Consider the following 288358-nt stretch of genomic DNA (forward strand, 5'->3'; position numbering starts at 1 on the left):
TAGATTCATTTGTGGCTATGTATCTCAGCCTAAGGGAGAGCACTGAAGAGAATGAAGCCGGCATACAGAGACATTCAAAGACGGGAGCTGCAGAGAGCTGATAACGTCCTCTGAGCCCCGTACTCCGCTGTCTGAATGTTTGCGAGTGAGGAGATTCTCTTTTCTACTTGAGCTTATTTTGAGCTAGGTTTCTGCTGTTGACTACTACAGTGGAATTAATCTGCATCCTCTGGTCCTAAGCTGGCATAAGTACAGTCATCAGTTTACTCTAAACCATGATACATGCACCTGTTAAGGTAAGACAGGTTAGAAGACAGGAAGAGGGAGCTTTATTTTCTACACCAGATTAAAACTGTATGAGACCGGCATAATCCGAGTGGAAAAATAGGCTGTACACCCAACAGACCAGATCATAAATCTGGAGGCATCCAAAGTCCGATCAGATCCAGTTTTACTCGAGCTATAGGACCTGGAAGAGGAGCTCAGGGAGCACCAACAGAGGAAGATACACCCAGAATATTGTTGTTACAGCCCTTATCTTTCAGTTAATTCTCCCCAAATCACCTATAAATTCAATGCAGTTCTAATGGGAAATTCCAGCAGTGATTTTTATGGAAATTGACAAGCTGATGTTCCATTTTATATGGGAATGCCAAGGGTCAAGAATAGCTGAGACAATTGCAGAGAAGAAAGAAGATACCAGATATCAAGACATATTGTGTCAACAGAACAGAGTGTCTATTCTTTTTTTCAATTTTAACCTTTGAACTAATTTTATACTTAAGGAAAATTTGCAAAAATAGTAGAAAGCATTACCTTATATCACCATTTTATGACTGATTTTTAAAACACACTTTAAATTTCCCTCTAATATTAGCATCTTATGATTGACTTTTAAAATAAATTTTAAATTTGACATGTGAAATTGCTTCTGTTTTCTTTAAATTTGTGGGGTTTTTTTTTTCCTATTATCTGTGACCTTGAAAACTTTTTGTGTTTGTTAACCCATAATCAGTTGCATTTTCTCCTTTGCAAATTTCCTTCCCAATCTTTGGAGCCTTACTCTTTTCTTGTTAATTTGTCTGAACTGTTATATTTAAAATGTGTTGTCACACTTGTACAAGTAAATTCAACATATTTATCTTTGAATTTCTTGATCCAATAGTTTTAGATTTAAGTATTAGATTTCTAACTATTTGAAAATCTTTTGAGATTTTGAGAACCATTTTGCTCTTAATGGTGCCATATCATTCTACTCTTCGAGACTTTATTTTGAATTCTGAAAAGAGCCAGAAACCATTCCTAGTTAATTCAGGTAACCAGAGTAAAGATACAGTAATATCATTTGGTAAGCAAATGAACAAACCAAAAACCAAAACCATCAGCCAGCTGTGAAGATGATATGATAGCATTATGATTTTCCTTTGTGATCCAGAAACTGCTTAAAAGGCAGTTTCAATAACATTGTAAAAATGGCAGCATCAGTTGGATTACATGAGCTCCTACACAAGTTAATTTGAAGAATAATGGAAAAAAAATTATTTCTCCATTCTGACTTTTGTGACATAATGAAGGGACATGGAATGGAAGAGAGATGACAGAGAGACCCTGAAGAGCTCTGTTAGCACCATCACTGTTAAGATGTATAGTCATTGGCAACCTGTGTAATTCCTCTGTTCATTTAGCAAATATTTGTTGAGTGCTTACTGTGTGCCAGGCTCTGTTGTAAGTGCTGGAAATACGTTAATAAACCAAACAGCCAAAAATCTCTGCCTTGTAGAATTTGTGTTCTAATGGAGAGAGGCAAAGAATAAACAAAATAAGCCATGGAATAGTAGGTTGGGAGATAAATTTACTCCATAGTACTGGTGAAGTAGAAAGGGGCATACGGAGTGTGAGGGTGAGGAGAAGGAACGTTTGCAATTTTAAATAGGTGTCAGGGATGACCTCACTGAGAAGGTGACAGCTGAGCAAAAGCTTGAGGTGAGAGAAAAAAAGCAAGGTTGCTATCTGGGGAAAAGCGTCTCAGGCAGAGAGAATAGCAAGAAGGAAGTCCCTGCAGAGGGCTGGCTGGTGCCTTCGGTGTCTTAAAGAAAGTGGCTCTTGTGGCCGAGTGAATGAGGGGAGAGTAGCAGCAGGTAAGGTGGAGGGAGGGGCAAGGGCAGATGGTGTACAGATCCGAAGGCCAGTCGGGGAAACTGTGGCTTTTATCTCCAGAGAGAATGGAAGCCACAAGGAGTTTCGAATGACATCATCTGCCTTTTACTTTAGTTGGATCACTCTGGCTGCTCTGCTGAGACTAGACTGTGGAGGGACAAGGGTGGAAGCAGGGAGACTAGTTAGGAGGTTGCCGTAGTAACCCAGGCGCTAACGAAGGGCAGCCTAGGGCAGGCTGGTCCTGTGGGTGGTGGTAGCTTGGTGGAGAAAGTGGTCAGGTGCTGGATATATTTTGACTTAATATTCTTATATGTATTACTCTAAATAATATATTAAATGGCCATTATAATATCTAAATTATCTTAGTAAATTTCTATTAGTTTTATATTATGTATAATATAAACTAATATTTATATTAGTTCGTAAAGTGCTCATAAAGTATTAAATATTATGGAAATGTAAAGTGTATGATCAGAAGGAATGTATGTATGTGGTGGAGCAGGGACTGAGTGTATAGTCTAATCATAAGACCTCTGTACAGACATAAGGGTCCTATCATTTTAGGAGCACAGGGAAAATCTTTACTCTGTATAACTGGCAGAGGACTTGTTCCCTGTCGGTATTTTAAAGCTTTTGCCCACTCGGAGATAATAGTTTATAGATGATTATTTTCTCAGACTTCATTAAAAGGGCCAATTAAGCATGGCTTGAGAACCAAGAGATTTAAATGTCTGGGACAAGTATCTGGCCTCCCTCTAGGCCAGAATGGAAGCCATTCCCTAAGAAGTAACCTTAGTTCCATGTGTCTAAGGCCTGGAACATTCTACGAGTTAGAGGAAAAGCGTGTACTAAATGTGCACCCTGCCAGGCACTGTGCTAGGTCCTGACGTATGTTCTCTCATGCTGGCATCAAAACAGCTCTCACTAAAGTATTTTTAGTCTCATTTCATGGGTGTAGAAACAAACCTACTGAGGGAAAATGACGCATCGAGGGTAATACAATTAGTGAGCGATTGAGGCAGGATTTAAACTAGTCTGCATGCGTGCAGGACCGTGATCGCTTTGCTGTACCTTGCAGATGAAGTGTGCAGGACTCCACGACCCCAAGGAACTTGGAAGGTCAGTGCTGGGGACGGGTACAGCTCGGTGGTAGAGTGAGTGCTTAGCGTGCACAAGGTCCTGGGCTCACTCCCCAGGACCTCCATTTAAAAAAACAAAATTTAAAAAAGTAAAATTAAAAGTTCAATGCTGGGAGACAGTGTGGGTAGATGACTCTGGGGCTGAGTCTCTCATAGAGCAAATGTGAGCAGCTGTGGCTTCCACACCTGGTCATGCATCAGGGATATCAGAGACATAAAAACATTCATTTTGAAAAAAAACTTTTAGGTGACTTCTATGTAGGCAGCCTGTCTCTAGTCTTCCCTTCCATTCATGATAGGGGGCAACGCAGAATGAGGGATAGGGACAAAAAATAACAAACGGAAACAGCCCATAGGTAGCAACCTGCAACTCCACTGGCCATGAATCTAAAAAAATCTGGGCTTCATGCAATTTGTGTCAAACAAGTTTTCTTAAATTTTGTTTCCAAGTAACTAATCTCCTTGAGGTCCTGAGGTGTCATCCTCTGCATTATGAAGGTTTCACAGAATCATAGACAACTGAAGGTGGAAGGGACCGCAGAGATTTGCTCCTTGCCCACACCCTCTTGAGAGCTGAGAGACCAAGACCCAGAGGGGTAAATGGCTCGTCCAAGGTCACCAGAATCCAGGTCTGGGTCTTAGTCCAGTGCTCCTTCCACCAAGCAATTCTGCCTCCCTCCGTATTTTTCTCAGTGTTATCAGTCATCCTGCTGATAATACTTGGTACTCCCAGGGTTTAATCTGAATGTCCAATGTTGCCTACCTGCAGCTGTCCCCAGAAACAAACTCTAAGTGTTGGAAAAGCTATTCCCAGTCCACACTGTTCTAATGATGCAAGTTTTTTCAGTAAGCATAAAACTCCAGCTTGGTTTTAAATGTCAAGACTTTTCTGGATTTCATTTTCATTGTAAAGGTTATTCTAATATAAATGGGGGGGGGGGGAGCAGAGGAAGCAGGCTCTTTCTAGCACTTACTTTGTTTCTTTAATACAGTAACCCTTCTTTTAGGCCTCTTCATTTGCCTCTCAGTCATATGTTTAAACAAACTGTGTTCTCTCCTTAATTCCCCATTACATTTTTGCCAATACATTTTGGGAAGGAAAATGAAGGAAACATTTGCCCACCTAAACCGTCCTCCCGCCCGCACAGCCTACTGTCCTGCTTTAAAGCGCAGCTCTACATCAGCAGACTCTTCTCTACCAGAAAGGACCAAGACTTACTTGAAGGAATAGGTGGTCACCAGCCACTGACCTGAGGAGAAAGAAGAGAAACCACACTAGAGCTCATTCTCATCCTCAACTAGCTGCTGCTCCTCCCTTTCCTTTATGCTTCCTTTCTTTCTCGATATTTTGGGCCAGAGGATAAGGCCATCTTCTTTCCGGTGCATCTTCAACTATATAGAGGGATGGGAGTCAAATGACTTTAGCCTCCGTTTTTAAAGGGGAGGGGTTATTTTTATAAGGTAAACATTATTAGACCCTTTAATATTTTCCCTTTCATCTTTCCTTAAAAAATAGTATTCTTTTTTTCAAAGCATCAAAGAATTGTTAAAGAAAAAAGAGGAAGATACATCAGAAGATCTAGGATCTCATTAGACAGTTATGATTCTGGCTGGCTTACTGCCCTTTGGTAAGTGGGAATGACAGTCTCAGAAATTAATTAAAGTTGAACTTCTTCACCCACCCATTTGTCATGGAATCCCTTGCCTGAAATTTTACTGTTAAACCATTAGGGGGAAACACACGAATTCCAATTAATTCAGAAAACTGTAAAATTAAAAAAAAAATCACTGTGCAGAAGGCTCTACTTAGAGCTTATCATCTAAAGGAGGAATTTAAATTTACTTTAAAATATTTAGTTCATTGAAGTATCATGACTTCATATTTCAGTTAGGACTGTTTCCTCGGACTCAGGATCACGATGCTAAGCTGCAGAAGACAACATGGAGAAGAACATGACTTTGGGGAGATGTGACCTTAGAGATGGAAACTTGAAGAACAAGGCTCTGTTTTTCCAGCCTCTTTTTCTCCCTTACCTATCCATGATTTAATCTAAATTCTTCTGTACTTGAATTTCAGCTTATCTCCTTCTTAGGACCACCGTCAGCAAAACTATGAGGTAGACATCATTATGTGATTTGCTTTCTTATGACAAACAACTAACATCTTCACGTACTTCAACCACCAGCCATGTTCCTAAGAAGCTGCTGTGTGTGTTATGTGGGCCGGCCTGCCCTTCTTACAGATAAGCTTCCTTTGGAAAAGGAAGGGAGTACTGCTCTTATCTCTCTCCCATGTCAACTTGAGAAGAGGTTGACCTGGAGTGAGCATTGGGTACAGAGATGGAACAGAGCTTAGAAATCTAAGAGGCAGCATCCAGGGAAAAAAAAACAAAAAACAAAAAACAAAAAAACTGAAACCAAACCTGGCAAACTAAACAAACCAGTTATGGCACCAAAGGGGGTGATGAGTGGAGGAGGAAGGTCCAGGTAAGAGGCCACAGGTAACTGGAGCCTGGGGAGGCCAGATGAGAACGACAGGGTTCAAAGCATCCAGTGGGAGATGGCGCCTGGGATCAAGCAGAGCTTGGATGCTCTTATTACGGTGTCTGTGGGTGGGGAAGTGTCCTCAAGTTGTCTACTTGGCTCAGCCCATTTATTCTACCTGTGCTGCTAATTAATCTATAAACCCTCAACTCCAAACCCATCCTTCCATATTCCACTCTGTGATGCTGGGCTGGTACCCTGCTGACCACATTGCTCTGTTACCACAGTTGTTTCCCTGTTAGGTTCAGCCCATAGCAGGTGATACTATCAGGCAATAATCTGGGGAAATGACATCAGTTCTTTGAGTCTCAGCTACCAGACATAAAGTGGAGATAACAGCCACATCACTGGGCTGTTAGTATTCAACAGCCCACTCGGCACGATTCCAGGGTAAGTGCTCAGTACATACAGGGAGAGGGGGGAGTGGGTTTCCTGCCTTAAAGAGAATTGACCCTTAAGTCAGTCAGGGTCCAGTACTAGTCAGGATCCAGTCAGGGGAACAGAACACTAGTTACTTTAACAGAGAAAATTTAGTACCAGGAATTGGTTAAAAAGACACTGGAGGACAGAAAAAGCAAAGGGAAGACACCAAAGTAACCCAGAAATGTCAAGGAGCAGCTACCATTCTAGGCTGGAGAAACAAAGGGAAGAGGTTGAGATTAGCAGAACACAGAATTTTGGAAGGGGGATCTGGAACCCAGTTTTATGTGGAAAGGACATGGTGTACCTCAGAGGAATGTGGGGAGAGAGTGAAATCAACTACCACTGCCAGGATTAGGCTGTTGCTGGGGCGAGACTGTAATGATGTTTCCCTTTTCAATTCTACTGCTAGGAAGCTCGGAGTCCAATGGGTAGCCCATCTTTGGCAAATGAGAAGAACTTTGTGGTATTACGCCTGCAATGATTTTTCTCACCTTACTTTGTGATAATTTTATTTCAACGTATATTATGTACTTTGTAGATCTCAAAACCTTTTGGAAAATCCTAGAATATTTCCACCTCCATTTATACTACCTCCATCTGTCTCTTCATCAATCCATTCATCTACAACTTTTCCACCTCCATTTGTATTTCATTTCTACTGCCATGTGTACCTCTATCTATACTTTATCCATATCTGTAACTGTGTGGGAGACAGGGACAGTCCAGGTCTTTCTTCACATTTTCAGTTGTGTGTTTTTAACACAAACCTGACTATGAAAACATAATTAGGAAGCTCTTAACATAAAGATAGTTCATATCTGCTCTTCGACTTCCACTGTGTTTCCATGAGAAAGCCTTGTGTTGACAGAAGGAACTAATGGGCCTGTGATACAGAACCCAAAACTTAAAAAGTTCTAGCCCATCAAGAGATCCCATTCATCATTTCATTTTGGGGAAAGGATATAAAAAATGAAATGTCAGAGCTATAATGTCAGGACCGTTTAAAATGTCAAGTGCTTGTTGTTGCATAGCCTGGCTGTCTGCTGTTCTGATCAAACTTCCAACTGGCATAATAATTACAGATGATGCATTGCATTTTCATGCACAACTGGACCCCGATTTATAACAAATCTGATGGAAACATTCTGGTTGCCCAGCCAGAAATTTTCTCCTTTTACTACATACTTTAAGACTTTTCCTTTGGAGCAGAACATTATTACTGATTCAAGACAGGATTCAGGGTAAGGAATGAGAAAGAAGGGCAGAAAAAAAAAAGTTTCTTAACAGACCAGAACTCAGTCATTTATAACATACAGATGCAACAAGAGCCAAGAGGCAGCGAACGCATTTGCCAAATGCATGTTTAATCTGAGAAGAATGCTAAACTGGGGAGACACTGCCCGGAGAATCCAGCTCTGTTTCAAGATGCAGACTCATTAACGTGGGCAAGGAAACACACATGCGAGTTCTATTGTGAACTGATAGATATGGAGGCAAAACTTCAGTTTAATCATCACGTTCTAATCTGCAGAGAGCGAGCAGAATACATAAACAGAAGCAACAATGCTTCTGTCTAGCATCTTCATGGAAGTCTCTATGCGACTTCAGGTAAGTGAGGTATTCATAACCAGATACAAATTATCATAAAAACCTGAGATCAACAGCAGGTATGTACAGAAAGTCACACTTCTCCACTGAAAGTTTTGTGTCCTCTGAAAGTTGGGTAATGCTTTCCCGCAGCCACTTCATTCCCCCTTCCCTAAAGCAGCCTCGTCAGGGAGTTTGGAAGCCTCGCTCCTGTGTCTGGTAGCTTCCTGGCACTGATTACTCTCAGCACATTCTTTCCAAGCGCTTCAGCGTTTCCAGTCTTCAGAAGACCTTGATCTTTTTCTGTGCCATTGCTAATTCTTCTACATTTTAAAGTCAGTTCTCCCAGAAAAAAAAAAAATGAAAGAACAATTATCAAGAGGCTTTGTCTATACCACTCACGAGCATACACAGTATATTCACTGGTACTTTTACTGATAGTCCTTTGATAACTTTTCATCTCTACCAGACTCTCAATTCCTTATATAGAAAAGCATTCAATGGTAAGATTGCTCATGAAAATAAAGGTGATGAATACATCTATTTTCATCTTGAGCCGAGAACATCAGGCAATGCATCTGTTCACATGTACGTTTGTACCTCGACACAATGTTGATTATTTGACCTTAAATTTTGAAGGTATGACCAAGTCATAGGAGTATGAAGATTGCAGATTTCTAAGATCAGAAGGAAATGACTGTTTTGCAAGGCTGTTTTTAATATTCTGCTCTCTGAGGAAATAATTCCAAGGACACTCCAAAGCTGTGCAAAAGGTTAAACATTCATTCATTCCATGTGTAATGACTGGTCACTAGTTCTCCTCTCCTCTTCTGATTTTTGATTCCTAATTTTGTCCCCTTAACTTAAGCATTAGGCCTACGCTGACCAGTCCAGTGCTATAAAACTATCAGCTTTTACCCTCGTGTTCTGGCCATGATGTTTTCCACTAACCTCATCCCACAAGACAACATTTTCGGGTGATGGGGGTGGGGTTGACTAAACCATTTGGATTGTAATTATGGGTGTATTCAAGTCGAAAGGTACAGATGCATTTCCTGATCTCAAGGAGGTTGTACTTCATAGGGTTTGTGGCTTGGTGGGAGGTTAGCCAAGGACAAGTGAAGTACGTTGAGTAGCTAGAAAACGTGCACCTGCGGCAGAAAGTCAGCAGGAACTGAAATCAAGTGTTATACTGCACCTGTGCGTTAATAGATAAAGATCTAAAACAAATAGACATATCTACAACACCACAGCAGTGACTCAAATATCAGTAAGCATAAAGTCACATTCTCATAAGATACTTTTCAGTTTCCATGGAAAAATACAAAAATGTGTGTTTTTTGAGAGAAATCTAATCTTTGTTTCTTGTTTTCCTTATGCCAAAGAAGTCTGTGCAAAACCCCAGCTAACAGCAGGTAGGATTAGAATCCCAGGGAAAAGGCAACCATGGAATAAACCAAAGTGAGGTAGGAAAATCTGAAAATACAAAGGAGGGTTGCGTGTGTGGGCGGGGAGGGTCGCATGGAGGCAATGGTGGTAGGGCGGCAGCGGGGGGAGGGTGTCATAAATAACAAAAGAATAACCATCCTTTACAAAGGGAAAACACAGGTGCTAAATTCCCAAAAGATTTTTCAAATTTCTAGTGGCTCAGCACGACCAAAAAGAGAAGAGTGGAGACAGGGGAGCTGAAGTCGGTTTTGACCAGTTACGACAACACTTCCTCATTACCGCTCCTGGCGAGGAGAGAAGCTGCATCCGAAGGGGCTGGAGTGCCGTTGCTGAGGTGGAAAAGAGAAAATAAAACATTTTCTAAATTGAGATATAATTGACATACTGTATTAATTTAAGATGTACAACATGATCATTTGATACATAGACATTGTAAGATAATTAGTATGTAAGTTAACACCCATTCCCTCACATAGTTATAAATTTTTCCTCTTGTGATAGGAACTTCAGAGTTACTCTTACCAACTTAAAGATGGAATTCGCTGCTGTTTTACCACATTTTTCAAAATGTCTGTGAATTCTGCATATTCATTTTTTCCCATTAAATAACTATTCACATACACACACACACACACACCCCCACACCCACCCACACACACACCTCTTTTCCAAAGTAAGCCAACCTCTACCTGTAGCAACTTGTCATGCTTACTATTTCTGTCTGACATACTTATTTGGAAGTTTTCCTCACTCCATTTGTTCATTTATTCATCAAACATTTATTAAGCCGTCATTACAAGTGCCACATCCTGCACGGCACGGCTGCCACCAGTCCAGCCAGCTACAGAGCAGTGAAGGTGGGAGGGGCTCAGAAAACCCATGCTGATGAATTGCTTTCCTGTATCCATTGTTTTTAAATGCTGCTTCCTAATTCTCTTTAAGTTGTCTATCGAGTTATGTCCCAACAAATTAAAAGGGTGGTTTCTGGGTCTCCCTAGAAAAGATGGCCTGTGCAAGTCCAGAAATTTCCCATCAAAAGATCTACTAGCAGAGAGCCAAAGACAAGAGGTGGTTGGGCTGGAGATCGTGGGACTCAAAGACCAAAAATGATTTGTTTGTTTTGTTTTATCCTTAAAAACATTTCAATCTTTTTGGGGTATCATTCAGAAATTTAAGAATTTTTATACATTATATGAAATATGCACACAACTTGTATCTGCATTATTTAGGGCTGCTTGTTCTGTTGGTGAATATTCTCGCCTCCTGGGGACTCTGAAGTTCGGTGTCATGGGTGCTTTTCCATTGATCACCACCAGGTTCAGTTTTACTGGTGATAGAACCACTACCCACGAATATTAGCTTTCATCTTGTTTTTGTGATCTGGTTCTTTTGTTGAATATCTCTCAATCGTGGATTCCTTCTCATTAACATCTTAAATGTCTTTATAACGTCACCAAAAAATTACTCCCTCCTTTCAAAAAGCCAGAATTTACTGTGCATGCCCACATGAGCATTTTTTGCTCCAAAGAAGTCAGCCTGGTTAGCAAAGAGCCTGTCTAAAAGGAATTGTTTGTCAATTCTTTGTAAGTCTTTTAAATTAAAACTTTATGAAAATTTATGCTGGGGCTAGGAAGTGACGAAAGATGAAAATGGGGAGTCCTGGGAAATGAGAACGACCAGATTTTCAAGGGAGGGTGCAGGATTTTAAACAACAAGCTTTGTATTCAAGGGCAAGGTAGCGCTAGCCGCATTTAGCAGCATTGTGTGGCGGAGCGTGGGCAGCCGCAGTCCCCTCCCTTCTGTAAGGAAACTGGATTCCCTCAGATCTCCTGGTCGTTCCCAGGTCCCCAGTTTGATCCACAGTGTTGCAGTCTTTCTGGTTAGGTGCTCCATAAAATACCTTTATGTTCTGGCCCTGTTTTCTTTTACCCCGAATATCTGCTCAATAACCACCCTCTGTCCTTTCCTCTCTGGCCTTGTTCTGTCTCTTTTCACTTTCACGTTTTATTATTATGAGCCATTTAGCTTGCCTTTGTCCCTGGGCTACTTGGCACTTTGTTAAACCTGCCTGGACACTTTCTGCACTTGAGGTGGTGAAGAGCACCTATAAATCTTCCGAAATCATGCCAAGAACAACCCCAAAGCGGTGCAGGGGAGCAGGCCGAGCGCTTCCCGGAGAAAAGGCTGCAGAATTCTGTGCTTAGTCATTTACCTGGACTTGTCTTGTGGTCTTCTGTTGTCACTCTTCAATAATATTGAACATTGCGCTTTAATTTTCTGTCCTTGTGATTCTCTTCAAGATCTCCTTCCTGGATGCTTTTGTTCGTAATGTGAAAATAAAACTAACTTGCTAAATTATAACAGTGATTAAAAAAAAAATCAAACACTACACAAAAGATGTAATGAAAAGAAAGAATCCCCTATTACCTCTCCGGGCCCCCAGATCTACTTTCCACTGGTAATTAACTTGTGCTAATCGATCCGTGTTCCTATTTTATGAAGTCTGCGATGCACGTGCGAGCCTATGTGAACCTCCTAGCTGCCTTTCTTCCTGCATACGGCATTGCACACTTTGCTTGTTTCTTCTTTACTTCTTCCTTTGCTTTTCATACGACATCTTCTTGTCAGACACTCATTCACTTTACAACTATTTACAGAGCACCTACTATGTGCCAGGAAGTGTGAGAGCACAGGAAATACCAAAGTACAGAGCACAGAAGTAGTACTTCCTTCGTGAAGCTTATAGCTCTTGATATTTTTTTTAACTTTCCTAGCTTTTATCCTACACCCCTCTTTCGATTAATCTTCTTTGATTTGCTAACTACCACGATGATTACATATAGAAGAATTCATAGCTGTTGTGCATTTTTCTGTTTCAGCAGATCTGATGTTGGTCATTCTTACACAAATTATTTGCAGCCCATTTGGGATTTTCATGTATGTTCCTGAAGTGTTTCTGGTTGCATCTTGGTGTGCTGGGGTCTTCTTTATCTTTGGTCTCAGTATTCATTTGGATCATTGGATACCAACGGTATGCTTGCTTTTTATTTTGAGAGATGGAAAAAAATGTTGGCACATAGCAACACTATTCTGATGCACCTACTTGAACATCTCTATTTCTACCAACACTGATTTTTTTATAACAATGATAATAAAAGAATTATTTGAGGTCTGTATACTTAGGCTTGTACAAATGTGAATAGACAGCCTCCTCTGTGATGCGAACTTCCCCTTTATGTGTGAGTGAAGCACCTCATTCTCTGTCAAATACAGGCAGAAATCCTTTTACCCTTCTGCAAATATCAACCCTCTACGTCTTCATTTCTTTCCCTTCCTTGGCCTCTGGGGCACTGGGCTGTCTTTGTCCAATAGTACAATTTTAGCATCTTTTTCTTGATACATGGAATGACTCTGAAGTCCCTTGATAAGATAATAGCTTCCAGTGGTTTCCATATAAAAACAAATTTTATTAGTTTTAATTCTGTATCTGCACTTGCCAAGAAACAGTGGTTCATTGTTATGTCAAAATGCAACTAGTTTATTTGATGTCTACTTGTTAAAAGCCAGTGATACATATTTTCTTAAATTACAAGTTTTTGTATCAGGGAAGCGATTTGTGTGATTAGTTCTGTAAGCTATTCCAGAAACCACCAGGCATGCCTTCTCTCCTGACATATTCCTGCAGGTCGAAGAGCTCATCTCCCTAGTGTAGGTAACCTCAGTCACTGCCTCAGCCCAACACCGTCTCTCTTGCAGATTCGCATCCTTTTTCAACCAGGCTCTATTTTCTGGCTCCTTCCAACCACATTCCCCATTTTATTGGTCTCTTACACTTTGTTCTTGGGGAAACTGCATAGACAGGAAAAGTCTTGCACCATTTTCTTGTTTTCTGGAACATGTCATCTGTCTCCTCAAACTGAGCCTCTTAAGGAAACTGCCATCTCACCCTTCTCTACAAGAAGTCACTTTTCCTCTTCCCCCACCACCAGCACTAGAAGCAGGATCCAGAGAGACTTTTCAAACAGTCTTGACCCTTCCTTTTGGAATTCACTTATGATGCTACGTCTTAAACATCCCTGGTGTTCTGTCTACTTCCAGAATTCTCACCCTTTGATCAATGGTTCGCGCCTGGGTTGAGTGGGTTTATCCTCTCTACTCCAATTCCTGCCACCCGCAGCAACGCTAAGATTAAAAATGAAAACAAAACCGAGTAAAACCTCCAGCATTTCTCCTGTTTGATGATCACTATTTTCAGGTGCATATTCCAAATGAGGTTTCTACTGCCTTCAACAGGCCCTACTCTCTCTGTTTTTCTGGTTCTTTTCTAGTTTCGCTTAGCTTCCTGACCAACTGTGGGTAGTCTGAATCCGTTCCTTGCAAGCTTTCACCTGAACAGACTTACTTTATTCTCTATCCATGTAGACCTAAACATGGATGATAACACACCAAATGGCTTTGGTCTTGGTAAACAAGTAAGTGAACATACTGACTTGAGACTGAAATGAGGCAGATCTTCCTTAAGAAGAAGATCGATGCTCTTGATACATTTCCAAATTGTTTTTCAGAGAATTATACTCTTGTCCAAGGTTTGGTTCATTCATAGTGATGATTTTATTTGAACTTCCCGGCCTCCTCATCACATCCTGCCAGGCCAAGCGGCCACATTAGACTAATGCAGGCTGCCACACTCAGCATGGGTCTCTACTGCCTTCTAGTGTCCACGACAAGAAGTGACCCATGACATGCAGATTCATTCTGCAGATTGGTGACAACCATGGCTCCCATCCCCTCCCCTCCCCTACTCCCTTTTTAATCTCTTACTAACAGCATGTATTCCACAATTCCAAACTTTTTGTTTTTCAAGGACCATTCCTGCATATGCTCCCTCAATCTCAAATCAATACGCCCACCTGCCAGTTTACAGATTACAACCGCTTGGTGTAAGCACTCTCCCTCCTCTTGGAATGTCTGTCTTCCCTCCTCACTGCTGCCTCTGAAGAAGTGTAGCTTCTGAGATAAACAGGAACCCAGGTTTTAGGGCAGAAGATGGAGAAATGAGCAGAAATGTAGAAAAGGAGAGAAAGCAGAAATGGAAGCGAGTATGGACAACACTTCCCAGAAATGTATAGTCAAAGGGAAGGAAAAATCTGATAGAAGATGGCATATTTGAAGGAAGGATTTTTCTATCGTAGGGAAAACTTAAGTTTATTCGTAGGCTGATGAGAAAGATCCAGTAGAAAGGAATTCATTACTAGGACATATCCCAGAGCGAACAGAAGATCCCTCTTCTCATATTTGCCCATTTTTTCCTTTTATCTCCCTTTACTCTTCTTTATATATCCCAAGGTGTCAACCACTGTGCATTAAATATAAATATGATCAATAAATATTTACTCAATTGAATTGTATGCACGGATCAAATTACAAAGTTGCAATAAGATCACAAGCAAGGTTTGCTTGAAGTGTTCATGCTTTTGTCTGAATGGCAACCCCCCCTCCCCACTACTCCTGCTCTGTAAGAAAAGCGAGTGCAGGGTAAGTAGCTAATTCACTGTTCTCATTTACGTGGATCTAATGAAACACCAATTTGGTAAATTCTTCAGGACTCAGGTTTGCTGGCCATTGAGGGCTTATATAACCCGCAAAGAAAAATTAAATCAGAGTTCAACTTTTCCAGAAGCAAATTCATTTTGTGACATTTCTACCCCAGTGTGACAGAGTTGGGGGAAATGTTTAGCAAAACTGACATATGAAACCTGTTCCAGTTGTTAAAAACAAGATTCTATGTCATTTCTGGGTAATGAGGCTTGGAAGTTAAGTGAACTGAATACAGTCTGAAGTTTTATTTTGTACAGCACTAAGGGATCTAGTCTACATTCTAAGTAACAAAAGATCCTAAGAGCCCACTGAAGAAAAAAAAAATCATAGCGGTCACTGTCATAAGAATTCTGGACCCAGGCAATGGACAGTGTCCTCAACTTTAGAGTGACTGTCTCTGATCTTATGATGAACATGAAAGGATGTTCTGTAAGCACCTAATGCTTTCTCTCTGGCTTCTGCTGCTGTCACCTTTGATTTTTTGTACCCTCTTGCAGAGTGATCAACTGGGAAGACAGACACGCATGCCTTGGAAGGACACTGAATTTCTCACACTCTGCCCACATCTTTTCATCATAAAAGCCGTCGGGGGATGCAGGGAAAATGACATTCCCAGCATTCCTAGAGGGAAGATTTAACCATCCTTCCACCTCACCTACCCCTGCCCCAGGTGATCCAATTAAATAACCCAAATCTGATGTAGAAATTCATAATAAAAGAGAGGGAGAGAGAATGGACTAGTCATCTGAGAATTTGAACATAACTTTCTTGATTGAATGTGAATGAATCATTAGGAGAACGGTTGACAAATTATTTCCATTAGAGGCACAGTCAAATACAACTCTCTCTCACTGCTTCCCAAGCATTACTAATCCTGAATCCAGGGATTAATCATAATTAACAGCAACAAAGCACCACTCTTGGCCTTAGAAAGCTGAGATCTCGCACTTAATACTCAGTAACAGTTACAGACATGTAAGCATCCTATTAGATGGAAATTTTTAAGGTTTCTCAATGTCTTGGCAGAGGCCCCCAAAGCCTAGGAAATTCAGCTGGACATCCAGTGTTCCCACATCCTGAAGAGATACTAGACTACATGCATATGTCATAAGAGATTATGAAATTTCTAGAATTTGTCCATCACCCAACTCCAGGCAGTAAGTGAGAGTGAAAGACTGAGTGGAAAGGAGGGAGGGAGTTGTCAGTGTGCCCTGTATTTTCCCTCTTCTTGTATAAGCAGCATGTGGAGGGATGGGCAAGGGGCTGTGGCTTGTTTCCTTCCTTCCTTCCTCCCTCCCTCACTGAGTACATCTACTCTTTTCCCTCATTTTGCTGAGCCCTTCTCTGACCCCTGAATGTGAGCAGGAGCAGGTAGGAGAGAAAAGGGGAGGAGGAGAGCCCTGACTTGGCAGGTGTGGTCGTGATTACCTAGTTTCAGAGCTCTGTGGATGGCTGATGTTTAAAGACCACTCTTTGATGAACATAGACGCCAAAATCCTCACCAATATTTTAGCAAATAGAATCCAACAACACATAAAAACGATTATACATCATGACCAAGTGGGGTTCATCCCAGGGACACAAGGCTGGTTCAACATACGCAAATCAATCAGTGTAATACATCACATCAACAAGAGAAAGGACAAAAACCACATGATCATCTCAATCGATGCAGAAAAAGCATTTGATAAAATTCAACACCCATTTATGGTAAAAACTCTCGCCAAAGTGGGTATAGAGGGAACATATCTCAACATAATAAAAGCTATATATGACAAACCTACAGCCAGCATAGTACTCAATGGTGAAAAACTCAAAAGCTTCCCACTAAAATCTGGGACAAGACAAGGATGCCCACTATCACCACTCCTATTCAACATAGTCCTGGAAGTCCTAGCCACAACAGTCAGGCAAGAGAAAGAAATAAAAGGGATCCAAATTGGAAAAGAAGAGGTAAAAGTGTCATTATATGCTGATGACATGTTACTATATATAGAAAACCCTAAAAGGTCCACACAAAAGCTACTAGAGCTGATTGAAGAATTCAGCAAGGTAGCAGGTTACAAAATTAACGTTCAAAAATCAGTTGCATTTCTTTACACTAACGATAAATCAACAGAAGAAGAAAGTAAAGAAACAATCCCCTTTAAAATAGCACCCAAAGTAATAAAATATCTGGGAATAAATCTAACCAAGGAGGTGAAAGAATTATACACAGAAAACTATAAACCATTGATGAAGGAAATTAAAGAAGACTTTAAAAAATGGAAAGATATTCCATGCTCTTGGATTGGAAGAATCAATATTGTTAAAATGGTCACACTGCCCAAGGCAATCTACAGATTTAATGCAATCCCTATCCAATTACCCAGGACATATTTCACAGAACTAGAACAAATCATAATAAAATTCATATGGAACCATCAAAGACCTAGAATTGCCAAAGCATTACTGAAGAGAAAGAAAGAGGCTGGAGGAATAACTCTCCCAGACTTCAGACAATACTATAGAGCTACAGTCATCAAGACAGCATGGTATTGGTACCAAAACAGACATATAGACCAATGGAACAGAATAGAGAGCCCAGAAATGAACCCACAAACTTTTGGTCAACTCATCTTTGACAAAGGAGGCAAGAATATACATTGGAATAAAGACAGTCTCTTCAGCAAATGGTGTTGGGAAAACTGGACAGCAGCATGTAAAACAATGAAGCTAGAACACTCCCTTACACCATATACAAAAATCAACTCAAAATGGGTTAAAGACTTAAACATAAGACAAGATACAATAACCTCCTAGAGGAAAACATAGGCAAAACATTATCTGACATACATTTCAAAAATTTTCTCCTAGAAGAAATAAAAGCAAGAATAAACAAATGGGACCTAATGAAACTTACAAGCTTCTGCACAGCAAAGGAAACCAGAAATAAAACAAGAAGAAAACCTACGGAATGGGAGAAAATTTTTGCAAGTGAAACTGACAAAGGCTTGATCTCCAGAATATATAAGCAGCTCATACGACTCAATAAGAAAAAAATAAACAACCCAATCCAAAAATGGGCAGAAGACCTAAACAAGCAATTCTCCAAGGAAGACATACAAATGATCAAAAAGCACATGAAAAAATGCTCAATATCACTAATTATCAGAGAAATGCAAATCAAAACTACAATGAGGTATCACCTCACACCAGTCAGAATGGCCGTCATTCAAAAATCCACAAATGACAAATGCTGGAGAGGCTGTGGAGAAAGGGGAACCCTCCTACACTGCTGGTGAGAATGCAGTTTGGTGCAGCCACTATGGAAAACAGTGTGGAGATTCCTCAAAAGACTAGGAATAGACTTACCATATGACCCAGGAATCCCACTCCTGGGCTTATATCCAGAAGGAAATCTACTTCAGGATGACACCTGCACCCCAATGTTCATAGCAGCACTATTTACAATAGCCAAAACATGGAAACAGCCTAAATGTCCATCAACAGGTGACTGGATAAAGAAGAGGTGGTATATTTATACAATGGAATACTACTCAGCCATAAAATCCGACAACATAATGCCATTTGCAGCAACATGGATGCTCCTGGAGAATGTCATTCTAAGTGAAGTAAGCCAGAAAGAGAAAGAAAAATACCATATGAGATCGCTCATATGTGGAATCTAAAAAACAAAAACAAAAACAAAAACAAACAAAAACAAAGTGTTAATAAAGGACAGAAATAGACTCACAGACAGAGAATACAGACTTGTGGTTACCAGGGGGGTGGAGGGTGGGAAGGGATAGACTGGGATTTCAAAATTGTAGAATAGACTACACTGTATAGCACAGGGAAATATACACAAAATGTTATGATAACTCACAGAGAAAAAAATGTGACAATAAGTGTGTATATGTCCATGAATAACTGAAAAATTGTGCTGAACACTGGAATTTGACACAACATTGTAAAATGATTATAAATCAATAAAAAATGTTAAAAAAAATAAATAAAGACCACTCTTTCTCTGAGCCTCCTACCCACCCACTTTTTTTTTTTTTAATGACTGATATGCTCCTGAACTCCCTAGTCATGAATCATGACTTTTGATTCCAGCTGAGCCCTTGAGGCTCCAAGTCTGGTTTTGAAACACTTGCACAACTGATATTTTGGGCCAGGCAATTCTTTCTTGTTCTCCAATGTTCTGTACATTGTAGAATGTTTAGTAACACCCCTGGTCTCCAAACAATAGATAGTGGTAGCTCCACACCCTCCTCCCTCTCCGCTTGACAACCAAATGTCTCAGGAATTGGCCAAATGTCCCCTGGGAGAGATCGAGTGCAAAATAGGTGAGAACCTCTCCAGGTCTGCCTTCATCTTTCTTCTGAGGTCTCCTTCCTTCACCAAACATGATCCAAGACAACTCTATGCCAGCTGCCTCAACCATGGCCCATAGCTGATTCGTGGAAAAACCCAAGCTTCCCAACAGACGCCAGGAATGCAGATACATCCTAAACTTCATCCCTCTGCTCCACTGCATGGTCTGCTTTAGATTTCTCAGGTGGGATTCAAACACTGGAACACGGTACAGTGTTCCCTAAACTGCACTGTACACCCACATCTCAGTGGTCTCCTTAAAGCCCCATGCTATTGACATGAGGGCTCTCACAAGAAATTATCTCCAATAATCCTTCTCCAAAACCTTCATCTTGACCATTTCATGCCCTTCAAGTACAATTAAAATGTAACTACTTCCTTTGTAAAACCTGCCTACAATTCAGTCCTTCCTTCAGATCTCTTAATACCTGGGCTGAATTCCATTTTAATGCAGCGTTATCAAGTGTTAAGAGAACTTATAAAGTCTGTATTATTCCTTACCCTGCTGGGGTTTTGTTTTGGTTTTCTTACTTGCCATTACATAGAAAGTATATTTGTAGATCACAGCTTTGTCCATTTGTTACAATATTTCATTCTAATTGTAGTTCTACCCATTGATCTTCCCTTGCAGTTTTGCTAACATTTATTCCAGGCATTATGTTTGTGACTCAGCTCCTTTCATCTATAAATGAGAATTTGGATCAGATCATTTCTAAGGACATCTGATTCTGAGTTGCAAATTCAGTGTACTGCACTCATAATGTTAATCTTACTTCATTATTTAGGTACAGTGTCCCACTTAACTTCTTGTGCTCTGGGATCCATTTTATCTCATACCATGGTTAAAACTATCCTCACTCCATTGGTAGATGGGTAGAGGGTAATATTTATAAAGGAACTCCTTGAACTTTAGAGATGAAAAGGATCTGATATCCCTGAGCAATTTATGAGAAATACTTCAGTCAAGCTCCCAGAAAGATTAGCTCCTCAGGTACCTTTATTCTGAGTCCATGTCTCTTGCTATATAAACAACCTTGTATTTTAGCTGCTCCCCACAAGACTTTCTGCACCAAGGCAGAGGAAAAAGATAAGTTGTTTTAGAACATCACATTTATTTCATTTTTCATCTAAATACTGTTAAATTTGTACACCTGAGAGTGGATGGCACATGGAAGCTATGCAGCCATACGCTCAGTAACCAACAGGATAGTGAACCATACATTTCCTCAGCCATTCCAGACGTGCATCCCGAGAACAGCCGGCCACGTGGAGGACCGTCACAAGCTCCACAGGGAGGAAGACTGAATTAACTACATGATGTCCTGCAAAGGGTATTTTACTACTTCACTGACCATGAGGATTGTTCAGTAGTTCTCTTTTGTCAGTAGAACCATTTCCATCAACAACATACAGCTTAAAATAACATTTTAATTTTTACTTCATTTTTTTCCCTTGTGCTACTAGATTTACAGCAGCAATAAACTCTGAAAAGTCAGCAAATCCATTTGATGGAAAGCAAGGTGGAAAGGGAAATAAATATTTAAGAAGACCAATTATTTTTTATTTGAGAAGTCATCATTCATAAGCAGGACCTTGAGTACAATTTAAACACAACCCACAGTATTTTGGCATAAAACTTTGCCCTGGCACTTTATTTTAAAAAAAAATACATGGGTAAAGTGTATAGATACAAGTAATTTTAAACAAATATGTGAGTACCTTTTTAGAGAAAATATCTACTTCTTACGACCAAAAAAAAAAAAAAAAAAAAAAAAAGATTCCCACATGCCATGACGGAAGGCTAAGTCCTCACCACTAAGCACCCAAAAGGGGCTTTTTTCTCCTGGACCCCTTCAGGCTGTGTCCTCTACTCGTGGAGAAGTCCAAATACCAATTTTTTAACTGAAGGGAAATAGATCAGATAGCTGAATTCTGTACTCTATTTTAGAAAAACTGGTTGAAGTTTTTGGATGGCTATTCTCCAGGATTCCTTTTAACAGCATCATGTTCAGTATGAATCAAAACTGATGAGCTTTTTTACAAAGATTTTGTCACATTCAATCTTAGGAAAGGTTGTTGAAGGGTTACAAGTGTAGGTAGGTCCCATCATCCCGTATGAAATCGATAAAATATTCTCAGTTGAAACAGAAACAGCCTGGGTCATTCATTCTTAAGAATCATACAGGTCAAACCTTGCTCAGCCGAAAGCTCAACTGTATTAAAAAGGCGGCCAGCTCTGGGGAGCGGGTGACCTGCCCCCTGCCATTCTCCCACGTGGCTTGGCTGCCAGTAGCAGCATATTCAGCCCTTTGGAAAACACACCATTTCCTGCACTCTCTTTAAAATATTTGGGATGTCAAGTCCTATTCACAAAACAGGATGTGACATAAGTACACCTTTCCCTTGAAGATAAAGGGCTTTAGGCTTATAGGTCTAAAGTGATAAGTGTTTGATTTGAGTCAAACTTAAGCTTTGGAGTCTAGTTCAACCGAGTTTATAACAAAAACAACTGAGGAACTATCTGCAGTTCTGGATGTAGAGCAAAGCCTGTTTGGCTGGTTAATGGCTTGGTTTTGGTTTTGGTTTTGGTTTTTTTTGAAGACAACTGCAGTCTCTCAGATACTGGAAGCCAGTGTGTAAATCTTATAGCATTGCCCTCATAATGTATCATACATTAAAATTTTCTACAATGTGGATAGTCAGAAATAAAGTGCGAAAATATTTAAAAATCATTTCACTACCTTTGGGTATTAGATTTTTGTTTCTTACAACAGGAATCTTTACTCTATCAATAATTTATGTGTTATAAGAGATAAGACTTCTGCTAACAGATGAGAGTCTGGTTGAAGGCTCCTGAAGGAAGTTTTCTCCATCTTTTTTTCCTACTGCTCACAACCACTCCACCTTCTTAATTCCTAGTACAGCTATGGCTGAGGTGAGGAAATACATTATTATAGAGTTGAAGTTTAAGATGATGTCAGGATATCATATCTCCAGATTTGGTGGGACACAACCACTATTTCTCAGAAACGGGACTGGCAGGTGTGGAGGATGTAAGCTGGGTGGAACGGTATCTAACCACGGGTGCATCTGCTCCGAGGTCTTACTCCTGCGTCTCCAGGGCTGACCAAACAAGACAATCACTTCATGTGTGGTTATTGTGCATACTTACCAAAAAGTCACAAAAACATCCTCTCTGCGAAGACTGAGCTGGCTTGTTGGAAACTTGATACTCCAGTGCATCCGTTAAACTGTATATTTCATGATGACTCGTTTCACATTATGAGTCCCACTTCAGTGGTCACAGTTTTCAGTGCCACTTGCATGATGAATGGCAATAGGCTAGATTAAGCAATGTTTTCCTTAGAATATTTGGTATTTTATAATGAGGCACAGTGGGTGGGTGGTCCTAACACCTTCCAATCCAGGCTCTGAAAGCTCTGGGCAAACCCCACCAGGAGATGAGCATAAATATTTTCATTGTGTGGTTTAAAAATGGACAACCTGGCTACAGCCAAAGTTCGATTATGGATGAGGAAATCTTTCTACTTGGACAAATGCAACCTCTTTCAAAAACTCCTGCAAGCAAAACATTTCCTGTTTTCACTGCAGCATCCTGGTATGCAGTCAGCAAATTAATCCTTACAGTCCTCAGCCAACTCTTCTTTCCAATTATCGTTCTATCAAGATTCTGTAGAAATTTGCATTGGCAAAAACAACTCTGGCAAAGGTAATTTAATAGCTTGTGTTGGAGAGGGTTTTAAAGTAAACGCTTATTCTGTAAAACAGAAGAAAACAATTCTTGTCTTCAGTTAATCTGTAAGTTTCAAGGATGGGAGGGGGAGATTGAAGAGCCACAGAGAAGGTGAGCCATCTGCAAATGTGACACGAAGCATGCAATAGAGAATGTCCAAGACTTTTCTCTGGGGTGACCCAAGGGAACACCGTTTATACTTGTGTGGTTGAATTACAGGAGCCCCCGTGGCACGTAGAACTGTCCGGAGAAGTCTGACACTTCTTGGCCTTGAGCCAGAGTGGAGTTCATAAACTCTGCATCAGAATCACGAGGGGACAATGAAATATGTGGCTTCCTAGACCTCCTCCCACCCCAACAAAGCATCAAAACTACCTGGGATGGGGTTCAAGAGTTGGCATTTTAATAAATGAGTCTCATGTATCCTAAGATTTGGGAACCACAGACCTAAGCTGTCTCTCTAATCCAGGTCTCTGTAGGTGATATTAACATCCAACCATCTCTCCAAGTGGCTTTTGTGATTGTGGCTTACTCTCATTTGAATTTATATAACCTTATTAAGACTAATTAGGAAAATTATGACCCACATGGTTCAGTCTCAGAATAATGACACAGTCCTACGACTACAACCCAGCCATCAAAAATTAATTTCCAAGTAACAGCAAGGCTTTACTTTCATTTCTGGAACAAACATGAGTTGCAAGAAATTTATGGGTTTCTTCACAACACCCCCTTCCTCTCCCGTCTGCTCCTCTGCACACACCCTGCTGCTCAGACTTCAGCAATCTCCACCGCCAAGCTCCATGAGAACGTTCCATTCTTTTATCCTGCCAATCCTCCTCATAATTCTGCCCCACAAAGTCCTTAAAAATGAGTTTGGCAATGGCAGGATCCTCCTTTGAGGTTGGAGGGAGGAAAACAGGGCACAGAAAAAGCCAGTCCAATGAGCCTCAGGAGGAGGGTGTGGGAGCCTGTGTACAAAAATAATTTTAATCCCAACGCATTTATAGGTTTATGTATCATGTTCTTCGGATGGAGTAGATTATAGGGGAGAGATAAGTGGGGACCAAGACATGGAGGAATGACAGTTTCTCAGGCTCCTAAGGGAGTTTGGCCCCATTCATATGTTAAGTCATTTCATAGTTGGTGGTTCAAATGAGAAAGAAAAAATTTACAGAGACTTCAATTTTACGCTTTCTCATGGTCTCTAAAATGTACAGTAACTAAGACATACTTTTTACAATTACAAAGCATAAGAAGATTTTTAAAAGCTAGTTCTTCCCTACTAAAGAGATGAAACTTGAGAAGTCTAATAAAAAAATAAGGGAAACGGTCATGTGCTTCTGCACAACAGAAAAGCCACAGGTGGAAATTATGGTCTCCAAGTGATGCCATAAATCAGTTGATTTTAAAGATCTGATCAACTTGAAATGAAGTTAGAAAGTTAAACTCTAAAGCTGATATTCATATGAAAATTATTGTTTTATTATTACCAAGTATGACTATTAATATATGTATTTTTAAAATGGGGAAAAGCCCATGTCCCATTGTTCTGGTCACTTTCCATGCATTCTCTCTCGTTCTAACTACAGCCTTACAGGCTGCCTTATTACTCCTATTTTTACAGAAGAGAAAGCCGTTTTTCAGAGAGGTTAAATCAGCTAATTCAAGCAGCAAAACGGGGGTGTGGGTGGGTTCAGGACTGAAACCCAGTCAGCCTGTTTTAAGACTTTTTCTTCCTTCCACCCAACAGTGCCCTGAGTTCCTTACAACTGAATTCTCTTTCTGGAAGAGGTGTCTGCAGGCTGACTAGATGGGACACATTCAAGGCAGCATGTTGCTGTGGATTTCTGCGAGTGAACTACCGGGTAACACATCGTGTAAGGCGGGGTAGGTAACTCGCTGTGTCTGAAGATGCCGCACGTGAAGCTCGTGTTTCCTTCATACCCAGGGCCGCCCAAGGTGAAGCTGGCCAGGTGCTCCCAGCGGCTCTGCATCCGGGAGGCTTACGAGCCCCCCAAGCCCATGCCCCGCTGCACCGCCCACCATACCATCCTGCTCAGCAGGACCTCTTGCCCTCCCCTGCTGTCATGTCTGATGAATATTCCTTCTTCTATCTGTTTTGGAATCCTGGGCCCCTGCCTCATGGTTTGGCCTCCAGCACCCCGTACACAGCAGTGTCTCCCTGCTTACAGTTTCCCGTGGGAAACTTCCCCCGTGGCCCCTCCAGGATCGTTGATCAGCTGAACCAGCTATTGTGCCGGTGCTCCTTCAGCTGACCCTGTCCTCAGTCTCACCCATGCCTGTGGCTAGAAACCGAGAGCCTTCCTCCACTGTGCAGCCGGTCCTTCCTCGGCTCAGCGGTTCCCCTCTCCAGAGCCTCACCCCTGCGTTACAGCCCTGATTCCGCTCTTCTCCACACCCTATAAAGTCTTTGGCTAAAATCTCGCTGTAGAGATCACCTGACCTGCTCAATATGGCCCTGCCATCACTCTCCGTTTGCCTGAGTGACCTTGAGAAACAGATACTGGAATGTTCTCTCAGTATATGTCAGAGACATCTGCTTTGGTGTTTTGTCCCAATGATAGAACCACGAATTGATGAACCGGATAATCTCACTAGGGAAACTTGGCTTCATTTCATTGATATAAATCATAGAATTTCAGCTCTTGAGACAGTGCTTCATTCTGCAGATGAGAAAGGGACTGGATGAGTAATAAGTCATGATTGCAGTCATGACGCAGTGACGACTGTTGGTGTTGATGTGACACTTGCTATTCATACAGGGCCAGGCATCCTGCTTTACAGGTGAGCTCATTTAACCCCAACAAGGCCCTGCTTGGTGTTCACAAGAAGCACAGCACCTGGGTTCTGTAACACTAAGATCATGGAAATAAAAATCACTATGACAACTAGTTAGCCCCATTTATTCCAGTGGACCCTCTTATTCAGGAAAACAATCCCAATCCAACAAGAATCCAAACTTTAGCTCAGATTAAAACTGCTTCCTCCCACAGCGTTAACTTACAGCGACTTTTCACGGAATCACTCTCTGAAAAATTCATGAATCATCACGGCCCCTAACCTGAAGACATTTAGATATTTTCACTCGTTTACATGCGACACTTTTCAGTGACATTTTTCCAGCTGTGGCAGGTCAGTAGCAACATAGGAATTGAAAGTTCTTGCCTGAAAATGGTTACTCAGATGGTCGGAAGCAAGGAAACCCAGAGAGTGAGGATAAACACGTTATGTGGTTGATCAACAGTTGTCAGGGACATGTAATTTGCATTTTAGGAACTGAAAGAAAGTAGGCAACGTAAGGGCTGTATTATATCAAATACATGTGAATACTTTTTAAATACTTCTGTGAATTTTTTAAATCTGTAAGGGAAATGTGATGTTCAGCATTTAAGACCTAACCCATTTTCACCTACTGACACTTATATTAACAGCAAACATGGTTTCCTCAGCCGTGGAATTGCTGGAACGCCCTGAGGAGAGGCTGGCTGGCCTCTGTCAGATGAGAAATCTGCTGCTGGCTTGGTAAATTGGTTCTATAATGTGATCTTTATGCATATCAGACACGGTTGTTTTTGACTTGGCCATGACTGTACAAAACTCAAGGGTTCCGGGACAGAGGGCATCTCATAATGTTTACCAAGCAAGCTCCTGGTTATTAGTAGGTTTCCTGGATACCAGGGAGCCCTGACCACCTGCCCCCAGAATGCAGCCAGCTTAGCGTGCCCGGCCCGCTGTGAGTTAGAAGCCAGTCTCATGTGCATCTGGGGAAGGCAGGATAGTTGTCCAAGTCTGCACACTTCGGAACGAGCTAGTTACAGAATACCCAGCAGGAACTAGAGCAATGGCAGCCTCTTGCAGGGAAATTCCTCAGGTAGCCAATGTGGGTTTCTTCTCATAAAGCACCTGTCTCCTTAAACCGATATTGCAGCAGATAAAATACAATCCAGTCTCACACCCTAATTCAGCCAGCCTGCCTCCTATGCTTACATTATTTCCCACAGAAGAGCCTGGATCCTCATTCTCTAATGACTGGGAGAGGTGCCCAGGGGATGGGGACAATGGCAGGTGAGACAGTGGGATGTATGTACCTATATTCCTGGCTTCTGCACGGGGCTGGGGGTATTGTCGTTCTTTGACTATGACTAAAAGAACAGTCAGAGGAACTGCTTCTGAATGAATAGTTTGGGACAGAGAATCCCCTTTTCATACGCATCCATGGTTCACAGCTCCTTGGTGGTGGCAGAAATGAGCCTAGCACAGTTTTCTGCTATTTGGACCGTGGTCTTTCTAGGATAGCAGGCACTGGCTGCACATTTGAACCACCAGACAGCTTAAAACTAACATTGTTTTGATTCAGTTGGACTGAGGGGGAGGCCCAGGCACTGTATTTCTAATTCCCCAGGTGCTTTTGTTACAGAGCCAAACCTGGGTCTGCTCAGCTGCGTGCAGCAAGGCCAGTCTACGGATACTGGCTTGTGGTGAGGGAATGAAGTGCAGCCTTTCCTGCAGGGCCAAGCAGGCAGTGTGGGCAGCTAACGCAAGACCTAAACTCTCAGCTGGCTTTCAGGGAAAGGTTTTTAAAGACAGGGTGAGGGAGACGGTTTCAGGGTGTATGACCAGGCTCGTGGACATTCTTTCTATTGGTTGGTGGTGAGGTAACTGGGAATCAACATTATCAACCTTCTGGTTCCAACCGATCTGGGATCTATGTGCTCGTGGTCAGCATGAAGTTAGCTTCCTCCACCTGGTGGGGGTTTCAGTATCTGCAAAACAGCTCAAAGCTATGGCTCGGAATATGATCAATAGCCCTTGAAAAGGTCCTGGACTTTGTTTAATGGCTAAATTATTTTTTTGTCTTGCTTGACTGTTTTCCTTTGTTTCTGCATTTTCTTACTTCTGATTAAATCTGCTCTTTGGAACTTGAGGAAGAAGCCTAGGAGGCTAAAGTTTTCTGGAAACAGGAGGCAGGCAGAGTACACGGGGTGGTCTGTCCCAGGAAGGCCCCATAGGGTCCTGCTCAGTTACACTTCTAACATGTAGCCAGAATTGAGAACCACGATTCCAACAGATTTTGTTCACATATGAGTTATAAAAATTAAGTTTTAAACGAATGTCAGCAGGTACAGTTGACATCTTTAACAGGTAACATTCTGAGGGGGCTTGACCAAAATTGATTGATGGTGTACATGAAAATGCTTTGTAAACTATACAGTGCTAACTAAGAATGTTTTTATTTTCAGCAACAAATGCTTCCTAAGAACACGTATGCTGGCAGTTCTGAAGTTAGTAGCCGTGGTCTTTACCCTTAAGAGCTTGCAGCCTAATGGTTTACAATCTAATAGATGGCCATTTATCTCTAGTAATTGCAGTCACTTTGTAGGCCAGACAAGCCAGGCAGCCAGGGGGTTAATGATCAGCAGCAATTGTGACACAAGTTAAAAGCCAGGGTGCCTGCCAGTTTTTAAGGGCTCTCACACAAAGAGAAGCTGAGAAACCAGATAAGCAAAGGTCACTTCTGAATTTCAAGTAGATCTGGGGCTCCCTTTCAGGTGTCCTGGGTGAGATTAAGAAGACAGTCAAAACTCTAAAGATGATTCCCATGTAATTAATTTCATTCTGTGGCAACCATTGCCTGGGGCCAGCACTGCCCCCAAACAGCACGAGTGAATGTCTGATGCTCTCAGATCAATAAGAGACAAGAAACTGTGGGAAAGCAACCCCTGCACTTGTAGGCATATCTTTTCATTGGAAAATATAAATTTGAGCTTGATAACCAGTAGAGTTAATCTCTGTGGGGGCTGAGGTCAGAATTATCTGCGTTTTACAGATAAGCACCCCCTCCCTTTGTTGGGCTGTACTACACTTCCCCCCCTCCCCAAAGTTTTCTCTAGCATTTCACACGAGTTGTGATAATGTAGGCAGGATCACTTTTGCCTCAGTTTTGGAATTGCAGCTCAGGTATGCCCATCCCTTTTGTGCAGGTTGTCCATAACGCAAACAGAGAAACCTATGGGAGGGGCTCAAACTGCAATGTTAATTACAGTATAATGAGCATTGGGTGCAGTTAAGCCAGGTTCTTCTCTATCGCACAGCTGCAGCGCTTAATCCTAGCCGGCTTCTTTGCGGGCCCTCACTTAGAGAAAGTTTTTGGAGCCCCTTATCCTGAGCACAGGCGTATTGTTATTTTCTGGGTCGCTCCTTCCCCCCCTGCCTCTCCCCCTGCCTAGTACTCATTCCTATTTAACTATCTAACAATCCCACTCTTCCCGAGATGCTGCCTCCCCTGTTCCCGTGGTAGCCAGTGAGTCACATTACAAGAGAGTCACAGAAGGGCTCATTAAATAGCAAGGGCTTCTGATACTGTAGGGCTAAGACTTGATTTGTGAACGCTTATTTGGTAAGCCATCACACGTATGGTAGAAATCATTAAGCCCCACAACTTGCCCCTTTACCTTCACTTTTCTCTCTGTAAACAGGTTAGTCACCTATGCTTAAGAATTCCCCACCATTCCCTCATTCTTGATTTGCAGGATTTGTCTGAGACTGCTGATTTAAATCTGAGAACTTGCATTGGCGGTTTTGTTTTATCCCCGTGTTCAGCTTTATCCTAGTGCTGACAACTGTTTTTCTGGCTTAAACCTTCACTTCTTTCATGGTTGTATTAACAGAGGAAGAACAGAACCAACCCTGTTGAAACAGCCTCCATCATTCTTTAGCCCATGCATTCTATTACTTTAGCCCTGCACGTCGAGAGTTAGAGAAATGTTGCTGTGTTCAAATAAGTTAAGTTTCCTTTAGAAAGTTCCCATCCCGTGGTCCTGGGTTAGTTATGGCCGTTACTTGTAGGTAAATTCACTTTTAGCCTAGAACTCCTTAGAATAAGCAGAGAGAAGAGAGATTGAGTAAAAACTGCTAACAACTTGAATTTTTGCAGCTTTGTGATTCTGCCTACGTGAGCAAGAACAAAGAATGTGATGTTTCCTTGAAGGCCAGGTGGCTCCAAGAAGTCTGCAAGCCTGCCTTCACCCTTTCACTTCCCCCTTTTTCTTCAGCATAAGAGAAGCCTTAACTCCACCCCGAATTAAGACAGGACACCAGCCTGCCATCTTCTTGGTCTGCTAGCTTTCCAAATTAAGTTACTACTTCTCACCCTAATGTCTTGTCTCTTGACTTATAGGCCTGTCTCATAGGTGAGCTTGGACTCTAAGTTTTGAGTTCAAAACCCATGAATTCAGAGAAATTATTTTACCCTCCTTATAACACCTCAGTATCTTACAGGAGGCAAAGCTTCTGACAAGCCTCCTTCCATTTTCCCCCCACCATTCCCTTCCGTACCAGTAGTCAGGCATCTATTACCCCATTCCTGCCCTCCTGCACGTAGGTATCTGACAAAAGACTACTCTTAGAGAACTTCAGATTCAGTTTGAGCTGATGATGGTGCTCTGTTTGGAGAGCACCTGCAACAGAACCAGATCTGTTTTGCCCTAAACACAGCAAGCCAGGATGCTGAGACGCCAGGATTTTGAGGCAGAGTAAGTTACTCGCAGCAAGAGAGACAAAGAGACAGAAGGACAGAACAACTAAACTTCCCCCCACCGAAGGCCAGGGGCCCGGGTATTTATGGGATGAGGAATGAAGCAGCTGGGCTTTTGCGGCATGGGGGAGCGTGGGGAAAGGAGATTGGAAAAAGGTGCCCTAATCTTTGTTCTGCGCAGGCGTAATTGGGCTACAGACCCCCTACAGTTCAAAAGGTCACCCAGCACGCATGCCCAGTTGGAGGGTGGGTGCTCCTATCTGGCCTTTTTTTATTGGAGAGTCAGTTTACAATGTTGTGTCAATTTCTGTGAGAATGCTTCAGTCATACATGAACAGACATATATTTATTTTCATATTCTTTTTCACCATAAGTTACTGCAAGATATTGAATTTAGTTCCCTGTGCTATGGTCCTATCTAGTCTTAATCAGCTCAGCTTCAACTAGAGGCAGCTGACTCCAGCTCCTGGACAACAACTCTGGCAAACAGTTTATTGTTTAGGCCACGTGCTGCTTGGAGAACATGCAAGTCTTAAAACGACCTTGATTAGTGAAGGCGGGTGAAATGGATTTAACCCACAGTTTCACACCCAAATGCCTAGGTGTGGCCCCGAGGGCTGAACGCTTACCTTCACACCTGTTACAGCAGCAAGGCTGTGGACCAGGAGCCAGAGGTGCTGAGGGCTGGCCTTCTGCTCTGAGATTCTCCTGCATCTGGTGCTGTGAGCACCTCATTTCTCAGCCATGGTGTAAGAGTAAATGTAGTCCTGACAACAGACTGGTTATCTGTATGGAGCAAAAGATACAGTTGAGGTGCGTGGAGTGTGTGCTCCCTGGTTACACTCTATACTTCAGCAGTGACCCTCTGCCTTAGTTAGGTCCCCATTGACCCTTCTCTCTCCCACCTTGTACTTTAATTTGAGCTGTTCTCTTAATTGAAATACTGAACTATTTTGTTAAAGGTGGCGTACCATAGCAGTTTAGACTGCAGCCCTTGGAGTCAGACTGCCGGCATTCCAATTCTGCTCTGTAGTTTTAAGCAAGTCACTTAATCTCTGTGCCTCAGTGGCCTCATCTATAAAATGGGAATGATAAAAATCATATCTACTCTTATATTATTGTTGACGATTCTATAAGATAATAAGCAGAAAGTGCTTAACACAGTGACAGGCACAGAAATGTTCATTAAACATTAGCTTTTATTCATAATAGTTCAAGTTCTTCACTTTTTCAACACCTCAACATGCCTCAACTTCTCCAGAAAACCTTTTCTAACCAAATCTACAACTTAGTTTTCGTTGCATCTTTTGGCCCCAGTAAATGTACCCTTGAATAGCACTATACTCCTGCTATAGTTTTTGATGTTATACTTTATATATTTTATATATTTTCTTAAGGAATTTGATCTCAACATAACTTTCATCAGCTAGACTGTAAACTCTTTGGGCGAACAGAAAATCATGTCTTCTACCTACCTACTCACCCCCATCCCCACACCTTTCCAAAATCTGAGTGTGGTTTTTCTGCTATTACCTGCCCTGCTGGGATGGGATTGAAGAATTCCCTAGTCCATCCATCCAGCTGGCCTGTCTAGGAACAGGCTGGACCATTAGTCACAATACTGGGCAGAATTTTAAAAGCAGCCCTGTAATACCCAAGACCCATCTGGAACCTTGAAACTAGAGAGTTAGTACAATGCTTTGCCCTCTCTCAATCTCTGATTCTTTATTTACTAACTTTAATTTTTTGAGGCTGCATTTGTCACCCCACTAGATTGTGAACTCCTTTGAGGACAGGTAGATAAAAATTCCATAGACTGGGGAAGTGTGGACTAGGGAAGGAAAAGAGGGTTGCAGGACACTGGGGGAGGGGGAGGGAATGGGCCCTGCTCTGTGAGAGTCGAGAATAGTCAGAGGGTTGGGCAAGAGAAGCCACTGGCGATGGCAGAGGTAAGAGCAGAAGCACCTGTGATTGACTGGAGGAAGCTCACCAGGTTCCCCTGAATCTGGCGTAGCTTGGGAGGAAAGGCTGTAAGGAGTCTCCGGTCAGACAATCCTGAGCCAGCCTAAGAGACTTTCATACCTAAGAGTATAAACAGAGTGACCAGGAGGCCCCACCCTGCGGAGACAGCAGCATTCTGAGTGAAGCAGGAGATGAGGAGAGTGTCTCAGCACCTACTAGTGTGGACAGACGCTCCCCTGATCTCTTAACAATACCTTGAGTTCTAGGTATCAACACCCACGTGGTTTATATGCAGCCCTGGAAAGTGGAGGGAGAAATCTCCTTGGTAAAATGGGGACTCAAAAAACAAATTAATTTTATTATGGAAAACTAAAGTACATTTCTTAAATGCCTGAGTATGCAAGCTGAAATTCTTACCAGATACACACACACACACACACACACAAAAACACTTTAAAACTCCCCCTGAGAGAATCATTCCGTTTGGGCACTAAGCTATAACTTGGAAGACACAGTGGCCCTCCTTAGTATAAATATGGGAGAATGGGGTGGGTGTAGCTCAGTGGTAGAGCTCGTACTTAGCATGCAGGAGGTCCTGGGTTCAATCCCCAGTACCTCCATTAAATAAATAAATAAATAAATAAATAAGCCTAATTACCACCCCCAAAAAGCCCACAACAAATAAAAATTATAAATAAATAAATGGGGAAAAGGTGAAGGAGAGAGAGAGGAACGGAAAGGAAAGAAGTGCATATACAGAAGAGAGGGCCCTAGAGTTGTCACTGCCCTTGTTATTTTATTTAATGGTTCAGTAGACATTTGTTCAGCATCTACTTCATGCCGCCATGCTGGGTGTCTGGTCTGGGGAAGCGTGCGGGATTTGGCGGGGACGCTTCATCAGTTTTACTCCTCAAATTTCTGCACATTGTTCCCTGAGGAAGAATTCATGCACCACTTGCATTTCAAAAGAGAAAGGACATGTGAAGAAGAGCAAACTAAAGGTGGAGTGTGCAGAAAGGGGTGCGGCTGGAGCATGAAGGGTACGGGACGAACAGCAGTGCTAGGTGCTCCTTCGTCGCCAGGCTCTGCCCGGACTTCAGCAGAGCAGGAGTGAGCTCCACGTCATGCACTCTGTATGCACAGAACCCAGTGCGCGGGTTCACGCCTAGCATAGGAAGAAGTTTCCAGGGAACTGGGCGTTTTGCATCTGTCTCCAGGTGAAGCGTGTGTAGGCTCAGGTGAGAATAGTGCAGCCTACGGCCATTTTCACTGCCTTTTAGGAACCAGTTGCCAGCAACAAGAGCTACACACTCACAGTGCTTCTTGCTTTTGGAGTATCTGTGCTGGCCCAGACCCAGCTCCAGCGCTCACCACTTTTCCTCAGCTTCTGCTCTGCAGTGAGTCATTAGGCAATGGCTCCCTTTCGCCAGCAAATCAGTGGCAGAAACGTGGGGGGAGGAGGTGGCCCTGGTCAGTCCCTGGAGCTCACCTAACGGCAAATCCCACCGTCCACCCTGGGTGGGTGTCGTACTGACCACGAGAACCGCAAGCTTTGATCGTGTTGTACTTTGCACGGAGACTTCATGTTTTGAGGAGGTTACTCGCTACCAGGTTTAGACCCTCAGCTTCCAAGTCGGGAGGGTTTCCGTAGTGGAATGGACAATTCCTAGCTGCAGAAACGAAGAAATCTGTTCCCTGAACAGAGACGGACCTTACTTTTGAGGAGAGCAGTTTTCATCACTGACCTTACCTATGAAGTTTAGCTAATATCTTTTATCTTTATTTCTTTTTTGTGTTATAAAATTTTCAAAAATCAGTTTTTTACTTTTCATCATGTACATCATTCATGCACATATCTAAAACGCAAAGTCTTATACTTTAAAACTGAACTTTTTGGGTTTTTTTTCTAACTTGTTACTTACATGCATGTAATTGAGCTGCTTATTCTGCTTTTGGCTTTATTTATCAGTTTTAGACTTTATCTGTTTACTTCCCGTAATAGCAAATGACAAGTATTTAACTCTGTGACCCTCGTACACATCCCAGTGGTGGGCTGGAGCTTATTCTGACTGCTGGTATGAGCTGATTGTTAAATTTTCAGAAATTTTGCAAGCCAAATATTAAATGATTGGTAGCTTGGTGGGTAGGGTATAGCTCAGTGGTAGAGTGCAGGTTTAGCATGCACAAGGTCCTGGGTTCAATCCCCAGTATCGCCATTAAAAAATAATAATAATAAGTAAAAATTAAAAAAAAAGAATGGGTAAATACACTGAATCAGAAAAAAATTAAAAATAACTGGTAGCTTGAAATTGGCCACAGTGGGAGTATTTACACCATGGGAATCAGCAAATGTTACCAGGGCTATTTTCCCCTCAGAAAACTAGTTGTTAAACATTTCCCAGCATGCCACTGTTCTTCCTCCATACCCTCACAAATGCAGATTAATCTAAAAGTCAAAAGTTTCATTTTAATGACTCCGGTAAATTTTGTTCTCTTCATAGCCCATTGGTAGTCCTGAATTATTGACTTCCTTATTTTACATGGCGTTAATAATTGCCTCATTGTACTGGCACCTCCTGAAATTAATTGGACAATCCACAAAAAGGGAGACAGCCAGTAATTACATGCTTACGAAGTATTCTTGCCAAACAAATGAATCTGATCTATTTAAGCTTCTTCAGCTGAATACCAGTTTACTGATAATATGAAGAATAGAAAGCAAGTTAGATGACACAAGAAAGCAACCAACTAAATCTAGAACGCAGGATATCCTACGGGACCAATGACTCACTTTTCTTAGTAAATCAATAACATAAATGGAGTGGGGAAGTGGGTAAGAAACTATTACAGAAAAAACAGACTTAACGTCATAACCCCAATTTCCATGTATGGATCCTGCTTGGATCCGAGTTCAGATTAAGGAACAATAAAAAAAAGTATGCTTGAGAGCAGGGACATTTGCCCATAGACCAGGTATTAGACGACATTAGGGGTTACTGTCACCTTGTCCTGTCTGATAATGGCATAGAACTTACCTTTTAAAAAGTGTCCTTACTGGTATTAGATGAATAATAAAGTATTTGCAGAGGAAATAGTACATTTGATTGTTTTTTTTCTTTTTAAAAAATCCTGGGAAAATGTAGGAGGACAGATAAAACAAAGTGACAAAACTTCAGTAACTGTTGAAGATGGATGATGGTCTATAAGAGTTCATTAGATATGCCACTCTGAATATGTGTGAAATTTTCATAGTAAAAAATTTTAATCGCTTCATTTTAAACCTCCTTTGTGTTTTCTTTGTGCTTAGCCTTGTCAGTCTTTTCAAATGTACCAGCAGATTAAGTATCAATTAATGAATTAATACTGTTTTTGAAATCCTTAAACATCCAACCCATCAGTGTCATTTTTCAGGGTTTCCTCCGCAAGTCCCCTTCTTCCTTTTCAGTGGGGACTAGCTGCACATTGGGCTTTCTGCACAGCTGCTGGTGTGCACTTCCCTTCTCCGTGACCCTGGACTGCCCAGGCCTCTTTTCCTGTGTCAGATTCACTCTCTCCCTCTTTGTTGATAGATTCCCTCATTTTGCTGGAGCACCTGCTCCAGTAGCTTCCTAAGAAAAATTAAGCATGACGTACATTTTTCAGTCCTTGAATGTCTCCTCCCACATTGATTTGGCTTGACACTTTTCCCCTCAGAATTTTGGAGGCTTTTCACCATCGATTTCTAGCCTCCGGTGAAGGTGTTATGAAGCTCAATGCTGTTTTGATTTCCATTCTTTCCCCTTTTCTGAAGATTACAGAACTCAGCGTATGCTGTCGGTTGATCTCTTTCTACTTGTTACTGTACTAGACGTGCCTGGCACAATAACAAATACTTGTTATTGTGAAATGTGTGTCTGATAGGTTGGGGAAATTTTTCTGGTTTGTTTTGTTATCTTACATTTTCTCTGGGCTCTGTTCCTATGACTCTTACTCTTAGGATATTAGAACTATTAATCCCAATGTAGGATTTTATTTGGAAAAATGCTGTGTAAAACAAAACAAGTCAGGGAAGGTTGAAGGAGCTGCCAGACCAGGATGCTAAGCTGACCCAGGTGAGCAGAGCGAGAGAAGGGAGTCCTTGAGCCAAAGCCAGCTGACAGAGGAGTCCCCTGTGTCAATAAGGGTTGACCTTATTTCTGCTGCACTCGATCACCAGCTGTAATCTAAACGTAGGCACAGACTCAGCTGAAGTGCAGTGATGGCTTTCAAAGCGATGCACCTGGGGCCCTGGTCAATGACCTTCCCTAGAGCCTGAGGCGCCAACATCATGGCCACTACTGTCAAGCAGGTGCTATTATCATTGTAGGTTGACTGGGTCAGTCTATGTGCTATGCCTGGAACACTCAGAAAGCATTAGGGATTATTACTGAGTGCCAAGGAGAAACCTGCAAGGGTGTGTGATTGGCCAAAGAAACTTATAAATTTTATGCTCTGAATTTCAGGATCTATTTGCTTTTACTTTAAGCACTATTCTAATAAGCTTGGTTAACTTGAGTACAAGCCAAAGCCAGTTAAGAATGGCAGAGTAAAAAGAGACTGGAAACTTATTAGTGTTGTAACAATCAGAAAGCTGGGAAAGGCGTGTTTGACAGCAGGGACAGAGACAGAAAAACAACAAAAACCAAAATATAACAAAAGCTCATATTTGCAGAATGTTTAACATTTGGAAACATAGCCCCAGCAACTTCAATCGACATAGGCGCTTCTTGGGTTTTCAGAAATGTAACAACCAGTGTTCACAATAACGACTCTGAGAGCAAGAAAATGTCTCACCAGCACTCTGAGGAAGCAGGAAAGTAAGAAATGTGGTTTAGACAGATTTCCACACAGAATAAACTGCAGAGGAGCTCCACAGAAAGACTGAACCCTCCAGGATTCTGGACAGCTGGTAGTTTTATTGATGTAATTAAATATATGGCTTTTCTGTTTTCCTGTGCATAATTGCATAGCACTTCTTCCTGTCACTTGATAATGAGCAACCCTTACCCTTCTCATTTTATGACCCGATTTTATGTTGAGATCCCCACACCTTTCATGGCATCATCTCCGCCTGGGTTCACTTGCTTCCTAAGCAAACATAAAATCTCTCTGATAAATCATGAATAGCAGTAGAATTTCCAAGTCATTTAAAGTAAGCTCCTGCGGGGCTCGGCCATCCCATGACTGTCACCGAGGGGATTCTCTCTCCAGTGGCGCACACACCCTAGGCTGCCTGTCTGGATGCCGTCTGCCCTGCTTCCTCAACAGCCGCTTCACTTACACAGCACTTCCTGTTTCCACCCGGCCCTCCTCCCTGTGTTCCTGCTCTTGTATGTGAGCCCCTGACGTGCACGGTGCTCTCACAAATCCTGGTCAACAACAGAACTGCAGGCCTAGGATGTGACATCAACACCTTTGGAGAATAAAGAGCTTGACAACAGCTGATTTTCCAACCTTCAGGGGTACCGTCGGAGCCTGAGAAGCCACCGTCTGGAGCCTCAGGCGTCCACTATGAAATCAGGTTGCTCACAGCAGGCACAGTGGGATGGAAGCAGCCACACAAGTGAAACACAGAGAAAGACACACGGAGAGAAAGAGAGCTGAGAGATACGTATAGGGGCAGATACAGACAACATGCCAACGTGCACACAGGATCCTGCCTTAGCCCAGGCTGCTGTAACACAAATACCATAGACTGGGAGGTTTAAACAGAAATGTGTTTCTCACAGTCCTTCAGGCTGGGAAGTCCAAGGTCAAGGCACAAGCAGATTCAGTGTCTGGTGAGAGCCCACTTCCTGGTTCACAGATGATGGTCTTCTGTGTTCTCACACAAGGGGCAAGAGAGGTCTCTGGGGCCTCTTTATAAGGGCCCTGATCTCGTTCAGGAAGGCTCTGCCGTCCTGACCCAATCACCTTCCAAAGACCCCCACCTCCAAATGTGTCACACTGGGGTTTGGATTTCAACATACGAATTTGAAGGGGGACATTCAGTCCACAGCAGATCGCGAACATACTTAAGAACAAAAGCAGGATCCGCCTCATTTCCCCACTGATTTGTAAGCTCCTTGGGGGCAGAGCTCTGTTTGCCTGCATCTACACTTAATAAAATCTGGGAGGAGGAATGAGGAGGAACATACTGTCACGCTAAGCAGGCAGTGTTTAACTCATGTTGATAACAATGAACAAAGTACAATATTGTCCTAAAAGAAATCCCTCCCTGACATTCCTACAAGGATTAATATAGCTGTTAATTTGCACAGGTTTAATTCTCTCCAGTTCCTGGCTGTTACCTTCTTTTAAGTCATTTGTTTTGGTTTTGGTTTTGGTTTCGGCTTTAGAAAAGGGATCAAAAGGTTATGTTAGATTCCATACATCTTAATGGACAGCCAGTGGTTTTAAGGGCATTGAATTAATGATCCCTTCTTTCTCTTGTATTATCACGCACAGCCTTCTAAAGTCATCTGCTCTTCCGTGGGGAGTATTCCCCTTCCCATTTGTCCTGGATGGCAGCAGCACATTGTGCAATATACAGATCTACAGGTAAAACAACTGGGATCCCCAAGTAAAGCAGGCAGAGAGAACCTGAGTCCAGTATTTTGGATTGTTACTTTTTGGTCTTAGTTTTTCTATTCCATATTTTTTCTCATTTTTGTATTTTTTCAAGACAAAATTAAATGTGCTGCAACGCCTCAGGAATGAGTAAATTCAAACAACAGTTGAGTAACAAGCCTCAGAAATGAAAATTTATCTGAATTTAAAATTAAATTGTTTTGTTTTTCCACAAACTAAATTGGTCAGATATGAAAAAAAAAAAAAAAGATTATGAAGCATTCTAACTTTTGATTTGAGTACGAACAATGTGTTGGCTAATTTGTATTGATTTTATCTGCCAATCTAGATGCAATCACACTTTTAAAAGCAGATTCCTGTAATTTGCTTTTCTATAAAATGTCACCAATGCATTAAATACTTTGAAAACAGTCTCTGTAAATCAGTCTGCACTTATTAGATTTGTTTAAACGATAGCATTAGAATTCCATGCCGAGAGTTAATTTGGTTTTAAAATAACTCCCTACATGCAGAACATTTCCAAGGGCGGAGAGGCTAGTTCCCAATTATTTTCATGCCAGCAGTGCTAAATGTGTTTAATGACTCACTTACCTACCAGCTGTGGGTTCTCTGAACACCTCCCCATTCAGTGGAACACACACATTTTACCTCAGGCTATTTTATATTGAAAAATGGGGGAAATGCAGAACCATAGCCAAATGATAAGTTAAAGTTCTTACCTTGTTTCTGTCAAAGGTATTATAGACTTGATCAACTTGTTGACTGGCCTTTTGATTCAGATCTTGCAGACCCAAGAGTGTCTTAAATTCATGCAGTGTTTGCAGACCAGGTGGCTATTCCATCATAAATCCTCCATACCACACATAGGTCTCTTATGCAGGAATTGCTGTCTGACCACTGCTAGAGATTCGCTATTCCCCATCATGATTCATGGTCTACAGCTTTTTCTCAGTCTGTTTTCACGTTAGGTCTCTCTGGACTTAATCCCTCACTCTTCTCTAAAACTTGAAGTCAAGAGATACCCTTAGAAAGCTACTCTAAACTTCATACAGCTCTAGGCTAAATGAGTGTAGAAAGCCAATGAGACTGACTCATCTGTATAATTTTGAGACCAAGGTCACTTACCAACTGATGAGATTGTGCTTACTGCCATTCAGAGATAGCTTTCTGTGAAGGGCAGAGAATATTTTAGAGAGAGTAATCCTTGTCATATTGTTAATCATCAATTAAGCCTACATTATTGAGTGGTACGGTGGGGTCTAATGGAAGGAACTTGGATTTGCAATCAGGAAGCCTGGGTTCTAGGCTTTGCTCACCGCTTATTAACTATATGGTAGTTCTTATGTCTCAGTTTCCCCATCTGTCAAATAGTATCAAGAGAATTTGCCTTCTCACACCTGAATATTGTGAAGATAAACTTAGATGAAGAGCATGTTTTTAAGCCATGGAAAAATTAGACATTCTGAGTACTGTTAAATTAAAAGGAAGTCTATGTATAAAAGAGGGAAATGAGTACCAGGTAGTTAGTAGTAAGAAGTTTTAGATGTAGTAGGCAGTAGAGTGTGGTCTGCAGATAAAGGGACATACCAGGCTGTGTCTTCCGGCATTGAGCTTGTCACTGCACCTCCCTTTTCTGTTGTCTTTTGTCTCTCAAGTCTGCATCTCCCTATGCCCTCTGCCTGCCACTTTTATCCCACTCCAGTTCCTGAGCTTATCTTGTCCCAGCCAAGCCCCAACTGCCAATGCACTTGAGAGCTGAGCCAATGGGCCTAAGAACTGTATCCATGCCCAATAATGGAAATGAACTGCCCCATGTGGTTCCCAAGCCATTTTGCTACCAACCATACTTAAGTATAAGAGAATTACATCATTTCCATCTGCAGCATCTCATCCAAAGTATGGCTCTCCTAACCTTACTCCATCTTTTCTTCCCCCCCAGTTCCTGTGTTGACTCAGTTCAATAGTCTAGTCACTGCTTTGGTCCCCATTCCTTAGTCCTGATTACTTGTTTAAAACCCCAGGTCCCCCAAGAACTGGAGCCACTGGGGCCTAAATGAACTGCCTTGACAGGAAGTGGGGAGGTTATAGTTAAAATTTTCTTTCAAACACACCTATGTAGACTTTCAATAGAAAATTTCGATTTCAAAATTAGAGTTAAATAACAGGTATTCAATAAGGTCAGAGAAATGTGGAACTTACTCATTTGGAAGTGTTACCTGAAACATTAGGATGGATGAGATTTCTTATGCAGAGTAGAAAGAAAGAAGATGAGATAATGAGGACTCAGCCCTGGGGATTATTCAGTTAGGAATATGAGGACTATTCTGTTAAAATCTTCAAAAGCCATTCTCTGGGGAAGTCCCCCCTCGGACTCTTCCTAAATGTCTGCCAGAAAAATGCTCAGAGGCATTGACTTCTTATCGCCATTGACTAATCACCAAGTTTTAGATTAAAGGAAGGATGGATACTGAAGGCAGAGTTAGGTAATGAAAGTTTTCAGGGGTCAAAAAAATCCCTTGTGGGGAGAAAATTTTGGATAGATCAAGAATGCAAGGACCTGAGATCCAGAAACTGTGTTTGGTTGTATAAATAATGCTCTAAAAATCTGCACAATGATTACTTGAACTAAAAGAGAATTCTTACATTGGGTACAATATTTATATCCAAAAATCACAAGTCTTGCTAATAAAACATTAGCCAGTCATAAGATAATGGGAAAAAAGACTCACTTATAATAAGGCAACAAATAAATCTAAAATTATAATAAATGTAACTACAATGTGCTAGATGTATTTGAAGAAACATTTTGAATACTAATATAGGTCACTAATAAAGACCTGAACATATAGAAAGGCATATTTTGGTCTTGGATAGAAAGATTTGAGATATATTTTTTAAAAAGGCACTTTTCCCTACATTAACCTATAACATTACCAGAAACCCAACAAAATACAAATACAATTTGAGGGGTGGGTGGTAACTTAAAACCTAATTCTAAGTTTGAGTGAGAATTACACATGCAAGGATACAGAGGAAAGTGCTGAAAAATAAAATTAACTAGCACTACCAGAAGAACATGGGTCTGACATGAGAAAAGATGAAACAATTAATGGAAAAAATAGAGTTTTTTTTTTTTTAAGAACTCAGCCCAAATATAAATGAGAATTTAACATGCAATAAGGTGGCACAGCAGATCAGTGGGGAAAAGACTGATTATTCTATTAATAATTCTGGGACAATATTAGGGTTATCTGGAAACACACACACAACTAGATTTCTAACTTATTCCCTATATCAAACTAAATTCTAGATGAGTCAAAGATTTAACAACATAATTATTAAAATTATTCTAAGAAAACAAAGTAAAATTTCTTTATAATGTTAGCACTGAAAAGTACTCTTTAATTATGACTAAGAACCCAGAAACCATAAGAACCCAGAAACCATAAACAAAAGGAAATTAAACCAAAAGTTTTTAAAAATCCCATATGGCTCACCATGAAAACAAAAGAAAATGAAAATTTATGAGAAAATATTTGTGAGACACATCATATAAAAAAGATAATTTCTATAATATGAAAATAGTTCCTATAAGTCAGTAGGAACATTACCACCAAACTGAAAAATTTTTAAATTCAAATGAATTTTAAACATGAAAAGATGCTCAGCCTTACTCATAAGAAATGTACATTAAAGCTACACGTATGTAACACCTTCCACCTATTTGATCAGCAACATAAGAAAGTTGGATAATTCATGGGGTAGGAGAAGACATAAAGAAACAGGCATTTACACATTGCTGGGGAAGTGTATATTAATACAATTTTTATGAAGTCTATTAGGCAATATCTATGAATAATAAAATGTACATACCCTTTGACCCAGCCATTCAGCTTCTGAGATTTATTTAACAAGGATAATTGCACATTGTGAAATGAACATATTTACAAGAATGTTAACTGTTGTGCACACGTGGATCCAAAACGATGAGAGAAATGTGACTGTACATCACAAGAGAACAGTTAAATACGTTTTGGTATCTCCATAGACTGAAATAATAAAGAGCAGTTTAAAGATAACGGGGCAGCCCTATATGCACTGATCCTGATGTGAAATGATCTTGAAGGCATATTAAGTGGAAAAACAACAGCATCTTTTGGCTACTTTTATATCCATATGTATATCCATGTAATGATTTATATGAGTTTAGATACATTGACTGATTTTGGATAAATTCACCAGGAACTGGTCAAAGTATGCCTCTTGAGAAGAGTAATTAAGTAGCTAAAACCAAGAATGGGGTGAAGACTTAGCACCATATTCCATTTCACATGTTCTGAATTTTGTACTATGTGCGTGTACATAAAATTAAAATTACATAATTCTACAAAATTAAATGTTTTATTGCTTTTGTCCAAAGCTGCAGACATTTCCAAATAAAAGTTATCAAGGAAAATGAAAAACACAGTTCTCACATTATGCTGAGAAGATTTACTCTTTTACTATAACTCAATAATAAAATTATAAACCATATTTGAAAGTTTTGGGGGGATTTATATTATGTGGTTTACTGAGTATTGGCTGCAATAGAGAAAGAGTATAATGTCTTTCTTTTACAACTCAAGTTCCAAGAGGAGGTGATTCTTTGTATATAGTTTGTATATAGTTTTTAAAAATCACTGTTTTCCAGATTTATACAATCCTTTTAATGAAAACAAAATTTAGGCCTAAACGACATTTCCATCTTTCTTAGTAGCTCACGTGGGAATTAGAGAACTCTGGAAATGGTTTCTCAAAGAAAAGGAAGAGTCAGGGAACGGACTGGGAAATATAAAAACCAAATCAGTCTTTATTTCTAAATACAACTTTCTTAGTGTTAAACAAGATGAACTTTACAATAACAAGTACAGAGAAGTTTTTTTTTTAAAGAATCTTCCTTTTTTTTTCTTATTAGCATTTAAAAAAATGAGATGTCCTCTCTGACTTTTAAGTGTAAGAAGTACTTTCCTTTTTTTCTGAAGGAAGACTATGTCCTGAATCTGTAGTCCCTTTATTTAAAAGCATTATGAAAAAGGAGATTATCTTCTTTAAGCAAAGCTTCTAAATAACTGTCAATCTGCTCCAGGTCTCCTGCTGGACCACCCTGGAAAAGAGAAGCAACAACCATAGCAGGCGAAGAAGCCACAGGGTTTATTCCTGTAATCTGGGTGGCCTTGGGCCAGTCTTCCCTATGATTCATGCAGCAACAAAACCCAGTTTGCATTTGAATAATACTTTTAACCTTTTGAAATGTTTTTGCATTTAATCTTGTTTTATGCTCACAAGTGGCTAGAAACCTGGATTTTTTTTTCTTTCTTCTTTAGTGGAGGCTAGTTCGACTGTTTTTTACCCCCTTCTATTTAATTACTTGTTATATTCCTAAAGCCCTCATCCTTCTCTGTTGTAGGCTCTCATCTTCCAGCTTAAAAATTCATGAATCTTTAGCCTTAGAGGCAAAGCAGATGAATAGGCAAATTCCGACTTCTCTGTTTCTCTTTATTCCACAGCATCTTTCCTACAACTCGGGTGCGCTGCCCTGATCTGGGTGATCACATGCTCTCCTTTCCTGGGCTTCTTGATCCATGAACACCGGAGAACCTCTTTATTGACCTAAATCTCAGGCCCACCATGGCATCAACTCACTCTCCAACTGAGCTGATGGCTAAGAGAAGTTTTAGGAAGGACCTTTCAGAAATAATCCCAATTTTATTACTGTTCCAAATAAGTGTCTGGCATGATCACAGTTTCTCCATCCCTTATCTGGTTCCATTAAATGTGTTTCTGCTTTGCTCCCTCTGCCCTAGATTTGCTCAGCTCTCTAACAAGGCTGAATTGTACTGAGCCTTAGCTTTGTGCCTAGGGCCCTGTTTCTGCAGATGGCTTCCATGGTATTGATATTCGCCAGGATTTCCAAATATTCACTGACTCTGAGGAATGCCCTGTGTGACCCATTTTGACACTGACTGCTTTCAATCTGTTCAGTCTGGTCTAATCCTTTGGCTTCTGCTCTCTGCCTGGCAGACTAGACTTCTTTCTTTCTAGGACTCCAGGTGGGTTCTCTCCCCCAGATTCTTCATATGCCTGCCCCATCCATCTGCTCCAGGTCCACCTCATCTCACATCTCTGCTCCACTCCACCAAAGTTGCTCTGGCAATCAGAGACAGTGAAAATGGAAATTTCAAGTGGGGGACGAGAGTAAACATACTTAGGCAAGAGCCCTCTGAAGACCTCTCCAGTGATACTAGATAAAGCATTTCATATTCTGTGGGCTAAAGCCCTTGGCCTCTTTACTAAACTTTGTGAACAAAGCAAATTAAATTAGTATAATTATTCTGGTTACTGCAAGGGAACCCAGGGGTTTGACATAGAAGGAAGAGTAAACTATTATTCTTTCTGCTTTTTTCCTACCTGAACAGATTTGCTATTATGAGAACCAATAATTTTTATGAACCTTTCTGATAGAGAGAGGTATTCGATCACTATGATATAGAATTTCTTTGATCGCTCTAGTTCTTCTTATTAGTGAACAACAGTCATCAACATCACTGAAACTCTACCACGTGTGAAGTACCGTACCAGACCTTCCACGTGTAAGAACGTTTGCCACCTTTTACAGCCATAAAAACCCAAAAGAGGTCCACTCCTACAAACTGGCTTAGGTAGGACTGTTGATAGAAGCACAAATATAATTACCATTTTGTGAAAACAATTAGCTTTAATCACTCTTTTTTTATTTTAATATTGAAACATTTTGACTGTTGCCTGGACCACCCAAGAAGAGAGGGTATCTTCTCTTTTGGCTATATATTTAATCAAAAATACTCTCCGTGTTTTATTTTATATTTAATAAAAGTGAAATTTCAGAGAAACCAAAAGACGTATAGTTTTTGAAAGAGTGGACTCACACTGACTAAAACCCAGGCGGTCTGCTTCCAAGTCTGTGCAACAATGACTACACCCACACACAGCAGGCTTCCTTGTTCTTCTCACCCCTCTCATGGGCAAGGCGGGCCTCCCGGCCTCCAGGCCTCCAGGGAGACTGCTCTGTGGGAGACAGCTCCTGCCCGCTCACCCTGCATGGCCCAGGAAGGCCCTGTCTCCTGTCCCAGACCCAGGGCCTGTGTCCCAACAAAATGCCACCTGCTTCCTGGGTTCACTGTTGATTTCGTACTTTATTTCTAGCGTCTACAGAACGACTGACTCTTCAACACTGGCTACAGATGCTTTAGTTTGCGACAGGTTTTACTCAGCTCTCCTACATGCTGTCGCAGGAGATGGGCCTCTCCTCGTTGGCTCAGTCTACCGTGGAAGCCCAAGCCTTTGTGCACCCAGACACACCGACAAACGAGCTGGACACTGATTTATACTTAGGTGACACTTCCCGGTCTCTCCAAACTCTCTTCTAAGATTAGAAAAGTCTATTTTTTATTTATATATTAGGGTACAAGTTAAAATATTTTGTTGTCTGAAAAAATTAGAAAAAATTTCCTACTGGAAATATGCTATTGAGGAGACAGTGTGATCAAACTCTACCAACAGTACAAGCAAGGATTCTGACTTTTTAAACAGAAAAAATACTAGACCTTTTAAAAATATTCTAGTATATACTTTCAAAGTTCATTTACTTGTGATTCCAATATCCCTTTAGGGAGAGTAAGGGCTAGTTTAAGCGACTCGCCCGAGGTTAGTAGGTGGGTGACGACGTCAGAAGAGAAAGAGTGGGAAAGGCCCAGTGCTCTTCCCACAACTGTAGTCCTGCTACTCAAATGAAAGCTTTTCTTACCAGCTGAAGTTTCTGCAGTAACACTGCCAGTTTCGCACGGAGATCATTCAGGTTGTCTTCAGCAGCTTTTCTTTTCTTTTCACATTGTCCCAGAGATACCTCATTAAGCACTCCTCTTCTGTTTGCATCGAAGATAATGGACTGCATTTTTCTCCTGAGATTTTTTTCATATTGGACCATGTAAACATTCTGGATCTGGGAATGTTTTTAAAGCAGTTTTAGTATATTTTAAAAATATTACTTTCCCCACTAATATCATAAAGCCATTTCATAGCCCAGTTCTGGACACAGGTACCAAAGGTCAACTCTATATGTATGTACTAGGGGTGGTCTAAATTTACTACCGGTGGTCTGAATTTAAGACATGTTGATCCCTTAAAGAACCAACGATCTGATGGGAGAGGAAGAGATGGGGAAGGATGTACAATACAGTCCAGTAACTGTGATGTAAGGAGGCACACCAAGGTCAGCTCGGAGACCCTTGCTTTGAGATGAAGAAGAAACCTGGTAATGGTTGGATTTGTTCTCCCCAGTGCTACCAGGTTATTCAAGGCACAAAGGGGACAGGTGCCTGTGACCACTCTCCACAGCACCAGGGATTCATGGGCAGTGACAGGACAGCCAGCCACTTGGGGCTTTCTTGGCAGATGATGTTATTTATAACTCAAGTCTGCAGCGTCTGAAAAGCACAGAAACTCCAGTAAGAGGAATTCCTATTCTGCCACTCTCTTTGGGTTCCTTATTCTGATGTAAAGAGTACACTTAGATACTAGCTCATATGACCTTTGCTAATTCAAGAGCCTTGATTATTTTCCAAGAGCTCATGTGGTGCCTGAGGCACTCACGGAGTAGAGAGAAGTCATGGAGAGGCCAAATGCTTCAATTTCAAAATGACATTAATTGCTTGTATCAACATTTTGAGAAAGCCAGGGGGTATTCTGAAAAAAGAGACACAGGGCAAATCCTGTTTTGGTAAACATCTGAACATTTCTGCAATAAGGAGAGTTCTGTGATCTAATACAGTGGGTTTCCAGGAAACTTGTAAGGTAGCCTCGTTTGTCTTCCGGGTCTGCCTTCCCTCTCCCCTCCTCCACTACAGTCACTAAAACGTTTGGGCCTCCCCAGCACTGTCCACATCACATCCTTTAAGCGCTTGTTGACCTCACAAATTTCTCCTTTTTCTATAAAATCCTTTAAACAAACAAAACCCCTTAAATATAACTGAATTCTGTTAATAGACATACACCACTTCCTAAATTCAAGGCACTGAATTTTATTATAGGTGATGCAAAAATGTGTAAGTTTCAGTCTCTGTCCTCAAGAAGTCTTCTAGTCTACAGAATGAGACAATACAAGTATGCAAATATTACATCTTATAGAAGAAAATGTGTTGTGCCCAAGTAAGGCACAGATATTTTCAGAGTGGAAAGGAGGGTGTAGATTCTCCACTAAATTAAAGAGCATTAAAGTCATGACTTAAGATTCTTAACTTGGATTGACGTCAGTAACTCACCTCCAACTACTTACACTTTTCATGTGCTATTAACTGAGAGGAGTCTTTGGGAACAGAGACCCCCTACTCCACAGTGGCAAATACTGGCCATATATGTGTGCATTCACACACACACACAAACACACATCATGTGTCCTATTAAAGGTGTGATTTAATCGTGAAATCTGTAGATTGTCATGTAAAGAAATGTTAGGTTTTTTAGAGACTTAAACTGGCTGGGTGTTTGTGTGAGGGATGAGGAATTAGACTGTGAAATTCCTGACCTGGCTCTGCCTCGTCTTGCCTTCTGTCCTGAGTTCTAGGCCTCACTCTCCCAGGTAAACACCAGGCTCATTCCTCCATAGGCCCTTTGCCCTTGCTGCTTTCTCTGTTCAGTAAATTCAGCCCCAGGTCTACGCAAGGCTCACCCTTGGCCTCAATCTGTGTTAAAACATGGCTCAGATAGTCCTTGCTCTCTGTATCTGAAAGAGGCCCCCCCCCCCGTGCCCCAAGACACAATCACTGTCTATCTCCTGGCCCTGCACAATTACTTTATGCACAATTACGTTATGTGTTTTTTAATCTGCGTTTAGTATCATTATGTGACACTACCTTATGGTTTATTTAAGTATCTGTTATCTGTCTTTCCCTCTGGAAGGTAAATTCTACGTTTAAAAGTCTCTTTTGTTCACTTCTGTATTTCTAATGCCTTCCACAAAGCACTGAACGGTGGAGAATCAGGACAGGAGATGTGCGGCAGTCACAGCAAGGGGATTTTAAACGCGTGGCTGATCCTGCCTTGAATTCCAGGCTCTGTTCCGAGACCTTGGAGGAGAGTCCGTTTCTGAACATCCTCAATTCAACCAAGAAGAAGCTGATGGCCTATAACTAAGGCAACAACCACCTCCTCCAGGAAGCTTCCTAGATGCTTCCCGTGGAGGCTTCGGTCAAACCCAAGAAGTGAGATCTCCCACGGCCTGAAGGTGGAGGAGGGAACCAAATTCAACAGCTGGGAGAATGAGGACAGAGTCACAGACAGTTCAAATGTCACCAATCTTAAAGTTCTTAGTTTTCAGAACTTGAGAATTTTGCAACTTTCGCCATCCTGAACAATAGCCAGGGAACATTTTTTTAATAAAAAGCAACAAAATAAATAAAATTAAAAAGAAACATAAAATATGAAAAGCATTATTTAGAAGAACAACAGTATTGCTCATCAGTAACAAAAAGAAACACACTATTGAAGGGCATTACGTGGGGCAAATAAAGCCAATAGGAAAGCGACGCCTACTGTACAGTCCCATCACATTCCTCAGATGACAGAATTATGGAGATGGAGGACACATGGGTGGCCGCCCGGGGTGAGGGCTGTTTGTGCGTCGTGGGGTGTGACTATACAGGGATAGCACAGGGGTATCTTTGTGGTAATGGGAGTTTGCATCCTGATTGTGGTGGTGGTGGTTATACAAGCTACACATATGATAAAATGAGACACACATCTGACCAATTTCCTGGTTTTTACACCTTACTGTAATTATATAATTATGTAAAATGTAAGCACTGGGGAACATTAGGTGAAGGGTACCTGGGACCTCTCTATGATTTTGTAATTTGCTGTGTATCTATAATCATGTTTTTTGAAGTTCAAAAGGCAGCACTGTTACCACAGCACGACAGTAAGAATGTTTATATAGCACACTACATTCAAAGTCGTCTCAGCCTCTCTTGTAACCAGTAAACTATGTTCCCTTCAAACACTACCAGCCAGTTTAGCCAGCTTCCTAATTTAAGCTTCTGTCTTTTGTAGGCTAAAAACTCCAGGAGGTTTCTATAAAAGGTATCAATTTTGACAACTTTTAAAGCTTAATGTAAAAGGACTTCTAGTTGTTTTTAACATTTTAATTATGGTGCGTAGAGAGCTGTAATGTGATGAGAGGCTAGTTCTGCTGGTTAAACCTACTCTTGTGGAGGTATTTGTGACAGATCAAAAATGGAATTCTTCCAAACCCCATTATTTCAGAATGGAATTAGGAGTTGAAAGAAAGAATATTCGACTGAGATTTTAATTTTCTGCCTTGAATTTAAAACGTCACAGCTCTAGCAGCTCTGAAGCTCCAGAATCCCACCAAGTTTGCACAAAACAAGGCAGGCCCACAAGATCTGTCTAGAGGTTTTATACCCTACTCAGGAGAATATGCATGTGTGGATGTGAGCGGGCTCTACAGCAGAAACAATCAACTCTGACTCAGTGCACGATGGTTCAGGGGCAGGTGTGTTGAAGGGCACTTACTGACGCTTCTGTCGAGCTAGATAAGGGAAAACTGTGAATTTCAAGGATTCTATAATCTAGTTGAAGAGAAAATAAAATACAAGAGACTACTCCAGTACAAAGCCGAAAATTTAATTAATGCTAAAATAGAGTCTGAAGGTTCTCTCAGAACACCAAAATTAACATGGAGAGACTGAAGTAGGCGTGATGGAGAAGACAGCACTGAGCAGGCTCTACGAAGGGTGGGCAGGATTTCAAGAGGCCATCTGTGGACTGGAAAAGTGGAGAAGAGTATTCTAGGGGACAGCATAGGAAAAGGCCCAGAGGCAGGCCAGGCTAGTAGGCTGGAGCAACTCCATTTTGGATGGAGCAGATGGCTGGTAAGAGGAAAGTTTAAAAGACGGTGGTTCAGGTTGGGTTGCACAGGACCACCAATGCCGTCAGGAATCACCTGCTACCCTTAGTAGTTGTTAAAACCACTAGTGTGGTCAAAGTGAGGTGACCAAAGAAGTCTGTAATTTCCCAAAGGTCCTCCTACACTTTGATGTGGCTCTGTTTATTAAAAGTACACATTTTGGTTGGGGGTCAAATCAGTGGTAGAGTGCATGCTTAGCATTCACAAGGTCCTGGGTTCACTGGTACCTCCATTTTAAAAAAAAAGTACACACTTTAAAGCAAGGTGCATAGAGTTGTCCTCTACATGGATTGCAACGAATGATTTAATAGTTCTCATAACCATCCACTTAAAGCTACCAATCATTAATAAAGTCCTTAAGACCAGGCAATTTCATGTGAGGGAAATCATGACTCCAGTTGTTCTGCATTTTGCTTGCAACATCTCAGTTTCAACAGGAACTCATGGCCTCCTGTCTGTTTATCTTGCTTTGATTCTCTGAACTTGCCCTGAACATTAAAAGGATTCTACTCATCATCTATGCTAACACCCTGAATAAACACTGAATTATTCAGCCTGGCCTCCAAGACCCCACAACTTGGCTCCATTACTGAGTGTTGATGCTGAAAAAACAACATTTAGAAACAGACGTGAAGGGCATAGACAAGCAAGGACACACTGAGATGTATGACAAACTAATTCTTAGCAAATTTCTAAGCTTTGTAGTGAAGATATTTAACTCAGAGTTCCCTGACCAGTAGTCAAAGATCTGTGGGAAGATTCAGGAGCCTTACTGGTAATTTGTCAAATCGGCTGCTACAGACTTAAGAGTTGGGACAATTCCTGGTGGGACATTAAACAACCTGCCTACCACATGACCTCCCCACATCATATTTTATTGTTGTCATCTCCCCATATACATTGTATCATGTAATGTCAAGGTCTCTGGAAAGCAAACAGTAATTCTTTTATACCAATAGGCTGAGAAGCTGTAGTATACCCATTGCAAGTAATACATGCAAACACTACCCCATGGATGAAGTGTTACCATCTGGATAAGAATGAGATGGAGGAAAGCGGCACAGTGAAAAGAGCTGTGCACTGGGACAAACCTGGGTTCCAGTCCTGAATGTGCTACTTACTTGCATCATGGCATTGGAAGATTATCTCTCTGACTCTCCATTACCTCATTACTGACATGGAAGTAGTGGCATCCACTCCCAAAGTTGTTATGAGAGTTAAATAAGGTAACATATAGAAAAGGCCTTGTTCGGTGCCTATCTCTAGTGGCTCTCAATCAATCATAGTTTTACATTCGTTGATGAAAATAGTATTAGTGCTAGAATAAAGTCAAAAATATGTTGGGAAAAGCTCTTTTATTCTAACTAGGAAATGTTGACAAGTTAGTCTACAAGCTGAATATGTTCAATTACTACTTTCTCCAGAAAACATTATTCAGAAAATAAATTCACTTTCAGTTGAAAAATGATTAGAAACTAAGAACAGGAACTACCATATTCCTTCCTTCCCAGTTGCTTATCGCAGGCCAGTAGGCACTCATGCAGAAACATCTGAGGCAAACCTATCAGCAGGGGATTACATTTAGGCACACCCTAAAATACTTTGTGATATAGCCTTTCTAAGAAGAGATCTAGTTTAGGTTCTAATTTTCAAATTTGCCTTGTTATATGCTTTTAAGAACTTACTTCACAATTCTATTTCATTTATAAAACATAAGTATTCAAATATACCCCATTCCCTGCAAAAGAGATGAGGCAGTGCCTTTGGTTATAGTTGTACTTTGCACAACTCCAGGGGGCATCATTCACCTCCCAGACTTTACAGATCTGCATGTTATTATGATAGCCTTCCAGAAGATGGCTGTAAGCAGAAGCACTTGGGAAAAGACGCTAGTATATATGCTAGTGATGGAGCTGGGGCACCTGTTTGAGCAAACCCAGGTAAAGTCTCAGTGTGAGCCTAACATCTCCATATTGATCCTGGTGCCATGAACATTTCTAGACTGTTGTGGCTTCAGTGATGTACCTGGGGACCTCAGTGGCTGTACCGGCTCTAACATCAACCCCCTATGTTAGCTTGGCCAAGTTCACATCTTGGAGTCTCAATTCCCTTGAGTGTGAATTAAGGAAGCTGGAGGCATATGATTTTTTGAGATATTTCTCTAGTAGAACTGCAGTACTCTATGGACTCTTTCCTCCCCCACAGGAAATCTTTAGGAACTACTAGACACACAGTATTGTAAGAAAACTATATACATACATATACAAAAAAAAATCTATCCAGAGAGAGAAAGGTGGTAATGAAATACACCAAAAAAAAAAAAAAAAGCCCAACAAACCTGTGATCTTGGAATGCTATGGGACCACGGATGAATTTCTTAAAATTTCTTTCACTTTCTTTCATTAGCACTAATTACTTTCAGGGCTACTTTTGTAATAGAAAAATCATAAACTTAAAAAACTGTTGATAGAATACAAAAAAACCCAGAGAGATATCAAACTGTCCAAAATAAAGACTTTAATCTACAAGTGATTTCTGGTGTAGTACGCTGTCTTGAGGATTCAGTGAATCTATTTCTTAAAGTCTCAGAATGTCATGTTTCTTGTTCAAAACACAGTCCTACTCCAAGTGTTTCATAAGCTTTATGCTGTGGAAACATTTGCATCTTTAAAATTCAAAAAAGATGTTGCTTTGTGACATCTGATATGCTACACATTAATCTAAGTCTTGATAAGTGAATGCAAATTTGATTTCCTTCCAAACGTAACATTTGGAAATGCATATTATTTCTCCTTTGGAATGTAGGATCGTTTAGAATATAAATGACTACGTTGAAAGGAAGCTTACCTGGTCGAAACACATTTTCAGCTTTTTGTTTGTCTGCTCTGGGCACTGCTCCAGCTGTTTTTATAAATGATAACAGAACAGGATATTAACTTCTAGGGAACGAGCTGTCTACAGCAGAGTTATAACATGCAACTATCTAGTATACAAAAGCTTTGCCTACAACTAGCCAACATTGGTACTGTGGGTCTTTTAAGCCTGGATCTAATTAAATTAATTACCTACAGTACACCTCACCTCATTCCAAAACAAAAGATTAAAGCAGCTTACCTAATACAACATGGTTTATAAAAATTACAGAAGAAAGAGAAAATCAAGGTGAAGGAAAAGTAAATGATAAATAATAAACATTCAAAAAGACACCAAGAAAGCAGTTGGGAGTCTGGATTTCTTGGATGGGAGCATCACAGAAATAAACTGGGGAGTCACTGTCATGTGGGACAGTATTTAAAGTCAGAGACTAGTTGAGATCGCCTAGAAACAACATCTAACAGAGAGAAGAAAGTGGTTCAGGAATGAGCCCACAGACATGCCAACATTCAGAAATCAAATAGAGGAATTGCCAGCAAAAGGAATGGGAGGGAGGGAGGGAAGCAAGAAAATGATAAGCATGTTGTCATGGAAACTACACAAAGACAGTGCTTCGCAGGGGGTGGGGTGTGGCTCAGGGGTAGAGCGCATGCTTAGCATGCATGAGGTTCTGGGTTTAATCCCCAGCACCTCCATTAAAAAAAAAAAGTGCCTCAAGAAAGAAAAAGTGGTCAATTGGGCTGAAGGCCTCTTGAGGTTGGATAAGATAAGTGACTGCTGCATTTGTCAGTATCGTGGTCACTGGTGGTCTGACAAGACAGGCTCAGTGAGGCAGTGGAGTCAGAGCCCAGTGGGAGAGAATGAGGTGAGAGTAGTTGGTGAAGAGGCAGAAACAATGATTGTAGGTTATTAAGGACTTCATCCAGGCATATGATTAAGTAAGATTAAGGCATATGGTCCCTCTGTCCAATTAATCCCTTGGTGCTCTTTTCATGTGTATCCATCCTTCCCATAAGCTACACTGAGCATGAGATGGAGAAGGAGCCCCAGCCTCCTGTGCCCTGCGGGCTGTTCTCCAGCCCCGTGAGCAGCTCTGGCAGCCCCAAGCCTGCACACCTCACTCAGCGTCACCCCAGCCCGCCATGACTTAGTAGCCCGGGGACTGCCCACTGAGAGCCAGTGCCACGCTCACCCTGCACGCCCCAGGCAGCTGCTATCAGAGTCTTCCTTCCAACCGTATGTGGTACTGCCCTCGAGAGGAGATCTGGTAAATACAATTTTCTTCATCTCTCCCTGTGATGTCTTCATGATTCTAACAAGACTCTGGGTACCTAACGTGGCTGACCCAGTCTTCACCTCAGCTCCTCATGAAAGGTGGCTGAGGAAGGGTATGTAAGGGATAGAGACTATTTTTGCTGCAAGGAGAAAAGTCAGGGACTATTTCCTGTTTCTTTTCATCTCTGCAACCAACTCCTCAGTCTGTACAATCTTCCCAGGGTTTATTTAAACCTTGGCCATGCTGGTTTTCTGTGCAGCTTTAATTCCGAGTCATCCACTTAGTATAAACGTCCCCATGGTCATTCGCTGAAGCCATGCTAGGTCCTCTCACTGGTAACACTTTACGTTTTTCTTCACTGAAGATTAAATTCAGGCTATTTGGTCAGTCCCTTAAAGTTCAAAAAAAGCCAGCTTACCTCAGAGCTCGCTGTAAGTTCCTCTAGAGATCTGTGTCCAAATTCTGATGGTAGCTGATACTCAGGAAAGAAATACAGAAGAATCTCCCTAGGAATATAAGCACAGCAGAGATGGGGATACAGCAGGAAAAGAGACGCAGCCCTCGCCGGTCAGAACTGACCCTGCCTCCTGGGTTCTGTTAAACATCTTGGCAAAGATGAACATTCATGCCTGCCGAATAGTTTGTTTTTATCTCTGGCATCAGAGTGTTCTTCAAAAGGCACTGACTGGGGAGAGGGAGGCAACTCTGGCTACAAAAGGGCAACAGGAGGAATCCCTGTGGTGATGGAGATGTTCTGTATCTTGACTGTGTCATATTGTCCTATAGTTTTGCAAGATGGTACCATTGGGAGAACTCGGGTAAAGGGTACAGGGGATCTCTCCGTATTATTTCTTACAACAGCATGTGAATCTACACTTACCTTAAAATAAAAATTTTGTTAAAGCAAGCAAGCAAGCATGTGCTCACAATGCCCACCCATAACCAAGCGGTCCAGGAAAGTCTGCGCCTACCTCAGTGTTCTCATTGGCAGAGGACGGACTAGCATTGCAAAATTTCTGGAAGAAAAGAGGCTGACTACAGGCTTACTTTCTTTTCCCTAAGAAAACCAGAGAACTTAACTCTCAGAGTAATTCTTTCATCAGGACCTCTGGAACTAGTCCTAGAAATCATACATTGTCACTGCTCTTTCCAAACAGCGATGGTCATTGTTCTGACAGGTGCTTGGTTGTGTCAAAAGGCAGTAGCACCCTACCCTGCCAGTGTGGTGGCTTTTCTAGGATTAATCACCTAAATGACACTTATTTCATTCCTGGGAGAATATGACAGCTAGCAATTTACAGCTACCACATCATAAAAGTGTACAGAGCATTTTCATGGTGAAGTGCTCCAAGAACTTCACGTTCCAAGGGAAGCACAGTTTTTCAGTTGTAAAATAACATGGCACAAAAACAATAAAACAGCTATTTCTTATATAATTTACATTCCTAGCATTTTAAGTATATTATTTGTGGCAATATTCATTTGTAATTTTAAGGAGATTCAATCCGAAAAGTTAAACATCTTCAGCACTTCTGCAACATTAAACGTAACACACACACACAAACATACTCCTCAGAATTATTTGCCTGGCTAGTAAGATGAGTGGGGAGGGGGCAGGGTGAAAAGGGGCTTCCAGGTATTTGAGATGAGCAGAAATCAGATGGCACAGAAAGTAACCCTTCAACTGGGAAAGGGGGCCTGTGGTCAAGTTTAAGGCAGGTTTGGTGGGGCAGGAGTGGTGAGAGGTTATTTATACAAACCATCCCTCTCCCTCCCTAAATCCAGCCTCCCTTCCTTCAATACAGGACTGAAACCTCATCTGAGTACTGGTCCCTTTCATGCTGGGTCTACATTCTTTTGGGTTTAGATTTAGAGCTAATCAGCAACCTTCCAAGAAGATATTTCTAGAAAAAAAAAATATTCAGAGGGGATATTTGGTGGGGTGTGGGAGAGCATGGAGGAGCAGGATGGGGAGAGACAAAGTCCTGAATCTGTTCTGGATTATTCTCAGTCTGTGAAATCTCTTCATCAAAATCTGCACCACCACCACAGTAGTCTGCATAATATCTTACATGTAGGTACTATTATTTCTAAAGATAAATTGACGAAGAGATGAGTAGAGACAGAGATGGAAAGAGAGGAAGGCAGAAAGAGAGAGATTATTTTAAAGTAAAGCACTATGTAAAGGTTTTAATGGAACCACAGTAGCTTTTGTCATGTTGCATTTTCTCAATACACCCAAGCTCATGAATTCCACAGACATTCCCTGAACCACTACAAAAACTCAGCCTTTATCTGGCACCTTGCAGAGCCTGGCATCGTGCCCCCATGCCAGGAACCCAGTGCATTCTTATTACGCTGAATACAGCCTAGCAGGGAATGCAGACAAGGAAGCAAACTACTCCAATACAGCGTGAGAGAAGCCAGAATGAGAATGCCGTGCCATGGGCACCGAGAGGAGAAGAGGGGCCCTAATCCATACTTGGGGGGCCCCAAAGGAAGAGTAGGAGTTAGCGAGCTGTGTGGGACAGGGGCCACAGCATGTGATGAAAGCATTCCAGGCCAACTGCTCTATACTTTGGGGAACTGAGTATTTTCTGGTGGGATTAAGCCACCTGGTCAGGTGCTAGAAATGTGCTAAGTGCTGCTGCAGACTTTATATACAAAACTTCATGTAATCATTAAGGAAGCTCTTTGGTTGAGGAGTTATTCCTATTTGGAACCTCTCTGGTTTCCTAGTTATTAAGAACCCTCACCCAACCCCCATGGGTACTCTCTTTCTGTGTCCCTCTCCCTCCAGGACCCTTGTATCTAGCTTTTTAGTCTCTCCTCCACATGACTCTTGCTAAACAGCTCTTCCCTTGGGGATTCTGTCCCACAGGACTGACTAGAGAAAAAGACAAATTATCTAGCTCCTGCGGTTTCCAAGCACAACACACAGACCTTTATCTTTTTCTGAAAAATTAATTCAGGAAAACTATCAAATAATATTAAAAAAAAACCCATAAGATACCCCAAATCATAAATGTAGGGTCTGAATGCAGATGTTTAAAAACCCTTTAAAAATTCCTTCTTTTATAGTCTTGAGTCCCCTCAATGATATTCTTCAATGCTACTTTTTGTTCCCGAGGGTGTATCTTACCACTTCTCTCCACTCTCAAACTTCAGGTTTCCTTTAAGACAGAAAACAGTGATCCTCTAATCCACAAAAGGTCCTTCAAGGAGTTGTGCCAGGAGGTGCCCATTGCAAAACTACAGGAATAAACTGGTGTCTGCTCTCCTGTATCCAAGTGCACGCTGTGCATTCTGGGGGACTCGTGCACCAAATGCTACCATTTCAAAGGGAGTCTTCTTCCACCAGGAACACCTCTTCTTCCCTTAGAGGATTTACTCACAGTCCTACCCCCCAATCTGAAAATAAAATCAGGAATTTGTCTTTTTAAATATTATCTCTCTTCTTGGGAATTCAGAAATAAGTATCCTAAAGATCTTCCAGAGATCCTGTTTGCATCCAGGACTGTAATAGGGTTTGGCTACGATGCCCCAGTTCAGTTGAATTCCTATAGAAACCATACCCATATCTGCAAGTTTGAGTTGGAAATTTTTACAGAGTTCAACTAGCTGAGCCACAACACTAAATCAGCTCTGTCTCTATACCTGACGGCCAAGCTCTGCAAAGCTCTGCCAAGCTCCAGCTAAGGGCCATTTCCTTTTCAGTCCATGGTCATATCCCCTTCTCAACTAAGTAATTTTTCCTTAAGTAAAATCTCTTACTTGCATTAACACAACTCTGCTCTTTCTAGACATGAGCAGAGACACACAGAGGTACCTGGTCATCCTGCTGTTCTTTTTAAAGAGTAACCTAGTTAGTAAGTTTAGTCTTGGTTAAGGAGAAGAGCAAGCCTCCTACTCAAGGTAGATCTAAACTCTCTTCTTCAACCCAGTTATAGGCTAAAATGAAATGTAAATGGCATGGCTCCACTTTCTAAAACCAGGAATCAGGTCCTGGTTTTTGATAGACTTCAACAGCTAGTTTTTTGTTGTTGTTTTTTTTTAATTTAAATTTTGTGGTCTTTTCTTTTGCTTCAGTAACTGGCAGCGACCTGTAAAAAGTGACTTTCTTTTTAAAACTTATTTTTGGTATTTTTAAAACTTAAGATAATATAAAACATGTTTGTGCTCTTGTAGAGATGAAATAAACGAATCTGCTTTATTATCAAGTATATATATACAATGATAAATTAAAACAATGCATTATAGGTTAGCATTTATGAATAAGGACTATTAGACCAGACTGCCAAGATTCAAATCCCAGCTCTACCACTTAAGAGTTATGTAATGTGGGCAAATTACTTAACCTCTGCATACCTCAATTTTCTCATCTGTAAAATGGGGATAAGAAAAGTATCTATTTATAGAGCTGTTGTAAGGTTTGAGTAAGTTAACACACACAGAGCCCTTAGAACAGCATCTGGCACACAGTAATTACATCATCATCATCATCATCATAATTGTTGAAAGTGATTTGAGATTTGATACTACTTCAATATTTAAAGACCATTTGATAAAATTTAACAGTCTGGATTTCAGTTTAGCTTATTTACCTCTGATTTACTAACACAACTCAGTTGTACCCTATTATTTGAAAATACTTTAATATCCAGCAATACTATTCACTGTCTTTTACACTAATCCCTTTCAATTTAATTAAAAGTATTCTTTCAAAATCTACTAATACACATTAGACACAATGTGGAAAATTCTGTTTCAAAGAAGTTACTATATTTGGGGATTAAATAAATTAATAATATAAAACAAAAAATAATGCAAGATAGGAAAATGCTAAACTGAGCATAATCAGGTGATAAAAATAGGCAGTGAGAACTACTGTTTTTTTATTGATTAATTTTGCTAACATGGACCCAATAGAAGACGCCTATTTGGCAGTGTTAGAAGGGGTAAGGGCAATGTCATGTCCACAGTGAACCAAGTAGAGGGAACACTCCACACATGCAGAAGGGCCCAACTGCTCTCTTATCTTGTGATAAGCAAGGCAAAGCTGGTGAATAATCGTGAGTGCAAAGAAAACAGGGCCCTCCATACTGTACACAGCCAGACGCAATCTTCATGCCTTGAGGAATTTAAGTCTAGTTAACACAAGGAATAATACGTGGACCAGACAACAGAATAGTGCAGTTCAGGGAAAGGAATATAACAAAGAAGACAAGAAATCTGTTTTCACTGGTGAAATGCGAGAAAACACAGTACATGCTGCTAAAAGCAAAGAGAAAACTGGTAGAGGAGGAGCTCATTTTGTTCCAGTTGACGCCTTGGGCTGTGCACAGTTTTTTTTCCCATTTAATTTTTTTATCAAACAATCACCACAAAAAAATTCAAGCTGGCTCAGACAGGAGCTTATTTATTAATTCATTTGGCTTTCGGAGTGTTAGCTGATAATACCATGATGATTTCAATTACTAAAGATTCTACACGTTCATTAGGGAGATGGTTTCCGGGAAATTTTCATTTTCTATTGGTGCCTAATTATAGAAGTAGATGCACTTCAAAGTCTCAGCAAACTCAATCAGATTATCTCCTTTTTGATCACGTGCAACTCGTTAAAATTAATACTCATGATACACTTAGACGCAGAACAAAAATTAACCAAGTAAAAACTAAAGAAAATGATGATGTGCGGTAGGACATCCAAACTCTGCTGCAACACAACCAGGCAAGTCTCTCCAGGTCTCACAGTGCAGAGAGCAGCAAAGTGTGTGTGTGTGTGTGTGTGTGTGTGTGTGTGTGTCTGTGCATTACAAAATGTGTGTGTGTATACATGTGTACATATGTGTGTGTGTACACACACACATATATACATACACACACACACACACACACACACACACACACATACATACACACTGTGGTAAAGAGCATGAGATTCCAAATCAGGGAGCTTGGGCCTAAACCCAACCTTGTCCTTCGTAGCTGTGTAAGTGTCTTTGTGACTTTGAGTGTTATCTAGTTTCTCTAAGCTTTTTTTTTTTTTTTTTTTTTTTTAAGAATAATAACAGCCTTGTAAGCTTGTGGGAGTAAGAAGCTAATGTATACAAAGCACTTGGGTGAATGTCTAAAATACAGTAATGACTCATAAATGATAGCTATTATTATCAAGAAGGCCTGGTTCACTTGAGGCAACATCCTAATCATTGGACATGTGGTCATATCCATACCACATAATTTTTTAAAATTCATTAGTTTGTAATAATACAACAAAACTTTCAGCTGTAATATCTTTAACAGTGGTTTAAGTGCTGCAAGAGAAACTGTATACTGAATATAATTTTATTAAATTGTATACATAGTTCTTAGAAATGACATCTTGCTCTTCAAATATTTCAAAAATTAAAAAACATTAAATATGATATTTTTAAAATGCACACATTTATTCAGACACACACAGGTATGTACATATGTAATTTATTGCATATTACCATGTCTTAGGGGCCAAATGACTTGCCTGAATCAGAACTAGTAAGTAAAAAACCAGGGTTCAAGTTTATGGCTACCCAACTTCAAAGATGAGGATCTTACATATTACTTCTGGACAAATACAGACAGAAGGTAGGAAATGGTTGGAGACCCCATTCTTCAGGGAGTATAGTGTAGGCCATGGCAGTATGAGACTGATGTCCATCCAGGTCACTGGATGAATGGCCTTTTCAACCTCAAATACCTGTACAACCCTGAGGTCTGCCTTGCTTCTGTTACATTCCCAGGCTAGTGCAAGCTTGGCAACCCAGACCCAGTGCAGAGTTGGTGGTCAGAACTCAGTGTTCAGGAACACAGCACCCTGGCTTCATTTCTTGGTAAACAATTCACCTCTGGATCCCTGGTGTCATTAGTGAAAATAAGTCCTGATGCAAAGTCCAAGGTGCATCCACCCACTACAGCAAGAGCTTCCTCCCTTCTCCTGGGGCAGCACGAGGGTTAGGATGTGTTCCTGAAGGACAGTCGGTGGGGCCTTCATGCCCATATAAGCGCAGCCCTACAGCTGGATGCTGCCATAGATGCTTCCATAAAGCTCGGGGCAACTGCAGAACGGAGTTCCTGTCTTCCAGTGGTTTGCAGTCTACTTTCACTCACAGGACCCTAGACCCTAGCCTGGGCCTGGGTAGGGGCTATTGCTCCCTATATATATGCCCAACCTCTACCTTTCTCTTTCCGCCTTCCTGGTCCTGTTCTCTGCCAACTCTCTTCTTTGGGAAGATTTTGTAGTCACTGATGAAAAAGTCAAAGTAATTGTTCTAAGGGAAAATACAGCTAGAGCATGTTGTATTTTCCCTCTGCTGAAAGCCTCTTACTCAGAGTCTGTGAGGCCCAACCAAATCAACTGGCTGTGCTAATTAGTGGCGGTACTGCCCCTGCCCCTCAGCCTCTCATATGACACCTATTTTAGAGCACTCTTTTGTATGCTAACTTCTTTGGCTTGACTGTAAAGCCCCCTCCTATCATTGGTCCCTATTTAGAAAGACTCTGAATCTTGGACTTCACCCCCTCCTTACCTCTATCCTTTGAGAACTGAGATCCAGACATTTAAATCCCTCATTAACTGTGCCCTCAAATGTTAAGATTCTACACTGAACCTAAAAGTAAAACTCAGTTTCTCTCAGTAGGATCAGTATCTAAAGCTACAAAAAAAGACTTTTTAGAAGGCCATAATGTCATGAGGGTCTTTGTGAGGCAGGAAAGAAAGAAAGAAAGGAAGGAAGAAAGGAAGAAAGAAAAGAAAGAAGGAAAGAAAGAAAGAGAGAGGAAGGAATCCAGGGAGGGAGGGAAAAGGAGGGAGGGACACAGGCAGGGAGAAAGGCAGGAAGAAATTCAGGAAGAATTTTTTTTGCCCCCTTCATTACAAATGACACTCATTCATTTTTGTTTTAATAGTCCTTTCTGTCCTGTCTTTTACCCTGACAAATTCTGGTTCTTTATTACACTGGATTGAGTCCTAAACATCCACCATTCTACTGGACCATGTAACAATAGGGTAGTTAGCAACAACAGTTCCATTTCAAAGACATGTAACCCACAGTGTATCTACATTAGTGCAGTTAGGAGACAAGTTATAAAGACATTCTATCAAATTTTCTCAATACTATTACCACTCAGTATGGGAAAAGTATCAGGAGTTGTCACTGTTTAGAAAACTCAACAAAGCATGTGGAAATATGTTAGCAAATATCTTTACCTTAAATTAGATGTCAGTTTTCTTACTGTTTCCTTGACAGATGTGCTTTGAGAAGATTCTGTCAGTGAAGAAGCAACTTTACAAACACCACTCACAGAAACTCTGGCTTTATATCCAGATCTTGGATTTAAATCTTCCACTGGCATACTGGGCGAAAACAAACTGAGGTTTACAATTTCTAAGTAGAAATCATATTAGATACTAATAAATTCAGAAACATTAATATGTAACAAATGAAATGTTAACACCCAACAAATGAAAGCAAGGACATAAATGTAATGCTGAAATTGTCATTTATGTAACTATATAAAATCTATTCTCATTTAGAAAAATTACTATTTATTCCTGACAAATTTTGTTGCAAGGTTTTGGGTACCCATGATTAAATAGAATTGGCAGTAACTTATTCCTTTTTTTTAATTGACGTATAGTCGGTTTATAATGTTGTGGTAATTTTTGGTGTACAGCAAAATTATAGTGTTTCAGTTATACATATACATATATATATTCCTTTTTATATTCTTTTTCATTATAGGCCATTACAAGGTATTAAATATAGTTCCCTCTGCACTACAGTAGGATCTTGTTGTTTATCTAATTTATTCTTAACAATAGTAGTCATATGCCATTTGTCTCTTACTTGCTGAAAAAGGCTTTAAAACTAAAGTTCAATTTTAGCCTGGGGGAATGTAGGTAGAGAAATAAAGTCAGCTGAAAGAAATATTTAGTCACGATACAGTGGAAGAAGGGTGTTCCAAGTGAAGTGGAATGATCCAGGGTAGATACGAGGTAGGACTGTCTGGGGAGGCAGGAGAAGGCCAGAGCTGCCGGGTGAGGGCAGAGGAAGAAGATAGAGAGAGATGAGGTGAGAGGCACTAGCCACGGGGCAGGGACTGGCGCTGATTCTAAGCAGAGCACATGCCACCACTGGAGGATTATTTACATGGGAGTGAGGTGGTCTGTGTTTTAAAAGGATAGCTGGCTGCAGCATGGACAATAGCTCACAATGAGGATGCATAAGGTAGTACGCAGTGTGTTAATGAGACCCAAAGCTTTCAGTATTGTGGGAATAAAAAAAAAGCTCAAGAAGGCTGAGGGACACGCGGTATGGGAGACAAAGCTGGGTAGGCCGTCAGGGGTCAGATCACGCAGGATCTTGTTTGCCAAGTAAAAAGATTTTTGTAGTCCTTTCGTGGTAATGTCCACGAATTAAGACTACGGCTCTAGAGTCTCCTATGTTTGCACTGTAATGGGCCCTTTAAAAACTGGGTAATAGTTTATACCAAATGGAATGTGCTTCTACTGTCAACAGTTCTTTGGCATAAATTATACTAACTTCAGTTGATGTTTTATTTAAGATTAAGAACATTATAACTAATGCTTAATTGTCTGTTAAAGAACACTCATGCAATGTCTAAAGCCTATTAATTATAACCTCCTTTATACTCAAATTTTATTAAAGAAGTCCTTTAAATTTTTTTAACCATTTTGGGGATGCTAGAAATTCATGCTGGTGTTGGGAGTGGGGGGTAAAATGCACTACACCAGAGCACAGCAGTTCCATTCTGAACCTTTGCTTCTTCTGCCAAATAATAATAGTGCCTACCTCACAGAGCTGTGCTGAGGATTAAACAAGATATACAGAGAATTTAGCTCAATGTCTATTAGTTCTATTAGTAAGTGTTCTGTAGATAGCACCTAATTATTATTGCTATTGTAATCATCTTTATCATTACTACCACTACTGATAAATTTGATCAGATTCTTCCATTAAGATTGTTCTAACTGGATAAAAGTCCTAACATTCATATTGTAGTTATGATTCAAAGATTATTTAAAAAACACAGTTTATAAAAACTAAAAGTAATACATGAAATAATATCCAAATTTTAATAAATAACTCTAGGTTAAAGTATTGTTCATAAAATGACCTAGCAACAGCATTGGGAAAAAATTACATTGTTTATTCAATCAACAAATACTAAAGAAGGCCACCTCTGAGGCAGGTGCTCGTCTGGGTGCTAAGGACACAGAGGTGAGAAAGACAACCACCACTCTTGTGGAGCGAGTTAAATTCTAGTGAAAATATAGAAAATAAGAAAACTAGAATGTAAAGCATTAAAATAAACAAATGTTTCAATAAGATACTTTAGAACAGTCATAAGGGATCTGGAAAAAAAATACAATGGGAGGATACAATTTGCTAGTGTGCCCCGTCAGAAGCGGGGCAGGCTATTTTAGCTGGAGTGTTCAGGGAAGACTTGTCAGAGGCTGCGAGTCAGGGAGAAGAGAAGATACATTCCCTGTCCTTCATGAAGCTGACATGCAGTGGGAAGACAGACACTCAGACGGCAATTCCACCTGACTATGAGGAGCAGCTCACGGTGTGTGTCAGAACATGGCTGGTACTTAACAAATAATCACTGAAGCTGGAGGAAATGTGATGGGATTTGATCCCTGCAACAGCGGCTCTGTGAACACCTGAGTCTGCCCAGGAGAACTGAGGGCCCCAAAGGAGAGAACACTTGAACTGGAACATGAATGAAGGGTAGCAGACTGGTGCACAAGTTTCAGAGGGCATCTGAGCCCGGGAAGTAGTGTGATAAAACAGAACTCTAAATAATTTAGAAACTCTGGGAAGCAAAATCAGGGCTGACCAGGGAGGCGGGCCGAAGGAGACTTGTGCAATGGAAAGGAGTTTGCGCCTTTTCTTAAAAGTGATGCGGCTGTGAAAGGCTTCTGAGTAGAAGAGGGAAGTGATGGGATTCGAGGGTAAGAGTGACCACTCAGTCTGCAAGTGCAGGAAAATAAAAGCTCCTCTCTCTCTCTTTTTTTTTTTCTTTTTTCTTTTTCTTTTTTCTTGTACTTAATTCAACATGCTCCTCTACAAAAAGAGCACAGAATTTGGATTCCGTGAAACCAGGTCTGAGTGCCGGGAAAAAGGCTTAGACAGATTTAGAGCAGGAGTGAGGGTAAGAATTTGCTTCCTGGAAAACATTTTTTTTCTTCTATTGGATATCCTAAATATTCAGCTGATTTTATATAAAAGTGACAAAAGTCTCCAGTCAAGAAAATTCTAGCATGCAAGGATTATTACAATTACATACATGCACGACAATAAGATCACAAGCCACACACACACAAAAACGCATTCATGATTTCAGTCATACCTTAGATATATGTGACATTTTCAGTTCTTTGACTATATTACAGCAATTTGAATTAGTTGCTTGCCTGTTCCATTTCATTATTCCCAAATCGTCACAAAAGAAAATGAAAAGGTTTGGGAAAAGGATAAGAAACCTAGTGTGCTCTATTCTTTCCTTTGTAAAATTTGGTTCCACTCTTAATTGCCTGGCTTGTTGCTATTATTTTCTTTCTTCCTGCATTTAAACACTGATAATTGCTTTTCAACAGTGTAACTGCACTCACTTGGACTGTGCGTAATTGCAGTACACTTACCTTTCCCGGTTAGGTGATGAAGAGCTTCTCTTTATTTCTGAAGTTTCACTGCACAGCTCTTGTTTTTCTTCAAAAGAACATAGACAAAATGAAGACAATCACATTGTAGTGATCACACAATAAAGTGATCTGAAAGACGTGTAAGCAGTTCATTAAATACCTGCATATAATTTGGTTTTGTATTCAAACACCTTTTTGTAAAACTGCACCAATATGTTCTTAAGGTAATTTATAATAACTTCTTAATAAAGTGTATACAGTACATAGAAGAATCCAAGAGCCTCTGTAGCTTTTTTTTTTTTTTTTTTTTGTAATTTCTTTTTATCTGCTTTTGGTATGCATGGCATGGCTAACTGGAACTGTTCAGTTTCCCTTCTTTCACTAGCCTCTGTGCAGACAACCACTGGTCTCCTCCAAGTACCTCACTGCATTCCATTCTGGGATCAGGTTCAAAGACATCCTGACAGATTCCAGTCAGGAATGCGCCTCTAGTAGAGAGCAGAACTTTAAAGCAGGAGGAGACCTACAGTCATCTAGTTAGGCTGTCGGTCTCTACTCAGGGAACCTCAGAATCAGAATTTCAGAGAGGCTAGTCATTGCCACAGAATGGCAGAAATGCTTTGATCCCCTTGGCTTGGTTTTAAGAGTGTCTTGAGGATAGTCTAAGTAAGTTAACGCATCCTTCTTCCATCTCTAGAATTCTCTGTGATAACTGTGATCTTATTCTACCAAGTAAACCCTTGACAATAAGTTTTGGGCTATTGAAGACCAAGTAGAACAGGAGAGCAACAAGGTAAGTTTTAGATGGTGAGTAAATGGCTGAGGACCTGTCTGAATCCTTTAAGGAAACATAAAAGAGAACAGACATAGAGGTTTTCCAAGCACACTTCAGTCACCCTTGGTTTTACTCATGATTTGCAGGCAAAGTGAAATTTCTTAATCTAATAGCCAACTAATCCATAATTACAGTCATTTGAAAATATTTCACAATTGGTTCCTTCCAAATCCAGGATGAGTACTTGAAATGAAATATTCATTTTAGGATCAAAATTGTATTAACAATTTTTCCATTATAATTTGGAAATCCAACAGGCACATACTTGAAGGCATGTTAGCAGTTTTCAACTTCTGTAAAAGATTGGCTTTAAAATTAAGAGACCCTTACAAAAGAAATCTTGATTGTGGAATGGCAAATTATCCTAATTATGATGAAAAAGAAAAAGTGTGATTTCTTAGGGGCCTCACTAATGGGTTCAAATATAAAGATGTGAATGAATGACTGATGAGGTCACCTAAGCAACAAAGTGTGAAGGAAGGGAGAGCTTAGTGAACACGAAATGATGGCATGGATCAACACAACAAGGACGAGCATGATGGAGACAAAATGAGCTGAGACCTGCTAAGGAAACTAAGAAAGGCTTTAAAACTTATTTCAGAATAAGAAGATGACGATAAAAATAACAGACTTGCTGCTTAGGCCCAAAGGTATAATATTACAATAAAAGAGACAATGGTAATAATAATAATACAACACATAATAAAATAATTCTAGTAATAATAATGAGTGGACACTCAGAAAATAAAATTTTCTGAGTCTAGTTTGTTTCCAGCTTCTCCATCCAGGGGAACTGTCTTTGGACTGAATATAATCAGACGGCAACTTTCTGTTTAAAAAAAAGCTCAGGTCACTCACCTGAGACCACTTATGTCCCATGGTCATAAAGGAACTAATAAATATGTTTGTTGAACTACTCTTAGTGATCTCAGAGGAATCATGCAAATAGGAAAAGGACTAAATAATTGAAAATAGAGGAATGTCATTATAATTTTCAAAATAGGCTCCAAAATTATAGACCTGATATCAATCCTCAGCAAATTTCTAAATAGAAGTCAATGAAGAGGGGGACCTAAGTCCAATGTTGGGAATTTCAGGCAGTGAGGCAGTGCTGGGGGTAATATTCTCAGGCAGGAAGTGCCCCTCTGTCCTTCAAGACATGTGACATTGAAAGCTCACTCTCTACCCATCTCCCCTCCCACTTCTGGGACAACAAATTTAATTTTTAAAATCCAAACTGCTAGCAAATGTCTGATTTATACCCTGCATAAGATATGTCTCACAAGTCATACTGAAAACAACTCAAACATCACAACTAATATATGTAAACTAAATTCTTTGTTTTACCTTTTTTCATAAAAGAAACTTCCTTTTTTTCTTCTTTCAATAAAACATCAGTGTCATTTTCATCTAAAATCTGAAAGACAAGCTCTTTATTTAAAACTGTAAATAACAAAGGACATATTATAAGGTGCAAAACTGACCTTGAACATCAATGCCCCTGTAAGAGAGAGACCATAAAGTTGCCAGAAGTACAGTTTGCACATGTTTTGAAGGGAGACAAGTTTACGTGTTGTTGAAAATTATACTGGCATGCATCTCAAGGAAAGTTGCATTATAATTGTCACATTTACTTCTATCATTTCTTTAATGGGATTTTTACACTTCTACCAATAGTTGTGTGTTTGTATTTTAAAATATCTGTGTCTGACATGGCTATAACAACGACTCCAACGCATGAGCCAAGTATTGGATCACCAGGAGCAACCAAGGAGCATCTGCTGTTTTGAGAAGGGCTATCACACCCCTAGTTGCTGCAGAGCAGATAAGAGTACAAGGTCAACACTAGTGCAGTGAGGACTTTGGGGAGGTTGGGGCCTGAGGTCCCCCATCATAATAGGAAAGAACATGGGGATGGGGCCGGGGCTAGGAGTGAACCTGGAATGTTAAAGGGTGGGACACCTTGTCTTTTGACAGAATCTCAGGAAGTCTGCCTTAAAAGGGGTTGCAAAGCCTTAATGTATTTATTGAATGCAGGAGCCAGGAGGGTTGGTGGCACCTGAGAGTGAGGGGATGTGTGTGATGTGGGGGGACGGGGGCTTAGTGGGGCTGGGAGAGGTAGGGCTGGAGCACGGCAATCAGAAGCTAGGTCTACCATCACTGACTGTGGGAATTCTGTAAGCCCATTTTACAAAGCTCACACAAAACAAACTCACATTTAGGGAATGTACTTCTTTGGACCAGAGAGTTAGTTCGTTTATGCCCTTCAGGAAAGTAGACCCAGAAGCCCTCCATATGTATTTTTAAGTCTGTGAGAAGGTGTGGGAAAGGCAGTAAAAAAAGACTGGAGAAGAATGGAGAAGGCAGGGGTAAGGCCAAAGCTCTGTCTGCATCTCAATCTGAAGACTCCTGAACACGCGCTGGGACACACCAGGCTCCTCAGCTATCACCTGGTGTAAGGTGTGGAGCTGTCAGTTTCCTGGAACTTACCAATTGTGCATGTAGCCTTCGCCTTTCATGCCCCCTCTAAACTGCTAAACAAAGCAGTGGGATGGAGAGGCTATCAACCCTCCTTTTCTCCCCACCCCGGAAACAAAAGCATATGCTATATATACATGGCATTCTGGAAGCTGCTCCGTCAGGAAGCAGGGTAAATGGGCACACACGTAACCTAGCAACGAAAGAACTGTGAGGCTGTCCACCATCACTGTTTACAAGGGAAAAAGCCTTATAGCTAAGGGGAAACAAAACTGATTCTAAGCTACTCTGGTCCATTTCAAAATATTTTTATTCTTATACTGTAAATAAATTCATGCTCCAAGAAGTAGATTAACTGCACATTTTTTAAAAGTTCATTCCACAAAATGACCTTTAAATGGATATCTTATTTATTTCTGATGTAACATAAAATTTAAAGTTCTCTTCTGATGTGCTGACATACAAGGAAAATCTATATGTTTTATCTCCCTTTTGAGCTGAATATTTTTTGACCAGTTTATAAGCAGAATAGACTATTCCCCAAAAATGTTAACAGCAACCACAAGATAAGCTTATGAAAGGAACTATTTAACACCTTTCATAATAACCACTTTGTTATAACCTATGATGATCCTGTTCAGGAAGTATTCATTTCCTCTGGTAACTCTTCTTTAGGATACAAATCAGACAAGACAGAAGAATCCAAGGTTAGCAAAAATGACAGCACTCCCAGCAGGGAACTGTTGTCCACGGTACTATTAACACAGCCTCCTGAAATTATTTTTGCATTTTATGGTTTAGTTCTCTGCTTTGAGTTCTGCCTTGTGGGGGCTGTTTCCATGAGATGTAGGTATGTCCCCTCCCCCCCAAAATGTTACTTATACAAAGCTGTATCATTTCTATTGCAGGAGAGATTTCCTTCTTTTCTTTTCCTTTCCTGTATTTTCTTTATTGTTTGGCATAGGGATGTTAAAAATATTCTGGACAAACAATTCACAGCCTACAGTATTTCCTTTTAAATAACACTGTGGCAATATCCAAGTTCCATAGGATGCTGCCTTTGTTTTTTGTTTCTTTACAATGTACTTGTAGCTCTAAAGGTCTGATTTTTTTTTCAATCTGAGACAAGAAAACATGCAGTTGTCTTTTCAGTGACACTATTTGTATATTTTGATACTTGCAAAGCTCCCCTCCACACACATCATTTCACTATAGAAATGTTCTCCAATCACTTAGGCTTAACTGTGTCTCATGCTCTGCAGTTTGGGGACATGTGTTTCCTAAGATTTTACCTCTGTCATGAAAGAGATAACACCTCCCACACAGCAAATGAGATTACAGTTAAGTCTTAACACAGGGTTTTAGATACCTTAATTAAAATTACGTTAACAATGAGTAGAGTGGAATTTGCCAGTTCTCCAAGGGATGCAATGGATCAGCCTAATACCACACGCTCAATTTTGTGAAGTATCTATTTAAGAGGATAAATAAATCATAAATGGATGAGAGGGAGGGAAGAGCAGACCACGGGCAGCTGTACAGCACTTCTAATTCGACTGTCGTTAAAGAAGCTTAAGAGCTGGTTGCTATCACTCCATCTGGTTTCTTCCCTTCTATTTTTTTGCCCCTCCACACCCACCCCAAACATTTTATCAAGGACCCATAAAGGCTACCAGACCAGTAACTGCCTTCCTGCCAAGTTCATAGACCCTTCCTGTTTTCACTCTTCTGTAATTAACATTATGTTCTAGACGCCTCCTTTTTGTTCATCAATTTATTCAATAAAATTGAGTTCCCAGCACGGGGCAGACACTGTGATGGTGAAGACTACAAAGTCCTGCCTTTATGGAGCTTATTTTCTAGTGGGGGAGAAAGGAATGAAATAAATTAAAAGATGGATACGTAATCGTGTAAGTTCTGTGAAGAAAACTAGCCCAGGGAAGAGGAGGATGACCTGGGCTCCTGTGTAATCTGAGCCCAGCTGCCTCTCTGGGCTCATTGTTCTCTTCCACACCCTCCTTTCTCCAGGCCTTTGACTTGCTGATTTGTTTGTTGCCTCAACTTTTTCCTAGTCTTTCCTCAGACAATGCCCCCACCCCAAACCTAGCTTGCCCCCTCTACACACCACTGCACTCGCTCTCACCACAGCCAACACTGACACTCCCTGTCCCCTTCCCCGCTGTTTCTCTCCTTAGCGCTCACCAGTCTACCATGCAACATACTGTGCTTACTCATCTTGTCTATTGTCTGGTTCCCCCACTAGAATGGAAGCACCGTGAAGACAGGGAGTAGTGCCTATTATTTCCCTGCTGTATCCCCAGTGTTGAGAATATTAACTGATATTCCTTACATGCACAGAATAAAAGGCAGTGAAAAAGCAAGTCAAGAAAATACATGTGTGTTGCTGGGGGTGGGGAGCAGTGGAGTCCGGGAATTATAAACAGCAAAAGGAAAGGCTATCAGGCAAAAATAAGCTCAGGGTTTTGGAGGCCAAGGAACATCAGGGTGACTGCAGTGGAAGGAGAGAAGGAATGTATAGTAGGCAGTGAGGACAGAAAGGAGGCCAGGACAGGTCATGGAGGGCCTTGGAGGGCACTAAATTTTGTTCTAAGGGTAAGCAGAAGCCACCGGAGGGTTCTGAGAAGAATGGTTAATCTGACTTACATATTTTGGATGGGATAAGCAGATTTTTAACTGTGGAGGCCAAAAGCAGCAATGCAATCATTTATAGGGCTATTGCTGTAGTCCTGATGAGAGATGGTGGTAAACTGGCCAGACGGGCAGCTGTGGAGGTGGTAGAACAGAGCATAATACATCTGAAGGTTGATTCAGCAAGACTGGCTGATGCATTGAGGGCAGGGTGTGAAAAAAGGAGAGAAATTCAGGTTTCAGCCTGAGTAACTGAGCAATGGTACCATTTATTGAGATGGGGAAGCATAAAGTCCCTTGGAATTCCTTCCTTTCTTGGTTTTGATAACCCTCTGTGTCCCAACTCTTTCTGGGTAGTTATTATTTTTCTGTCTACTCTCAATCCCTCAAAGAAAATTTCAGGGGATTAAATGATCACCTTTACAGAAACAATGGCTTTATTGGCATCATCAACCTTAACTTCTCATCTTTGCTCCAGCTATTTCCAACTGACTTCAGGACACTTACACTTGAATAGCCCGCTGGAACTTCAGATTCTCAGCCTCATCTTGGTCCACTTAGATTCCTCTGGTTAATTCCTCCTATGTAAAATAACTTTTTCGTTCCAGGTTGCCATTTCAAAACCATTGTCATTCTTTAATCTTCCATGCCCCTTCCCAAGTTGTGTTGTTTTCCCTTCAAAATGTTTCACTTTTCCTTGTCTTCTTATACCACAATCTCCAGGCAGCAGCATCCTGCTTGCTTTTTTGGTCTTTAGTTTCTTGCCTTTCCAGTACTGCTCCATTATCACATTTTCGTAACACAAGGAATGACTCTCCATGATGAAATGTTCCTTCTCAAAACTAGCCTACAGGTCCTGACTACTTACTCTCTCATGTACAAACCCTTCCTAAGCTCTTCTCAAGGTGATTCTAAGATATCAGGAAATATTTTCAGTATCTTAACAACATCCTCTGTAATAGCCAAAAGGTTCTCTTCAGATTCCCCTGTAAGCACAAGATAGACTTCTGCCTCCACACCTCTGCCCACACAGTTCTCTCTACCTGGAATACATCCTCTCCTTTTCTTATGTCTTTCCCACTTTTTAAGGCAAGTATAAGTCCTACTCTTCCCAAAATGTCTTTATTTACTCTAACACATACTGATTTCTCCCTTTCTCTGAAAAAGTATTAACAGTAAATTACAAACAATTTTTATTATTTTTAACTTTCAAGCATCATATCTATGGGACACAGATAAGACTGGGATCCTGTAGTGGCCTTGATCCCAGCTTAAAATTACCCTTAAACCATTACACAGCTCTATTTCACTTCTTCAGTTGCTAGCTGCCTCACCTCTCTGCATACTTTCCCCTCCAGACTCTCCAATTCTGCAGCAATGAGCTTTTTTCTGCCTGTGGGACCACCCCCTTTCCCCTCCCTCCCACTCCCTCCCACACCCATGGGGTCACTCTCTAGCGCTCCCCTTTCTTCTCAATTTTCATTCTTTACTCCCATCTCCTGGCCCACCCAAAGGCTGAATCTGCCCTCTTTAGAACTACAGAAGGTCCTTTTTAAAAAATGTTTTGCATAACACACTTATTTTCATTCTATCACAAATCATCCCACTAATTTTCATAATAACCTTGAGAGCAGATAATAGTATTATTCCCCTTTTATAGATAAGAAAACCGAAAACCGTAAGTTGATACAACTGACAAGCGGCATGGAGGTCTGAACATGAACCGGGTCAATCTGCTGAAGTCCAAGAGCCTGTCTCCTTTCTGTAAAATAATGCTAGCTCATGGTTTTGTAAAACTGTCTTCCAATTTTTCTGCTCCTTTAGGGCAAAGATCATGTTTTGGGTCCTTTTTTTGTTTTGAGGAGTTTTGGGGTGTCCTCCAAAATCTCTTAACATAGAATTGTTCAATAAATGTCAGGAATTAGTGCACAGTTGCTGAGAATTCACACAGCGGCACTTGAATATTTAGATTCATTATAAGGGGCTCATAAGATTTGCCTTTAGGTCAGAGGCTTTATCACATACTGTCTTTGTGTCTGTAAGTCCACTAGTGAGCTGACAGATGATGCTGTGGAGGGTGAGTACAGACAATCTTTCCTCCAAGGCCCTTGGGGCAGCTCTGGTTTATACTTCATAAAGGGGCTGGCTCTGCCTGTGAAATTTCTGATACTGTGGGCAACAATCACAGGATTACACAGGTTCACACAGAGGCAACGGCACCATCACCAAGCAGGAAAACTGACGAAGAAGTGGCCTGCTTTTGAAATTAAGGCAACTTCAATCATCCGAAATCATGTCATTGTAATATCAACACCGTTTGCTATTTTAAAACATTTCTGCTAGGAGTCGGAAAACTTTTGTGTATTTAGGTTAAATGCAGCTGATTGAGGGACTGGCTATGCAGGCTATTTGCTTTTCTTTTTTTTTTTTCACCTGCTTTTGGGTTACTGAGACATCTTTTCACTTTGTCATATGGTTCTGATGCCAAAACAGAGTACTTACAGTTGTTTTTTGTTTGTTGGTTTTGGTTTTTGTATTTTATTTTATTTCATTTCATTTCATTTTTGGCTACCATAGCGCACAAGCCTAGACACTGGAAACTCATTAGCTCTTCCAGACATTCCTCAGCTTTTATAACATAGCACGGAGGTCCTGTCAAAGACACCAGGGATTCAGAATGGGTTGATGGCTTTCTGAGCTGGCATCAGCCTCTTTTGAAAGTTGCCCCAAAGAGCTAACCATGTGTAATTGGTAAAGGACTTAGTTCATTCTGAGACAGGAAGAAGGTTCCATCAACTTATTCCTTTATTCATTGGTCTTGAGCCCAGAAAGTTATCATGCTCTGGACAAGACACTGGAGGTTACACCTCCTTATTTATCAGAGTAAATCCCGGAGACTCCATTGCCAAACTCTTAAAATTCAGCTGTCAATAGTGATCTGGCCACTGAGTTTTTAAAATGTCTGCAGATTAGCAAAATGAAATGAATCCAACTGCCAGTCTGTTTTTGAGGCCAGGTGTAAGGCAAAAAGATCTAAATGACCACAGAGGACAAAAGGGCTAAAGCTAATCCAACCAAAAAAGGTAGTATGGTTCCTGGTCATTGAACAGGAAGCTCTAACATAATTGAAAATAACCACACCCACAGATATTATTTCACAGTCTTTGCAGTCTGGGTTTGCCTCTGATATTCTCAGAAGTAACTGAAAGAAAATTATTATAAAATATGGAAAAATAACAAATAAAAAGTATTTAGGGAAAAGGTAGATGTTGCTTCATATTAGAGTCAGAAAACTAGCAGAATGTCAATTTGAAGTACATGCTCCACCAACATGAATAAGACACGCATGTGTGTAACAAAAAGTTAGTACTTTTATCACTCTGACTCAAGTCTCAGAAAATTATTCCTACTCAACTTCTCTAAGTTACTGTTGGCATTGGTAATTTCATCTCCCTGGTATCTCTGAATTTTGAAGCTTTCTTCAAATTGATCATTTGCTTGCCTGACCATCTGTTGTGGTTTGGCAAACTAATTTTCCCAGTTCCCTTTTAGAACAGATCCCCTAGGATGTCTATTCTGCGCAGTCGCTTCTAATATCTCAACTGGTGACATAACCTGAGACTGCTCACCTCTTTGACAAGATGCTTGGTAGTCTAGTCCCATTGCTTCATTTTTATTTTTATTGCTTCTGTTAAGCATAGTACAGTGACAGCTGATCAAACTGCATTACTTTGAGGGGCGCTGGGGTACTAGGGAGCTCATATGCCAAATTTTTGCCTGGAGTAAAGTTGAACTGCCAATTTATTATATAGCAGGGCACAGGAGTTTTTAATTGAACTTAGACAAATCCTTAATTACAACAGTACCACAGGGCACTGCTCCGGTAAAGCACAACTGTAGCAACCTTCACTCAGATGTTGATTCCCCTGGCATCTTTAAGAGGTGATGTAAAAAGACTTCCTTCCCATCTGGGGTTAACTGGGACATATCTGAAATTTACACATGGGTTTTTAAATGCTTGAGACAGAAACAGTTCAGAATACACAGTATTTGTGAAAAGAGCAGGCAGGGTATGTGTTTTGAGCATGAAGGATGGGAAATAATAGGATTTTATGGAAATTAGGAGACACCAGCTCATTGGACGGGTTGGTGGTGAGGTTATGACCACAACCATACACTGGACTGATACTCTTGGGCAAGGAGAAGATGCTTCTTTCCAGGAATCACCCCTGAGATGATGATCCTGATGACTACTATGTGACTCTAGGTTTATGGGAAAGAAAAGAGTCAGACCTTTTGCACACAAAAAAAATGGCGTTGTATAGGTCAGATTTAGGGTGGACAAGGTAAGAAATGGGATAAAGGGAAGTTAGCTTAATCTGGGCAAGAAGTGGGTGATGCCTCCATTTTTTTAACTGAATTCAAGACTCTTGGCTGGAGAATGCCCATGTATGAAACTATGGAAACCCATCTAAGCCAAAATGCTGTTAATCAATGTAGTATTGATCTGTATCCTGAAATCCTCACCCCTTTTTGAGTACTCCAACCAACCCGGGTGGAGCGGGCTGGATGACCTGACGTGGGGGACAGCAGACGGAGATGGACGCTAACAGGAGAAGTCACAATGAGGAGTGGTTACGACAGTGGGAGCTGACACTGAACAGCTAGGGTTAGAGGCGGCCACTTCCTGACAGTGTGATCCTGAGCAAGTTTATACTCCTCATCTGGGGATGAAAAGAGAACGTACCCTTCAGGTTATTAAAAGGATGGGATGAGATGAGGCACGTGAAGTACGGTGCCTGAGTTTCATCACAGCCACACAGAGAAAGGAAAGGCTACCTCTACTAAAACACACATGCACACACACATGGTAGAATTTCAGAAAAACAGTTTTGCAGGATCTGAGATAATACATCTGGATCACACTAGTTACCCTGAAATGGTGGAGGGCACTGTAGCTGTGCTAACAAGATTGTGTAAAATGATGAAAGAAGTTTGCCGCAGTGCAGACTGATGGCCCATACATGTCTCCAGAGGTCCAGTCGGACGGCTGTCTAGGGTATTTTGAAGAGGATTAAGATATCTTAAAAAAAAAAAAAAACAAAAACTCCTCATTATTTTCATGACAGTTTTTAATCTCTAGAAAATGCCTGGAGTTTTAACTGAATCCCAGTTGGAGATTTCCACAGCTCCAAACGACACGCCAGCAAGGTCTTACCAAGAACACTCTCACTGCGATGGACTTCGAAAAGGGGTGGCCCACGCTGGCCGAAAGGCCTGGCATAAATTAATATCAAAAAGGAAAAAAACTGCACAGAAGTGCTCCAGCGAACTATGTGATCAGAAGCAATGGGAGATAAGGAAAATGAAGCCCAGCACTGCACGAAGGATGAGGGAGCACGTGAAATGTGGCACACACAGGATACAGACATTAAAAATGACTCAGAAGTAAGGATTATCCCCCTGGGGAAACAAAACAAAACAAAACAAAAGAATATGGTTTAAAAAAAAAAAAGCCTCCAGAGAAGGTAGGCCTTGGAGAAAAAGGAATATAAAAGCACGCAGTCAAGAATCAGGGGGAGGAAGAAGTCAGGAAGACAGATCAAACTGTGGTAACCCTGAGCCACAGCAGATGAGGTGATTTTGGAGAATAAATGTTAATAAGGCTGAAAGAATCAACAGTGGTCAGATTTAGTATAAATCTGAGAAGCAATCAATACTCTTATCACTTCACTTGAAACTGCATGACTGTCACTACAAGAGCCAGAGTGAGGTGTGCCGGAAACTTGAAAGAGAGGGAAGTGAAGTTCGCGGATACGAAAAAGTCCTTTCAAAAGGGAGACTCACAGACACAAAAGAAAGAATGTGCTGCTCAAAATAGAGCTGTTCTCTGTGAAAGGTGAAAAAAAAATACACTTGTAAGAGCATAGGAGCAAAGGATAAGGGTGCTGGGCAGGTGCCCTTTCAGTGTTACACGTGTGATTGGTAGCATCATCTCTGCCCTCCCATCTGGGGGCATGGACACAGCAGGCTGCTTTACCTGCAAGTCCTTTAAATATTCAGGCACACAGCTCACTAGCTCTGTGACCGGCCAGCCCAGGCAGATGGGCATAAAGGGAGAGAACACACAGCATCCATCAGAATATGTCTTCCAATTGGACTGAGGCTGGATTTCTCTTTTTAATGGTTAAACTGCCGTTACGATACTATACAAGTCTCTTGAGTTCAAATAATGTGGAATCATTCCTGTGAGATGGACTTTCTTTGGTGTGCTGAACATGTATTTTGGAACCTATTACTGGGCTCCAGTAAATTCACCAAAGTAATAAGAACTCCCTAACTGTGGGGGGGGGTGGGGGGGGGAGAGCCAATTACTCCTCCTTAAGTGATCTTTTGCAGCCCTGCACACCCTCCTCCTTTGAATTTGACAGGCACAGGATCAGAATTAAAGCACATGGTACACACACATTCACATAAGCACTACAGTTAGAAGATAACTGGGGAGGAGTCCCAGGGTTAAGAACAATTTTTTTTTTTAGTTTCTGAGTTTAAGAAAGTACAGACAGACAAGCATTCAGAAGCAATGATTTTCTACTTAAATTACTGCAACTACAGCCAAACAGAAAAGGTGATGTGCATCTCTGGATAATGTATATGTATCCAAATTAATTAGACACCATGAGTTTGAAAACAGGCTTCCTGCTAGGATCACAGGGATACAAATAAATCATTCCACATACATTCACACAAGTAACATCAGAACTTGAGAAATATTACATAAAAAGACAACAATTTTAATATAAATGTCATACCTAATTCGTGAAAAAGCACTTGCTAAAAGCTGCATGCAAAGCTTAGAGAGGTGACAAAGCAATGGCTGCATGAAAAACACGCAGATTCTGCAAAGCAGGTGGTGACTAGTAATATTCACAGGTATAGTTATACCACACTTAGCTTCAAAGAGGTAAAGAGGTTGTGTTATTTACACACTAGTTGTAGTCTTCTTTTCTGGCCTCTGATTATATTTTGAGCCTTTTCCTTTTGAAAATACATAGGTGTTCCCTTTCTTCACATCCTGGATTTAACTGTTCCTTACTGTCAATATGAAGGGGTTTTCTCTTCTGTTCCCATTCAAAAATCATTCCTAGAGCTTTTCAACATCCCTTCTTAAAACAATTATAATTATGGATGAAATGACATGATGCCTGGGGGTAATGGGGTCAGGGTAGGGATACAGATGAACCAAGACCAGCCGTGAGCTGATAATTGCTGGAGCTGGGAAATGGGCACATAGTGGGTGGGTGATTGTCCTATGTCTGAAATTTTCCATAATGAAAATTTTTTAAAATAAAATTTTCATTATTGTTATATCATGAACCTTGTGATAATGTTTTTCTGCTAAAGGGCACACATATTAGGCTAAAGTCAGAAGATATTCTGTTCTTACTGGCTTATTTGTAACTGAAACTTAATCCATAATTCTAAGATGCATTTTGAAGTAACTTACCTAAAGATATGTACAATGAGGTGGGCCTTTTTCTAAGTACTCCCACTTACTTTATCATGTCAAACAGTAACAACCATCTAGGCAACTACACTCATTCTCATTTAAAGTTTAGTTTTAAGCTTCTTGGCAATCAAGATACAAAGAGAACTATAGTGAGGAATAAAATTCATATTCTGATAAAAGAAAACATCAAATAGACTTTTTTCCTGACACTAAATTCTGATGTTCAAAGGAACCTTTTCATTATAACATAAAGGGCACTCTATAACAAAATGGACAGTGTCTTTAATGTGGCTTCACAGATGAAGTGTTTGTCACATAGATAGTCCTTGAGTCAATTCTTCCTGTACACCAAAGCTTTTTACCCTTGGCTCAGTAAGGGAAACCAGCTCTGCTGGGGTCTGTAGTAGACCAGTCCAGATACGTAGGTTTTTTGATATTGACTACCAAGTTCGAATCAGGGATACACAATCCAGAGAAGTAAATGGAAAGTATGTCTATATTTCTTGAAAAGACTTCTCTCAGCAGGGCTTTTGGCAGTGGCCTAATTTAAGTCAGTTTAGAATTACAGTTTCTGGTGAGAATCCATACTATGAATATAGAAAGGTCCATATGCTTTGGATTTGAGTATTCAGGTTTAGAGATGACCTTCAAGTTACATATACATAAATTATATAAATTAACATAATATTAAAGCTTTCTCACCCTGATAACTCAAATGAAGAGCATTGTGGCCCAGTGGTGAGGAGGCATCAGTCCCAGTTGTAGTCTCACTAGTTTGCATAGCCTTGGGCAAGTAACTAACTTTTCTAAGTCTTGTTTCTTCACCTAAAAACTAGGTTATTCAATTTAATGTTTCAGTTACTCTGAGGCACTCATGTGAAATACCTCTTGGATTCCTCTAATCTTTACAAATATAAATAAATTTCAATGTGTCATTTAGTCAGTAAAGTTTATCTAACCTGGATTATATCCAAATTGCTGTTGCTGGTTTCAACTTCAATCAAAACTTTACATTTCTGCACAGGGTTTTGACTCTGTTTCCTCTTCATTTCCCAAGAAGAGGCCTGGAGCAAGGTGTTAACAAAAAATGTACAAGGATTAGCAGCAATCAATGGTATACATTAAACCACCTTCACTCTTCCCTTCACTCAGCCTCTATTAACTGCTGACTTCTGTAGGATACTCAAAAGAAATTCAATTTCTGATCTTTTCCCTCAAGAAGTATATGACTTAGATATGCACATGTTAAGGTTAAATAACAATATAAAACAATAACAAAATAATATCAAACATTTTACCAAACATTTCAAGGAGGGTTAGCACCTACCCTTCTGAAAATATTCCAAAAATTGCAGAGGAAGAAACACTTATGAACTCCTCCTATGAGGCTAACATCATCCAGATACCAAAATCAGATAAAGATAACACACAAAAAAAAGAAAAAGAAAAGAAAATTACGGGCCAATATCACTGATGAAGATAGACGCAAAAAATCCTCAACAAAATACTAGCAGACCAACTACAACTACATGTTCAAGTGGGATTTAACCCAGGGGTGCGAGGATTTTTCGATATCTGCAAATCAATCAATGTGACACACCACATTAACAAGTTGAAGAGTAAAAACCACATGATCATCTCAATAGATGCAGAAAAAGCTTTTGATAAAATTTAACATCCATTTATGATAAAAACTCTCCAGAAAGTGGGCATAGAGGGAACATACCTCATTATAATAAAGGCCATAGATGACAAACACACAGTTAATATCATATTCAACAGTGAAAAGCTGAAAGTATTTCCTCTGAGATCAGGAACAAGACAAGGATGTCCACTCTCGCTACTTTTATTTAACATAGTTCTGGAAGTCCTAGCCACAGCCATCAGAGAAGAAAAATAAATAAAAAGAATCCAAATTGGAAAAGAAATTAAATTCTCACTATTTACAGATGACATGATATTATACGTAGAAAATCCTAAAGACGTTACCAGAAAACTACTAGAGCTCATCAGTGAATTTGGTAAAATTGTAGGATACAAAATCAATATAAAGAAATATGTTGCATTTCTATACACTAACAATGAACTATCAGAAAGAGACATTAAGGAAATAATCATATTTACCATCACATCAAAAAGAATAAAATACCTAGGAATAAACCTACCTAAGGAGGCAAAAGATCTATACTCTGAAAACTGTAAGACACTGATGAAAGAAAATGAAGACAACACAGATGGAAAGATACACTGTGTTCTTGGGTTGGAAGAATTAATATTGTTAAAATGACCATACTACCCAAGGCAATCTACAGATTCAATGTAATCCTTATTAAAGTATCAATGGCAATTTTCATAGGCCTAGAACAAATCATTTTAAAATCTGTATGGGAACACAAAAGACCATGAATAGACAAAACAACCGTGAAAAAGAAGAACAGAGCTAGAGGAATCACACTCCCACACTTCAGACTATACTACAAAGCTACAATAATCAAAGCAGAATGGTACTGGCACAAAAAGAGACACAAAGATCTATGGAACAGAATAGAGAACCCAGAAATAAAGCCATGCTCTTATGGTTAATTAATCTATGACAAAGGAAGCAAGAATATACAATGGAAAAAAGACAGTCCCTTCAATGAATGGTGCTGGGAAAACTGGACAGTTACATATAAGAGAATGAAATTAGAACATTCTCTAACACCATATACAAAAATAAACTCCAAATGGATTAAAGACTTAAATGCAGTCATTTTTTGATATTGAAAAGATATCTTCATAGTTGAAAAGGTCAGAAACCCCTGGAATGAAAAATTTATGATACAGGGAAAGAACTCCTTTGATTGGAATGGCTAGAGGTAGACTCTTAACTTCTTGAAGGCAAAAACTGTGTCTTATTTATCTCTGAGTCCACAGTACCTGGATCAGAGTAATCCTTAATTTACATTTGTTGGTAAAATGAATTAATCAAGTAAACTGAGGGAAAATTCACAGGAATTCAAAGTTGCAGATGTAGGAAAAATAAATGTATTATTTTTATGGGGAGTCCCATCTTCAGGAAATGGGAGGGTGGCTAGAATAAAAAAGTAGAATTTTCTGAGAAGTACAAGGATGCAATAACACTTCTCTAAGAAGAATCATTAATTAATTAATTACCTGTATTAATAGAGCTGAATTGTGGTACATATAAGCTAAAACAGTGGCTAATTCCAGACCCATTTTTATCAAGCTTTTGGAGCACACGATAAGGTTTAGTCTACCTTCCTAATTCCATTTCTTTAGGCTAATATTAAAAATAATCACATTTCCTGCACCTCCACTGTCTGGTACAGGGAATGCCTAGTGTTGCGTTTATTGGATAGAAGACTAGAAATGTACAGCAAATAATCCTCAAGTACTCAAATGCTGTTTGAATTGAAGTTTAAACCTGATTAAATTCATTTTCAAGTGCTTATCAAGAATTTCACAGTCTTCTGATCTATCCACCTCACTTCTAGATTTTAAGTATAGATTATCTTCTGAGGTAAAACTTATCTTCCTAAGAGCTAATGTACAACCTTTTCCATTTCTTTACCTTCCACTTGCTAATCAACTTCCAATCTGGTTTCTATTCTCTCCAGTCCAATAACAATAATAAAATTCTTCCTGTGATCTTCTATTGCCGCTAAGTTATTAAGTCAATGGAGTGTTTATAGAACTTTAGCCTGCTGAGTTAGCTCCTCAACAGAATTCAGGCTCTCTGACCATCTCACTTTGAATTGCCTTCTTTCCCTCTTGCTTTAGTGATAAGACAAATTCCTGTCCTTTCTTCTTCCTACTCTGGACATTCCTTCACAATCACTTGTACATACTTACCCTTCAACAGCTAGCTATAAATGCTGAAATCCATCAAGTTTCTGTCTAGTACTTTCCTTCTTTCCCTTCCTCCTTAGTTGACATGTTCTCCTGAAAGTCTCAGACTGAGGAAGCTGAACTCATGGTCCTGCCCACAAGCCCAGTCACCTTCTAGGATTCCCTAATTCAATGAATGGAATAACCATCCACCTAGGAGCAAGAGTCAGAAATCCTGTAGTCATTCTTGCCACTTCCCTCTGCTTCACCTTCCACACCCAATGTATCCCCAAACCAGTGTTCCCTTCTCAAGGTAAACACAAGGAACAAACATATCCTCTTCTCTCCACCCTAAACGAGCACCCTCGCCCACACCACCATTATTTCCCCACAAGGCCGCTGCAAGAGCCTTTTAATCGCTCTGCCCACATTCATGCTGCTCTCTAGTCCATCTTCCATACTCAACCAAAGCAATATTTTCCAAAGGAAAATCTAGACATGTCACTTCCCTACTTAAAACCCTGCAGTGGTGTCCTGCTGCTTTCAGGATAAATACAAAATCCCTTCTCAAAGCCTATATGCCTGCAAGGTTCTGGTCACTCCCTGCTCATCTCACATCACAGTCCCTTTCCAGCTCTCTGCCCCATCATAGCTTACTTGTCTTCTTAAGGTACTTTGTGTTTCATGTATCCTTGTTAGCAAATGATGTTTGCATTGCTTGGAAATGCTCTTCCTCCTTTTATCCATTTAATTGAAATTCAATCCTAAAAGTTCTGTCATCACTTTTTCAGGGAAGACTTACCTATCCTCCCAGAGTCAAATCCCTTATTATAAGTATTCATGCTATTATGTCATAAAAACTGCCACAGTAGCAGTTCACATTTGTCTATATGATCATTGGATTATCTGTCTCCATCGCTAGACTGTACGTTCAATGGGGGATGGGACCATATGTGGTTTTGTTCACAGTTAAATCCCCTGTAGCTGGCTGGCATACTGAATGGCACATTATACACACACACACACACACACACACACACACACACACTAAGTACATCTCCATGTTTAAAGTCTAAAATATGTTATTCTAACACCCGGGACTCACTTCAACTTTTCAATCACTTGTATGTTTCTGGAGCATGCAACCTACCTATAAAATAAGCCTACAAATCTCAAATTTCGAATTGCATAGTTAATGAATGGAAATAAAGGTTAAAGGACATATAACTATAAAACTACAACAACTACTTTTTATATTATAAGCATACCAGTTTTTAGACACAGTAAAAGTTGAATAAATGTCTGCCTAACAGGGAATTTGTACATTCAAACATGATATACAACTCAAAGTAAAATTCTGAAGATTATAGACAGATTCAGCTTGGCTTCTACAGTCTCAAGAAAAGACTTAGGGCCAAAACTTCAAAATTATAGGGAACTGGATTTCAAATATTTTAAGAAAATGAGTTACCCAAAAGTGAAATAGAAAAGGCTGCCTTAGGAGGTAGTGAGTCCCCATCACTAAAAATTTTCAAGAATCTATGCACTATTTTCCAAAGATATTACAAAGGAATGTGTGAGATATTTCTGTAATGGAACTATTATTCAGAATAATTCCTTCTGAAAGAACCATGTCTAAACTCTTGTCTCGCACCACGCTTAACACAGTGTCTTATGCAGAGCAGAAGTTCAGCGAATACTTGCTAAACTTATTTTATTGCTTTCAGAGCCTATGGCAACTCATTTGAATATTTCCCATGGTGTCCCATATTCCCCCTTTAAGGGTGAATTTAATTTCTGGAAACAGTAAAAAGACGTCAGAAGTCAAATTTGACAAACAAGGCAGATAAACTAGGCAATAAATTTTGGCTTATAAAGGATATAAAATGGCAGTGAGATAATATCTGTAATCATTTAACACTGAATCTGGCACAGGGGAAACGCCCACTCAATTAGGTATTGTAATCATTATATACTGAATCAAGAGCAGATTCTCAAAGAGGAATTAAATAAAGGTAACATTGTAAGAATTAATCTGTAGTGATTCTTAAAAAAGAAAAACAAACAAACTCATTTGGATACATGGAAATCCTAGGACGGCACATTTGTTAAAATTAAGCTCAGCACTTAGTTATATATCAACATTACATCTCATTTTTCAAGAACTTTGACTACAGAGATAACTACCTATGTAGAATTTGACTAAGCATTTTTGCTATAAAGCAAAATCCTCAAGGTTACATATTTATCCTATATGAATATTCCTCTCTTAAGTATAGATTAATATTCTTTTCCCATCCAGGTGTTTCTGAGGAGCCCTTCAATGCTGATACTAGCAATCTGACTTTTCCTCCAAAAGAGAGAATATAGAAAAAAAAATACAGAAATTGGGACCTTGTAAGATTACAGTGTGTACGCTATAATCAGAGTGCTTTGAAAATGGGAAAATGGAGCAAAACCTTTACTAAATGCTACTTCCAGAAAAGTGAATTACTACAAATTTTGCAAATAAGGAAAAAAAAAAACAACCACCTGGGATCTCTCAGCTAGGCTGACATTTTCCAGCAGGGTTGCTGCATGTCTCTGCTGTTGAGGCTTCACTCTCTTCTGCATAGACTTCATCATGATTTTAGTCTCTGAAATACATTCTACACTGGAGTCCGACTCCTCTGTGCTATTTTTCCAGCCTCCACTGCTGACTGAAAGCTCAAAGGATGAAAGAGACTCATGCTTCAAGTCATCACCAGAAGGCCTGATTCTCTGAGTTTTCTTATTTCCCTTAAATAACAAAGAACGGGTCTTTTATTTTGGGTAGCTGGCTTATTTATAATTAATTACCATTTCCTTTATAATCTTATGACATTAGGTGATATTTATTACTAATAAAATTTTTAAAAATCAGAAGCTTAGAAAATAGACTTTGGCAAACATATACTGCTATAATGGCTTGTTTAGAATTTGATTTAGCAAAGCTAGGCTGAGAGTCAAGAAACCTTCTGATTTTGAGGATGGATGCAAAAGACCCCAAACTGAGTAAAATACACTGTGCTTCCTGACTCCCCTGCTCCAACAGAGATTTTCTTGCTTTTGGAGCCTTGGTGCATATATATCAATAATCTATTCATCTAAAGTTTGGCCATCATTTGCCTCTTAAGAAATGTGAATAACTAAAACTGTAAAGAGTTTTCCATAATTTTTTTTGGTGTGTGATTAGTCTAACTCTAAAGGTTCAAAAAAATTAAATTTTAGATAGTAACAGACATTTGAGGAATATACTGTAATGTGACATTTGGCAAACACAAAAACAATGTAGGAATTACATATACAACATATTTCTAGGCAAATATATATCCACAGACTCACACAGATGCACATCCTTTCTCACTCTGATTTTATATATATAATTTTCTGTAATACATAAATGTACATTTTTTCTATATCTTGAACTATATTGAAAAGAATATATTGGAAAAATACATTAAAATAATTATATTTTAAATGGTCATCTCCAGTCAGTAAGACAATAGGTAATTTAAATTTTCTTATTTATAATTTATTTTCTAAGTTTCCCCTAATAAACATGTATTACTCTAGCAAGAAAAAAAATAATGACAGTGAAAAAATACCTATCAGTGCTTCACTTTAAACCATGATAACATTCGGCCCTTGATAAGTCTTCTCCTTCACATGGGAAATGTCACAAATGGTTCAATCCCACTTGAATTACTCACCTTAGGTGCTGAAGTTTGGCAGGTGGTAGTGAACTCAGTGATCCTACTTGTTGGTATAAACTGAGGCTATCGTGGAAAAAATCATTAGACAAACGTAAGTAAAAATAACTCTTGACTGGCATAGTGTAATAATTCAGTATTCTTCATTTCTTAAAGTGCCAAGATCGCATTCATTATTAAGGCGTCTCTGATGTATAATTAGTAGTGGCAGTACAAGAGAATCCAATGAAGCATTACAGATCAAATGCCCTACGAGCAATATAAAGGTGTCACTGTACCAAACACTGTCTCCACAGCCCTTGTTTCCCCTCTCTGGAGAACCTTTTTCTTTATTTGCAGGTCCCAGTATCTGGAATAAATCTTAACCTTTAGCAACAGCTCTGTATAGTTCAGAGCTCTGGGTCTGAGCTTCAGGAGACTTTTGAGGGTAGACTGGCCTTATCTGTGTCCCTAACAACTGAGATGCTGTCTTACCCTCAACATCCAGCTCCTGCCCTCTACTCAAAGGCATAGCTAGAGAGAGAAAGTATTTGCTTTTCCCAAAAAAAGAAGTGCCTTTAAGATAATATTTTGATGTGATAATTGTTACACTAAGTGATGAGATGTTAATGAAATATTCAAAGAGAAAATAAAGAGTAATGTGGGCCCTGCACCCCAGATCCAGGATCACTCCCCTTGGAATGAGACCCTACTTAGGGGTCCACTTGCACCTCCTTTTTGGTGCACCTACTTTCTTTTACTGTGCCACAGACACCATCACGGTATCCAGCTCAGTGTCCAGATTCTTTAGGACAGAAAATTTACCTCACTCTTGTAAGTACCCTAATCCCCAAATTGGAGTCCTGACTCTGATTCAGGGTTGGATCTGCTGAAAAATTTTCCAGTGTGGATGGACTCCAGAGATGTTGAAATGGTGCCTTTTCCTCCGTCCTGAGATCCAAATAAATAACCATTGGTGGCATCTTATAAACTGTAGGTACCCTTAAGGCAACCCTTCCGAAACTGAATTACTTCACCTCTGTACCTGTGCCCATCCCCAACCTGTACTTCCTCTTGCAGTCCCTCTTTTGACGAGTAACACCACCAAACACCTGGACATCCAAGCTAGGCTGTCCTTGGCCAACAATCACTCTCAGTCCCCTCACCCTATCAGTGACCAAAGCTTGTGGATTTTCCCACAGGTCTGCACTAGCCTCAAGTCACCATCCTGTTTCAATGACTTTATCATCTTTTGCTTAAACTATTTTCTATAACCTCACTTTCTTGCTTCTAGTTCAGAGACTTCTCTATATATCTGTGTCATGATCACTTTCTACATAATGTTACTCCCTGCATTAAAATAAGGAAGACAAGAGAGAAGAAGAGGGGCAAAAGAGAGAGGGGAGGGGGCATTCTCAAAATTGGATGCATGTGATTAGAATCACCCAGTAAGCCTTTAAGAAAAACTCTTGATGCCAAGTCTACACCCTGAAATTCTAATTTAATTATGTGGGGATGTGGACCTGGCATCAGTAGTTTTTAAAGCTCTCCAGGTGATTTTAATATGCAGTCAGGATTGAAAAGGACTAGCTTAGAAGATAGTTTTCTGTGTGTAGCACCTACCACGTGATGCAGCACACAACCAACGTTCAATTCAAGTTTATTAAACGTAGCCAAACAGCACCTAGCATGACATACAAGCAGCTCTCAAATGGCTGCACCTAAACTCTCTAAACCTTCTTCTGAACATTCTTCTGAACCATCTTTCCATCTGTCTGACATCCCTTGTTGCCCTCATACACTAGATGCCCAATCACACTGACTCTTCCTCGGGTTCAGGTTCATGTTCCCATGCCTTTTGTATCACCCATTTCCTGCACCTGGAGTGACATTTCTCATCTTCTCCAGTTGTCAAATTTCCCTTATCCTTCCAGTCTCAGTTCAAATATTATCCACTATGAATGCCTTTTCCAATTCCCCAAGGGAAAATTAATTGCTTTATCTTCTATGTTCCTCCTGGCATTACATCTTTTTAGATGTTTAGATATATCTATATATGTAGATTCACATGAACAATATACATTTTTTAAAGTATATTTTTTAAGTCTCTTTACTACTCCATTCTCTATTCATTCAGTTCACCTTCCACTAATAGGTAACCACTGCTACTACTTTCTTGTTTAACTTTCCAGAGATTTGTTTATATATCATATACAAGCATATATAAATAAGTTTTTCCAACTTTCTTGAGGAAGGGAAAAATGGTAGTATATTATACACACAGTCTATTACTTTCTTCTCCATTGAAGTATATATCCTAGAGATCCTTCTCCATTAGTACTTAAAATGCTTCTTTAGTCCCTTTTACAGCTGCATTGTATTCTTCCCCTCTCCAGTTTTATTGAGATATAACTAACCTACATCACTAAGTTTAAGATATACAGTATAATGGCTTGGCTTACACATATTGTGATATTACCATAATAAGTTTAGTTATCATCCCTCATCTCATATAGATTCAAGTAAAAGAAAGAAAAAATGTTTTTCCTTGTAATGAGAACTCTTAGGATCTACTCACTTACTTTTATACATTATCATACAGTGTTAGTGATAGTTACACGCCTCAAAGTTTCCCTGAGCTCCCTCCCTCCAACCCTTCCCTATAACTCTTCCAATTTCTACCCCAACCATGGGCAACCACTGTTCTGCTTTCTCTCAGTATAATCTGCATGTTCTAAATTTTATCTTAAGTGGAATTATAAATCTTTTTTGGTCTGACTTCTTTCACTAGGAAGAATTATTTTGAAATTAATCTATATTGCTTTGTGGATCAATAGTGCATTCCTTTTTATTGCTGAGTAGTATTGCACTGAATGGACATACCACAATTTGTCCTTTCACCTATTGATGGTCACTTGGGTGGTTTCCAGTGTTTGGCTACAAAACTACTATGAGTATACAAGTTGCTGTGTAGACATATGCTTACCTTCATGTGTTTATTTTGCTGACTATATATCTCCCTTGGAGAAATGTCTATTCAAATGTTTGGCCCATTTTTTTTTTAAACAGAGGGAATTTACCATAGTGATTGGTAACAGAGGAGACTGAAGAGGCTGAGAAGACTATAAGAAATGTTATCAAAATCAGGAAGCTCTTAGAAGCCTCAGGTTGGAGGGACAATAGGAAGAACTGATATTATCAGAACCCAGGGGCCATAGTTCTATAGGTCAGAAGTTCAAGTACATTATGACTCAGCTAGGTCCTCCATTTAGAGTCTTACAATTGCCTATTTTTTTAAATTGTGTTGTTTATCTTATTATTGAGTTTTTAAAGCTCTTTATATGTTCTAGATAATGGTCCAGTATCAGACATGGTTTTACAGATGTTTTCTCCCAGTCTGTGGCTTGATTTTTCAATTTCTTAAATGCATCCTCTCAAGAGCAAAAGCTTTATCATTTTGATGAGGTCCAATTTGTAAATTTTCTTTTATAACTCATGCATTTTGAACCATATTGAAGAAATCTTTGCCAACTCTAGGCCATGAAAATTTCTTCCTATATTTTCTTCTAGAAGGTTTGTAGTTTTAGCTTTTACATTTAGACCAATGATCCACTTCAAGATAATTTTTATATGGTTTGAGGTAAGAGTCAAGGTTCATTATTTTGAGGACACACGTCTATCCAAATGTTTTGGTATCATTTGTTGAAAAGATTCTTTCTTCCATTGAAATGTATTGGTCCTTTTGTTGAAAAACAACTGACTACATACATATGAGTCTATTTCTGGACTCATTCTATTCCATGGCTCTATTTATCCCTTTTAATACCAATACTAGATTGTATTTATTTCTACAGATTTATAATAAGTATTGAAATAAGGTGAAGTCAGTCCATCAACTTTGTTTTTTCCAAAATGATTTTGACTATTATAAATCCTTTGCATTCTATATGAATTTTGTAGTAAGTTTTGCAATTTCTACCTAAAATAAAGCTGACAAATTCTGATCAAAGTACAGACCTATCAGAGAGAACTGACATAGTGACATATTACCAATACTGAGTCTTCAAACTCATGAACATAGATTATCTCTCTGTTTATTTGCTTTATTTTTTAGCAATATTTTGCTTTTCAGTATAGGTCTTGCTCATCTTTTGTCAAATTTATCCCAAAGTATTTCACATATTCTAATGCTATTGAAAGTGGTATTTTTTTTTATTTCAATTGCAATTGTTTGCTGCTAGTATGCTAAATTAAAATATTTTTTATATACTGATTTTTGTACCCTGTAACCTTGCTAAGCTCGTTTCACTAATTCCAGTAACTTTTTAATAGATTCCACCCTATTTTCTACATAGACTATCACATCTAAAAAGAAAAACTGTTTTACCTCTTCCTTTGCAATCAGAATGCTTTTATTTCTTTTTATGTCTTTCTTGTACTTCTAGAACCTCCTGAGCAATGCTGAATTGGAATGGTGAGAGCAAACCTCCTTGTCTAATTCCTCATCTTAGGGGGGAGAGATTTCAGTCTTTCACTAGTAAGTACGATTTTCGCTGTAAGGTTTTTCTAGATGCCCTTTATCACATGGAGGGAGTTTTTCTCTGTTCCTAATTTGCTTAGAGTTTTTATCAGAAATGGATGCTGTTGCTTCTTTTTTGTCATTCATATCTTAATGAAATTTTTTCCTTTTTGCTTATGATATTTATATGTTACACATTTACATGGTGTCTTACCCATATTTTACTGGAATTTTTCCCTTTTTTTTTTTTTTGAAATGATACCTTATTTAGCTGCTGTACTAGCTTGTTCATTAAACACATCACTATAAAAGTTAGGTTTTCCAGGAATAGCTCTTTGCCAGAATTTTCTATAGGAAGGATAGGTGGAGGATGAGTCTAGGCAAGTTTATTTTTTTTTTTTTAACCCACAAGCAAAACCTCTTTCCTTCTCATCTTTACCCCAAAAAACCCCACTGCTTCTGCAAATATGGCTCTTTTGAATACTTTCATGTGCATTCCACACCTTCTACTTCTGTGAAGCAAAGCAGGTCCAGTAAGGTTTCTGTTGCTGTCCAGCTTCTGTACATAAAGGCTATAGCTTTTTCACCTCCAGATGAACCCTTCTTCAGTAAAGGTATTTGTGTTGATTCTTCAGGGGTGCTATTGCTGGGCTCTTTCTTTCATTTCTCTTCCTTTCCACCTGTGGGGTTCCTGCATTATCTTGACTACTTTGGACAGCCCTGCAGTATTTTGGTATATGTTTCTTAGCTTGACTGAAACTGGAGTTTGCATTTTTGTTTCCTGTTTTCCTTGTTATTCTTAAAAGACCCCCTGAAAAAGAACAGGAAGATGCTGTATCTACATAGCCATATTTATAGCAGAAGTCTCCTACATCCTTTTTACCTACATTTATCATGGTATGTACCTCATTGTCTTATAGTTAAGATGAGTTTCTCTCTCCACAGACTGTGAAATCTCAAATCATTTTTTATCTGCAGTAACTATCCCAAAGTTTAGAACTTTATAGGTACTCAGTAAAATGTTGATGATGGACAGGATAAACAGATGCTCTCAGAGCCTACTGCTCATTTCTTCCACTGTTAAAAAACTGTCCCAAGTCTACTCTGTACTAATAATGTGACTACTTCTCTAATACCTGTCAGAGGTCATCACATCTTTGAGATGCTTTATATTAAACACCAGTGTCCTGTTTCTGTGCAGCAAAATAGAATGAATCTAGTGACAATGTATGATCCACTTAAATCAACTGGGTTTGCATCATTTTTGGTGCTAGCTTAATGGTAATTACTTTTTGCTGTAAAGTTTTATTGTAATGAGTTTTGACCTGAACTATTAATCATGTCACTAGAGTTGTGAGTAAATAAAAATATTTTTTAATTCCATAAATTTTCCTCTTCTTATATTCATTTCAGAGTTGTGTTTCTACAAAAGAACTTCAGGCATCATAGAAAAACATGGCAAAAGTGTTTCAGCTACATTTTCAATAGAAAAACATCAATAATGAGGGTACATCTTTGATTGCATTTTTTGTAAAACAGAAATTCATGTAACAAAGCTAATCCATTTCAACTTCTGTCCCAGTTAATGCGTAGTTGTTTACTAGAGAGAGCATTCTTTTTATCACCACCATCACCTTTTCAGATTTCAAAGAATTGTCATCACCCTAGAAAGCTTGCTAATATCAGTATTTATATTTATATGACACTCACAAACTCTCCCAGCAAGACTGTTACATTTCTTCACATGTTTGGAGAGTCCTGAAAATCAGACTCAATCAGCAAAAGCTGTATAAGATGAAGTATCTCTGGCAGCAGGAAAACTGAAGGATCCTTATCCCAGGAATAAAGAAGAGAATGTCAGAGGTGCATAAGAATCACTGGGGAGCTAGGCACAAATGCAGATTCCAAGGCTTCCATCCCAGAGATTCTTGTTCAGTCTGCTGTAGATCTCAGAAATCTGCATTTTTACAAACATGAGATGTTTTTACACAGACAATCCTATCACCATCGACATACAGCACAAAAAGACAGGGGAGTCTCCTTTCTAATTTTGCATCCATGCTTTGTGGCACTGTAGAGAAAATATTTTCATGTTTCTGCACCATTAAGGCTTTCTGATCAAATTTTGCCAAAATTTGAGACAGCCTAGAAGAACAAATCTTGAATTTATGACTAATTATTAGAGAGCATCTGAAGAGATTTACTTCCCTGGAGGTATGTGTTTACATTTTAAGGAAGGAGATCTAGGACCATGGGGATATTGCCTGGGTTGTAAAGCTGGAGAAGCTAATCTTATCTTACTCCCAAGAGATTTATTTCTATTCCAAACAGCAGGAGTAAGAACCCAGGATACTTCTCAAAGAGCAAACAAGTATGTGCATCTGTTGGGTGGTGGGGTGGGATTAGGGAGATGGCTGTCCCTCTCCTATTTAAACTTCCAGATTCATTTTTTTCAGAGTTCCTTGCCATAGTACAAACTCCAGTGTATGAAGGGTAGCATAAGCTCTGCCTCATCTGTTGCCCCAGGGGTACAAATGAGGGCAAAAGGGAATCAGCACAATTATTTTCTATAATTAAATAATGATCTGCTCTGCTCCAGAAACCTCATGTTTGCGTTCAGAATAAAATTAATATATATGGATACTTAAAACTTAACAGTCTGTAAATGAAAATGGGCAACTAATACTCACAGGCTCTAAAACTGGATGGGTCTTTGCAAATACCCAGTTTAATCCTCTTTTTACTGTACTAGAGGAGTGCTAGGATCAAGAACTAGCAACAACTGACAGGCCTGAGGTCACTCGGCTCATAAACAGAGCCAAGACCTGAAGTTAGGCATCCTGATACCAGTCCGGTGCACTGTCCACCACACCCCACCTTCTGTAAGGAGCCCCTAAGCATCCTTACCTCTGTTCTGCTGTCTAAAACAATCACTGCCCTCTACATCTGCCTAATAAACAGAGCTCTTTCAAAAGCAAAAAATCTGACTACCATTAGCTGTTAATTTCTCAGTTTCTCCCACACTGAAGGGCTATCAATCCAAAATGCAAGCAGGAGATCAAAGTAGTTCAAATACCTTTGAACTAAGAATCAGTCTCATATTCTGGATCTAGCTTTATTCCTACTGTGTTTCTGCGACCTCAGTCAGACAGGCAATATAGTTTGGTAACAGAGTGAGGGGTCTGGAGCCTGTGTCGGCTGGAATCACAGTTCTGCAGATTCCTAACTCCTTCCTTGGCAATTTACTTCTCTGTGCCTCAGCTTCCTCATCTCTAAAACAGGACTCATAGCAATCACAGGAAGGTCATGAGGATTAAACGAGTCAGTATGTTCAAGGCATCTCTAAGGACGGCTCATTCTAACTGCTATTATCATTTAATCCTTCCATTCATCCTTCTCATTTAAGTTCCCCCATGTATGTAATATATACAGTTACAGTAATCATTCAGGGTAGTTTTAGAATTCACCAAAATATATATAACTATGGAAATCTTGGGGAAGAAATTGGAGAGGAAAAAGCAATTGGACATATGAAAAATATGCAACTGTCACTTACTATGAAAAAGTCTGTGGTGATCAAATGGTGTATTCAGAACTAAGCAGCAGACAAATCCTGAAGCAAATAAAGTGTGAGCTTCAGGCTCCGCCCTTACACAGGCCCCCTTCATGGTCCTGTCCCTGACTTCATAGTTATAATTTTGCATTTTCTTTTTAGAAGGAGATCCCCCAAAATGTATAAACCGCAGACTTTAAAGCACTAGATCTGCCATTGTTCAGAAGTATTATAAGTAATACTTAGCTATTTTCAAATGCTAGGTGCTATTCCTAGTGGTCTTGGCTAGAAGACCTTCCTTGAGGATTCTCGGAAGAGAGGAAGGATGACTCTTTGGCAAAGCAAAAGACATGGACAAACACTGGTTATTTCTCTAGGACTGGATTAGACACCACACCCTTTGTTAGAGGCTGAGCCTGGCCAGGCAAGACTGATGGAAGGAGTGGGAGGGTTAAACCACATATCGGTAAAGGACAAGGTGGAAAATGTAACTCAAATGAGATTAAGTTTAAATTCTGCTCAAGCCTACAGGAGTTAGGACAGGAGAAGGCACCAGATTCAAACCAAGAATATGATCAGGAGACAAAGGTTAACTCGAGAGGCATGAGCTATGGGGTTTAAGTGAAAAATTAGAAAAATCATGAAGTACAATTCTTTAAACTGAATTCAAAATGTAAAGGTGGGTCCTGAGTAAGAAGTGAGATTAGATCTAACAGGATGAGAAACAGGAATCAGGCTCGGGGGAGGACATAGCAGTGCTGGCGCTCTGAGGTACACACTCAGAGGCACAGAGTTCCTTTAGAGGAAACCAGGGAGGAGCCTGCCCCGGAAGGAAGCCAAACACCTGTCCCTGACTCCGAGCAGAGTCAGGAAATAGACCCTGAGGTGCATCCAGGGTGCAAGGCAACCTCTGACTGTTCCTGAGTAGCATGCATGCTGGTCGAAAACTGGCTGTATGTACAGTTCAGGTGCTTAAGGAATGATTGCAGGGCAGAGATCAAATAGGTACATTTGCAGCAAAACCCAAATTAGTCTTCTCTCCAGTGAAAGCCATTTCAGGTAACACACCTGAACCTCCACTTCTCTCTCCATCTCTGCGGATGTGAACAGGAAGGACTGACTGACATGCAGAGAGGGATGTAATGTGGCAAGACCACTTGCCACCGTCAAAGCTACTTCTGTCCTTCTTGGAGGAAGGATGAGTTCCCTCTGGACTTGAATTCCTATTGGCCTTCCTAATATTTGGTCACTTCTGTAAAACCAGGAACGGACAACAATGGATGATATTTCCTGGTCTCAACCTCCAGGGCAAAAGAGGGTGACTTATGAAGCCAGGAGCAGGAACTATCCTAGTCTCCCCACACCACACTGTGCCCTGAAGCCACGTTGTTCTGATGCCCCGTAACTGCTGGTACTATCCTGGTTTGTTTAGTAAACTACAGCGGCATTCTGTCAGGCAGTGTGGCATCAGCTCCTCAAGAAATGATGAAGAAGATAAACTAGAGGACCACTTTTTCACACCATATGCAAAAATAAACTCAAAATAGATTAAAGACTTAAATGTAACCATAAAACTGCAAGAAGAAAACATGCAATATGTTCTTTGACATCAGTCCTAGCAAATTTTTTTCTGGACATTTCTCCTCAGACAAGGGCAACAAAAGCAAAAATAAACAAATGGGACTACATCAAACGAAAAAGCTTTTGTACAGCGAAGGAAACCATCAACAAAAGGAAAAGGCAATTTACTGAATGGAAGAAGGTATTTGTAAATGATATTATCTGATAAGGGGTTAATACCCAAAATATATAAAGGACTCATACAACTCTATATCAAAAAACAAACAACCTGTTTAAAAAATGGGCAAGGGACCTGAATAGACATTTTCCCAAAGACACACAGATGGCCAACTGACACACAAAAAGATTCTTGATATGACTAATCATTAGGGAAATGAAAATCAAAACTAGAAAGAGATACCACCTCACACCTGTTAGAATGGCTATTCTCAAAAAGATAAACAAACAAACAAACAACAAAAAAAAACAACTCTTTGTGAGGATGCGGAGTAAATGGAAACCTGGCACACTGTTGGTAAAAATGTAAACTGGTGCAGCCACTATGGAAAACAGTATGGACATTCTTCAAAAAACTAAAAACAGAACTATTACATGATCCAGCAATTCTACTTTGGGATATTTATATGAAGAAAACAAACATACTAATTTAAAAAAATATATTACCCCTATGTTCACTGCAGTACTATTTACAAAATCAAATATATGGAAACAACCTAAATGTCCGTGAATAGATGAACAAATAAAGAAAATGTGGCATACACACACACACACACACACAAACACACACACACACACACACACACACACAATGGAATATTACTCAGCCATAAAAGAGAAGGAAGTCTTACCATTTGTGAGAATGCGGATGGACCTAGAGGGTATTAAGCTAAGTAAAATAAGTCAAAGACAAAGACAAATACCATATGATCTCACTTATATGTGGAATCTAAAAAACCAAACAAACAAACAAAGCAAAACAGAGATTCATAGACAAAGAGAACAAACTGGTGGCTGCCAGAGGGGAAGGGGGCAAGGACGTGGGCCAAATAGGTGAAAGGGATTAAGAGGTACAAACCTCCAGTTATAAAATAAGTTAAGTCCGGAGGATCTTAATGTACAGCATTAGAGGATGTAATACACAGTCAATAATACTGTAATAACTCTGTATGGTGGCAGATGGTAGCTAGACTTATCATGGTGATCATTTTGTAAATATAAAAATATTGAATCATTATGTTGTACACCTGAAACTAATATAATACTGTATCAATTATAATTCAATAAGAAAAAAAGAATTTGGACAAGTAAACCAAGCTAAGAAGTTGAACAGCTACCGTTCAACAGGTACTGTGCCCAACACGGAGCCAGATGTGGTGGTGGGAGATAAATGAGAAAATGAACGTGATACCTGCCCTCAACGAGTTTTCATGAGCAGTAACAACTCATTTGCTATGCTGTGAACACGGGGCCCACAGGTGTGAGTATATTATGCATTATTCCTTTTGGAAAAGCAATGCATCACCATATAGAAATGAGATTTTTGTAGCAAGAGTAATAAAGTAAAACATTTCAATTACACTGAGTACAACAGCCCCTTGTTAGAAAGGGTCTTTAGGTGTCATAAATTTCAGATTATGGCAGTTTACGTAAGGAGGCTGAAAAGTACTCTTGATGAACAAATATATTTTCTAAGGAAACTGTCCCCGTAGTTATATAAATCTGAAATCTCAGCATCCTACATAATAATGACACATTAAAAAGATTAAATTCTAAATGGGAAAATGCGTTCACATTCTTCATTACAAAGCCGTACTCAGATATGCCATTTCAATTTGAAAAACACAGCTAAAAGTTCGACGAGTCCCTTTTGCTCTACATTTACTGCTAAAACAACCAAGGTGGGAATTGTCAGACGACACTGCTTCATTTTTTTGTGTCCACATGAGCACCACAAAAGAACAGAATGCTACTGCTGGAGTTCCTTTTCAACAGGCATGGCATTTATAAAGGCTATTCGTTTGATGCAAAGACTACGAACAAGACAAATAAAATCCAAATACAGTCCTTGTACTCCCATTCAAACGCAACACTTCATCCTGACCAAGCATAAGAACATTTTGGTCTCCAGTAATATCTGAAGAAGGTTTTCAGTCTAACCTACATAGCGTCAACCAATCCAATGCAAAATATTTATTATTTTTGAACCTATTTGTGAAGAATTTTGCATAAATCAATGTGTTCCTTCAATCTTTCACTTCTTGCTCATTAAAAACCTATTACATAAAAGGTCCAGGCCTAGGTGTTGTTGGGAATGCAAAGATGAATAAAAATAATCCCTTTCAAAAATCTTACAGTTGAATATAGGAGACAGATTAGGTACACAACTAACTATAATGCCAGATAGAAAGTGAAACATGCTCTTAAGACAGACACACATCAAGGGCAAAGGGAACTAGAAGGAAGGAGATATTTTCACAGGAAGGGAAATGACAGAAGACTTCATACAGCAATGACATTATTTTTGGATCTTGAAGGGCTAGGGAAGGGGCAGATGTTGTTTCAGACAAAATGGCAGGAATAAGGACACCCAGAGCAGCCCAGAAGGAAGACAGGGCAGCTCAGTGGGAGAATTCCACAGAAAGGAAGACATTGATACCAAAGAAGGACTAGTGTCAGATTAGAGAGAGCCTGGACAGTGGGATGAGAAATTAACATTAATCAGGGAAGATTAACCCAGAAAGACCTAAAGATACATAAGCAATACAGCACATATGCACAAACATACTGATTATATAAATACACTACCCATTAATTTATGTACAAATGGGTAAATGTAGAGTAGACTTCATTCAGGGAATCAAGCCATACACACACACACACACACACACACACACACACATTCATCATCTGCCTTATAATGATTTGAAGGCATTAAGTGGATTTAAAGTGGCACCAAAAAATCCTGAATGAAATGCACCTGTAATATATTCCATGTGCATGACAATAGAAGACAGATGAGACCAAGTTGTGAGTTAAAACTGAGAACTGGGTGAAACAGGACTGGAGAGAGTCCTTAAATGCAGAGGAACTGATTTTGTAACTCTACAGTTTTAAAATTCTTGTCTAGGTTTACTGAAAAACAGAGTAACAATAACCCAGATGATATGCCATTAGTAGCTAAACAATCAAGAGTGACAATGAAAATGAAGATGCTTCATCACTTCGCCAGCAGGTGGCACTTGCCACTTGGTATAGAAAACAGCAGGTAATGAGGAAGGAGGGAAAACATGGAGCTGGGAATACTCATTCATCTACTCAGAAAGGAGACAGCAGAACGCCGGTCAGAAAGAAGCACAATTTGTGAAGAGGCTCTTGGCTTGTTGATACAGTTTATCAATTGCATCTTGGACTTGAGCCCTTCTATTAGGTTTACTGAACTTACACATTTCCCTTAACAAATAGGATTTGCATTATATCAGATTCTTGCCTTTGTAAATGTTCTTACATCCTTTTTGTATTTATTGTAGGAGACTGTGAGCAGAACAGTGCTGGAGTAGGCAAAAAAAAAAGACACAAAGTCCAACTTCACCATTTAAAGATGTGTGGATTGATTCAAGTTATTTTAATTCTCTGAAATTCACTTCCCTCTGTTGCTGTAACTGACAGAACTACTATAATGTTATGGGGCTTAAATACAATACTATCTGTGGAAATGATAGCTTTGGACCTAGTTATTTCATTCCCTCCCAGAGGATAAGATCTAATCACTGGGACACTTCATTTACCAGAACAGTTTTCAGACTCACTGTGAGTTTTCTCTACCTAGGGCATCCTGCAGAGGTGCCCCTAGAATTTAGACTTTGTCACTCTCCATACCAGTAGGGTGGATGAGGGGTGGAGAAGAGTCTGTAGCTACTGATTTCTGGTACTACTACAATAATATTACCTTTCCTACCATGATTCTATCCCTCCTGGTTGTCAGTGACACAGAACCAAAGAATCTAAGATCCAGAAAGGTCTCTGATTTGTCAAGCCAATTCTTCATTTTCCAGATCAGGATAACTTCTGCCATTAAAGGTGAAATGCAAGAGAGTAAGAAATGGGATGTGCAGATTCAGGTCATTTTTACATTTGCTCCCCAGGCTTAATCAGTGGGTAAGTGAGCACTGGTTGTAGTGGGAGGCAGGAAGAGAGAACAGGAGGTGAGCAAACCATCATTACATGGCATACATCTTCTTATTTCCTGATAATGAGAGAATGGGCACCACCGATGACACAGTGGAACCATGGTCATATTCTAGCCGTTATTTGGTTTTCCAGTGGTGTCTACCCTACACCTGATCACATCTGCACCAAACCTCAGTGGCACCAATGCCCTGTTTTTCTGATCTTCCCACCCTTGCCTGTGTCACAGCCTAACAGCACTTCTTCTAAAAGGCAGCCAGGAAGGAAGTAAATTCTCACTGAGCACTGGATGGTTTTGAGTATTTTTTTCTCACAGCAGGTAGCTGTCACCAACATAGTTCTTTTTAATATTTTATAAATTATTTCTGTGAAAAAGGGATTGCAGTCACCTTTCAGAGGTCTTCTATTCAGTAATTACCATATTTTATAATGAGTTACACAGTGTTTAAAAGACAGACCTGTCACACAAATGCTGTTTGTTTTTAAAAATACATAAGTTTAGCATGTGCCTTAAAACACTGTTCCCATGAAGAAACAAACTCACGCTTATCTCCAAGTCTTCACTTATAATGTTCTTCTCACCCGGAACACCCTGTCCTTCCCTCTTTTTACCTTAAACAGACTTCAAGATACAAGCTGAGGGCCGCTTCCTCTACAAAACTTTGTTTGAATGAAGCTTCCCTCACTATCTCCTTGTAATAAACTTCTAATCTAGTTTCAGCTACAGATCAGACAAGTATTGAACTAGTATTATCTTACAGTGGTTGCTAATTTTAAATGCTATTAGATTCAGTCCACAAAGGAGGGCATGTTTTATTTATTGGTTCAACAACTATCTACTGAGTACTTACTACATGCCAGGCAGTGTATTAGGTAATAGAGACTCATGATGTATAAAACCAAGACTATCCTTGCATTCAGGGGCCCTACATTCTGGTATCAGAATTACTCTGTATTCCCCACCATACCTAACACTGGACAGGCCCAAAGGCAAGTATGTGCTCAAAGACCACTTCAAAGTTAACTGGTTGCCCATGGCTGGGTGGAACCAAACTTCTCCTTGACTGCCAGGGCCAGTTAAGGGTACTGAGTACCTGCAGTGTGTTAAAGACGTGAGAATTATTTTCACAAAAAGGAGGAGGGGAGGATGGTGAGGAATCTTTTATGCCCTTTGAACTGATGGGAGTAGGTTTCTATTTAAGCACTGCTAAACTTTGTCGTTTATATCTGAAATAGACTGAATCTATAAACCTGGAGCAAATTTTTACAAAAAAATCAACTACCAAGAAAGAAAGAATAAGATGGCTCAAATGTGTTACTCTATCAGTCTCCATCAAAATCTCTACCTCTAAGATGAATAAAACATCTGATACTAAACAAACAACAAGGTAATTAAGACATCATGACTGGCACCATCACTATCCAAGGGTCAGCTCTGACCTTGATAGTAAAAAAAAAAAAATCCAGAGACTGCAATAAAGGTAAAAATCAATTCAGGATGTGCTGAATGCCTTCACAAAGCTACAAGGAGTGGTAAACAAAGTATGAAACAAAACAAATTAAGATATTGCACATTGAAAAGATCTGACTGCACCTAATTGTTTATTAAAATAACCACAGGTGCTGATATCTTTACTTCCGAGTGTTATTAAACCTGCAACTAGAAGCTCTAAGAATTGTGAAAAGTTGAGCCACTTTTAGGGGTTGAAGAATGCTTAGGAGAGTATGTTTCAAATGACTTTCAGAATCTTTCCCAAAAGACCCTGAGACTACAGGCTAAAAGGGGAGGTCAGGCTTTTCTGGTTGTGATCCCAGGTGGTGGCTGGACTCACACAGCAGATCCCTCGTGAAGTGGGAGGGAGACGAAGACGAAGCTGAGGTAGAAAAGAAAGTTTATCTTCTAAGAACTCAAGAATACAGTTCATAATCAGCTGTTAAGCTTGGGTGTCTTAACTCCCACTCAGAAAGGGAATTTTCTATTCAGATGAGCATTTTCTTTCCTGACAACTTCACAGGAGTCAAGACATTTGGGCATATGGTGCTGACCTCCTCAGCTTCTATTTGAGGAACCTGACAGGCTACACAATTTAAAAATGCTGAATTGGGGTGCTAAATCTATGAACAGAGATGTAATTACTTTATTAGTTAGGAGATTAAAACAGTAATTCTGCATGCCACTTTTTCTTTCACTTGCAATTGTCATGGTTACCTACATTTACTGATAGTAATGTTTTATTTATTGCATTTTCTTAACAATTAAATATGACTTTGAGTTCCTGTATTAATGGGCTAACATTTTTTAAAAGAACAACTCTTTACCTCAAAAATCTACCCTCAGGGAGGAAGCCTAATGAAATAAAAAGAGTCTAGTCTTTGGCATCATACAGACCTGTATCCCAGTCTTGACCATGTGACCTTCGACACTCTGGCTGACCTCCACGAGGCTGTATGCACATCCTAGAGTGGAAATATATTCCCCTGTTCCTCATACACACTGTTATGTAGATGGACTTAGGTAACATGTATAAAATACATTATTATTTGAAGATTTCTCCCCTCCTGGACCCCTGAAGCCCTTGTATCACCTCTAGAACAGTCCTTGGATCCAAAATTTAAAGAAGGTGACAAAAAAGATAGAAAAAAGAGGCTGCACATTTTACTTAGGTAAACCACATGTAGTCATGAAACCAACAGCTCCAGAGTCTGGTAGATTTGGGAAAGAATTACTAACTGCTCACCTGTCGAGGCTGTTCTGCCAGTCGATTCTGATACCTTTGGACTGACTCTCGAAGTTGCTTCTCTTTCTCAGTTTTTGATGGTGGTACTGTGTTCATAGTGCCCAGAGGGATGGAAGGCAGACGTTCCATCTGACAACAACTTTTCACAGTCAGCAAGGACAAGAGACAATGTCAGGAGGAAATATACAATTATTTTTACTGCCTGTAAAAAATTATGTACTTCTACAAAGAGTAACTCTCTGGCTTATATCCAAATCTCAAATGCCGCATTTCTCACATAGAGCATGGTACTGAGTGTTTAGGTAATACATGACTTTAAATCTCCAGGCTGCGTGGAAAAGAACTTAATGGAAAATGTGGTGGGTAGGATATATTTACAAGAATGGGAGAATATTCATTATTTACTAATGCTTCATTTATCATTCATTATCATGAAATGAGGCCTTCTGCAAAAATGTTTTTTAGATAACCAAAGCTTACCTCATTACTGGCAAACATTTTTTTCACAGAAAAATTTGGGATAGGAATCTATATATCTCTCTAAAATATACCAAATAATTCTGCTTCTGAAACCCTCGGATCCTTTGCTTGATGACTCAGGATGACTGTGAAGACCAGCGACTACGTGGTGGGATGCAGCACTCAGCGATGCCCTGGGCAGGGGCAGTGGGGTTACTGAGCCACGTGGGGGAGCCCTTTGTCCAGCTGCCTGGATGAGCCTGCCTGCAGCGTCCTAACAACCACGTCTCCCTGCTGCTGTCAGTGTGGCTGCTGCTGGTCGACACCCTGCTTCCCACCTTCACTGCTGTGATGTCTCTAATCATGAGCAGGTTAATACACGTATAACACAATCAAGTAGAACTGTGAGTAAATCGCAATAAACAAGCTGTGGATGGGGGCTTCCCTTATGGTTACAAAAAGTACTAAAGATTTTTGAGACATATGGTTGGGAAGGTTTGAGCCCTCTTTTTTTTTCTTTTCTATTCCTGGTTTCATGGCTATGTGCTGGAGAGCTGAGTTAGCCAAACTGTTGAATAACTGAGATGTATTTATTCACCTTGGTATGAAGGCTTGGCAGGGATCAGAAGTCCCACTCTCGCGGACAGGACCTCGATTCAGGGTGTGTCTGAGGATGTGCGGTGGTGGGGCAGAACGCAGAGGGAGGTCAGTTCCTAGAGCCTGCCTAACACAAGGGCTTTCCCTGATTGATAGGTGCCACAAAGCAGGGAAAGTGTGTGTTATAAAATAAATGAGCGCTAAGCCAGGAAAGGGAGGAGGAGGTTGACAACAGAGAGAGGGATGTCTCCCACCGGAAACAGTGCAGGGAAAATGAAGCCTCACACGCCCACTGTATTTCTCTATTTTTCAAGGCTGCAGCATATATTTTTCTTGCCCCCACCAACAGAGAAGTGTAAGGACTACAATCAAATTCAGGTACTACTGTGAAGAAACACTTAATTCCACCTACATATGGTATTTGTTTTTATTGTTATTTTCAAAAAAAGGTGGTAGGTAAACAAAACAGGGAACACCTACCTATATATATATAACCACCTGCAGTGTTCATTTAAAGACACCTGTGGGGTGGTACCTATACAGGTTTCTATTTCATTTGTGAAAAGAACCTTTTGGCAGCATTAAGTTTTTTACTTAGGAAAGAGAAACTTCAGGTATTTTATTAAAATGCAATCCATTCAATTGTCTTCAAAGATTTTTGGAAACAATTAGATTTTAATGTGCAATACAGACCATAGATATTTTTCAACATCCTTTTCAAAATTCAGACTTTTTGGTTTAGTCAAAAGATAGGCATCATTTTTACCCTGCTGGTGATCCCTATTTTCAATACAGATAAATGCACAGAATGAATGTAATGGAAGTGTATTGATGTCTATTTCCTGGGTACTGTGACAGAAATGTCTAGCCTCTCTCTGTGTCTAAAGTGGAAAACAAAAAGAGGCTTCAGTGGTCTGAAAAACAATGGCTCCATCTTACCCTGCCTGGGTCACCAACTCTGAATAATACCATTTGTAAAATGGTGTGTTTTGTCACCATAAAGTGTCTAGAATCAGGCTTCCTGAAATAAGGATCCCTTCAGAGGGTGGGTGGTGTGGTAAGGCAGAAAAAGTGCAGGGTTTGCATCAAAGTGCTTGGCTTCACATTTCAGGTCTAACGAGGAATCCTGGACAAGTCACTGGACTTCCCTTAGCCTCACTGTTTTCTCCTCGGAGAAATGAAATAAGTTCATACTGTTATTGGAAAGATGAGATGACATAATTGCTATGTAAGAGAGAGCTATTATTATGTTTCTTGCCTAAGTTCTGGGCAGACGTTGTTCATTCAAATACTGTTCATTGGTATTAACCTAGCTGACAATTGGCAATTAACTGCTGACCATAAACTACATTTTCTGTAAACACAGACAATGCCACCTTTCACCCTATTACTCTGTCCTTCCACCATCTGCCTAATAAATAAGTATACTTCACTTCTCATCACTTTAATACAGCTATTTTAAGTGATCCTGTCCAAATCCCACTGCACATTTATATCAGGGTTTTGCTATTTGGGAGCATATTCTCAAAGGATGCACAGTCCATCCAACCATGTTGAATCAGAGTACTGAGCGAGGCCCTCAGATCAACTTCTCTTCCCCTGGGAATCTTCATCTGCAGAGCTGTTTAATGATCTCCCGTAAAGGAAGTGTCAACTCACAAGTAACTGCCCTTGTAATCAGAAGTTTTTCTCTACATCTCCCATTTCTAAGTCTCTTGCTATCACTTTAAGCATATTTTTTGTCATAATCTTTTCAGTGGAAATGAAATACAGATGGTCAAAATTATGTCAGTATATTTAAAGAATCAAGGACTTAAGAAATTATAAATGTAAGAAGATTTTTTTGCATTTCAGGCTTTTAAGGTCCATCAGTTTTCTGTCAACATGGCAAATTTATCTTGCCTGTCGTCACAAGTGGCAGAATTTTGATGTGTAAGAGACAGAATTAATACAGCTTTGAAACTAATTTTACACTGTTCTGTGATGACATCATTTTTCAAGGAAAACAGGGCGAAAGTCTGCCTATTCAAGGACATTGGTGAGCTGAAGACAAGGGAGGCGATAGAGGACAGAATCCCAGTTCTGTGGGTTTGACAGTACCTAACACTGGTCTAAGAAGTCACAGATACACGGTTAGAACTGTGGGAAGAACCTAAATTCTCATGGCTTATGAGGGGACCCTCAGAGACCAGGGACTTAAATAGTCCCTACAAGGGGCTATGCTAGGCCTAGAAAAGACGCAAAAGGTACCATTACTACCCTCCATTCTATGTGATGGTAAAGATGAGTTAAAGAGAGGTAATATCTTTTGTTCAAGGCTTCACAGCTAATGGAGCCAGGAGTCAAACCCTGGCAGGTGGCCCCAGAGTCTGAACTCTAAACGCTGTCCTACACTGTATCAAAGTTCCTAGCTCACGGTAAGTGATCATTATTATTAATTCCCCAGCCCACTTTTTTTTTTAACAGCTGGGGGTTTGAACAAATTTTATTTACATTTCCAAGCACAGCTCATTCCACACAGAAATTTTAAAAACAAAACCAAAACAACAAAACTTCTTTTAAAGAATACTTAGGTAAAAATAATAACAATAAAAATACTACATATCACACTATCCTTTTCTTAAAAGATTGTCATATATATATGCATACATATATATATTCAATTTATTTATTTTAATGGAGGTACAGGGGACGGAAACCAGGACCTCGTGCGTGCTAGGCACACACTCTACCACAGAGCTACACCCTCCTCCCACATCAGACTATTCCTAATATTGGAACTGAGCTTTAACTTTGTTCCAAGTTAGGGCTGGAATCAGGTTAGGAGTCAGAAACCCGGGCCAGTGGCTTCATGAACAGGTTTCTCATGCCCCGACTTGGGCTTCAATTTCCACTTCTCTAAAATGAAGAAGTGAGACTAGATCAGTGTTTTAGAATCATGCTCCCTGGAGCTTTATACTCTAGCAGAAAGTAGGGAACAGAAGTGAGAAGTGGATACCTTTGGCCCCCAGATTTTCAGTCTCTAATGCAATCAGGACAGTTCTGTTTTTATCTGTTTCATATAGTTGGAGTCAGAGACATTTTATTTTGGGGGGGAAAAACAGGTTCTGAAAGCGAGAAAGGAAGATTGAAAAAAACCCCTGGGCCATGTAAAATCTAAGAGCCCCTGTCACCTCTGACAGTTTTCATTACTCTCTAAATATTATTAACCTGGGGACTCCAGGTGGAAGGGGTTTTAGTAGCAGTTTCTAAATATTTTCTTCTTTTTAATTTTTTTCAATTACTTTTCTTTTCAGGGCTGGATAAAAATAATCAAACAGGAGTTACTACCCTAATGTCTGTATTAGTAATATTGATCCACTTATCCAGGCCAAAGGACTTAGTACTCCATGGAAATGCAATGCTTGACTTAGGGGTGCCTTTGTTAAAGAGGAGTATTAACTCTCCCCTCTGCCAAGGAAAAGAATATAAGTCAAAAAGGGCTTGTAATAACATTGTCATTCATCAATATTTAATCAGTCTTTTTCCTGTTTTAGTTTGAACTTCTTCCTCCAAGAGCACAAAGCAATGAAATCAATATATGTCTTAAACAGAAAAAGCACATGATCTAACAGTTTAGTGCCTCTGGAGACACCCTCTAGGTAAAACTCCTGCACGATAAGATTGTATGTTGTGTGAAAACAAACTGGAAGGCAGAACTTTTAAACACCAGGTCGAGTTCTCCCAACAGTGGAAGCACAGAGCCGCACAGCCATTGTTTATAAAAAGTTACACCCAGGTCTCTTTCAACTTGATGGAAAAGAGCACTAACGAAATGCCCTTCCAGAGATGACAGCTACTATTGCTAAAATGTATCTATAGCTGACATTTTCCAGTTTCACACATGCATATTTTAGGAATTAGAAATGGATAAAGAATTTTAGAAAACTATCAAAAATTACCTGTTTTCCTGGAGATTAGGGTTATTAGCACAAATCCAGATGTCAAAAGATTCTTTCTCCTGGTAATGAGTAGAGGAAGGCAAGACTCTCCATTTAAGGCAAAGATCTAAAATCATCAAAGCAAAATCACACACAAGAAAGATCACAATCAGAAGTGAACCTATCAGAGTAGGATGTCAGACTGCATATACCAGAAGTATGAGATATCTTTCAATCCAATGACAAGTGAATCCTTGACACTATACCACTATATTTGGTGGCACAAACAGTTTAGGATTCTATGAGCTACCCAAGGACACCATCAATAAATTGTTGTTGCTGTTGCTGTTGTCACTATTATTGCTTAAGTTCTTTCCAGTTGGTTTCTGCTAGTTTCAGCCAAAAGAATCTTAAGTAATCCATCCCTTTTTATTTTTTCTTAAACTACATGAGACTTCCAGTGACTTGACTCCCGCATTTTTTCTGACCTGTTATCTAACTGCTGGCAACACCACTTTCCATCTCCAACCACACAACCACCATAACTAGGAAATCAAGCTCTCTCTACCATTTATACACTTCCTTGTTCTGTACTTTCAAAAGCTGCTCTTATCCTACTCTCCAGTCTCTATTTACTGACTACTTCGTCCATTTCTCCCTTTCAGTCCCTCTTTGCTTTTGCACCCTACCCTTTGCAGCCTATGCTTCACTTTACTCCTGAATTCCCTTCGGACACAGTGCTAATGGCTGTTAAGTAAATACTTCTCTCTGTTCATCTAAGATGGAGGCAGGGTGCACAGTAGTTAAGAATCTGAATAGCTCCATAATTACCACCTCAATGACCTAGGAAAAATTACTTCTCTCTGTTTCAGTATCATCACCTGTAAAAAGAGATTAATTTTAGTACTTACCTAAAAGGGTTACTAAGAATTAAATGAAATAATACTAATGATAAAAACCAACATTGCTCAATATTATTGGTAATAGTTAATTTTATGTGTCAATTTGACTGGACTATGGAGTGCCTGGATATTTGGTCAAACATTATTCTGAGTATATATGTAAGGGTCTTTTGGATGAGGTTAACATTTGAGTTGGTAGAATGAGTAAAGCAGATTGTTCTTCCTAATGTGGGTGAGCCTCAACAAATCAGTTGAAGGCATGAATAGAGCAAAAAAAGGCTGACTCTCTTAAGAGTAAGAGGGGCTTCTTTCTGACTGTCTTGAACTGGGACATTAGCTTTTCCCCACATTCCAAAGAACTAAAACATCAACTCTTCCTAGGTATCAAGCTTGTCAACATTTAGATTGAAAAGACATCATTGGCTCTTCTGGTTTTTAGGCCTTCAGATTGAAACTGAAATTAAACCATGGCTCTTCTGGGTCCCCAGCTTGCTGACAACAGATCTTGGGACTTGTAGCCTCCATAATTATGTGCACCAATTCTCTATAATTAATACCTATCTGTCTATCTACCTTTCCATCCATCCATTCATCCACCCATATGTTCATCTATTCTGCTGGTTCTGTTTCTCTGGAGAACTCTAGTATACTATCTTAAGCACTTAGTAAACTTTTACATGTGTTAATTAATTATATTTTCACTAAACTGTATAATGTAGCTACAAATACTAACCTCATTTTATAAATAAGAAAACTGAGGCTTAGAGAAGTTAAGGAATTGGCCCAATTTCATACAGCTCTCAGGTACTGGAGAATGGATTCTGGCAGTACCTTGCACATATCAAAAACACAGAGTGATTTTTAGCCATTCTTACTATCATTCAGGAGGTTGTTGCATATAGTCATCAATTTCCTCAATTATACCTTCTAAGTATCTGTCATGGGTGTTCCTCTTAAATCTCACTGCCATGCCTTTTCTCAGACATTTACAATTTCTCACCTGGATCCTGGATTATGCCTGTAGTATCATCAGAGGTCTGACCCTAATCTTTGCTCTAGCCCTCCCTCCAAATCATTCTGCCCTGAGCTGCCAGAGCAAGCTTACTGCAAGTGACATCTAACCAGTCAGGTCCTATTTAGACCACTCCAGGCTAAAGATTGGGGTATTCCTTCAGCCATGTGTAAATAATTACACTATTTTGCACACTACAGTGTGCTTTTTTTTGTTTGTTTGCTTGACTGTCCTCCCCACTGGATGGCAGATTCCTTGCAGACAATAGGGACTGTCTTTAATTCTCTAACCCATGGTATAGTGGCTAGAAGACATATCCAAGGCAACAATAAGTGTTCAATGCTCCAATGATATCACTCTCTTTTTGAAAAGCTTCCAATGCCTCTCCATTGCTTATTAAAGTAAAAACTCCTTATCCTGGCATTCAAGGCCATTTAACATGTTTACTCAGCCTAATAGTTTTGTCTCATTATTTATTCATCATTCATTCATTCAGTAGTCAATTACTAAGTACCTACTATATATGTTAACACAGTGTTGAGTATTAAAAACAGGAAAATGACTGTTTCTATTATTCCATCACAAAAATATTAGCTGAAGGATACACCTGATACTAACACACACTTCCAGCTACAGCTCTGCCTTTCAAAAGTCCACCTCTGCCAGAAGCCTTGCTTCAACTTCCTCTTCCCCCTACTCTTTGAACCCCCAAAGAACTTTATGTCTCTTTCCCATCATTTACACTATTTTCACCTCTATTATAATTATTTGCATGCTCATCTTAACCTTTCTTCTAGACCTAAGTCTCCTTGAAAGCAAGAACCTTGTCTTACCCACCTTTGTCTTCTTCACACCCCATTTTTGACCCAATGATTTGTATATTAGGAACTCACTAAATGTTTGCTAACTGGAGTGGAATTCAACACTCACCACACTGAATGATGAATGGGATGGCCATGGCTTGTCTTCTGTGATACCGAACAGAATCTAAAGATCTCTCCACATCATTATTCGCATATCCAAATTCATTCCAAAACAATGTCAGATTTCTATTACCTGAAAAAAAAGGAAGAAAAAAGAAAGCAGGCAGAGAATAATGAAAGAATATAAAATCAATAAGATCAAGATGATAAGCAAAGAGAAGTTTGGATATAAACATATGTATATACAATATGATCTCAACTATGTAAAACTTAGTATATATATACAGAAATAAGAAATTAAAATATTAACATTGGTTTTCTCTGAGTACAGGTGAAATTTGTTTTCTGCTTTATACTCTCTTGCATTGTCCAAATTATATGTAATAAATATGCAATACCTTTATAATAAAACTAAACACAATTTCAGTTATAAAATAAATACCTACTTTTATTGTTGCAGTAAAATACATTGACATTTCAAATTTTTTTCTTAAATATTCCCAGGAGAGACTGTACTGATTAAACTTAACAGCCACCCTTAAGACTACTGATACAAATATTTATCATCTTGTCTCACATCCAGAGTTTCTATTTTCTCTCTTTCCCCCTTTCCTTCCAGTCTCTGTTGTTTATGTCCTACCCTCGCCCCAGACTCTAAACATCATCCTTGCTTAGAAACAGCACTTGTTGTGGAGGAATATGCAGGAGTCCTCCTTGAGAGGCAGTGTTTTTATTCTTTGATCCAGCAATTGCACCGCTAGGAATCTTTCCTACAAACACACAAAACAATGGCCATATATATTATAGCACTTTTTAAATAGCAAACAAACAAAACAAAAACAGAAACAAAACATCTGGAAGCAATGTAAAAGCCTAGAACAGGGAACTGATAAATCCCATTTCCAAACAAGGGAACACTAGGTAACCTTTAAAACACGGAGTTAGAGCCAAATTATTGTATTAAGATCTCCAAGAGAGAATTTTAATAGTAATTTTTTAAAGACATAAAACAGCATACCTAGCATAGTCAATTTTTGCAATGCAAAAAAGCATATACATATAAAATTTTGACAGACATACTTTTCTTTTCCTAAAAGGATACAAAAGAAAGTTTTAATAGCGGCTATCACTGGAGAAAGGGACAGTTTGAGAAGAGGTCAGGGGAAGGTACTTTCACTTTTTATTTTTTACTTTCTGAACATTTTGAATGTTTTTACACGTGCATGTATCACTTAAAAAATTTTTTTTGAAAAAAGAATCCACGTTTACCATTCTGTCCAATATGATAACCAACTGGCCACATGTGGCTACTGACCACTTGAAATGTGGCAGACATACATTTCATCAACGTACAAAGTTCAAAAAGTAAGGTTCTAAAATATATATCTTGGAAATAACATACATGAAATAGGGCCAGGCTTACATCAACCTTAACATATCACTGTGTAATCCAAGCAAAACACAAATAAACATCCTTACACCTAACTATTCCTGTTAAAATTTAGGTTCAGAATGCTACGTGCCTTTAAGACTAACAGGGAAGGGACTCAGTCTTCCAAAGGGGCTTTACAACTGGGCTGGGCTGACAGCCCACAAATTCTCAGGTCTCCTGCCTTGTTTTTTCACAAAATCCCTACCAGCTCGTACCTCAAATTTCACTTTGCATTCTGCTCCTTGGGCTTTTCTCAACTCAGACCCTACTTTTTCACTGCACACCAGATCCTGAAATACTCTTTGGGACAGGGCTCATGAGGTCCTGTCCTCTGAATTTCACATGAACTACTCAGCTCTTACTATGTTGAGGCATGAAGTGGTGTAGATTAAAGTCAGGTGACTTTGACCACTGTGTCTGCCACAAATTCACTGTGTAACTGTGGGAAGCCAGTAAATTTTCTTAACCATAAAGTAAATGTTTACAATAACTTGCCTTACATTGTTATCACTAAGAATAAATATGAAGGTGTATTAAAAACTATAGGGCCCTGAAGAAATTTAAGTTGCTGCTAATCTGTATTTGTTCTCTTTCTCATTGTTACTTCCCCAAGAAGACCTCACCTTTTCAAAGGAGGAACTGTGCTTTATCACTTTGCATGCCCTCAACTCAGAGATCAGCATCCTGCACCTAACAAGCCCTCAAAAAATGTTGCTGCACTCTTGACAAAACAGCTCATTGATGTGTTGTTCAGGATAAAATAAAATTTAAATAATATCTCTCCCTGAAAACATTAACTAAACACAATTAACACAACCCAGCAAACTTATAAAATGAGTATCAACTGTGAACCCCACCACGAGGATTTTAACAGAGGTAAAACTACTAGAATGTTAGAAATATAGACACACACCTCTTGAGTGTGGGTTGTTACGTGCTCTGTGATCACACCACTCTTACAACATTACACATTACATTTCAGTTCACTTTGATGCCTGTTTTTCCCTTTAGAGAGTGAAATCCTTGAAGACAATAGCTATGTTTAGGATTCTGTTTTCAGCAGCTGACACTCAGAGCTTAATGTTTACTTATAAGACTAAATAATACTAAAGGATTACTGGTTATCAAAGGCAGAAATGAGAACATTCAGTAGCCCAACATCTAATGATAGCTGACTGATAGAAGATATACTATTCAAAGTAGATATCAGGACAAAGAAAACAACCAGAGTTACTCAATCTGGGGATCAGAAATGGCTTTTCCTAACTGCCATGGGAACTTTGACTTTTTTCCTTCAGACAGAAGTTACTCCAATATGAACAATTTATAATATGTTATTAAAACAAATTTCCATGTAGTGGCCCCTAAAGACTAGGTAGATGCTTCAGCAAGTAGATAAGTACATTGGTCAGTGAAATGGCAGTGGGAAAAAACATATCACACCAGTTCCTGTTTTGTTCCATGTGTTACTCAGTTTGTAGATATTTATACAATTATCCTGAGAAAATAATTCCTCCCATTCAAAGGAACTCCCAAAAGGCTATTAGTGGATTTTTCAGCCAAAACACTGAGAGAATGGGATAATATAATCAAAGTGCTGGGAGGAAAAAAAACCCCTGCTAATCAAGAACATGTTATCCAGCAAATATGTCCTTTAGAAATGAGGGAAAGATAAAAAAAAAAAAATCAACAAACAAAACAAAAGCTGAGGGAGTTAATTACCAGTAGTCCTGCCTTACAAGAAATATTAAAGGATGTTCTCCAAGCTGAAATGAAAAGAAACTAACTAGTAACTTGAAAACATAAAACTCACTGGTAAGGGTAAATACATAGTCAAAATCAGGATACTTTAATTTTGTAATGGTGGTATATAAATCACTTAAATCTAGTATAAAGTTTAAAAGACAAAAGTATTAAAAAAAAACCATAGCTACAATAATTTCTTAATGGATATACAATAGTAAAACATGTAAGCTATGAAATAAAAAACAAAATGTTTGTGGGGGGAGGGAATATAAAGGTCAAGTTTTTACATGCAAGTGAAGTTGTTATACTTAGAATAAACTATTATAAGTATAACGTATTTTATGTAAATCTCATAACCACAAAGCAAAAACGCGTAGCAGATGCACAGAAGATAAAAAGAAAGGATTCAAAATATAACACTACAGAAAATCATTGTAACACAAAGGATGAGACCAAGAGAGGAAGAAAGAAACAAAGGAACTAAAAAGCAGCCAGAAAACAATCAATAAGATAGTAGCAGTAAGTCCTTATCTATCCATAATTATTTTAAATGTAAGTGGATTAAATTCTCCCATCAGAAATTGTATAGTGGCTGAATAGGTAAGATCCAACTATATGCTGCCTATAAGAGATTCACTTTAGTTTTAAGGACACACAATAGCTCAAACTGAAGAGATGGAAAAAAATATACAATGCAAATGGAAACCAAAAATGAGCATGGGTTAACTATACTCATATCAGAACAAATAAACTTTAAGTCAAAAATGATAAGAAGAGGGAAAAAAAAGTTATTACCCAGTGATAGAGAAGTTGAATCATCAAGAGGCTATAACAATTGTAAATACACATACATCCAACATCAGAGCACCTAAATATATTAAGCAAATAGTAACAAATTTAAAGGAAGAAATAGACAGCAACGCAATGATAGTAGGGAATCAAAAAAAAAAAAAAAAAGAAAGGAAAAAAATCATGATCATCTCAATAAACACTGAAAAAGCATTTGATAAAATTCAACACCCATTCATGATAAAAAAAAAAAAACTCTTACCAAAGTTGGTATAGAGGAAACATATCTCAACATAACAAAAGCTATTTATATTTAATGTGATCACTATCAAATTACCCAGAAAATTTTTCACAGAAATAGAACAAATAATCCTAAAATTTATACAGAATCACAAAAGACCCAGAATTGCCAAAGCAATACTGAAGAAAAAGAATGAAGCTGGAAGAACAACCCTCTCAGACTTCAGATACTACTACAGAGCTATGTAATCAAAACAGCATGGTTTTGATACAAAAACAGACATATGGATCAATGGAACAGAATAGAGAGCCCAGAAATAAAACCCAGAAACTTTTGGTCAATCTTTGACAAAGGAGGCAAGAACATACAACGGAGTAAAGACAATCTCTTCAGCAAATGGTGCTGGGATAACTGGAGAGCCATATGTAAATCAGTGAAGTTAGAATGCTCCCTCACACCATACACAAAATAAACTCAAAATGGCTTAAAGACTTCAACATAAGACAAGACACTATAAACCTCTTAGAAGAAAACACAGGCAAAGCATTATCTGACACAAATCTCAGCAATGTTCTCCTAGGGCATTCTACTCAGGCAATAGAAATAAAAGCAAAAATTAACAAATGGGACTTAATTAAACTTATGAGCTTTTCACAGCAAAGGAAACCATAAGCAAAACAAAAAGACAACCTACGGAATGGAAGAAAATATATGCAAAAGATGAAACTGACAAGGGCTTAATTTCCAGAATATATAAACAGCTCGTACAACTTAATAACAAAATAAAACAACCCACCCAATCCAAAAATGGACAGAAGACCTAAACAAGCAATTCTCCAATGAAGACATGCAAATGCATTGAAAAAAAAATGCTCAATATCATTAATCAGAGAAATGAAAATCAAAACTACAATGAGGTTTCACCTCACCCCAGTTAGAATGGCCATTATTCAAAAGTCCACAAATGATAAATGCTGGAGAGGGTGTGGAGAAAAGGGAACCCTCCTACAGTGTTGCTGGGAATGTAGTTTGGTGCACCCATTATGGAAAACAGCATAGAGATTCCTCAAATGACTAAAAACAGACTTACCATATGATCCAGCAATCCAACTCCTGGGCATATATCAAGAGGAAACTCTTAATTTGAAAAGATACATGCACCCCAATGATCATAGCAGCACTATTTACAATAGCCAAGACATGGAAACAACCTAAATGTCCATCAACAGATGACTGGATAAAGGAGCTGTGGTATACTTATACAATGGAATAGTACTTGGCCATAAAAAAATAATAAAATAATGCCATTTGCAGCAACATGGATGGACCTAGAGATCATCATTCTAAACGAAGCCAGAAAGAGAAAGAAAATACCATACGATACCACTTGTATGTGGAATCTAAAAATAAAGAAAAAAAGAGGACACTAATGAACTCATCTACAAAACAGAAACAGACTCACATAGTAAACAATCTTATGGTTACCAGGGGAGGAGGGTGGGAAGGGATAAATTTGGGAGTTAAAGATTTGCAAATGTTAGCCACCATATATAAAAATAGATTAAAAAACAAATTTTTCTGTATAGCACAGGGAACTGTGTTCAATATCCTGTAATAACCTTTAATGAAAAAGAATGTGAAAACAAATATATGTATGTATAACTAAAACATTATGGTGCACACCAGAAATTGACACAACATTGTAAGCTGACTATACTTCAATTAAAAAAAAATTGAGATAAATGAAAACAGAAACACAACATACCAAAACATCAGATGCAACAAAAGCAGTTCTAAGAAAGACATCCATAGTGATAAGCACCTACATTAAGAACCAAGAAAGATCTCAATCTAATTTTACACATCAAGGAACTAGAAAAAGAACTAAGACCAAAGTTAACAGAAGAAAGTAAATATCAGAACAGAATAAATGGAATAGAGAATTTAAAAATAGAAAAGATCACTAAAACTAACAGCTGCTTTTTGAAAAGATAAATATAACTGACAAACCCTTAATCAGACTAGGTAAGAAAAAGAGTGAAGACTCAAATAAAATCAGAAATGAAAGAGGAGACATTACAACTGATAATACAGAAATACAAAGGACATTAAGAAACTATGAACAACTACTTGCCAACAAATTATATAACGTAGAAGAAATAGGTAAATTCCTAGAAACATATAACCTACTAAGACTGAATCATAAAGAAATAGAAAATCTGAACAACCCAAGAATGAATAGAGAGATTGAATCAATAATCAAAAAATCTCTCAACAAAGAAAAGCCAAGTACCAGATAGCTTTACTGGTGAATTTTATCAAACATTTTTAAAAAATGAATTCCTGTCCTTCTCCATCTTTTCCAAAATTGAAGAGGAAGACACACCTCCAAACTCATTTTCATAAGGCCCACATTACCCTGATTCCAAAACCAGGTACGGACACTACAAGAAAAGTACAGGCTAATGCCAGTGGTGAACATGGATACAAAAATTGTCAACAAAATAAAGCACACCAAATTCAGCAGAGAGATAGGAGGATTGTGTGGTATTCATCTCTGGATGCAAGAACGGTTCAACATACACAAATCAATAAACACCATACATCACATTAATGGAATGAAGAATAAAAATCATTTGATAATCTCAATAGATGTAGAAATAGCATTTGACAAAATTCAACATCCTTTTATGATAAAACCTCTCAATGCATTAGGTACAGAAGCAATATACCAGAATAGACAAAGCCATCTTGAGAAAGAAGAACAAAACTAGAGGCATCACAATTCCTAATTACAAATTATATTACAAAGCTATAGCAATCAAAACAGTATGGCATTGGCAGAAAAACAGAAATACTGACCAATGGAACAGAATAGGAAGCCTAGAGGTAAACTCACACATATACAGTAAACTAACCTTTGACAAAAGTGCCAGGAATACACAATGGGGAAAGAATAGTCTTTTCAATAAATGGTGGGAAAAACAGGTTAAAGACTTAAATGTAAGACCCGAAACCATAGAGTTCCTGGAAGAAAATAAAACAAAAAGCTCCTTGATGTTGGTGTGGGCATTTATTTTTTTGGATATGACACCAAAAGCACAAGTAACAAAAGGAAAAAAAACCCAAGTGGGACTACATCAAAGTGAAAAGCTTTTGTACAGCAAAGGAAACAATCAAAAAATGAAAAGGCAACACACAGAAGGGGAGAAAATATCTGTGGATCATTTGTACGATAAGGGGTTAATATCTAAACTACACAAAGAACTCACACAATTGAATAGCACAAACAAAAACATAAAAACCAAATACTTATTTAAAAATGGGCAAAAAATCTATTGAACAGTTTTCCAAAAAAAGACATACAAATAGCTAACAGGTTCATGAAAAAGGTGTTCAACATCACTAACAATCAGGGAAATGGAAAACAAAACCAAATAAGCTATCACCTCACACCTGTTAGGATGGCTATTATCAAAATGAGAAGAGATAAACAAGTGTTGTCAAGGATGTGGAGTAAAAAGGATCCCTTGTACATTGTTGGTGGGAATGTAAATTGGGACAACCATTATGGAAAACTGTATGTGGTTTCCTCAAAAAATTAAAAGTATAACTACTATATGATCCAGAAATCCACTTCTGGGTGTGTATCTGAAAGATATGAAATCAGTGTCTTGAAGAGATACCTGCACTCCCATGTTCACTGCAGCATTAGTTACTACAAGCAAGATATGGAAATACTAAAGTCACCTTAATATTCACTGATGGATGGGATGTTGAAGAAAATGTGTGTGTATGTGTATGTGTGTGTGTGTGTGTGTGTGAGAGAGAGAGAGAGATTAAGAGGGAGAATAGACTATTATCCATAAACAATTTGGAAATCCTTCCACTTGCAACAAGAATGAACTTGGAGAGCATTCTGCTAAATGAAATAAGCCAGACAAAGAAAGATAAATATTGTGTGCCATGACTTATATGTGGAATCTAAAAATTACAGTAATAATATAGTTGAACTCATAAAAACTGAGAGTAGAGTAAAACCAGCAACTGTGGGCCAGAGGAAACAGGGAGGTGTTGGTTGAAGGGTACAAACTTTCAGTTATAAGATGAGTAAGTTCTGAGGATCTAATGTACAGCATGGTGACTACAGTCAATAATATTGTACTGTATAATTGAAATTTGCTGAGAGAGTAGATCTTAAGCATTCTCACCTCTTACACATGTAAAACAGTAACTATGTGAGGTGGCAGAAATATTAATTAACTTAATTGTGGTAAATATTTCACAATGTATATGTATAGCAAATCATCATGTTGTTCACTTAAAGCATACACTAGCTTTTGTAAATTATATCCCAATAAAAATGGGAAAAAAGTCACTGTCTATCCTAGTCTGGCAAAATACAGTAAAATTAATAAAAATTCATTATATTACATTGGCCTTAACTAATGGAATGGTATACAATTATGGATTTTTTAATATATGGTTTTTATAAAACATCTTTTGTTAATACGTCTTAATGAAGGTTTTAAAATTGCTGTTTCATCCAGAAGTCAATTAAGAGCAAAAAAATGAAATTTCAAAACATGCAAAAGTACTTGATTTTTAAAAACACATCTTAAATATTTCCACCCACCTACAGAGTGCTATGTAGATAACCCCAAATTTATTAATTTCAAAATTATATTATTTTAACAACTGCAGGGTATTCTAATCTGAAAATTCAGTTTACTTTTGAAAACAGGAAATGGCTATAACCAAACAGGTAGTATTCAAAATTACGAAAGAATGCATATCTTGAGACTTTTGTTTGAGTAATCAATGAGCATGATCAAGGGTTAATGCACAGAGAATTAAAGTCATAATTTCTAGACTAAGTATCTGAGAAAAACTGCGAAAATTTAATTTATTACTCGCTCTGTTTAGAGTACTTTATTCAGAAGATTCCTAACGCTTAAATTAGTCTGATTAATTTTTCAGGTCTCTTAAAACTAGGAAAAAATAATGGGAACTACTACAATAACTTACGAAAAATTTGCCACAAACCAGTAACTAAAAGATCAGTTCAAATAGATTTTGCCTCTTAAAAAGAGGAGAAGCACAACACCCTCCTAGATGTCAGTTTCATGTCTATTCACAGAATGTACAATGACATCCAGGGAATCAATTAGCCAAGGGGAAAAATAATAAAATTCAGTAATAAACTACCAAAGCCAAGCTTTGATTGTTTCCATCAAAACAAGGAAGGCTACACAGTTTATGAAATCAAAGCACCAGGAAAATCGTAAGATGGAGAAGGTATTTAAATCAGGTCCCTGTCTTCAGGTTGTTCTGCATCTTAAACAGATGATTATATTCTATTTCTAAAGATCTCCTCCGACAGAAGTTACACACCCATTCTCAGGAGACTATAAATCATGCCGCCTCCTCTGCGGAAGACTGTCCTGTTTGTCATTCGAAGCTAAGCCAGACATCAGACCCCTCCTAAGCTGATCCACGGTGTGGTCATTTATCTTGTATAGTCTTGATGGCATCTCTGGGTTAGGGATGGCAAACTGGTTTCAACTGATATGTCAGTTCCAACCTGTTGGTAGTGATGCCTGTACCCTCTCTAAGCCAATCGCCCCTTAAGAGGAAGAAGTGGCACAACAGCTTAGAGAGTGTGTGGTGCACGTGGGATGCGGGAAGGCCTACATAACCGCTTCCCAAAGGGCTCTGTTTGATTGGAGGAAAACAAGGCAAGAGATGTCTTCAGCAGTGGTGAAGAGGCCTTCAACGCCATCCCTTCTCTTGGCTCCTGGGTGTGCTGGAGTGGGGCTGGGCCTGTCTCGGGGTAGTGTACAGTCAGTGGCAGCTGCAGCCAGAATGTCTTCACTTCTTCACCCTACAGTGAGCACAGCAGGCTCCAGGCAAAATTCCAGAAATCTGCGGCGCTGGCCCAACCTGCACTGAGTGTCAGCTTCATGACTTCATCTGATGACGCAGCACTGCTGTCTCTCACTTCCTATCAGCTGCTTCCTGTAAGGAGCTCCTTAAGCTGCAAAATGATTTCAAAACCACCACCCCCAACTTGAGAAAATACATGATGACAAAAAATAAGTTAAAAATTTAATAACACGTGTGATTAAGATGTGATTTTCCATCTTACTACCCACAACTACATCTATACATACTTGAAAAGCTGCAGCACATATATGCACAAGGCATGACACTACTTTAGACAGTCATTGGTAGGCAGGGATCTAAGGACTCCGAGTCATACTCAAAGGCCCCCTAGGGCCTCCTGCCTCCCAGTTCAGAACCACATTGTTCTGTGAGCTGAACACTAGGTAAGAAGACTGCTGTGAGCCTCGTGATGACAAACCTTCAAAAACAAATCTGAGGAAAGTTAGATTTCCATGGCATCTTTTCTTTTAAAGAAGCAATTTTACTTTCCCTTTTAAGGTTATATTTTCATTTAGTCATTTTCATAGCTTTTCTTTAGATATATTCATTTTTTTCTATTCTTTCTAAAATGTGGAAGTCAAAATTAGACATAATAATATGATCTACTGCACACTCATAAAAAGTTCTGTGTTATCACGGGCAAAAGCCTAGTCATCTAGTCTCCCCTCAATGCCTGGGTTAGCATAATTTATCCTTCTACCAGGATTCTCTTTACCTCACTCAGACATACACAAAATCTCTAACTGACTTAATGTTCTCAAAAGTCTAAACATTCTTCTGTTGTTAATACAACTTATGTGTAATTCTGATTGCATTGTCTTACTTTCATAGTCATTAGCTACAATTGACTCTCTTTTACCAAGGTACACATATGCAGACTAATGAAGAAAGTTTTGAGATCTTGCTTCTGATATGGCAGGGTAAAAATCAAACTGTAAGAATCAAAGTGTATATAATTCCAGACAAAAGAAAAATGGTTGGCTTTTTCATATTTTATCTGCAATACAGGTGAGATCCTCTGAGATATTTTAGCAAGAAACTTCATTATAGATGTAAAAAATGTCATTATCATGATAATAAGTGCAGTCAGAAAGAAAAGGAAGCCTAAGTGCTGTCAATGGTGATAATTTCAATTGCCAGGTGAAAGCAATGTAAATGAATAAAATCTAAGAATGTGATTTAAACAAAAAAAAAGGAAGTCAATCCACTGAACTCCTGAACCATCCCGCTATTTGCTGGGAACTGGCACAAAGTAACAATTTTAAACAGAGTATATATTGATGCCATATAAATCAGTCAGGCACAATGTCTGTACTGTTTTTTAATATTTTAATTTTATCTCTAATTCCTCTCACATCAAGCTCTTCCTCCAATGCAATTTGCTCAGTGGTACAGAGCTCTACTGCTGCTGCTGTCAAATAGTAAATCACCAGCTAACATGGTAACCAAACAGTAGGTAAGGGACGTTCTTCCTTATAGAAGTGTTAGAGGTAATAAGTGATGAAAATACAATGGAATTAAAATACAAGATTTTGGAGCTCCTAAGGGACCTGACCTTTGATCATTAACTGTTCATATCACTAAAAGAGAAACAACTGAACAATATATGGCTCCTGATAGAACACACTACTACCTATGAAGTATCTTGACAAGAAAAAAAAAAAAAAACACACACACATGCACATTTGAATTTGATCAAGCTGCTAGATTCTACCAATTTACAAAGAAATAAACCGACTGAAAGAATGCAGTAATGCAGTAAGCAAAATTTAAACTATGAAAACTGTAAGACAACCAACCCAGTTTTTCCTATGAATAAACTGCAAAAAAAAAAAAAAGAAAGAAAGAAAAGAAAAAGAAAGAGAAAGAGTGAGCGATAAAGAGAAATGTAAGGATAGAGTAGAGGGACTATGAATTATATTATCACAGGAAATAAATAGAAATGAAAACAATAGATTGGATATTTTATGATATTAAGAAAGCACTGATAATTTTTAGGTGTAATATATATAATGTGGTTATGTTCTTACACAGGGTTCTTTAACAATACATGCTAAAATATATACAGATATAACTGTATAGTGTCTGGAATTTCCTTCATAATTCAGTTTGGGGGCAGTAGGTAAAAGTACAGATAAAACAGTTTGCCCAGGAGTTGATAATTGTTGAGGTTCGATGATGAGTTTCTGATTTCATAATATTCTCTTTAAATCTGTCTAGTTTTGCAATTTCCCACATATATTAGTTTACTAGAGCTGCCATAACAAAACACTGCTGACTAGGTGGCTTAAAACACAGAAATGTTTATCTTCACAGCTCTGGAGGCTGGAAGTCCAAGATCAAGGTGTTGGCAGGTTTGGTTTCTTGAGAGACCTCTTTCCTTGGCTTACATATGGCAACCTTCTCACTGTGTCCTCACATATTCTCCTCTCTGTGCACACCCATCTCTGGTGTCTCCTTGTGTGTCCACACTTCCTCTTCTTATAAGGACATCAGTCACATTAGATTAGGGCCCACCCTAATGTCTCATTTAAACTTAATCGCCTCTTTAAAGGTCCTCTCTCCAGACACAATCACATTCTCGGGGTTGCTGGGGGTTAGGACTAAAACATATGAATTCAAGGGAGACACAATTCAGCCCATAACACCATAATAAAATGTTTTAAAATAAAAGATAAAATATAACATTGAAAATACAAAATTCTAAAAATACACTAGAATAAGTACATAAAATCTGTAACTTCAAAAACTGAATTTTTAAAAAGTATGACTTCTAAAAAGTATGACACCTTTTAATATATACATAGGCCTCCTTAGTCAATGCATATCCCTAGCTGAATGTGATGTTTCAATTTTCCTGAAGTGCCTTTCTGAGATCTCAGAGACTTAACATACATCATAAGAGAAAGAAAATTCTGTTGTGAGCAGCTAGCTGTATCTTGCTACCAGACTGTTAGGAGCTGAATGTTTGAGTCCTTCCTAACTTCACATGTTGAAACCTAATTCCCACTGTGATGGTGCGTGGAGGTAGGGCCTTTGGGAAGTCATTAGGTCATGAAGGGGAGCCATCATGAATGGGATCAGTGCCCTTATAAAGGGAGGCCAGAGAGATAGCTCACTCTCTTTCCACCATGGAGGACACAACAGTATGTCGGCAGTCTGCAAACCAGAAGAGGGTCCTCACCAGAACCCAACTGTGCTGGCATCCTGATCTTGGACTTCCAGCCTCCACAACTTTGAGAAATGAATTTATGTTGTTCATAAACCAGCCAGCTTATGGTATCTTGCTATAGCAGCCCAAGCTAAGACATAGAGAACTGTCTACTTATAAAAGAATTATTCATCTAACAAATATTAGCCCTTACTTTCAAAATTACAAAAATTGAGAAACTGACATGAGTTAGGTGACAGCTTAATAGGAAGATCTGTAGCTGGCTAACTGCCCTCACCCAGTGTCCCATTTCTAACTCACTGGAGGTCACCAGTGGAGGGCCAGGTGCTTGATTTCCCTGTCCTGCGCAATAGGATTTAAATAAAATCATGGAGAAAATACTGGCCAAACCTAACATACCAGGAAAAATAGCACATTAGTTAAAAGTCAACATTAAATTCCAAAACAGGTCCTGACAATATTAAAAAATGGGCCTCATAAAGTGATAAAACTTAATAGGAACAAATGTATGATTCTACACTAGGGTCCAAAAATACTTACTGGAAAAATATAAGGGAGGTATGGTTTAAGAAGAATACACATTAAACATTTTATTAAGAATTTTAATTGGTAATAAAGACACTGAGGGTCAATAATGTGCTTACCGAGAATTAATATATTAGGCTACAGCAACAGAATTACAACAACTTAAAGACAGGATGATCCCATTTTATTCAAGGTTGCTAGAGTTTCATCTGACATTTTTTTCTAGGTGATACACTTTATAAAGAAGAGTATTAAAATGGTGAATATATTTAATGTCATGTCAAATAAAAAATAGCAACAGAACTTGGAAATGTGAGGATAAAATAAGACTGAAGAGAGACAGAAAACTTCAAATATCTGGAGGGCTGCCATCTGAAAAGGCTTTAGGCCTATCCTTCATGGCCCCAAGAGGGAAGAATGAAGTTAGCCTTGCTAACTCCTCTTCATCCTTCAGTAAGTATCTCTTCCTCAGAGAGGTCTTCTCTGGCCTCTGAACTTTGAGCTCCTGATCACTGGCTTCCTTCCACACACACATTCTTCTCTGCTGGGCACCAATCCTACTTTCATTTGTCAAATTGTGTTAGTCCCACTCAATGGTAAATTCCCAGAGAGTGGGGGGACCATGTCTGATTTGTTGGTCCTATGACACTCAGTGCCTAGCGTAGATAAATGAATGAAGGAATGCATGAGAAATAGATTTGACATTAATATGGAAATGTATTTTTCCAACACAGCTGCACAAAGATTCATGGGATGCCTCAAGAAGTAGCAGTTTTTCTTTTGTGGGAAACCCTTGCTCATGCTTAAAATGCCATCCACTTGCCTGGGGCAGGGGTGGGTGAGGTAGAGGGGATTAAAGCATGGGGGACTGGATTAAATGGTTTTTAACCTTCTTGCCAACCTGATGCTCTGTGATCTGAGCTCCACTGGGAAAGGTTGTGCTCATTACATCATAGATTTCATTTTAGCACATCGGCTATTTCTGATCCATTTTGGAAAACTTTAGTAATACGTTTCTATGTAACTGCTCCTGTTCAAACTCAAATTTCATTTTATATTTATATCTTTTCCTCTTCCTTCTCTTCTTACTCCAAAAAAGCTGATGATAAGTATTTCCATTTTATTGTAAGGATGAACAAAGCTTCAGAAAACATAATTGCAGATACTGAAGTAAGGACAGACTCAGAGATGAGAAAAATACTTCTGAGATTCTCAGCATCAATTGTGTTGAAAGTGAATGCAGATTTGACAAATGAAACAAAGTCATTACCTCTCCATTTCCCTTTCTGCTGATTTGATTTTTACAGCAGCCCAATTTTCCATAGAAACAGATCAGATTTACAGCAAATACAAAGATTGCATCTTTTATTTATAAGGCCAAAAAAATCCACCTAAATAATTTTCATTAAAATTGTGTCCTGTAATACTGGCTTTCAGAGTATGAGTCAAGCATTACACAACTTTGCTTATTCCTGTGGGAATTAATTAAGCAAAGACCTTGAAGGTTAATCTCCTCAGCACAGCTCCCAAGACTACCAATTCTGACCTTGATTACTTGATTCGGTTTGATAATGAAGTTTGGGGATGAAGCTGTGAGGTGTGTGAGCAAATACACATGCTCACTATCCTTTCTCCAGCCTCTGCTTTTCTTCTAGGGGAACAGCTTTGTGAGAGCATCTTCTAGCCTAAATTAGGCAATTACGGAATGAGGAAATCAACATGTTATTGATCATTAATACTTAAAATACAAATACAATTTACTTATTTTGAATCTTATTACATCCATGGAGAAGGTTTTGAAAAATTAGGTAGAAAGATAGGGAGAGGAAGTTACATGTGAGGGGAGGCTGGCAGGTGACATCCTGGAGCTGAGAGTAGTGTTGGGAGAACACCCACGCACCAGGCAAAGGCACTTCCAGAGAGCTCCCACACAATCAGGACTGACTAAGACTGTCCTGAGTAAACTGGGGCTGGATCGAGATCATTCCTATCACCTTTAAACTTAATGCCTAACTTTTTCTGAGGATATAATCCCTTATTCTAAGGATAAGCAAGACAAGGAAGGGATTACAGAGAAAATAGGAGGACAGGGAAGTTACAGTTTTCAAATGCTCAATGTTTTCCTCTTGTACCGGGTCATGCTAGCATTTAAAGACCAGTGAGTAGATCCTTGATTTATATCACCTCACTCTGTATATTTCTATGTCTTCTACAGCTTTAAGCACACCTTCCAAATAATGCAGTCATTCCTACATTTAGAATAACTTCGAACATGTCTCTGAGACAAAAAAAAGTACATGTGAAAAAAGCATGCCTATGCTAAGCAAAAGTTACATGGATGTATCATTCAGAGAAGAGCTTATTAAACTTTAATGTGCATACACATCACCTGGACATCTTGCTAACAGGCAGATTTTAATCCAGTAGGTCATGGTTGGGGCCTGAGATTCTGCATTTATAACAAGCTCTCAGGTGATGCTGTGGCTGCTGGTCCACAGATCACATCTGAGGAGGATTTAGACCATGATGTGAAAATCTGGCTTCGGCAGGAAATCTGTGCCCCCAACTTCATTTCCACCTTTATATTTTGCCCCCTACGTTCCTGAGCTCTTTCCTGTTTCACTGGTATCAGAAAATTTCAGGACCAAGAAGAGTGGGTACAAAAGGAAAGAAAATATTCTGAAATTACAACTTCAAGTGGAGCAATAAGAAGATTTTAAGTTGTCTCAAGGGTAGACATACTTTTTGATATGCATGAATTATACATACTTCATGCAAATCACTGAACGAATACATGGTAGCCTGTCTATTTCTTTCCATAAATGAAGCCCTATGTCTGCATAACTTAACGGAAGTTCATTAAATTAATGCACAGCACACCATCATTGTTCAGGTATCTCTGGAGAGTGAGGCGATCTGAGTAAGTCAAATTTTCCGGATGACTGGAGTTTATCTTTTTACGTTTCCAAACAAATTTATTTTATTGATTTTTAATCTAAATCTTTCAGAATTATATATTCAATACCTGTTAGATATACAAAACAAGCTTTAATATATCTACAGTTATCCAGGGTCAGTGATGATTATTCTATGGCATGATGTAAGTACCATGCTACAGAAGGTATTGGGTGCATGTGGGGCTCTGCACTCCCACACACACAGTGTCCCTCTGGGGGCGTCTCAGGTTATTTCCAGCAAACTTTTGCCTGTTCCTATGCAATCAGCTGCCACTTCATATGCTCTGTGATTGTCCTCCTCTTACAATTTTTTAATCTGCAGCTTTATTTTTCCCATAATATTCTGGGGAAGCTTTTCAGACTGACTTTCTTCCCATTTCCCTCATGCTTGTTTTTTTAATGCAGGTGCTCTCTTCCAGGGTTTTGAGTTACTGGTTCCCTGAATCAGTGCAATCATTCCGGCTTAAAGAAATCACCAAAGTCAATTCTCCCTTAAGTATCTCTTACTATGACTACTTAATACTCACTGATCCCGGTGTCCTTACAGTACTGGACCAAGTACTGTCCCATGACTTTTAGAAGATGATTATACTCTTGGACATTGAGAAATTCCTGTTTATTATGGGATGGTTCCATGATCTCCAGGGGTATATTAACAATGCCAACCACACCTGCACCAAGTCTGGAAGAACGCATACATATATAAATTATATGAAATTTAGCTGAGGAAAAAGAAAAAGCAACTATACCCTGGTCTTTTGAAATCACTTTTCAAAACATAACTTCAGTTATTTGGTCTGGACCATGTCAGAGTTTAACAAATTGTAATTATTTTGTTAAATAAATCTATAGTAATCCCAGGTATCTTTGGTTCCATAATACAAAAATCTCTTAATACATCATTACTGAATTAATATGACACCTTTTCCAAATGTATAACCTTATATGGGGAGTCAGGGTGGGTGGGAAGCAGCAATCTTTTAGCATTAAACACCCCTAACAATGCCTTGCAGTGATACACTGACACGGTCCTTTTAATGACACTGGCCAGAGAGTTACTTTCTTCATCCTCATCGCCTCTGTCAGGCTGGATTTCTCCTCATTGCAGAGTTCCACGGGTGCTCAGAGAATTCTACTAAGGGAATATGCAGGTTAGATTATTCCATAAGGTAACAACTAGATGGATAAACTAGATTTTTTTTTTTAACATTTTTAGCGGCTCATGGTATATGCAGCTGGGATATTCTCCTCAGTGACATGAGCTGTTTAGGGAAAGGACACCCAGGAGTCTAGCTCCTTAGGGACTCCCATCGCCCATGGCCCAGTACACAAGTCATGCCTTCCCAATTTGGGGCCCCTGCTTATCATGTTTTTCACCACTTCCCCCTTCCACCCTGCCCTCCCTTCACTATTCATTCTGTAAGTCTAAATCTGGGCATCATTTATTTCAGGAAAGCAGGCTTAACTTCCCCCAGTTTGGTTTACCACCCCTCCTAAAAGACTCTTTTTGCACCTGATACTTGCCTCTAACATATATTTGTTTGTTCATTCATTTGGTGACTCATTCATGCTCAGTACCTAGCCCCAATCCAGGAACTAGCAATATATTATGAGTAAGAAAGAGAAGGTCCCTATTTATGAAGTTTCTCCTCTACTGAAGGGTGACAGGCATTAAGGGTGACAAGATCATTTCAGATGGTAGTGAGTGGGAAACACAGCAGGTCCTGTAGTACGTGAAGAGAGAGACAGGTGGAGAGGGTGAGGTCAAGGGCTAATTTTACTTAGACAGTCCAGCAAGACCTTCCTGTGGAGGGGACTTCAGAGCTGGTGCCTGGGTGACATGCTAGGACCAGCAGTGAGATCTGAGGACAGAAGGTTCAACGCAGGGGGAACAGCAAATGTCAAGGCTTCCTAAGCAGGAAGGAGCTTAGGACGGGTGAGGAACAGGAAGCCTGCTGGTGTGAGGGGAATGCACTGAGGGTAGGTGTGGGCAGGGGTGCCCCAGAGCCAGGCAGAAGCCAGATTACCGGAAGACTATGTTCTATTCCACATGCACTGGGATTTTAAGCAGGAGAGTAAACTAATTTATGTTTTAAAAGATCATTCTTGCTGTTCCCACACAATATAAAAGATATGTATGCATACACTTGTCCATCTCACTGGACTACAAGTTCCTTAGCAAAAAGTAGTAGGTCTTCACCATTTTGTCTGCAGAGCTTGGTAAGCACCTGGCTTGCATGTGTATGCACAGGACATTGCAATACAAGAACTTGCTGAATGAACAAAGAAGTGAACCACCAATTCCCCGAAGCGAGGAAGCAAGATGAAACGGATGTTGCCCTGAGCCATTCTTCTGGTCACGGTTATCCTGTCTGCCTCTGCACTTTTCTATGGTCTCTCTTCAGGACTCCATAATTCATGAGAGAAGCTGGTGGAGTTTCAGACCACTGGGAAAGTACTCTGGAATCCAAACAGGCTGGAGAGTGTTACTAACATAGGCTCATGCAGGTAACTGGCAGGAACTCATACACACAAGGGCTGCACAAAATGTTAACAGGGCTGCGTTATAAGGCTACAGATTTTTCTCTTCTAATATTTCTTCACTCTGCTTAGATTATTTATAAATTGGTGAAATATTAAAATGTAACCAAAGTAGATAGGACAAGAAATGGTAAAGTTTCCAAAAGCATGCTTTTTCTGTACAGCAGGCATGCAGCTCCACCAATATTATGAATTAGGCAGAATATTGCTTGTGCACTGATGGGAAGGGTGGACAGAGGATAGGACACCTGCTCCCATTATGATTAATCACTTATCTAACTCCACAGACAGAATCTTACTGCAACCTCTCTCATCCTGCCTGTGCCTCTGAAAACAAAAACATACTTACAAGGACTTCAGTTTTAGTTGTGGGCCCACTTTCTCATGCATTTTGATCAAGCGGTTATTACTGTAAATGAACATCCCAGCTTGGCTTTGGTTTTCTATGTTCACTCCAAAGAACAGGGAGAGTGTCCTTGCTTTTTTTAATTCTCTAGCATTACATTTAGAAAGTTAAAAAAAAGTTTTATTTAATAAAAATATACAATTTACAGACTGTTAATAATTAAACTCAGAAGGTAAACATTAAAGGAACTGTAAATAAAACATCCAGGTATTTTGCAAAACCTCGTGGGCAACTCAGTACCTCTGTATAGCCAAGTATTTTGCATAAACATGATAGCCAATAATTAAACCAGTCAAACACAAGCATTCTTTGACTCAAAAATGAGTTTACCAATTTAAATTTATAAGAACTAGAAAGTGCAAAGGAGCTGTGAAATGTTAACTGGTCTAATAAGTACACTGCAGCATTTTTGAAAAATGATTTTGACTATTTTAAAATTTAGGTGTTTCTAAACACTGGATGCGATTTCTAATTTTCAGCATGTTCTCACACCTCCAAATATCCTACATAGATTGGAATGTGACAAAAGATATTCTTTAGTTTTCTTTTTCCAAAATTAAAGATAAGTCAAAGTTAATACAGCAAGTTTACAAGGGTAACAGATATTAGTTCCTGTTTTTCTTACTCTGTCTGCTATGCTATGTTTTATGTGACTTTTGCATTAAAAGTGTAAAGACAGAAATTGATACATAGCAGGAAATGATAGAAACAACCACAGTAACAGGATGCTGCTTGGAGCATGAAAAGCACCTGGATGTAAGAACCAGAAAGATGGAGCTGGCTTCAGATGCAAGTTCATCCTTGGAATAACCCTGCGACTATGGATGAGTGACTTCAACTTTCTGTCTCACCTGAAAAAATGGGAATAATACCTGCCCAGCCACTTGGGATGCCGAGAGGACTAGAGGAGATGATTTAAATATAATGTGAACTGATTAGGAGCCTAGCAAATGTTATTTTCTTTTCTCAACCAAGAATAGTACCAAATATAACTCTTCCTCTCCACCCATTCTGTAGCTCCTCTCATTCCACAAAAACAGCTTTTCTTTTCAAATTCATGGCCATGGGCCATTACAACTGACATAACATAGTTACTGGACTGATTAGAAGTATCCATCACTAAAGGACAATGATAAAGTTCTATCAGTCCTTTTATGTGGATATGATACACAGAGTACATCAGACTTTCTGAGGGAGTGATTGACATATATTACGTATTTTTAAATGCATATACATGTCGGGTTAAATATGTATGAATCAAACTTTTTTTCAAAAATGTCTACTCAATAATTAAATCACTATTGTTCCACGAAAAAGAATACTGACTTTGTAAGGGATCCCAAAACAGGGTGTTAGAGGATATTACTCTGTGATGTTACGTGGCATACTGATTGTCTTTACATTTTAAAAAAGCATTCTGCTATAAAGACAAGTTCATGTCAACTGGCTTTATAAAATACAGGTTGGTCACCTTTCATGCCTATCATTATGATGGCAAAAAAGTCAACAACCAGCTTTTTCTTTCTGAGGACTTTAAAGAGGCCTTTGCTTTTCAATGAAGATTTCTATGGCATTTATTTAATATTAATTTTGATGAATGCAAAATTAACATTTCCAATTTAAATTTTGAGGAAAGTTATGGTTATACAGCACTTTATGGTTCACAAAAAAATGCTTAAAACTAGTAATTCTTCCCTAGAAATTTGTTTCTTGAAATTATCATGGATTTTAAAGTGTGACTTTACTTGACAACAGTGATTACTTTCAGTTTAACTTGCTTAACACCTGAGCTGGACAGCAAGTCAACCTTACCAATGAAAATAATGGTTTTGTAATATAGGCTTGCTATTTTTATTTTGCCCATATATAAGTGACACATTTATTTGAAATATATTCTATCTTAAACTGTAAGCAGTGCTAGAAAAGGGAAGGAATTAGAACCAATCCTCCAGAGTTTAAATGGTAAAGGACACAGAGAAAATGAAGCTGGCAGCTGATCTCCTGGGAAGTTCTCTTCCTCATCCAATCAGACACTGAACTAATTTTTCACTCTGTGCTTAGAAGTTTTAACATTACGTTAATATGTGCATACATGAAAATATGATTTTATAAATACTTTCCATTAGTTATGTTGGTTGGGGGATTTTGACCATATTATGCTTAATATTATAAAATATCACAGGTTGAGAAAGAGAAACTCACAAAATCACCAAATCTGCCTACTCAGAAATTAGAATGTTTTAACGTAGTGTAAGGATTTTAGCAAATAGAAAACCTTATTATCTTACCTTCGCTTCTCTTGAAGAATCTTATGCTTTGCTTTTACATCTTCCGAAGCTTTTTGTAATACATCCTGGAGAAGCACATTTGGTTAGGAGAGAACATAATGCCATTAAATTAATGAGCACTGAGCTGATATTTATTATCCTATTATCCAAAGGTTTCACAAGGGTAATAGTGATAGGTCACAGTGCCCAATGCAATTCTACCTGAGAAGATACTCAATAAATACTTGATAAATGATTACGTTCCAAAAGCTACGAAGACAAACCAAATTCTGGCCCACAGGTTCTCTTTCTGCACATATTCTGATGTCTTCTCTGTTTTTCAGAGAAAGAGACACTGCTCCCTGTAATGTCACAGTGGTTTTCACACAAACTACATGAAAGCTTGGGAAAGCCATTCAATGTACCTAGACTCTGGCTTTGGTCTGTGAGAACATAAAATACTGAATCACGTGATCCACCACTAAGGCTTCTTTCGGGAGTGGGTGGAGATTACAATTAAAAAATTTGTCAAAGGCCAAAGAAAATGTCTCCTTTTTACCAAGTTCCATACTCCCCAAACTTTCCCTTGATAGGCAATCCCATCCCCCCACTTTCTCCCTCTCACAGGTCCTATACCAGTGCCCATCTGTCTTCCTTCTCTTTTAATTTGATATATTAGCTCATTCACTGCCCTATCTCCAGAATGTTCCCTCCAGTCAGGCAGAAAAGAAATTATGCATTATTACTATCTCACAAATAAGAACAGACTTTTAATGTACTGTATCCACCTGAAGTGAAAGATGGGCATCTCATTTGATGGGTATACCACTGACTGAACCTTGTTTTCACTGACTTTAAAGTAAAAGAAAATGGTAAATTGTTGGTGAGTATTTCACTTCAAATTCAACTACTCAACTGCCTAGAGGAATTTCAGAGGTCAAAAGCTGAGGTCATTCTACTTTGCTCTCTTCTCTGAGTTAAAGAAACCAGTGTGCATCAGAGCATCAAAGCAAGCTGGTCAAAGACATCCCCACCCTTCCCGTCAATGCACTTAGAGCACCGAGCAAAGAGAGAGCGAGATGTAAAGTGCTAAGGGAAGAAGAAAGTGAGGTCCTGACCTATTAGAGTCTGTTTCTCTTGTCTCACAAATACATAAAGCCAAGGAAACTGATTTTTAGAGATGAAATAAAGAAAGATTAAACTTTTCTTTAAAAATCAGTAACAATAAGATAGGTCTATATTTAACTTAAAAAGAAAATGAAAAGAAAAAGATAAAAGAGAATTTGGGGAAAGCCATGGACAGCTTTGGGGAATTAACATGTGCTACTCTTTAATTCCACCGCATATTCATGATCCTTAGATATGAGAGCTCTTTATCAGACACAGCTCTGGTCCTTGAAAGTTTAAGGACAAATTACAGAAAGAATTCATACAGTGAGTCTGTAGAAGAGGATGAAGAAAAGGTGAAGTGAAACATTTTTTTCTCCATACACCTCCTTCTACCACTGTATGCAAGCAAATAAATGTGTTGTGCAATGATTCACCATGGTAGAAAGCTTGGTACCATGTCTTGCTAAAAGTTAGCAAACTTACAATACATGTCCTGCAGCAATATTCTTTTTTTTTCCTAGTTGCTACGAACTATAATTAATAATAATAGTTCTTTATAACCTATCTTACTCATGGGCATAGCGCAAGGATTAAGAGGATGTTTATGGATTGTGTGGAGCAACTCATAAGAAAAGAGCTTTGTAAGCTGGAAGCACTGTTATTAATATTCATAATTATAGCACATAACTCCTAGCACTGGAAAGAAGGATTGCTTATTAGTCTCCTCCTTGCTCTCCCCATTTATTTAGGTCCATAGGGAGCTATAATTTGAAAAGATATTTTCAAGGAGACTTGATAGGCTAGTTTTTTCTGCTAGCTTTTCATTATTTTCTCTTTTTCTCATATGACTCTTCATTTTAAAGACATGAGCTGTGATGCTCTTCTCCACGGTTCCCAATTCACCCCACAATTTATTCATCTTCTCTCTCAATCTCAGCCTTCTCCTCACTCACCTTGCCGAGTTTTTGCTCCTTTCTCTGCACTCAGCTATTCTGTTTATCTGTGTTAAAATTAATCTTCTGAGTTTGCCTCTGTTTAAAAGTCTAGAAAGTAAGTGGTAAGAGACAACTGTGTACAAGAAAAAGCAAATGACACTGTTTGCCATTTAAGAAGACTGACTCTCTATGTCCCACCTTGGCAGGAGAAGACAAGGAAGTTCTGTCAGAGTGGTTTGCTTCAATTTGTACTTCTTTCAGTGTGAGTTCAGCTAGAAACAAAATTAAGATAATAAAATGTCACTCTTTCAAGTATTTTTAAGTGAACATTTTAGTCATCTCTATAACTAGTAAGAATGGCTTAAAGATGATGATCTCGGAAAATCCTATATTCCTCCTATAGCTTTTATGCATTCCAAGAGCAGGTAGCCATCCTTGGCTTCCTCTAATGCACAACAGTTTATAGGGCACACACGTACACATACAAATTCAAAAGTCAGGTCTGAACATTTGGCCGACTGAAAACTCTCTAAAACCAATGAAATATGGATAAAGAGCTACTCGTCACTCCAGGATCACTGGGAAAAAATGGTTTTGTCCTTCTGTGGAAGGAGTGAATGTATAGAACATTCCTTCTTAAAGCAGATGCAACACGAGTCTCTAAAATGATCTCACTCATCATCAGGACAACCAGGGTTTCTAAATATAACAATCTAGTTTCAAATGTGTACTTAGAGCTTGAATTATATTCATAATAATAAATAATATCATAACTAGATAAAACCAAAGATAGAAAATGTGTTAATGAAGTTCCTTAGAGGTAGGAATTACAACTGATTAATTGTGGTTATTTCTACAATGCTTAGAGCAGGGTATGTCTCAGCATAATTGCTCACTTAATGTTTGCTGAATAAAGTAACAATAATGATGTAGCCCATAGGTAATTACATACCTATCTTTACTGCTTCTTCTGCCTTTTTAACTTCATTTTTAAATGTCCCTTTAAAAGATGATGTGACATACAGATACTTTCTGAAATGAAAAAAGAAAGAAGAATATAATCAAGTCAGATTATCATTTTAAAGTACATGATACAAAAATGTTCTTTAGGAAGACTATATATTCTAGAGATATGTAATTATTAAGAGAAATTCATCAAGTAAGTGGCATTCAGTTGGTACATCAGCAAAGTTTATACCTGAGACAAATTTGTCTTTGAATACTTGGAAATTTAGCTTTTGCAAGGGAAATTCAGGAGAGAGATAAGAAAATCTCTGCCCACACAGATGTTCACTTATACATGTAAAATAGGATAATTTTCTCAAAAAAGAAGAATTTCTATGCAATTGTTCCATTATCAAAGTTTCTGGTTAATATACATAGCCTTCTCACCCAGATCATCACTGACACTGGATAAACTGTTTCTCCCAGTCCCTAAACAATTATCTCCGAGATGCTCAGAAACACACATTAAAATATCATTTTAAATAAAACACGTTTTGTACTTTATTGCTCAAGAAGCCTGTTTTCAAGGTCCAGTGTTTCACTGAGAGCAAAGACATTCCAGAACAATCAGGGAGGAGGAAATGTACATACACGTTCCCCACTCTCTCCAGAAACTCAAAGCGAGCAAAACAGGTGAGAGAAGCTCTGCAGAAAAGGGGTTCCCTGAAAGCAACTGAAACTATGTGTATCTGTTACAGATGATTCCAGGAAGGAGGATTGGGTTTAAATCATCATGGAGAGAAAAAGTCCAGAACATTATTTGGTTTGAAAACGCACAAAGCTCTGTATATCTCACTCTATACTGTTTGCCTCATGCCCATGTAGACTCAGGAGCTTACCATTCTCCGATACCTTCAATGTCTAGAAAGCCATCAGATTTTCAGTGAGAGGTAGATGGGGACTTGTAGAACATCTCTTGAAGTCAAAACATTTTAAGACATATAAAAAGAAGCATTTGTTCAGGCAGAGGAGAGTCTAAATCTATATGCCCAATGAGTCTCTACCAGGGATAGATAAAATACTGCCCATGGGCCAAATTGAGCCAGTAGCTTGTTTTTGTCACAGTCTAAGACCTAAGAACGATTCTTCCACTTTAAAGGATTTAGGGGGAAAAAAGGAAAAAAATAAGAATATGCAAAAGAGACTGAACGTGTCCAGATATTTACTCTTGGGCACTTTACAGCAAAGGCTGACCGATCTCTAGAATCTAGGCTAATTGCAATGGCTTTTGAATAATAGTTTGATCCAGAATTGCATTTCTGTGCTCTGACTTTTAAACAATGTAAGCAGTTAATGCAAATTCTTCACAATACAAACAGGTCACACAAAATTTACATGTTTGTTAGCTGGAATCTGTTTATACTTAAAGACTCTTCTATTATCTCAAAAGAAGCTGCACAGATATACTCAAGACAGAACACTGCCATGATTAATCATTAAGAGTTGGACTACCTGTAGTCCATTTACCTGGGTTAAAGACCTTGGTGTGCCCCTATACTAGTAGTGCAAATTACAAAAGACTGAGCAAATTACTTCACTTTCTGTGATTCCATTTCCTTATCTGTAAATGGAGATTAAAACAATGGTGTCTATCTCAAAGGGCTGATACGAGAATTAAAGGTGTCAACACAGCTCAAAAACTTAGAACAACGCTGGTTCATAGCAAGTACTTAATATGTGTTTTATTTAATAAATAACTTATAAAGTGTGTTTATTAGATGCATGCTTTAGAGGAAGTGTATATTTTAGAGGGAATATACATTGGAAATGAGGAAATAAAATGAGCAGCTGAATGATTTCCTTTTCTTTTAAGAATCTGAAAAATCTGTAGAAGTTTGCCCAATTAACTACATAAAAGGCTTAATGTTAAAAAACAACAACAATAAAACACACTAAATGTCATCCTATATTCATCTACTTCAATGGTTTAATGAACAATTCAAGTTAAAGTAACTAACTGTGTATCTTCTCCTCTGACTTCATGTTCATTTTCAAATAAGATTATACAGTTAGCACAGGAAAGGAACACCTAAAAAATCTAAGGCAAAGTAATTCTCAGTTTATTCCCTTATTTTTCTTGCACACTGAACATTATCCATTTAAGTCATAACCTACATATATTTCAAATCACTTTCTGCTACATTTTGAGAATAGCAAAATCTAAGTTTTAAATAGGAAGTTACTGGTCATTATATACTAAAATTATCATTTTTTTAATTACATACTAATCTTATAATCTGGTTTGAATTATTTAAATCAAATATTTTTCTAAAAAGTTAAAGTGAAATCAAGGAGAAACTGAACAATGAGTAATCTTTCAAAGATGATATGAATTATACTATTCAAGCATTTTCATAGACTATGTGTTTACAGCCATAGAAGGTATGGGTGGCGTAAAAAGTGCCAACTCTGCATTAGTTGCTTAATTTTAAACAACAAAAACCAAAAAAATGTGCTCTCATCATGGTTGGCATTGAGATAATCTGGTCCCAGATGATCTGCACACCCCAGATGACATTTTAAATTTTACAACTGCTCACAACAATTAAAGAATATGAGATATCTTAGAAATATGCATCACTTTGTAAATCCAGGGTAGTAAGTCTGCCATTCTTATAAAGTAAAGAATTTTGGGTCAAATTTCCGTCCACAATCAGAAGCCCTCATCAGCCTTGCACATTGTTTTTTCCTACTAGTGGACTCTGGAAGATAAAAATGCCTTTGAGAGCCAAAGTACCACTACCACTGGAGGATAAGGAAGAAATCAATCCAGCTCCATCTGTTCCTCAGTCCTTGCAACACTCCTTGCAAGGGAATGGTGTCCCATCTAGAACTGGGCTTCTAGTTTCTCAGAGGTTAGAATTTTTCCAAACCCATTCCCCAAACTTTGTATTTACTTTACTTTTGCCCACAACCAAAGGCTATGGTCTCGCCTCCAACTTATTTCTATCTTCTAACTCTGCCTTGTCCTGCCACATTTTAGGTCTCCACGCCTCAAACATTTCACCTTTTACTTCCCTACTCTCTTCTATCAATGAAATTGTATTCAAGTATTTTGCTTATGTCCCCTTTCTACATAAACCAATTGTTTGAATATTTTCTTTCTAAAAGAGCTTAAAAACATAAGGTCAATGAAAACTATTGAGGGAAATGAAAGTTAAAACAATACAAAAGTTTTGCTCCTTAGAATGGCAAAAATAAAATAAGAAAATACTATTAATAACAACCACACAAAAGCACACTCTTACACAACTGTTTGTGTAACAATAAATTGGTTCTACTTCTTGGAGGGTAAACTAACAGCACCATTAAAATTAATGATGTACCTATCCTCTGACCTAGAATTTGCTTCTGTAATATGCTCTATAGAAATAACACGCACAAGCATATGAGCATAAATATACATCTGTCTGACGGTGCCCAAGCATGTCCAGTTTAGCATTTTAATGATGAAAACCCTAAAAACCCTAAGTATACAGCAATAAAGAAATAGTTAAAGAGACCATAGAGTACTACACAATATATTTGACAAAGACAGAGAAAGATCTCCAAGAGGTAATTTAAACTTTCATTGGCATTTAGTCCTCACATTTATAAAACTTCTCCAAAACATTTTGGATAATACAAAATAAAATATTTTTAAAAAAATTTATGTTGAAAAACATACTACAAGTAAAGAAAAGCAAAGTTATAAACTTGTGTTTATGCAGAAAAAATTAGCCCACGGTTATGAATCACAACTACATTGTTAGTCACAATCATGATTATTTTCTTTTTTAAATTATTTGAGTTTATCCAATTTAGTCATACTGTAAAATAGTTACAATCCTTAATCATTCATGAAAACATATAATGAGGCATGGTTAAGAACTCTGTGGCTAGTGTAATGCTGACAGCTAGACCTGGATGTCAAATAGGCCTCTCAAACTTACTATGTCCAGAATAAGTGGGAAAAATCCCATTCATTGTTTTTCCCGACCCCGACACCGGGACCTCCGCTATCATTCCCAAGCTTTAGCTCAGGAAGGAATGTAGAAGGCTTTCACGACTCCTCATTTTCTCTCCACCGCACATCCAATCCATCAGCAAGTCTTGTTGGCTCTATCTCTACAGCATATCTGTAATCTGAACACTTCTAATTACTTCCAACACTACCACCCCAGCTCAAGCCACTATAATTTCTCACCTAGAATACAATAATGGTATCCTACATCATTTCCCTTCCTCCCTTCTTGCCCCTTAAAATCAGTTCTCTACTTAGCAGCTGCAATAATCTTTTAAAATAATAAATCAAGTAATGTCACTCCTCTCAAAAGTCTACATTCTTAATACGACCACCTCTTCCCACCATGTTGCTGAAGATCCTACAGGATCTGCCGCCGTCTACCTCACCTCCTCCAGATCCCTGTGCTCTTGCTGTATTAGCTTTTTCCCCTTGCCTTTACTTGGTCTTCTCTTCCTGGAAACATCTCCCCATAAAATTCTTACATGACTCACTGTGGTATCCACCCTCCAAGACATCCTTCAATGGCTCTTACCTCCTGGTGTTCATGCCTTTGTGTAGTGCCCTCCCACACTGACTCTAGGCTGGCCTCTGTGACCAAAGGAATATAGAAGTGATGGTGTATGAATCTTGAGGCTAGGCTCTAAAAGACTGCAGTTTCTATTTAGTTTTTTTGAATTGCACACTCTGGTGGGAACCAGTCCCTGTGGCATTAAAATACTCAGGTAGGCCTGTGCAGTGGCCTTTGTAAAGAGGAACCAAACTGCCTGCCATGTGAGTCAGCCACCTTAGAAATGTGTCTTCTAGAAATCCTAGCCAAAATCTCTCAGCCACCTCATGAGAGATATCAAAACAAAACCACCCTACAGAGCCACAATCAAATTACTGACCCATAGACACTGAGAAACAATAAATGGTTACTTCATTATTAAGCCACTAAATTTTTCGGGTGATCTGTTTTGCAGGGATAGATGATACTTTCGCTTTCTCAGTTTATTCAGCTCTGCTCAGAAGCTATTTATTTAAAAGTAAATTCCTTCCTTAATTTCCTATCTAAAATAATCATCCAAAACCTCCCATCCAATAAAATCTCTATTTTTTTAAATCTACTTTGCGTTTCTTTTCTTGGCACTTAAAATTACCCACAATTAATATTATTATTATTATTGTTGTGTTGTTACTATTATTTTGCTTATCATCTTTTCCACCACTAGAATGTAAGCTTTATGAGGGCAGGAATTTTTTGTTGCTGTTTGTACTAAATTCTAAATGCCTAGAAGACTGCCTCACACAGGATGGTCATTCCAACCATTTCTTATTATCCATCTGCACAATATCAACTACTGCTTGCTCACAAATATTCTGGGAACTTAGCTGAGCATTGTTTAAAATAAAACATATTTTTATTTTAATCCTCACAACAACCCTGAGGGGCATTCCCAGTGCACACTGGAGAAGCATCAGGCTTAAGCAATTGCTGAAGATTCACAATTAGTAAATAAAATCAAAACTCAGATCCACGTTTGGCTGATGTAAATTTCAATTTCAACCACTTTCCTATATTGAAAGATTAAATAATTTAAGATCATACAAACTTACGAAGGGATACATAAGATGCACAGTTTACGAAGGAGACACTTTTAAAATACTATTAGTCTATCTAGGTGGATGTGATGTGAGGCGGTGGGGAGCATCCCTAAAACTGAAGACCACCTCAGAAACACAGAGTGGCAGGGTATTCAGCAGCAGACTATAAACTTAGTGTCCCTAAATAACTTAAAAAGGACCACGGTGCGCCTGTGAAAGCAGGAGGACTCCAATTCCGTATCACTTGGGCTCCTTTCAATGTTATAAGTCCACAACAAAGCAGTGTTAATGAGGAATGGAGATCTTCAAATACACTTCGAATCTGTCTCCCTTAAAGAGCTTTCAAAAATGACCATTCTATGTTCTTCCTTAGTCCTAACGTGCAGAGATTTTAATGCCTGCATAAATCTGAGAGTTATTTCTCTATTAAACCTAAAGAAGTCAAAGCCAAAGAAAATCAGTAATGTCTGTTGCCTAAGATCAAGTTGCATAAAATCAAGTCCATATTATATAAACAACACTTAACACGCAAATAATTACAGACTTCTAAAATCTTTAAGTTGAAAAAAACTTAGAAATCACCCAGCTGAAACTCTTCCCCAAATAATAATTCTTTCTACAATCCAGGCTCTTCCCTAGACAAAGCTGTCTTCGTCTTGGATGGGTGTGTCTTCCACTGCTGAAGAGCATGATCATTAATCTCATGCCACACTCATGGCTCTCTCTGAATTGCTATACCTCGTGTCATGTGTCTGGAGAAACTAAATTTGCCATCTTAAACATACTGGATTTGGTATCCTGGGTATTAAATTGGCTAAGTGGACCAAGCACTGGTGTTCAACCAAAGGAAGCTATGTGAGCAATCAAACCAACCTCCACTTCTGGTGTGTCTTGTCCCCAAATTCTGCCCAATAAGGAAGCTTTGAATTTGATGGTGGAAAACCCAGTGTTGGAGGAGCAAGTACTAGGTACACAGAGCAAAGTCAGTTCAGCAGAGCCCAGGGATGTTCTGAGCAAAACTGGGCTGTTCTTTAAAACAACTGAGTCATGGAAAAACTGAGACAAAGGAGAAATTAAGGGGACTGTATGGTGCCCTTCTCCTTGACTTCTCTGAATATACTTATGCTAAATACCAATTGAAAAAGGTAATCTGTGTGTCTCTGCCTTGCAAAAACAGCCTAACACATGCTGAGCTAGCTCCAACTGTCTTCTACTTCTATCCAGCCATCCAAGTTCTACCCTCTAGACTTCCAACCATCCTATGACAGTCTGTCACATTTCACTCAGGCCTTAAGTCTTCTCTTGCCCATGGCGTAATGCTCAATTCCATCAATGAAGCTAGCACGGGCTTTGAAGGAATTTGGACATCCTCCTCCAGGCATGGCACAAGCAGGATATGGTTTATTAGTGCTATCACCATCTTATTCTGCTCACTAAGTTCCATAAACATTTTTAGCAACCCTGTTACACTGTCAGCTTATACGAAGCATGTTGTCAGTGACAACATATTTTTTATGTAAATTAGTGTCCAGTCTAGTATATTAACACAATATGATTTTTAAAATCTAAATTCAGGTCTGTATGTTATATTACATTTATATTTTGTACTTCAACTCTTTCACATCTTGTTCATATTATGCCTGATATAAGATATCCCTCCTAGTTCAGGGTCAACTATGAATTTAAACCATGTGCTTTTTATCCAAGTTACTGATAAAAATACTGAACAGAATATGATTAAAGAAGGAGACACCAAAAATTTCCCTCTAGTCCTCTTCTGAACTTGTTATAGACATTGGGGAAAAGGAGCTACAACTGTAACTCCACCCACACAATTAAAATCCAGTGTTCTTTTTGCTACAAAAATATACAGAAATGGCTGACCATGAAGTATAGTCATGTATTCTTATCAATAATACTTCAGGGTGCATTTCTAGAAGTTTATTGGTGCCTGGGTGGTCAAGTAGACAGAGTATTTAATCATTGTAATATATTTTAAATGCCTCTACTCTGATCAAATAGGGTCATCACCAGCTCTTAATTTGTTCTGATATAGCCATTAGAGCTATAGTGCCTTTTAGGAAGGAAATAAAGTAAGGGTTACCCCACTAGGGGTGAGATAACATGAAGAGAACTCCAAGTATTTCTTAACACAAAATTATTGCCACCAGAGAACCTGTGAGGAAAACAATATGCAAGTAAATAAGGCAAATGGAGAGAAAAGTAAGCCTAAGGGATAATACCATGAAAGATTAAATCTGTCCCGACTGTATATCCCAAATATCAGATTCAACAGTTTATCAGAGCTCCATACACCACCTGGCAAAGGTTCAAGCCTCATTAAATATCTTTTAGGGAACAAGATAAATATATTATATCTACTTTCTGGTAAGATAGGTCTAAGAATATTACTTCAAAATGTGAATAAAAAATATACTAGAATGTGAAACAGCCATCACTTGAGATAATTAATTTAGGCAGATAAAATTCAATTTAATAAAATTCCCTCAGGCAAAAAATAATTTTAAAAAAATGAATAAATAAATAAAAATAAAATTCTCTCAGAAAATAGAGACAAATCCACATTTTCCGTTGGCTTAAAACATTTTTTACCCAAACTGAGAGGAATAATTTAATTTGAAAAGATCAGCTCTATTGATTGATCCAGAAGATCTGTGGTACCTCCCAGAAGAATGAGACTGATGAAAAGGAAGTACCACTCTGATATGAATTAGGGAACAAACAGATTTACAGAGTAAGTCTCAGGCTTGGTATACTTCATTTTTCAAAATGTGATCTGTAGTATAGCCAGAAATCAAAAATAGTTCTCGAGGAATTCATTGGTATGTGGTCAAGGCACTCAATTCAGAGATCCATAATTTTTAATATTAATATTGATATGAGTGACTGCAAGGCCCCAGGACAGCAACTACTTTTTCATGAAAATAAGACAACATAACAAATGTGGGTCTATTACAAAGAATTATTGTTGTATAGGAGAAGGAAGATGAAATTTGAATTGGTAAGGAATCAAGAACCAGAAGATTTGAGTTCTTGTCCAGTTCCAACATTTATTTATTTCTAAAATGATGATAAAACCTAACACCAGGGTCATGGCAAAAATCAAATAAAATAATGCATATAAAAAGGCACATACAGAGAAAAAGTTCAAGCATTAAATGTTCCTCTCAGTAGACAGTAAACTCCTGAAAATATAACTAATCTTATCTGTCTATGCTTTGTACCTAGCACAACCTCAGATGAATAGAAGATTTCAATAAATGTTTAGTGAATAAATGAATGACCACTCAGAAACTACACACCAAAAAAAAAAAAAACTGTTCTGGCTGCACACACAGTTGGGCAAGATAAGTTATATAATATGCAAATGTCAGTTTAAAAACCTTATGCTAAAATATTACAGGTAAGTAAAATATAAACGAACCACACGTGTACTTACACATATATTCATTCTACATACATATATATGTATATGATTTACTAGTTCAAATACATTGTATAAAAAGAAAATATAAGTCAACTAATTTTTTTAATGGAACCTATTCTAATCAAAGCACCTTGGATTCACTGAAGTAAACAACAAATTCCTACCCGGGGGAATGATGTAACTTAAGAACGGCTTCTGTGGTATGTTGCTATTATGGCCAAATATTTGTTTCACACGATTACTCTTCAGCAAACTTTCCAGAATGCAGTTTAAATTTTATTTACAACTGTAAAAATCACTTTAACAATTGGGTAGGAGGTATTTTATAAATAAAAACTTTATGAAGATAAATCAAAAAAGTATAGCTATAATCTTAAGAAGGAAGAAATAACAGTATGACAATAAAAAACTAATTAAACCTATGTTGTTGGTTAAAATTTTAGAGTAGATTTTAATGTATTTATAACTTTTAAAAATTATTGTATGTGTTCTCAATTTTTTGTTAGATATGTAAGTTAAATAAGTTGAGCATTAAACAAAGTATAAATAAATTTTAAAAAATAACTACGAAGATCATTGAAGGAAGGAGAGTTACCTTGGTCTGTAGAGGCAATAACATAGGTATTTTGTTTGAACTCTTTTGGCCTGAATGAAAATTCTCATCCAAGGGTCAAAATACAGAACAGATGTGTAGGCTCTGAATGACCATCTCTCTGGAAAACTAGAAAAGAAGATAACAAAGGCCATACTGTAGAGGATGTAATAATGACATTATTTGAGAAGAAAAAATCAGTTCTAAGTAGACTTATATCAGCAATATAAAAGATACTATTCATTAAAGCTATCAGCCCAGAAGGACAAAATCAAGCCAAATAAATAAAATAATCCCCCTGCTCAAACATAATAAAAAGAATGCAGGCCCACATGAATAAAATACATTTCCATGAAGTTAGTGCAAACAGAGAAATACAATAAAATGTTTCATTTGCTTTGAAAATTATGAACAAGAAACATAAAACTTCATCCTGTAAGTGCAATAAGTATTAAAGTAAGTATTAATGGTCAGCTGAGAGGAGAAGTCTGACAACATGATAAGTGGAAAAAGAAGAGAAGAGAGAAAAATAAAGGATAGAAAGGCAATAAAATGGAAGCAGAAACAATGTAAATAGCCTATGAAGAGAACTACCCTTCTAAAGCTGCACATTGCTGAGAAATGGCTGCGTTGCCGTATACCAACAATTCCAGGGACCTTCTACATTAAAGTTTATTTATGAACTGTAAATCCTCTCCAATTAGACAAGAAATAAAGATTAAAAACAAGCCCAGCCATCTACTTAAGAAGGAGTGCTCTCCATCTACTGGATCCCAGAAAAGGCTACTATGAAGGGCTACAAGGCCAAGTCGAAAGCAGGGGGCCGTAAACCCATCACTTTTACAAGCCCACCTCAGTTCAGAGGGAGATGGGTTGATGGAAAGGAAATATAAAGCCCATCTGGGGAGGTCAGCTCAATGGGGTCCCACTATTGGCAGTTACTCAGTAAGAAAGAACAGAACTCCAAGGAATTTACAAAAATGAAGACAAAGCCCATGAGCAGTGCAAGGATTTCCTGGTTGGTTATACTTTCCTAAGGCAGGATCTGAAGCTCATTAAAAAGTCAGGAATTTCTTTTAATTGTTTGAAAAGAAATTCTTTAAAAGTAAGCCTTAAGTGGAATTTCCCAATGTAAATGATATAAAAGTATCCAGTCCATGGCTATTATTCCATAACTTCTGGTGCAACTTTGATGTGACAAGAGAGGCTGTCTGCACTAAGGTGCAGCACTGCAATAATACAGTCGGTTATTAGTATACAAGCAGCTGCACAATCAAGTCCTCATCTGTTAAAAGAAAAAAAAGTCACCATGGGACACTATACAAATTCTGAGTACTTTTACCATTATTCAAATCCTCTCTGGATCTCCTGATTTGGAATTACCCCTACAACTAGCAGCTCTTTCTTTTGACTCTCCTTGAAGCTAACACTTCTCTGTCATTTGAAGATAAAAGTCAAAAGTAATTCAAAGCCAAATTAGGGAATTTGAGAAATACAGTGAGATATCAAGCTGGGTTAGACAAGTTTGGGTTAAAAAGAATTATACAAACATAAAGTAAGGACACATACTTCTACCTCCTGATAGGTCAATTTTTTTTACGAATTCAATAAATATTTATAGGTAACTATTCATAGCATGCATGTTGGGGATCCTCAAGACTTCCCCTGTGTTAGGAGAGGCATTAGAAGGTCTCATGGGACTTAGCACACACCTGCACTCATGGCGACGCAGCAGGACATACACTGGTGCATAGGGAAAAGACAGGTGGAGTCTGGAGGAATCCTTGCGTGGCTTTCTTATGTCCTCTCCCTCTCATGAAGGATCACACAGAGACTACTCTTTCCCTAGCTATGAAAATGTAGCAACATGTGTGTGATGCTTCTGCCCAGGGAAGCCCTTTAGAGACTAAGCACCAAAGGTTTTCTGGTTTTTTGTTTGTTTTTGTTTTTGTTTTTTACTGGGGCTGGCTGTATAAATACCCTCTGCCCAGGATGTATCAAAATTTCAGAGTCCCAGAAAGACAGTCATCAGCAAAAATCACATTGTTTGCACAGTCTAGACACAGTAAGCCACCCTTATCTGTTAGAGAAAGTTTTTTATCAGTGTCAGGAACCATTTACCAGCCAAGTTCCCCGAAGCCAGCCAAGGGCCAGTCTTGTAAGCAAGCCTTCTAGTGTCAACCCTTTTCTATACACATACCACCTACTTCTGAAAGTTCCCATTTACTTGTGACAAACAGAATGGCAATACCTCCCATGCTATTATAATGTCTGTGATAGAAAGACAAAGGCGGCTAAACATGAAATCTGTACATCAAATAGGCCACCCAATGTAACTTTCAAACGTCTTTACGTGATGTGTAAGGTCTTTCACATCTGGACCCCACCTAACCCTCCAGCCTCTTCTCCTGCTGGCTTCAGTCTAGCTATTTAGTCTCGCTCTCAGTTCTCCAGGTATGGGATCCTGCCTTCTTACCAAGAATCAGCACATTTAATTATTTGGCCATTTTCAGTCAGATCCTCTTCACGCCTCAGGAGATCTCACTTCCTCTCAAAGCCTCCCCTCGCTCCCCAAGTCTGGGTGAACCACTCCCCACCTTCTCTGTGCAACCCCATCACAGTACTTGCCACGTAATGTGTCACTGCCTGCTTACCTACTTGTCTCTTCGTCAGGCTGTATGCTCCATGAGGCTAGCATCCTCATCAATAAATATTTGTTTGAATAAGTAATAATTATTCAGGACTTTCTTGGCTATATTTAGAATAAACAACAGGTGGTTCCCTATATAAGACTTTTAATGACTTTTTAATGACTGATCATCTTCCATGATGATGTTACCAGTCTATAAAGAAAGCTACTCCCTTGGGAAACTGAGATACAAATGTTCAAAGTCATCAAGGTATCTTCAGAACTAAGGGGAAGAAAAATACTGTTACTCTCCATCAATTATCACTTCATATATCTTTTCCAAGAGCAGTTCTTCTCTTGTTTCCTCCTAAAATGTCTTTTCCATCTTAAAGTTTTCCAGAAGTGTCCATATCTCTATCTTTGTCTGTATCATCTCTCTTTCTCTCTCATTTTCTACTTAAATGTCTATAAATAAACTGAGAAAGGAAGATGGAGAGCAAACTCCCCAACATACACACATGCACATGACCAATGACAGATTCAAGAAGAGAGAATTTTAAGGTAGAAACTGGCTTTATAGTCTGAAATACAATGGGAGGAAATGGAGTAGTCTATGTGCTTGTCCCCTGCTCAGCAGTGGGTATTCTCAGTCTCTAATTTAGCCTCCAGCTGTGGCCATCGCCTGTGTGCAGCCTCTTTCTTCTCCCAACCTATCCACGTCATCCTGCTGCTGTTGGAAGTGTTGCTCCATATGCCACAGATCATGGGTCGATTGGTGTGCTGTGGCCACCAAACTGTGTTGTCAGAAAGAGGGGTCTCATGGACAAGGTCATATCTCCTTTACCAATTCATATGCTCTGTGGCTGGAGTCTGAGAATGTGAATTTTTTTAAGCTATGCAGGAGATTGTTTAACTCTTACCAGCTTTGAGAACCATTGCCTGGTAGACCTACTGCACAGGGTGGTACATAAGGCAGTTTTCCTGGAAGAGGGGAGTAGAATAACCTCTTGAAGGAATCTGGAGCTAGAACACCCTCCACATTTATCCACACTGGGGACACAGAGAGCAGACTCCTATCTGGCCCAACCACTGAGCTACCTTCCGTGATCGAGAAAACGACTCTAAAATCTAAGCACCAGACTAAATTAGATCCCTTAGGGAATATCTCAGAAGTGCCATATTTTTATTCATGAAAATACTGAATAGTATAACCAAAACTGTTTTCTAAATTTGCTAAAATCCCTACAAAATCTCTGAAGATTTCTTAAAGTTGAAATGAACAAGACTTATATGATCCTGAATCTAATGAAGTGCATAAAGATTTTTAACTAGCTTAAGTTCTGAACTATAAAGGGCCTAACCAAATTTAATCTTAGGGAAGATTATACCTAAGAGAAATGTCAACTCAAAGAGGTAATTTAGAAGAAAACTTATAAGCTCTGCTTCTGTCATAACCACAATATGGCAAGCAGCACATTATAACAACTTGAAGCTCTAAGTTTTGATGTGTTCCCAGCCAGCTCAGGTAAGACATAAACTAGGGACATCATGGACTTCTGCACAATGACTGTCAATTTAGAAACACACTGGCAACATGGCATCTAGTTTAAAAACATTATTTAGCATAAAATTTCAACTCCATTACTCCATATTATATCATTACTTTCAGAGCTGGTTTTTTGGATGGGTTCCTCTAGCTGCCTCAGATCCTGAGCCATAACAGATTCCAGGGGCATGGCAGGCCCTTTCGATGACAGCCAAATCCACGACATGTCTTTCTTACTAGAATGTGTGTTTTCTACATTTTCTCATAAAGTTGAGTATGCAAAGTCCTTATGACATTAAGTAACTGAGATGAACACGGGCACAAAGCAATCACACGTATAACAGACCAAGTGAAATGGTCATATGACCCTGGCCCCTAAAAAAGGAATCAGGAAAAATGCTATAGGAGTGATCAAGCCTCCACAGTTTGGAGGTCAAAAAAGGTAACAAAAACACTTTACAAAATTTCCTAAAGCTTCCTGTCTCATCCTAATAAAGATCCCCAGTGATCTTCAGGGATGGAGGCCAGTAGAACCCACAACTGAGAGTGCCAGCACCTTCCAGTGAAAGTGTCTGCAATATCCTTAGAAAATTACCTACACATTGACCGTCAGTGCTGTCTACCTTAATTCAATTCATCTGTTGCTTGCTATGTACCAGACATGAATTGGTTTACAGAGCATTACAGTAAGTGCTAGAGAGAAGTGCTGTAGGAGAATAAGAACGGAGGGAATTAAAAGACACTGAGAGCTTCCATGTGCCTCGTACTGTGCCTATTCTATTTCTACAGGATTCATATTAGGTTTATGATGCTATAGCCTCATTTTATAGATGAGAACACTGAAATCTATAGAGACTACAGATAACTTACCACTAGAATGAAAGCTCTCTCAACAGAATTCAAGACAACTTGGAGCAAAAAATATTTGTCTATTTTGTTCCCTGACATATCCCTAGCTCCTAAAACAAAGCCTGACACTCACACTCAATAAATAGCCACTGAACAAGTGAATGTAAAATGAATCTACTTATAGGCAGCAACTCAGTGGAAGAACCCAGGAATTTGAGGCCAGTTCTAAGTAACTACAAAGTCCACTCTCCTTATGATGTACCCCCTCATCTCTAAGGCTGATGGGTTTGAATCACTGCACTGCAATGTGACTTGGAGTGGTGACAGGTAGATGATGGACTCAGGCAAATCCACCCTCCACAGCCCCTACCTGCCTATAAGCCTGAGGTTCTGGTTCCTTCAACTTAATCCATAAAACTGGATTCAAGGATCTGATGCCCATGTCTTCTAACTCTGTATGGACCTTACTCTACACAGAATAAATTATATGGCATTAGACTGCAAATACTGCCCAACCATTCAATTATCCCTAATGTCTCTGCTGACAGACCACGGCATCATATAAAGAAATATTTTTAAATAAACCAAAAACTAGATAGAATCAAGCTAGTAGATAAGAAGACATATTAGTCTCCTGCTGAAATCCAAGGAAGAATAGTAAGGAGGCCTGGTGCCTACAGAGGAATGAGAGGGAAAGAAGACGAGACAAAGGGCAGATAAGTATTTCAAGCAGGATGCTGCAAAACATTGGTAAAGACTTACTTTTTCTCTGGGTAAAATGGAAGATCACTGGAGAACTTTGTATAGAATATTTAAAAGACTACTCTGGCTGCTTACAGAGGGGCAAGGCTGGAAGAGTGGAGTCAAGGGTGGAAGCAGGGAGACCAGTGGACCAGTGGGAGGTCTTCTGCAATAATCCAGATGAGACACGATGGTGGCTCAAGCCAGCATCACACCAGTAGAGAAGGTGATAGTGATTGGATCTGGAACTATTTGAATGCACAGCCAATAGGAAATAAATAAGTTGAAAGAATCCTCCAATTGCTGAGTACAAAAAATTAGAAAAAGATAAGACTCCACCAATATACACATCATGGGAATTATTAAAGGTTAAGGGAAAAAAAATCCTAAAAGCTCTCTAACAGGAAACAATAAGTAATTTACAAAAGTTAATAACCACAGCTACATCAGACTTCTCATTAACAATATGGATTCAAGAAGTCAAATGAGCAATAGGTTCTGAGAAAAATAATTTTTGAACCAGTATTTCTTTATCCATTTAAACAAGTACTGAGGTGGGGATGATAAAGGCACTTTTAAGGATACAAAGCTTCCAAAAATGTATCACCAATAGACTCTGAAATAATTATTTGAGAATTTACAGGATTATATTCTAATATAATAATCTAAACTAATAAATAAGTGAAGAAGATATGGGATGAAGATAGCATGATAAGCAAAACCAATTTTTTAGTCTTATAGTCTAATCACATATGCAGGGTGTGATAAAGTACTGTAAAGTTTGTAAATAAATTTTATATAAAATAATCAAAAGAGAAGAAACTGGTAAGGAAGAGAAATAAAAGCATACTAAGATTTTGACTTATTTGTGAGAAGATACAGATACTGATTAACTATAAACTTTGATAAGAAAACTAAATATGCTTATATATGTTTGCTTAAAATGTAAAAGGTAATTCACAGAAAGAATAGAATGGAACAAATAATTTTCAAACTATTGGAATAGAAAAAAAAAGAATCTTCCTCCTTGAAAACAAAAATCACATCTCAACCAATCTTACAAATGGAGAAAAAGGAAAAAAAAAGCAGAACAAAATAAACAAAAACCAAGTAAGTGTAAACAAATAACAACCAAGGTAGCAAAGCAAATATAAAACATAAAATAAGAAGGCATCATAAGTTCAACCATAATAGATGTCATTATAAATGTGTAGACAAATTTCCTATTAAAAGATAGAAGCATTTAGACTGAGTCAAAAATCTGGTTATATTCCATTTATATAAGAGAGACCAAAAATAAAAGAGCACTGCTCTAAATAAAGCAGTGGCAAAATATAAAGTAATAAAAAGTTAACTGAAAGAAAAAAAATAGGATATTAGACAAAAATAGAAATAAAGTTATTAGAAAATATTAACTGGAACATAAAGGGATATTTTAAATTAATAAAAGGTTCACTTAAACAAAATGACATATGTGCCACAAATCTAACAACTCTGAAACACATACAACAAACACTAATAGAAATACAAGAAACATGGATGTATTCATTGGCACTGTCAGAGATTCCAGCACACTTCTCTCAGAAATTGAAGGATCAAGAGGGAAAAAAAGATATTGAAGATGTGAATAACTTAATTTGAAAGTAGTATTAGACTCTTTCCTTATCAGAGAGTCACATTTTTCCAATGTTTAAAACATTAGGCCACAAGAAAATCTCAGCTGATTTCAAAGAGCAGATATAAAACAGGCTATATTCTCTGATCACCATTTATTAAAATTAGAACAGTAAGAAGAAGATATTTCACATTTCCCCCTCAAAAATAAATCCTATGCCTTTATAGATTTTTAAAATATTTTTTAAAAATAATTTTTGAGCTAAAGAGGAAATAAAATGAAATTTATAAACTACTGAAAAATAAGCAAAAATGATAGTTCTACATTTTGAAACCTGTGAAATATAGCCATAATGCAAGTAGTAAATAAGAGCCTGAGCTGTTTAGATTAGAAAGAGATTGAAAGTGAACAGATAAAATACATGCCTCTAGGAAACAGAAAAAAATGAAATAAATCCAAAGAATGTTTAAAAAAGTTAATATACATATAAAATTAACATAAACATAGTCGACTTAATTAAAAGAATCCAAAATTGTTTCATTTTTAAAGATAGTCAAAACAGTTAAATCTCTCTAGCCAAGAAGAAAAGATGGCAGAAGTACACGATAAGAGAAGTAAAAGTAGACAAAACTACAAGACTGGAGGAAAAGAGAAATTTTGTAAGAATATTCTGTGCAAAACTCCATATCAACAAACTTGAAAATCTAAATAAAATAAGTATTTTTATAAGAAATTATAATGATAAATTTGGCCCAAGAATTTTAAAATCTTAACAGATTAACAGTTATAACGATGGAAAAGTGATGAAAGTAAAAAGGAAATAACAGGATCACAGATTTTTTATGGAAGTTCTACCAAGTCTATAGGTAAACAAGAAATTCATTTTAACTAAACTCATCCAAATCAACAATAAAGGTGAAAAGCTTCCCACCTCATTCTACTATAATCTATATACCAATACTAAACAAGACAAGAGAAACAAAAGCATAATTCTAGCCAGTCTGATGTGTAAACATTAAGGCAAAAAAATTTTTAATAAAATACTAGCAAAATTAACATGGTGAATAATGCATCGTAAACTAGTTGGATTTATTTGAGTGATGCAAGAATGGTTCAACATCATAAACTCTACTATAATAACACACTGCTTTAACAGATTAAATGAGAAAAACAAAACTAAATCACCTCAACAGATGTCAAAAAGCATTGACTAAAATTTAATACCCATCTCCTGTTGTGAAAAATAAATAAAAGGCACTCATTAAACTGACTTCTTCAGTTTGACAAAAGGCATTAATGCAAAGGAATAATAACTAGAACAAGTATCACACCTAATGGTTAAACAAAAAAGAATTCCATTCAGACAAAAACAAGACAAAAAAGCATGTCTGCTATTATCACTTCTATTTAATTCATAATTAGTTAAAATAAGAAAAAAAGAAATAAGTATAAGTAACAGAAATGAAGACAAAAAACCATCACTATTTGCAAATGAAAACTATGTAGAAAATTTAATTAAATTTAAATTTAATCTTATTAGAATAAAATAGTTCAGTAAATGGTGAGACATAAAATCAACAGGCAAAAAGTCAATGGCTTTCCTACCTAGAAAAAGCAACATAGGGAAAAAAGTCTTACTTGAAAGCCAAGAAGAGTCAGAAAATATCTATGACTAAACCTAACAAGAAATATACAAGAACCAAATGAAGAATAGTTAACAATTCCTCAGCTCATACTATGTGTAAGAAGTTTTCTAAGCACTTGTTACATCACATGTCATTTAACCTTGGCAACAACTCTGTGATATAATACTATTATTATTACTGCCATTTTCAAATGAGTAAATTGAAGTTCTTTGAGGTTAACCACCTGCCCCATAATAGCACAGCTTGTAGAACTACAAATTGAACACAGTCTAACTACCAAAGCCTTGTTCTTAATTACTATGATATACTATGATGTTATAAAACACCACTCAACTATATAAAAGAATACAGGAATAAGAACCAAAACATAAATATGTCAGTTCTCTCCCAATTAATCTATAAATTCAATGAACTACCAATCAAAATTCCAAGAATTTTTTTGGAATTAAACCTGAAAAGCTTATTTTAAAAATTCATATAGAAAAGAACATCCAAAAGAAGAGGCTATTAAAAAAAAAAAAAACAGGGATACTTCTTTTACCAAATGTCAAAACACATTGTAAGGGCTATAGCAATTAAGAAATTCTAATGGGGCAGAAATAGAAAAATATGTCAGTGAAAAGGAACAGATTGTCTAGAAAAAGATCCAAGCACGGTAGGACTGGTTTATACTAACAACGCATTTCAAATAAGTAGAAAAGGTTGAACTATTTAAAAATGTTGTATGCATGAGGAAAACATGAAATTAATCTATCTTCTCCATGCACACACAATTTATACCATGTTCAAATTCCAGATGGATTAAAAGTCTATACAAAAATAAACTACAAATATTAGTAAATATTATAGTTGGTTTTCTGAGGGCTGTGAAGAAAAATCTATTCCATAACTTTTGCCTAGGTTCTGATGCTACCTGGCAAAATTTTTAAAGATTGATTATATCAAATCCTGGTGACAATCAGGACATTGAGAAAATTCAGACCATTGGTTAAGTGCATAGAGAATTTAAGTTTTTTGCACAGTACTTTAGCACTATCTATTTAAATTTAAAATTACTACTTCTTAATCTAGCAATATTTTTCTGAGAATACTAAAGAAATACTTGTGCACGTGTCCCCAAAATATAAGCATAAAGAACTCTTTTGTTAAAAGAGTGAAAAAGTGAAGTCCCATCCATCGGGGAGTGTTGATGTATATCAATGTATAATAATGGAATACCATGCAAAATTGCTACACACCAACATATAGTAATTGATTATTATACAGCCATTTTAAAAATTAGATACATGATTTTAAAAAGAGTCAGCTTTTAAAATGAAGTATAGCACTATCTGATAAAAGGAACCAGGGTTCCTTGGAGATGATGGCAGGGTTACAGCAGGGGAAAGAGAAGTATAACATGAGCGTGGAACATCTTGTGGCTCCAGCAAGCACATAAATGTTCAGAAATGATGGTGACATGAAAAAAAAAAAAAATTCAGTTTGAATGGGCTCCTACTAGCCAAATCTAGGACAACTTTAGCCACAGAATTTATTCTGATAGTGAATAGATTATAACCCTTAGCATAAAAAGAATAAGAAAGAACCCATGGATTCATGCTACATACATCTGAAGAGAGGAAGGGCGAGAGGCTGAAAGATAAAGCAAGTGTGGAAAAACATCAACCTTTGCCTAATCTGAGTGAAAAGCATATCGGAATTCTTTATATTATCTTCTCCACCCTTTTGAAAAGTCTAAGTTATATCAAAAGAAAAAGTTAAGAAGAAAAACAATCCAAGAAGGGAGGGTATACATCAGTGTGGTAAAGTGTGTACTTAGCACCCATGAGGTCCTGGGTTCAATTCCCAGTACCTCCATTAAATTTTTTTCACCAAAAAGAAAAAAAAAAAAAACCTACATTAAAAATTTTTTTTCTTAAAGAAAAAGTTTGAGTCAAATCTAATATAAACTGACAAGTGCTGTAAAAAAGCCAGATGATATATTTAAAAACTCAAGTTGCAGAATAATTTCTACAGGAGGAGAGAGACTGAAGGAACTGTGATGGAGAATGAGGAAGCACTATTATACTGATCTGTGTGTTTATGCAGCTTTGATTAGTTTCAATAAATTAATATTTGTGAACGACTTTAGGCCCATACCACATACCCACTCCACTCTTTGCCCCAAAGATTAACACCACTGGAACAGGTGTTGGACCACCAGGTAAACTAGGAGGAGTGAGATACAGGAGGGAAAACAGAAAACTAATGTGTGGATCCAGGATTCAGTGGTGTATCACATGAAATTTCAAAATCTCAATTATGAAACTATAATTCTATACTAGTATCCACACAAAAACTTTATATCTTAAGAATGAAATTTAAAACATCTGAATTTTAGAGTTATAATTCCATAGCTGGCATCTACATAAACTCTCTGGGTAAGGGATGCCGAAGTGGAATTACAACCCTGTAGATTTTGCAGATGCCAATTTATACTAACCACATACAAGGTAATGATGGGCACTGACTCATTTTAAAATCCTCCACCATCCTGTCATCTTCTATTAGCTTAGTCTTACTGTACTCCATCACTACAGAACCTTTGAAAATGACTCTAAATTTTAATCACCTGTGTGATTGTGATTGAAGGTTACTTACAGACACCAGTGTGAACGAGAAAAAGGATTAACTTGATTCTGTTTTGCACAAATGGACTACTTCAATGGGAAAAAATACAATTTGGTGGTGGGGGGTGGTTACAAAAGTTTGAGATATGTAACTTGGTCCAGAGTTCCAAAAATCACCACAATATAAATTAATACACAAAAATTGTCTAGAGATTAAACAATATGCTATTAAAAAACCAATGGGTCAATGAGGAAATCAAAGCTGAAATTAAAAAAAAACCTCGAGACAAATGAAAATGAAAGCACAGCCACACAAAATTTATGGGACACAGCAAAGGCAGTGCTAAGAGGGAAGTTTATAGTGATACAGGCCTTCCTCAAAAAACAACAACAATCTCAAATAAACAATTTAACCCACCAACTAAAAGAACTCGAAAAAGAAGAACAAAAACCGCAGAAGGAAGGAAATTATAAAGATCAGGGAGGAAATAAATAAAATAGAGATTTAAAAAAAACCTAGAAAAATCAATCAAACCAAAAGCTGGTTTTTTGAAAAAGTAAATAAAATCGACAAACCTCTGGCCAAACTCACAAAGATGAAAAAAGAGAGAGCACAAATTAGCGAAATAAGAAAGGAAAATGGAGAAACTACAACAAATAAAATAGAAATACAGAATATCATACAAGAATATTATGAAAAACTATATGGAACCAACTGGATAACCTAAAGGAGATGGACAAGTTTCTGGAAACATACAGTCCACCAAGACTGAATCAAGAAGAAACTGACCACTTGAACAAACCGATCACTAGAAATGAAATCGAAATAGCAATAAAAAACCTCCCTACAAAGAGAAGTCCAAGACCAGATGGCTTCACTGGGGAATTCTACCAAACATACAAAGAAGAACTCATACCAGTCCTTCTCAAACTCTTCCAGAAGACTGAAAAGGAGGGAATACTCCCAAACTCATTCTATGAAGCCACCATCACTCTGATACCAAAACCAGCCAAAGACACTACCAAAAAAGAGAATTACAGGCCAATATCACTGATGAACATAGACGCCAAAATCCTCACCAAAATATTAGCAAATAGAATCCAACAACACATAAAAAAGACCTAATGAAACTTACAAGCTTCTGCACAGCAAAGGAAACCATAAGTAAAACAAAAAGACAACCTACGGAATGGGAGAAAATTTTTGCAAATGAAACCGACAAAGGCTTGATCTCTAGAATATGTAAGCAGCTCATATGACTTAATAAGGAACAACCAAACAACCCAATCCAAAAATGGGCAAAAGACCTAAACAAGCAATTCTCCAAGGAAGACATACAAATGATCAACAGGTACATGAAAAAATGATCAATATCACTAATTATCAGAGAAATGCAAATCAAAACTACAATGAGGTATCACCTCACACCAGTCAGAATGGCCATCATTCAAAAATCCACAAATGACAAATGCTGGAGAGGCTGTGGAGAAAGGTGAACCCTCCTACACTGCTGGTGGGAATGCAGTTTGGTGCAGCCACTATGGAAAACAGTATGGAGATTCCTCAAAAGACTAGGAATAGACTTACCATATGACCCAGGAATCCCACTTCTGGGCATATATCCAGAAGGAACCCTACTTCAGGATGACACCTGCACCCCAATGTTCATAGCAGCACTATTTACAATAGCCAAGACATGGAGACAGCCTAAATGTCCATCAACAGATGACTGGATAAAGAAGTGGTATATTTATACAATGGAATACTACTCAGCCATAAAAATGACAACATAACGCCATTTGCAGCAACATGGATGCTCCTGGAGAATGTCATTCTAAGTGAAGTAAGCCAGAAAGAGAAAGAAAAACACCATGTGAGATCGCTTATATGTGGAATCTAAAAAAAACAAAAACAAACAAAGCATAAATACAAAACAGAAACAGGCTCACAGACATAGAATACAAACCTGTAGTTGCCAAGGGGGCGGAGGGTGGGAAGGGATACACGGGATTTCAAAATTGTAGAACAGATAAACAAGATTATACTGTATAGCACAGGGAAATACACACAAGATCTTATGGTAGCTCACAGAGAAAAAAATGTGACAACGAATATACATATGTTCATGTATAACTAAAAAATTGTGCTCTAAGCTGGAATTTGACACAACATTGTAAAATGATTATAAATCAATAGAAAATGTTAAAAAAAAAAAAAGAAAAATACCATATGAGATCACTCATATGAGGAATCTAAAAAAAAAAAAAACATAAATACAAAACAGAAAGAGACTCACAGACATAGAATACAAACTTGTGGTTGCCTAGGGGGCGGGGGTTGGGAAGGGACAGACTGGGATTTTAAAATGCAGAATAGATAAACAAGATTATACTGTATAGCACAGGGAAATATATACAAGATCTTGTGGTAGCTCATAGTGAAAAAAAATGTGAAAATGAATATATATATGTTCATGTATAACTGAAAAATTGTGCTGTACACTAGAATTTGACACAACATTGTAAAATGACTGTTACTCAATAAAAAAAAGTAAAAAAGAATTTTTTTAAATAAGGAAAAGTGAATATTTTACAGATAAAAAAAATTGTCTAAGCACGCCCTAAAGAAATAACTTGTTTTCTGTTATTAGCTCACCTTTAATTTTCAGTATTCTCAGCGCCCCCGTGCCCCTCCATTTTGTTCCAAACTCTTGATTTTCTTTTGATTTCTTACAAAGCTATTTTTCATGCCATCTTCTTTCCTTTCTGGAAACTTTCTTTAATTTAACATGAAAAATTCAACACAATTCTTTCCCTGCAGGTACAACTCACTTTCCGCACATCACACTGGAACCTCTGTGTGTTTCCCTGGCCCTTTCCACATACCACATTCACAGATTCAAACTTCAATTTAACATTTCACACACTAGTGCAAACTTCTGCCTCATCTGCATTCTGAAGTTCTGAGATGACTGGCATCTACATATAATTTTTTAAATTTAAGTGAAAACGGGTTGTTTTCAGATAATACTTCCAAAGCACATGCCACTGCCTGTGTGCTTGAGCATCACTCCTAAGGAAATTTTCATGAGGTTACTGTCATCTTGAAACAAGGCCTTGCCAATGGTTGGATTACTAGTTAGAGCTTAAGCCCATAGCAGAATGATAAAAGGTTTTGATTGCTAAGTTTAAAATTGATGCCAAATATTCACAAGAAATGTATGAAAGTTCAGACCCTTGGACTCAGTAGTTCTGTGCCTGGGAATCTGTCTTAAAGAAAATAATTTTAAAAAAATTTTAAAAATCCACCTGTATGAAATATTTATTTCAACATTATCCACAAATAATGAGAAACACTGAGACTAATGCTACTATCCAAAATACAGGAATTATTACATAAATTACGATGAATCAACTTAATGGACTGGCATAAAGCCGCTTATCAATAAATCATTATGAGCACAGGAAGTATACCACAATAAAGGTGTTTCAAAAGGAAAGAAACCAGGAGGCATATTAAGACTACATAATGGAGAACAAAGTTTAGAAATAAATCGTAAATGAAAAAAGAAAAATGAGGCTATACTTCAGAATGAAATAATACAAATAATCAATTATGATATATAAATTCTTCCCCTTAACAATTTTAAAAATATTCTTTCACTTTTGCTTTTACAATAAACAAAACTGGAAGAAAACAAATCATATCAGAAAACCTCTTCTCCAAGGCCAAACAAAAGCCTGAACGCTTGGATCTTCCTATTCCTATGTAGAAAATTATTTTCAGCAGGAGCACACCATCTAAGACTAAAGGTGAAGATTATACAGTTCTGAGGTTTGAAACTTGTTTTAGACAGATACAGAATTATGCCCAGTGGCTTTGTGGGGATACAGTAACAAGAAAAAGAAATGGTGAAAAAGTTATGTTACAAACCACTTGTTCTTGAAACCAACATTATGTAAATTCTACCAGATTAGAAGTTCAAATATCAGAAGTCATAAATGGAAGAGGAGTCAGAAAAAGATCCATCCTGGACCAGACATGTTCCTTGAGCCCAAGGACTGAATGGTTTTCTAGTCCCTGAGAGAAGAGGAATTAGGTGTTAATGTCAGAATCCACTGACTTTTTAGAAGAACTATAGTGGCATTGTTACCCCTCCCCAGGAGGTGATACTGTCCCTTCTTGGCACCATCATGGTAGTCACAGCAGAAACTATGAAATGTATAGCAACCATGGTATAGAAGTTGTCTCCTCCTTACAATAATCCTTCCTCATAAAATCCCATTCTTGTCTTTAGAAAACTTTTCTTGTGATTAAAGTATGAAATTGTTAATTGAAAATCAAACAAAAAAGTCCAATGTGGTCAATGTTCCGAAGTTTAATTGTATATGTTGTGTCTGATCCATTTTCTTTATTTTGTAATTAATTTTCTAAATGGCTTAAGAGGCTTCTGGTTCCATGAAACAATCTGAAAACAGTAAGAATTTTTCCAAAGAATAGCTGTCAAATTATTTTTCTAATAATTTGTTTCCTGATGCTAGTGTTGAAATGCCAAGGCTCTCTGACAGATAACTGTTTGAAATGTGAGCTCAAAGCTTTTAAATAGTATGAGACATCGGTTTTGGAACCAGCTGTTAAGCAGAAAGGCAGGGCCAGCGGGAAAAGGAGGAGACAGTAATGGAGGTGCCAGTAAAAGCTCTGGACCTCCTTTCTGATATTGGCATGTTAATGTTGGCAAAAGGGTTCCCAGCATTTGCAGAACAGTAATTAGGCTGAATTTTTTTTTCCAAGAGAAAAAAAAAAAAAAACACAAAAGACCTTCATTTCTGTGTAAATTAAGAATTCTACATGTTAGAACAAAATGAGAAAAAATTATAAATTAGAAAAAAAATAGAAAAGATAATCTAAAACTGTGTTATCAAATGTTAAATTTTCTAACTGGGGAAAGGACTTTCAAAATTGCACTTCAAAGGCAAAAGAAAAAGCTCTCCAAGATGATGTGTTTACTTGGTTCTTAACCTCTTAGTCTAAAGCTGCACTGCCCAGTATGGTAGCTACCGGCCACAGGCGCACATGATGTGTGCTATATGCATAAAACACACACTGGATTTCAAATATTTAGATGGAAAACAATGAATGTAAAATGTCTCAATATTTTGCATACTGAAATTATAATATTTTTGTGTACCAGATTAAACAAAAACATTATTAAAATTAGAAATTTTGCCTGTTTCTTTTTACTTTTCTTAATGTAGCTACTAGAAAATTTAAGATGACATATGAGTTTTATATTTGTGGCTCTCATTATATTTCTATTGAACAACCCTGGTTCATAAAATAATCAGATTGAATTAAATTCCTTTAAAATCCCCCCTAGCTCTAGCATTTTGACACTAAGAGACTACAGGCTTAAACTAGTAAGTTTTAAATACAAAGTTACTTTAGGGAAATCACAGTTTGGTCACCCTGCCATTATTTCACCACACTTTTTCACCATGCCCCCTAGTGCTTTCTCATTCTACTTCCTACAGATCCCCAGTAACCAAGAAAAATGAATGTGTTCATTTATTTCTTTATAAACTGCAAGTATGTGGTTCATAAGGCCATTGTGAATTGCCATTCAGTCGTATTCCTTTTTGCTTCACGCCATATAATATGTCTTTTTTTTTTTTAATGATCTGTAATGAACAATGAACTTGTGTTTTTTTCCTCAGTTTTAACACTCATAAAATAGGAGTCTGGGAATTAGAGAACCTTAGATGTCTTATGTTCCAGTGGTCCACACCCATGCTGGCACCTCTGCATCACCCAGCGAACATACGAAAAACTGATTTCTAGGCTTGATATCTAGAGATTCTGACTCAGTAGATCTGAGACAAGACAGGATTCTATACTTCTCAGGGAGCTGTCCAGGTCACTCAGAGGCACAGCCAGATTTGGGACTCAGTGGTCTAGCCTAGCTCACTTCATCTCTAACTGAGGTAAAATGAATTATCCCAGTGCTAAGGCCCAGTGGCCCCAGACCTGGAACCAGGATGCAGGGCTCCTAACTCCAGCTCACTGCCATTGAGACACATTCTGCCAAAGGCACAAATTACTCACTCCTCAAGAGCTCCCGCCATCAGTATATCTTCCTTGTCAGTTTTAACATCCAACTCAGGCTCTCCACTAAGCAGAAGCTTCAAGTTATAAACAACCAGCAAAGTTCCTAGTGGAAAAGTAGATGTTTGACTTGTCAATATTTAACTACACTAAGTATTAGTCATGGTGCTATTGTTTCATCTGTGGAATTAAGCCTGCCATAGACCGAATTTCCTTTTGTACTTCAGTAAATAGTATGCTTGGATAAGTTCCAAAATATACGTCTTACAGCAAATTCTACTCTGTGCCAAGGAGTGTTGAGTTTCTACAGTACAGTGCTTCTTTTTACTACTCAATTCATTATATATTTCAATGTGGATTCTTAAACTTTGGCACTGGTTTCATAATTTGCATTATAAAAACTGTTAGAAGCCTGAGCCAAATTTGTATTATAGGTAAAGCTCTCATTGGCAGAACCGAAATCAATGCCCATAAGAACAAAGATGAGTTTTTTAAATTTGTGTAAATATGAAGTATTGCTTTTAGGCCCTAAAACAGGTGTTGGTAAACTCTGTAAAGGGCCAGATAATGAATATTTCAGGCCTTTCAGGCCTCTCACAACTACTCACAACTCAACTCCACAGTTGTAACATGAAAGCTGCCGTAGCGAATACATAAATGAATGATGTGGCTATGATCCAATAAAAATTTATTTACAAAAACAGGTATGGGGCAGGATTTGACCTGCAGGCCCTAGTTTGCTGACCTCTGCTCTAATGCAAAGTAAACAAAGAAGTCCAAATTCTTTATGATGTTGATTATAATATAAGGACAAATAGCAACGTCAGAGAAATTAAAAGAACAACCAATTATAATTTTTTTGGTAATACTAAAACAGAAGGGAGAACAGTGGAGTGACTGAGGATTTGGACTTGGATTTGGGAACCTAAATGCCTGTGTCTAAATCTGGGATCAATCATTTGCTAGCATAATGGCCTCAGATAAGTTTCTTAACTTCTCTGAACCTAAGTTTTCTAGTCTACACAATGGAGCTCATGAGGTACCTACCACATAGAGTTGTTTTACAGATTAAATGAGTTAACTTTTACAAAGCATTTAGAAAAGTATTCAGGAAGTACTAGACTCTTTGTTACTACTTATATGAGCATTTCACAATTGGAAGGCAGCTAAGAGATTACATTAACTGTCTTTAAAGTATGCCATGTGGATATTAATGAAATGAATATTTACTTAGCTGCCAATATTTTTCCCTCTATGACAAAGGGAAAACAATAACAGAAAACTTCCCTTTTAAACAAATTAGAGAAGAAATTCTGAAGGTAACATAGACCAAGTTAGAAACAAAGTTTCTCAGAATTTTACTAGACAACATAACATAAAACAATTTTACTATAAACATAACAGAATTCTGCCAATAACTATTACAAAAAGCAGAATGCAAATAGCTTTCTCTAGAGTAGGATTCTTTTTGTTTCTAGATAAGAAAAGTTGTAGAAGTCTGAAGAAAGACTGGCACAGAAGTCTGAACTGGTTACTTTATAAATTGCTAACAGTCTTATAAACCCTGGGATCATCTAATCTTGGATGCTGCAGTAAACACCTCCAGACTTTGCTGTCTCATGCAGGGACTGTATCACCCTCTTCCCATCCAGCTTCACCAAGCTTATACAAGTACACACCTTTCTCCCAGTGTCAGGGACTTAACAGTGATTCCTGTTTGGATTCGCCTAAGACAAAAGTTACATAAATAAGACAAATAACCACCCCATATGATATCCCATGTGATATTATAAATAGAAAAAATATGAAAACATTGAGTCTTTCATAAGACACTGAAAACAAATACTTCCATCAAAATTTCAGAGTTTTGATGATCTTACCACACTTCCCGTAGATCACATCAAATTGCTGCATCAATTCAGCTTCAGTTTTAAACGGAGAGTACTCATAAATTATAGACAGTTCTGTTGAGAACTTTTGAGGATCATCTGTGACAGATTCTTTGGTTCTTGTTAACCATGAAGGTATTGGAACCACAACCTATTTAAAAAAATGCACATCAATTTACTATGAAATACACAAATGAAAACCATCATTCTTCTGTCTGATCCTAATTCTGTTCATTTACCATCCAGCCGAATTATAAAACACAAAGTTAAAGTTTATTCCCCCTCCCCCACATTCTAGTTTTACAAGGAGAAGACGAGTAACAAATATGTATACTCCAAGTTTTATTCTAAAATGCTCTACTGCAGAACATGCAGACAGATGGAGTCTACTTCAGCTCCCTACTGAGCTATGGGTTGAATGGCAGAGGGAGCAATGGTATCGGCATTTTAGAAGCTGAAAAGCATATGACAGCACATCCAAGAAAACCAGTCTGAAGCCCATGCCAGAAAAGAGAAGAACCAGCCTGATTTACAACTCAGTCTCCTCAAAGGCTCAGAGGTTGATGGCATGAATTAACTCTGGAGGTGGGTAAAAGGAAGAGAAGCCCCATCTGGCAATAGCTCTTCCCCCACCTCCACTGGGACGGGATGTCTATGCTCTGGAAAGAGTGGGAAAATGCTTTTCTGGATTAGAGGACAAATCATGCACAGTTGGCTAGGGACATACTGAAATTAGGGGGATTATATAAAAGTATACATGTTGGATGCTGAGAACCCCAGACCTCTTCTCTCATTTGGTTGCCAGGAAGCTGTCAGTCAGCTAGGCCTTCAGGCAGAAGACTGTAGGGGTCTTTTTTGAGATAGCTGACCAGCCCAGAAGGAAAGACACTGAGGATTTCCAAAAAAAACAGGCCATCTAGATCACATTATTGTGGCACTCATGGCTGCCAAGCCCCACCCACACTACACTCCCAGAGCTTTCAACTGACATTTTATTGGACTGATCTTCAAAGTACTGAGGATTAAAAGCCATCTAAGAAAAGCCTCTAATGTGATTCAGACCAAATAAACAAGCACAAACAAGCAAGTCAGTGGTAACAAAAACCGTAAGAGAAAGATGAAAATTTCAGGGGGAAAAAATCAATCATAGTTGATATCTTCAGAGCTCTAAGAAGCAATACTGTATCCATGAAACAAGAACTATGTATCTTTAAAAAGGAATAATGAGAAAATTTAAATATTCCTTAGAAATAAATAATATGATTATAGGAAAATTTTTCTAAGAAAGGGTTGGAAGAAATGTTAGAAAAATCTCCAGGAAAACAAAACAAAAACTATAAAGGACAGAAAGCAAAAGAGAAAAGATAAGAACAAAGATCTTCAAAAAAAAAAAAAAAAAAGAATGGGTCACACAGAAGACTTGGGAATTAAAATGGCTTCAAATAACTTATTTTTATCTTTTTACACCTTTATTGTGATATGCTTTCTGTACAGTAAACTACACATATTTCAGATGTACACTTTGATGAATTTCGATAGATGTATACACCTATGAAACCACCAATCAAGACAGCTAACATTTCCATTACTCCCCAAGAGGTGCAATTTTTAGGCTTCTGATTTATCCCTCCCCATTCCCTTTAACCCCTGGTAACCATAAGTTTGTTCTCTATGTCTGTGGCTTCAAGCTTTTTAAATAATGACACTAGAAATTAGAAGATAATGGAGCAATGCCTTCAAAATCCTGAAAGAAAATTAATTCTAAGAAAAAAATACCAAGCCAAACTATCATTAAGTGGGTACGATAAAAACAGTTCCCTGCATGTGAAGTCTCAAAATATTTTCTCTCTCATGCCCTCTTGCTGAGAAAGCAAACGGAGGATGTGTCACAACAAGAAGAGGGAGCAAGCAAGGAAAGAAATTTGAAATGTGACACAGAAGAGAGGTGAAGAGAATCGCCAGGAGGGTGGCAGGGCAGATCCCAGGATGACAGATGAATGCCAGCTTTGGAAAGCAGGAGTGTGAGGGGCAACGCCTGAGAAAATTCCAAAGCAGAGCTCTTCAAGAAGGTGGGACTGACAAAATGGTAGCTTGGGATTGGGGTTAACATAGTGATAAAGGCATATAAAACCAGCACACATGCAGGCAGAGATAAGCACACAGAACACTAAGCAATTATTAATTATTAATTAAAAGTGGTGCAGGAAAGGGAAAAAATGATAGTTCATGAGACAGCCTAACTGTGCATAGTGTTCATACAGTCTCGTAACATAAACACTGAAAACTGGCATAACCAAAATTACACTCGAACTATGTTGAGAGTGGAGAATTGGAAGGGTGGGTATGTGTGATAGGAGGAAAGAAAAAGAAATAGGTAAACCCTCCTGTTTTCTAGTGGGAGGTTAACAAATAATGCCTACATCAAATCAAGAAGTAGCAATACAAGCATGTTACATAGAGATTTGCAGGAAAATATCAAAATACTGTTGAAGGAGATTGCCTCTGTATAAGTGGAAATGGGAAGGGGTTGCTGGTTTTAGTTTAAAAAAAGAGAATGGCCCATTTTAGGAAAGCTATAACCTCGGCTGTGACCCAACTTCCCTCCATGCCCTTTACATACAAGAGACATAATGTAAATGCTTAAAGTATGGCTCCTCCTCATGTCAGAATCCCACTCAGCTACTCTCTACTGCCTACAGACTGCTCCAGCCCCAAGCCAGGACTGCCAGTGGACATGACGGCTTCCTGCTGGGCAATTTCCATACTATCCCTCCAAACCTACAATCATCTCCCAGTCTGACACTTGCCAAATGCCATTTCTCACCACATACCTGCCTTTACAGTTGTAAATTGTACCCTCTCCATAAAAACCCTCATTGACCACTCAAGGCTCTCTAATCTCTCTATCCACATCATTGCTTTGGATAGTTCTGTAACAGCAGGAACACATACTCACTGAACAGCATGCTTTTTAAACACCCTTGCTTTGTTATTTATCAAATTCACACTTGTCTGCCTTATTTTGTGACAAGACTGAGAACACTTTGACAGTCAGACAGTTTTCTTCTGCTTTCTAGCTGGGTCTATCCAGTGCTGGGCCGATAGCGATGCCTCAACATGCATTTGCTATACTGAATTATAACTGATGTTCATAATAGTAAAACTCAAACACTGCAGATTAATAAAATGTCTCTGGGTCAGCAAATGGAGTTGAAATTATGAGAGTTAGAGTTATAGTTTTAAGTATGTTTTGCATTCAATTTCTTTAGATGTCATATTCCAAGTATTGTGAATCCAGTATTCTATTTATTTTAAAAATGATCATCTATTTTTGGACAAGTAGAGTAATTGTTTTGTAGGCTTCTTCCAAAAAGCTCATTGTGCCAAAGGGAGCCTCTTATCCTGAAGATTTGTGTACCTGGATAATAAAGTTCTGAAAACTGCCTAGGAGTTAAAAACTTACTCAAGAAAAGATCAATAGGACAAGATTCCAATGACCCCAGGATGGGCAGCCACCCTCTCTCCATTTCCCAAATACATATATATATTCTTAAATTTCTTTTTTTAAATTGAAGTAGAGTCTGTTTACAATGTTGTGTCAATTTCTAGTGTACAACGTAATAGTTCAGTCATACATACACATATATTCGTCTTCATGTTATTTATAGATTACTATAAGACATTGAATATAGTTCCCTGTGCTATACAGTATAAACTTGTTGTTTATCTATTTTATATATAGTAGTTAGTATCTCCAAATCTTGAACTCCCAATTTATCCTTTCCTACTCCTCTCCCCTTAAGTTTGTTTTCTATGTCTGTGAGTCTGTTTCTGCTTTGTAAACAAGTTCATTTGGCTTTTTTTTAGGTTGCACATGAGTGATACCATATGGTATTTTTCTTTCACTTTCTGGCTTACTTCACTTAGAATGACAATCTCCAGGTCCACCCATCTTGCTGCAAATTGCATTATTTTATTCTTTTTTATGGCTGAGTAGTATTCCATTGTATAAATATACCACAACTTCTTTATCCAGTCTTCTGTCGATGGACATTTAGGTTGTCTCCATGTCTTGGCTATTGTAAATGGTGCTGCTAGAAACACTGGGGTGCATGTATCTTTTCAAACTAAAGTTCCCTTCAGATATACACCTACCCAGAAGTGGGACTGCTGGATCATATGGTTAGTCTATTTTTAGTTTTTTGAGGAATCTCGATGCTGTTTTCCATAAGGGCGTATCAAACTACATTCCCACAAACAGTGTAGGAAGGTTCCCTTTTCTCCACACCCTCTCCAGCATTTATTGTTTGTGGGTTTTTGAATGACGGCCATTCTGACTGGTGTGAGATGATACCACACTGTAGACTTGATTTGCATTTCTCTGATAATTAGCAATATTGAGCATATTTTCATGTGCCTATTGGCCATTTGCACATCTTCATTGGAGAATTGCTTGTTTAGGTCTTCTGCCCATTTTTGGATTGAGCTGTTTTTTTTTTTTTTTTTTTATTGTTAAGTTGTATAAGCTGTTTATATATTCTATAAATTAAGCCCTGTCAGTCTCACCTTTTGCAAATATTTTTTTCCATTCTGTAGATTGTCTTTTTGTTTTATTTTTTAGTTTCCTTTGATGTGAAAAGCTTATAAATTTAATTAGGTCCCATTTGTTTATTTTTTCTTTTATTTCTGTTGCCTAGGTAGACTGCCCTAGGAGAACATTGCTAAGACTTATGTTAGATAATGTTTTGCTTTTTTTTTTTCTAAGAGGTTTATAGTGTCTTGTCTTATGTTTAAGTCTTTAAGCCATTTTGAGTTTATTTTTGTGTATGGTGTGAGGGAGTATTCTAACTTCACTGATTTATATGTAGCTGTCCAGTTTTCCCAACACCATTTGCTGAAGAGACTGTTTTTGTTCCATTGGATATTCTTGCTTCCTTTGTCAAAGATTAATTGACCAAAAGTCTGTGGGTTTATTTCTGGGCTCTCTATTCTGTTCCATTGATCCATATATCTGTTTTTGTATCAACATAATGCTGTTTTGATCATTGTAGCTCTGTAGTAGTGTCTGAAGTTTAGGAGGGTTATTCCTCCAGCTTCATTCTTTTTCTTCAGTATTGCTTTGGCAATTCTGGGTCTTTTGTGATTCCATATAAATTTTAGGATTATTTGTTCTAGTTCTGTGAAAAATGCCCTGGGTAATTTGACAGGGATCACATTAAATCTGTAGATTGCTTCAGCCATTTTAACAATATCAATTCTTCCAAACCAAGAACATGAGACATCTTTCAATTTCTTTAAGTCATCTTTAATTTCCTTAGTCAATGTTTCGTAGTTCTCCATGTGTAAGTCTTTTACTTCTTTGGTCAGATTTATTCCTAAGTATTTTATTTTTTTGGATGCAATTTTAAAAGGGATTGTTTGTTTACTCTCCTTTTCTGATATTTCATTGTTAGCGTAAAGAAATGCAACTGATTTCCGTATGTTAATCTTGTATCCTGCTTAACTTTCTAAATCATAATCAGAAAGAACCTATGATAGACTTTATCTCCTGAGATGGTAAATGAAAACAACCCCATTACCATGGGAACCAAAGGAAAATCTCAACCCTTACCTCATTCAGACCTTCTCTTTCACAGAACGTCTGAGAAAAAAACACACAGGTCATCGTTTCCTCCTTTTTTGTAAAAAGAATAAAGTCTTTTCCAATCCTCATGGATCCACTATATTAAAAATCAAAAACAATGGTTTACACCTCAAACAGCAGAAAGAAGGAACAGGCAGGCATGATACTGTGTACTACAATGGGTTGTTCTTTTCCTAGAAAGAACTCCAATGTTTTGCTAACCAAAAACCAAGAGAGTACAAGTATGATTTTTTTCCTCAAAGCCAAGCAGGATTTGAACTAATATAGCGCCACACTCTTGCTTGGGATGTGACTACTGAAGATAAGGTGCTAGGGCTCAAGCAAAGAACAATCATCTTGTCCCTGGCAGGTGTTACACACGTGTTAGTGTCCTCATGTCCTCACCTTTTATGGAGGTGGACTAATAAAATATGCTGTGGACACATAACACCTACACTGTGGTATGCTTGAGAAACAACAGAACACAAAAATACAATGAAGCTCCAAGGTACAGGGGTGCTACTTCAGCAATCCCTGAAAAAAAGATTCATCACCTACTTGAGATTTAAATTGAAAAATATTGTGAAGATTTAAGTCAGTTATGGGTATGAAAATTCTAAAACAAGGTAGGACTCTCAAGTTTATATTATTTCTTAATCTTTACAAACTTAGATCATTCTCTGTAAGATTTCCTTTATCTAAATATTATTCCCTCAATAATCCACATCAATAATATATGAATTAAAAGAAAAAAAAGTCTCACCTTTTAAGACCATTGCCATATTGCCCAATAAACTTCAAGGTCGATAACCGTTTCTTGGATGTTCCAAAGTAAATGATATCTGAAGCTTCCTCTATAATTGACAAAGACATCTAAGTGGTTAGGACTGATAAGTCACTCACACTGGCCAGAAGTCCAGCTGTCAGGATGTCATACATATTTCAGGACATTGGGACAAACTGACACCTTTTGGGTCAGCCCAGAGATGAAGATCCTTCTTAGGCTCAATAATCTCTGAGCAGGATCTTAACGGTAATATATTGAAGGAGGTCAGACAGACCCAGCCATGTGACCCTGGGTAAGTAGAGTTTAAAACTCTGAGCCTTAATATCCTCGTCCCTAAAGGCGAACTACTAACACTTACATCCCAGAGTTGTTGATGAAGATGAATGAAATGAATTAAATGAGATGATGTGTTAACCTTGAATAACACACGTCATTTGATAAATGCTAATAAATTAAAGGTGCTATAATCATTTGTACCATTAGTAATTTCTATGGTTTTTGTCTCTTATCCAGCCCCATGTGAGACTGAGAAGAGTAGAATGGCTTCTGGTCTGCTGCTCACTGGGGAAGAAGGGCTACTTATTTCAGACTTTGAGAAGTAGTCTTCTGATCTCTTGAGGACATTTTGGAATTCTAGAGAAGAATCCTCTGAACTTCAGAATATACATACCTCTAAGAAACAGAAATGCTCCAGGAAACAGGGAAATATAGAAATGGGTCTCCTAATTGGCCTCCCAGAATACACACTCCAGAAATGCCTTCAGGACCCTGTGTCAGTCTGGGTGAAGACAGGCTAGAGTTCAGTGGAACTTGGCATAGGGTGTGTAAAGATAGTCTGCTTGCCTGAAACTGACTGGACCTTTTATCACATGTTCTTATTAAGGGTTGGGTATTAGATGAAGGTGTCTATAATGATAATACTAGCTACCACTTACTGTTCAGTATGTGCCAGGTATTATATCATATACTTCATCTGCACTGACTATTAAATATTTATAACAAACCTACAAGGCTATAAGGAAGATACCATTATTATATGCATGTTACAGATAAGGAAATTGAAGTTTTAGGAATTTATGTAACCTGCCCAAGGTCACATTGATAAATGCTACCCACAGAGCTATAAGCCAGAGTTGCAAAAGACCAAATCCCATGGTTTTCATCACACACCACACACACTCTCATGTATGGTGGACAGAGTTCTGGGCACAGGGATGGAACATTGGATAGGACAGACATTACCCCCGCCCTCAATAACTTTATGTCATGGTTGGAGAAATAGACAAACAAGATCATTTCTGAGAGAATTAAGTGACGGAAACAAAACTAGGGTAACATGATAGAGAAGTAACAGGAGTGTGGCCCACAGACAGAATGATCAGGGAAGGCCTCTTTCATAAGGTGTCATATGAGGTGAGATTCAAACGATGAAGAGCCAGCCAGGTGCAGCTGGAGTGCCATAAGCAAAGGCATGAGCAGGACGAGAAAAGGTCAAAGAGGTGGACAGAGGCCAAATCATGCAAGAAGTGTTACTGGGGAGTATGAATTTAATTCTAATGGAAAACCACTAAGAGTTTTAAGCAGCAGCATCAATATGATCTACTAAAAGAAAAAACCCACTCAGGATTGCTGCATGCGGAATGCACTATAATCGGGCAAGACTGGAAGTGAAAAGAGTTTGGAAATCACTGCAGTCATCTTCTACAGGTCAAGATTTATGGAGCTCAAGGTAGGCAACAGATATTTTCTATTTCCAGTCATCAGAAAAACTCTTCCAACTTATTACTTGAGTTCCAATGTGAATAAAGAAATGCTCTCTCAACACTAGTGGGACTTTTCAAAATATAACTGTATATGTCAACTGAAGTGTGAGTTTCTTCTGAGGATCACAGTATTTGTCACTTGTCTGTGTTTTGATCATTTTGTTTGAGGACCCATATAAAGAAGCTGCTGCTTCTTTTGAGGAACTACCTTAAAATACACCACAAATATTCTGACTATTAGACCAAGGAGGTCTTTGAGACTTGGAAGAAGAAAAGTGTTTTACTTTGTATTCTTAGCTTCTATCAGCACCAACAATCATTCTTTCCAAATTACTTGAACTCCCTCATCATTTGTTAAATCTAGTGGTCAAAATCTCTGGCTTGTGGGACATACACAAATGTTATAAGAATTCAGGGATAAGCTATCCCAATTAATGCAAATCCCTTATCTGAGGGAATAACATCTCAATTCCACGAGACACAGTATTATGCACCTACTATGTGTTGCCTTTCTGCTAGCCTTGAAGATAACAAGGTAAATCATGCAATGAATTGCAGATGTTTTCATTATGATGAGAACATTCAATTGAAGCAACTAAATCTCTCAACATGCAGAGGAAAAATACAAACCAATAAAAACAAGGAGAGGTGTGATGGAAATGTTATCTGTCTTGATTGTGGTAGTGGTTTCATTGGTGTATAAATCTACCAAAACTCATCAAATTGTACATCTGAAGTATTTGTAGTCTACTGTACAGGAATCATACCACAATAAAGGTGCTAAAAAAAAAAAAAAAAAAAGGAGAGGTGACCTCTACCTCAAGGTCAAGCAGAAAAATTTAAATAGCCTAAAGGCATTGGAAACTGTCTCATGTCTGTCACAAGCAATAACTGAAGAGTGTGCTAAAAACAGTCTCACAGTCCATCCAATTACTGTTTGTTTTCCATTCATTTCCAGATCCTTTTCCTTACAAGTAACAGGGACCCTGTGCCTTTCATTTTTCTGGCGATATTTATTTATATTCACTTTTTGTCTTGCTTTAGATGGTTACAATGAATTTACTCTGTCAGCTGGAATATTTAAACCTAAAAAGTTCAACAATATGTTAAGTCTGGTGTTTATTTCCCCTAATATCTCCATACCTGTTTCTGTATAGATGGCTCAATTTATTTTTATTTATTTTATGGGTTTTCAGACTGCTCTAACAGCCAGTTAGGTATCTAGATAATTAACTTACCAGGGCTCATACCACATCCATCATCCAGGAAGCACAACATGAATCCACCCTGCAGGTTTTCATTATCCACTGTAAGAGAAAGCAATTATTACTAATAAATATTGGGCTTAATTTGTTAGTCAGAAAGTCATGCTGCTCGAGTAATTATTTGTCCTCCTAAAATGCAGCCACTGAATGACAGAGTTATGGCACAAGGATGAGGCTCAGAAAGGCGTCTTTGCAACAGTTTCACAAGAAACTGCTGGAGGAAAATGATCAAGCAACAGAAAGGCTTTAAATTAACATGTTTTACATGTACACAGTAATAAATTATGGATACAGCATGACATGCCCTCTCTGGAGTCTGACTGCTCCTTTCAACTTCAGGTGTCTCCTCCCTGGGGGAGGGAATAAAGAGAGACAGTGATGTGACCCCGGGATACCCCTATCAAACTGATCCACCCTTATGCCCTTCCACCCAAGCACTAATTCTAAAGTCAATCCAGGTCATTCTTATTAAATTCATCAGGCTCTCTTCCGAGGTGTTAATTCCCATAAGAGCCATTTTGCTCATGCTTCTTGGTGGCAGCAAATATTTGCCTCTTGAAAATGCATTAGATTTTTGAAAGTAGCTATTTGGAATCAATTTTGATGATTAAGAGATATCATTAAATTACATAATATAATCTCTTGTTTAAAAAATTTTGAAGGTGTAACCAAAACTAACGAGACTAATTTTAATGCACAGTTTGTAATCTGGCTCTCAAAGTAATTTCAACATTTGGAAATATAAATTCTAGCACATCTCTTTTTGGTAACAACTTTATTGAGAAATAGCTTACACACACCAAAAAAAAAAAAAACCCTGCACATGTTTAAAATGTAAAATTTGGTATATTTTGACATATGTAAATACCTGTGGAATCATCACCACAATCAAGGCAGTGAACATAGCCATCACCCCAGGTGTTTCCCTGTGTCCCTTGTAGTCCCTCCTTTTTGCCCCTTCTATGCCCTGTCACCCTCACCCCCACCCCCAGGCAGCCACTGATTTACTGATCTATCCTTATAGATTCATTTCTAACACATTGATTAAGTTAACTGTGTTCGATGGTCACCTCTAACCCACATTTCAAAAGTTAATGTTCAATATAGTCTATAAATAAATATCTAAAAAGCACACTTAAGCTTTCTGAGTTTATCATTTCATGGCCATGTACCCACTTCTAATCCCTCTCCTCTCTTTAATTCACTTCCGGTCTACAAACACTTTGGATCTTTGCTACCATTTCACTTTCCCACTTCTCTCCACCTGGTCTTCTGGTCAGCTTCCCACAACTTCTGTGTCAGCATAGTCCTCTCCCCCTCTAGGTATACACTCCATCCAGCCCTCCCTCTGACTAAAGCTAACATTCCTCTGCTTTTCAACTTTCACTGAGTTCTCTGCATGATGCAGTAATTCTCAGCCTTGGCTGCACATTTAATCATCAGGAGATATTCTGAATGAACTGGTCTTGGATGGGGTTCAGGAATAAAAGCTCCTCCCAATTATCCTCCCAATTATCCTAAGGTTGATCAGGACTGGGAATCACCTGATCCAAGTCAGCCTGCATAGTTACAATTGATTTTACAGCCCTTGGTAACAGTTCTCATGTAAGGATCTTGCAGAAAGCAGGGCATTTCTTTGGTGAACAGGTGGGAAAGACTCAAAATTCCCAAGAGACATACACAGTGCTTAATTTTTCTATAAATCCCAGTTAGGGAATACAGATAACCACAGCCTCAAAATTTAGTCTTTCCCTACTACCCAACCTGAAGCTTGGCCATGTTTATTTTAATTCCTTAAAACTATGGATTTCAGCTCGATATCTAGTATCTGTTAAGTAGTTATGCCCAAAACAAACCACAGCATCTTCTCCTATATCAGACTGCCTCCTCTTTCTGGTGTTTCCTGTGTAATAATGGCATCACTCATTAGGCTTCAGCTGCCCAAGTCAAAGCCTCAGGATCAACTTACGGTGAAAAAGAATATGAAAACAAATATATATATATATATTCCTATATGACTGAAGTATTGGGCTGTACACCAGAAATTGACACATTCTAAACTGACTATACTTCAAAAAAATTTTCAAAATTAAAAAAAAATCTCAGGATCAAGTTCCCTACCCTCTTACCCAATGTACAGACATGTGTTCTCAATTCCACCTCCTAATGTCTCCCAAATTTAACCGCTTTCTCCATTCTTACAATACTGTCTCAGTTCAGGAAACCATCTCTCTTCTGGATGAAAGCAACAGCTCCCTAACTCCTTGTTCCCACTGAATCAGGGTGTGCAGATGGTCTGCAGCCACTCGTGTGTTTCACTGGTCTCCTGCTTATATCTCCAGCGTGGTTTCCCACTGCCCACAGGATGAAACCTAAACTGGCTAACAAATCTTGCTTGCCTTTCATGACCTGACTCTCCTACCTTTCTGTGATGATTAAACTTATGTGTCAACTTCACCAAGCCACAGTGCCCAGTTGTTTGGTCCAACACTAGTCGAGATGTTGTGATGAAAGTACTCGTGGATGTAATTAACATTTACAATCAGCTGACTCTGAGTAGATAATCTCCATAACGTGGGTCAGCCTCACCCAATCAGTTGCAGGCCATAAACACAAAGACTGAGATTCCCAAAGAAGCAGCAATTTTCTGCCTCAAGACTACAACACAGAAAACCCGCTTAAGCATCCAGGCTTGGCCTTCCCTAAAGATTTAGAACTCGAGAAAGCAACATCAGCTCTGGCCTGGATTTGCAACCTGCCAGCTGCCCTACAGATTTTTGACTTGCCAGTCCCCACAATCATGTGAACCAACTCCTTCAAGTAATGCCCCCCACTCTCTTTCCCTCCTTCTCTCTCTCTAGCTAGAACTGTATCTATCCATCCATCCATTCATCCATCCATCCATCTCCTATTGGTTGTTTCTCTGAAGAACCCTGACTAATACACTCCCCAAGCTCATCTCTTGTCACCCCCTCCCCTGCCCATACTGCAACCTTCCACTTTCACACAAATAACCTCCTTGGACTAACCCTGAACATCTAGAACATTTCTGCCATGCCACTAGTGTCCTATGTTCTCTCCAGATTCAAGTGATTACACATTCTGCCCCTCTCCCTTTACCATCCCTGATTATCCAGGATAAGGCCTATTTTCCCTTTAGGTCTCTAAGTTCATAAAAGATTTTTTCCAGGAAGTCTTCCTAATCCTTCCACATCATCTGGTGCCCATAATGAATGTTTTCTTTGTAATTTGTGTTCCCACTTTTCATAGTATATTCAAATACCTGTGCATGTGTCTATTTCTCTTTCAGACTAGTCGTTCTTACAGTTTTTGGAACTCGGCTGCCTCTGAGATATGATGAAAGCTAAGGGCCTTCTACCCATAATAGTGAAGATGCATACCATATTTTCCACAGACCCCTTCACTAGGATGCCAGTTCCTTAAAAGCAGGCACTGTGTCTACTCAGCACTTAGCCCAGTGTCTGCCACTTAGTAAGCACTAAAAAAATGTACTGAATACATATCTATGTTTATTAGAACTAATGCACAAAGACAACTAAAACACCCATGGCTAAACATATTTAGCTTGAATTTTATAGCCCTCAAGTTACTTGGAAGAAAACTTAAGATTAGAAAGTAATTCAGAGGCCTCAGTAAATAATTTAAAAACTAGTCTGATGCTTCAATTAATTATGCATCCCAGATTAACAGGCACACATTAAGATACATAAAATAGATAAACAACAGGGACCTACTGTATAGCACAGGGAACTATACTCAATTTCTTGTAATAACGTACAATGGAAAACAATCTGAAAAGAATATATATATATGTATAACTGAATCACTTTGTTGTATACCTGAAACTAACATTGTAAATCAACTACACTTCAATAAAAAAAAATTTATGTGTCCTCATACCAATTCTATCAGTGCATAAGCCCTGGCCCTAGTTTATTTATTTTTATTTTTTAAAGAAAAATCAGTTTGCTAGGTTGATAGGTTTATTGTGGTTTGCTGCAATAAAAAATTTTATAACATGAATAGGTAATTTAAAACCAGAAACTATAAGCTCAGTTTTTCACAAAACACAATAACCTAAATAAAGAAGTGCCACTTTCAACTCAAATTGCAAAGGTCCTTTTCCATTTTTTGTGACAATGCCAAGTACTAAAGAAAGTGGGGTGAAGTGGGAGTAGAAAGGGAAGAAGAGTGTCATTTATTATGATTCCTTGGATCTCTCAAGATGTCCATGTCTCTCTTCCTCATGAGCCAAAAGCACCCACCTGGCACAAGATCTCAAACACTTAGAAAAGTGAACTGAACTGAATTGCTTTTTTTACTGATAAGGATTTACATCAGGGACCACATCCTCTCATCTGTGACCAACAGCCAATATTTACAGGACAGCTGACAGAACACGGGTTGGAGGTCAGTTTTTATACCAGAGGTGTGTCTCTAGGAAATGTTAACTGCAGGACTGGATCACAAAACCTAACTTCATCTGCATCATCTTCTAATGAAATGAACTAAAAAGTGCAATAAATACTTGATGACTGAAAATGAAGTCAGCAGAAGAAAACATACTTGGTTTGAATTTTATAGCTTTCAAGCATTCATACAGCATGTTCACTTACGCATTTTAGAACTATGATAAGTTGGGAATGATGTATACTTAATTGTGAATAATCATTAAGTTAATATGCATTTTAAAATAAACCTGTTTTCTCATGGCAGCCAAACTGACTGCTCCAAATCACTCTGACGCTTTCACAAAACCCTAGAAGATTCAATTTTGTAAATGAGTCCTCTAGCAAGTGAACAACTTCACAAAAGGAGTGTACTGTTCTCAACCTGGCTTCCCATAGGTTCCCTGTAATCACAAAGCACTTAGATTACATTAAAAATCTATAAAATATGTTTGATTTCATGAAATAAAATAAAAGCAAAATAACTACAGGCTTTTCCATTAGAAAAAGGAAGAAAGCAAATCTGCTCACCTGAAAACACATCAAGTCTTGCAGCCCCTGCATCTCTGAAACAATATAAAAATATTATTGCTTCAGTATGAAATTATGTTTCTACAATTTACATTAATCTGAATTGTTCATGTGATGTATGATCTATTGTCAGACAACAATAGAGAAATTCACTTAAATTGCTTCAAAAACAATTACTAAAATGTCTCACCCTGAATTCATAGACTAAGACCTATCATCACTATAATTTGAGAATGTTACAAAGCCTGGAACTCAGAAATTTAAAAGAAGAGATGGAATTTAGTGAAAGCTACACATAATGCCCAACAAAATGGATATATGAATATTGAACAAAACTGGTTGGAGAATAATTCAGAAGTCACTTGAAGATTTTCATCATATATTATAGTACAAAAAATTATTAAGCAATGTGTATCATGTGATGAGCTTACTGGTACCTTTTCTTTTTTTCTTATTTTCTTAGTTTTCTACAATTCACAGATATTATTTGTGTATTTTCTTAAACTGTTTTCTAAAGTAAAAACTTTAGAAGGAAAGGAGAAATAGCCAGAAGATCCTGGTTTCCATGTGAAGGCTGAGAGAGAAACGAGTAAGACAGTGAGAAAAGAGGTCCAGCTGACGAGGAAGTGAGTACGCTGAGGGAAGGAGGAGTCTAAAAGGAAGCTCAGAAGTATAACCACCCATTGGACTCTGAGGGTGAAATATGAGACTCTTGTGAAATTTCCAATAGTCTCAACCCAAAACTATCCCAAATAAATCTGAGTAGGTACACTGTACTTATTCTACAAGTCTAGATCCAAAGTTAGCCCCTTAGCTCCTTCCTCTTGCCAACTGCTGCTTCTAAGCATCTCCTGCATAGAAATTCTGGAGTTACCATTGCCATTTCTTGAGCGTTTTCTGTGTCACAAGTAGATGCTGAATTTGTGTTTTTAAACCTTCCCTTCTAATCCTTACCACAATCCCATGACACACAGGTATCACGCTCTCCATTGTATAAATATACATTGTACACAGTACCACATACACAATAGCTGCTCAATAAATGCTACTATACTGAAAATCGAAGATTTTCCATAGAATCAGTTTCTTCATAGACAACTTCCATGGGATAAGACAGGAAACAGTCATTCACCTTTACAGTATTATAAGACATTTCATAATAAGTTTCATACCTGAGCCCAGGTACTTTCTCTCTGAACACCTGTTGTATTAGGAAGAGTCCCCTAACCATTCCTTTCTATCCCACCACATTTTTCCTTCTCTCTCTACAACATTCTTTTAATACCTTTCAGTTCTAATTGTGATGCCTACCAGAGATCATCAAAATACTAAATATAATAATATAAAATAAATTCTTAAAGTAACACAGGGACTTTATGAAGACTTCCAGAGACCAGCTGAGCATCTTGAGTAATTCTCGTCAACAGCTTCATTTGCTGTCAATTACGAGCATCTAAGCAGCAGTGTCCCCTGAAGACAGACGAGCTGAGGAGTTCAGGTTGACTGTGGGGACACTGGGAATGAGAAAGACAGAGGCTGGTCCCAAGAGAGTACCTGCTATGCACCTGATCCCGCTGAGGAATGTGGCCTCAAGGTTGCTACTTCTAATCTTAAAAAAAAAAAATGGGATGCAGGTATTTTAATTTGGCACCTCCTGTTTCTCAAACTTTATGAACGATTCCTTCTTTTCTTCTCACTCTTTATGAACACTCTACAAACTTTCACTATGAGTCAAACAAACTTGAGAAAGGCTGGACCTGGTCAGGGGGCTGCCAGTTTACAAATGCTGCTCTAAGAACTGCTTACTGATCGCATTTCTCTCACTCCCGAGTCTGAAGTCAGTGTTTCCTTACCAATCACCAATCCTCTTGTACTCCATCAACTATGCCTATTGTTCTATTTCTCATACATTCTGATTTTACCTGCCCTCCTCTGATAAATGAATGAGTGAAACAACTTCACAGGAGAAAAGACAGTTGGCAAAATAGACAAATGTGTTCTTTCACTGTTACAGATGTCAAGTTGCTGAAAATGGACATTTAGTAGGACACAGGACTAATGGATACTGGAAGAGCCTTGCTTCAGAGCTTTGCGCAGAAACAAACAATAGAAACCCTGATATCCTGCAGACAGACTAACCATGAACACTCATGTGCCGTGGCCCCATCCCTGTTAGTGCCTCCTAAGTTGAGTCCATTGCTCTTCTTAGCAACCAACTTGATTCTTTCCCTCCTCCCTTCCTTCCTGTGAGATCTGTGATCCCATCAGTTCTACAGGGTTTTGTATAAGGAGGAGCTAGTGACATTTTACTTGGTGTTGAGCATTGCTGTGCAGGAGGTTCTTGCTAGAGAGTTAAACGACTACACCCTGTAGTCACACTCAGTCACCTTCCTTCTAAGGCCAAAAGTGGGGGCAAAACATTGAAACACAGTCATCAATCAGTGGCAGGGAATTTAGATCTCCCCACAGAGATCCCTGATCCAACAACCACATACTACTTCCCAGGCAGACTTTGCTTTCTGCAGAAAAGGTAGACAAAATCTTCTGCTGTAGGAAAACACAAGCATAAAACAATCTAATGCCATATTCAGTGAGCCAAAAAACTGACTCCCTTGAAAACCCTCACAAACACACTATCGAGCAGGCCTTAAATTGTTAAAGAGGTTTCCTGAAACATTTATACCTTTGTTCGAGATAGTAAAATGGGGCAAGGGAGTTCTGTAGCCAGATAGCCTGAATTTGAATCTAGGTCTGTCCAATATTAACTGTGTGACCTTGAATAAATCATCCAACCTCTCTGTGCATCAATTTCTACATCTCTAGAATGGAAATAATGATTCCCAGCTCAAAGTACTTTTGTAAAGAAGAACGAGTTAATAACTGCATATGAAGTACTTAGAGCAGGGTCTGATACACAGTAGTTCAACACCAGTTAGCTCTTTTCTCCTTAACTATGCAATTTGCTTCAATGCAGACTTCAATAAATGCCCAACCCCAAATCTAAATTATCATATATAGTACATACTGATATTAAACTCAAAAAACATTCAAATGAATATTTGCCATTATATGGTTATTAACACAAAGACTGACAGATGTTCAATTTACCTGCACTTCTAGTCTGATCACAAATACAAACTGAATAAAGATGAATGAGCCCTCCTCTCACTTGTTCTTTTTCCTATAAGATCTTGATTTTATAGGAAATCAGTTCACAAAGCATTCCAGCAGGTAGCGGGTGGGAAATGACATCATCTTTTCATCTCTAAATATAACTAGATGTGATTAATGTCATAAAGTCCCTTTGTCCCTTTGAATTACTTCTGTTCACAGATAAGTCTTACCTTGCATTGTCCAGCAATTCAGCCAGTGCTCCAAACAGAAAACTGTGAGTGGTGCTGATGAAGAAACAGAGGGAAAACCAAAGTTAAACCAACTCCGTAATCAATATAAAAGGTTCAAGACACGTGCAGACAAATGTTCTCCAGCTCGAGACAGAGAATCAATTAGGGAGTTATTCTAGAAACAACCGTCTCAGCACGGTCAGGATTCTGAAGTATGTGTGCTCCATCACAAAGCCAGGGCTAAGAACACTATTGCCAAAGTAGCCTGTCCACTCCTGAGAAAACAGACTTAGGGACCTTGCTGGACCTTAGAGCAAACTGTGACATTTAGTAATTGCTTTATAAGCATTTATTCAAGTTTTCTCACAGAATTTTTCATTAAAACTGTATTATTTAAGGCCAAATTATTTCTGAAAAACCTTGATCAAAATCTTAGGCCCCCTAGGGAGGGAGAGTATAGCTCAGTGGTAGAGCACACGTTTAGTACGCATGAGGTCCTGGGTTCAATCTCCAGTACATCCTCTAAAAATAAATAAATAAACCGAATTACCTCCCCCTCCAGAAAAAAAAAAAAATGAAACAACAACAAAATCCTAGCTCCCTAAAAGACCCTAAGACTCCATCTGCAGGCAGTGACACTAGCGGGGCACTCCTGTTTCCACCACTAATCTGTACTCTTCTGTGGAATCTGTTCACTTTGTAAAAGCCTGCTGCTTAAATAATCTTATAGATTACATGGTTCTCCCCTGAACCCCTGGTGCCAGGTCCTGGGTAATGGAACCCACTAGATAGTCATCATTATCTACACTTTGAAGGCTGAATGGTCACCTATAGGTGGAATCAAGCCGCTCTTAGGGTCCCACACTTGCTTTTCATTTCCTGATGTGGATATTTTGATCAGCAACCTTCTCACAGCAGTAAGGGAAGGTTCAGGACACAATTTTCATCGTATATTTAGGTACAAATATTAACAGGTAGCAGAAGCAAGAGAGACCCATTTATCAAAAAAATCTGCTCATTTGTACAGGAGGAATAATCATCTGCAATGTCTCAAAGACTCCAAATTCCTCAGGGCACAGGATATTAGGTAAAAAATTATTTTAGGTTATTAGGTAAAAATTATTAGGTAAAAAAGTACATATATATATTTATTTTGGAATTTTAAACTATAAACACATGCTGATGAGGGATCTCTTGACTCCAGTTAGCTTCCAAATTTGTAATTAAAATAAACCTACTAAATACAATTGTTGCAAAAAGGTGTTCTGCACTCAAACGAAAGTGCTTAAAAATCTAAAATAGAGCAAAAGAGAAGTGTAGGTGATATGCTTTACTAAAGTAGCACTTTAAACCACAAGCCTTTCTAAACAACTCTTCAGGAAAGTTGCTGCAATCATTTTGACCAAAAAAATGCCTACAAGTTCCTGTACTATTTCACTCAAGCGATTTTTACTGCCTGCATGCTATATGCCAGTGTGGACAGACATGGTCTTTATCCTTTGGGGGCTCAAGCTTGTGGGGAATGTGAAAAATATAAAGCAAACAAACATATATATATGCTAACACAGATTGTGTTTAGGTGCTATGGAGAGGGAGTGACAGGAGAGAGCAACTGGTGAAGAAGGGAGTGGGGGTCAGGGAGACCCTCTCTTCATAGAAGGCTGAACCCTGACGGATGAGGAAAAATCCATGAAAAGCCAAAGTGGAAACTCCAGCAAGAGGAGGCACAAAGCCCCTGAAGCAGAAGAAAGCCAAGGAGTCCAGTCCACTCTGGCTGTGGTCAGACGGGGAGATCATGCGGAGACGCGGGGGGGCCAGGCGGTGCAGCCCTTCCTACACCGTGGTTTGGAGCTCGGACTTGGTCCTCATGCAACTAGAAACCACTGCTGTGTTTCAAGAAGACTGGCATATCTGGTTTCCATTCTTAAGAGCTCACACTGGCAGCTTTCAGGAAAATGGATTACAGGGGAGCAAGAATGGGAAGCAGAGAACCCAGTTTAGAGGCGGTGTGGAGTCCAGAAAAGAGAGGCAATGGAGATGGAGAGAAATGGATGAACTGAGACACAAGAGTGTGAAGAGGACTTGATGATGGATTCCACGTGGGAGTCAAGCATAGGAGGAATAAAAAAAAAAATCACTCCTGTTTTTATTGAGGCAAGTCTCAAAAATCTTACCAAGGAGGGCTGAGAAGATGCCAATCTGTATCTGGTTCTGTGGCGGTTGCTTCATGCTCTTGTTGTTCTGCTATTAAGTACCAGACGGCCAACTGACAATGGGGTGACTTGGGTGGGGGCAGTTTGGGGGCGGAGGAGGCTGGGAAGCAATAGTTGCCAAAATTATACAAAACTGAGTCTGGGGAACTTTTCTAAGAAAATTCACAGTCCTTTCAGCACTCAGCTTATAATTTTTCTTCAACCCACTCAAAACTGCTATTTCTTCGTCTGTCTTCTACCTCAGTTAACTTTTAACTATTTGTACCATCCTTCCCAGCGTGAAATCATTCTCCATGATAACGAGATAAAAACCTAACTATCTGCTGAACATTGTCTGTTTTATTCTGTTGTAAGAAACATACTGTTTGTTTCAAGCAGCAAGGCCAGGTTTTTTTACTTCCATTTCTGTGGTTTCAAATTTGCTGCATCTTTTCTATCAATCATTACTCCTAATAAATCCAAATTACTAAAAGGTTCCAAAAAGTCAGCATAGCACTATGAATTACACAGCATTCACTGCCACGCTTTGCTGGGTTGGAAATGACATGAAAGAGAAAACCTCCGTCACCTGCCTCTGCAATGTGAAAATGAAAATCTGAAATAACACCTAAAGAGTAGCCAAAAGGCATCTGGGCTTGACAGAGGAGAAACAGTGCCCTAGTAACAAGCAAATGTGAGATGTGAGATTCCTATCATCGGAGAGGTTACATTTTCAGAAAGACTCAGGATGCAACCGAGGCTGGAATCAATAAATACAAATTACTCTCTGGAGGGCAACTTTAATCTTTAAAATGTCAGTGTGTGGGGTAGAGAAATCACTAGAGATAAGGAAGGTTGGTAGGAAGAGGCTTGCGCTGACCTACAATTAAAACAGTTTTGTTAAATGATAAACCTGGGCCTTCCTACCGCTCGGTGTAATTGAAGAGCACCTGACCCAGAATATATAACTTCATCACTTTTTCGTTAAAGTTTTCTAAAAGCCATGTACACTTTAAATAAATAGTTCCATAAATCAATAGTACCAAGTTCCTTTTTTTTTAAGGGGTACTTCGCTAGGAGATGGACAAAAATCTCCTCTTTCGTGTGAAAGCCTCCCCTATGGCTACCCCAGGGCACTCACGAGTTGGCGTGGATAAAATCCAGATGCAGCCGGGCCCTCCGCAGAGCAGCATACTTGTCGCCCATGCCCTGGAACGCGACCCGCACGACCCTAGGTGACGGAGACGCCGCGCGCAGCAGCCGTTCGCCCTCGCCCACGCCCACGCCCACGCGCAGACACCTGCTCGGCGAGCACGCGCTCCCCCTGGCGGCTGGAGCGCGAAGCTCACCCTGCACTGTGACCCACCTGGTGAAAATAAAGCCAGGCTCCTCTTCCCAAACTGAGATTCAAGTAACCTTCCTAGACACTCGTTCCTATCATTCCCCAACTGGAAAATGGAGCTCAAGGCTGGGGCTAGAAATTGATCAGAAATGACCATACTCTTATACACACATAAACACACAGAATGGGAAGAATCTGGGTCGTGAGGTCGGAAAGAGGGCAGGGGGAGGTAGGTAAAGAAAATGGGTCGTTTTCTTCCGTGATTGACACAGCAGAGGTTAAGCACTTTGTGTTCTTACCCCAACACTTCTCTTCCTGTGTTGCCCGGGCTAATCCTGTTTTCTCCAGTTGAAAGAAAGAAGAAAAGAGGTCAGCCAGAGAGAGAAAGGAAGGAAGAACTAAAGGCAATCAGAACAGAACTTGGACTTTGCTGTAATGTAAAGGCTTGTGTTCCAGGAGAACCGCTTTCACCTGTCAGTTGACATTCACATCTTTGATGTGCTGGCCTGGCTCAAAGAATAGACATTCTGTGTTGTTGCAAAAGACAGAAGTGGGCAGGTGGAATGTAGAAAGCAGGGCCTTGGGGATAAATATAAGGAAGGGCTGTGTACGCCAGCTATCCAAAACAGGATACAAAGCACTGAGTCAGCAAATCCCGAGCTGAAACAGGGTTTGTCAAGGATGTGTTATGAAAAGGACCTGGCTGGGATGAGGAATTATTACACCTAGTTGACTTTTAAGTGTTCAAACTCATTCATTCTAGGACAATATGACTTGCAAGTAATGTAGCTCAATAGTATGCAGCAGAGGTTTTGTATGAGAGTTTTAAACTTAGAAATAAGCATCTATGGAATAAAGAAGTTGAACTAGATGTGTTTGTGATTTCCAGGCATTACACAAGCAATGAGGTTCACAAAAAGGAAAAAAAAAATTGTCAGTTTGGGGGTACTCAATCTACTTCTAAGGACAGAAGTTTATCAGCCACTACATTTATAAGACAAAATAGAGGAGGAGAGAATTTGAATGGCAACCTAAAGGCACATGATGTTCTACTTTAATTTCAAAACTAGAAGTAAACATACACATTTCAAGTAATTTTCTTGATTGCATTTTTGTTTTAACGGTAGCTGATGTGATGGTGTTTTGATAGCAAAGTTTTCTTTACTAAGCAACGTGAGCTATATTTCCAACTTTTCCTTTCATAGAACTTCAAGGAAAATATATTTTATTTTCATTTTATGGGTAAGAAAAGCTTGATGAGCCTCTTCTGGATTTATTTTACTACCCCAATTTCCAGCTGCTACCTCAAAGCAATTTACCATTGGGAGGGCACCAGAGCCACTAGCCTGTAATTAGCAAAGGCTGTAATACCTAATTTCTACCAGAGGAAAGGGTGTGATTATCACTGAAGCACTTCTTCTAATAATCTGAGCAGAGCCCTCCTACAGTAAGTGGGCAGTCCCAAAGCTCTAGACAGTACTGATTGGCCTGGATGACAGGCATGCAGGGGAATCTGTTTGATGGTGCTAAAAAAAAAAAAATTCCTGAGATCATTGTACACAATCCACCAAAAGCCTTTTCCCCATTTCAGCTCTGTTTGGCCACTCTGTCATAAAGGCAATTCTTGTTCCTCTTTAAGGTATACTTTGGGGATTTCCTGTCTCAGCCACCTCCCTCGGCCCTGCCTCAGGATTCATTTTAACATTATTTCATGATAAAAATACTCGAGGAATAGCAGGAAGGGGAAATCTTAAACAAATACGTCATCTGCTCCTCTTATGGTTGATCCCGAGGTTAAGGACAGTCAATTTGAGATGAGAGACTTCAGCTCTTCCTGATTGAACTTTTCAGCTTTGCAGCACTCATGTACTAGTCACAAACAATGGCTCAGATCTTTCAAACCCCACTTTCCCCCTTTCACTTAAATAACTTTGTATGAACCAACATCTCATTGCTCTTCACAAACATGTTTAAATTTGAGACAAAGTTCATAAACATAAAAAACAATACTTGTACCTACCAGCATGCACAATGGTATGCCACTTTCGAAGTGATGTCAGTATAAGAGAATAAACACAGAAAGCAAATGCTGTTAAGATGATAATGTTGAAAGACGCCAGTGCCTCGCAATTGATAATACTGAAATGTTTCTGAAAGCAGCTCACACCCTTCTTGCTCATTTTCTTGCTTCTGTGTGAACCTGGTCAGTGTGTTTTCATCTATTCCAATCTACTCCATGTTAGACAGCGGTGGGGTTTTCATTACGGAATTTCTGTCCTCTGTATAACTGACCATCTTTAGACTCTAGGTATGCAGCCCTGTGATAAGCACCTCTGGAGATGGTGGAAATATGAAGCTAAAGCTTGCCCAAAGAATAATGATGGTATTAAACGAGTTATAAATTAAGGTATTCACTCTGGGTTGGCTTAGCCACTAGCCATTTTCCCACCTTTCCTCTTTCTACTATCAAAGCTGAAAATTTGCTTTCCTGTACTACCCTATAGCAAAGTGTGGCCATCTGACTCAGTCCTCATAAACAACATGAAAGCTGAAGTGTGCTGAGTGGTTCCTAGAAACCCACTAGATAAAAGGCATAGGCAGGGCTGGTTCTGGCTCCCTTCTCCCTTGTTTCTGCCTTGAATACAGAAACAATACTTGGATTTGGGGGTGTCATTTGCATCCATGAGGGAAAGGTCAAGAGAACCGTGTGAAGCTGCCCAAACATTCTTGAATTACTAAACCCAAACCAGCAGTCACTCCCCTCCAGATTTCTCATTATGAAACAAGACTTAAACTTCATCTTTATTAGTTTAAGTAATTATAATTGGATTTTCTTTTACTTGTAGCCAAAATTATCCCTAACCAATAGAGAGACAAAGCATAATGCAAGAAAGCATTAGAAGCATACTTTCTTTACATTACTGGACACCAGGAGATTATTTATGATGACCTATGATTTATAGTCTTTTCTTGCCAGAAGTGGTATATGGGAGTTGAGAGGAAGGAAGACACTTGCAGCAGCCACTAGAACAGAGATTGAGGAAGCGGGCGAGACACGTGTCTGTATACAGAGTGTCACAACTAAAATTATTAGACTGAAGGGCAGGAGGAGACAATGTTGGCCAGATAAGGAAGGAGAGCATTAAAGATAAGTTGGAGCATCAGGGTGAAATTTATGTTTAGTGTGATGTGTAATTTGGAACTCTTATTGGCTCATGCAGTGAATCAGCCATTTATTTGGTGAGAGACAGCTCGATGGTAGAGTCTAAGAATATAAAAATAAAAATATCTTGTTTCTGCCTTCCAGGGATTACAGTTCAATAGAGCCAGACTGTATCAGGTTTCAATGTAGGAAACAAACCATTCCAGGTACGTCAGGCACAAAGAAATATAATGCAGGGAAATGGATATTGACAAAAACCCGGGAACAGATAGAAGGGCCGAATCAGGGGCCACACGGGACAGTTGAATTCAGCCTCACACTATGAAGCTGCAGAATAGAGGGCAGCAGCCTCCTGATGCCACTGCTACAACCCCCTCCAGTTACCCATGAGGATGGTTTCCATATACAGGAACACTGATGCTGCCCATTGCCTCTGCTCACTCACATCCCATGTCCTGCATAGTAGCAGCAAAACAAAACAATATTTTTTCACATTCAGAATCTAAGTACGGTTTCTAGTTTTTCAATCTTTCTAACGGGAGAGATTGCAGAGAAGATGCAGGAGACTAAGGGAGACAATATACAGTTTCCACCACACCAATGGACTTTTAAGCAACAGTTGGTGCATCAAGGTCCTCTGAAAGAAGTTCAGGCTCCAAAGAGGGAGGTGAGTTAGGAAAGATTTCAAAAAAGTGATGGCACTTGAACAGCGCTTTGAAAGATGACCTTACATTTGCCAGGTAAACAAAATCAGGATTGGCTTTCTGGGTAAGAATGCTCAGTTAGAAAAAGGAAAAGTATGGAGCTACTGAGATATTCAGTAGGTAGCTCATTGTGTCTGGAGTTTGGGGGCACAAAGTGGGCCAGGAGGGGAGGAGTTTCAAGGTTCAAAAGGACTGAGAATGAAGTGGGGGTCAGATCATGGTGGACCCTGAATGCTGTATTGAACAATTTGGAATGAATGTATCCTGTGGATGGTGGGAAACCAGAGTCAGGCCTTACACCGTAAAGCACTATGACTGAGTTTATGCTTCATACGGATTGCTCTAGAAGCATGCGAATACTAGACGGGGAGTTCAAGACTAGAAGCGGGAAGGCCAGTTCTCAGAGTGTTGCAGCAGAAAGTGAGGAGTAGCCCCTTGAGCTGGGGAGAATCTTGATGTTATGGGAGAAAGAGATGAACTGGGTGTCCTGATAGCTTATGAAGGTGTAAAGGTCAGCTGTAGAAGACTTGCAATAATGCGGAGAGCAAACAACCGAGACGAGGACTGGGGTGGTGCCAAAGGAGAAAAGGAAATGACTATGAAAGGTCTTGATGAGGAACGTGTGGGAGTGGGCATCTCTAAATGCGATCACAAGATACTAGTAAATGTAGGGGAAGAAATACAAGTTTGGGTGGCTTAACTTAGTTCTTCAGGGGTCTGAGGGAGGCAGGAAAGAGAGGGCAAAAGTCACCCCATGTTTTTAAGCTTGAAGTCCTAGGGAGATGGTGTTGCTGTTGACAGTATTGGGTAAGTCACCAAAAATTACCAGTTTGAAAGGTAGAAGAGAATGAGTTCATTTTTTTTCCTGTTAGGGTATAGCATTAAACAGCCATCCAAGTAGGGAAATGTCCATGCACTTTAAATGAATATGTGGTTTTCCTGTTTTCGATGGAGTTAGCTAACAATGGGTTATCATTTGTCAATAAAATATAATTTTGTGTTATGGAAAATACTAGTGAAGTTATTTAGCCTTGTGTGCCTCTGAAGTCAGAGGCTGAGATGTTCAAGAAAATGGGAGAAGCTGGTTAAAGATACCAAGAAGAGACACACTTGGGTAAAGATATGGGGACATGTGAATTTTGTGGCTATAAGTTCGTATTTGTCAAGACTGATCCAAAAAATCAGCAAATATATTTTCTGTACTGAACCCCCATTTAGATATGATGCCTCATTTCTGAATTGAGGCTGTATATCCACTCAATAGTTTGCCAATAATTATACACTAGCCTCAGCCAGAGAAGACTAGATGGCATTTCCTATAATTGTATTTCCTGGGATTTCTCCTTAGAAAATGAAGGGGAACCAATGTGTCCAGATTCCTCTCAAACTTGTTCCATATTCTTTCAAAGAAAAACTCTTTCAAAAATCATTGCAAATAGCCAAATTGAGTGCATTAGTAGAATGCAAAGTGATGAAACAACACACACTGATCTTTGGGAGCATTCTGTAATCAAAGTCTTTTTAAAAGTTCAAAGGTGGAAAAAACCTCACACATGTAAGGGAGACTTGTACCCTGACCTTTGAGCACAGCACTTACAGACGTGCAATGAATCACTGGCAATTCAAAGGAAGGAGTAAGCACATTTTTCCTGCTGTGGCCAAAAGAACCACCTCTTAAAATTTCCTCTCTAACTCAAATTGCAGACCTTTGAAATACAATAAATTGTCCTGTATGTTCTCCAACAGACAATTTTCAGTCTGGGGACCTTTCTTACCCATAATTGTATTATCTTCCCCTCATATCATCCCACAATAACATCCAGAAAATGCCTGGTATATTTTAGACACTTAAATAAATTTTTGTTTCTGAAATGAAATTTGCTACTTTCACTACTATCATATTCCTCTCATATGAAATTGCCAGACTTCTGTTACTTGAGGTAAGCTCAAATAATGTTATAATAATAATAAAAAAAAACTTTTTAGAGCAGGGACAACGTTTGTCTGTAATCAAAGCTGCACAACAGTTTTAGAATAGTTTTGGGGTTTGTTTTATTGTTGGACTTCATGTATTTTATACATAGAACTTCTTTATTCTACCATATATATAACAACTAAGTAATGCAAAATATCTAACATGTAAAAGAAAGGAGCCTGTGTTGTGATATTAGGGGTCTTCTATCATCAGCCTAACACTCCACCATCTTGTTATTTGTAGCCTGAAATTTCTTCAACAAGGTGTAAAGTGATATTACCTTTCTTCTTGTATCTAACTCGTATAGATAGAAAATCCCCGTAATACCGGAGGTGATGAATAATTATTATCATCAACTTCCCACTCACAGGATCTTCCCCCAGAAAGAGGCATGCCATTACATGCCAAGGACTTAAAGGGACTGGGATCATAGACTTGACTGGATTTATTGAATTTTGTCTCACATTATTGTATAACTTAGGGGTTAAAAAGTTTCTTCAAGACATCTAGGTGCCTGATGGACCTAGAGTGTATAGTTGGTCATTTCCTATCCTCTCTTCTGTCTTTCATTTTCCCCTGGAGCACAGACATCCCCTCAGTCTCTGTCATGGTCTTGTCTTTGTACCTGTATCTCAATCAGACCATAAAATGTCTTTGTTTAATTATCTTAAACTGAGTCCTAATGCTTATTCTTTCTAAGTTTGTAGTCTCTTCCTTTTTCTCATCCTCCACTTCAGGACTATCCCTCCATGCTTGTCCTCACCTAAAGTTCTCCTTTTTATAGCATTATATGTCTCATCTTTAGTAACCAAGGATTATTAACCCTGAGCAGAAAGTCTGATGGTGACAGTAGAGAATGTGGCATCCCACTGACCTAAAGGGGACTGGGGCATTGAAAGAGATTGAGATTCTCTAGCCATTACACCTCTATTAAAAGTTAAATCTTTATTCTTCATAGTAACCCTCTTTATGGGGATGATGACAATTTCAAGAGCCTGGAACCTGCACTAAATTTGGTTTTCTAGTTCCAGAGGATATATTCTCAGGATTTCTTGAGCAATATATTACAGTGGATAACAAAGAAATTGACTATAATAAAGTGCATTTAATACCTATTATATGACCAGGAGTAAACCAAATAATCTGGTTTTAGGGCTCATGAAAAATTTGTGAATTCTATCTGAATAGTCTCCTAAAAATGAAACCAATGCTGCCTGGGTATAAAGGCCTCTTGCCAAGCACCCTAACTCACTCTTGCCCATTTATACCTGCCGTGATACTGTTTGCTTCCATGGGAAAAAAATGTACCCATCAACCTGTTGGTCAACCTCAGTGGGAAAAGGAACTAAAATTTTACATTAGCCTTGACATGTTGACCCAGAAATAGAAATCATTTCACAATTTTTAATATTCTAGGATGGGAACCAAATCAGGAGAGATGAAGAGGGAGGGTTGTGGGAGAGCATTTCTTATCTTTCTCAAACCTTTCTTCTTTTCAAGGAGGAAAAGCAGTCTCACCAAAGAAAATTTTTATCATCAGCTGAGAGAACCTCATGGGGACTCTTCCTCCCCCCTACTATTCTCCATTCACCTTCCAAATATTCCTGTTCCTTTTGGATAAACAAGAGTTGAGAGAAGCAAAACTACACATATTTGAAGAGTTTTCTCTTTGCTACCTGTGAACTGTATCCCCCCAAAATTTTTATGTTGAATCCCTAATGCCTAGTACTTAAGAACGTGACTGTATTCAGAGAGAAAGCCTTCAAAGAGGTGATTAAGTTAACATGAGGTTGTGAGGGTGTGCTCTGATTCAATCTGATTGGTGTCCTTGTAAGCAAAGGAGAATAGGACAGAGACATCAGGGATGCATGTGTTCACAGAGGGAAAACCATGTGAAGAGGCAGCAAGAGGGGGGCCAAAGAAGAGCCAAAAGGAGTGGCCCAAAGGAAACCAAATCCATCAACACTTTGATCCTGGATTTCTAGCCTCCATAACCATGAGAAACAAATTTCTATTGCCTATGCCACCCATTCTCTGGTGTTTGCTATGGCAGCCCTAGCAAACTAACGTATCTCCACCCAGTAACAATTCATGGAAAGCAATTCCTGCCATTCTTATCCAACCACTGTGCCAGCTGTTGCTCTCCTTTTAACCTCTTGCCCCTCAAGATTCTCTGCTTATACTCCTCAATCCCCTTACCCACCCACAGTATTTCATTTTCAAGTGCCCTCATCCATAACTCTCTCCAATATCTTAACTCCCATATCTTCTTCTCAAGGAACAAGGCATTTTAAGCAACAATTTAAATCCTTTAAAACCAAGCCTTTTCCTGGAGAATCCAACTGTTGTTTTTGCACACTAGACTGAAACATATGTACTTATATTTTGATCCTGAGTAAGTCACACGGTAAGGGCTCAATTACAGGTTGCAGCAGGAAAAAAAAAAAGCATCATGAAATGATAGAACAGCCTTTACTTCAGATCTACACTAGATTATCAAGTTTATCTTCTGAGATTACCAGAATCATGAGAACAGACTGCTTCCCTATGGGACTAATACTAACACCCACAGAGCTACCTGCAGAGGAAATCTGGCCCCATTCACGTCCACAGTGATTCTCCAGAAATGCGTTCTTTGCTTTCAGTTTAGTGAAGCATGGAAGACTTAGCAAATGACAGACTGTGTTTTGATAGTGAGCCAACTGGGCAGGGCTCCTTGATAGTTCTCTGTTCTGTAAACTAGCTAGTACATTGCTGATGCTCAATAAATGCCACATATTATCAACTATCAATTATTCAGTGTATAATGACGAAGATGCCTTGGCATGCATTACCCCTCAAAGCCTCATCAAGAACTTGTGTGATCCAGACACCACATCATAAAACAGATTGATATTTTTACTTAAACTGCTAGACTGTATACATTTGTATTAATGACACATCTTTAAATTACTCCAATTTGTTTATAGAGACAGCCAACAGAACTCACTGAAATTATTGAACATCAATAACATAGAGAAATTTTTTTAAGTTAGGCCAGTACAATATTTGCAAACATTACTATGATAGCCTCAGATGATAACTGACTAATGTATTGTGTCCATTCAAGCACCTTGCTCTATACCCATACTCTTTTCTTTCCTGGAATTTTCTTCCTCCCCCAACTGGATTTGTCCTCATGAAAAAATCCAACTGACCTCATTTGGAAACTTCCTCTGAAATGACCTTCTCCCACACAAGAAACAATGTTTGATAGATCTTTGTAACAACTTTAGTACTAGGAACAATGTACATGGAATGTGTTCAAAATAGATAGATTCTAAGAAGTGCCTAGATCATTGGGGGTGTCCAGTAAAACAGCTGAATGAAGGAACACCTGAAGCATAAATCTGTAAATTCCCCATTGTCTGTCTTTACATTACTGTGTGGTAGATATACACATTATCAAATAAATGGGGAAAAGGAAGGAGAAGGAACCCCTGAACAGTAGGGGTAGCCTGGATCTCAAGATGACAGTGACCTCCAGATAATAGGCAGCTCCCCTCCTCTCCAAACCGAGAAGGATCTGTTCAGTCTTTCAAAGACCCTGAACCACCTACATCTAGTAAAAGAGAAATCTATTAGGCAAGTCCTTAAACTTTACCAAACCACATTAAACCTAAGGCATCTCAAGCTGTAGCAAGTTTTAAAATCTGCAGCAGTCACACTGAAAATGAATACAAAACCGAATACATTTCTCCAACACTTTAGCTAATTTCTCCAAATGAATCCAGCCCCTACTATTAACATACTGGGGGTACATGCCCCCACGTCCTGATAACAGCATTGAAGAGTTAGTAGTTATGACAGCAAGAGGGAATATAGTGTACTTAAGTGGAGGAGAAAGGTGAAAGAAAGACTATACCTCCTGTTTGCCTTCAGCAGGGCTTCATTTTATTCACAAATTGAGAAAAATAAATAAAAACAAAATTCTAGCTTCCAAGACAAAACAATATTCTATGTAGTAATTCAAAAATAGTTCCTGGAGATTCTTAGACATAGAAAACAAACTTATGGTTCACTAAGGGGAGTGGTGAGGGAGGGGTAAATTGGGAGTTTGGGATTGGCTAATGCAAACTACTATGTAAAGAACAGATAAACAACGGGGCCCTACTATAATAGCACAAGCAACCATATTCAGTGGCTGATAGTAACCTGTAATGAAAAAGAACGTGAAAAAAAAATGTACGTATAACTGAATCACTATGCTGTACACCAGAAACTAATACAACATTGTAAATCAACTATACTTCAATTTTAAAAATGGGAAAAAAATAGTTTCTGTATTATACCGAGTCTGAATCTGACATCTTGTGCCTCACTAAAGAGCTACTTTCTGCCTGTAGCACAGACTTTTCAGAAACGCTTACTCATTCCTGGGATGTAGTTGCTGTCATCCTCTGCCTAAATGTAAACCAAAACCATGGGGGTAATGGAATATTCCCTCAGTCCTAGGAGAGAAACGATACCTCTGAGGCTTGACCTGATCATAATGACATGTTATACTCTATCTTAGTGTATAAAAACTGTATCAAACCCATCTGCGGCCAAATCAATTTAAAACTGACTCTTTCACCAGGTGCCGTGGAAAAATTTTGTCCTCAGTTAGCAACTCTTTGAGAATCTCAAATAACTTCACAAAACGAAATGCTGTCACTAGCTTATATTTTCAATAGGTTGAATGCTGTTGAAAGTTCAGTACAATGTTTATAAGGGATAGTATCCTCTTCTCCTTCAACACGTTATCTGATCCTCCACCTTCTCCTGATGTTGATAATCACTGGATCATGCAAGGCAGCACCATGCCCTCCACCCCTTCTTATCAGAATTTGATAAATGAGCATTGCACTCTCAAAAGCTTTGCAGTTTACAGAGTCTGATTGCATTGGTGGCATGACTCAGAGCACAAACTAAATTCAGCCTGCTCCTTGGTAGAATAAAGTTTTCTTTCTTTTCTTTTTTCTTGTTTAAAAAAATTTATAGTATTATATCTGATTTCACACTATTTTCTTCCAACATTTATATTTCATTTATATGGAAGAGACCATGGGAGCTTACCAAGGTCTCTCATATCATATTAAAGTAATCATTTCTAAGTATAAAGCATCAAATTGTAAACAGACTCCATTGATGAGTTTCATGAATTCATGCCGCTTGATCTTTCTAGTTTTCAAAGATAGACATTCCAATTTCATTTTAAAGAGCATTTATGTCTTTGTAATTAAGATTGCCGATTTTTATGCATCCAACTTTTTTCTTTGATAGATCATAAGAAAAGACAAGCTATAGGGAACACTATTTAAAACTCAAGTTTTGTTAACATAAAAACAAAACTGCTATACTTTAGTTGTGTTTTTTGTTTGTTTGCTTGCTTGCTTTTTGCTGTCAGTAGGATAAGACTGCGTACTGGTAGACTGGTGCAGGAAAATACGGACTCAGTTTAATGTAGTTCAGTTTAATTTGAATCAGTTGATTCAATTAGGTTCATCTTTAAAGAGGGCTATTAGGTAACAGGCACTGTGCTAGGTGCTGAAGGCATACAAACAGGAGGAAGCTGCAGTGTCAGCCTTCAGGAAGCATGCAATCTACTCAAGAATACTGAAATGTACACACATAACCGTAATACAGGGAAGCATGGCCTAAGTACTGAAGATATGCTGATGTAAGAAAGGGCAGACAAATCTCATTTGGGGGGTGGGGAGGTCAGAGATGGCTCCGTTCACCAGGAAGGATAAGATTTTCTGGCCCATGAAGGATCAAATACAAACTCCACTGTGAAACTGAGTGGCCGAGGCCACATTCACCTATGAGTCAAAGTAGGGTCACCCATTCACCTAATTTGTTTCATTTCATTGGCTTGTGCCTCTAAGCATAAGCAGCCACTTTACTTCTTCTTCAGTCTCACCCTGTAATGGCTGAACACTCCTTCAACAAATCACTAAACCTCCCTGAGCCTCAGTTTACCATCTGTAAAATGGTAATAATATCTTCACATAAAATTGTCATGAGGATTAAGAGACTGCATATATAATTTATGAGAGAACTATTATTGTTTTATACTTGCAATACACACCCTAGCCAAAATGACGGACTACTGATCCATTCTGTGAAAGAAGTAAAAGAAAAGAGATAGGATGCAACCTGTTCCCATTCCCCTCTCCAGACAAGGCTCATTTTAGGTCCAAAAGCTGAAGAATTATGGGGATTAACGAGGGAGATGAATTTCTCCTTTGATTCTGTAAACTTTAAATAACAAGAAAGCATTTTTTTCTTTGGGTTTTCTTGAGCTTCTTCCTGTCTATTACACAGCTGCATATTTATATGGCTCCATCAAGTAAAAAACAAGGAAACTTACAGAAATGTGGCAGTAGTTGTTGCACCAACAAAATCTTTTCTAGATGGAGACATGGGGCAGGCTGCCAAGATTTTGCTGTGCTTATTTCCAGATATCTATCTTCCCAAGCCTTGCATCAGTAATTGGAGGCACAATACCCATCTAGTCAGATCCAGGTTTCTAACCACTCTACAATTCAAAGGTAAACATCAAGAAAGCTTTCTCCTACCACATTTATATCCCTACACCTACTTGATACAGACTGCATAATCCTGATGAGACTGGCCAACAAATGCATAGTTTGCTGTTAAGAATAAATTTATGATGATGAATTTATTCATTTAACTGTTAGTCATGCCACTGAAAAAGGTAATTGTTTGAAAAATCAGAATAAAAAATTTTCTGGTTATAGTCATCATACACTTTTGTTTTTTGGAAACAAAACAAATTTTGGAAACAAACAGAATTCACCATGCTGTTAAACATTCCTTTGTTCTTAATTAAACTTTTTATTATTGGATGTGTAGAATCACTCAGTATCGCAAGAAATAATACAGAGAGATCCTGTGTGCTCTTCACCCAGCTTCTCCCAATGGTAACATTTTGCAAAACTATAATGCAGTGCAATATCACAACCAGAATACTGACACTGATATATCTACCAATCCTATTCAGATTTCCCCAGCCTTATATGTACTCATTTGTGTGTGTGTATGTGTGTGTGTGTGTGAGAGAGAGATGTTTAGTTCTATGCAATTTTATCACATGTTTATGTTCATGTATCCACCAGCATAGTCACAATACAGAATCATCATAAGGGTCTCTCATATTGCCCCTGTATAACCACTCCCACCTACCCTGCTCCATCCTTAATCCCTAACAACTACTAAAACATTTATAATTTTGTCATATCAAAAAGATTATATAAATGGAATCATACAGGTAAGTAGCTATTTGAGATTGGCTTTTTTTAACACATCATAATTCCCTTGAGATTCGTCCAAGTTGTTGTGTCTATCAATAACTTGTATTATTACTGCTGAGTCATAATCCACGGTATAAACGTACCTCAGTGCATTTAACATTCAGCTGTTAAAGGACTTCTGGGTTGTTTCCAGCTTTTGCCTATTACTAATAAAGCTGCTATGAACATTCTTATACAGGTTTTCATATGAACATGAATCTTCATTTCACTGAGATAAATGCCCAGTAGTGCAGTTGCTAGGTTGTATGATAACTGCATGCTCAGATTTATAAGAAACTGGCAAACTCTTTCCCAAAGTGACCGCACCATTTTATAACCTCACAGCAGTGTATGAGTGATCCAGTTTTTCCACCTTTTTTGTTTTGTTTGGGTATGATTTTTTACATTATCTTAGTCTGTGTTGATGGTAAAATTAGTAAATAAATACACGACCCATGTAAGAACAGCCTGTAAAAAGTCAGTCTCAAAAGTCCAAAGGGTAAAAGGCAGGAGTTATATAAAAAAGTCTCTCAAGCAACAGCTTCTTTCTGACTTGTCTCAGCTCATAGGGCCTCCAGGTATGCAGGAAATGCTTCATATTCCTGGAAAGTACCCAATATGCCCTAAGCCTTTGCTCGGTTTAAATTAAAATAAATATTTTCTTTCCAAAACAGGATCATGGCCTACAAAATGCTTCAAGTGGCCCTGTGTTCAACATTGCTAATAGGTAAGAATCTATTTATTTTTTCTTTGTCGTGTCTTTTATAACAGTTAGGTTGACAGATAACCCCTTTTGAGTTTTTAAAGAAATGAACAAACCTATTTTAATCATGGACCAATTCTAAAGCATTAGGGAAACCAAACATTGTGTTATGCTGTGGTTTTGAACATGTTAGTGTTAACTGTATGTGTGATCATTTTATTCCTAATTATATATTAACATATTAACATGTTACTGTTGCTAAGAAGTCTATTTAACTGCTGCCTCCAAAGAAGTGCTCTGGTGTCCTTGAACAAAGAAAAATTTTAAATGCCTTTTAGAAACTATAATACTTAAATGATACAATTATGTGGAAACCTCAAGGTACTTTCAGTGTGTGAATTCATTAACCTTTTAGGCAAGCTGTAGCTCAGAGAAGTGCTGAAGGCACCAAAGGCCAGATGATTTGCTGCCAAATTGACCCAGTAACTATGTGGCTTATATCTGAATGGAACTGAGAGGTCATTTGTTTTTCTTGTAACCAAAACTGAAAATACTTACAAAGGTATAAATTATTTTCACAGTTAAATCTCTATAATTTAGAAATACTTCTAATAAAGATGCTTAAATCAGAATAAATTTCTACTTTTATGATAAGCTTGAGACCCAAGCAAAAAAATATATGTATTTTGCCTGAGACACACACACACAGATAGAGATACAAATATATATCTGAAGTATGAATCTAGATATGTGTGTATACATAGATATGTGTGTGTATATAATCAGCCTTTTATTGCTAAGTATATGAATAATTTTAATAAAGTGTTTTAATCACCTATATTGCACTTTGCATTTAGGACATGTTTAAATAAATGATTAGCAAATTTTAGCCAAGTTATTATTAAGCAATTATTATCAAGGCATATGCAGTCATACTCAGTTACAGCCCACATCTCCAGTTCAAGAAAGTGAGGCTGGCTCAGTTTAAGAGAGTGTCTGAGGAGCAACTGTAAATTGAAGTCATGGGTTGGTTATAATCCATCGTATAAAGCTTTGCCTTGACTGCTGATCCCTGTAGCTGACTTTAGAGTGGACGATGGTGGATGACCGCAAGGCTAAAAGCACTACAGTTGGTCCACATTCACCTATGAACACGACAGGGTCAAAAAGACCAGGCAAAAGGAAAATGGTTCTGTAAATTGCCTTTCATAGACTTTCTTTAAAAGCAAGCTGGAATTAGCTTTAATTCCAGCTGAAATACAAATTTTTCTACCTATAAAGTCAACTGGTTTGACTAACTTCACTTGAAAAATAAATAAATAAATACATACAAACATACATAAAATCATGTAGTTGAAGTTCACGAAATAATCTGAGGATCAGAATCCAAGGACAGAGGGATGTTGACACTGCTGGGTTAACCCTTCAGTCTCAGGATAGACTTGCAGGCCTAGGAGACTAGCCTTTAGAATCAGATTCAGTTGTTACACTAAAAACTAGTTCAACTGACATTTTCTAAATCACATAGCTCTAAAGTAGGAAATAATAGCTTCAGTCAGCTCTCTTTGTTTCCTCCCCACCCCACCCCTCTTTTCATTTGAGAATGTAGCCTATTCATCTGCACTTCCCAGAGCCCTTCTGCTTGCCACAAGAAAACAATTTTTAAGTCTATTTTTATTATTTAAAAAAAAAAACTTTTCTTGTTACAAATTAGTTGTCTAATAAATTACTTTCGTCTAGAACTTAATTTGAAGTAAGTTGGGAAAAGATCTCATTATCCATTTCCCTAGTGGGAATGCTGAAGCCAAAAATGATGAAGCACCTACTCAAGTAATTAAATTTATGAGCAGAGTCTCCAAATTATTTTATTGATTTTCTCAAAATAGTAATGAATCCAGATGGGGACTGATTCCCTGGTCAGAGAATTAGAAGTCCAAGTGTCCTGATTTGATTGAAAGACAAAAATAAAACAAAACAAAAACCCTCTCTTTAGCATTTAGGTCAAGAATTGCCTACTCTGATAATCAGACAGCAAATATTAATACTACTATTTTAAATTTTTTTTATGTGTGAGGGGCTTTCCATATATTATCTTAGTTCAACTCTCATAATCACTCTGAAAACAGGTGTTATGAGTGTTACTGTACAAAGAGAAAACTGAGGCTGAGAGAAATTAAATGACCAAGCTACACAGTCAATGATGGATGCCAGATTCACAACCAAATTCTACATCCAGGTCTTCTGAGAACAAAAGTCTTCCTCCTGCTATGCAAACTGTCCCCTCTGTCACTGTAATGCCAGGTATGGGATATGCAGGTGTAAGATAGGCAGCAGAGCACAGAACATTTCTTTCCAAAAAAGTAATAGAGCCAATATCGGAGCCATTGGTTCCAAAAGAAAAGGTCAGTGGTTAGGGAGCTGGATCACTTTATCTGAGAAAATAGAGCCAAACCAGGACATAGCCAAGGACAGCTCCTAGTTGAACTGACTTAAATAAAAGTCCCAAACCCAACATGTTCCACCTCAACAGTGCAATTTAAAAAAAAAAAAAATTGAAATATAGTTGATTTACAACATTGTGTTAGTTTCAGGTGTACAGCAAAGTGATTCAGTTATATATACAATATTTTCAGATTTTTTTTCCATTATAGTCTATTATAAGATATCTCATATAGTTCCATGTGATTTACAGTCAGTCCTTTTTGTTTATCTAATTTGTATATATTAGTGTGTATCTGCTAATCCCAAACTCCTAATTTATCCCTCCCTCCTTTCCCCTTTCATAACCATAAGATTATCTGTTTCTGCTATGTAAATAAGTTCATTTGTGTTACTTTTTTAGATTTCACAAATAAGTAGTATGATGTCTGTCTTTCTGACTTACTTCACTTATGATAATCTTTAAGTCCATCAATGTTATTGCAGATGGCATTATTTCATTTTTATGGCTGACTAATATTCCATTGTATATGTATACCACATCATCTTTATCCAGTCATCTGTCGATGGATATTGACAGGTTGCTTCCAGGTCTTGGCTATTGTAAATAGTGCTGCTATGAACATCGGGGTGCATGTATCTTTTTGAATGAGTTTTTGTCTTTTCTGGATATATGACCAGGAGTGACATTACTGGATCATATGGTAACATTTTTAGTTTTTTAAGGAACCTCCATACTGTTCTTCATAGTGGCTGTACCAATTTACTTTCCCACCAACAGTACAGGAAGGTTCCCTTTTCTCCACACCCTCTCCAGCATTTATTGTTTGTAGACTTTTTGATAATGACCATTCTGACTGGTATGAGGTGGTACCTCACTGTAGTTTTGATTTGCATTTCTCTAATAATTAGTGATGTTGAGCATCTTGTCATGTGCCTGTTGGCCATCTGTATGTCTTCTATGGAGAAAGAGAAATGTCTATTTAGGTCTTATGCTCATGTTTTGATTGGGTTGTTTGTTTGCTTTTTTTTTTTTTTTTGATATTGAATTGTATGAGCTGTTTGTGTATTTTGGAAATCCCTTATGGATCACATATTTTATGAATATTTTCTCCAAATCCTTAGGTTGTCTTCACTTTGTTTATGCTTTCCTTTGCTATGCAAAAGCTTATAGGTTTGATTAGGTCCCATTTGTTTTTGCTTTTATTTCTTTTGCCTTGGGAGACTGACCTAACAAAACATTGCTACGATTTATGTCAGAGAATGTTTTACTTATATTCTCTTCTAGGAGTTTTATGGTGTCATGTCTTAAACTTAAGTCTTTAAGCCATTTTGAGTTGATTTTTGTGTGTGGTGTGAGGGAGTGTTCTAACTTCACTGATTTACATGGGGCTGTCCAGCTTTTCCAAAACTTCTTGTTGATGAGACTGTCTTTTCTCCGGTATATATTCTTACCTCCTTGTTGAGGATTAATTGACCATAGGTGGGTGGATGTATTTCTGGGCTCTCTATTCTGTTTCATTGATCCATAGGACTATTTTTGTACCAATACCAAGCTGTTTTGATTACTGTAGCTTTGTAGTATTATAACAGGGCACTTTTAAAAATCAAACATCCCTATTCATAAAAAGAGCAAATACAGAAAATGCACATATTTGGAAAATATTTCACTGAGTTAGTAAACCAGTCCTTGGGGTTGACCCATTGATGAAACAATTTAGGGATTCATGACCATATTGTTGGCCTGTGGTCAGATCTAGCCATAAAGAACAAGCATGACTTCTGGTTTTACATAGGGGAAAAAAAAACTGCCTTTGGCCTGTTTCTCTAGTACAGTTCCAGCTCTTATTGTTCAATCCAGAATTAATAATTAAGGCCAATTTTTCTTGAAGGGGTTTTTTTTGTTTGCCTTTGTTTGTTTTTGCAAGAGCTTTTAATGTCACATTTTCTTCCCCACAACCCTGTCAGCACCTCCAGTCCTTCCCTTTGCCTTCTTCTCTGCTATAGAAGGAATAAGGAATAGACGTTCTCAGTCACCCCTGCAGCCTTCTAGTTCCTAGAGAGTCTGTATTCCCTGATTTTTTTTAATTTAATTTATTATATAAAATTTTGTTCTTAGTTTCACTTGCTCACTTTGACTTAAGATTGATTGATGCTCTAAAACAGTGGGTAGTGAGAATAACCTAGGAAATAACTTGGTTGGAGGAAAAATGTCACTGCCTATGACTAGATTCAGTGAGTACTCTGGATGTTGTAAAAAAAACTGTTTTCCTACCCACATGCCCAAAATGGTCCTGGCTCTAGAGTTGGGAATCCCATCAACACACGTAGGCAGTGATCCAGAAGGAATCACAATTGATTGAATCATATAAAATGCTGCCTTTCATGGGATACAAATTTCTCTGTCCACAAGATTAAAAACTAATAAAAGACCTGCAAGCTTCAGAAATATGCCCGACAGAATTAATGGCCGTGTGTGTGAGCACATATGTGGGTGTATGCTACTGTGCCAAGAGCGGGTTAAAACAGAGTTAAGTTAAACTCAAGTAATACAAGTTTCTGTTTGCTTTTCAAAGTACTGAACACATCAGCAATTGTAACATCAGTAAAGCCAAAGTTCCTGAGTTAAAAGTTCAATTTCAAAAGTGTTTTATTAACAGATGGTTTAACAGGATCATGGGGATTTGTGAGCTGGTCCTGCAGTTCACTTCCTTCCATGCTCTTTGTTCTCTGCCTTTACCTCCCCCATTTGCCCTGCCCCTTTCCCCATGGCTTTTCACCTTTAGTACCCTCCCTTCTGTCTCTCCTTCCTTTGATTTCTTTTCTCCTTCTTCTTCACAGTTTTTCTCTCACAATCCAAATTTCTTGTCTCTCTCTCTCTCTCTCAATTTTATGTGAATTACAGCAAAGTGAGAGAATCCATTATACTAAAATACAACCCTTAAATCTTCTACTATAAAGTTTGGGGTCAGTTACCAAAGCTTACAGTAGAAAGGAAGTAGTATAAGTACGTAAAGGGCCTGGTGACTGGATCCTAGAATTTGCAAATTTCATATAAAATTTCAGGTTACAGAATCAGAACAGAAAGTGTGCCTTCTGAGGGCAGCTCACTCTCAAGAGGAAGGAAGAATGAGCTGGACATGCCAAGTTATGCCTCTTGGATTTACCCAGCAGGAGCTCTACACCAGTTCCCCTGCATGGAAGAAAACAGGGATCTGCCATCAGACTCTGCCCTTCATTCTGTGTCTAAGTTTCACATCAGGCTTTTTGATCTTTTTAGTGTGTATGTTCCTACAACAAATACCGTTTTCATAGTATATAGACCGTTCAGTCATTTCTCTACTATCAGATTTAAGGACTCTTCTTCAGCCTCCCCTGAGTGATCACAATATAGGGACTGTTTGCACTTCTAATTATACAAATGATACAGCTTCCCTCACTTTCACACTGCCCACCAGCCTGTGGGGGGCACTCATATCTTTGTGCCTAATATGAATACACTTTTATTTGGTTTTGCTTACTTATTGGCTAGGTGTTTTGACTTCTCTTTCACTTATGTCTGTCTGTCTCCATGCAGATAGAAATTCCTTGACGGTAGTAGGAGTTGCTCCCACTTAGCATATTCTACATGCTTCCAATGACATAATATCATTCAGAGAAAGTAACTGTCAGTCATAACCTATTTGTTATGAATACATTCCAATTCAAACTATCAGAGCTGAAAGAGACCTTAGAGATCACATGATCCAGCCCTGTTTTACAGAACAGAAAGTAGAAGTGTAGGAATAAGAAGTGGCTTGGGGACCAAACTCATCACTGCAGGGCCAGGATAAGACTTTGGATCTCTGATCCTTCTTGGCTTGTGTGGAAGAGCTATGATCTCAAGTATCTCCACGCTCTGACGTGTCTGCCTTATTTCTACTGTACAGACTTTACTGCAGAGGATATTTCAGAAACGTTTAGACAGCAGAACTTAGCGTGGCAGGTCCTATTAAAACTGACTATGATACAAGATGAACGGAAGGAGGGCATATAAGGAGTTGGAAAGAAACAGAGAAGATTTTTTATAGCTTATGATTATAAAGTTTAAAGTAGTCCTGGTTGATATTGCCTACATTAAAAAAAAAACAAAACACCCATTTAAAAACCAACAAAGTAATAAAATGCAGTTTTAGTTTTCAACCCCTGGCAGTATTATACAGGCTTACAAATACAAAACTCTGATATTGCTCTCACTAACTTTCAAGGTTGATCAGGCAGAATGAAAAAGGGAGGGGAAACTTCTCAAGCAGAGAGGATAATAGCATGCCCTTCTGCATTACTTGCATTTTATTTCCAGCCCTGCCACTGACTTACTATGTGACCTTGAGAGAGTCATTTCATCTCTGTGTGTCAATTTTCTCATTTGTAAAATAGGATAATAAATACTAGTTTCTGTCCCTCTCGTGGGTGATGTTATTATCACCATCAATTAATATTTATTGGATGCCTGTTGGACGTAAAATGCTGAGGTAGGAGCTTTGGTCTGGGAGGTGGGGGAAAGAGGAGATGAAATATTTTCCATGAGCAAAAAGGAGGAAGATTTACAAAAGATAGAATTATTAGAGCCTAAAATAGCTATGCCTTATATTTTAAAGCCTACTTCTCTGCTGAGATTTATGTAATAGCATTTTTTCTTAGTTATTATACAATGCAGCAGGATAATTATGGTACAGAATACTGTTTTACTTTTAGATGATTCCAAGTAACACTATCTTAAGCAATTACTGTACTTTCTTTTGTAACTGTAAATATTCTAAGCATAATTTATTTTAAAATATTTGTTAGTTATTGATAGTATTGGATCTACTTACCTAGCCACTACTTTTATTTTTAAAAACTTCCTCTTTTTTAACAGAATAAATCTACATTAAATATCTAACACTGTAACTAATACCTTTTCTTCAAAGAGAATGAAGAGAAATCTGTAGTCACCTATTAGCATATCCCAGCTAAACCCAAAATTTTAATGCTGGTCATTCCACAGTAATCAGCCCAAATGAATGGGAGTTTCTTAGTCTGTCCAAATCAATCCTGTCTTCCTACTTCTGCTGTCATTACCCGATTCAGGTCCAACTAATCTCGCATCTGGAACTATTCGAAGAGCTTCCAACTTTGTGTCTTTCACTCTGTCCTCCTCCTTTTTACCAACTGTCCTCCACACAAGTGACAAAGGAGTTTTCAAAAGTTAATCTGTGAACGGATAAACAAAATGTCGGCATAAACATACAAAATATTATTCAGCCTTAAAAAGAAATGAAATGCTACAACATAGATAAGCTTTGAAGATACTATACTAAGTGAAGTAAGTCAGACACTGTGTTGTATGGTTCCTCCTATTTGAGGTGCCTGGACTAAGCAAATTCATAGGGACAGAAAGTAAATAATGGTTACCAGGGGCTGGGTGAGAGGGCAATGGGAGTTACTTTTTAAAGGGTACAAAGTTTCTATTGGGGATGATAAAAAAAAGTCTGGAGATAGAGGTGATGGTTGCCCCACATGGTGAATGTACTTGATATCACTGAATTGTACAATAAAAAATGGTTAAAGTGGTAAGTTTTACATTATGTATGTTTTATCACAATAAAACAATGATTTTAAATGTACATCTGGTCCTATCATTTTCTTGTCCAGAAATGATAATAAATTATTTACAGAATAAAGTCCAAACTCCTTGATATGACAGTAATAATCCTTCAGAATGGAGCTCCAGTTTATCTTTACAACATTATCTCTGATAATCTACACCACAAACAACCCTACCTTTCAATCACATTGGCAGAGTGAGCGTCACTGAGACTTACTCTGGTCCTCTGCTCCTTGGCTCTCCAATCTCCTTCAGCCTGGAATATATGTCCATTGCTTCCACTCCCTTCCTCCTGGCTGTGGAAAGTTTATACCCTTTGAAGCTTAACTCGAAAGCAACTTCTCTGTGAGGCCTTCCCACCAATATCAAAATTAATCACTCCCCTTCCAATAGTCTAGTCACAATGTATCATCTTATAATTCTTTTTAAACTCTGAATATAATGGGAGTTCCTTAGCGGCAAGAGGTTTTTATTGTTTATCTTTCCATGCAATGATGATTACAAGAGCAGAAACTAGGGTCGGGCAAGTAAGTGAAGGTCTTATGACACAAAATTTGTAAAAGCCTAAGAGTTAATCTTTTCTTATATTTATGCTGTCTGATCTTATTTGCCTCATCCTAGTCTCAACTCCAGTGATCACCAGTTTACTTTGACATTAGTTAGTGCTTACAATGCATTGTATTAGTTTTCTATTACAGCATAGCTTATTTCCCCAAACCTAGCAGCTTACAACAATAAACAGCTATTATGTCATGTTTCTGAGAGTCAGGAATTTGGGGGTATCTTAGGTCAATTGTTCTGACTTAGGATCTCTCATGAGGTTGCAGTAAAGATATTAATGGGGGCTGTGGTCTTCTGAAGGTCTGACTGGAGCAAAAGCATCAGGTTCCCAGGTGGGTCACTTACATGGCTGTTGGTGGGATGCTTCAGCTCCTTCACATGTGGTCCAGCCCCTTGGGGATGCTTGAGTGTCCTCAGAACATGGCAGCTGACTTCCCTCAGAGCAAGTGACCCAAGAGTGGGGCACAGCAGAAGCTGTCATGTCTTTTATGTCTCAGCCACAGAAATCACACACTGTCCTTTCCTCAGTATCCTGTGGTTACAGCCCTACTAAGTGAAAAAGGGGACCACACAGAATAGGAATCCTAGGAGGCAGTGATCTTTGAGAATCGTCTTAAAGGATGGCTTCCACAGACATACTGGTTTGATTGTATCGATTAGATTACCTAGTAGCAGGTTAGTATTACTTCTGATATCTGTTACTCTTATCTTCTAAAGTTTACATTTGTCTTTTATTTTTAAATCATTGAATAAATAAAACTGCTAACTTGTTATAAATGGAGAATATATCTGAGTCACTTTTCAACCCTCCATTAGTAGTACAGTGTTTTGCACCTAGAGGCAGCTTGAAGGATGTATAATATACAGAGAGGCTGTCATTTTCAATAGGTACCTATTTAGAACTCGAGCTTACTGGATTGACAAATAAACTAGAAACAATAGAGCTAATAACTAGAACCCTTCTCAGAGCACAAGGTCAAGATTGGGAAAATATGAGATCATACGGAATGTATAAGTAATGATCACTTTTTCTATAGAAGTTAAAGACTTCTGTTATTATTGTGACTGTTATCTGGCCCCAAGCATTCCTCTCTCAAGTCATAATACAGTGCAATGGCTCTGAAAGGGGACTCCCACCTCTCCCTCCTGCTACTCTGGCCTTAAACATATTATTTAACTTTTCTGTGCCTTAATTTCCTTGTTTCCAAAATAAAATGATTGATAAACTACTTCTTAGGTTTGTTGTGTGTATTAAGGTAAAAATATTTAGCATGATGCTCAATAAATGTTAATGAATATTATCATTATTGTATTTATTTATATGAAACTCTAATACAGCTACCTCTAACCATTGTTTCCAGAAATCGGTCTTGTAGATTCCTAATGCCACACTTTTGCACACATCGTTCTTTCAGCAAATTAAAAGACTTGTCCCTTCTCCCATTATGCTAAACATAATCACTTCCTCAAGGAATAGGATAAGCGATTTCCCTGACCTGCTTGTGCCCCGGTGCTCCTGTGCTTCGTATCAACACCTTCTCCTAAGCAGCTTTAAAAAAATCAAATCTTGCATTGCCTTGTTTTATTTTGTATCTTGGATCCTTCACCCCCTCTCCTATAGAGAGGAGGTCTCATATCTGACAGTTCACTATAACCTTGATCTATACGGAGTATTGGTCAATGGAGACTTGCTAATGATAAAGATGTAGAATGCCTAATGTAACATTACCTACATTTAGATTCGTAATAAATGCTTCTTTATCACAAGCAATGAACAGATTGTATTGTTACCACAAATCAGTCAGGAATGTGTTCATTCTTTATACTGATTCCAGTTACAACTCTGAACATGATTGTGTTTTATTTAGGAATGAAAGCACAATATAGACTATTAAAATGTCAAGATCTTAAAGAAGTCTGGATTTTTTTTTAATATTTTTTTCCTTAATTCTAGAGTGGGAAGGAGATTGAAAATGCAAGCCTGTTCAATTTAAAGATGGCTCTATCAATGTTAACAATTTTAACCACAGTGCAAGATTTGGGAGCAGTCTAGTTCAAAATGAAAGATATGTTCTATTTTGGAAGGCTAAGGAAGCAAGAATAAGATTGTAGACTGCCAGGTTTGAACCAAAGGGTTTCTATCTATTAATTTATCCAATCCTTACAGTAATCCTGTAATTATCTTACTGTGTTATTACTATTATATCTCTTTACAAGCAAGAAAACTAGAGCTCAGAAAAATTAATCAACTTGCCTAAAAAAGTGATAGAGTTGGAATTTGAATTTAAGTCTGCAGGCTCCCATACATGTACAGAAACTCTGAAAATCTCCATCCACCACACAGCATTGGCTTTCATGCTGTACGATATGAAGGTCATATAGGATGGTGACAGTACAATGATGCCAAAGGACTGAGAAGCAGCCATCTCCTCCTCCAGGTCATAGACTTCCCAGGGTTTCCTTCTCAGGTGCCCATTCTCCCAAAGACCACAGCTGTGTTTCTTTAAGAGGAAACATTGAGAATGTAAACTATTGCCCTAAAAGATACTGTGCTCTTGGACTCAATTACAGGAGCACTGGGAGCACCATTTTTATTGGAGGACCCAGCAAACCAGTTCCTACGTCTCAAAAGACACATATATTTGCAGGATTACTGGGACCCAGATCACAGTCCGAATATGTGGGGAAAAACACTGGCTGATCAGGTATTTGTATTAGAAACAAATGGCCCTTCACCATCTCTCTTTCTAAGTAGGCATGGCATCAGCTGGCATTAACCCACCACTAGGCCAATCCCTGATTTTTTCCTCTCTAGCTGTCTTGTACTATACCTGCTGTCTCCACCCCATGAATTAGTTTTTGTCGGTAAACTTCATCTCCTCCTTTAAGACTAAGATCAACTGTCCCTTCCTTTCTGAAGCCTTTCCCTTCTATCCAGGAAGGCATTTGTCCTTCCTTCTTCTCTCCCCTTTGCAGGCTATTGGCATGTGAATAGCTCTCAAATGTCACCCTGGAATTATTTGTCTCATGCACCCAGCCTCCTAGCTAGACTACAAAGGTAAAGTGCTTGTCTTATCCATCAAGGTCATTATTCTCAAGTTTCAGTAAATTGATTATTGCCTATTTGGGTAGATGGATGGATGGGTCATGGTCACATTTTAGTTCCCTTTTAGTTGTTCAGTAGCTAATTTTCCTCTGTGGTAATTATCCAAGCCTTTAATGTCATTCCTTTGTTTGTTTGCTTTTTATACCTTTTCCCATTTATTTGTATTCTCACTCCAAGAGAAATAAATAAGAAACTCATTAGCCAGTTTCATTTCATGCTTACATTTTGATGGAAGATGACACTGAAACTCTGGGCCAAATGAAATTGCTAAATTATCTGAGGATTTAAATTATTCAAGATTCCCCTCTTACAATTTAGCAATTTAGACAACAAAGAAGAACAATTAATTAATTCACTTATTTATTCTCTCCTTTCACATATATCAGGTTCTCACTATCACGAGGCATAAGGGTTATATAAAGTCATAAAGAAATTGAGTGTCCTTGTTTTTCTGGGGTCTGCGTCTTATCCTTACTCTGCTTCACTGGGTTTTAACTGGTATACTAGGATCAGCTTGTTTCTGCTTAGCACTTATTGATGAAAACCACCAGCTTGAATAATGAACTTAGTTTTATGCCTATTTTTCTCCAACAGGCATCATTTAGAGGTATTAAAACAAGACATTTGTTTATTCTGAAAATTAAATAATTACTTAAACTGGTAGGCTGTGTCTTCTTTACAGAATACTGAAATTTTCAAGTACTCTCCTGCCTGTAATTGTAGACCATTGCTGTAATTAGCTGACAGATACCATAATGTAACAAGACTTTACTACATTGGTTCATACTGTGGCCGCACACATACTGCAAAGCATCTGAACACTGAAGTAAACAGATCACAAAAGTGTGAAACCAAACCTCATTTGGTCTTATTCTTCCGATGTATGTCTCTCAGTCTTTTGGGAATAGCTGCATAATAGTCAGAATAATTGATGCAATGTATGTTCTACATACTCAGAGATCATGACTTGAGTCTCCTTTTGTTGCAGGCTCGTGAAACATGGACTGCTTTGAAAACAACAGCACAGCATTATCTGAATGTGAATATTTTCACCTTTGATACATCTACTGCCCAGTAAATGTGCTTTGCTGGTTAAACCAGGATAGCAAGAATAGTGGGAGTCAAAAAGTGATGCTATGCCCAAACCACCAGCTTTGGAGACCTGGGAGCAAATCCATGCCATTTACCAGATTATTTATTATGTCTGCTTCATGGACCTGTTGAAAGGAGTAAATATGAAAATCCATGTAGAGGCCTAGAATTAGAAGTTCTCAATAAATGGTAGCTTTTAAAATGAGAACTAGAATAAAGACTGAAGAATAACATTTACAAAAAAGGGGGCTTTTGGGGAAAAGGAAATAAGAAACAAAAAAGTAGTGTTATTAAAATTCTCTATCCAAAAAGAAAAAAAAAACTGTTGTAGTTCTTGCTTTCTATTGCCTCTTCTTTGAGAAAACGAGTAGACTTTTTAATTCAAGGAAGGAAAAGTGTTCTCTCAAATGGAGCTAGTCCTCTCCTCTTTTCTTCAGTACTTATCACTTCCTAAAGCCCGTCTATTCTAAGAACATATTTTTGAAACTTTTTTTGTCAGAGCGTACTGATGTAGGCAATAGAGAATAAAACCTTAACTCATAATGGGGAGCAGATGACGATTAGGAAGCCCCTTATCTATAAGTCTTCCTTATAAAGTTTGAAATTTTGTGCAAGTCTTGCATTCTGATCCATAATATGTTTATGTTTGTTTCAATGTGAAATAACAGTTTTAAAGAAATCTCACACTCATTATCAGTCACTCCCCATTCCCCCATGCCCCAGCCCCTAGTAATCAGTAATAAACTTTTCATAGCTATAGAAAGAAAGAAAGAAAGAAAGAAAGAAAGAAAGAAAGAAAGAAAGAAAGGAAGAAAGAAAGAAAGAAAGAAAGAAAGAAAGGAAGGAAGGAAGGAAGGAAGGAAGGAAGAAAGAAAGGAAGAAAGAAAGAAAGAAAGAAAGAAAGAAAGAAAGAAAGAAAGAAAGAAAGAAAGAAAGAAGGAAGGAAGGAAGGAAGGAAGGAAGGAAGGAAGAAAGAAAGGAAGAAAGAAAGAAAGAAAGAAAGAAAGAAAGAAAGAAAGAAAGAAAGAAAGAAAGAAAGGAAGGAAGGAAGGAAGGAAGGAAGGAAGAAAGAAAGGAAGAAAGAAAGAAAGAAAGAAAGAAAGAAAGAAAGAAAGAAAGAAAGAAAGAAAGAAAGAAAGAAAGAAAGAGAAAGGAAGGAAGGAAGGAAGAAAGGAAGGAAGAAAGAAAGAAGAAAGAAAGGGAGAAAGGAACATTTTTAACCTACTGGTCAGGTTCTTTTATTAATCTTTCCAATAAAACTGAAAAATTAACTCTAAAGAAAAGTGGACTAAATTTATCCTATAGTTTTCCACATATCTATGAAATACCACTTCAGTAATCTAGTTTGAGGAGTACTGAGGAGATGATACAACCAATCACCAAGATTGCCCTCCAAAATCACAGATAAGTGGACTTTTTACCTTCAAAAGTCTATTTCTTTGTATATTTAGGTCAATTGTTCTCTGCAGGGATTTCTTTTGGTAAATAGAAGCATCCCACCAAGACCATAGTTGGTCTTATGTGGTCTTACACAGTCTCAAGCACTTTTCAGCAGGAAAAATCAGATGCCAAGAAGCTGCACAGTAAAGACTTTGGCCCAGCACTTCCTTCCCCAAAAGGGCACCGGAAGCTACTCAGTATTCTCCACGTTCTGTTCCATCCCTCTGTTTTATTTAGGCCTTCAACTGATTAAATGAGTTCAATCATATTACGGAGGGCAATCTGCTTTAGTCAAAGTCCACCAATTTAGGGGGAAGGGTATAGCTCAGTGGTAGAGTGCATGCTTAGCATACAAGAGGCCCTGGGTTCAATCCCCAGTACCTCCATTAAACAAACAAACATAAATTATCTCCCCAACAACAAAAAGATCTTTAAAAAAAAAAGAAGTCCATCAATTTAAGTGTTAATCTCATCCAAAAACACCCTTACAGAAACACCCAAGAATAATGTTTGACCACAAATCTAGACAGAGTGGTTCAGCCAAGCTGACACATAAAACTGACCATTACAACTTACTGTAAGTTATTTAGACTGTCTACACATACTTTATACACACGTGCACACACACACACACTCACATAGCTGTGACTGGAGCAACGTGTGGTGGAGAAAAAGAAAAGGACTTTCATTTGTTTCATTCAGTCTAACACAAGAAAGAAGCTTCATGGATTGTGAGGCACTAATAATGTGAAATCATAAGGTAGCTGCTAAGTTGATTTTGATTTAGGTAACATTAAGGAGCAATTCTGCAATTAGGTTGTCATCTGATATAACGAGCATAGAAAGGGGGCTTCTTGTCTAAACATAATTTTGTGAGAAATTATTAGAAATGTACGTGGTATCAGAAAACAAACAAAGCAAAAACAACGTGGTCTTCCTGAAATAATTTGTCTAGAAATCTAGTGGTTAACTTCCACATAGTGATCAGGAAGCAGTGACTATTCAGTTGTGTAGATAAGATTTAAGAAAACCCAGATACTACATATTTAGTGTCTACATACAAAATTAGCTTAGACTATAACAACTCTGAATTCAGTGTTTAAATAAACTGATTATATTGAGGTACCAATATTATGGCTAACTCAATTTAACTGATTATTTTCCAAAGACTCATGATTTTTACTTTGGTGGGGGCAGGGGGAGTGTCCTTTAAGTCCTTATCTAATATATAAACCTTGTATGAGGTGCTTTAACTCTGTATCTAATTTATAAACCCTATGTAAAAGTCTGCCTCTTTGAAGACTGAAGGCTCTTTCAACATTTTTAAGAACCTAGAACAAACTATATCAGTCTGGACAAGGAAAGACAGAACAAACTATATCAGTCTGGACAAGGAAAGACAGAGAGGATCAGAGACTACTCTTTTCCTCACTTACTTCCTGAGACTCTGTGGCTGGGATATTTACATGTTCTACTGCAGCATTAAGAACATAAGTGCTGTGGTGACTGAATTCTTCTGAAGTACAAGGTTTTCAATCTGAGGTCTAAAAGGAATCATGGTGATTTGCCCTCTTAGTCTGATTGATTAAATAGGCTCACAATTTATGCTCAAGTGACTAGTAAAAAAAAAAATATTCCCGCTAAATTAAGACTCCCCTGAGATTCTAGTGCATTTTGAGGCTCACTAGCCTCACTCTTGTAACATAAACGGTATTCTGCTAAGTTTTCCTGCCTTTTTTAATAGAACTAGTCAACATATATGTCAAAGATCAGACTGACTCTTTTAATGGTCTCTTGGACACTCCATCCACTAGAATCCCTATAATGCTGTTTCATGTAGTTTCCCAGTGAACGTTTCAATGCTAAATTAGTCCAAGGAAACAATTCCAAGTCTTCTTCAATGCAATTCATGAGAAGTACAGTTCTAATATTGTTATATATCCTGCTCAAAAACCTTGTCTTGTTTTAAAACTTTTGACTGATGAAGAGGGCAGAAAATAACATGTTTCTTACTAAGACACAGACTTTGCTGTATACTATACTAGACAGTTTTATACTTTATCATACTGCATCATGATAACATTCTGATAAGGTAGGTCCTGCAGATCCCATCTTAAAGAAAAAAATTAAGGCTTAGATATACTACCCAGATAGAGCTAACTGGTATATATACCTCTAAAACAGCAATTACAATGTCTAGTCTTAAATCCTGGCATCACTAGCTGTGCCATCTTGTGCAAGTCACTTACCTCTCCAGGCCTCAATTTCCTCTTCTTTAATATGGGAATAATTGGACCTACTTAATGTGGGGAATACATAAAATGATACACATGAAGCATTCAGAACAGTGCCTGGCATGTAAATAAACACTCTAATAAAAGTTAGCTACAATTATAATCTTGTCAACAGTTACATAAAAGTCCATGCTCTTTTCTGTATACCACAATTTTGCTCCAGAATTATGTTATCCAGAACTCAAAGCTCCCCATGATCTGGTCCCTCTCCTATTATTTTATCTACTCCCCTCAAACAGTCTTGCTACTTTGCATCATTTATTGATTCACTTATTCACTTATTTAACAAGTACTGCTGCCAACTTTCTTTGGCCTGGTCAAGGCAGAGGTACAAAGAGGACTGAGACACAGTCCCTTCTCCATAGAGCTTTAAATTCAGAAGAGAGATAAGCATCTGCTGTATTTATACAGATGAATTACAGAGACTCAAATAATAAATCATGTATGCACAGAGGATAGATAACTTACTCAGGGAAGGCTTCACTGAGGAGGAGGCTTTAGATTTAGGCTTCAAAGGATGCATAAGAGTAATATGTATATGCTGTCTTCATAATTAGAGTTTTTGTATTTTACTGTATTTTATATTTACAGTATTATACTTATACTATTATTACTATAGCATATATTTATAATATCATAGTATAAGCTTTTTAAGATCAGAATTTATTTGAAATTTATATTTGCAACTTCAATACCCAGGACAGTGGCTGGTATGCAACAAGAATTTGATAAATAAATGAGTACTGTTAAGAAGGATGCCTATCAGGGAGGTAAGGAGTATTCACACAATTTTCCTGTTACCATTTGCTATAGACTGAATATTTGTGACCCTTCAAAATTCATATGTTGCATTCTAATCCCCAATGTAATGGGTTTGGAGGTGGGACCTTTGAGGGTGATTAGGTCAGAGAGCAGAACTTTCATGAATGCAATTAGTGCCCTTATAAAAAAAGAAATCAGAGAGCCCCCTTGCCCTTTCTGCCATGAGAAGACACAGCAAGAAGATGGTCATCTGTGAACCAGGAAGCCAGCCCTCATCAAACACCAAATCTACTGGCACTTTGATTTTCAACTTCTCAGCCTCTAGAACTATGAGAAATAAATTTCTTTCATTTCTTGTCGTTTATCAGCCACCCAGTCTATGGTGCTCTTTTACAGTCACCCAAACAGATTGACACCTTCTTATATCAGTGGCTGGGACAAACAAGTAATATGCAATATAATGTATCCACACACTGTCCAGCAAATCAATAGAGGACTGATTAAGAACTCAATATTTTTTCATTTCTGGCCTTTAGTTTCATCCACACAGCAGACCTAATCTCAAAAGACATCCATCCTCCTGTGCCAATTCATTATAATTTAAATAGAATAACTAATGGATGGGGAATACTGTACATATAGAACACATTAAAAATGAAGGTGTTTATTTTCATATGTTGATTTTACTTATTCCATTTATTTTCTTCAAATTGATCTAAAACATCTTAGGCAACTGAACCAGTAGAGAATATATATATATCTCACACTATTATCTTCAATGATAGTGACAGCCTGAATGAATTTTATTGAAAGTAATTTAGCATTGACTGGTTAAATATATAAACTACCCAATAGAAGCAGAGATATTGCCAGGCTCCTTCAAATTAGAGACAAAAAATAAATGTTTGGAGATTACATCACAAATTGGAACTGTCTTGGAAGGCAGTTCAAATGTAAAAATGAAATAAATTATCTAAATTCAAAACATTTTATGCCATCCATCACAGTGACAAATGCAGCTGCATTTTCTCCTTCTGATCATAATGTTAGAAAACAAGCTAATTATTTTTAACAGACAATTTCAGAAAAGGTATGCCTTCTTAGCACTACCTTCTTTTGCTCCATCAGAAGTGTATTTTAAAAGGGGTTCTTTGATGATCTTTAATCCAGGCAGTAATAAGAGAGGGAAAAAATAACTTGTAGTATAGATGAAATTTTAAAAACCTTTAAATTTATCATACATAGACTCTCCTACATTTTTCTTGAGAAGCTTAAAGTTTAACTCCTGGTTCTGCCCCTTCCTTGGTGGATGGGAAGGATGTAGTCTGTGATTTAAGAATGTCATCTCTGGAGCCAAAGGCCTGGAGTCATACTTCCCTGGCTAGCATTGTCTCCTTGGTCATGTCCCTTAGCCCCACTGTGGCTGAGTTTCCCACCTATGGAATGATAAATGCACCAACCTCGTTGGGGTGGAGTGGTGCTTGTATGACATGAGTTTCTGGCATATAATAGTCTCTCTACAAATACTTGTTTGCAGTAATAGAATGCACATATCTTGGCTTCCAAAATAGACATAACTGTTAGGAAGATTTGTCACCTTATAAATACAAAAGGTTTTTAAAAAGCTAGAGATATACCTGCTTATGATAACAGTGTTGAAGAAATTTCCACTAGGGACTCCAGTCAACAATTTTATCATCTGAACTTCTGTTTTTTGATCCACATACCAACATAGGTCATTTTCCCTCAATATACCATAAAATGGTTACCCAAATGATGACAAGCATGAAGAAAATAAAAATCAAGGAGCTCCCAAGTGTTGGTATTTCCAAAGCAACAAGAGATTAATTATTACTATTGTGCTGTCTTTCTAAAGCATCTCAAACACTGACCTCACAGCTATACATTTGTGAGCTTGGTATGTTTGAGGCATTACAACTACTTTATGCTAAGGGATTCAAAGATGAATGGGAGCAATCCTTGCTCTTAAGGGTCTCAAGGGACTCAAGTGTAACGAGGGGTCTCCATATGTGTACCCTATGATGCAAAAGTACCACAATGGAAGTTATGGCAGCAAAAGGTTCTTAATGCCTGGTGCCTGCCTGAAGCTCTGATCTCATTCTGGGCTTCCTCTCATAACATGTTCTGGTCACACTGGCCTTCACCATTACTTTAAAGCATGCCAAATCTGCTCCAGCCTCATAGACTTACACTTCCACTGTCTGGATTCTTCTTCCTGGGAAGGTCACAACATTGGCTTCTTCTTATCATTTGGATCTCAGCTCAAGTGTTCCTCCACAGAGAAAGCATCCCTTTCTAACTAGACTTAAGTAGCTTGCTGTATTAGTTTAGTCCTGCTACTGTACCAAACTACCACAAATGTAGTGGCTTTAACAATATGAATGTACAATCTTACAATTCTGCAGGTCAGAAGACAGACACCATTCTCACAGGTGTCAAATGTCAGCAGGGCTGTGTTCCTCCCAGGATAATGTTAGGAAGAATCTGTTTTCTCGCCTTTCCCAGATTCCAGGATACTTCACTCCTTGGCTCATGGTCCCTTTTTTCCATCTTCAAAACCTGCAGTGTTATATCTTCTGCTCCTTCATCCATCCATCATTCATCCATTCTCTCTCACTTCTTCTTTGGCCAGAGCTAGAAAGAAGTCTCCTTATTTATGGACTCACGATTAGATTGGACTCATCTGAATAATCTAATAAAATCTCCCCATGTTATTTCTTTTTAAAAACTTTTTCTCCATCTCATTTCTTAACCTTAATCACACCTGCAACATCCCTTTTGCCATGTAAGATAACATACTCACAGATTCCCAGGATTGGGATGTGGACATCTTTGGGGCTTGTAGTTCTGCCTACCACACTACCACACTTAATCCTCCCTTAGTCTCTATTATGTTGCCTTTTTCTTTCTTATTATTTTTGTAGCACTATACGAAATTCTATTTATTTAATTATAATTTACTTATTATTATATATTTCCTTGCTATGTGAAAAATCCCTCCTTCTACCCATTTCCCCTATACTATTCAGTAATCTTGAGAATAAGAATTTGATCTACTTTGATTATAGCAGCAACCCCAGCCCCTAGAGCAGCATCTGGCATGATGTAGGCACTCAATGAGCTCTTGTTAAATGAATAAATAAACCCAGCTTTGGTAATTGATGTAAGCTTTAGAGAGGAGGTGCTGCCTAAATTAAGTCTTGAAGATGGATAAGGAAATTATGGAATGAAAATTAGAGATTGGAAATTCCAGCTTGTACAGGAGAGAGCAAAGTCACTGTGGAATGACAATAGTGCTCTTGGAGGAGTGGCCAAGGATGAGACAGCCTGAAAAAAAATGAGTCAGAGGCAAATCACCAAAAAACTTTTCAGACTTTATCTTTCAAGTAATTAGAGCCATTGAAGGGTTTTTATATGGAGGAGTAACTTGATTAGCTCTGCATTTAGGAAGACACTATGCCACTGATGTCACTGTCAAACATTATTTGGAGGAAGGCCAAATGGGAGACTGAGAAGTGTGTTGTGTTCTATCTTCCAAGATTTTAGCTGATTAATCTGATAAATGAAAGAATGCCAAAGTGTTAGTAGAAAATTGTTGGTAGAAAATCTATCTCTTCCACTAGGCAATAAGTATTACAATAGTTGACCATTGGAGATAATTTTCTTCTTTCCCCTAGCAACTGTGAATGATTTTGGAAGCATACTGGGCTGCTTTCTTAAGATTTTCTTGAAATCTTAAAAAAGACAGGTAGTATAAAAGCTCATTGCTATAACAATTTTTTAAAATCCTTAAAGATTCAATTTTACATGTTCCAGTCTAGCAGTGTCTTACAGAGTCACATTTGGCAAGATATTCCAGCTGTCTTTTTCTCATTTGTTCCAACTGTACAATGGTATAAACAAAAACAAATAAAAACAAAACAAAACAAAAAAAAAACACTGCTATATGATGACAGCTTATAATTACATTGTGAGAAAGTAAAGAGTCAAAGATGACACCAAAGCTTCAAATGCAGATGACATGGGTAGTGAAGGCTTCAAAAGCAGAAAAGATTGATGACAGCAGGAAAATCTGACAGGTTCATGAGGTCAGGGGAAACTGTGTTTGATTTTAAAAGCATTTAATTTCATGATCCATCCTCATTTTATTCTACTTTATATTCATATCATATTATGCAAAAACACAGGTGTTAGATTTGGGAAGTTACGGACTCACTTCCTAGTTAAGATTTTTACATGAAAAAGATAATCAGCCAGTGCTACTCTGGCAAAAGCAAAACAGACAGGACATTAAATAAGTAAATAAACAAAAACTCATGGTATTTAATAAATTGCAAAACGGTTCCCTCACCTCTCTCCTTTTGTCTCTCATTTCTCTAGTGATCAATTTTGAAAAACTTAGTAAAATATATGACAATTTAAATGTTAATAGTTATAGATTCTATTACTTTCCAGTTTAAAAGAAATATATTTCAAAATAATAGTTTTATAGAAAACATATTTAATGCAATTCTTTATCTAACCCAAAATAATCATGACCTTCTTCCTTATTGTTGCTAGTTAAGACTGTCTTTTTAGATTAATCACGTTTGATGTGTTCTAGGGGACCCAAATTGGGGAAAATTATTCAACTACTTTAACATATGCACAAAATGACTTAAATAATTAAGAAAATTCTGGTTGTATATGTAGACCTACATGAATTAGTGATGATCTAAGAGAAGCAAAAATAATTTTTAAATTGCCCATATCTAGTGCTGGGAAGGATGCAGAGCAACAGGAAGTCATTCATTGCTAACAGTTATACGAAATGGTACAACCACTTTGGAAGATGGTTGGACAGCTTCCTACAAAGCTTAAACATAGTCTTATCATATGATCCAGCAATCACACTTCTAGGTATATACCCAATTAGGTTGAAAACTTACATCCTGACAAAAGCCTGCATATAAATGTTTATAGCAGCACTATTCATAATTGCCACAAACTGGAAACGACCAAGATGCGCCTCAGTGAGTGAATAAATAAACAAACTGTGGTACATCCATACAGTGGAATATTATTCACCAGTAAAAAGATATGACCTATCAAGCCATAAAAAGACATAGAGAAATCTTAAATGGATACTGCTAAGTTAAAGAAGCCAGTGTGAAAAGACCACATACTGTATGATTCCAACTATACAACATTCTGGAAGATGCAAAACTACAGAAAGAATAAACAGATTCACGGTTGCCAAAAGCTTGGGGTGATAAATAAGAAGGGTATATAGCACAGGGGATTTTTAGAGGGCGATACAATTCTGTGTGATATAGTAATGACAGATACATGACACTGTATATTTGTCAAAACTCATAGAACCAGAAAACACAGAATAAACTTGAGTGCTAACTATATACTTTAATTAATAATGAATCAATATGGGTTCATTACTTGTAACAAATGTACCACACAAGTGCAAGATGTTAATAAGAAAAATTGTGTGGTAGGGGTGTGGTATATGGGAACCCTGTGTACTACCTCCTCAATTTTCTATAAATCTAAAACTGTCCTAAAAAATAAAGTCTATTTTGTTTTAATGAATGAGGAAAAAAGCACTGCTCTGACATTTTAAAACTATGTAAGTGCCAACATTCACTCCTGGCCTTCCAAAATATTTTACTTGGAGAAAGGGTGATCACACACCTGGTTTGCCTGGGATATTCCCAGTTTATGTCAGTTATTCAGGTATAATTATTAACTGAGCCTCTCTGTTCTCAAAAGTGTTCCATTTGGGATGATAAATTACATGATCACTGTTCTTAGAAGGGAAAGGGAAGTAACATCTTTCTAACATCTGTCTTTGAATGCAAGGAACTGGACTATGCCCTTTCCTTAATGTCTCATTTAAGCCTCACAATGTTCCCATGAGACCGATTTTGTCCTCCCCAATTTGTAGAGGGAAAAACTTGAAGCTCAGAAGCTCATTTACTTAAGATCATACAATTCATCATTGGCAGATCCTGCAGTTACACCTTCACCTCTGACTCCAAAGCTCATGCTCTTTCTATTGTAGTATTTGAATGGTGAAGAAAAGCTGGATGATAGATACTTGGACATTCTTTCCAGACTTTGTAATTCTTGAAAGAATTCTATGGTAGTTATACCTGAGAAGCTCATGTGCATGGTATGGAGGTAGTAAAAAGTAGAGATTATATGTAAAGAGAGCTGTATTTATAAAGCTCCTGAGAATCTTTTCCAGTAAATTACAATGATGTTATAGTTACCAACTGTTTCATCCCTGGTCATGTGACAATAATGACATTTGTAATTCATTATTTCCCATAAGTACAGTGGTTGGTAGCACCTAGATCTATTGTATAACCACAGAAGAGAAAAGCTATTAATTTGTGCCACCACACTGTGCAGCCAGGAAGAAATCATTAGGGATGCAGAGAGTCCTCTGGGCCATAGCAGCTCACTCTTCTGGCTAACTAGAGACAAATGAAACTTCTACTTTTTTACTATCAATATAGCTGGGCTCGGTTTGAAGACCACAGTTTCCTGGCCATACACACTCTCCCACACACATTCTTCTCCTCCACTTTCAAATCCTCAGAGTACAACAGCCACCCCAGCCACTTGCCATCATTCCCAAAAAGAAAGGCTTGCCTTGAAATAATACTTTCACTGTGACAGAATAGTAGTAGCATCTACTGGATTAGATGTTGTTTTGTAAAGGATCTCTTCAAAAGATAATTAAACCTTCTTACCCATATGGAAGTTTTGAAAAATGGGTAAGAATTTTGCTCTTTGTGTCATGCTTTAGGAAGCAGGTTGTGTAGTGGATACGAGCATCATCTCTAGATTGAGTCCCAGCTCTGACACTGAATTCTGTCAATAGCACCTCAATATTGTATTTTCTCTGTTCCTCAGTTTCCTCATGTGGGAAATGGAAGCAATACAAGCATCCACTTCATAGGGTTGTTGTGAGCTTAAATAGGCATATAAGAGACTTAGCCTTACAATGTAAGTTCCATGAGTGTGGGAGAGGTTTGACTCCACTCTTAAAATATACAGTCTAGTACAGAAGTTTTTAAACTGTGGTCTGGGGACTTTTAGGGAATCCCCAAGACTCTGGCAGGGGGGTCATGAGGTCAAAACTATTTTAGTAAAAATACTAGGACATTATTTGCCTTCTTCCCTCTCATTCTCACGTGGGTGCAGAATGGAGTTTCCCAGAATCTACGTGATAAGAGATACTGCAACAGATAGAATGTGGAAGCAAATATGAGAAAATCCAGCCACCTTCTATTAAAGAGATTATAAGTTATAAAACAAAATCACTCTTCTAACTTGCTTGCTTTGGAAAACATAGTTCTTCACATAAAAATGCATTTTATGTTAACATGTAATGGGTTTATATTATTATTGTTAAAAGAGTTAATGAACACATATTTTTAAATATCTCAGTTTTACTTTCTAATGTAGTAACTATCATTGGCTATAGCTCGCATAATCAAAGCTTTTTAGAGCCTAAAAAAAAATTTCCAAGAGTGTAAAGGGGTCCTGAGATGAAGAAAACTGAGAACCACTAATTTAGTACAAGCCTAGCACATAGTAACCACTTAGTAACTACTGAATTGCTAGAACAGGGCTTGACTTAGGGGAACTCAATAAATGAGAGTGTTGCTGCTGCTGCTGGTGATGGGTTGATGGTGACAAAAAATCATGATGTGAAGTTTGCTGGGAGCCTTCTATATGACAGGAGTAAGTATAGCAGTAATCTTTTGTGGAAATCTTATCTTGCCTAAGGCATGGCAGATGTTAGAGTTTAATGTAACACAAAATTATTTTCAGTGTTCAGACTCTCTTTTTCTTAGCTTATTCTTTTCCTAATGGGGTTGCTCATTCTCATCCTACCAGAAGAACTTTGGAATTGAGCCAAGGCCTGAAAAATTCAGAGTGTTCTGAATGGTATCAGATTGAATGACATGAAGGTCAGGATCTCTGGGACCCACAAAATAAGGAACCATGGACATGTGCTTAATATATACTGTGAAAATTGGATGGAGAACATGCCTCTAAACCTTCTCAACAAACAGGATGCCCCCAGTCCTCCTCTCAATTTCTCCTTCTTTCTGCATTGTCTCCAGCTATATAACACAGACTTTCATTTTTTCTAGATATGCTGCTACACTGGCTCTCCAGGAAGAAAAACATTTCCGGGTAGTAGTGTTCGCTGATTTCCATAGTGTAAATAGTCCCATTGTGGCCAGTTTCAAGTTTGCTGATACGATGTTGCTAGAGTCCAATTTGGCAGAAGAAACATATAATTGGCTCTCATGGTCCCAGCACACCACTGGTGCTGGCCCTGCACTATGACGTTAAATTCACTTAAGTCCTGGCACTAAGTTCAGCTGCTCACCTGGCTTTCTTAGATCTTTGATCATTAGCCCCACCCTCTCACCCAGTACTTCCAGCTAGTCAGTTTCCTCAGGTCCCAGAATTATCTCCTGCTACTTCTGCTTTTGTGTTTTGTACTTCGCTACCTACATTGTCTGTCACCTTTGTGTCCTAATATCCCTCCTTCATCCTTCTGCTTATTCATTTGCTATGCAACTTTTTATTGACAAACTAAAGGACTTCCTCCTCAGTAAAATCTTCTCCAAATATACAGAGGTATTACTTACCTCACTCCCCTAAAATGATAGGGCATACTGAGGGATAATATTTATCTAAGTAATAGTGATAATATTGGTTATCCAGAATATATCAATATGGTGTTGTGGAAACAGTTCAGAATGGCATCCCTCCCTCTGCTGTTAATATACTGAGTGATCGTGGGCAAATCACTTAAATGTTCTGAGCCTTGATTTTCTCATTTGTAAAATGCAATGGAATACATGATTTCAAAGAATATTTTTCTTTCCTTAAATTCCTCTATTCTACAGTCAAGTTACTTTATATAAACAAAAATCATATGACCTACTACTCCCATTGATAAAATTCAGTATTTCTTTGATTTTGAAACAAGTCAACTTCACTATGTTCTATCTGATAATCACCCATTCCTAATATTTTATATTAAGAATAATTCTGTTCACCATCATCTTTCATCTCAGTTCCTCTGTAAGATCAACTTCACCCCTTTTCAACAGATAAAACAACCAAAAGTGCTTTTGGTAAGTAATTAAAATAACAATTCTAACCAACTTCATAAAAGTGATAGTAAAAGAATTACAAGTAAAAAAGCATTTAGGCATAAAACTCCTTAAAATGAAAGGTTTCGATTCTTAAATATTTTTAACATGCTGCTGAAGAAGTATTTCCTATATGACCTCAGAGTCTAAAAAGAACCATTGGGAAAAAATGATTTGAGAAAATATTTTGTTCACATGCAGCTTCAGGAGAATTATCTGATGATGTGGTGGGATTAAGTTTTATACTGACTGATAAAGCCAAATGATATTCTTTTTTTTTATTTCAACTTTACTGAGGCATAACTGACATACAAAATTGTAGGATGTTTAAAATGCAGGTTGTGGTGATTTGATATATGTATACTCTGTGAAAGACTTCCCCTAATCTAGTAATAAACATATTCACCACTTCATGTATTCATCTTTTTTTTTTTTTGGTGTGAATATTTAAGTTCTGCTGTCTTAGCAAATTTCAATTGTGCAACACAGTATTGTCAACTAGAGTCATCACATTACACATTTGATCCTCAGAACTTATTCATCTTATAGGTAAAAGTTTGCACTCATTTACCAACCTCTCCCTATTCCCCACACCCTCCAGCCCCTGACAACCACCTTTCTACTCTGTTTTTATAAGTCTAACTTTTGTTTTAGATTCCACATAGCTAAACCATATCCTTAAACAAAACAAAACTAATCTACGATTAAGTCCCACATTTTTCTTTCATATCTTTCTTTCTGGAGATTGCAAAGTTTCTTTCATCATTAAACTCAAGTCTAGTTCCAATCTTTCTGGAATCTTGTGCTTATTTTCTCCTTGCTCCTGTAAACTCACAGTGTGTGGTGAGGTAACTGCAAGGCAAGGAGCTGTGTTTAATCCTTTTTTGCATGGTTTGACTTGGCGTTCTGGAATGCACAATTTCATGAATAGGGACAAGCAGAACGACTCAAGTTGATATTGAATGCAAATTTTCAGCCTGTTTCTCAGCATGATAGGTAGTAAAATCAAGGAACTACAGTTTGTAAGTGAGTTTAGAGGTCATCCATTTCCTCACAACTTACAGTGTGTTAGGAACCAGCAGCATCAGCATCATCAGTGTGTTCAGAACGTAGAAGCGCAGACCTCATCTCACATCTGCTGAATCAGACCCTATTTTAACAAGATCCCCAGGTGATTTGCTTACCTACAATATACCACCTCTGATTAAGTGACAAACCAGCCTGTACTCGAATGTGTGCAGTCAGAGGAACTCACTCCAATTCCTTCTTCCTCTAAAGCATACTAACCAGTACTTAAGGTTCACTGGAAATATGGTTTTAATGATAGCTTTCTCTTGCTCAAATGAATCACCTAATGTCCACATGTATTGTTCCAGAATTTGTAGCCAAACACAATCTAAGCTTTTCCATTCTTATTTTCCAGTCTTCTTTATATGGTGCCTCTATTCCAAAATTGACTACCTTAAAAGAACCCAGAAAAAAATCTACCTGTGTCACATAACAATGCTAGCAGTCAGTTCTGCTATCATTCTTCCTCTCTGGAACCCTCTTTCCTTATTGCTCTGCTTGTTTAGATTCTATTCACCCATGAAACCCCATCTCAGTGCTGTCCAGAGTACAATCCAACTCACCTGTGTTTCCAAAGACGTTCACTAGAGCAGGGCCAAAGGACCAGTGCCTTATTGATGTGTTCCGTTTAACCTGTATGGGGGCTTTAGAGAACTAGAATTTCAGTGCCTTAAAACAGGACATGCACTGTCTGATTTGATCACAGCCCTCACTATTTCCTTTTGTATCATCCTTGAACAGATTCATACATTTCCAATACCAACTTTCCATTTGGCATCCTTGACCTAGTAATTCCCCCGTAAATAAAGGACTCCTCCAGTGTTCTTAGTCCAATTCCTAAATGATACACAATTTTTCTTTTCACATTTAATGTTTTGACCACACTCTTCCATCTATATTGGCCTGCGTGGGCTACAATAATGAAATACCACAGACTGAGTGGCTTCACATAATTTTCTCACATTTCTGGAAGCTAGAAGCCCAAGACTGAGGTGCTTCCAGGGTTGGTTTCTGGTGAGACTTATCTTCTTGACTTGCAGTCACCTTCTCACTTTGTCAGGTCTCTTCCCTGTGTGGGCACAGAGAGAGAAAGATCTCTAGTGTCTCTTTCTCTTCCTATAAGGACACCAGTTCTATCAAATTAGAATCCCACCTTCATGACCTCATTTACTTTAGTTACCTCCTTAACAGTGCTATCTCCTACTACAGTCACATTGGCAGGGGTTAGGGCTTCAACATATGAACGGGGGCAGTGCATAATTCAGTCCATAACACTATCAAAACACATTTATATCCTGGAGAATCATACATTACTGTACACAATTCCTCTATCTTTACCATCTAAGGGCTTTATCATCTAAGATATTCATGCAGACTTTATAGCTGAACTCAAGGCAAGATTAGGGTAACCTTCTACACCAGTAGCAATTCACAGAAAACAGAATCAAGCTGATTTCAGCCTGGTTGCCATTGACATAGAGGCAACAATACCTGCCCCCAGAGAGTTTGCTATGTGCTAGATAGTGTTGTAAGCATTTTTACATATACTTACATATTTTTGGCCTCATGACACTATATGATAAAAGTACTGCCTATATTGTTCCCTTTTTACTGATGAGAAAACTGAGACATACTAAGTAAATGGACTGTCTAAGGCTACACAGGTAGAACATGCTCAGCTGGGATTCAAGACCAGGCTGTTTGGCTCCTGGGTCGGTGCTCCTGGCCATTGTACCAAACTCTGCTTCTCAACAATGGAGACAAACGGATGAGGTGGACTTTATTGGAAAGGATTATAGCAAAGCCCCAATATAATCATATATTAATTTATAAATATATATTCATCTCACATATATTTAAGTAATCATCAGCATAAAAAGTTAAAAAAAATACACTGATAGGACAATTTATTGTCCAAATGTGGAACTTTGGGTAAAAAATGGGTGCTATTAATAATTATGTTGCAACAACAGGAGTAAACAGTGTCCCAGGCAAAGCAAGATGTACAATCACACTATTTACTGAGCATCCTTCATATGCCAGTACCATGCTAACAACTTTAGGCATATAATCTTTATAAAATCTCACTCAGATAGGCATTGTTATCCCCAATTTACAGGTGAAGAAACTGAGGATCAAAAAGGTCAGGTAACTTGCCCAAAGACACAACAAACAAGTAGTAGAGCTAGGATTTAAACCAGGTCTGTCTGAATCCAAAACAGTGCTCTTAACTAGCACCCAAGATTGCTTTCCTCTTCCTACAGACAGCAAACAAGTTATGGATGCTTAAGACAATTATATGTGATTATAAGTTCAGGGAAATAATTTGGTATTTATTAGGCTTATGAATTTATTTGTTTGAAGTTTTGCAATTTGGGGTTCATAACAATCATAAAAAGTTATCCGCAAAGAGAAAGTTCAGAAATGAAAAGTAAGATCTTTGTCAGTTTTGGATCAAATTTAGTAAGTTACATCTGTTCATTCATTCATTCACCAGTTCTTAGTGAAGATACTGAAAATTATACCCTGAGGAAATTTATATTTCAATTGGAAGAACACAATCATACACAAGAAATTTAAACAACAGATATGTGGTATCATGAAGTAACATGTTTAAATGTCAAATGAGAGTCACAGGCAATAATGTTGGATGTTCACAGGAGGATAAGTTCATTGTAAGTTAATGAAGTGAGGGAAAGTCTCATGGAAGAATTACACCTCAAGGGATGGTCTCTTACGATTTGTCACTCAGTATAGTTTGCTCTCCCTGCTTAAATTGGTTTTGTTATTACTTATGTATGGTAAGACCAAAGGATCAGGAGATGATTGCCACTGAAATGACAATTTGTTACTCATAGTTCCCACGAAGAGGGGACATACCATATCACGGAGGGCCACACAGAGAAGCACCAGAGTCAACAGGAGGCAAAGTGAGTAGGGGAAAACATGGGCCAGTGTCCTTATTCTGGTTTCCATGGGAAGAAAAGAGAGAGACAGGGTAAGAGGCTTAGGATTGGCTAGGTTAAGTAACTTCAGTGGGCTCTGGGGCAAAGAGGCCCATCCCTGGTTGTCTGAAACCTAGCCCTGGGGTGATTAGGCTGCAGGATAGTAGCTCAGGGTGTAAGAACGGGTTTACATTTGAACAGTATCCTCATGGGTGGAAAATAAAAGACGTGGTTAGCACACTTCCTGAGAAGCTTAGAAGTGTTTTTGTATTGGTCTACCGCAGGAACATTTGTCTTTGTACTTTTCATAGGAGGCTAAGAGAGGGAAATTTGAACAAATCAATCATCCTGTAGGAGTACCTCCAGCTTACATTTTAAACATAACAGTGTACAAGGGCATCATGGGCACAAGGGAAGATTAGTAGGAAAGCCAAAGCTACTGATAAGAGAGTCCTTCCTCAGGCGTTTCTCTCTCCCTCTCTATTTTCCTACATTAAAGCTAGAGATATTCTCTAGAGATTATATACAGATTTTAGTTCATCAGCCAAGATGTTCACTGATGACAAAACTGGTAGGCCTCTGTTGGATGGTCACATGGATGCCTCTGAGTTCAGCAGACAGGGCCTCTCCTCTGGGGTTCTGACTGCTTTGCCAAATTCCGGATTTCTCAGGAAGAAAAGCTCACGTGTACCAGCAGTCTGGTGCATTTCCTTTCAAAAAGCTTAACTAGCACTCTCTGGTTTGCAGTGGAGCATGAGTATGTGTGTATGCACAGGTACACAGGTACACAGATGCATACACATGCACACATGCATGCACACTCAAAACAGCAGATGACAAAATAGTCCAGCCTAGATCCCAGTCAATATGTGTCTAAACCAAAAGCAATTTTCTCCCTTTTCAGACTTAAGTCAGGGAATGTGGTGAAGATTTACATAGGTCCTTGTTCAATTTAAGAATCCCAGGCAAAATCTTAAACAAGGGAAAGAGGACAAAGGCAAGGATAATTTAAAACAGCAGATAATCCAGAAAGCACTTTTAAAATGCAAAATTACTATTCAAAACTGGTTTCTGGTTTCTGACGATCCTTGACTCCCCACGTGGTGGTCACAAGAGTAAAATGCTAAGAACCTTATTGAAAGTTCCATGTTTATGAATCAAGTTGGCTTGCTCACTCATTGGTGGTAGAGAAGGACCTTGAACCATTTCATTGACAGATCTTCAGTTGTCACTGTTCAGCTTGTTGTACCAGGTCCTCCAATGTCCTAAATGCGGAGGTAGGTGAGGTTATATACTTAGTTGCTAGGTTCTGGGATGCAAGAGGGAAAGAGGAGCTGAAGAGAGGCACCATTCAATACAGACTAGTTTTTTCTTATTCACCAGTTTTCAGATGTGCTCCTTCCCACTCCAACTTAACTGTGATCATCCTCAACTCTAGAAAGTTAACTTCTTAACTTCCTTGGCAGGGGGAGGGGAAGCTGCCTGACTGCTTACAATGAAGGAGGGGACCCAAGATATTAACTGTTCCTTGAGCAGAATTTCAATCAATCCCATTTCCAATTGTACTTGCACTCCTGCCTCCAAACATACCTGCTGTCTTCTGCTGCTGAGACTGTTGAACTTCTATAGCAAGAATCAGCTTGCCTCTGAGTTTCTCCCACAGCAAGCACTGATGTTTCCATTTCCTCTGGTCCGTGAAGACAATTACCACACTGATCCATTGCTGTCCCAACTGTAAGATTCTCTTGTCCTCCCTTGAGTGCTCTCATCTCCTCTCGTCTTCTAGGTTCATGATATTCGAGATAGCGAGGGGGAGGAACATCTCCTCAGTTCATGACAAATCAACATTATTTTCCAATACAAGGGTCTTCTCTTGTATGCTTTTATATGTATATTCTCTTCCTTCCTTTTCCTACTCCCATCTCTTTCCTTCTTCAAAGGCAGTGATACCTTGTAAGTTTAATGTACATGTTTTTCTTCACTTGAATTCTTAGAAATATGTATTTTTGTTTCATGTATATGAATTTAAACTTATACATATGGTATTGTGTTATAGTTTTTATTTAATTCTTGCTTTTTCATTCGGCACTATGTTTTTAAGACCCAACAACATTATTATGTTTATATCTAATGATTTATGTTTCATTCCTTTATTGGTAATTCCTTTAATCATGGTTCGATTAACTGGAGTTCCATATTATTTTTATTTCATAAAACATACCTATATTTCACTCTACAATGTCCAGTTCTAGGTTTGTTTTTTTTAATGGAGCAAGAACTTGAATATGTTCTTCAAAAAATTTGAGTGCAAAATTATCCCAGATTTTCCCATCTGTCCACAACTAATCCAACAGTAATTATTTTTGAGATTCTTTTTTATATTCCTTTCCTGAATATTCTTAGTTTTTACTGAGAAAATAATTTTCATTCAAAATTGTATTTTAATAAGTATTGGCAAAATGTGATCAAATTAGACCACTGCAATAACAAATACACTAGCCTAATCCAGCTTCCCTGTAAACACGACAAAATCTTGGTATATATACAACGCAAATGTAGGGAGATACCAGCATAGTAGAGAATGGTGAGTATGTAGCAGGCTGTGGGCATCAGTTGGGATATTTTACACAATAAACACAAGCATCAGTTAATAGAGAATCCTCTAAGAAAACATCTACCATAGTTTCTTGTTTTTGAAAACACTCTCAACTTGATTCCTTTTTGTTTGATTTATTTAGTTTCTATCATGCTTAAATAAGAGTAGCTCCATAACAGGACAAAATGGAGAAGACTTGAAAGTAGGCTTCTGGAAAGCTGAAAGGAAGATCCAGATACTGTTGTGAGATGTATTTATTCCAAATACGTGGCATCAAAGTTCTGTCAAATCAAATCTCCTTTCATCTAGCATTTAAAATGGGATCATGGTTGAAGAACATCTAAAGAGATGTTTGAGCTGAAAAGCAAGTAATAGAAGGCTTTGAGTTGTTTCTGATCATCAGCTATCCAGGCAGGTTCATTTTCCCAGTCTGTGTTCTCAATGGCAGTTCCAGTCCTACCTCAGGTGAATCCTCATGTTCTTCAAGAAAAACTGTCCTTAAAATGCTACGAAGGACCTCTCTTCCAAGAAACATATAACAGAATCTCATTCTATCTCCAAATGTCTTCCAAAAGGAATAGATAAATGATAAATTGATGCTGGGTTTTACAAGAAAAGAAACTGAGATTCAGAGAGGAAATTGGCTAATTAGAGACCACACCACAAAGGTGACAGGAGTTGACTGACAACAGCCCGGTGCTACTTTTTATGGAAACTCCTCTTCTCACTCCACAAATAAAAAGCAAAGGGAAAATAAACACATGGATAAAGTTAATCACATTTGTAACACTGGTGTCACAATTCTTATTGTTTTAATCTAACAAGACTAAGAGGTGTTTATTGAATTAATGTTGAAGCCTTTTTTTCTCCTAAGCCAAAAGAAGACTTTACTTTGTTGTTATTTTTAATAGACACTTGGAAAATGGAAATGAAATGATAAAGCTCAAGTGAATAAATAAATCAGTAGCACATGACAAGGTTTTTAATTTTCATGTGTTTTAGCCCCCTAGGATATTTCTTTGCATATGGAACCTTTATCTACCAATGATTAGCTAGCAAACAACCAGCCAGAAAGGGCACAGAAATTAAAATTTCAAAGGCAGAGAAAATATAAATGAAAAGTAATCATCCACCCATTTCCAAGAAGTTTTTACTAAATTTTACATTTAGGTCAAGCCTTGAAGGAAATTTGCAGCAAAGAGGAAGCAAATATTTATACTCGTAGTCTATTCAAAACCAAATTGAGATAAAATTAAACAGAAATCAAATCTATTTTCATGTGTAGCAGGAGCCTTAGTCTGAATCTAAGCTGTGTCTGTCCTCAGAGTCACCCCTCTCTTGGTAGAACTGAAGAACCTGTGGTCTAAGACTCCTGAGAGCCTGTCCACAAACAAGCCTGAGGACCCCTATTCTGGGAGGAGGGGCTTCCTCGCCCTAAGAGGAGACCCAGGCAACGTGCTCCCTTTGGGCTGAAGAATAGTGGGACAGGATGTGAGAGGATGGCATCTCTCTCCAATGCCAAGCCAGGCACAACCGCCAGAGGCAGCACAAGGTCACGATGGCTGAAAACAGAGCCATCATCTGCTGTGCCAGTGACAAATCACCAGATGAAACTCACTTCTCTATGCTTTTAGATCCTATCACGAGGAAAAATGCAAGATTTTAATAAGATTGCAGAACAAATGGAACTGATTTATGGTTTACAATTACAGAGTTCATCTTGTATATCGCTGTATTTCCCACTTCTGATTGTTGCATTTTGTTTTCCCCCTAGGACAAGAGTACACAAACTCTTTCTGTAAAGGGATAGGCAGTAAATATTTCAGGCTTTGTGTGTCACATGAGTCTGCATAGCATATTCTCCTTTGTTTTTTGTGTTTATAACATTTTAAAAGTGTTAAAATCATTCTTAACTCACTGATCAAACACAAGGGTCAGGCCACAGGCTTACCCTTGCACTAGGACACTGGGCACTGGTGGAACATGATGTGATGGCCTGGGGCTTATGTGTGCCTCCCTGCCACCTTACCTCCTCCTTCTTCCATAATTACGATGCTTGGTCATATCATCCAGGTGCCTTTCACCAATCCTGGAGAATCATATCTGAGACATTGAGCTGTGATTAAGACTAAATAAATGGATAATTCTGCTTTACTGGAGACGTAGGCAGCAATGTCCCATCCTCCAAAGTCCAGAACAGGGTGCTAGAGTTGAGGAGGCACAGGAGATTCTCCCATATCTCCATTTAAGATAAATATGGAAACATGGATACCACACAGTGGCTCTTAACAATGAGCTGACCAGCATACAAGAACCTCTCAGATGAAATAAAGAGATACCTGAGGCTCTGCAGTTGTGCCAAGCCTGCAGATGTGCACCTGGGAAGCTATTGGTATGGACCTCACGCTAGAAATTAAAATAGAAAAGGAATACAATGCAGGTGCCACATGGGAATGGGATTTGGCAGAACTGTGTTTGCAATCACATGTGAGATATCACCTGGAGCCATTCAGAAAAAAAGGCAGCAGGAACTTTATAGGAGGGTGGAGTTTGAGTCAAAGAAACATTCTTCCTATTGTTAGTGTTAACCAATTTTGTATTTTGATTGGCCTGGAGAAATGCAAGTTTGTCACATTGGTCTGGTGGTGTTTCCTCTCACAGAAATGGAAGTAATTGTTCTCAAATAAGAGAACAGTGTTGTGTAGTCATAAAACCAATGTGCTGGCCTAGTCACGCTACTCAATAGCTGCATAACTTTGGGAAAGTCCTTTTATTTCTCTTGGCCTTGGGTTTGCTCCTCTATATAGTAAAGGGTTAAAACAAAAATGTCTAAGGAATCTTCAAATGTATTATATAATAGCTTAAAGTTAAAAGGTCATTTATTAATCAGCAGTTGTTTATTAAATCATATACCATGTCTCAAACATGGTGCTATGTAATAAGACTTCTGAGAGTTTCTTTCCTTAAGAATCTCTCTAAAAAGTAAGCTAATAATTACAACACAGGTTATTAACAGTTAGGATAAAGGTATGCTCTGGTTGCCATAGGATTTTGGAGGGCAGACCGTTCCATAGAAATCAGAACCTAGGCCAAAGCTCCTGTGTTAGCATTTTATTGAGGAGCAAGAAGGTGAGGAGAAAAAACAAAGGCTTTAATAAACACAGCTGAAATCTTGGTCACACTAGACTTCTCCAGAGAGTTGTATGGAAATCTCTGTCCTTTAGAACATTCTGAATGGGGTTAGGACACAGGGAGGAGAAGCTAAGGATATGCCTGTCTCTCACTGGTTAAAGTTCATATTGTAAAAGGAATCCCCTTCCTTACATTTCTGGATTATATGACATGGCCCCTAAACCAGACCCAGACCCCACTGCAAGATGCTTCATCTGACTCAGAAATGGTCAGGGTAGGTGAAACTCAGGGAGCACAGTGTGTCAGGCTCAGGAACCAGGGTCTCTGCAGTGCCATCTCGGTGGGTATGATGGAGCCACACCAGAGCCAGTCTTTACCTGGGAAAGGCTGACAAAGATGGTGCCTTGGGAGTTGTGGGAATGGTACAGGAGGGGCTCTCCTCTAAGCAAGTGACCAAGGTTGACAAAGTAGATGAGTCCCAGTGTATCTGGAAAGGTGCAAAAATAGGGGCCAAAACAGATTAAGGCAAAGTTGTTTCAAGACTTTTGGCTTCCCAGTGGAGGTAGGTGATGCTTGAAATGTCTCTGGAAAGATAAAAGGAATTTCCAGGGTGGACAAGCTAGAGGTGAGAGTCATAGGGATGACAATACAGGGTTGGCGACAAGCAATTTTCAGACTGAGAGAATCGTATTTGTAAAGGCACAGGGCGTAAAAGAAGATCATCAATCTAACACACTGCAAGCATAGCCTGGTTGGGAAATACTGGTGCTTGAACAGCCAAAAGCCATTCTACCATCACCAATTACCAATCAGAAATTGAACCTATATGGAGTGGGTGAAATGAAAAAGATTTTGTTACATACACAGGTCTTGTTGGAGAAATGACTCATCATCACCATTTATTTATTCAGTCAATTCATTGAACAAGTATTAGTTTTATACCTACCGAGTAGAAAACATTTTACTGTAATCAAGATTGAGACCACAGAAGGGAAGTCTTCCTCATTCTACGTAAGCTGCTTTCTTTACATATTCTGATGCAAGGATATTTCCACTGACTGCTCTTTAATCTTTTATATTTCCTCTGTCTACAATTTCATAATCACATGATTATATATATATATATTTTTTATATATTATATATTATTTTATATTTTATATATGTTATATTATATATATATATGTGTGTGTGTGTGTGTGTGTGTGTGTATCTCCCATGTTTTCCTGACAGTGATTCATTAATTCTTCATTCTGTAGCTAATTCTCTCATATTGTGCTATCTGTAAAATGAGCATGGCAATTTGTTAATTAAATATTGACTCAGAATATTTTTAAGTACTGACACATTTAGTCATGAACAGACTACTACTCTTTTCTTGCCTCTAAGCAACGATAACTCAATTCAATTGTCATTCCCTACAAGAAAAAAATGTGTTAAGAGATTTTTATTCACAACTTGGAATATCATCAGTTGAGTTCACATGAAGAATATTTCAGTGAGCCTTGAGGTTTTGGTTTTTGTTTTTGTTTTTGTTTTTGTTTTGCCTTGAGTTTTTACTAGGTCATTTGTGCTGCTGGATTTAGATGTCCAGGGATGCAGCAGAGTTGTTATGTCTACCATTATTCACTGCCCTTCCCTCCCCTCAGGTCCTTTCTTCTTTACTGGGCTTAGAGGTCATGGTTCATCACTATAACACTTTTTTGTGTACACCCACAACTCTTTACATGTTTTCCCAGTCTATTCATCTCAAAAAAAAATCTCCAATTCTGAATAATCCAACTTAGCTTACTCCACACCTGTACCTGTGTTGTGGTTGGGAAAAACACACACACAAACTGTGCAGACACGTCTCACTTTAAATTCATGACCAGTAATCTCTCACATGGGCTCCTGACACTACCTAGAAGGTCAACTACATTTCCCTAATTCTTTCCTCCTCTCACTCTTCTAGATAGGCATTTAATAGCCTCCCTTTTGACAAATCTCCAGCATCTCTTCCATCCTCACTCTTGGCCAAGGGCTTTGGTTTCCATTTCTGGAAGACAACAGAATCAGTAAGAAAACTACACAAACAACCTCATCTACCAGCCTACTAGAACCTGTGCCTCTATACACTCACATTCCTCCTGTTACACAACATATAAACTGTCTGGACTCCTATCTAAAGACAATCTTCCACTTGTCACTGGCCCCATCCTCTTCATTTGCATTCAAGTTTATCATTATAACCATTCTCTTTTCTCTCTCCTTCATCATCAATTTTCACTGTCTCCATGGTTCTTCCCCATTAGCCTATAAACATGCCTTATTTATCCCATTTCAAAAGAAAAGAAAAAAACCTTTCTTGGTTCCATATTTTCCTTCCTCTCCCTCTCCAATTTCTCTGTTCCCATTAATGCCCATTCCCCTCCTCCCACTTACCTCTCACCCACTCACCAAAACCCTTGTGGGGTTTTGCTCCCCAATACCATCAAAAGAAATCTTGTCATAACCACTAATTTGTAAGTATGATGATAAATTCTCAATTTTTATTTTATTTGGCCTATTAGCAGCATTTGGTGGAACTGATTACTTCTGCTTCAGAAGGCATGTTCCTTATCTGATATTTCAGACATCTAGTTCTCTCCCTACCTCACCAACTCCTCTTTTTCAGTCTTTTTGGCTGATTTTTCACATCTCTCTGATCTCTAAATGTTGGAGTGTCCCTGGATAAGTATTTCTCTTCTGTATTTACAGTCTCCTTCTAGGGGACTTCATCCTGTCTTGTGGCTTTAAATACCTTCTACATTCTGACAATGCCTAATATCTACCTCCAAACTGAAACTTTCCCCGGAATTTCAGATTCATATATCCAACAATATAGTAAACATTTACATGTGGATGTCTAATGGGCATCTCAAACTTATATATCTAAACTTCTGTTTTCTTCCTCCGCTCCAAAAAAGCCCTGCTCCCTTGACCACATCTTTCTTACATTAGTATTTGCCAATAGATTCTTCTAGTTGTTCAAGACAAAAACAATTCAGTAACCATTATTTTTTATTTGAGATATAATTCACATGCCATAAAATTCACTCTTTTTAGGTATACGATTCAACGGTTGTTAGTATGTTCATGAAGTTATGCAATCATCATCACTATCCAATTCCATTTCAATGATTCTTTTTTGTTTTTGTTAGGATTTTTTGAGAAATGCAAATTAAAATCATGAGATACTACTACACATTATTAGGATGGCTAATATAAAAAATAGTGACAACACCAAATGCTGACAAAGATGTGGAGAAACTGGATCACTCATAAATTGCTGATGCACATGCAAAATGATATAGTCACTTTAGAAAACAGTTTGGTAGTTTGTTTTTTTTTTCCCTGTTTCAGTCATTCTTGACTCCAGTTTTTTACAGATTACACATCCAATCTCATCAGCAAATTCTGTTAAATCAAAATATACCCAGAATCTAAACATCTCTCATCACTTACATAAAAGTTTTTCACTGTTGAGTATGATACCAGCTGTGATCTTTTCATAATGGCCTTTATTATGTTGATGTATTTTCCTTCTATTCCTAGTTTACTGAGAATTTTCCACATCTATTGAAACAACTGTGTGATTTTTATCCTTCATTCTGTTAATATGGTGTATTATATTAATTGATTTGCATATGTTGAACCATCCTTGCATCCCAGTGATAAATCCTAGTTGGTCATGGTGTGTGATCCTTTTAATGTGACCTAGAATTTTTTAATGAAATGTTAGATTGGATTGATTTGATAGTATTTTGTTGAAGGTTTTTTCATCTATATTCACCAGGGATATTGGCCTGTAGTTTTCTTTTCTTGTGTTATATTTATCTGGGTTTGGTATCAAGGTAATGCTGACCTCATAAAATAAGTTTGGGTGTTCCCTCCTCTTCAATTTTTGGAAGACTTTGAGAAGGCCTGGCACTAATTCTAATTTAAATATTTGGCAGAATTCACCAGTAAAGTCAACTGGACCTGGGCTTTCTTTGTTGGGAGATTTTTGATAACTGACTTAATCTCCTTACTCATTATTGATCTGTTCAGATTTTCTGTTTCATCATAATTCAGTCTTACTATGTTGTATGTTTCTAGGAACTTACTCACTACAAAAATCAATCTTGAGAAAGAATAAAGCTGGAGATAACATACTCTCTGATTTCAAAAATATTACAAAGTTATAGTAATTAAAACTGTATGGTTCTGGCATAAAGAAAGACATGCAGACCAATGGAATAGGTTAGAAAACTCAAAATCAATCCATGCATATATGGTCAATTGATCTTCAACAAGGCTTCCAAGAATACATTACGGAGAAAGGATAGTATCTTCAACAACTGGTGCTAGTAAAATTAGATATCTGCATGCAAAAGAATGGAATTGGACTCTTAACTTACATCATACAAAAAGTCAACACAAAATAAAGACTTAAATGCAGAACTTTAAGTTATAAAACTCAAAAAGAAAACACAGGGGAAAATCTTCATGACATTCGGTCTTGGCAATGATTTTATGTATATAACACCAAACAACAAAAGTAAAAATAGACACATGGGACTTTATCAAACTACAAAGCTTTGCACAGCATAGGTAATAAGCAATGAAGTGAAAGGCAATCTACAAAATGGGAGAAAGTATTTGCAAACCATATACCAGATACGCGTTAGTTCCTAAAATGTATAAGGAATTCCTAAAACACAATAGCAAAAAAATTAATAACACAATTTTAAAATGGGCTAAAGACTTTAATAGACATTTCTCTGATATATGAAATGATGCTCAACATCACTAGTTGTCAGGGAAATTCAAATCAAAACCATAATGAGATATCATCTCATACCTGTTAGATGGCTATTATAAAAACAAACAAACAAACAAACAAACATTGGTGAGAATGTGGAGAAACTGGAACCCTCACACACTGTTGGTGGGGATGTAAAATAGTGCAACCACTATGGGAAACAGTATGGAGATTCCTTAAGAAAAGTAAAAATAGAACTACTATATAATTCAGCAATCCCTCTGTGGGTATTTATCCAAAAGAATTGAAATCAGGATCTTGAAGAGATATTAGCATTCAAGTGTTCACTGCAGCACTATTCAACATAGTCAAGATATGGTAACAACCTAAATGTCCATCAATGGAGGAACAGATAAGAAAATGTAGTATACATTAAAAAACATATTATTCATACTTTAAAAAGAAGGAAATCCTGCATTATGTGACAACACAGATGAATCTGGAGGACATCCTAAATGAAATAAGTCAGTCATAGGAGGACAAATACTGCATGATTTCACATATATGAGGTATCTAAAATAGTCAAACTCATAGAATCAGAAAGTAGAATGGTGTTTTCCAGGAGCTGGGGGGAAGGGCAAAATGGAGAGTTGCTGATCAGTGGGCATAAAATTTCAGTTATGGAAGATGAATAAATTCTAGAGATCTTCTGTATAACATTGTCCCTATCATAACAATACTGTATTGTATACTTAAAAACTACAGAGGATAGATCTCATGTTAGGTCTCCTTACCACAGTTTTTTTTTTTTTTTAAGTGAATGTAGGCTTGTAGTAGTGAGATCCCATACACAGAGGATAAAGTGATTAAGATTTCTTCAGACTGAAAGCAGACCAACAAGTAGCAAAGCTCCAAAAATTTTTCTTGTGAAGTTTCAGCATAATATAAAACCTGATATTTTTTAGAAAAATCTAAAAAAAAAATGGGTCTCTTGAAGATATACTACATATAAAAAGACTATATTTTATAATTTACCTTTAATTTCATCTCAGCACACTGTTAGCCCTGTTCAACAAATATATCTTGATCCCTTGATCATTACGTAATGCCCTTCTTTGTTTCTTATAACAGTCTTTATTTTAAACTCTATTTTGTGTGATATAAGTATTGCTACTCCAGCTTTCTTTTGGTTTCCATTTGCATGGAATACCTTTTCCATCCCCTCACTTTCAGTCTGTATGTCTCTAGATCTGAAGTGAGTCTCTTGTAGGCAGCAAATATATGAGTCTTATTTTTGTATCCATTCAGCTACTCTATGTCTTTTGATTTGATCAAGGGATCAATCCAAGAAGAAGATGTAACAGTGGTAAATATATATGCACCCAGCATAGGAGGACCTAAATATATAAGGCAAATATTAATGAACATAAAAGGAGAAATTGGCAGTAACACAGTAATAGTAAGGGACTTTAGCACCCCACTTATACCAAATGAGCAGATCACCTAGACGGAAAATCCTAAGGAGTCTGTTTGTAGATGACCTGACATTATAAACAGAAAATCCTAAAGAGATCACCAGAAATCTACTAGATCTCATCAATAAATTTGGTAAAGTTGCAGGATACAAAAGTAATATACAGAAATTGATTGCATTTTTACACACTAACAACAAAATATCAGAAAGAGAAATTAAGGAAACAATCTCATTTACCATAGCATCAAAGAGAATAAAATACCTAGGAATAAACCTATCTAAGGAGGTAAAAGACCTGTACTTGGAAAACTATTGAAAGAAATTGAAGACAACACAAACAAATGGAAAAATACACAATGTTTCTGGGTTAGAAGAATTAATATTGTGAAAATAACCATACTACCCAAGGCAATCTACAGATTCAATCCCTATCAAAATACCAATGGTATTTTTCACGGAACTAGAAGAAATCATTTTAAAATTTACATGGAAACACAAAAGACCCTGAATCGCCAAAACAATCTTGAGAAAGAACAGAGCTAGATGAATCACACTCCCAGCCTTCACACTATACTACAAAGTTATAGTAATCAAAACAGTATGGTTCTGGCACAAAAACAGACATGTGGATCAAGGGAACAGAACAGAGAGCTCAGAAATAAACTCACACACTTATGGTCAATTAATCTATGACACAGGAGGCAAGAATATAAAATGGAGAAAAGGCAGTCTCTTCAATAAGTGGTGCTAGGGAAACTGGGCAGCTGCATGTAAAATAATGAAATTAGAACATGCTCTAACATCATATATAAAAACAGACTCAAAACAGATTTAAAGACCTAAATGTAAGAATGGATACTCTATAACTCCTAGAGGAAAACATAGGCAGAACATTCTTTGACATAAATTGTAGCAAAACTTTTTTGGATCTGTCTTTTAAAGCAAAGGAAATATAAAAAAATAAACAAATAGGGCCTAATTAAATTTAAAAGCATTTGTACAGCAAAGGAAACCATTGACAAAACAAAAAGGCAACGTACTGAATGGGAGAAAATATTTGCAAATGATAGGACTGATAAGGGGTTAATATCTAACATACATAAGCAGCTCATACAACTCAACATAAAAAAAAAACACACAATTAAAAAATGGGCAGAAGAACTGAGTAGACATTTTTTCCAAAGGAAAAATGCAGATGGCCAACAGGCACATGAAAAGATACTCAACATCACTAATTATCAGAGAAATGCAAATCAAAACCACAATGAGATATCACCTCACACCTGTCAGAATGGCTATCATCAAAAAGAACACAAATAACAAACGTTGGTGAGAATGCGGAGAAAAGGAAACTCTTGTACACTGTGGGTGGTAATATAAATTGGTGCAGCCACTATGGAAAACAGTATGGAGGTTTCTGAAAAAGCTGAAACTAGAACTATCATACCACTCAGGAATTCTACTCCTGGGTATATATCTAAAAGAAATAAAAACATTAATTTGAAAAGATACATAAACCCCCATGTTCACAGTAGCATTATCTACAATTGCTAAGATAAGGAAGCAACCTAAGTGCTCACCAACAGAAGAATGGATAAAAAAGATGGGGCATATATATACATATATACGGTGGAATACTACTCATCTACAAAACACAATGAAATTTTGTCATTTGCAGCAACACAGATGGACTTGGAGGGCATTAGGCTAAGTGAAATAAGTCAGACAGAGAAAGACAAATACTGTATATCACTTATATAAAAAAGAAAACAAACTTTTGATCACAGCAAAAAAAGAAGCAGACTCACAGATATAGAGAACAAACTAGTGGTTGCCAATGGGGAAAGGAAAGAGAGAAGAGGCATTATTGGGGTAAAATTAAGAGATACAAACTATTAGCTATAAAATAAGATGCAAGGATATATTGGATACCACACAGAATATAACCAATATTTTATAATAACTACAACTGGAGTATAATCTTTAAAAATTGTGAATCACTATATTGTACATCTGTAACTTATATAATACTGTACATCAAGTATACATCAATTAAAAAATAGAATGTGGGTTCCTGAAGGGGTTAAACATTAAGTTACCATATGCCTTAGCAATTCCATTACTAGGTATATACCCTCCAAAATGAAAATACATGTCCCCACAAAAACTTGTACATAAATGTTTACAGCAGAGTTTTTCATAATAGCCAAAAAGTGAAAATAACCCAATTGTTCTCCAGCTGATACAGGAAGCAGCCATGCAGGTGTGAGGACTCTATAAAGAGAAGAGAGAGCTTAAAGAGCAGAAGATGCTGGGGATGAGACACAGAGGGACCAGACCACGCAGAGCCTTATATGCCAGGTTAAGACATTTATTTTTTAATACTAAATAAAAGAGGAAGCAAAAGAATTGAAAGCAAGGACTCAGACAGATAGTTGTATGTAAATGTTCACTGCAGCATTATTCACAATAGTCAATACGTGGAAACAAGTGTTCATCAACGGATGAATGAGTCAACAATTTGTGATATATCCCTACAATGGAATATCATTCAGTCATAAAAAGGAATGAAATTCTGATACATACCACATCCTGGATAAACCTTGGAAATATTATGGAAAAAGCCAGACAAAAAAGTACAAATACTGTACAAGTCTATTCATATGAAACATGTAGAATAGGTAAATTCATAGAGAAAGAAAGTAAATTAGATGTTACCAGTCACTGAGGGTAGGGGAAATGAGAAGTTATTGCTTAATGATTATAGAGTTTCTGTTTGGGATGATGAAAAAGTTTTAGAAGTAGATAGTGGTGATGGCTGCACAGTGCATATGTACTTAATTTCACGGAATTATACATTTAAATTGGTCAAAACAGCAAATTTTATGTTTTATATATATATTTAATTACCATAATAACAAATTTCAGGGAAAAAAAGAGGAAGGGAAGCCATTAAAAGTTTTAAAACAGTCTGTGTTGGGGTGTGGAGCATGGTATGATCAAATTTAGGTTTTGCAAAGATCACTTTGGTTGTAATATAGAAAAAGGAAGGATTGGATGAGTTCCAGGATGTATGTGAGGAGACCAGTTAGATTTGCAGTGAAGGTGGGCCAAAGTGGACTTATTTGAAATATAAAAATTTATTTTTCATTTGTATAAATTTTGGATTGGTGATTGGGTGAAAGTAGGGAGGTAATAAACATGTCAGTCCAGGGAATGCTAGAATAAGTCCAACTTTGGGTATGATAGGTTGTGTAATGTTCATGGAGTGATATCAAGTAGACAGTCTGCCATATGAGGTCTAGCTCAATGGAAATGTATAGACTGAGTATATACTCAAATCTCTCTTCTAAAAACTGTGATATTGTTGAGACCACAAGACTAGATAATACAGACAAATTAAGAGAAAATACAAAATTATAGTTGATCAAATACCAAAATGTTTGGTATCTAATAATAATTTTTCAAAACTATGGAGATACAGAAAAGGGAGAGATAAGTGAGTCCAGAAATACCAGAATATATTACTTGAGGGATGGAATTAGTGGTGCCTGGGAAGATAGACAAGATTTGGTTTATCGGAGAGAAGAAGACAAGGCACAAATTTCAACAGGGCCAGTAGCGGAAAATCTGTACTAATTAGAGACTTAAAAGGCTCAGCAAAGATAGAACTAAAGAAACAACTGGGGCTGTGACAGATGGCGTAACAATAGGATACATCACCACCCACTGGGTTCTTCAGCTCATGGACATAAGTCCAGAGAAGGCCAGGTGTGCTGGCCTCTCACCGCAGGGCCTCTGAAGCAGCCCGGCCTCCTAGCAGGACTCCAGCTTTCCTGCTGAACCTCTCCTCTGAGAGCCAGCCATCATGCTTGACTTGGCACTAAGAGCCTCACCACTCTGCAGAGCACCCTTGCTGTTCCCTGTAGGAGGGGCCACCTGGCCTTGGGAAGGTGCCATTAAAGAAGGACCCAGGGCTATCAATGACTGCCACAGAGCCAGCTAATGGAGGTGAGCCAATAAGAAAGCAGTATTCAAAGAGGAGCATCACCCTGTGGCTCTGAGCACAGCAGACCCCTTTCAGTCACAGTGATTCATAATACATCCCCACCTGAGTCAGAAGTTAAAATCCTAGATCCATTGAATGGAACTTGGCATAATGAAGGTCTGGTGCAGTGTAATAGGTTTAGCGTCTCTATCCAGACCTATCTATTATTAAGACTTATGGTTTTGAGATGGGAAAATGCATCAGATCAGCTGAAATTTCAAAAAGGAAGAAAATATCTATTGTTGAAGAAACTATGAAACCAACACTCTTGATATATATATATATTTTAAAGCAGTTTGGCAGTATAATAAATTTTCCTTAAAATTGGCACAGTCATTCTATCTCAAGGAAATAATCCTTAAGAAATAATCTAAAGTACAAAAATAAGTTTCATGCACAAAGATGTTCATTATAGAATTGTTTAAAATAGTAAAAAATTGAAAAAATCTTAATGTCCAGAGATTAGGGAGTGGTTAAGTAAATTAAGATATTACCATGCATTATAATACTAGTCATCAAAAATATTTTTATAAAGATTTATTATTTTTATTCGTTAAATTTAAAAATTTTTATATTTAACATTAAGCCACAAAACCAAAGCAAAAAAAATTGCATATAGAATGGGAGCTCAAATATGCTAAGAAAAAAACAATAGTTAAACAACAAAATAAATAGTAATCTCTGTGGTTCATGGGATTATAGGTGATTTTTTAAATCTCCAGCTCTACTTTATAGATTTTCTGCAATGAGTAGATGCTATTTTGTCATTGTAAATAAATAAACATCTAATCAGAAAGAACAGAAAACAAAAAAGGGAAGGTAAATTGGTAATTATGATTGAATTATGTTACTAATACGGGATTCAAAATTATGTTACAATTTGTCCTGTCTATTGACCACAAACACTGGCTTTCTTCTACCCAAAGTCATCCCTGTTAGTCCCATATTAAGTCAGTGGAATACCACTGTCAGAGGAAGTTCCAGGACAGGCATCTTTGTATGTTTGCCATCAGGAAGCTGGCCGACCTGAGTTTGGAAGGAAGTTTTCCCGCCTCATGAGTGTCAAATACTGATTTCAGCATGGCCCCTGCATTATCACACCTAGTGTGGCAGGGTGCAAGGCCAGCAGGGGCAGCCTAGACTGTCAGCTGGTGCACTGGGCTTTGCCAGCCTTGCTGAGTGGCTAGCCAGCTTGAAAAGGCAACAGGAAGCAGATGGCCAGCAGTCCCTTCTTTGGCTGGCCTGTGAGAGCCATCTGGAGAAGAGGAAATTGGTCTGCCGCCTGGAGAGGAAGTTGCCTGTAATAAATAACTCTGATCCTCACATTTTACAATCTACAGTGTCCAGGGAGGAACCCAGGAATATCTGCTTCAGGAGCTGAGGGGAACAATCCAAAGCATCACAGTTCATAGGATATATATATATATGGCAACCTTACTGGAGGAGGGAGCTTTCTGGGGGCCAGGAGCCCACAAGTCTCCACAACCCCACTAATACAGTCAGTAGCTCACGGTGGCATTGGGAATGCCAGTGAAGCAGACCCAGAGAACGCAGGCCTGCAGGCTGGACACTAGCACACTGTGCGGGATCCTCCATCCTCCTGTATTTGCCTCTCAGTCTCCAGGTTCTCCAGCTGCCCTCCATGCTGCTGAGTTAAAACGGGTTCAGCAAGGAACCATTTGCAGCCTCAGTCCAGTTACTCCATGTGTCTTCAGATGCTTTCCCTTTGATTTAAATTTCTGGCTCCCCAAATGGAGGTTATAATCCCCAGTTGTTTAGTGGTGGGAGTACCTGTTCCAGAAGCTGAAATTTAAATAAATGGGTGTTCAAGTGAGGGCCAGATGAAAAGAGAGAAAGAGGTGAAATGAGATACTCAGTCTCCTGCTCCTGAGGGTCAATGTGCCATCCCTTCCTTGTGCTCTCCTGCAGCTCTGTAACACACAAATGGCCAGATGGACATTACTCTCTGATTAAGGGCCTCCAGACCCTCTCAGATGCCACCATGGGCAGCCCGGTGTAAACTCATATAGTGACTCTGAGCAAATAGAAAAAGTACCCCTTCCAGGCTGATGAAGCCCCTCTCCTGGGCACGTGATGGGGGTCGGGAGGAGCAAGGCCTGGATTTCAGACCTCAGTCATCCCTTTGGTTGTGCTAATGCAGTGACCAACCAGAGACCCCGCCTGTGGGGTTTAGCCAGCCTAACTTTATCACCAACACAAAAATAGGGCCCAAATTTTACCATTGGCATAAACTGCCATTCACTCAAGGACCTCAGTAACCATGGTTTAATTATGCATGCATGCACCAATTCAACAAACAACTATCAAGGACTAACTCTGTGCTAGAGGCAAAGATAAAACATTGAGTGAGGCATGATCTCTACCTATAAAGGCTTCCTTATGGTAAGGGAAATAGAAGTTAAATATATATATATAAAATTTAATTAAAATATATATACACATATATGTGTATGTGTATATATCATATAAATACATCTCTCACGTATTTGAGATATATAACAAATGTTTGAAAGCATGAGAGGAAAAATCTCTTCTGCAAGTGTAAGTTAGGGTAAAAATAAAGGCATTTTAGTTGGTTTTTAAAGCTGTGGGTTAGACTTTGCTTTTCAGAAATCTTACATTTATGGGGGTTGTAAACAAACTCAATTCAAAATGTAAATTTTGCAGCTTCTCAAGCTATATTGCACAGCCATGTGACAAAGTTCTATACAATGACATGTAAGTATATGATGTGAGACTTCCAAGAAGTTTCCTTAAAGGGAAAGAAATGAATATTTCTCTTCTTCTTCTTGTCAGCCTGGAACTCAAATGCGATGGTTAGAGCTCTAGAAGCCACCGTGGGTTATGAGTGCATTTAAGAAGTATGGAAGTGTGTGCTGACAATGGTAAGACAGGAAGATAGGAGTCTGGGGCTGAGATAACCGTGGGGTTGCCACACCATCCTTGGACTGCCTATCTCTTGACTTATTTTATGTGAGAGAAATTTAAATAAGTGGTATGAACCACTTATAACACTTGTTTCCCGTCCCATAAATTCAAATTTAATCCTAATGACTTAGAAACTTAAAGGGGTAGGTTGTGTTTTAAAAAAATGACATAATGGTTGGCGAGGGTGGATAAAGGGTATGGTGAAAAATAAAGATAGGTATTCTGGAAGCAGATTGATTAGGTTTTGCCATTAGAAGGGATTTGGGTGTCTTTCCATACAAAAGGGACATGATCATCATTGTTTCTTTGTAAACTGTATAAAGTGGATTAGAGAGGGGAGAAATTTGTGGCAAGAAAGTCATTTAGAAAACTTGCTAAGACTATAGGTGAAAGATGAAAAAGGGTAGGGGAAGGTAGAAGCAATAAGGATGGAAAATATGTGACCAGTTCACAAGACATTTCTGAGGTAGAATTAAAAACTTGCCCTCCCAATGCATAAGGAGGATGGAATTCATGATTCCATCTTGGTGGATGGTCATAGCATTAGCTAGAGCAGGGATGCAGGAGGAGAAACAGATCAGGAGGCAGGTTCTAATCAAGTTCCCCTGGTAACTATGTCTCCTGATGTTATGAAAAATCACTTAACCTCCAGAAATTAAAGTCAAAGAGGTAACAAAATAGGCAGTGTGCTGAGGTAAAGATGGGAGGTGAAGCCTGAGGGGTTTCCCTTGGCCTGATAAAGCGACTAATAAAGTGTATTTTCTGATGGTTTACTAGGTTATAAAAGAAAAAGGATGAGGTATTATGGAAAGCTGCACAAACATCAGGGAGCTAAATTTTCTTATGTGTTAAAGAAACATCCATTTTCTACCAGATCTTTTTATTTCCACTCTAATTGAGCTATGAGAATAGAACAAAAGAGAACTGACTTCAGGGACTACTAGGAATCCAGCCCTGTTGAATGGTCTTCCTAAGAAAGATGTAATATTTTTTTATTTTTATTTAGAATAAACTCAATACCCTTGTACACAGATGAATTATGACCTCTAACAGTCACTCACAGTGTGTGGTCCTACAAGAGATCTACCCCCTCTGATGTTTCCCCAATTGGCTTCTGCCTCCTTTTTTCTTTCTTTTTTTTTTTTTAATAAGCCCATTCCATCATCCCATTCAGCCTTATTCCTACTGCCAGCCAAATTCTGCAATCAATTCTCAACCTACAATGAAATTTTCATCAGATGAGCCATTGCAGTTGATGGAGATATTCGTGTCTCCAGGAAGTGGACAAGATGCCCTAATCGGACTTTTTCATTTCTACCTCCAGTGATACCATGAATACAACACAGCCAGCAGCATGCTCAGCATTGTGAAAGAGCTGAACTTTTATATCTTTAAAATAATCAGTGCTCATTAGAAGCAGAATAGTGTAAATTAGTGATCCTATCACTGGAAGTTAGAACATGGGTGTTTTATTCCGAGCTTTATTACTGATTTACCACGAGACCTTAATTGACATGCTGCATTTTCCTTAGCCTTATTTTCTGTAGCCAGAGAATCTGAGCCTGCTTTCATTCTGATTATTGGAGCTATTAGACATGAATAGGAGCATAGATAATAAAAGTCATTTTCATTTGGCTTGAGAATTATTAATTTACATTTGTGAAGCTAATTTTTCAGGAAGTCACAGTTTTTGAAACCAGAAAATAAAGCCACACTGTAAAAACTGATTTAGGAAAAATTGGAAAATTTATATATATGTGTGTATGTGTGTGTGTCTATATCTTTTGTATCTCATTACCCTTTCTTCCTTCCTTCCTCCCTTCCTCCCTCCCTTCCTTCCTTCATTCTTTCACTACCCAAAGTAAATTTGTCCTTCCTCTTTCTTTCCAAACAAGTGTTGTAGATCTCACCTTGCCTAGAGTCTAGAATATAAGTGAGTTAGTTTTTAAGAAGGGAAGTTGAAACTCCTGGACTTTAAACATTCATATTGTATATTATAGGGAACTATATTTGATATCTTGTGAAAAAGAATATGAAAACAAATATATGTATATTCATGTATGACTGAAGCATTGTGCTGTACACAGAAACTGACAGAATATTCAATTAAAAAGGAAAAAAAAATACCCACTTATATTTATAATATCTGTTGCCAAGTAAGATAGCCAGGAAAAAAAAACTGGATCAGATTACAAGTATCAAGGTCCAAGGTAAGAAAAATCCATGCACACTGATTTCAATGTCTTCCTTCTTTGAATCTCCTCCAGGTAAGTAGCCAGAATGGGTTTCCATGACTGCCTGGTCACAGGCTTTCAACCAGTAATCCCTGAAAAGTTAGAGAAGACACATGGCCATATTGCCACATGCTGTGTGCCCTGCGGCCTTCCTTGCCTTTAACCTCTCTTGATGAGGTAATCTGTCAAATTGTTAGTAGCTTAGCAATTAGGGAATACTCTTCACAGTGTCCTCTGGTCATCACTAACCTCAAAGTATTTAATTTGACTATCGTTATTTTTCTGAGGAACAGTGCACTTTATGCTGTGTCTTTACTTGCCCATCATAATTCATAAAGGTTTGTCAGCATTAATACTTATCAGGGAACATCAAAAGCCTTGCCCTTCCTAACTTTAAGAAGTCTTTGCTCTGGCTTTTCCAGAATCCTGCCAAAAATGATTTTGTCATTTAAATAGATAAATGCCTCTAGGTAATTTATGTTTCCCCAGTTACCTTCTCCATTAAACACTGAAAACTGGCAGAGGCCCTGGAAACATTTTTGGGCACCCTTTCAAATTGAAACTTCACCCTCATTTCACACACAGGGCAGATGAAGTAGATTTTTGTCTTGGTCCTATTTAGCCATGGGTATTTGATCATTCTTACTCTTCAAGTCCATTGTCTCCCTGGTACACCGTAGAAAGTGGTTCAAACTCCAGGGACAGGATACGAGTTTATTTCAGTGCACTATTACTCAGAATGCCATAGTCCATGGAATTATACTTCGTCAGGTTTCTTTCATCCCACCATCCTGACTCATGCCTAAGGCTCCGGGATTTGGATATAATGGTACTGATAGACAACTCTTTAGTATACTCATGTATGTTTAATTTCATACCTTACAATCTACCTAGAATGCTTCTGGAAAGTGTGTGGATCATTTTTATTCTATTCTTTGTTGTCTCTCTGAACGTAACATATTTCCTATTCACAGAAGAAGAAAAAATGCTGATGTCTTAAAAAGTTTTCCTCCTGGCTTGTCATTCCCTTCATTGGGTACTGAGATATCCTCAAAATCCAAACATTTTAACTATAATTTGGGAGATACTACAGATGCAAATCTAGTTAGAAAAGTAAGGTTTTTATGGCATATATCTGTTTGGCCAATATGCCCATTCTTTCTTTTTTTAGGCAGCAGCAAATAAACATGAATAGAAAAGCACATTTAAAATGAAGGTCTGCCTGTGCTGACACTGCTGGACTCACCCTTACAGAAAATTGGAATTCATTTTTATAAGCAATGACACACTCCACAGGCCTCCCAGATAGGTGCATATAACGCTGGATTATCCACCTTCTAAAGGATCCCAGAGACATTGAGAGAAATTCTAGTCTAACATTAAAAACAAACAAACAAAAGAATAATTCCTTGAACTTAATACATGCAGGCTCAAAACCATCTACCTCTCCATTGTGGGATGGTAATACTATCTCCCCTTAGGGTGAGAGCCAGGTTTTTAGGGACTTCAGCCTTATAAAATTTAAGATCTCTTTTTAAGAGAAAAAAACACAAAGTTACATATGCAAGATTTCAGACAAGAATGTTGGCCAAGGAACACAAAGATGAATATTTTAAGGTATTTTCTCCTTATTCTTAAGCATCAAATAGGAAGTCTCTCATATTCTCTCAAGAATTTTGCTCCTTCAGTTATCCCTTCTCTCTTCTGCAATCAACCAACCTTTCCTCCCCGCTGGATCATTCTTCTTATGCAAAGATGTGTTATGATCATTCATCCTTAAAAGTGTCACTGGAAAAACCCATTAACCATTCCCAGGAAATTAAAAATAGAATCTGGGTAATAAAATAAAGTCTAACCTTTTTTTCCCCCCTTTTGTCTTAGTCTTATGAGTTTCACCTGCTCATGGGGCATCATTTCAGGCCAGAGTTCCTAGTGCTAAATGGCTGCAACCAACACTTCTGTATATGGGCCGTGTGCAGAGATGCTGCATGTGGCACTTCAATCCGGAGCACAATGAGCAGCACGGCTGCACCCACCCACCAGAACTCTGGCTCCTTCCTCTCCCTGCCAACAAGAACCCTATAAAGCAGCCCTACCCTTGGCCTTTCGGGAAGACCATGTAACTCTAGAGTGTGAACTCACACCACTCCATTCTTTGATCAAAGGATGAAGCTTTCCTTTGCTTCTAAACTGAACTCCATTTTGTTTCATTGACTCAAATGAGACCAGGCAGAAGAACCCTTGTTGGGTACCTACTTGGGAGGGCCAGTAACAAAATTTTGGCGACCATGAAGGTACAGACTATGGACTTTTTACCTACACCTATCCACCAGGCTCTAGGCTTGCAGACCTCCAGGGGTCAACAATAACCTGCTCTATAGTCACTTTTGGTTTGGTAAAGGAAAGTGGCCAGCCCTGTGTGCCAAGAGGCGAGACCAGGAAAAGGCCCATTTAATAAGGAGCACCTGGCAAAATGGAATGATGCTGCTCAATCTGAGTTTAAAGAAAGGCAATGTGATGCCTAAGTGTAGAAGTGTCCCAAGGTAGGTACATGACCTCTTCTGGTCAGTGCTAGTGTCTCTGAGGTGGGATGGAGAGTTCTGTGAGCTGCTCAAAAGACCAGAAACCTCATTATTGGGAAGTCCTATGAGCTGCTGGCAAGAACAGGAAACACTCACTGTCTGACCTCTCCTCCCCTCTCTGCTTGTGAGGTGAATCTTGGGTGACTGTTTATCGACCGAGGTTCCATGAGCTCGCCTCCCTGTATCAGCACAGATACCAGCTGTCCCGGTGTTCTGGTGAGTACCCTGTGGGAATCCCATGTGTTTTCAGCTCTCAACTGGCAGGAAGTCTAAAAACTCCTCCTTTTCTCCAGAAAGAGTGAAAGAGAAGACCACCGCCGCAGACAGCTGTGCCACTCCCTAATGGACCAAGTTAGCCAGGAAATAACATGGTTAAGCTGCTCTGGATGGGAGGTAGTCCCATCTAAACTCCTGTGGGATATTCTTACTGAGGAAGGACTAACTACAGACTTAAGGGGGGCCCTGGTACATCCAAGTCCATACCATTTGGATGCCTTCCATTTTGGTCTTTGGTCTATCAGTTTGGTGCTGGTTCCAAATTTCCTGAGCCAGAAATCTTATTTGGGTCAAATCTTCTAGTATTTACATGACTAATTACCAGCCAGGGTGGAACAACCCACCAGGAAAAGTACTCCCTTTGAAGCAGGTCCCCAGTAGAGAAGGGTGCATCCAGATGCACATCCTATTTACCACTTTTGACCTGTATAACTTGAAGGCTCATAGTAAGGGATTGAGGGAAGATCCAGAGGGGTACCTGAATCTGATTAGGGGAATCTTTTAGACTCAGGAACCCACCTGGGCTGACCTCCAGAGCCTCCTCAAAGTACTCCTAACAGGGGAAGAAAAGGCCACAATTTTCAAAATCCCAAGAAAAAGCAAACAAAGAGAACAGAAACAATGCAGGTTATGCTATTTTCAGACTGGGGAGTCAAGCAGTCCTAGATAATGAACCCACCTGGGACCAATGAGACAATGGAGAAGAGGGTGAAAGACAGAGGCTGACCCATTATAAAAGTATGATCCTAAAGAGAATCCAGACAGCAGGACAGAAACCTGTCAACTGGAATAAGATACAGGAAATCAATCAGAAGCCAACAGAAAATCCTTAGCATTAGAGCACCTCAGGGAATGCCTCCATATCTACCACCACTGACCCTGAGTCATTGGAAGGGAATGCAATCTGGAGGTAGCATTTCATTTCCCAAAGTGCCCCCCAATATTAGGTGTAAACATCAGAAAATGGAAATAGAACCAGATGCCCCTACCCCTCACCTGGTCAAGGTTGCCTACCGGGCATTTAATAAGTGAAATATATAAGAGGAAAAGTCAGAGTATAAAAAGGCCTGAAGGCAAATCCACCTCCTGGCTGTTGCCCTCCAGTATTGACCATTCAGCACAGGAATCTGGCCTAATTGCCCACAGAGAGTCTCCACTCTGGTGAGTGATCCCTGAACCCCAACAAGGGATAGCAAACCAAGGAAACTAGGACCCAATCATTGTGCCATATGTAAATAAGAGGGATACTGAAAGGGAGAATGCCTTGAAAATGGAAGATTCTGGTCACTACCCTCAAAGGCAGATGATCCAAATAGATGAAGAATGATGGGGCCAGGGAGCTCCTAAGCTGGCACTCCAATTGACCCCTGAGGATCCCCAGCTGACATTGGACATAGGGGAAAAGACTGTCAAATTCTTAATTGACACCAGTGTCACTTACTTGGTTCTAAACACCAGACGAGTCACAAAAAGTGTAAAATTATGGGGCTATCAGGGAAGGGCCAAGAACAGGCATTCATAGAGCAATCAGAATGTAAACTGAGTGAACATACGCTCTCTCATTCCTTCCTTATGTCCCCAAATGCCCTATATCTCTGCTAGAAAGAGATATCTTGCATAAATTGGGGGCTACTATCCACCTAATGGGAAACAAATTGAAGACTGGCATCCCCTTAGACAAAGGGGCCTAGATGATAATGTTAATGGCTGAGGAAAAACCTCCCTGGACAGAGCAGGTTGTTCTCCCTGGAATAAATCTTGAGTAAATCAGGGACAAGGGGGACAAGTTGTAGGGGCCAGTCCTGGGATGGTCCATCTAAAACCTGGACATAATGGCCCAATAGAAAACAATATCCTCTCCCTCGGGAGGCCTTGTTGGGTATTGCCCCTGTTATACAGGCCTAACTAGCCAGGGCCTTATTAGACCATACCAGCCAGCCGGTAATCACCTCTTTCTCCCTGTAAAGAAACCCAATAGGGAATACTAAATAGAATAGGACCTTAGGGCAGTCAGTGAAGCCACCTGGGATATATATCGAGTAGTCCCTAATCCTTACACCCTGCTGGCCACTCTACCAGCAGGTAACTACCCTCACTTACCACATAAAATCCAGGAGCAAGTATTGGTATATGGCTCCCAAAATACCTCAACACATGCTCTGTTCTCCACCACTGCCACCGTCATCTACTCACCTGGACTAATGTGAGGAACCTCCTCCTGGTAATCTGTATTAGATTTAAAAGATGCCTTCTTCTATATTCCATTAGCCCCAGAGTCACAAGAATTTTTTCTTTTGAGTGGCAGGATACAAACATGAAACACAAAAAAGCAACACTGCTGGACAGTCCTGTCCCAAGGGTTCAAAAATTCCCCCACCATCTTTGGGGAAACTTAAGCTAAAGACCCAAAAGATATACCTCTGGAGGAGGGAACCCTCCTCCCATATATAAACAACATTCTATTTGCCAGCCCTACCAATGAGGCCTCTAACAAAAATACTGTAACCACCTTAAACTAGCCCATAAAGGATATAAGGTGTCCAAGAAAGAAGCTTGAATATCATAAACTAGGGTGACCTGCCTAGGCTTCATTCTCATAAAAAGTCAAAGAAGTCTACTCCAGGAAAGGAAAGAAGTCATTTGCGGCTTCACATCTCCTAAAACTAGAAGACAGCTTAGGAGTTTCCTGGGGGTGGCTGAGTTTAGTCCCATCTGGATCCCTAACTATGGTCTAATAGCTAGACCTCTACATGAAAAATTGAAAAGAAAGGATGATGATCCTTTTGAATGGGATTCAGAATGTGAAGGGGTCTTTCAAGAATTGAAAAAGCAATTACTTCAGGCCCTGGCCCTCCCAGATTTAGCTAAACACTTTGACTTCAACATTCACAAAAGGGAACTTCCCTTAGGGTATTAGCTCAAAAACAAGGATTCCTTACTCCAGTGGTTGCTTATTTCTGTAAACAATTCGGTGAAACTGCTAAGGGATGGCCTCCTTGCCTACGGGTAGTAGCAGCTACTACAACCCTGCTACAGGAGGCTGAAAATTTAATGTTTGATCAGTCAGTCACTATAGGTACTCCACACCAGGTTCAGGCTTTAGTAAGTTATAAGGGAACAGAACGGCTAACCCCCAGAAGATTGATTCAAGTTCAGTCTATGCTTTTTGACAACCCAGTGGCTACCATAAAAACCTGTCATATGCTAGATCCTGCCATCCTGCTACCCACAGGGCCCCTGGAGCATAACTACAGAAACCATAGACATGATCTATTCCAGTTGCCCCAACCTAGGAAGTGAGCCTCTCCCAAATGCCAAAGAAGAATGGTTGACAAATGGAATCAGTCTTACGAGAGAGAGAAAAAGGCTGGCAGGATACGCAGTGACCTCCCAGACCCAAGTCACAGGAGCACAAAACCTACCCCCAGGGACTTCTGCCCAAAAGGCAGAACTGATAGCCCTCACCTGAGCCTTAGAGCAGGGGACAAGGAAGATCTGAAATGTTTACATGGATTCCTGGTATGCGTATGCCATCTTACATACACACAGGCTATTATTTATAAGGAAAAAGGTATGCTTACTGCAGAGAATAAACAGGTGAAACATGGTTTAAGCATATTGAAGCTCTTAGACGCAATACAGCTTCCAAAAAAAGGTGGCATTAATTACTGCAGATGTCACTAAAAGGGGAATGCTGAGGTAATAAAGAGAAACAACAAGGCGGGGACACAACTGCCAAAATGGCGCCCCTAGAAGCAGTAATTTGGCAACTACCCCACATACCTTGAAGGCCAGATTCATCCAGTTACTCCCCAATCTACACAAAGGAAGAATTAGACCTGCGACCATGAGCACGAGCAGCACAGCTGTGTCTGCCCTGTGAGAGCTCCGCCCCTTCCCCACTGCCAAGATCCCTATTAAGCAGCCCGCCCATGGGCTTTGCAGAGAGCATGTGCTATAGAGTGCAAGCTCACACCTCTCCAGTCTCTGATAAAAGAATAAAGCTTTTCTTTGCTTCTAAACCAAACTCGGTCTCATTCTATTGGCACAAATGACCTTGGGCAGAAGGACCCTTGCTGGAGACCGACTTGGGAGGGTAGGTAACAAAAGCAAAGCCAAATAGAATATCCCCTGACCTTATAATCCCCTCCAGTTATTGTACAAATTGTCTTTTCTCCCTTAGGGTAAAACATTACAAAAACTTTCTACACACATTGTTTCTACTTCTTCACCTTCTATTAGCTTCTCACTCTGTGTCAGTCTCAACAATAACCTGAAAATCCTACATGCTAAGGTTACCAATAACATCCACTTCTCTGACATCATCTTACTTGACCATGCAGAAGCACTGACACCACTGTATACTGTCTCATTGCTGAATTACTCTCCTCTTAGCTTCCCTGACATCATTTTCTAGTCTGGCCACTCTATTTTAGTCTCCTTTGCCTGCTCCTCATCTGAATGCTAGAAATCCACCAGGATCTCTTTTCTCCCTACACATTTTCTTTGGGTTATCTCATCTATTTATGTATATTTTAAGACCATCTATGCTGACAACTCACAAATTTATGTATCTTTTTCACCCTCTGAGCCCCCATGATTGTATATCCAGCTACCCACTTGATATCTCTTAGCAATTTTACATGTTATCTTAATTTACCAAAATAACTCTTGATTTTTTTCCCCAGGGCATGGTAATTGAATGAGAAGACTAAGCTTGCAAATAGAACCCCAACAAAACAGGGGAAACCCCTGCCCCCAGATTTTTAAGAAATAAATTTAATATTTAATATTTTAAAATAAAACTATATAGGTAGTCATCAGGGTTGGAATTTGATTAGACATCTTCTCATTTATGTTATAACAGCATTGTTTTTATTTTGTATTATGTTTAGAGAAAAGAGGCAATCCAGTATTTTTACTGCATGAGACCTCTTAATCCTCCTAATCTGCCCTCACCCATGCCCGGTTTTCCACATTTCAGCAAACGCATCAGCACTGTCATCCATTTGGTTTCAAAGTTAGAAACCTGAATTTCATCCTCGGTAACTTCCCTCACTTACCACATAAAATCCAGGAGCAAGTATTGGTATATGGCTCCCAAAATACCTCAACACATGCTCTGTTCTCCACCACTGCCACCGCCATCTACTCACCTGGACTAATGCGAGGAACCTCCTTACTGCATGTTCCACTCCATGCTTGCTCCCACCTAATACATTCTCCACTCAACAGGCAGAATGTCCTTTTAAAAATACAAAATATTACTCCCTTGATGATTTCTCATTGTTCTTCAATTGTAATTTCAACTCCATGCCATGGCTTTTAGGGCCCTGCTTGCTCTGGTCACTATACTTTTTACAACCACACCCGGACACCAGATCACATTTCAGCCCTAGCTTGATCCTTCCCACCGTTTGGTCTCAACATTCTTCACTGACATCCTCTCAGAGAAATCATATAATTAGAATCTGCTCTCTAGTTTTCTACCACTTCACCCTGTTTGTTACCACAATTTATAATTTTTTATTTGTTTGTTTGCTTCCTCTTTAACTACCTCAATTAGACTATAAACTGACTAAGAGCAGCTGACTTGTCTGTTTTCTTTTCTCTGGATTTTCCTATGTCTGACACATAGCAAAGAATCAAAAAATTAATGATGAATTATGGATTCTACCCATAAGTTAACTGAAGGCTCAGCCAATCCTGTGACAACAGAAACAACTGAGCCATGACTTGTTTACTTTTGATCATGGGACCCAGTAAAGTCAAGCCTGTGGACTGCTCTTAGTAAATGACAATGGAATGGATGAACAAATGAATGAGCAAGTGACTCTGGTCGTCTGTTTCCTAATCAATAAAATGAGGACAATCATATACAAGTTCACTCAAGCTATAAATTTCAAGACCCCTGAAAGTCTTAACAGACAAATTTTTAAATGACAGATGAGCTTTAGCCACAAGGCTGGATGCTGCTTTTAGAAGCTTCCTAACAAGTGTTGTCCTTAAAGTGCTGTAGATGGATTACCAGGAATTCAGTACAGCAAAGTCATCTTCCTGTCTTCATCCTGTTTGGAAAACTGAGTGATATTTCATTATCTACTTTATATGAAAATGAGGGTAAAAAAAGAAAGTGGGGATGTTTGATCTCAATATGAAATTCACCAGTACTTTATAAAAACTGATGAGATCAAGGTGTTTACAGTTTGTACTACGATCCAAAAGAACACTTAATAAAGCATCTATTGCAAAGTAAGTATTCAATAAATGGTAGTATATATAAATTTTCTATATATATTGATATATACACCAAATTCACATGGTCTAAGACACAGGAGATATTTCAAACATAAAAATACGAAAATGTGGTGTTTTAAATCTTCTAGCCCAGTTCTGTCTGAAGAAGAAACATCACAGACAGTTTTAAAAAATAATTTAAAAGCACAGATTTGGCCTTCCTAAGTGTTCACACTTTCTGTTTTGCTATTCTGATGAAGATGGCATATTAAGGAGGGTGGGTAAGTTGACAAAATTCAATAAGACATTTAACAGCTTCTGATGTATTCTGACCCAGGGTTTCTCAGAATTAATATTCTAGCATCCATGGAATCTCGTATTAGGCTTTAGTAAATCTATTTGATATGATAAAATTCAATCACACACTAAATGCAGCATGGCATTTAGACTGTTAATTTCAGTACCTCTGTAAATGGTGGATATTTGCTCCAAATAACCTATCATATTGAATAAAAATTGTTTTCTAAGGCATTTTTCTCACTAGTGTCTACTGAATTAGTGGTCAAATATTAAACCATTAAAATCATCTATTAGAAGCTAGGAAGCATACAACCCAAGATGGAATAAACTTGGTAATCATTTTGACAAGGGCGAAATTGAAGTAAGAGAGCTTGCTTAATCCACGGAACAAAATGTGAGGAAGTGTGATAAAGACACGGCCCTTCAGCACTGTGCTCCACCAAATACTTGCGTCTTGGACTGACGAAATGGATCCACCATAAGCAACCTCACTCCATGTGGGGATCTGTAGTCAGCTAAGCTTTGAACAAGCTGGCACTCAGTCTCTACTTAGGCACAGGCACACAGTCTAAAATCTGCTCTTAGGCACAGATGCATTGGCATAAAATCTGTCTGTAAGCCCAGAAAGTGGGAATTTTGGCTATAGTTACATAATATATCATTCCAACAAAGTGATTGAAACTGCATGAGGTGGGCAAATTTGATAAAATACAGCAGGCAGAGCAGGAAGAATTCAGACGTTGTTGGCAACAGATACAGAGTTTTAAGGAGAAAAAAAAATTCTTTGTGTGGAAATTTTCTGGAAAAATGTATACCAAACTATTAACATTAGTTATCTCTTAGAGAAATGATTATTGGAAATTTTTAAAGTATGTATTTCTATCATTTTTATTTTTAAAAAAACATTATATGATAAGGGAAAATGCAAATAATTGGAAAGCAATAAAAAATGCCACCCCCCATAATCTATGCACCAGCAATCAATTCTCAGATCTTTACTTTCAGATCACTGGATGGGAAATCTGAATTTCTTCCTTTTGACTTCCACTTACAAGAAATATTATATTATTTCCCTCACTAATGTTAAAAGATCCCTTTACAGAGCAAACTTCCCACAAAGTAGATGTGCCTAATATTCAACGTTAGGCTGAATCGTGCATACAAAATAAAGACTTGTAGTTCATCTTCCATGAAACAGAATATGCCTTAAACCAAAAGTCCTAGGAGGACAAATGATTTTATTAACTAAATTGTTTAGCTAATACCGGATGGTGCTTTTCACCTGCCACAGCAATTAAAACGTCTCTAATAAAATACGATTGAGATAAATTATAGTCCTTTTTTCAGAGCTCATCAGAGAAGATCTAGTTTATAGCATTGACTATAACATGTTAAAAAAGTCTCTATTTGAAAGCTAATTCCATGATAAATTTTAATCATACGGATAGAACTAGCTTCAAAGCTATATTAATTATACATTAAAGCTCTATATACAAACTCGTACATTACAGCACAGCCAGAACATGTAAGATATAGTCTGAACCAAATTAAAATATGCCGATTTCCTCAGCAGTTATTTGCTTTTGATATACTGTAGTTATTTCAGTCCATTCTTTATAAACGTTCATTTACTGCTGTGCTTTCTCAGCCATTTTGCTTCCCTAGAGAGAACTACAGGCTTTGGTTGACTTCATGGCATGATTTTCTACTTTTTCAGATTACAAAGTAGATATTCATCCAAGATAAATATCTTTACAATAGGGGTGAAAGTTGCTTGCAGGTTTCACCTCCTTATCCAAAGTCTGTCCACCCCACCCACTGCAGTTCCTAGTCTCATCCTCTTATTATTCTCTAGTTTTCATCCCTGTCATCAACACAGGTCAAGTCACTAGAGTCCCTGTAAGTACTGGCATACATTCCCTGTTTCAAAAACAGCCCAGAGCAGGAGTCTGTCAGCAAACTTACCAATCTTTGACAAGATAAGAAGCTTGTTTCATATTTAAATAAACATTCCATTCACCATCTAGAAAGTCTTGGTACCAAGAAAAGGTCAAGTGAATTGAATAGTGTGCTTAGTGTTGTCACTGAGTATTACATACATGTAATACCTTATGCAGTAAAAAATTCAAATGAAAATTTGTATACTGAAAATTTAGCCTATTTCATTTCTTCTTTCCTTTGGTTTCCTAGTTTCATTCCCTGGAGGTAACTTGATCATTTTACAGGTATTCAATGCATATAAAAGCATACATGTGTAAAACAAATAACAACAAAAAAACAAGTACTGTACACCATATTTGTTATTTTACTTATCATATATTGGAAATTGTCCAAAATCAATACACATAGAACAGATTCATTCTTTAAAAGGCTGCATAGAATCCCATGTCATACCTGTACATAATTTATTTAACCAGTGTCCTAATATAGATATTTATGCTGCTTCCAATCTTTTTGCTATTTCAAACAGTGCTATGACGTATATCCTTGTATGTTGGTCATTTAAGACATGGAATGTGTATCTGTGGATAAATTCCCAGAGTAGTATTGCAGGATCAAAGAATATGTGCATTTGTAATTATGATGAGATATTGCTAATTAGCCTTTACAGAGTTACACCAAATTATATACCTAATAGCAGTGTATTGGATACTTACTTTCTCACACCCCTTTCTACACAGTTTGCTGTGAAAATTCTTTTATCTTTGCCAAACTAACAAGGGGAAATAGCACTTCACTTTAGTTTTAATTTTAAGATTAATTTTTTCCTATTATGTATTAAGTGAATACCTTTTCATATGTTAAGACCCATTTATATTTCCTTTGTTACCAACTGTTTTTTATCTTCTGTCCATTTCTTGTACAATTATTGGTCTTTTTCTCACATATTTGTTTATATATGCTGAGAAATACATCCTTTGGTCTATATCATGAGTTGCAGACAAAATATTTTTCCATGGCTTTTCATTTGTGTTTTTTCCTTTGTTTATAATATTTAAGTGACAAGATAATTTTATTTCAATTTTATGTGGTCAAATTAGTCTATCTTTTCATTTAAGACTTCTGAGTTTTGGAAAAAAAAAAAAAAAGACTTCTGAGTTTTGGATTAAGCCTAGAAATGTCTTCCCAATCTTGAAATTTTACACACACACATACACATACATAGCTGTGTGTATACATATATAATATTTATATAATATATTTGTATTTTTATTTTTCTATTTAAATACTTGAAACATTTGGAATTTGGGGGTAAGAAATGAGGTAAGAGTTCAAAAATAATTTTACTTTCCAGATTACTATCCAGTTGTCCCAATACCATTTATTAAATAATTAATCACTTACCCACTGATTTGCTATGCCATTCTTGCCATACACTAATATCCAAAATGTATTTGGGTTTACTTACAGACTTTCTTGTCTATTCCATTTATCTGCACGTCTATTCATGCATTATTATTAATTAATGCAATTACTATAATTCTATATTTTAAAATATGGAAGGGATTGTAAATTGTTACTTTTCTTTGCTCAGAATTTTCTTGAGTATTTTTTACTATTTTCCATGTATATCAATCTTTCCATTTCAAAATGCAAATGAACAAAGAAATAACAGTCTTAATGTATTTATTATATAGAATTAAGTTTATTACTTACATTAGTAAGAGGTGACATCTTTATAATATTGAATTTTTTTGTTTAAGGAAATGTATTTTTTCCTTGTTTGTATAGAGTTTGCATATTTCTTGTTAAATTTATTTCTATAAAAATTTTTTGATATTGTAAATGTGATCTTTTCTTCCATTATATCTTCCTATTGGTTATTGTCTGTACTTACGAAAGCTGTTTGCTGTTGATTATTGTACTCAACCATTTATAAATTCCTTTACTGATTGTTACAATTTTTAGTTAATTCTTTTGTATATTCATGTAAACAAGTATAAAATTTATAAATAACGAAAATTTTACATCCCTTTTCAAATGTATATGCCTCATTCTCTCCTCTTTAATTGTAGTGGCAAGTACCTTCCGAACCGTATTTTAAAAAAGTAGTAACGAGTGCTCACTTGAGCAACACAAATACTAAAATTTGATTGATACAGAGATTAGCATGGCCCCTGAACAAGGATGACACAGAAATTTGTGATATATTCCATATGTTTTCTCCTCAGGCATGGGAAACAAAAATAAAAATAAACAAAAGGGACTACATCAAACTAAGATTTTGCACAGCAAAGGAAACCAGCAACAAAATGAAAGGGCAGCCTATTGAATGAGAGAAGATATTTAAGTATCAACTATATCCAATAAAGGGTTGATATCTAAACTATAGTAAGAATTCATACAACTTAATATCAAAAAAACAAGCAACCTGATTAAGAAAATGTCTGAGTTGGGGGGTGGGTATAGCTCAGTGGTAGAGTGTGTGCTTAGCACACATGAGGTCCCGGGTTCAACCCCCAGTACCTTCATTTAAAAAAAAAAAAAAGTCTGAATACACATTTTTCTACAGATGGCCAATAGACATGTGAAAAGATGCTCAATATCACTAATCATCAGGGAAATGCAAATCAAAACCATAGTGAGCTACCACATCACACCTGTCAGAACGGCAATTATCAAAAAGACAAGAAACAGGTGTTGATATGGATGAGGTGAAAAGGAACCCTTGTTTGTGGGATTGTAAACTGGGGCAGTCACTACGGAAAACAGTATGAAGTTTCCTCGAAAAATTAAAAATAGAACTGTCATATGATCCAGCAATTTTACTTCTTGGTCTTTATCCAAAGAAACCAAAAATACTAATTTGAAAAGCTATATGCACCCTAGTGTTCAGCGTAGCATTATTTACAATTGCCAAGATATGGAAGAAGCCATCAATAGATTAATGGATAAAGATTTGTTACATATATACAATGGAATACTACTCAGCCATAAAAAGAATGAAATTTGTCATTTGTGACAACATAATGGATCTAAAAAGTAGTATGCTAAGTGAAATACGTAAGACAGAGAAGGACAAACACTGAATGATTTCACTTGTGTGTGGAGTCTATAAAACAAAACAAACAAAACAAAATGAAAAAAGACTCAGAGAACAAACTGGTGGTTACTGGGAGGTGGGAGGCAAAATAGGTGAAGGGATTATAAAATAAGCCAGGAGGATGTACTATACAACATAAAGAATATGGTCAATAATATCATAATAACTTTGTATGAGGACAGATGGTTACTAGATTTCTCATGATGATCATTTCATAATGTACACAAATGTCAAATCACTATGTAGTATACCTGGAATTACCGTATTACTCTGTATCAACTATACTTCAATTTAAAAAAAAAAAGAAAAAATAGTAACAGTGCACACTCTGACTTTGTTCTTGACATTATGGGGATTTTCTCACTGTGTTTTCATTAAACATGATGCTGGCTTTTAGATGGTAACTATTAGTTTAAAATGTGGCCATACAGTCCCTAGTTTATTGAGGTTTTTTACAATACTTGATTGGTATGATTATATCATTTCTCTTATTCGTCCTCCTCCAGGTGAATTATGCTAAAAGAGTTGCTGATGTTGAATTATTTTTCCATTTCTGGAATAAGCCAGTACTATTATCCCCACCATGTTCAGTCACTGTCTAGGGGGCAGCCCAGGGGAAGAAAGTATGATTTTGGTATTAACACCATGGTGGCTTTAAAGGGGTTGGCAGCTGGAGTCTGGCATCACCTGTGCTCCTCACAGCAGAATCTCTTAAAGAAGATTTGGAGCAGCACATTTCTACAGCTACCACATAAGTCAATAAAGGACTAGAAGTCAGAAAACTTGAGCTCCAAAACTATCACAGCCAACAAGTTATCAGTGTTATCTTAAGTCAGGTAATGTGCCCTCTGAGACTCACCTTTTCCTTGCTTTATATAGATAGGCATAATAACAAAACACATGCATTTAAAGGGATTGAAAGAGATTCTGGTACACAGTGTGCTATAAATGCTAGCACACTTCAGGGAGGAGCCCCAGAACCTGGAAAGTAATAACAGCTGCCATTTCTTGAGCACTTACTACATGCCAGGCAGTCTGTGTTGGCAAAGAGACAAGATCAAAAGGGAAGAGAGAAGGAAAAAGGAAGGAATTGTGGCATTTAATTGCTGTTACCACCTTGAGCAATTTACATTAAAGAAGGAAACTCTCTAGCATGTAGATTTTGCTAGAACAAAAAGAGAGACTTATAAGGAAGAAGTAAAGTAAGCCAAAAAAAATTCCTTGCTGGTTGTGTTAAGTTTACTGAGAAGGAAAGGAAGCAAGGATTTAGGGTGTCAGTAATGTTCAGAATAGAGTGGGCCCTTAGTTGGAGCTTTCATTTGGCTCTACTGCCTGGGTCCCCTGGTGGCAGGATGGCTGAACGCTATCAACAGATACAGAGCAAGGATTTACCATAGTCCAACATAACCTCTGATCCTGTACCTTCCACTTACTAAATATGAACAAAATCCTTAACTTTCTAGTCTTCGTCTTTGAAAGGAGTTGTTCTGAGAAATAAATCAGATAATTTATGTGAAGCACTTGACAGAGAATAGTTACTTAATAAGTATGGCTATATTATTAAAGCATAACTCACGTTTTACAATAACCTAAGTTTTATGTATAAAACTATTCGCAGAAACAATGTTAATTTTTAATAAGTATTGATAGCCACCAAAAATATTTTTCATGAAATTTAACCTTAGAATTTGGGGGGAAAATCACATAAGCTACAATGGTTTTCAATAACTACATTTATGCTCTAATTGCAGATTTGACCTTCCACTGAAAAAAATTTAAAAGACCATTTTTTAAATGAAGTCATCCCCAATGGAAATGCTAACTGAAAGGATCCTTTTAAAATAAATACTCTCCAAAAGCTACTCATTTTCCAACTCGTAAGTCACATGTAATGGTTGAAAATATGAGAACCTAAGCCACAAATACCCAGTCATTATGTTAAGATGGTCTTTTATGTAAACATGAATCAGCACATACCAACAGACTATAGTAGTCAATTCTGAGGGACGGAAGTTCTTGTTTCAATGGATGAAATACGCATGCTTTTGGAAAATTCAAATGTGAACTTTTCCTTAACCTAAGAAATTTCTTCTGATCTGAAAGGATAGCATAGATCAGGTTAAAAGCTTGCATATCTTTATGCACCAAATCTTTAAAAAGCAAAGACCACGGTTGATATAAGATGGTTTCTAGAGAGAAAGCATTTTTGTACAGCCTTGTAAATGTTTCCATTCACATGGAACAACTCCAGCTGCTTTCAAAAATCAACAAATGATAAGCAGAAGGAAGATGGAAAGAAATAACAGCATTTTTATGATGTCCAACTGATAAACACTGGGTTCCATATATATTATGTTAAGCATTGTTGAGCACAGAATTAACATCATTTGTAATGCAGTGAAATAAGGCAGCTGAGGCAAATGCAGAAAGGTCTCCAATACGTTGCTTTGATGAGCTAAACTGACACTGCCAGGTTATATATTCACAAAAAAATATGAATGAAGGGTCAAATAATTCATTTTTTCCTGGATGTATGTTCATAGACTGTGACTAGAGCTCTCAAACACTTTTCATCCTGTTATCTATCTAGTTTGATAATCTTATCTTTCTACGAACCATACTTTTCACAGTGTATCTAATTACCTAGAATGGATCCAAAAACAGTCATAATCCTGCATTTGAGTACTTAAAGTATCATAAGCAAAAGATAAATCTTTTCCTTGATAAAAATTTGGAGGCACAAATTTACAAAAGAAGTCACAAACTACTGAATGTCTCCAATGTTTTTAAGTACTGGGCAAGCACTCAAAATATGTCATTAACTCAAGTCAACAAACATTTACTGAGCTCATACTCTTTGATAAGCAGGCACTCTACTAAGTGTTGAAGACATAAAGGTTATAAAGATATCACAGTCTAGTAGCAGTGACAGGTATACGCAGATGCAACTGCGATACAACAAGAAATGCAAGTGATAGAAGAGGGTCCTGGTGTATAGTGGGAATAAAGAGGAGGGGAAGTGTCCAGAGACAAGGAATTTTACCTTATCTAGTGGAAGAGTAGCTTCTCAGAGGAGATGATAACCACACTGAGACCTCAGAAATGAATAATGCTTGATTTTCATAATAATCTGTATTAATAGTCCTAAGTAGGGTAACATAATTATTCTCATTTTATATCTGAGGAAATGGATGTACCCTGACTCAGAGATAATAACTGGCAGGGCCAAGTCTACCTGATTCCAGTGTCATACATTTTGTATTGCCTCCGAAAGTCATGAAAAATACTCTGTATGTCTCACCAAGTCACAAAATTTTCACTATTATTTATCTCATTTAGCAATTCCAACACACCAGCCCCTTCTTACAATTCTCACCATAATCAGCTAAAAGAATATATAGTAATTGCTGGCTTATATTTCGTATCTCTCTTAGAAATTCTCATGAAAACCCAAGATACTACAGTTATCGCAGAGCAAAGTAGATATGCAAATATAAACCTGTCACTGAGAAGAAAGGAAACTCTATTAAGACCTTTATAATAAGTGTAATAAGTGTCTGGAAACATTTCCTTTAATTGACCAAATAATCTCAACTGTAATCAGAGGGGGAGGCAGCAGTCTAAATATATGGAGCTTACTTACCTCTCCTCACAACGTGATACAACAGGATTTTCTTGATCTTTTGCCTACTTTTATAAAAGAATTAGGGGACAGCTTTATTTTCAACCTACTATAGCCTCCAACTGAAAAAGACTATGTAAGAGCTGTGGGAATTTAACAGCCATACTGAGTAGGAAAAATTCACTTTCTTATGTGTCTCCCCTTTACTGCTCACACAGAATACTTCACTTCTGATGCTAATGGTCACCAAACATGTGGGGGTTTTTCCCACAATAAGCAATTGTGTGATACCAACTGGGTGTCCCACAATTTAACCCAATTCTGACACTATCTACCTAGAAATATTAGCAGATCCATAGTTTGAGGGCTTAGTCCCACAAGACTGCCTCCCCCACCCCAATTCTAATAGCAAATCCAGGTTCTCAACTGGGTTTCTGACCTATCAGCTATAAATCAGAGGTTCCCAAAACCCTCACCTCAGGTTCAATTAATTTGCTAGAGTGGCTCACAGAACTAAGGAAAACAGTGTACTTGCTGTTTATCGGTTTATTATAAAAGGATATGAAAAAGGATACAGATGAACATTTAAATGAAAGAGATATGTAGGCCAAGGTAGGTGGGAAGGAGCACAGGCAGAGCTTCCATGCCCTCTCCCAGACCACCACCCTACCAGAACCTCCAAGTATTCGCCAACCCAGAAGCTCTCCAAATTCACACTTAGGGATTTTTATGTAAGCATCATTATATAGGCATGATGGATCATTAACTGCATTTCCAGCTCCTCTCCCTCCTCTGGAGAATGGAGAGTAGGGTTGAAAATTCCAAGTTTTTTCAGGGGTAGATATAGCTCAGTGGTAGGGCATGTGCTTAGTATGCACAAGGTCCTGAGTTCAATCCCCAGTACCTCCATTAAAAAAAAAAAAGAAAGAAAGAAAGAAAAGAAAATTCCAAGTTTCTAATCATGGCTTGATCTTATGGTGACCAGCCCCCATCCAGGAACACACAAGAGTTACTTTACTAGAACAAAAGGCAGGTAAATATATATATATAGAGAGAGAGAGACTCTATTACCTCACACATCCTAATCACCTAGTGCTAGCGGCTCATGGTATTTCAAATTTAGCTATCCATGGAAGCACACTAAGATATGTCATCAAAATCATCACCATCAAGCCATAAAATAAGGGATCTGGGGGGAATCCACAGATGCATTCATTTAACAGATATTTACTGATGATGTCCTATGTGCTAGGCAACGTGCTATCCACTAAAGGAATTAAAGTTTTACACGTCATATTGCCTGGCCTTAGGAATTTGCCATCAATGGAGGGAGACAATTACAATATAAATGTATATGCTCCAGTCCACTCATTTTACACATATGGAAAGGAGGGAAAAAAAATAGTTTGTTAAACTTTGATTATGCATTGTTGATAGGAGTGGAAATTGATGTACCTTTTTTTGGAAGACAGTTTGGGAATGCTTTTTAAATTTGCAAATGTTCTTATTCTTTGACAAAGCAATTCTAAACAGAAATGTATCCTTCAGATGTACTTGCAGAAGTTTCAAAGACATGTGTTTGAGAATATACAATTTTGACTGTAGTAGAGAAACACTGGGAACAATCTAAATGTCTATCAATAAGTGATTGAATAAAGAATACTGTGCAGCAATTTAAAAGATGAAATAGATTCAACATAATGTAAACACAGGAGTTTATTCAAGATCTATTGATATACGAAAAAACAGCAGGGATAATATAGTTCTTTCTTTGTTTAAGAAGGAAAAAAAAATCAGCACAAGTAAATGTTTAGAAAAATAAGTATCACTATGGAAACCAGTGTGGAGATTTCTCAAAAGACTAGGAATAGACTTACCATATGACCCAGGAATCCCACTCCTGGGCTTGTATCCAGAAGGAAATCTACTTCAGGATGACACCTGCACCCCAATGTTCATAGCAGCACTATTTACAATAGCCAAAACATGGAAACAGCCTAAATGTCCATCAACAGGTGACTGGATAAAGAAGATGTGGTATATTTATACAATGGAATACTACTCAGCCATAAAAACCGACAACATAATGCCATTTGCAGCAACATGGATGCTCCTGGAGAATGTCATTCTAAGTGAAGTAAGCCAGAAAGAGAAAGAAAAATACCGTATGAGATCGCTCATATGTGGAATCTAAAAAACAAAAACAAAAACAAAAACAAAAACAAAGCGTAAATACAGGACAGAAATAGACTCACAGACAGAGAATACAGACTTGTGGTTACCGGGGGGTGGAGGGTGGGAAGGGATAGCCTGGGATTTCAAAATTGTAGAATAGATAAACAAGATTACACTGTATATAGCACAGGGAAATATACACAAAATGTTATGGTAACTCACAGAGAAAAAAATGTGACAATGAGTGTGTATATGTCCATGAATGACTGAAAAATTGTGCTGAACACTGGAATTTGACACATTGTAAAATGATTATAAATCAATAAAAAATGTTAAAAAGAAAAAGAAATAGAAAAATAAGTATCAGGGAAATGCACACCAAACTAAATAATGGCTACAGATAGTTTCTATCTTTTATGTTAATATTTGCCATGCTAGATTTTTTCCTAAATAAAAATGTGTTCAACTAAGTTGATGTGCTTTGTAAACACTGTATCTATCCAAAAAATTGACATTTCTAGGTTTTTATATTTATGAACATTCTTTGAAAACTGTAATGCCTTAATAAATTGTGGGATTATCTATTTGTATGATTGCCAAATAATATTAGACGTTCTTTTGAGGTACTCTGAAGGAGAATATACTTATGCAGAAAAAACAATTTTAAAACAATTAAAAATAACATTAAGAATTAGGATAATAACATAGTTTCCTAGTTTCCTTCAAGCATTCTTGAACTTTAATCCAGGTCTCTGGAGTCTTGGTCTAGTTCTTTTTCTATGCAGTTATCTCTTGCCTATGGGTAATCTGTTAAAAGCTTTTGCTCAAAGGCAAAACCTCTTCTAAGCAACACTAATTCTCAGGGCAGAAAATGCAAATACTGGAGTGTTTCTATGAATGGAAAAGAAAGCTTCTATTACTGCTAATAAGCACTTGTGATAACACACTGTGGAAACTGTAAACTTTATGCCATAAGCAAGTAAAACTGAAACAACCAGTGAGTTAGCCAGTCAATATGGAGGCCTCACAATTAACCAGAACTCACAGTTACCAATGCCTTTGTGAGCGATTTCTATACAAAGTAATCACAATCTTATACAAATAAAATATTTAATTCTAGCTGAAAGAAAATATAATATGAAGGTCCCCTCTTCCCCAAACAGAATACTTTATCAAACTGAGATCAGAAATTCAATGTGTAAGAATAAGGGGAATGATTGGACAACTAAAGTTCCCATGCGTCTGAGCAAACTGCAGCCAGGCTCTGAGCTCATCTGAAGGCGAAGTCTGCGTGAACAGCAAAATCAAGTGTAAAACTACCTAACAGGGGCTTTGATGTATGCTGAGTGTTCTATTTGCAAATTCATAGAATTCACACACCATAAATTGAAGAAAATAAAATTTAAGGGAATGTAAAATGTATCTTTTTTTTTTTCAGATTTGGCTACTTCAATGTATAGAAGTGAAAAGTAAAAATATCATTTTATTTAACTCAAGCTTTGAATTGCCCAATGGGGTAGCTGAGTATATAAGAGGATGTTAAGATAAAAATTTCTGCTGAGACTTAAGACAGGAGACATCAGATAACAAAGACAGTTGTGAAACAAGCCAGCCTCTAGAATTTGGAATAAAATCTGTGTGTATATTCCTAAACCTTCTCACTTACATAAAAGGTAAACACTGCTACTCTGGTGGGAGGGCTCCAAGGAGCTACTTGGAGAGCCTATTATCTGTCCCTGTAGTTTGGGGCACCCAACTAGTGCCAGACTCTCATCTGAAAAATCCAAGTGAGGAGAGAGGCACTGACTAGAGGCTAGTGGAACAGCCTAAGGAGAGAATATGTCATCGGATAGCCTAAAATCCCAGAATTTTCAGGGCAAAACATCCAGGGGTGTTTCCAATAGACCTGACATAGGCCATGTGCAACAGAGCCAGTGGGAAAGAACTTAGAATCTGTCTATGAGGGTCTTTGGAGGAACTAACAAACCTCAGCAAAGAGAAGGAGGCATTACCAGCTTCCATGTTGCTGGAGGAAGAGCTAATTCACCAGTGAAGTGGAGATGCATTTTTCCATATCAAGGACTACAAGTGAGAGAACCCTTGTGATGGGGACTCCAAAGTATTCACAGTAGTCACTCTATAACTAGAAATTTAAATACTGACTGACTATTTGATCATATTAAGAAATCAATAATTTTTAGGTACAATAATGATACTGTGATTATATGTTTTTAAAAGGAAGCCTTCACTTTTAGAGAAGTATGCTAAAATATTTATAAATGAAATCATACACATGGGGCTTGCTTCAAAAGAGTACGTGGGATGAGGAGACAGGGAAAACAAGATTGACGATTGATAATGGTTGATGCTGAGTAAAAAAGCAAATTTCAGATCATGAAACAATTTTACTTCTACATAATATCAAATTTTTTCAAAATGAAATTCAAGAAAAAAAGAGTAAGCTTCAAATTTTTGCTAAAAGTGCAAATCAATGTGTATAGTATCATATATTTGGTGTAAGAAAGGTGAGGAAATAAGAATATATATGATTTGCCTAATTTTGACTGGAAAGAGAACAAATACAAGAGAAATAAACAAAAGTTTTAACTGTTTTCTTCCCATAAGAATGGGCAAAACAGCATACTGGAGATAAGACTGGAAGCAAGACCTTACTGAGGATACCCTTTAATATATTTCTGAGTTTTGAATTATGTAAAGATTTTATATATTCCCCAAATAATTACAGTTAAAAAGCAAACTCTACATTAAACACAAAGTAAAATCACAGTGAAAAAAAAATGTGACAATGAATATAAGTATGTTCATGTATAACTGAAAAATTGTGCTCTACACTGGAATTTGACACATTGTAAAATGATTATTACTCAATAAAAAAATGTTAAAACACACACACACACACACACACACACACAAAAGTAAAATGAATGAACCTAACTGTATATTAAGTTGGTCAAATAACCATGCAGAGAAATAATTATTTCAAGTCATTTTGGAAAGAAAGTAATCTGTCTTTTCATTCCAAGTGGGGTATGGCCTAAAGACAAAGAGCTAAATAAACTTTATACTTCATGCAGCAGGCTTATTAGTAGGAATATTAGTATTGCAAATTTGAAACAATTTTCTATATATTGTAGGATAAAGCAAATGATAAAATTTATTTCATGTAATTAGAAAGATTTACAGTATAAGAGAAAGGAGATACAACAATAAAATCAAAGGAATTAAGAAAAGGCATGTATTATTAAATTTGAATAGGAAATATTACCATTAGTTCATGACTAAAATATATGCCCCTCTGTCTTGGATCATAAGGGTGAGAGAGTTTCTGAAAGATTGAGAAAAAGACATTTGGTAGCACAGGACATGCTTCAAGCCTCTTTGAGGACAAATATATATATATATATATATATATATAATCATGACATACACTTGGACAGATAAAGGGAAAAGAAAAAGAAAAGAGGTTCCACGGGAAGAGGAGGGTAGATGGTAGAAGATGGGGTGGAGAAAAGCACAGAAGCACAAAAAGAAGGGAGAAAAAGGCAGAAAAACAGGCAGAAAAAGACCTTCTGTGTCAGGCTCCTATGAGAGTAGATGTTTTCCTGAGAAACCTCTCGAAAGCACCTTAGCAGGGCAGTGAAAACACAACCCCTTCTAGGAGCTTTGAATCAACTGATGAGTGCAGTGAAAATTAGGGACCCTACTTTCTGTTCACTTCCTGTGACTGATTTTATTGCTCTCAATTACTCTATGATCATTAATACCCACTGGATCTTAGTATTACGTAACAAAAGATCAAGAACAATGACCATAGAAGAACCTTCTTTTTTCAAATTTAAAGACGCTTTCAAATTAGTGTTGTATCAGAGACCACAACAAACCAGAGACCATTTACTATAAAGCTGCAAGATGCTACTGCAGATGAAAATAAAAGTTCTTAGTCAAAGAAAATAGAACCTGAAGCAGACCATGGATGCATGGCAAACTTGCAAAGAATTCAAAAGCAGATACATAATGGAAGGTCAAGCAGACTAGGGAGGACAAGAGATAATGAAGATACTGATGCCAGAGTTTTCAAAAGTTGCAGTAAGGAAAATAAAGTTAAATCAAATTAAGTTAAAAGGGACAAAGATATGCTTTATAACACAGCATACAAATTTATAATGTAAGTTTATAAGCAGTAATTTAGAGAATAGCAGTAGATTGAATACTGTTAAGAATCTGAAGGAAAATTGCCCAGAAAACTTTCTAACAATCAGAGCTTGAAGAAAAAGAACCAGGCAGGGTAAAGACAACGGGATTTTTCCATTTTACAAATCCTGTAATAGGAGAACCAAGCTCCTGCTCTTAAGACTGGGAATGATAACTGAAAGATTTCAGTCTAGAGTGAGTATCTTTCAAGAAGATGAAAAGAACGAAGTGATACTCTAATCATATATTCAATTTCTTGGAGCACACTATGACAGAATATTTGCAAATATTGGCAGGAATTATTTTGATGGAACCTATTTGATTTATGCAAGAGACTCATCTTCCATGTGATCTCAGTATCCATGACGTGTGGCCAAGACTACTCATACGCTATACAGATAACATAGTGGATGTTCTAACATGAGGCAGTTTAGTACTTCCCAAGGATTGGAGACACCATCACCTAAAGATGAAGGCCAGAATGAGACATTTGACATAGGAAAAGACATGGAGTTTATACAAATGAATCTAGGTTGTTTTGACTCAAGTAATCAAAACAGGCTCCTGTGCAGTGAGGTATAGAACTCCAGGTGAAAGTTTTGACTGAAAATGCTTGTGTTCCAAAGGAAATTTGATAAAACCACTAATTGGTTAGGGAGCTCCAGTAAATCCAAAGCATCTGAGCACTAGGCATCCTCTCAATGTCATCTATCTCTTAGACCCCTACTACAGAAAGATGCATCTTGCTGAACAAGAGACCAATAATCTTGAAGAACAGTACAGCAACTCCAGAGGATGCTGTGGCATATATGGTGTTGAAAGGATAATGGAGATTTCTATTCCTTCTTCCATTATTGACAAAAATATGAATAGTTAACAGAAGATTCTGAAGCAACTAAAAAGACTGACTTTGTCAACTAGAGATATAATGATATTTAAAACTAATTGGATTTTATTGTATGTACTGTACACTTTTTCCAATCTTAAAAAAACCTATAGGTGACATTAAATATTTTTAAACTGTACTTTTAATTAAATATGGAAAAATCAATTTTAGTGTTTCAAAGATTGAGCATGTATTAAGTAATAAGGCTGAAGCTTGGGCTATGAAAAATTATATATTTAAATACATATTACATATACAATATATGTACACACACATACTCATTCACATATGAAAAAGCCAAGAAACAATGATATCTTTGGAAAACTAATACAACTAATGTCCAAATATTAGTTTCCATAAACCATTCTTCATAATCTTGGACTCCTTGAAAACTGACAGGTTTCAATTCTGGAACAGAAAGCATGTAAAGTCAATCTGGGATATCTTACGCCAGAGGTAAAGGAGGATTCAAATATCAGTGGGGTCACATCAAAAGTATATAGCTGGCTTACGGTGCAAAAGAATATGACAACAAATATATGCATATTCATGGATGACTGAAGTATTATGCTGTACACCAGAAACTGACAAAACATTGTAAACTGACTATACTTCAAAAAAAAAAAAAAGTAAAATTTTAAAAAAGTATATAGCTTGAGAAATGCTTTTACAGTAAATTTGGGAAATTTTGAACCTATAATTATTGTAAAAAAAAGTAGGTGAAATTAACTGTAGAAAGAAAATGAGAGAGATAAGAGAGAAAAGCTAATTTACCAACACTGGGGATGATTATTAAACCAACTCTTTATTCTGAAAATTAGTTTAAATATCTGCCCTGACATTTTAGAAGCAAGAAAAAGTCTTCTTACAGAAGAATGCCAGCTAATAAATATATAAAAATGATAAAAATAGAAAATCTTTCATCTGTAACATACCATAAAATAATTGATGCAGAAAATAATATTAACAGATGGTAAAATCTTCAGGTAAAATTATTTTGGTTAACAGTACTCTGCAGATTATTTGCTTATTATTTTCTCATTGCAAGTTAAAAAAAATTCACCTTTATAAATGGAGAGGTCTTAACATCACCATTCTAATCAAGTGATGAAACCTAGTATTATCTAACCTCCCCCTCCTCAACCTAAGGATTTGAAATACGGAGTACTCAGCATCAACTATGAACTACTCTTGCCCAGAATATTTATCCAAAATCAAATGGCACCTTTAGAACTAACTTCAAGTTTATAGTAAATTCATGAAACAGAGGGTCACATTGATAAATGACACCAGAAGTAAACAGTCAGTTAAATACAGGATATGAGGCCATTTTACAAGACAACTGCTATAGTTTCCTCAAAAAAGTCATGCAAAAGAGAAAAACAAAAAGAGACGACTATTCTCCGATTAAAAAGGATAAAAGACAAATAATGTATAGAACTTGATTCGGTTCTAATTCAGAATAAAGTCGCTTTGGTAATAATTGCACAATGTGAAGATAGATCAAAATTTACATTGGAACTTAGATATTTTAGATTTATTCATTGTATTGGAGTAATGTAAGAAAACATCTTTACTTTTAGGAGAGGCATGCTGAATTCTTCAAGAGCGAAGTGCAATGATGTTTATATCTTACTTTCAAATGGACAGAAAAGAAAAACATTTGGCAAAATGTCAAGCGTTTTTGAATCTAGGTAGTGATACCACCACCAAAGAAGATGGCAAATGCTCACAAAGATGTGGAAAATTGGACATATACTGCTAGCGGAATTATAAAAAGGTACAGCCACGTTGATAAACAGATTGTCATTCTACAAAATGTTAAACATGGAGTCACCATAAGAATCAGCAATTCTCACAGGTATATGCCCAAGGGAAATGAAACTTAAGTCCATACAAAAACTTGCACACAAATGTATATAGCAGTATCATTCATAATAGCTAAAAAGTGAAAACAATCCTCATGTCCATCAATGGAAGAATATATAAACAAAGGCCGTATGTCCATACAATAAAATATTACTCAGTAATAAAAAGGAATGAAATTGATACATGCTACAACATAGATGAATATGGAAAACATTATACTAAGAGACAGAAACCAGACACAAAAGGACAAATATCGTATAATTCCATTTATATGAAATGTTCCAAATAGGCAAATTCATAAAGATAAAGAGTAGATTAGTGCTTTCCTGGGGCTGTGAGAAAGATGGGTTGTTTTTTTTTAATCTTTTCTTTTTTGTCTTTTCTTGGCTTTAGAGAAATATTCTTTTTTCTTTTTCATTTTATATACATTATATTTTACTTTTCCAGCCTTCTTGAGGCATAATTGACATATAAAATTGTAATATATTTAAAATGTACAACATAATGATTTGATACATGTATACATTGTGAAGTGATTACCACAATCACTGTTAATACATACATCACCTCTCATTGTTACTGTTTCTTTTTTTGTTTGTTTTTATTTTGGATGAGAACACCTAGGGAGCATTATCTTAGCAAATTTCAAGTCTACATTCAGTATTATTAACTATAGTCACATGCTGTACATTACAGGCATACCTCATTTTATTGCACATCACAGATACTGTGTTTTTTACAAATTGAAGGTTTGTGGCACCCCTTCGTCTAGCTAGTCTTTTTGTGCCATTTTTCCAACAGCACTTGCTCACTGCATGTCTCTGTATCACTTTGGCAACTCTCACAATATTTCAAGCGTTTTCATTATTATTATTATATTTGATATAGTAGTGATCCATGATCAGGAATCTTTGATATTACTATTAGAGTTGTTTTCAGGCACCACAAACTGCAACCATATAAAATGGCAAACTTAATCGATAACTGATAAATGTTGTATGGATTCTGACAGCTCTACCAACCGGCCATTCCCCATCTCTCTCCCTTTCTTTGGGCCTCCCTATTCCCTGAGACACAACAATATTGAAATTAGGCCAATTAATAACCCTACAACAGCCTTAAGTATTCAACTGCAAGGAACAGTCACATGTCTTTGACTTTAAATCAAAAGCTAGAAGTAATTAAGGTTGGCGAGAAAGGTTATGTCAAAAGCTGAGATAAACTGAAATTTAGGCCTCTTGCACCAGTTAACCAAGTTGTGAATGCAAAGGAAAAGTTCTTGAAGGATATTAAAAGCGCTACTCCAATGAACACACAAATAATAAGAAAGAGAAACAGTCTCATTGCCGGTGTGAGAAAGTTTTAGTGCTCTGGATAGAAAATCAAACCAGTCACAACATTCTCCTCCTCAATCAACTGAAGCTGAGACAGTTAAAAGGGAGACAGTTAAAAATAATAATGATGGTGATTACAACAGCATGTGTCAAGTGCTCTAGAGAAGGAGGGTGGTACAGTGAAAAGAACATCTGCTGCGGAGCAAGGCAGACTTGGGCTCAAATCTTGGCTCTGACCCAAGAAAGGTAGCCTGGGGCCAGTTCCCAGTCTCTCTGACTCAGATCTGTCTCCTGTAAGCACAACATTCCTCTTTTAGTTCTGCCCTGTATGGTGTCTGTTTGTTATAGGCTGTTTGTCTCAGAAATAGTTTTATATTTTTTGAGAGAAGAATGTATTTATTACACCACTGAGCAGTAAAATTAATATTTATTTTTCTCATGACCCATCATCCAACACACAGAGTAACCAGTATCATATGCTTCCAGCCAATTTATTTGCATACTTTGACATGATCTTTCTTTCTGCTATTTTTTCGTGTTTTGTTGAGCAGTGTGAACTCTTAATGGCTGATGAATGGCAAATAAATAGTGTTGGAGATGCTGCAAGGTGTTATGGCAGAGTTTCACAACAGATGTTAAAATGCACATTTTATCATAAGCAAGCACCTTCAATAAAACTGATGGAAGTAACTAACTACGGTAAAGTTCAGGAGTCAATCAGGGATTGGTGGAAGCCCTAGGACATATGAAGGACAATTTAAACAACAATGGGAAAAATGACCGACAATTGTTTGTATCATAGTCTGCAGAAATTATGCCTGGAGTTATCTCACAACTTCTGACTTGAAAAGAAGCAAATGGCGGACGAGATAGGGAAAGACATTCCTATGGCCCTTTGCTGTACAGATCCCAAATAGTCCAGATTCAGTTATCCTTTCCATGTCAAATGGAATCGTCTTGTGCTAAATGGGATTTGTCTATAATAATTCTCACAGTACAGTGTTGTGTGGATTAAATGAGATTGTCTGCAAAAGTACCCAATAATGTCTATTTTTGAGACAAAATTCTGCTTTCTGTTAATAAAGGACTTTACCAAGAGTTATGGCAAGAAACAGGGAAATAAAGGATAGAGGCCTAACTCAATCTAAAGCATCAGATGACACATGAGACAAATCTTGAAGAACAAATAGGAGTTTATCAAGTAAAGAATCTGGGTGGCTATAATCAGTGTAGAGAGAAAATAGCATAAACTATGGATGGAGTGTGAGAGCACTGGATTCACTGGGGCAGCTGCTAGTAGATTTGCACGCCTGGACAAGCAGAGTGATAGAACAGGAGATGAGACAGGGAAAATAGACTAGAGTAGGAACATAAGGAGCACTGGACCTTATCTAGACGGTCCTGATGAATGATGAAAAGATGGTAAATTGTACCATCATGTTGTATACTGGCTACAGCTTAGAGAATGTGTGGAAGAGGAAAACACTGGACATCAGGAAGTCAATAGTCTAGGCAAAATATAAGGAAAGCCCTTATTAAATGTGTTACGAGTAGTTTGGGGGAATTAAAAGGTAAATATAAAGGATATTGGAATACAATCATCATGTTGGTGACTGATTGGGTGTGGCATATGAAGGAGAGGCCAAGAATGAACTTTGGATTCTGCCTCACTCTACTGAGTGGATAGATGCAGCAATGAGAATGCAGGATAAACCAAATACATATGGTTGCAATTCACAGGTACTTTTGAGGCTGGACAAGATCCTCTAGCACACGTCTTATCTGCTCCATGTTGTCTTCTCTGTGATTCCAAATGATGTGTTTGCCTCTCTAATTCCTAAGATACTTAGAGGTCACTCCCAATTTTATAAACTGAATATCTACTTGGATGTAATTTGTGTGTATAGTTGTCTAATTGTTCCAGGCTCTGTGGCAAAAATGTCATTTGCCCATCTGAGAGCTACTGCCTTTGTCCCCTGTGAATGGAACATCTGCTTTGTTAGGGATGATGATGTATCCAGCCACACATGATCAGCTATGACTGATAGAAGCCAATTGTGCTCGTCTCACTGCATGTTGTCACATAGTTTCCCAACTTTCCATGGAGCTATCCATGGCTATGTGACTTTTTTCCAGTAACTAAATGTAAAGCAAAATTTACCAAGAGGTTTCCAGGAAAAATTTTCCTCCTGTAATAGTCAGCTTGGACTGCCATAACAAACTCCACAGACTGGGTGGCTTAAACTACAGAAATTTATTTTCTCACAATTCTGTTGGCCAGTTTGATTTCTGGTATGGATTTCCAGATGGCTGCTTTCCCACTGCTTTCCCCTAACTAGAAACTATCTATCTCCAGATTGCAAGTTATATAAGATAACAAAAGATGATGACTGACTGAGGCACTGTGTGTTCTAATACTTAACAACTGAAAACATTCCTTCCTAAATGATATATGTCTAAATCTTATGTCTCCAACTTTGAAGGCAAGAATCATGAGCTTGGACTCAATCAAACATCAGCTAGCTGATTGACATGATTCCTATTTCCCATTCTCCATGTACATCTCCTTAAATTTATCTTTAGAGGACTGTATGGAAAATTCCATTCTAGAGAGCTCTGAGCATATCCTGAGGCAGAAACTGGCACCTTACCAGAGGAAGCATAGGAGATAGTTTTTGCTTCCCTGCAATCGCTGAGACTTAGAGAAGTCAAGAACATTTCCAACAATAATGACTAAATTCATAAGGCTATATGACACTTTCAGTGTGCCAGTTGATCCAAGTTTTGTCATTATAACAACATAACGACATCAATACTTTTAACTGCACTGTTTTACAATGATAAAACTGAGACACAGAGAGGTTAAGAAACTTGCCTGAGGTCACATAGTTGATAAGTATTAGCAGTGACATTTGAATCTAGGCATTTCAAAACTGGATGCTCAGCTCAGACAGTTACAGAAACACTTCTCATTTACAGGCTCCAGTTTGGGGGAACTAGTTTAATCAATATTTCCTTTCACCCCAAAATACATACTGAATAGTATTTTATAAGGAAATCTACAGCACACATTCAGAAAAGAGAATCAGGGAGCAATTGTACATGACATTTTTGCTAAATACTGTGGTCAGTGTTGTTCAAAACATAATTTGATATTACATTTTACAATGATTTTGATAAGCTTTCATGGTGCTATTGCATCCCTAAGAAGTGCATCACTTATCAGAGAAATATAATGAAACTTGTTCTTATTTTGTCTTTTATGTAAATAAATTTCTGCCTTAGGAGGACTCAAAAGGCTCATAAATATTGTCTAGAAACACTGGAAATATAATTATTAAAGAATAATAGAATCCAAGGGCAAGAATCCACATATGTGAAGGAAAATATGTCTACCAATAATCTGTGACATTTCTCAGGTTTTACAATTATGTTAGAATTTTTCCATAGTCCATTAGTAAAATAATTTTCAATGTTACAAATAAAAGTCTTCATGCTAAGATTCTCAAATTTCCTGAATTTTTCTTAAACATACACCAAGAAGCCAGAGAAACAAGCTTTACCCTGAACTGACAATATCACATTTGGAAAATCAGTTGTTTGCTGATCCATTTTGGAAAGTTAAGATAATGACTCAGCTTCTTGAATAATACCAGAAGCCAGGAAATGTTATTGGTTACATAGTGACCCATACAATAGATTGGAGAAACTTAGTGTGCATAGAACTATGCCCTTTCCTCCAGCTTTGGTTTGTATGCTCTTTTCCTGTTCAGCAGTGTGGGAATTTAGAATAAATCTCCTTAAAAGGAACACAACAACTCTATTCCATTATGCATGATATTGAGAAAAAATAAATTCCAATGAGCCAAAAAGCTTGGTTCTGAGGAAGTGGGGCCAGTGGGTTCAAGAGCCATTCTTAAATGGCCTTCTGAACTGGGATTGTGCAGGAAAATAAATGTTTAACATCTCTTCTGCCTTATTTTATTATTTTTAATGTATATTCTAATGTTAAATATTTCTACATGGATTATTGCAAAAAAGAAGTAATCACTTTACCCCCCCCCCCATTATTTTCCAGAGGGCAACCATTTCCAACTATTTTGGCTTTTTCTTTTAGTATTTAACTCCTTATATCTAAATAATATATTTATAAGGCTACTTAATAATTTTTCAGTTTTAGCCATTTTTAATGAATTTCCCATGCAGAACGTGAGAATTTAGCTCCCTTTCATGCATATCCCTCCCCAAAGCACAGATTTTTCCCTTTCTTTACTCTTTCCAATAGAGGTAAAACATAACTTTAATTAAATGAATAAACAGGATTTGCATTATTATGACTGTATAAACACTACCTACACGTGAGCCATTATGCTCTTCTTTTTTGTAACTTTTGATTTTACCTATATTTAATAACTCTCCCTTTTTAATTAACCTGGATTTCTATGTACCTATCAGATTCAATTTCCTTGGCAGAAGTACATTCCATCAGACTCCTCTTGCAGGGGTCTGCCCTCCTAATCCAATCTGGACTGTTCATTTCTGGGCCTGATGCTCAGCCATCATCATAGCTTCTCCCTCACCAATCTTCTGAGGGATTTCCTTTTCCTCTCACTTGTGTTGGATCTCCTGGATCTTACATTTTTCTCTTTCTTGGTTTATTTTCTCCTTCTGGAATAAAACATTCTCCCAAAGCTTCCAAAGGAATGGTACACTATGTCAATTTTATAGTAACACTTATTTCTGGAAATAAATGCTTTATTGGTTCACTAGACAGGTCTGACACTCTCTCAACACAGGTTAATTTTCACCTTCTTCAGAAAAACTTTTCTGACTGCCTCAAGCAAAATTAAGCTTTCTTACCTACACACATCCATAACATTCCATTTATTAATTCATCCATCTGTCTATCCATTCACTTCTTCATTCACTCATCCATCAAATACTGACTGTGTGCTCTCAAGAGCTTGGTACTGGGATAGGCACAAAGATGGAACGAAAAAGCTTGATTTGACTTTGTTTATTCAGGAGAAGCCAGGAAAAAAGACTGAGAAAGAGACTAGTGAGAAAGGAGGTCAGTCAAGGATGACGTTACAAAGAAAGGGAGTTGTTTCACGAAGAAAATAAGAATCAACTTTGTTGGATTACGTTGAGAGGTACAGTAAGATAAGAACCAGAAATATCTCTTGAAGATGACAACAAAGACATCACTGATAACTTTGGCAAAGGCAGTTTCTGTGGAACACTGGGTAGGAAACCTGACTGGAGAGACGTGAAGGGAGAAATCAAGGAAGTAGAGATAGTAAGCATAGGCAGCTCTTTAGGGGGATTTTTTCTGACAAGATAAGCAGAGAAATGGGGAGGTATTAGGAGAGGAGTGTGCAATTTAGAGAGGGCTTTAAATTACAAAAGGAACTGTGGCACGCTGAATGCTGCTGAAACTAATCTGACAGAGCCAGACAGACGGAGACACAGGAACGGGAAAGCCCTCAAAGAATCTTCTAGCTTTTGGTCTAGAACCAAGGGCCTTTGGGGAGCCATCCCCACTCCTCTCAGAGAAGGGTATGCAACCTGGCCAGGACCACGCACTGCCCTGAACCGGCCTGAGACAGACCACGCTAGAGGTGTTGCAGGGGACAGCCACAGGAGATCAAGGCACCTGGCCATGGCCTTGCACTGCTCTGGAGAGTGTCGCTGGGCTTCCTCCCTTTCCGTTCGAACATCCCCTCCTCCTCTCCCTCCCACAAAGACGGGCACCCTGAGACAGTGACAACCACCACCAAACCCGTGTGTGATGTCCCACCCCCTGCCCAGCCGGATTAGGGGTTGTCCCCTAGGTAAAAGGATTTCTGGGCTGGCCTCCCCTGCCCTTGCTGCTTGGGCCCTTATCCCTGCCCAGAACAGCCTTTCTCCAGGAATCACCGCTAGGAGATGTCCCTGTGAGCAGTAGTCCCGAGTCCTGAGGAGGAGGCCAAGAACCTTCTACATTTGAGAGGCCCTGCCACTGGAGGCTGGGTGGACACCCTGGGCCAGCCCTTTTGTTCCGGGAAATGGATCCCAGGGGCTCAGAGAATGCCCCAGCTTCTTGGGGTTCACACACATCCTGAGATACCAAGGAACTGCCTTTGCCCGAGACAAAGTTATTCCATTAAAACGTCTGCTATACTAAAAAACAGTAACAACAATA

The 288358-nt window shown here is 38.1% G+C and overlaps 3 protein-coding genes, 2 long non-coding RNA genes and 1 other non-coding gene across 6 annotated transcripts; 3 read left to right on the forward strand and 3 right to left on the reverse strand.

The window, feature by feature from the left end:
• Nucleotides 1–7749: 7749 nt before the first annotated feature.
• Nucleotides 7750–40818, reverse strand: LOC141577552 (uncharacterized). Its single transcript, XR_012506762.1, has 2 exons — nucleotides 40709–40818; nucleotides 7750–9628 (listed from the first exon to the last, which is right to left on the reverse strand). It is a non-coding gene; the product is annotated as an uncharacterized LOC141577552 (long non-coding RNA).
• Nucleotides 20604–40274, reverse strand: GUCA1C (guanylate cyclase activator 1C). The gene is given in 3 exon segments (XM_074361884.1): nucleotides 20604–20764; nucleotides 39840–40032; nucleotides 40269–40274. Coding segments are annotated over 3 exon segments (360 nt in total).
• A 3129-nt stretch (nucleotides 40819–43947) lies between the features above and the next one.
• MORC1 (MORC family CW-type zinc finger 1) lies at nucleotides 43948–187953 on the reverse strand. Its single transcript, XM_074363136.1, is given in 28 exon segments — nucleotides 43948–44179; nucleotides 44181–44264; nucleotides 46944–47138; nucleotides 53967–54020; nucleotides 55688–55775; nucleotides 63515–63676; nucleotides 66977–67043; nucleotides 69159–69228; nucleotides 81408–81512; nucleotides 86812–87057; nucleotides 88011–88076; nucleotides 104566–104704; nucleotides 109563–109668; nucleotides 112386–112511; nucleotides 129714–129868; nucleotides 132077–132220; nucleotides 134422–134486; nucleotides 136644–136717; nucleotides 137398–137477; nucleotides 147084–147209; nucleotides 164819–164924; nucleotides 166699–166858; nucleotides 172319–172427; nucleotides 173094–173184; nucleotides 176119–176187; nucleotides 181146–181180; nucleotides 184490–184543; nucleotides 187823–187953. Coding segments are annotated over 28 exon segments (2913 nt in total). The 5' UTR covers nucleotides 187888–187953; the 3' UTR covers nucleotides 43948–44107.
• Nucleotides 187954–201679: 13726 nt separating this feature from the next.
• On the forward strand, nucleotides 201680–215343 carry C1H3orf85 (chromosome 1 C3orf85 homolog). Its single transcript, XM_045507207.2, has 4 exons — nucleotides 201680–201780; nucleotides 201877–201929; nucleotides 213103–213236; nucleotides 214626–215343. The coding sequence occupies exons 2-4, from the start codon at nucleotides 201881–201883 to the stop codon at nucleotides 214713–214715; spliced, it is 273 nt and encodes a 90-aa protein (XP_045363163.1). The 5' UTR covers nucleotides 201680–201780; nucleotides 201877–201880; the 3' UTR covers nucleotides 214716–215343.
• Nucleotides 215344–256055: 40712 nt separating this feature from the next.
• Nucleotides 256056–274233, forward strand: LOC141577760 (uncharacterized). Its single transcript, XR_012507220.1, has 2 exons — nucleotides 256056–256435; nucleotides 269828–274233. It is a non-coding gene; the product is annotated as an uncharacterized LOC141577760 (long non-coding RNA).
• On the forward strand, nucleotides 267092–267195 carry LOC123613092 (U6 spliceosomal RNA). The gene has a single exon (XR_006720443.1). It is a non-coding gene; the product is annotated as a U6 spliceosomal RNA (small nuclear RNA).
• Nucleotides 274234–288358: the final 14125 nt, after the last annotated feature.

Source organism: Camelus bactrianus, chromosome 1 (genome assembly GCF_048773025.1).
Source record: "Camelus bactrianus isolate YW-2024 breed Bactrian camel chromosome 1, ASM4877302v1, whole genome shotgun sequence".
Classification (NCBI taxonomy): Eukaryota; Metazoa; Chordata; class Mammalia; order Artiodactyla; family Camelidae; genus Camelus; species Camelus bactrianus.

What these genes read in the sequence shown, in the direction of transcription:
- C1H3orf85 (XM_045507207.2), top strand. Translation starts at nt 201,881, where the DNA reads ATGGCCTACAAAATGCTTCAAGTGGCCCTGTGTTCAACATTGCTAATA. An exon ending in GTGTTCAACATTGCTAATAG is followed by an intron (nt 201,930 to 213,102) that starts GTAAGAATCTAT and finishes ACTCAATTACAG; the next exon opens with GAGCACTGGGAGCACCATTT. An exon ending in GAAAAACACTGGCTGATCAG is followed by an intron (nt 213,237 to 214,625) that starts GTATTTGTATTA and finishes CTTTTGTTGCAG; the next exon opens with GCTCGTGAAACATGGACTGC.